A 215,734-nucleotide genomic window follows, 5' to 3' on the forward strand; every position below is an offset into this window, starting at 1 on the left:
GTTCTTCAAGAAGAAATATCCCTTTGCATTTCTCTATACGTTTTATGTTTGTCCGTTTTCACACATACAAGAAAAGCTTCCTGAGATTTTGGTTGAAATTGCACCAAATCTATAGGTCCATAGGGAGAAATAACATCTTTACAATGCTGAGTTTTCCAATCCATAAACACAGAGAGTCTCTTTACTTATTAAGGTCTTTTTTTTCCCTCAAACATGTTTCATAATTTTCTGTGTAGAGATCTTTATAATTCTTATTAGACTTACACCTATGGGTTTGAATTTTTGTAACTGATTTTTCAAATTGCTTTTTTTAAAAATTTAATTTATTTATTTGACAGAGAGACAGCCAGCGAGAGAGGGAACACAAGCAGGGGGCGTAGGAAAGGAAGAAGCAGGCTCCCAGCGGAGGACCCTGGGATCACGCCCTGAGCGGAAGGCAGACGCTTAACGACTGAGCCACCCAGGCGCCCCTCAAATTGCTTTTTTTCTAATTGGTTTCAAGAATTGATCTGTAATACCCTAACTCATGTAGCTGGCAAAAATATTATTTTCATATTAGAGCAGCTCACATATAGAACTTCATATATTAGATTAAACCTGTTCATGTTAGATCAGAATATTTGGACTATTAGCCTCAGCCTGGAAGAATACAAAGGGCACCCAATATATAAAAAACACGTGTATTTTCTCAGAAGCTCAGGAAATACATATTCTGTAGGCACAGCTCCCCTCCCCCACCTTCACACGTGAGCGCGCGTGTGGAAACACACACACACACACACACACACACACACAAGAATGCTGGCTTTGGCCAATCTATATTTCCCTATTTCCTTCTCTTTAAGCACGAAAGACAACAAAAGTCTGGTTGAAATATGTTTTATTTGTGTCTCTGAACATTCTATCCTTCTTGTATCACACCATTGATGATATCTCCTGTGACTTCTCGAAGACTTCCTCTCCCCACTTTCTTACCCTCTCTCCCCAGTTCCCTTCTTCCTAGGATTACCAGCAAGTTTCCAGTGTCCAGGCTCGTTGACTTTTTGCTAACGAAACTTCCCTTGCTGCCAGAGAGGGACATCTGATGTCGGAACCAGGTTTGGCTGCATCAGGAGACCACGGAGACTGAAGTGAGACCCCTCCCCCGCCAAAACTGACACAAAATAAAGGACCAGAGCGTTTGGTTGTGTCTTCAGCAATTATTTATTGGAAACGGCGATGCTTCCTGTGGTAAGAGGTTTATACATGAAGCAGTAAGATTTGCCTTCACTCCACATGACCCACTACCGCAGGCAGCTCATCCGAAGCAGCACGTCACCCTCTGAAGGAATCTGTACGGCTAGATAAATAGAACTCTGCACACCTAACAGGACTTCGTGACTGATACCAAAACCCCCAGAAACAAAAAGCCACTCATAAGCTTACACACAGCGCTGTACACACAAGAAAGTGGGATAGAAGGGACGGAAATAAAAGTAATGACCGAGGTGGGAAACACTTCCGCATGTGCAGCCATACATCTTAAACTGCTAAGCACAAAATCATCTTTATTTGGTCCTCATTGAGGGCAGAATCTGCACAAATGATGCTCAAAGAACACAAGGTGGAAGCGGAAAGGAAAGACAGGTACTGTTTCTTGGTCTAGGAACTAGTGGAAAAATGGTTTCTGATGTTTTTCTCTTTGTGTCTCTGTGCCAAATGGACTCATGAAGCCCGTAATTCATAAATAAAACTGAAGTGAAGATATTTGTTCCCTCGTCCCTGTACCTTCAGAAATGGCCTAAATACATACGTGGTTTCTCTGCGGCAAGAAACTGAAGCTTGGAAACCAGATGTTTTCCCATTTCCTTATAATGGAGGATCTCTTCTCTTCAGCCCCTCCTACCACGTGCTGACTGCTAACTGTCTTAGAAATACAGCGGGAGTTCCCCTCTGGCTTTATGAGCAGGGAGGGAAGAAAACTGGCTGTCCCTCAGAAATAGGCATAATTGGGAGGAACAAAAGTGACTATTGTCAGAAAAGGTTTTTAACTCACATTCAACACTTTCCTACCGATAGCATCAAGGGACTGACTCATTCAGACCCCACGACAAGTTGCTGGTGAGGGAGGCTTTCTTCCACAATTCTGTGACTGACATATCCGGGAGGGGACAATGGGAAAGCAAGACCTATCTCCTATTGAAATGGAGAACCTGAGACCTTGAGATGGCCCCCGGGTGATAGATAGTATCTTCAGTAGGATGGTTTTACTGTAATGTGGCTCATGGTCATATTCTAAGAAGCCACAGCCTCCTGAGAACCGTGTAAACAGCAGTTCAGTGACTACTGGCTGGCCTCAGATGGTGTTTAAAAAGCACATGCCATGCCCGCCAGCCTAAGAAGATACCACCCATCACCATGACTCTTGTGGGATCACACAAGTCAACCAAAGATACTTGGTGGGGCTTGATGACTTGGACCACTGCGGCCTGCATTTGGGATGTGTTGTAAGCAGCATTACCAAAGCAGTGGTTAAACTTAACTATCTGGGTCAAGAGGAGGTAAACCTGCCAGCCTAACATCCTAGTGGGGCAGGGCAACCAGAATCTCCACATAGTTGATGGGGAAGAAGCCTGACTGGCCATGAAGCATCCCCTCATACCAGTTCTCATCAATTTGGTTAGTGAGTGTGATGATATCACCCTCTTTAAAACCCAACTCCCCTTCATTTTCAGGTTCAAAGTCGTACAGAGCTCGGCAGCAAGGCTGATCCATTGGGGCACCTGGAAGTGAAAGCAGAAGAGAAGAACACAGAAAGACAGGGGGTATTTAACTCACATACCTACCACCACCTGCTTAACCTGCCCGGCCTGCTGTCCCCCTTGCTTCCTCCCTCACTCCTCTTTCCTGCTGAAGCTTCCTCTTGTGGCTAGTGCCCAGTCCGCTGCGTGGCATCTGCCCTTCACCAGTCTTCAGAAGTTTTCTCAGATTCCCGGAAGTTGTTGGATGCCTGCTTCCATTTCCAGTATGAAAAACGGCCTCATCTATGCTTGTGACACATGCAACACCGTCCACTGAGGATTGCCTTCCTGACAATGTCCAGAGATGGGAGACCCAGTGACTTAAGGAGTTTTAATGAGATTTAGGTTAATAGAATATGGTCAGAATCCTTTCCACGTTAGCATTTTAAAATCTCTGTACATATGAGTCAAGTTCATTACATGGACAATGCTTGGCGAACTCAGAATAACAGTACAGTTCTAACTTTTTAAAGATAAATACTCCAACCTCTGGAAAACTGCTGTAATGTGGTAAAAACAAAACAATATAAGACGCTGGGTTCAAGTTCATATTCGGAATGACCTTGCACAAGGCACTTCCCTTTCAGTTTCCTTGCTTAGCATTAGACCTAACAGAGCCTACTCCACACTACTATTGTGGCTATTAAGCGAGATTGTGTAAAAATTATATAACTTACCCTTGGTAAACTGTTGCATATGTAAGGATGAGTACTTGGGTGTTCTGGCATACAAAAAATAACATACTCTGTCTGCCTTGAGTAAAATAATGAACAGAATTGTATCGGAAAAGTGATCTATTTTAGATGACCATCTATATTTAATACAGGACGCATCCACATGGGCACGTAAACTCCGATGTGTGCATACAGCCTCTGTGTCACCTGCATGACTTTAAGGGGAAATAATGCCATCTGTTGTTTTACCTTAAGAAAGCACAAAATGAACAAGTCTCCCAAGAAGAGTGAAGTATGTGGTTGGTTTCTGAATAGGAAGAAGCGAACTCATCACAACTAGTGACTAGTCTTTGCAGCCAGCTAACTTCAAAGAGCCGCTGCTGTGTATATCCTACTCCGGGGGCTCCGAGCAGCGAGGTGAGCACAAAGGGCAGACAGCGCCAACTGTCACCACAGACCTTACTTTTTTCCTTCCCTGTCTCCCGAGAGCACCTCATAAAACCTTTCCTGCTACAGAACATCAAGCACTGGACTCCCGGGAAAAGAGACATTGCGTTTCTTGGAAGTCTGTACCCAGTGTAAGATCGTTTCCACTTCTTCACCCAAGCAAACGGTTAAGGTTGAAAATGTTTCAAGCACAGGCTTTTACCTAATCTGTGTATAGGGGGTGGAGAGCAATGGTGCCAACTAAAAGCACATATTATTGGGTATACATCAATATTCTTGATAGAAAAGAAATTTCAGCTTTTACTATACCAACCTCAGTTACCAGGGCATAATGAGTTGGTTGAAGGTGGAAGAGGGAAAGCTAGCTGCTGTTGAGACCTGAATTACATTCATCTACAAACACATTCACCCATATGCTCCGGTGACAAGAACGCCAGCCGGACATGCTGCTGGAGCTGCTGCTGTGGGTTATATGTGAGTGTCTGTGCGCGCCCTGCCGGGGCGTTCACCCTCATGCGTGCTGGACCACAGAAGGGAAAACAGAAAGAAAGATGGCGCTCCCGGCACCAAACTGACGCGTTATGGTGACTTAACACCACAAAGGAAGGACGAAGTCAAATGTGTTACTTAGCAGATGACTATGTGTGCTGATGATGGACAGTGGGAGAAAAAGGGACATACAAAGGAAGTTTTCTAGAGGAGAGAAGAGGGAAAAGGAGGGGAAGAAATGATCAATGAGAAAGGAAGGAAGGAGTGTTCTAAAAGAGTTTCTACCTGACAAAACCATCCTGCAAGAAATGTATCAAGGTAGAGTTCTTGTGCAGCCAGACTGGGTTGCGCCTCGAATTTCTGAGGAAGTGTCAACAGGGTGTGTCCAAGGCTTGTGTCATGGTGGTCTGCGGTCTCAGCTCCTTACCTGCAGGTTTGGGTGTGCCCGTGTGGGAGAGGCCCCCGTTGGGCTGAGTACTGTCTCCAGTTGTAAACTCCAGGCTCATTCGTGGTTTAGGCTGATATTCCCTTCTAGGCTGAGATGAAGCTTGTCTTATTCTGCATTAAAAAGAAAAAGGAGGCGGAATAAGAATATGGAGCCAATTAAGAAGCAAAAAGAAAAGTGGTAACATCCAGGAAGGCTACTAACATGGAGCAGGTGAAATCTCAAAAAAAAACCTCTGTAGGCTTCTTCTCTGTGTATGTCTCTGCTTTCCGCGATGTCCTTCTGTGGTCCCACCCTCACCATCTTCGGCCTGTCTCTCAATCCCTCACTTCCTCCCTCATTTATTCAGAGCTCACTTTGCAAATGTGCACTCTGGTAGGTGCTGGGAACACAAAGATGAGTATGACACAGTTCTTGTCCTCAAGCAGCTGATGGTCAGTAAGGGAGACAGAACGTAAACTCCTGAGGACCAGAAATGGCGGTGAGTGTTGTTATGGAGAGACACAGAATGCTATAGGAACACGGGCGTGGGAGCAGGCAGGAGTCCTCCTGTCCACGGGAAGGCTTATGCAAGGAGAGAAAACACAGCTAAGAGTCATTTCCAGATGAACAGTCCTTTCCAGAAGAAAGAATTTAAGAGTTTGAGAAGGTCTGGAAGCAGAAAATACCGTGTGCCCTGAGACCAGTGAGCGGTTTGAGACACAAGAAGCAGGAAAGAAATGAGGGAAGACAAGAGGAGAGTGGAAAGGTATGGCCAATTAATGTCTTCCCCACATGCCTAAGTATTTCCCACAGTCTCAAGTGTTCATGAAGCAGCGTGTACAGCAGACGCACAAGGGTGGGGAGAGTTTAAGGTATGGTGATTAGAGAACGGTCCTGACTTTGAACATATATCAGAGGGGAAAAAAAACGGCAAATGGCCCTTTGTGCTCAACAGATGTCACAAAGACACACAATATTTCTTAAATATGTTGAAGCACATGGTTTGAAATGTGTCCAGAGGCTCCAGAGTGTGACACATTCCCACAAGGGGGCACTGAGGAAAGACGGGCAGAGTGACACATATGGCAGTGCACGGCCTCTGCCTCCAGCTGTCGGGCTGTGCCCTGCAACTCCAGGGAGACCTGGGCACAAAGAAAATGACCTCTGCCCGGCAGTGGGGTGCACCTGAGGAGGAGGGACAGGTATAGGGAAGCTGTCTCTCTGACGGCGGAGGACTTGCTCATCATTCAGAGAAATTCTGTGACAAGATACAGGCTTTCAGGTAGGTTCTGCTTGCCCAGCAAACCCCCGCTGCACCGCTGTGTGAGCTGGGGCGAGTTACTTTATCTGCCTGGGCTTTCCGCCTGTAGGTGAGGCTGAGCAAACTTAGGCTACAGGGCTGTCAGCAGACTGATGATGATATGACTTCAGTACCCACACAGAACACCTGCTCAGCAAACCACAGCCGTTATCCTTGGTGGCATCCTGGTTTCCCATCTGTGGCAGCCAACATACAACCCAAGTACTGACCTCTCATCAACACAAGATTAGAGTCCATGGAACAAAGGAAGACAAAGCACAAGACACAAGAAAATCAAAACAAACGATCCACAAGGTGCCTAGGTAAGATCAGCAGGAATTTTGGCAGAAGTTTTTCTTTGAATGTATTCTTATTACTTCGATTTCTTTACCCATCCTTTCAGAGGAAGAAAATGGGAAGATAAAATTCAGGAACTGTGAGATACCTTTCTTCCAGTCTGACGGTGACTTGCTGCAGGATCTGGACGGCCTGCTTGTGGTACTCCAGCTGGGCCTGGACGAGCGCAGACAGCTGGCTCACCTGTTCGATCTGCAGGCCAATGGGGGGGATCACACCTCAGTTACCAGATCACCGTCCCTAAACGACTCCTACTACCCCGGCGCACATGACAGAGCTGCCCCTGACACACAGCCCAGTGTTTGGAGATTCTGTAGGTCCCACACCAGTTAAGGATAAAAGCATCTGTACGCTTGGAAATTCCAGTACCATGAGGAGAAGCCACTTTATCAGGAATCCTTCTAAAGATCACACACTTCTCACTGAACCATCTCATTCTTAGCTACCAAATTTCAGGTAGGATTTGGCTAATTTTATTGATTTCTTATAGGAAAAAGAGACATTGACCAAAGGAGTCTTCGCTCCCCATGTTTTCCATGCTGTTAATACATTTGTGTTAATAAAAATGTGAATATTGATTTTTCACATGAGGCAGCATGGAAGCAGGGTGGTAGGATGGAAAATCGTTTGTCATCTCTCAGCTTCATCTGTAACGTAAAGGGGTTGGGTCAAGTGACATCTTGGGTTCATTTCAGCCCTAGTATTCCAGACATCCTTAGGTACTCTTCATTTTGTGTCTCGGGTTGTGATCTCGCTGAATATCGTCCTCCAAGTCAGCAAAGGCGTCCCAGGAGTTTTGGGGATGGAATGGGGCCCTGGGTGCAGGGAAGGAGCACTGTCATTCAGGTCACCCCCGTGCCTATAGCATTCCTCTTCGGTAGGCAGGTGGGACACCAGTTCTGTTCTACAGAAACACCAACCTACACTGTCTCTGGGTGGTAGGAAAGTCCAGATATGTTCAACACGCCTCCCCTGTCACCAGTCAGGGCAAAGCAGTTAAGTCATAAGCATGTAAAGGCTCTGTAAACACCTTGGAAGAAGTTGGTCAGCAACTGATAGGGCCAGAGGCGGGAGTGAGCAAGAACTTGAAAACCGGTTAGCAGGCTTTTTATTACATGAGTGGTCGGAAGTCCTCATGACTACAAGACTGAAAGAACTCTACAGAATATAACTTCTAAAGTCATGACTAATAATTTAGCACACTGGGCATGGTGCCTGGGTGGCTCAGTCAGTTAAGCATCTGGCTCTTGATTTCTGGCTCATGTCATGCTCTCAGGATCATAAGATGCAGCCTCATGTTGGGCTCCACACTGGGCATAGAGCCTACTTAAGATCCTTTCTTTCTCCCTCTCCTCCCCTCCCTCTTCTCTCTCCCTCTCTCTAAAATTAATAATAATAATAATAATAATAATAATAATAATAATAATAATAATTTGGTGCACTGGAAATGTAAAAGCAGCTTTTAAACTACATTACCCCAAATACAGTATCTATGCTACAATCATCAATCTCAATTGAAATTAGTTTTTGAAAGAAAATATCACCTTTACTTCAAAATATAGAACATCTTAACCCATACTGAACCCTCAATTCTAAATGCATTTTAGGCGATATTCTTTTATAGTATTAAGTCAATCTGCCCTATATTTTGACAAAGTATTTCAAGCTACTGGACTTCTACATGGACCATCAGAAACATTCTTCATCTTCTCACTATTGGTAATTCTTTAAGATTATTAAGACAAATATCTCACTAAATTAAACCATGGAAATACAGAAAAAAAAACCCTTACCATTTCTTGATCTACTTTATTATTTCAAATTATTTTAAAGAAATAACTATCTACCAAAGTTCTTACCACATAGTAGAGTTAGACATGAAGATTTTAAATTAAACAACCCTTTAACATAATCTTAAACCTCAATGACAAGATTAAATTGGAAACCACAGAAGAGGCACTCACATCCATCTCCAAGAGATTGAACATGCTTGACTCAGCAATTTCTTTAGATTCATCGAATTTCTCCAGAGCCTGACGGAGCTCTTCATCTGGAATCTTGCCTTGTCGTTTCTTCTTATAATCAAAGTCCAGGCGTCGACCCTCCAACTTCTTAAGATGATGCTGGAAAAGTCCAGGGCAGGAATATGCTTTGAAAGCATTCATGGAAAAGGCCTACTTATAGCTCACTTCTCCGTCATGCCTATTTAGCTTCCAAGATAAGGCAGGCTAAGTTCTAAAATATCACATCACCAAAAGAATAAAAAACTCTGCAACAGTGGGGCAAATGCTTCCAAAGGCTAAATGTGGAGAAGCATCTTTAAAAATAATTAAGAGCAAGAGAGAAATTTTGGGAATTACCAGTGCCCTTTATTTTCTGCCTTTGCTGGGCCAAAGCCAAGCTGGAATATGTCTTTCTGTCCCGTTAAAGAACTGGGAATGTGTGCATATGGCCACCCACATGGAAAGCACTGGTACATAAAACCCACAAATCCCCATCTTCAAAAGAAATGGTGTCTCACGAGAAAGTAGGGGAAAAACACTTTCCTTGAAAAGAAGTGGGAAAGACTGGCATTTTCGCTTTTTGAGTCCTAGCACTCTAATGCTGGAAAGGGCTTATGTTTGAGGAAACCAGTCTGTGAGAATCACTTAAGTTGCAGAAATATGGATTACTGATCACCTGCATTAAAATATCCAGGGCCAAGGTCCAGGAATCGATATCTTTTTTTTTTCTTTCTTTTTTTTAAAGATTGATTTGTCAGAGAGAGACAGCACAAGCAGGTGGAGTGGCAGATAGAGGGAGAGGGTGAAGCAGGCTCCCCGCAGAGCAGGGAGCCCAATGTGGAGCTTGATCCCAGGGTCCTGAGATCATGACCTGAGCTGAAGGCAGACACTTAACCAACTGAGCCACCCAGGTGCCCGCAGGAATCTATATCGTAACACTTACCCTTGTTGATTGACACAGCTTTCCGGGTACCACTGATAAGTTTAAGTTTACCATTTGGTAGATGATGAAACTCAGTGGAAAAAGTCTAACTCAGAAGGGATGCTAGATGGGGTGTAATGCCCCATAGTGTTCTTCAATCCCTTCTCGCATCCTCCCCACTGCCTGGCCACCCAGCCTCTGCCCAATCCTCTAGTGACAAAGTGGGAAAGGCATTTCCCAAAGCTAAAAATTATTATTTTTTATTCTAAGGGCTATACTATTCCATTACTAATGGGTGGGAGAAAACACTAGATTTCCCTGATCCTGGGCATGTATGGAAAGAAAGGGAAGGAGATGAAAACAGATTTGGGAGTAGTAAAGAAATGAGAAGAAAAAGAGGAAGAAAATATCTTAGACCTTCCCTCCCATGGTACACCCTGCCTCCCAACCATGCCCCGATCCAGGCTAAATGTTTGTTCCTTTGGAAGGGATATTCTTATAACACATTTTAACTTATAGTCAACTGTAGGGTAGAGTATTAGAGTCAGGATTAATATTGTAGATGAAGAGTGAGTCTGCCACGTACTACTCTAATCTTGAGCAAGTGATAGGAAGAAGGAGACTCAGGCTAGAATAAAGAGATTTAGGGGACTACACATTGTGGATGACCATGTTACAATAAAGTGAAATTTCAGAGGGGTTCAACAAATATTTGTCAAAGGAATGAATGAGAAAACACTACACACCTAGTTGGAGGTAAAGCCAGTTGAACTTTATTTCTTTGGAACAGCTCTACGTGTTTTATAAAGAAGATGGTAATTCTCCCTCAGTCCTAACAACTGCTATGAAAATATGAAAACACCTGTTTATAGGGTGATAGTATAACAATTTACCTAAGCTAACAACTGATACAGCTAGGCTTTCAGAGGGTGAAATCAGCCCAGGAAGCCATAATTCTTCAAACTGGGTAGTACCAGGGAAGGATATTATTCTTCTGGAGAAAAAAAGGTTGATAACCTGAAAACTGAATGCGAAGAAGTCAAATGTAATATCGTAAGTGGCACAGTCATAATAGTGGGATACAGTGTTGCATTGCTGGTTTCTCTCAATTTATCTTGCTGGGTTATTTTGTAATTCAAACCTCACCACACATGATAAGCTTAAAAAAAAGTTTTCTGAGGGGAAAAAGGGCACCTACATCTGTATATCCAAACCACTCACTTCCCAAAGGACCAGTTGCAGATACCTGAATTTCTCTCAGATCTTTGTCATGAAGGTTCTGAAGGGGGTCAATGAAGTTCTGCTTCACTTCCATGTCCAGAGAGTCTTTCACCTCCGAGAGCTCCCGCATGGCCTCCCCCACCTCACCAAGTGCTGGGCCTGCAAGGGAAGAATGAGTCTCTTGTATGTTAAAGGACAAAGGTGAAATGTACATGCAGTAATCGGGCCACCACAGGTGAAAACCCAGGGACTACTGCCTGCCTTGTGAAGACAGCCAAGATGAAGGGAAATACATAATGCCTTCCAGAGAACACTGTATTTTCTACCTAAGACGGTTCATACAGTATAACAGAGACAATGCTACCAAGGGGATGGTATCCCTTATTATGAAGAACATAAAATATTGCTTGTCCTTTAAAAAGCAATTGGGGAAGCTCCCTGCCCTCCCTTGTCATTACTGGCTTTCTCCAGATGGGAACCCATTTAAGGCCAATGCATTTAGCAAAAGCAAATACTAGGAACAGAGAGCAGGGTTCAAACAGGAAGGACAGTCACTAGCTGAGACCTCCCATCACAAAGGAGTGAAACAGAAGTGTTTTTTGTATGGTGACTGAGTGTCGGAGGAGAGAGAGGTGAAGGAATTCACCCAGGGCCACAGAACTGGGTACCATATACACAAGAGCAGAGACTGAAGACAAAGCTCATGGGGCAGGGTGTTAAATCATGCTGACTGTTCTCTCTGCCTCACTATTCAGTTATGCCGGGTACACTGCACAGTAGTTTCCAGGCATCTGGATATGTCCATCGGCTACTGTAAAGACTGGGATCTCATTGGGGAAAAAGTAAGTAAACAAAACTACAACAAATCACACTAAAACTGATGAAACAACTCTGAAGACAAACTTTTGGCCTGTGTCTCTAAGACATAAAACTGAGAACCAAAATATAAAATGGTTGGAATCATGTCCTGCAGAGTCTCTTACTGGCACGAAATCCCCGTGGACAAATGAAAGAACGGACACGCGAGAGAGCACTCATTACCGAAGTTGCAGTCATCTCCAAGCTCTCTTCCGAACTTGAGCATGGCCTCCGCCAGCAGCGCCTCTGCCTGCGGATAGCCTGGCCCCTTCTCCTGGCCGCGGATTTTTGACATGGTGTTGATCATGCTGAGTTTAGCTCTGGAAGCTGGAGGCAGACAGAACAATCACTTTCACGTCAGGCTACGTGATACAGTGGCGACGGGGCTGGATGGAGAATCGGGCCCTAACTGGTCCAGAAACCAGCTCAGCGACGGACAATGACCTCTTCTCCATCCCAGCTTCAGTGTCTTCATCTGTAGTATGGGGGGGGGGGGTGGCCCATAGACAGATATACACAGACATTTTTTCTTTCATCACTGAACTTTCCCTTTCTCTCAATATCTTATGAGGAACTTAACAGAAAAGGCAAAGCTCTTCTGGGGGGAGATCCCACCCACTGTCACGTGCTCTTCCTCATTTTCCTGTGCACCCTTCCGATCCTCTCTTCATTGCAGTGGCCCTGGCAGTACGTCTGTGGAGCTGGGAGGCCCCACGGAAAGCATTTTCAAAACCCCTGAATTATGTATTCTCTAAGTTTTAGGATTCCAGTTTTATGTTTCAATTCTAGGAATCTACGGACAGAAGTGGGAAATTGTTAATTCTTGCAATGTGAGAGCCTTATGCCAAGTTTCACGTACACCCCTATTTTCAAAATCACTGCTCAGCTAAGATTCTGATGGTAAACAGACCCATGAAGAACAGAAATATCGTGTTCATTAAAAAGGCTTAATCACTTCCCTAGCACATAATGGCTTCTGAGAATTCATTTTATGCCACAAAGACAGCACTTCGATTTCTTTTTTGCTTTTGTTTCGACAAAAGGAGATGCTTAGAAAGCAATTCCAGTTTTAATGGGAGAAAAAGCTTTGCTAATAACACTCTGTGAAGGAGAATGTCCTGACGCTCGGGTACTAGGTTTCCTCAGGCTCATCATTAGAGTTGGGGCTGTACATCAGCCCAGGACTTGCCCAGGACCCAATGGCACGGAAACCCTGACAGAATCACAGCAAATGTACTTCTAGCACTCGGTGGCTAATAGTGAATCTTGAACATTTGTTTCAAATAGGCCTTTTTTTTTAAGTTTTTATTTAAATTCCTATTAGTTAACATCATGTTATATTAGTTTCAGGTGTACAATATAGTGATTCAACAGTTCTCTATAACACCTGGTGCACATCACAATGGCACTCTTCAATCCCCATAACCTAGCCCACCCATCCTCCTACCCAGCCCCCCAACCCCCCAACCCCCACCCTGGTCACCATCAGTTTGTTCTCTATAGTTAAGAGTCTGTTTCTTGGTTTGCCTCCCTCTTTTTTTCCCCTTTGCTCATTTGGGTTTTTTTTCTTAAATTCCACATATGAGTGAAATCATATGGTATTTGTCTTCCTCTGACTTATTTTGCTTTGCATAACATTCTCTAGCTCTATCCATGTCATTGCAAATGGCAAGATTTCATTCTTTTTATGGCTGAGTAATATTCCATTGCATACACACACACACACACACACACACACACACACACACACACACTGCATCTTCTTCTTCTTCTTTTTTCTTTTTCCTCAGATCTTGGGTTAGGGTTAGGGCCAGGGTGAGGCTATATGTCTGGAATCCTGCAGTTCAGGATTCTGCAGAGGGTTAGTGTTAGGGCTTAGGGGTTAGGATTAGGGTTAGGGTTAGGGTACATGCCTAGTATCCTGCTGTTCAGAGACCTCTCAAGAGAATAAAACCCCAGATTTATGCTAGGGTGAAAGTAGACATGGCAGCCATCCATCAAGCTGAGGCAAGGTGGGATTTGTGGGCTCCAAATATTCTGTATTTTTTTTAAGTCTTTATTTTAATTCCAATTATTTGACATACAGCGTATTGTTAGTTTCAGGAGTACAATGTAGTAATTTAACACTTCCATATGTCACAAATAGACTTTTATTTAAATTTGGGCTTCCAAGGCGGAAACCGGAGATGAGGAGAGTTATCGTGAGAGGGTCCCTCCTGGCCCTCCCATGCAGCTATGCTGCCTGCCTTTAGGAAGTTCACAGTGAACTAAGGGTGGCATCTATTTTTTAAAAAAGCAATTAGAATGAAGTGTATATACTTAGTGCCATGCTGGGGGATTATAGCAAGTTACAGAAGGATAGCATCATCCCAGTCTGTGGGGGTGGGGCACTGCAAAGAAGGATACAGGAGGGAAGTGTCTTCAAGTTTAGAATCACATAGTGAGTAGCAGTTAGCTGGGCTAACAGCATATGCAAAGCCTGGTGGCAACTGAAAAAAATATATGTATAATTCACATTTTCTTTACTCTGCTTTTCAGAGAAAAGTATATATAATACACGTTAAATTTCGAAAATTGAAAATGCCATATGGTTGCACATCTTCAAGGGAACAATATTATTAGAGCATATTTTCAAAGCCTTTTCTAAAATAAGTCATATCAGAGATCCAGAAAAGACACAGTCCTTGTCTTCAGTGTGCTCACAGTAGAGTGAGGCGTCAGATAAATAGACCATGGCAACCAACACAAATGCAACGATAGCTAATTTGCACAAGATACTGGGGGAACACGGAGAAGAACTAAGAAAAGCACAAATAAAAGTGAAATAAGCAAATGCCAGACAGTAAGAATTACAGAATGACTAGAAGGAAAGAAGATAAACGGAGACCAAATAAGAGTACTGAAAACACACATGGTGGTTAACCCCTTTCAATCCTGTTTTGACTATTTCACACTCCAAAGACTTAACTTCTTTTACAAAAGTTGGTATTGATTTGTGTTTATATCTTGGTTCTGTTAAAAGTCATCTTGTGGTAAGTAATTACCAGAAGTCATTGAAAGGGTTGAATATACTGTGGCTGACTCATTTTCAATGTTGGTTAATTATAAAAAGCTTTATTCTTCTACTGATCATTTAAGAACATCTTGGATATGTTCTACATTTTCAAGAGAAGGAGGAAGAAAACCGTATCTATTCGTTTGTCTATTTCCTCAAATCGTCTCAAAAGTCTATTAATCCACATATTATTTTTCATCTTATGAAAAGGCTGGCTTTTAGATTCATTCACACACTCATTAAATATTTATCAAGAATCTTAGATTAGTAAAACTTCTGTGTTCTTAAAAGCAATTATCAGACCTCTGAATTCATCATCTTCAAATGTAACCTAATTGTTTTTAAATGATTTTTTAAAGCTGTATTTTAAGAAACAGAAAACAAGCCTGGAAAATAAAAATTTTAGACATTAGAATTCCTATAAAATGGTCTTTTCCTTCAAACTATTTTTTCCTTTCCACCACTTTACTTTTCTCAGAAATTTTTACAATCTCTCAGGCGACACCCCCATCTTTACTGTCCCAGCTTCACTATCCTAGCTCAAGTCCCACCCATTGGGCTTACTGCTAAAACAGCTTCTCAATAGCAATCCCTCCCCTGGTCCATGAGAGCAGGATCGTGGTATGCTGATCTGTGCATCTCCCACACAGGGTTAGCGTAAAGTTGTACACACAGTGGGTATTCAACACATGTCCACTGAAGGGAGAATAAATGAATGAATAGATTATCTTGAAAACTAGTAGAATATCATGGCAATGGTTTCCCTACTTGACTCTGTGCACATCCTTTGGCTGATGTGCCTAAGAGCCTTTTGAAGCATAGCAGAGAATGGGAATTAGAAAACGTGCTTTCTTTTGTTGAAAAATAAAAGATTTTTTTAGGAGAGAAGAGAAGATAACTGACCCTGCTTAGGGTGGGATTCCATATTAAAAAGAGGGCATTAGGGCCAGCCCACATAGTGAATTGTGAGATTCCAATGACCACCTCCCCTACTTGTCCCCCAGTGAACTGGCGGCCAGGTTAGTACCTTCTGGGTGGGGACTAGAAGATTCTTCTCTGAGGAATACAACCAACCCAGAAGAGACCTAAAGACACTGACAGCTGTAAGCACCCAATACAACTCCAGGTTGATCACCCTAGAAAGAACCCATTACAGTTTTTAAGCCTCCACTGACCCCCACACAGCTTTACTACCCTACACCTAAGTGGAAAAAGACAGACACTGTCACTAGATTTTGAAAAAGGCTTCTAACTTAACAGAGTTAAAACAAATAAGGCAATTATAGAAAACAAACAATTCAGGGAGGAAAAAATAACTATCATTAATGTTCTCAGGTGTCTAAGATACTTTACCCATGAAATAAAAAAAGAAACAGAGACGAACTCTTAGAAATTAATAGAATTTAACTGTATATATGAATTAAATTAAAACACAAAATTAAAAAATCATTAGAAGCACAGAGTTGAAGCAGATCTCCCCAAAAAGAGGATAAAATTTTAAAAAAGAGATAGAAAATCAGAAGAAAGCATAAAATCAAGATTAGTCCAGAGGTCTGGTGGCTGAATAATGAAAGTTCCAAAAAGGGAAGAAATTCTTTTTAAAAGTTAATTTCTCAGAACTGATGAATGTATGCTTCCAAATTGAAAGGGTCCACTGAATGCCCAGCACAATGGCTAAATGGGTCCACAAGGAGGACCATTAATATGAAATTTCACTGGGAACAAAGTGCCAAAAACATTTCAGAAAGGAAAAAAAGAGGTTATATACAAATATCAAGAATTAGAAGGTCACTGAACATGAGAATGTCATGAACATGACAAATTTCCTCAGAAAACAATGGAGCAATAACTCCAAATTTCTTAGAGAAAATAATATGTAATTGTATATTCAAATTACCAATGAAGCATGAAGGTAGAATGATGACGTTTGCAAACACACAAGGAAGGTTTCTGATCATTTTTCTTCCCAAGCTAATGGAAGGGGCATTCTACCAAAATGAAGGTATAAATCAAGAAAAGGGATAGGTATAGGATCTAAAAAAAGAGGTCCAATGTAAGGAAAGATGTAAAAATGATGACAAAAGGAGATCTTAAGACGGTTATTGTGCAACACACAGAGGGGCAACAGTAGCTGATACTACACATCGTAACCAGGTATGTGTAGCATAGGAAGCCATGATTACAAAGGAGCTATGGTCTCACTATGATCCCCCATGAGATCAAGTTACAGTTATCAACCACTATACCTTGCTTTATAATGCACCCTTCCTTGGCTTCCGCTCTAACCCACCTCCCTTGATGTTTCCTGAAATCACCACCCAAATCAACCATTTGTATTCAAATCCTTGCCTCATGGATTCCTTCTGGGGGAACTCAAACTAAGACAACAAGCAATATGGAATGCAGCATCAGATATCTCAAAGATAATGAACACCTGACATGTTTCAGTGTAATGAGAGAAAATTCATGTGCATGGCAGAGGGTTTGGGAAAGAATTAATGAATGGTACACAAAAAGTGAAGAAAATAAAAAATAGGGGCACCTGGGTGGCTCAGTTGGTTAACTGTCTGCCTTTGGCTCAGGTCAAGATCTCGGGGTCCTGGGATAGAGCCCCATGTTGGCTCCCTGCTCAGCAGGAAGTCTGCTTCTCCCTCTGCTTCTCCCCCTACTCGAGCTCCCTTCCTGTTTCAGTCTCTCTCTCAAATAAATAAAATCTTTAAAAAAAAGAAAATGAAAAATAAAACATTAACTCCAGGAAAAACAAAAACGTTGTACAAGAAAGGAAATATAATCACACTTTATGTCTCAGCTCTATACAAGTTTACAAGGGCATAAAATGTAAATACTGAATACTAATCTAACAAAAATTATGCCATAAACATACTGGTGATAAGGAAGGGAAAGGATGTGGGAGAATGGGAAGATAAGAAAAGAGCAAACAATTCTCATCTTCCAAATTGGGAATCAAACTGAAAACACTTAAAACTGGAAAACCAAGCAGGGAGCAATATAAGCATGTTGTTTCAAAATTAGAAGAAAAACCAAAAGAAGAGCAAAAGCATCTTGAAACTGTTGTTTCTGGGAATTGGGGGAAAGAATGCAACTCCAAGTGCACTGCTGTTTTTTGTAAAAAGCTTTATAAAATTCTTTGATTTTGTATAATATGTACATGTATTACTTCCCTTATAAAAAAACTAAATTTTAAAATACTTCCCACTCCCTTTTCTCTTACGAGACTTAATTTAGCAGCTGACCTGGATAAGCAATACTCATGGTATCCTGACACTCTGGGCACTGTGCTAACCTCAAGGATCTTTCAACCAAAAAGTTTTATACCTTAACTGGTTTAAGGAGAACTGGCCAGGAAAAGAAAATATACTGATTAACAAGTAAAATGCTAAGAGAAAATCATTAAAGAAAAGGGTTTGATGAGTCCACAGCCAGTTGATTTCTGGAAGCAAATGTACCTAGTCAACTTTAAACAGCAAGAAGTGAAATTAGGATGACCATAAAAGGCTGATCTTTTCCCAAAAAAAGGGGGTCCCATTGTTTTGTGCTCCATAAAAAGGCAGTTTATATTTGGCCTAGGGTGGTAACCACTGTCAAATCTCAGAAAACTCACTACCTTCTACTTCTTGGTTTTTAAAATTTTTATTTCTTAATCCAAATGAACAAACAAGAAAGCCATTAGGTCTTGTCTTTCACAGAAATCAGCACAGTGCATTAAATAAACGTTGGCTTTGGTTCAAACATAGGTAAAAATCCAGGCTCAAAATCTTGTGGGCTAGTATATTCCTGAAAAATAATCATTCATAAGGTTGTTATCTGTATTCAGTGATAAACAGCAAAAAGAGTAACTAGCCTAGACACACAACAGGCACTGGAGACAGGGGAAAGCACGCCTTTATTCCCCCTTCCAGGTTCTCTTTTCTGAGTGTGGGTGCTGGAGTGCTCTACTGCCCGCTTGACTGTATGGGGAATTCATTTCCCAGAATCCCTTCCCCACATGCTTCACAGTTAGAATTGGTAGAATGAGAGGCTGTGCAAGACTTCGGATGTGAAGGGGAAGCAGTAGTCGTAACATTCTGGAGGCTGTCACAGTATACAGGAGGGAACAAAAGGGTGCAGAGCTACACATGGGTTCCACCTTGTTCTCCCTCTTCCCTATTCTGTGTCCACCTCTTCTCGAATGCTAATTCTGCCCCTCAACAGTGACCCCAGGGCCATCAAAGTTGTTTGTTGCAAATGCAGAGGCAGTAACCTCAAAGAGCCAAAACCTTCTACGGCCTTCCATAGCTTTTGCAGCTGCATTAGCAGCTGGACTGGCCCACCTTTCAGATTCCTTTCTAAGTTCATTCACCTGGGTCAGGGCTGGTCAGTGATCTTTCTCTGGCCCTTTAACTCTACTTTTTTGGCCTTTATTTACCCAGATCTTCCCATAACTATACAAGCTTTAACTCCTATAGTAAATCTCTTATTCCATGATATCCACAATGACTTTACTTTCCTGATTTGAACCCTGAATCATACAATGTGTGATTGTCTCATATCTCAACTCAAAAAAATCATGATCTGTCCTGGACAGAACCCTGAAAATAAGTCAACAAAACTGGCTATAAATATTTCAATTCTGTAAAACTGTGTTTTCAGAATCAGACATAAAAGAGAATAACTAGGTAGGGGTTAGCTGTTAATTGTGGAAAGAACACCAGAGAGGGTGCTACCCCGAGCAATCTACATTTTCAGTGCCATCCTGATCAAAATACCAACGACATTTTTCAAAGAGCTGGAACAAACAATCCTAAAATTTGTGTGGAACCAGAAAGGACCCCAAATCACCAAGGAAATGTTGAAAAAGAAAAACAAAGCTGGGGGCATCACGTTGCCGGATTTCAAGCTATACTACAAAGCTGTGATCACAAAGACAGCATGGTACTGGCACAAAAACAGATACATAGACCAATGGAACAGAACAGAGACTCCAGAAATGGACCCTCAGCTCTATGGGCAACTAATCTTTGACAAAGCAGGAAAAAACATTCAGTGGAAAAAAAGACAGTCTCTTCAATAAATGGTGCTGGGAAAATTGGACAGCTATATGCAAAAGAATGAAACTTGACCACTCTCTCACACCATACACAAAGATAAACTCCAAATGGATAAAAGACCTCGATGTGAGACAGGAATCCACCAAAATCATAGGGGAGAACATAGGCTGCAACCTCTTTGACATTGGCCACAGCAACTTCCTTCATGCCACATCTCCAAAGGCAAGAGAAACAAAAGAAAAAATGAACTTGTGGGACTTCATCAAGATAAAAAGCTTCTGCACAGCCAAGGAAACAGTCAAAAAAACTAAGAGGCAGCCCACGGAATGGGAGAAGATATTTGCAAATGACACTACAGATAAAAGACTGGTGTCCAAGATCTATAAAGAACTTCTCAAACTCAATACATGAGAAACAAATAATCAAATCAAAAAATGGGCAGAAGATATAAACAGACACTTTTCCAATGAAGACATACAAATGGCTAACAGACACGTGAAAAAATGTTTAACATCATTAGCCATCAGGGAAATTCAAATCAAAACCACACTGAGATACCACCTTATGCCAGTTAGAATGGCAAAAATTGACAAGGCAGGAAACAACAAATGTTGGAGAGGATGTGGAGAAAGGGGATCCCTCTTACACTGTTGGTGGGAATGCAAGTTGGTACAGCCACTTTGGACAACAGTGTGGAGGTCCCTCAAAAAGTTAAAAACAGAGCTACCCTATGACCCAGCCATTGCCCTACTGGGTATTTACCCCAAAGACACAGACGTAATGAAGAGAAGGGCCACATGCACCCCAATGTTCATAGCAGCATTGTCCACAATAGCTACATTGTGGAAGGAGCCGAGATGCCCTTCAACAGATGAATGGATTAAGAAGATGTGGTCCATATATACAATGGAATATTACTCAGCCATCAGAAAGAACGATTACCCAACATTTGCAGCAACATGGACGGGACTGGAGGAGATTATGCTAAGTGAAATTAGTCAAGCAGAGAAAGACAATTATCATAAGGTTTCACTCATTTATGGAACATAAGAAATAGCAGGGAGATTGGCAGGAGAAGGAGGGGAAGAATGAAGGGGGTAAAAAGAAGGGGGAATGAACCACGAGAGACTATGGACTCTGGGAAACAAACTGAGGGCTTCAGAGGGGAGGGGGGTGGGGGATTGGGATAGGCCGGTGATGGGTATTAAGGAGGGCACGTATTGCATGGAGCACTGGGTGTTATACGCAAACAATGAATCATGGAACACTACATCAAAAACTAAGGATGTACTGTATGGTGACTAACATAATAAAAAATTAAAAAAAAAAAAAAAAAAGAACACCAGAGAGGGGAGCCAGTTTAACAAAGTAGGATTAAGACAAGGACTTTGGAGTCAGACTGAGTACAAATTCTGGCTCTGTTTCATGTTGGGCAATTTTGGCTCTCAGCCTCCTTATCTGTAAAATGGTACCTCCCCCCTCACTGGGTTAAGCTGATGTAAGGATTAAATGATATAATGTATGTCACAATGCTGGCACAAGATAAACATTCAATAAATGTTGGCTATTTCTATGAGTGCCACATATGCCCAGAAGTTTGCTGTGTGACTGTGTTATGAATTACCTGAGTCTCAGGTTCATTCATAAAAAGTTGGGGGAAAAAAAAAAAAGAAGGAAACAGATATCTTACAAACTCTTCCAACTTCCTATACTTAAGGTGATTCTTATTAGATAGAAAACTGAGCTCAGGGAAAGCATACCCTGGCCTTCAGACATAGAAAACTTCTGGCAGTTTCTTCAAGTTACTAGATCTGTTCCTCTTCCTGGAATGGACTTCCCTCTCTTGGTCCACCTGCCCAACATAATACCAAGTACCCCTCCCCCAACTTTATTTTTTTAAAGTCTTTCTCAATCACCCTTTACCTGTACTGCCTCCAAGTATAAGTGACCCCTTCCCTTATTTTATATCTCTACTGTGCCCTGTTTATACATTGATCATATCTCATGATACTTTCTTTGCTGCATGTCTGTTTCTTGATTACATGTCCTACTGAATTCTAGCATATGGCTGAACATACAGCATGTGCTTACTTACTAACTGTAGGCCAAATGTCTTTATTTAAAAGTTTTGATTTTTTAAATTCAATTCTTTTGCATATGTTATTTTTTCTAATCCTAGGAAAGACTTCCCTATTCAAAGGCACCACAACCTCCCAGTGTGCTCTGAAATGGAGCTAGAGCCTGCTGATAAGATCTAATTACATGCTAACTTTGTGATCTAGCAGGATGATTTGGGAGAGCGAGCCATGCTGATGGCAATCTGGCTGGCATTCCCCTTATACAGACTAGATTTTAAGATTTCTGAGGCTGCCAAGGCTTTTCATTTCTTTTGCTTCCATTTCTTAAAGTGCAGAAGGGTGGAATCCTACTTCCCATTTACTCTCACTGCTGCTGGCTTTTGGGTAGCAGTTCATCTCTAAATTATGTCATGAAAAACTGGTTTATGTGAAAATGACAAGAAACTGATCACACAATCTCCCAGAATCAGAATATGGGCTCTCTTTACCCTGACAAAAGAGCATTTCTAAGCTAAACTATACACCCTAGTTAAGGGGATACAAAAGGTTAATTTAGTAAAAGTCAATAAATAGGTTACACCAGAAACAATTATATATTCCCTGATACAGAAAAGTTCTGGATTTGCACTGCCTAACTGAAATAGTATTTACCAAAAATCTTTTAAACATCTTCTATGATAAAATGAACATAACAAGTGTTTATTAAGCACCTATTATGTGAAAGGGACTACGCTAGGGAGACTCTAAGAGAAGCCAGGTGCAGCCTCTGCTCTCAATGAGCTTCCTGTCTATTTGAAAAGTCAGAGAGCACTCTACTCACCGCGACATGAAGCAGACTGGGGCCATACTGTGGGTACAGTCCTAATGTATTCACATCACAGAGAAGAGCAGTGAATTCCATCTAGAATAGTAAGGCTAGGAAGGCTCATGAAACTGGTGACGCCTGAGCTGGACTTTCTCAAAAAGTAAGCTGTACAGGCAGAGTGGTGGGAAAGGCCATTCTAGCCCCCTGGAGACTATGAGCAAAGGCATGTGAAAGTAGCTGGTGTATCTGAAAACTTCAAAAAACCTGTGGCTTAGGTGAAGAGGCCACAAAGTTGGAACCAGATGCTGAAGGCCCTGAGTTTTATGCTAAGGAACTTGGATTTTATTTTGTAGACAATGATTCTTGTGAGAGGTTTCTGACAGTTATCTCAGATATAGACCTTTAAAAGGGCTTCAATTCAGATTACATCAGATTTTGGTTTGGGGAAAAAAAGATTTTTAACATCAATTAGGGACAGTAGGGAAGTGGGAAGGAGGTCTTCCCAATGTCAAAGAAATTACTGCCTGTTTTATGGTTTCAGGCCTCACATTTAGGTCTTTAATCTATTTTGAGTTTATTTTTGTGTATGATGTAAGAAAGTGGTCCAGTTTCATTCTTTTGCAATTGGCTATCCCATTTTCCCAGCACCAGTTGTTGAAGAGACCATCTTTTTCCCATTGAATATTCTTGCCTCATTTGTCATAGATTAATTGAACATATAGGTGTGGGTTTATTCCTGTTCCATTGATCTATATGTTTTAGAAAACATTTTAAAACCAGATTTGAAGACTCCACCTCTATCTTACTGATTTAGAATATCTAGGAGGTCAGACTATAAAACATGTCCCTAAGGGTATTCTGGAGATGTGAACAAGCACACTTGGGCAATGGAGTTCCACCTCTTGTTGGACTGGACAATCAGTTAGCTGAGTCACTAGGCTTATGATTCTTGAATTTCTCTCCCCAGCCCAGACCTTTCCACTGTGTTACAGACTCATATATTCTAGTATCTACTTAACTTCATGAGGATGTTTACACATTTCAAATTTATGCTAAACTCTATGCTAAATTTCAAATGCTTGAGCTAAACTCTACAGTATTCCCTGTATTCATGAATCTAATTCTACCCATTCTTCTACTTGCTCAGGCCCAAAACCTTATGGTCATCTTTGATGTCTCTCTTTGTCTCATACCTCAGTTCTAATATGCCAGTAAATTCTGTCAGCGCTGCATTCGAAACATATCCAGAATCAGAGCACTTGTCACTCTGGTCAGAGCCCCTATCATATCTCACTTGGGTTATTAAAAGAGGCTCCTACTGGTCTCCCTGCTTTCACTCTTGCCCCCTATAATCTATTCTATGTATGAATCCCTTTCAGTGTAAATCAGATCAGGTCACTCTTCTCAAAACCCTTCAATGGGTTCCCCAGTGACGCGTAATTAAAAAATTATTTTCCTCTTCTATAGACTGGAGAAAATCAAAGCTACCTTGCTGGGTTATTGTAAGGATGAGAAATTATGTTCTTAAAGTATGTGGCACTGTGCTTGGCATTTGAGGAAATGCTGAGTAAAATCAAAGCTATCACCAACATGATAAATTCTTTGTTGTATGTAAAGTTGGTTAACCAAGACTTATATTGAACTAGACAAATATAGAATTCTCAGATTATCATGGACAAAAGTTTTTAGGGTTTGTGGATTTAGATATAAAATCTAATGCTGTCTCTAGTATGACACTAGGCACAGGGACAAGACGGCCCCATCTCGGTAAAAGGAACAGAGTTGGTATGAGAGGAAAAGGAGGAACAAGAGGATGTTCAGAAAATTATATATTCTCATCTCCTTCCTCTCTGTCCCACCACCTCTATTGCCTATAGATTTAATCTAAAGGAGCTATAATATTGACTTACTAGAAGTTTCTAGTCTAGGTTTACTTTGATGGTCAAAAGACTATGAATAAAATATTAAAATCCTTTCTCCTTCCCTGTGAATACAAATGACTTTGAGTTAACTCTCTTGCTCTGCTCCCCTGAAGACCTGATAAAGGTGTAATATCACCTATTACCAGGTAATACTGCTTTTGGTAAATTTCACTTCTGATTGATACACTGGGAGGATTATGAGTGAATGATCAGTGCCTGGTGGCAAGCCCTAATTCTAGGCTTCTTTAAGTATAGCGAATCTTGTAACTGGCCATATCCCTTAGTGGGACCTGAGAAGTGACAAGTGATACTAGTGATACTGATTCTTATTTAGGACATGGAACCTCTAAGCCCCTTCTCCCCCTGCAACCTGTTATGTTCTCATTCTCTAGTACCCAAGTTGTCCCTTGGAAAGCCAGAAAATAACCCATGGCTGCTGTATGGACTGCTGATAGAACCACCCTTGAAGAAAATGCATGGCATTGCCCTGCATGCTTCCTGTCTTAATGTCCTTCCAAGTGACTGTTATGCCAGGGGAGGCCTAATAGAGTCATGTGGGATAAACTGTCTATTTGAACCTAAAAAGATCCACAAAGTGAGTGTTGTAGAGACTTGGGAGCAATTTGAAATAAACAGTTTCTTACTTTTTGTATTAGTTTCCTAGGGCTGCTGTAACAACGTATCATAAACTGGGCCGCTTGAAACAAGAGAAATGTATTCTAGAGGCCCCTTTCCTATACTTTGCCCTGTGCCTTCCTTCCACTCAGCCACTTAGCTGCTCCTGAGTCAAATTCTTTGTAATAAACCTGTAAATATTAAATAAGTATATTTCTGAGCTCTGTGAGCCACTCTGGCAAATTATCAAACCCACAGGGTGGGGGTCAGAGGCACCAGAGGCTCAGCCTTGGGACTGGTATACAAAGTGGGAACAATCTTATTGGACTCAGCCCTTAACTTGTGGGAACAGACACTACCCCCAGGTAGATGGTGTCAGAACTGAATTGTATGACACCAGATGGAGTAGGAAAATTGGTCAAAAGAGTTCTGTGGGTCGAGTACAGAGAGAAACAGTTCTCCACGTATGTATCTAAAATAGGATGCAGCACACTCACATGAGTGGGTGTTGAGGTTTTGACAGACATTTGTTGGAAAAACCTTGAGGTTCTTTTTCTAGAAAGCTTCTGTGAAATGTGAAGACATGTGGATCCCAAGCCTCTGAAGACACGGCAAAAGTGGTATTTTCTAAGGGGTTTGGTCGCCAAGACAGCAACAGCAGAGGATGGAGTGTTCTCTTTCCTCAGGGGAAAAAAAGGGGGGGGGGAAGACCTGATGTTATCTTCTTTAATTTTTTTTATAATATTTTTAAATTATATTATGTTAGTCACCATACAGTACATCCCTAGTTTTTGATGTCAAGTTCCATGATTCATTACTTGCGTACAACAATGTTATCTTTTTTTAAAGTTTCATTCACTGTAATTCAAAATCAAGGTTTATAACAAATGGGATTTCTCTAGATCTAGAAACCAATAGTCTCTGTGGAACACAGGAAGCTGGAGTAAAGAGGCTAGCACAAAAGTGAGTACAGGGTAGGAGGGGATGCAGGGGTAAGGGTGATGGAAGTGGGTGTTCACTGAAGTGGGGAGGACAGGGATGAGCAGTGAGTCTGTCCTTTTGTACTTCATCTTTCTCCCCGCCCTCAACGATGACAGGAGTGTTTGGGGAGAGACCTTCCATAAATAAAAACAAAATTACAACCTGCTTTAGGGGCGCCTGGGTGGCACAGCGGTTAAGCGTCTGCCTTCGGCTCAGGGCATGATCCCGGCGTTCTGGGATCGAGCCCCACATCAGGCTCCTCTGCTATGGGCCTGCTTCTTCCTCTCCCACTCCCCCTGCTTGTGTTCCCTCTCTCGCTGGCTGTCTCTATATCTGTCAAATAAATCTAAAAAAAAAAAAAATACAATCTGCTTTAAACTGCTGTATTATGTTCACGAAGTGGCTACTTTCCCTCTTGAACTGTGAAATTTCAAACAAGAAAACACAGTTAACGGCATCTGTCTGTCACAACAGGGAAGAAGAAAAGCCAACCCCCGCTTCTGGCTTGTGTTGAACACATACGACACTCGGAAGGGGCAGTCACGGTACTCCAAGTCACATTTTCATGTTCTAACCTAATGAATGTAGCATTCAGTAGGGAGACCAAAGACATGGAATAAATTTTCCAGATTTAATGAGATGACTTAATTCCTTTCTACCTCTCTATCCACCTTACAGAAACCAAACCTAGTTGCCCAAAGGAGCAGAGATCTGTGGCGGACAAATGCTTAATGATTCCTACTAGTATGCATAAGTGCTACCACCAGGCTTGAAAATTTAGAAAGAACCCTGATAATATTCTTGAAAAACTAAAGATCAGGACCACCATTTCATCCCACAGCTATCATCTCTGAAGGATCTGCTATGTGTAATTCACACACATCATCTTTTCAATTCTCCCAATAATATGAGGAACAGGCTTGGTTTCTCCATCTTATATACAAGGAAAGCAAAGCACAGAGAAATGATGCAAGTTGCCCAAGGACACGTAGCAACAAGCTGAGCCCAAACTGAATCTTAGCTATGTCTCAAAAGCCCACTCTCGTCCCAGAATGCCACTCTGGCTCTAGTTGCTTTATTAACATCTTTGTTAAAATAGGTCAAATTAGGACTTGTCAAGCTTTAGCTATATTTACACTTGTTAGCTGATTAAAAATGCAGAGGTGAGGAAGTGTGATAGATGCTGAGACTTGGGAAGCAGGACGAGTGCCGCACCATGAGTCAGGGGATTGGAGGGCTTTCCATCTACGTGACCTTGGCCAGCTACCTAACCCCCTCTGGACCTCTGCTTCCTCATCTTGAACATTAGAGGACTGGCTCACCTGATTTCTGCAATGCCTTGCAAATTCGAAAATCTCTCATGTGCACACTAGAGTTCACTAGGCTAAGTGGACAAGGTCATTTACAACGAGGAGGTCCTAGTACACAACCTAATGTCAATTTTCAAAACCAATGAAACTCATCCTTTGCAAAACCATTGCTGAGTTCAAAACCAATAGGTCTTACTTTTAAAACTCCAATGTAAAGATTTTGACTTTATTCTTTTTTTAAGCCTTTTGTTTTTGTTTTTATTTCCACAAGAAGGAACACTACAGCCAGAGTATTTCCTAATGATCTGATTTCTATTTATGGTTCTTTACAAAAATAAGAATTTTTTTAAAGATAAAATAGTTCAAGGAAAAGAAAAAGGTAATTTATTTTCCCCTCTTAAAGAAAATTGTCAAATTTCATTAGGAGTAATCAATTACTTAATACAGCAAACACTGTGAACAAGTATGTTAAAATTTAGAGGCCAAAAGTGATATATAAATGTGTACATACAGCCTCTTTTTAAAAATAAAACAATTAGAACTGCATTCTCCTGTGTGACAGAATCTATTTTCATTTCTTACTTATTAATGTCAGGACACATGCTATCGAAGAAATAACACAGGACAGGGTTCAAATTGCAGCTCTGCTACCAGCTCTGTAGGGAAGAGAGGTGCTTACCCTCTCAGCCTCACCGAGCCTGGTTATAAGTGGAAGATGATAATACTTTGTGATAGAATTGCTGTGATTTTATTATGGATGGATGGATATAATCAAAGCAGGTGCTAAATAAATGTGAGTTATTTTCCCCCTTTTGGCTAGAGAAAACTGTGGTTGATAGCCATTTCATCGAAATGGCCTCCAAGAGCTCGAAGTCCGCTTACCTCTTCATTACCTATCAAGGCTCAATGATGCCTTTAGTTGGTGCAATAAATTAATTCTGAATTATTTTAACTAAATCTGTAAAGCCTAGTACAGAGATTACAACTGAAATGTGAGCATAAATCCTCAAATCACACTAAATTAGATCTGGAGCTTAATATTTGCAACAAAATGTATGTAGTAAATAACACTTCAGCATATATTTCACATTGGCAACCCGTGTGTAATGGCCTGATTCGCCCAGGTGAAATCTCAGAGTATCTACAGATCTGAAATGAGCTCTCTGACGCTCCTTACACTGTAGGCAATGTGTTGCCTGGACTTGCACACTAACAGTTACTAAAGGATGCAAAGGATATATACATGGTAGCAAGGATGCGCGTAAATTTCCACCTATGCAGTTTCTTTTGAAGTTAAATATTCTATAAATATTCTTCTAGAGACTGAGGAAAGAGAAGAGGAAGGTCTGACTTATACAAATATGTAACTCTAACACTGGATTATGCTACTCTCAACCCAAATAATGGTAATTATATAACACTTCTCTCCAAGGCACCAGAGCTCTCTTATGCCTTGCTGAGTGGGAAGCAGTGGGGAGGTATTTTAAGACACTGGGGGGGGGGGTTCCACAGCAGCCCTAAGAGCCCATGAGATGGGCCAGTGAACATCTCCCTCCTCCACAAGGGGTGTTGCTTGTGCCAAAGAGGACTCACAGGGAGCCCTGGGCAAGCAGGCGATTACAGCACAGGAGCATAACACGGCTCCTGCAGCTTGAAAAAATACACAACCCCCACGAGTTACTAATATCATGAGCCTTTGCTTCTTCCGGCCCAGGAAGCAGACAGGGGGTGGACACTTGCACCGTGTTACTGTGTGGGGAGGGTCCTGCAGTGGAACTTCTCCCTGGAGGCCGTATCTGTGGAGGCCTCACCTTACTGTGCATCTTTCTGTGGAGGAATTGCTAGGCAAGCCCCTGAGATACCCCCAGCTAGGCAGGCCCTGCAGACCATTGGCAAGAGAAGGGTGAGTGACATTTCTCGAGCCCCTACAAAATGTCAGGCACTGTGTCCAGTGCTTTTCACTGTCTCATGTTTCAAAGATATCTTCAGTCTTCACTCCCCAGGGAATTTGGGAGACTTCATCATAAGCTGAAAAGATGCAGACAGGTTCTCCTAATCTACTTCCTGCTCCCATGGAAGGTATCCAGGAAGCCAAAAGTGATCAGGCAAATGGCCAGATGACCCCAGAAGACAGTGATATACCTGAAATAGGAGCTTTAGTTGGGGAACAAACAGCCATACTGTATTAGTTTTCCATGCTGCGTAAGAAAGTTCCACAACTTTGGTAGCTTCAAGCCACACTTTTACTATCTCACAATTTCTGTAGGTTAGAAGTCCAGGTGCAATGTACTGAGTCCTCTGTTCATGGTCTCACAAGCTACAGAGGTATCAGCCAGGCCATCTTGGTATCAGGAAGCTTGTGTGGGAAAGAATCTGTGTCCCAGCTCACGCAGGTTGTTGACAAAATTTCAATTCCTAGTGGTGGTATCACTAAAGGCCCTGGCTTCTTACTGGCTCTCAGCTACAGCCACCTTTATATTCCGGAGGCTGTCCTCAACTCCCTGACACTTGGCCCTCTCCTCAGGCAGTCGTAACATAATAATTTGCTTCCTCCAGGACAAGTAGGAGAATCTCTCTACTACTAAGAAAGATTTATATAAATAATGTGATCATGGAGGAACATCCCATCAACTTTGCCATACACTGTAACCTAATCAAGGCAACATGGTGCTGATCCCATTAACTTTGCATTATTCTATTGGTGAGAAGCAAGGCACAGATCCCACCTACGCTCAAAAGGAAGGGATTGGGCAAGGGTGTGGGTCATCAGAGGTCATTCTAGAGTATCTTCACCACACATCCCTAGACTAAAGGTATCTCCACATTTTGTAGAACATGACAGTGAAAACAAAATGGACTGTGGAGAGAGTCATATGTGAACACTGGAGAAATTACTTAGTCTCTTCTGAAGCTTCAGTTTTCAGAAATGTGAAAATAGGAACAATGATCTGTGTGTGTAAATATGGATGTTCTCTCAATAGCTCCAGCCCAATGACCTTAAACATGAGATTATACACTTTCACGCTTTTTCCAAAGCAACTGTGAACTCTATGAATTGTACATGACACCAAGTAGACATTACATAGACAGTGACAGCTCTGATCCTGGCACGTTCGAGTCTGCAGATCACGAGTCTACCTGGGGGGTCAGCTACTGCTATAGATGGAGCTTCAATGTGCTTAACATGATCTGACTCATTCATTCAATTCAGCAAATTAAACAGTTACTACGCACCACTGTGCTAGGTACTGGGTATATAAATGAGCAAAACAAATACAGTCTTGTCTCTGATGAGTTTATGACACAGCGGGAGAGATAAATAGCACTGATTTAATACTGAGGGCACTATTTGTATATTAAGGATAGTAAACAGGACAGGGTCTCTAGCCTGGTGGAAATTACACTCGACATGGAAAATGTGGGTGATGAGATGATTCTTAAAAAAAGAAAATATGGAATAATTTCAAATGGTGATAGAAGAATAAAAAGGATATGAGAAGAGTGAGAAGAGGCTACTTCAGATAGTGTCCAGGGAAGGACCGCATAGGGCGGTGGAATGAAGAGAAGGTGCCGCCACATGGGAGCCAGAAGAAGAGTCCCAGACAGAGAAACTTCGTGTGCAAAGAGCCTGAGGCGGGAAGAAGCTGAGCATGGCTGAGGATCGGAGGAAGATAGTGAGAGTGGACGGAGAGCAGCAGAAGCTCAGGGGTAGGGCAAGAGCCAAGTCACGGAGGGCCTCATGGCCAGTAAGTGTGTTCTCAGTTCAGTGGGAAGCCACTGGAGAATAATAAGCAGAGAAATGACGACATAGGACTTACATCTTTATAATGGAATGCCCCAGCTGCTATGTGGAGAATGTAAAGCAGGGGGTAGGAACAGAGGAAGACAGGATTCTGAACAAATAAAAAAATACATAAAAGCAAATACCGTGAGAAATACAAGAAAAGATAAGAACTGGGCTCTCTGACTGCAGTGTGTGAACAACAATCCTGCACTCGGGCTACTTGCATTATGGGGGCAGACACAAGTCATACCTTAACCAGCAAACATGCAATAGAAGGTTAAGCAGTGAGAAATGCCATGAAGAAAAATAACACAGAGAGGGCTTAAAGAGTGATGAGTGATGTTCTAAACAAATGGTCAGGGAAGCCACACAAATAAGAAGACACTCGAGCAGAGACCTGAGTGAGGACGTTGAGATGTGGAAGCAGGTGAAGCCGGCAGGGCTGGCCCCGTCCAGATGGGGGGGGGGTGCTCTGTGTCTGAGGAATGGCAGGGAGGCTGGTGAGGCTGGTGCCCAGGGAGCCGATGGAGACGGGTAGGAAGATGGGAAATGAAGTCAGATCGTCGACCCTATAACCCATGATAATGGCTTTCAAATATTATTCTAAATGGGAACCACTGGAAAGATTTGTGGAGGGGACTCACATGCAGGCCTCACGAGAATGCAACAGCGGGGTGGGGCTAATTCAGAGGAGGCTCAGGGAATGGTTCTCAGGGAAGTGATATTTAAGACAAAGCAGGAAGGATGAGTAACAGGACAGATGTCAGGTAAGGGGCAGGTGGGCATTCCAAGAAGTGGGAATGGCCAAGTGTCAAGTCCTGCTGCAGGAAAGAGTGTGAGGCAGCAGAGAGACCCCAAGGCCAAGAAGCCTGCAGGAGGATGTACAAGAGGGAGAAGGGACGTGGAAAGACAGAGAGCAGGGACCACCACACGCACGTAGGGGATCAGTGACTCAAGGCTATTAGAGTGAGACTCCATTTGCTTAATTTTCTATATATATATGCATATTTTAAATGTCTAATATCTGTTATGATTAAGTACATTTTATATAAAGTCCGGCTTTAGCAGCCTTTAGAGACACAGAAAATGAGTATCAGTGATCTATCAGTGCCACCTGACTTAAAACCGGATCATTTAAGATGCCTCAAATATATTAGGAACCTATTCATTTTCAATATTTTTCCCAAAGATACAGTGAAAACAGGAAAACCCTCCGGCCTGCTCAGTACATACAGTGTATGAATGACACCAGTACCACCCGCCGTATTTTCCTCTTTGATATGTTCATCCCTGAAAGACCTTATTCCTTTCAAATGTAACAACATTTTCCTCACAATTACTTTTGTCATCTGTCCTTCATGCATTTTCATTACTTTTCAATGTCAGGATTTAGGAATGTAAAAGCTCCAGCTACCAGACTCTGTACATATCCCCTATTAAGAGAAAAATAGATACATTCATTTGTGCACCTAATCAGAAGACATACGGAGGGCAGACAAGGAACCAGGCACAATGCTAAGAGCCCTGAAAAGCAAGACGAATACAACTGAGGACCTGCCCTCCAGGAAACAGCAATTTGAGGATGCTGTGGAGCCAAGGATTTGAATACATGAATGCCAAATAATATATGTATTGATTTCAGTCCCACTGTCACCAAATATCCTACAATCACTGTATTTTCATCTACGGAAGGAGCCTGTGGGAAAGAAGTATAACAATTTTGATGTAATATCTTCCCAGGGACTAATGAGATATTTCAAAATTAATACAGCTAACTTTTATTTCCACAGGCAACATTCCACAAATGAGATTTAAAATTATTATTAAAAAATTATGAATAGACACAAAATGACCCCGATTTAATACCCCAATCTGAGGCATGCTGGAGCTAAATCATGCAGGCATTCAAGGAAAGAGCATTTCTGCAGAGAACCAAACCTTGACTGTGCACAGTGTTTTCATGTCCAAACTGCTTTTTATCTACGTATCTTGGAAATTTGCATAGGATTATGCAACTTCTCAGGGTCAGGACAACTCCAGTGCAAACTGAAAACGCCTCCGTCACAACCACGAAGCTAAGGCTAGGAAGGAAGCACAGCCCAATGTGGCCATGTCCATCATTCTATTTCAGGGGAAGATCTCCAGTGCAATGCCGTGTAACAGATTTGTAGAAGGTTAAAAAAAAAAAAGATATCCTAGTCTAAAATCAAGGGTTTATTTCTCTCCTGAAAAAAACCACCACCAATATACATAAGCCAAGGAGCTAAACATCAAACATATATCAAAATATAATAAATAGCTTGAATGGCAAATTAGCCAGAGCTGTCCATTATGGGAACCACTGGCCACACGAGGCTATTGATCATTTGAAATGTGGCTAGTCCAACCTGAGTTGTGCTCTAAGTATGAAATACATACTGAGAAGGAAGGGAAGAGTGAAGGGGGGGTAAACAGAAGAGGGAATGAACCATGAGAGACTATGGACTCTGGGAAACAAACTGAGGGCTTCAGAGGGGAAGGGGGTGGGGGATGGGATAGGCTGGTGATGGGTATTAAGAAGGGCACATACTGCTTGGAGCACCGGGTGTTATACAGAAATAATGAATCATGGAACACTACATCAAAAACTAAGGATGTACTGTATGGTGACTAACATAATAAAAAATTATTATTAAAAAAAGAATAGAAATGTGAAGATTTGAAAAATAAATAAAACGATGAGTTTAAAATACCTTACTTAACTAAGTTGAAAATCTTGTTGAAGTAAATAATCTTCTCAAAAAAAAAAAAAAACCACACACTGAATTTAAAAACCTAGCCCAAGAATAAAAAAGAATGTAAAATTTCTCAGTATTTTAATATTGGTTAAATTTTGGATATATTGGGTTAAAAACATATTATTCAAATCAATTTTCCCTTTCTTTTTACTCTTTAATGCGGTTACTAGAAAATTCAGAATTACACATGTGGCTTGCATCTTATTTCTATTGGACAATGCTGATTTAGTACTTCTTTCTCCATAAGGCATCAGACTACTCATATAAGAAAACTGACTTATATCTTCTTCAGTGATCTCTGTTCTTTGACACCATAAGAATATAAGGGCTCACGATCAGTACTAATGCTTCTCACGTTTGAACTATTTCTCAGTAGTTTGCAAATTTGTGCTGATTTATGCTGTTCCATTCAGAATATTTCACAATCTGTGGTAGAAGACTTTACAGCTCTCTGGTCTATGTTCTTGAAAGCCTTGGTTCACAGTGCATACCTATAAACCTGTGACCATTCACCCTTGCTCACTTTGTTAGTGGAATTTCCAGAAGGAATTAGCTGTGAAGTCCTCCAGGCTGCTCTCCTCAGGGTGTATGTATCTTAGGTTATTAGGCTGTGAAGTACCAGAAGTCAGGGGCCCAATCTTGGTCCTGTTTCTATCCCTAATACATCTAAAGTTGGTTTTTGCATAAAAATAAATGCATATGATAAATGTTATATGGGAAGAGCTGATGGTTTAAGGAAAAGCAAGAGTTTTTCCTTCTCTCTATATTACAGCAGTTTTATCACTTTAGCCAATGACTGTCAACGGTGTTTCCTAATTCATTTGTTCAAATACCCAAGTGCCACCAGTTGCCTCGAACCAAGCTGGGGACTGGGGACATGGGGATAAGACAGTCACAGTCCTGTCCTTACAGGGGAAGACAGACAAAAGCACACACATAACACACATTTACAGGAAATGTGGCAGGTGCCACCAGGGAAAGACAGCTGGAATTGTGACAGGGAAGTTGACAGGGGAACCTAACTGGTCAGGGTCGAGGAAGGCTTTGAAATGACCTTTATGCTGGACCCAAGGGTACTATTTGCTTGGCAAAGTGGAGGGGGGAAGGGCAAACTAACCATGCAAGGAAGGCCCTTTAAGCCACCTTAAAAATTTGAAACTTAATCCTAAAAGCAATGAAAAGCTATTGAAAGGTTTTATGCAAGATAATGATATGATCAGATTTGCCATTTAAAAACCCCACTCTGGAAGTGGGCAAGAGTGGAAAAGGGGCCTACACAGTGTAGAACATATCTACAGATTCATGAAAATTAATCAGACTCTCTTTGGTCATCATTTCAATAGGAACGGGGTTTTAAGAATATATTAGATGGATATGCTCCACAACCTGCAAGATCTAAAAGCCAGAACACATCCCAGGATACTAATCTAATACAAGATATTCTCAAACCCTTCAAAGTATAAATTTCCACTGAATCTACCAGTCTGTCCATGTACATCTGTTGGCTGGCATCAGTCTCTGTCCTGACCCAAGCTAGATCTCGCTTATTCAGGACCAGCATCTAGTGATACATACTGGTTGACCCAGTTCCTGGGGTCACTGAGAGGCCGAGTGGTCAAAGTATTTACCAAGAATGAGTTTGAGAATATTCTTTCTGCTCTTCTGCATCCAAAGACTGGGTGCCCCTGAGTGTTTGCTAGACTCCTCCATACCCTTGTCAAGGACACTTGGATAGTGAACAAATGTACTTGACCAGCCACTTTTCCAAAGTGCTATAGCCAAGTGTCTGCTCTCAGGGTAAGAACTGACGGAGAAACTAAATCATGTCTATCACAGACCAATTAAATACAGATTGTTTAAATTCTATAGAATAAGTATATGAAATTTTGTTTTGTTCTGGACTCTTCTGGGTGACAAAACACTTGTACGCATATGTGGCCTGTCCATATATAACTGCTTTTCTGAAACCAACCTGGGATTGCCTGGTGATGACCTTAATTGTTCTTCTTGGAGGCAGATGTCCGTTCAGTTTTCAAATAGCCATAAAACCAACATGTTGGCAGCTAATAAGCACATTCAGCATATTATTAAAAATGTCATTTCTAAAAATTCTTATCTCCCCTGTTACCTCCTCCTGTAATCTTTTTTATTAAAATAAAAATAAGTCTCAATCCTACTATTTGTTTCCTTTCTGAATTTCTGTTGTATCCACTCTGACTGGTTCCAATTCTGACTTCATCCCTTCCTAGGTGTGTGACTTTGGAAAAGGTTCTTAAATTCACGGGCCCTTGTTTCTTCCTGCAGAAAATAAGGCTAGCCCACTGTATTAGTTTTCTAGGGCTACCATAACAAATTGCCAAAAACCGTGTGAGCTAACGCAACAAAATTTACTGTCTCATAGTTCAAGAGGCCAAAAGCCTGAAATCAAGGAGTCTGCAGGGTTGGTTCTTTCTGGAGGCTGGCTGGGAGAATCCTTTCCTTGCCTCTCCCAGCCTCTGGCAGCTCTTGGAATTCCTTGGTTTGTGGCCACATTACTCCAGTCTCGGCCTCCGCTTCACAAGGCTTTCTTCCCTGTGTCTCTATGTTTTCCCTTCTTACAAAGACACCAGTCATTGCTTTAGGGCCCACTCTAACTCCAGAATGAGTTCATCTCAAGATCACTAATTACATCTGTAAAAGACTCTATTCCTAAATAGGGTCATATTCTGAGATTCTGGGTGGCCTGAATTTTGAGGGGCCATACCATTCAACACACTATACCTACCTACAACAGAGTTCCATTATACTCAAGAACACTGATGGTTTCCTCTAAGGATTTGTGTTACAATGGACTTTTAGTGTCTTTTCCATAATTAGGAATTGTTCAACTGTGTGCTATTTTTCCAATCAGAAAAAAAAAAAAAAGGTTACTTTTAGAGTTGAGACAGTGTATATAATTAGCAGGGCCCTAAAAATGCATTAGTGCTCAATAAATAGTCTATTTTCCCTCCCTTGCCCTATAATTATCTTAGCCTTACAACAATGAGTTACCAGCACAACTCATGTGTAAATCCCAGGAGATCAGAGAGCACTTCAAAGTTCTCTGCAAAGATGAAAACAAATTTCTTGCCCTTATTCAATGATTTCTTATGGTGAGGCAGGTTAAGCAGCTCTTTCCAGAACCTGACCTAACACGTTGTGCTAGGAATACTAAGGAATAAATGACCATCTAAGAGATCCCTGCATCTCTGTGGAACGACTATAAAGTTCATAAAGAAGGCTCTGGTAAAAATTAGGAACTTCATTTTTGCCACTGTGCCTAATTTGCTCACCATCTGGTTCACAATCAGTTATATTCCTAGTTCCTCTAGCTTACTATACTTACTTCTGTATTTTCCTTCCTTACATAATCCCATCTCTGATGTATTTAAGAAGAAAAAAAAAAATCAAGACTGTTACTCCTACAAGGTTTGTTCATCTTGGAACCAGCGGCTGTGCTACCACAGGTCAATAACGCTCGGCAGCAGCAGGAGGCAGTAGAGAGCTAGTCAGCACCTCCTACTGCCCTCCCTAGCTCACCGCTTATCCCACACCTCCTTTTCTCATCTCTTGCCCACTAGTGCTCTGTATCCAAACACACTGGGGATGACGCAGTGTCCAGACCACCCTCCCAGGACCACCAAAGACACTGGACTCCCAACCTGAAACTCCCAAAGAAACTAGTCCCCAAAGTGAGCAGTTTTCTAAATATTCATACTTGTCAGGTAAATACCTTCAGTCTTGCTTCAAGGCTTTCCTCCAGCCTTTCTACACTCTGCATCGGAACTGATGTCAGGAAGAGGAGTGAGGAGGGCGATGATATAGGCCATTCTGCCTTGTTATACCTTGTGTCCACAGACACTGCCCAGTTCTTTCTGGTTCTCCTTTCAAGGGGCAGATCCATTACCTCTATTATAACTTCCTTCTCTTAGAGAGTAGCGAGTTAGCGGGAACAAAGGCTAACCAGCCACGTACTCAGAGAAGAATCAGAATGAAGAACAACCCTCCAAAAACTTCAGTGATGCTGTATGAACACAAACCCTCCGTGTTTCACAAAAACTTTCTACTTTTTCACGCCTTCTGGGAATCACTATATTTTATCTTAATATTATCAATTCTTTCTTACCATCCCTTGAAAATCAAAGTTTGATTGCCAACAGCATGCAGCTACCCTGCCCTGATGTGCCACCCAGGCTGTCCCTGCCATGCTGTTTGTTCAATACCCTACAGTCAGCCAAAGTATCACAGAATCCTCCAGTTACTTCGACGTGAGCCTTAAAAAGTCCCCCCTCCTCCTCAGTGAAGGTGTTATACAGGAGGAAGTCACCGAAGCTCCAGAAAGGTGGGCTGAGGAAGAAGCGGCACACCAAACCTAACTATCAATCGAAGAGAAACTACAAGTTACGTGGAGGGATACGCTGAAGGTATAAAGCAATCCCTTACCTGGATTGGGTTGAAGGTATTCAATTGTTTTGGTCATTATTTCCATCACAGCCCTACTGGTGACATCCACTTTCTGAAATGAGAAAAGAGATGTTCTAAGTGACAAGAATTATTAGCTCGAGAACCTAAGTTCTGCTTCAGTAGCTATACAACCACGGGTGCTACAACAGAGCGCCAAGCTCTGCCGTGCGCTGTGAGGGGCTGGAGACGCCCAGAAGGAAGAGTCGCGTCTCACTCAGCGAGGCTCCATCAAGACGTGGAAACCCTATTCACTGAGAGAGGAACCTGGAATTTCCTAAAATCTGTTTCAAAACATACTTCACTGTCTTCTGGCAAGTAAGGTGGAGAGAGCTTCTTCTTCCCCTAAGTGGCCTGAGGTGGTCTCTGAAAATGATTCCCTGTTAAGTTCACCCAGAAAGCCCCACACAATCAGGCAAATCAAGAGGTTCGAATCTCCATGTTCACTTTAAGAATACTCCTGAAACTGCCCAAGCCATGGAGGGCATGCATATCCAAAAAGCCACCAAAATTCTGTTGCTTTGTAGAATTAATATGTTCCATGCCGTCGTTACAAGGCTGGAGTTGGCAGGTGTGTCCAGGCCAAACAGTGGGGTTGGACACAGGGCCTACACCCGATCAAATACTGAATTTTTATTGTACATGCGTAAAAATACAGGCAAAAACGCTGAACTTAAGGTTCTTGATGTCAATTCTCTGGTCCTTGAGCATGTCCGGGTGAGTGAAACCCCCAAGGAACCCCAGATTTATAGAGCTCATAGTCCGAATAACCCCTGCGTGAGCTCTCTCTGCTGCACTGAGATGATTCGTACTGAAAAGAACAGAATGTTCCTGAACCAAAGAGGAGGTTGCATGTACACAGGTGTGCACACGTATACACCTCAGGGGGAAAACCAAAGGAATAAAAACATATGGCCCATGAATAAATTCAGCATAAAATAAATGTAAATAAAAGTTAAAGAAAAGAAGAAGAACATGGAGATGATGAATCATATTTTTCCCCAGAGGCATTTATGGGATGTCTGCAGTGGGCCAGGCATGGTGGCAGGTATCGGGGACAGAAAAAAAAGAAAAATGTAACACCAACTGTTTATTCAAGTAAGAGATGGAAAGTTTGTGGTTTTTTTTTTTAAGATTTTATTTATTTATTTGACAGACAGAGAGACAGCCAGCGAGAGAGAGAACACAAACAGGGGGAGTGGGAGAGGAAGAAGCAGGCTCCCAGTGGAGGAGCCCAATGCGGGGCTCGATCCCAGGACTCCAGGATCATGCCCTGAGCTGAAGGTAGACGCTTAATGACTGAGCCACCCAGGCACCCCAAGATGGAAAGTTTTTATTTAAGTTCTCAGAACATCCTAAGTATCTAAAATTATTGAGCAAACACTCCTAATCAATCCTTAAACTTTTGGTTAATTCCAAATAAAAATCTCAATCTTAGAGTCTATCTCTGCAAAATTTTGAATGGTCAGCATTTGCGTTCAGCAGGTCAGCATGCCCTCTCTCTGTTGGGCCCTCCTCCTTCATGCAGAATCTGTAATAGTTCACTCTTCATTCCCTGATAAAATCCTTTCCTTATCCACATGCATGGTCCACTCACTCACTCCACGCCACGGGAGACCTAACTAAATAAAAACAAATGCATCCTCCTATCCAAGGTATGTGCATGGGATATATGACATAGATATGAGTGAAAGAAATTGTTGATGGTAGAATTTCAGATATTAATTAAGTCCAAGGGGACTTTATTGTTTTGTTTTAACTGGAGTTCAAGGGCTCCTCCCTTAATTCCAAGAATTTTTTCAGTAACATACTGTACCTACATATAAAATGAGGCTTTTATGGATGGGGTAAGTGTCTTTCATAATCAGAAACCAAACCAAGCCAAACCATAGCATATTTTATCATTCAGTTTGGTTTTTCAATATTTAATAATTTCCTATTCCATGGCAGTCATATTTTTATGTAAAGAGTTTCTTATTACTGCAATTAACAGAGAAAACCATTTTTTCTTATGAGGTCATCATGGTATAAAATTATCTTAAGAGGCATTCCTATTCAAGAGTTGCCAGCCTACATAAGAACCCTGTACCATGTCCCTTTGGTTGATCTGAGTTTGTAGGAGGCCTTAGATTTGAGTATGTACCAAGTCATGTTTAGTACAGAAGTGAACAGGGGTTCGCTGGAGTTGTGTGGTACAGGACTTGTGTGGCCCTAAGTGGAGGTACAGGCAGTATTAGCAGAATACCAACCACCCAGTATGCACTCAGTGTCATGGAAGTGAATTAAAGGTTGTGTGCACAGCAAACATGCTGAAAGTCCAGGTTACATGCATGGCAGGAGGGAAACACAGATCTCCTAAAGACTATATAATAGGGATGAAGGAACTGAATGTCAAATGTGTATCCAAGGGTCCTGTGTGACTATGATGAGAAGAAACAATCCCAAAGTTCAAGGTTTCTAAGAGAGTGAGCCCGAGGAGGAACTGAATTGTCCACTGACCATTTGATAGTCTGAAGTCATCTACTACTAGGCTGTTAACCAATTTCTAACTTTCCCCCACCTCTGCCCTCAATAATAATTATGCCCACCACCATCATAAAGTGTTTTCTGTTCATCAAAAATCATTCTAAGAGCTTTAAATACCTTAACTCATTTAATCCTCAGCAACCCTGTGAAATACAGAGAGGTTAAGAAACTCGCCTGATTCCGGCTCCAGAGTCTCTGTTCTTAATTATTACCCTATAACTTCTTGAAAGTGTAAGCTCCTCATAGAAAGACAGGCAACAGCGATACCTCCCAAATGAAGAGAGAGCCCAACTTAGAGCTGTAAGTCTCTTTGTGACATCTCCCAGATGGGGCTGGGGATCTGGCAGTGGCCAACACGGGACCAGGGGGAAAACACGTGCCATCTCATCTCCTAGGTTTTTTTTTTTTTTTAAACTCCTCAAAACCTGTGGAAACTTCATTCACAAGAACTATTCTACCCTAATACCATTTTGGTATTTTGGGCCTCTGCAAAAGGGAGGCTTTCCCACACTGAGTTGTTTGACCACATGCCCTCCGTTACACAGACTTCTCTACAGAGGCCGGGTTCAAGAAGTGTGTACTTGGAGTGGTCCATAGAGAGGTCAGCAGGGAAGGTGTGAAAAATGGTTCTCATTTAGGGCATAGAATCCCCTGTCCATTCTGAGCTCTTTAAATAGACAGCTCAACTACTCAGGCTCTGTTAATAGAAGCCTCTAACTTGGCTAAAGCCAGTGGTCTCAGGGAAGGGCACAGAGATGCCAATATTAGAGCACAAAGTTTAGTTCCCAGGTGGGATTCGATCTTCAAAGGGAAGTAGGAATAAAAACTACCCAGTGTCCCCTGTGGTTTCACCAAAATCTTCCAGGAAGGAGCCCATACCACCCTCAGATCTTCAGATTTTGTGCCCAACAAGGCAGACTTTGACACTTTTAGTTTCCTAAGCTAGACATCACCATAAAACAAGCTCTAGCCAAAACTTTTTGATCAGAGTGTAAAATAAAATTCGCTTGACATCCCCTTCTGAAAACAACTTCATCCAATATAATTATTTATGCATAGTGTTATCAAGACACACCTCAAATAGGGAACAGCTTATTAGCAAATTCATTCACAGGAATCTTTCTCTTGATTTTACTGTGACCGATATCGCTTGATAGACTTAAAGAACATAATAGAGACCAGTGGAACATCTAATCCAAAGCCTTAATGTTTTGAATGTGCAAGTTCGAACCTAGGGAAGGGAAATGAACTGTCTGGGGTCACACATCCACTATGGCTGTGTTGGGAAGAAAAGTAGTTCAAAGGTCACAGGTCAGAGGTTTTCTAAGAAAGACCGCGGGAGGAGCTAAATAGTCCAATGGCCATTTGCAGGTTGGAGGCTGACCAGGTTCTAACTTCTCTCCATCTCTGTCCTTGGTAATAATGTCTGGGAGTCTTTTTGCTAAACTATGTCAGTCATGGACAGGCTGAGGACCATTACCCTGTGAGAACCCTGAGTGTGCCTTATTAGGTATTTGCTAGGAAGCTATTTATATACTTAAGCTGGTAATGTCCAAGCACATATTCTCTTATTAATAGGCCTGATATAATTAACATGAACTAAGATTCCCATTTAAATAATTTATTCTAACTTGCAAGAGCTCATTCCCATTTGAGAACAGCCGTTTAGCTCTGAACTTATAACCTACATCGTATGATTTCCTCAATGCCCAAATTTTCCCATTACTTGAAAATAAGTTTTGATGCATCATAAATCACAACTCCCATTGCTGTGAACTGCTGAGACTCCACTTCTTTAACTAGCCTTGTCTGGATGGGGGTAGGGAGCCACTAGCGAAGGCTGTTTAGAGGTGAAACTGTAAAAATATAAAAATAGGTTATGTTTTCAGGACATAAAAACTCAATGTAAGTTGTTGGGTTGTTTTTTTTGTTTGTTTTTTGTTTTGGTTTTAGGGGGTTTTGTTCTGTTTTGTTTTTTTCTGAAGGTAGAAGCATAGGCATATATCCTTCTGGTCTTTTTTCTTCAGTTTTCTCAATACCAGGCTTTTAGTAACTCTCATACTTCAGTCAGGAGGTTCCTCCTCTGCCCTCCAGTCTTGTGACTTACAACTTTGAGTAGGGAGAAAATTGGCTCTCTTTACCCGCTCTACTCACTATACCATTTTTCTTCCTTAGGCGAAAGCAAGGGTTGGCAAACTGTGGCCATTGGGCCAAATCTGGGCCACTAGCTGTTTTTATATTTTTAAATGGTTGGAAAAAGTCAAAAGAAGACTCCTATTTCACTGCACATAGTAATTACATGAGATTCAAATCGCAGTCTTTTGACTGGAACACGGTGATGCTCTTTCACTTGGGGCATCATCAGTGGCTGCTGTTGCCCATCAGCAGAAGTGAGAGGTAACAGCAGAGGCCACAGGGGCTCTCTGACCCACAAAGCCTAATATGCTTACAGGAGTCTGCCAATCCCTCGCTAAGGTTCTATTTTTACCAACGTGTGCCACACTGAACCTATGGACGCTGGTCATTTCAGCAGCGGCCCCACCTCTAGAGACAAGACACAGGGAACCCAAAGGCACTGGCTTGACTAGAAGGGGGCTGTGGTTCTGAGACATCTGAATACTACCTTTTCCACTAGAGAAAAAGCAGTCATTGCATCCTGAAGCTTGGTGACAACACCCATGAACTACAAAGCACTCTTTGTGGGGCACCAAAAGGAGTAAAGATAGGACTTTATACCATCAGAGGCTGCATCGTCCCAGATGCTGTCTCAGGGACGCAGTAGCAGAGTTTAAGAGAAAATAGGTATCTTAAAATGGAAGACAGTTTTTGGGTTTGGTGATCAATAATGAAGAGATGAATTAAGCATCCACTTGGACATGGGGTAACTCACAGTGGTTACAAAAAAAGAAATGTTAATGTGTCACATGAAACACTAAAATCTTTTCAAATTCTTTATTTTCCCATCACTGAAGTTAAGAAAATGAACCCATGAAAAATGTACACGCACCCACTTAAAGCAATGAGAGCCCTGAATGAGACACCTCATTAAACAAGTCACAGAGACATAATGAAAACAGCTCCCTGGGAAAGTTCGTCTGGCAGTGAGATACAGGCTGGCCCAATAAGGATGTTTTAATAGTTCCCTACTGACTTGGAAGAATTAATGTACCTGTTCCCAAATTGCTCTGCGTATAGCAGTTACCTGGTATTCAGAAAGCCTGATTAATAGTGTGTTGAAAAATAAAAATAAACAAGGCATTAGGCTGAAATTTCCCCAGTGTATTTTTTTTTTTTTTTGCTAATCTTCTTAGGCATTACCTTTAATGAATATTAGCGTGGAAGTGTATTATAAACACATCACTGAGAAGAAACTTGACTTCCCTGAATCTCAGGATCAGCAGAAAGGTATCTTTAAAGCTCATCTTATCTGGGGCTCTCACCCATGTCACAAGTCTATGCCAGCGAGTGAGGGTCTTAGTACAGTGATCCCCACCTTTTGTTTTACCATCACATCCACGAAGACATTCATGAGCATGACAGACACCGACAGGTGCACTCAGGGGCAGGCGTTACTCTGAGCCTGCTGGCAGGAACTTTATACCTTTCTCCTTCATTTGAGATAAACCACCAGAATTCAACGAAGTGATATTATTAAAATGTGACATTATTAGTGACAAAATTACTTGCCACAAAACTCCAAAGAGATGATGACCAGTGTGCCTCACACCACTGTCAGTCACACTGTGGTTTTAGCCACTGTTTAAAACATGGGCAGTGATGGGGAATTCAGTTACAGCCATGGCTTTTTTAAGCAGCTCTGACAGTCAAAAATTCTTTCTTACATTGAGCCTGACTCTCTCCACAGTTTCTACTCATTAATTCTATTTTTACCACTTGGGAGTTGGATAGAAAGATGTAACCCCTTTCTACCCAATGACTAATTAAATGCATGAAGATAATGACCACAGACATTCTCCTATCAGCCTTTTCCCCACACCCCACTCTGCAAATAATCCACTCTTTCTCACTTTCATATGGAATGGCATTCTTCCAATTCTTTTCCAACATCCTGCTTGTCTTAAAACTTGAGGCTACACTTCAGAAGAATTCCATTCCCACTGAAGTGGTGCATAGCCACATTTCCAACCCTATGACCTCTTCTGGTTTCAACAGGAGGGATTTACCAGGACACTTTTCAGGCTGTAAAAAGAGGTACTATACTCCTTGGTTTGGACTTCTACATTACCCATATATGCAGAGATAGGAGAAAATAGCAGGATTCAGCTCAGGCACCCCTCTTCTCTAGAAAGCTTCCACCGATCTTTCTTCCATGAAACCACCCTGTCTTTCATGGAAATCCTCCACAGGGCACCATGTCCTGTAAGCCACGTGATTTATGTGCCTATTTCTTCCATCAAAACTGGAAGCCTCTTCCATCAAAACAGGGCGGGAACTGTAACTTAATTATCTTTGTATTCCTAGTGCCCAGCAAACACTTTGCACATGGAGGACACGTTTACAGATATTCCACACGAATTACTATAACCACACACACATCTACATGGGCACACACACATACAGAATGGCAGCAACAGACGGAAATTTGAGAAGGAATTAGAGATCCTCCAAATTCTAGAACTTCCTCTTGACAAAAAATCTATAGTTTCTCAATAAACAAATCTTACACAACGTCTACACCACAGTAATAAATTTAGTCTGTACTTAACAAATCTTGTAAGCAACAGATTCCATTTAAAACTAACACATAAACAATTCTATGCAAGGCACTTAAGTGGAGGAAAGAAATGGCAATGAGCAGGGCTCCTGCAGAGACAACAGAGCTGCAGGATTCCACCCAATCAGCTCTGGGAGCTGTGAAGGCTTAGAGACACATGTGTAATTTTAGTGCATCTCGGCAGGAGAAGGGCTGGGGTGGCTGATTAGAGAAACAGCCTCTAGGAATACCCAATTCTCTCTCCCAGTAGTGCTGCTTGATGCAAACCTCTAATTTATTTCATTTTGTTGTCTAATTGCACCTCTAAGAACACAGTTGAACAAAAAGGTCTCTCTACCCCAAATGCCTGATGATCAGAAAACTGACTATGGATAGGTGCTTCTTTTGTAGGCTTGGGAACATTGAGCTAAAATGTTTTTATGAGTAATCAAGAAATTAACAGGACAGAAAAGATTTTGGATTCCAAATCCAAGACACATGCTTTCCAATTACCACAAAAATCTTTACCTTTAATGCAAATTTTGCACTGCTAGAGAGTATAAAATTTGCCCAGAGCCACAGATAAGACAAAAAGAATGTGCACATAGTAAAATGAAATAAAACAATCTCCACATTGTTCTGAAATGTAAATCTCTCAATTTACTAGGTATAAACCCAAATACAAAACCATAGGTGTGCTCCTTAAACAATCAGCAGTTGTTGTTGTTTTTAATTCCAGGAATATATTTTTTGAAACAAAAACTTCAGAAGCTTATTATTTTCTAAGAAATAGGAGAAATAACCTTACCCTCAGACCCAGAGGAATATCTTGGGTCTTTACCTGAAGTAAGACACTTAACATGATCCTCTTTCATTTCAATTAGTTTGCAAGATTGTCATGGATTCAAAGGTTTAATGAGTTGCTCAGTGATAAATTCTACTCTCTTCTCTAAATTTCCTATTCTTTTTAGTTTCATTTAAGAAATGGAAAGCTTGCCTTAGCTTAGTCAGTGAGCTACCTACCTTGTTATCTTTAGTCCTGGCAGATGCTGAAAGCTGAACTCAAATTCTGACTCCTTAGGTCTAATTTCCTGAACGTCTGACTAATCTGTCATTAACAACATGGCACTGGGGAGGCATGCAGAGATAGGAGGGAGGGAGGATTCAAAGGATAAGGGGATCGAGAAATAATGGGTGGAGACAGAGGCTGGTGCAAATTAATAGACCTACAAGCTGCTCCTTATGAGACATGAGGAACTCTAATATTACAGGGAGTGGAGGAGTCAAGTCATTATAGGCAAGTGAGTCAGTGTCTGGTCTCAGATGCTGCAGAAGATGGATGGGTAAAATACCATTTCCAGAACAATGAACAGCAGAGTCTACTAGCTTTGGTTAAAGAACAGGTGGTACTTAGAATTGTCCAGAGATGAGAAATAAGGACCAATGAGGACTTCATTTACCCCACTGGGGGCAAACAGCTGTCAGGCATGAGGTGTAAGAGGCTGGCCTCCCAGACTTCTGGTTGGGACTAAGGACTCTTGTATTAAATGTCCTCTCTCAAGGGTACCTATGCTGATAGTGAGGTCCACTTTAAGAACTTTGCCAGGATGACCAGTTGGGTAAACACTACACAGTCTTATTTCACACGACCCCTGTCCCTTGGCAACTAATTTTTTCCCCCAGGAACTCAAACATGTCCTGTTCTTTCTTACTTGCTGTTTCTTCTACCAGATGCATATAACTCTAATAACTCTTACTCATCCTCCACATCATCATTGGAATATCAGGAAGGCTTTCTGTAATCACCCTGTGTGAGTGTGTTTCCTCTGTTTCAAGCTTCTCCAGTACCACGGTTTGTTACACTAACCGCACTGGTCAGCATGTGCCCAAAGTTGGCCTTCCCCTCTAGACTATGAATTTGAGGCACCAGGAACCTTGTTTATCTGTTCACTGCTGTACCCAACATACTTGGCTTAGAGAAGACACAAAACAAGAATTTGTTGAATTCACCAATGAACTCAAAAGAAAAAAACTGAAAAAGACAAGACACACAGCACCTAGGAATTTTCTTTGTTTGGCTCTTCACACAAACAGCACAGACAGCAAAACTGAGGCAGCCTGCCAGAACTGATGTGACCTAAGTAAAAATGTGGTTCTCTAGGTACTGTAGGCTTTCAACATCCTCTCTGTTCAAGGACAGGGTTTGTACTCCCAGATCCTTCACCCATCAGCAACTGAACATCTGAAACAATTCTTGGCACAACGCGACACACACTCTTCACCGTAAACCTATCACTCACTATGAATGGTCTCAAAAAGAAAATGTGGTGGATGTCACAAGAAAAATCAAATGGGCTATTTTGTTTGCCACTTCATCCTCACCTGCTGAGAACCTGCTATCTTTTAGGCAGAATGCTAAATGACTTACATTATTTTTAATCCTTAATAAAAATCCTCCAAGTAAGGATTAGTATTCTCACTTTACATTTATACAAAAATCAGAGACTCAGAGCAATAAACTGACTTGTGGGACGAGCAGGTCCCCTCATGCCTCCTGTCTGCCACACCTGCTGCCTCTGGCTGGCACGACCCCACCAGGAGGTCCGCCCAAGCCAGGCAATGATTCAGACTCTTGTGACACCATTCCCTGCCTTCCCTGATTTCCTTCCCACCTCACCTCCAATTCAAACACAACTTCGTGTTGTCCCTGTTCTCAAAAGCAATGATAAAATCCACCAGGAAATTATGTTATGACATTTCATTTCACCTTCACGGAGGCTTCATTCACAGGGTAGTGCAAAGGGAAAACAAGATATTTTGCATCTTCTGTTTTAAAATAGACAGTAAAAGAAGAGTACCTTTTAAAATAACAAAATGCATTTTCAGGTACCAGCGGGGAGCAGTCTCCCCTTCCCCTCTCAGTATGCTAGACAACTTCACGTCAAAAGGAGCTCTGTGAAGACTTACCCGCTCCATCTCTTTGAAGTCATCATCTAACTTGGTTCCTTCAGCTCCTCCAACCTTCTCACTCACTTTCTAAAGAAAACAAAAAGGAGAATAATAAAATGTTTGTTAAAACATTTGAAAATGTTTGTTGAATGTTTCAAGCACTTTCAGAAACTCATCTCATATAATCTCACAACCATTCTCTGACGTAGGCGGACAGTCCCATTTTCATAAGAGGAGACTGCGGCTCAGAAGGTTTCAACAACCTGCCAAAGATCGGGCACGCAGTAGGTACTGAAGCAAGAATTTGAACTTATCTCTTCTGCTTTCGACCCCAGTGTTCTTTACTATATACATCATTATATAACTATCTAATCACTAATATTTTTCTTTTGAAAGTTCCGAGGGACAACAGCATCATACAATTATCATTTCCCTCTGATAATGGATCTAAAATGCTACCTAGGTAGAAAATTGCTATTTCTTCAACTATTTCTCAATGGGCTATTGAACAGATAATCACAAGCATCTATCAAACTGGTAAGAAAAAAATCAGCCCAGCTGATCTTCAGAGAAAAGGACATGAATAGCAATCTTATAAGGCTTCCTGTAGCTGTCTATATCCTTATAAACATGAGATAAACCATATGGAAAGAATTTGAGGGTATTTCTTTGCTACCCAATCAATTCCCATTATGATCCATTTTACATTCATCAATTTACATATGCAAACAATCATTTTCCACATGTAGAATTCATGTTCATTAAAAAGTTAAATGTCCTATTCTGAAATAAAGATTTAAATTAAATCTAATAAAAAATGCATGAATGGATCACAAGAAAAATATCTTAGTTTAATCAAAGGCAGGAATATTAAATGATAATGACATGAAACTTTTAAAATACTCTAATTATGAAGGTAGGTAGATGCTTTTCACTAAGATGTCACTGTATTAGATAAAGTTATCACACACAGATATCGAAGTATGATTTTTCATTTCGTTCAATAACCACTGGATTGAAGGGCTCTTTAGGGAAGAACACCACCAAGGCCAGACTTGTAGCAATCTCAGTGACAACCTGGGTCATCTCAGTAAGTTTGGTCTATCTCCTTCTAAAGGAGTCCTTGGAGACATTGCTCTGTCTCCTGGCAATGGGAACTCTGATATCCCCTTGCTGGGGGCTTTGGTGTATTCCTTACCCCCTTTCTCTCTGTCCTTCACTCCTGCTTTCTGCCATTAGGAAAACCTTTAGAGGAGACCACTGGAAAAACGGAGAGTATGAATTCTATCATCACACTGGCCCTGTATACCAAATGCCACCCATTTCTCCCTGCAGTAGTAACAGAAGGAATGTGCTGTGATGAAAGGCCATGGCAGAGACAGAATCCTCTACTCTTTGCTAGGTGCACAGAGTGGTTATGAAAATTAAATACTATAGTATAAGAACCTATGTATGAACCCACAAGATAGGCAGTAAATCCTAGTTCCCTTCTCTCACCAATAAAGTATATAACCGCTTATATTATGCTGGTTTCCCTATCAGTTTTTTTTTAACTGTTGTGTCAAATCTCGAGAAGAATTAGCGATTTTCATTAATATAATACAACCTTAGGTAAATAAAGGTCAATTATTAGAAGTGTAACTAATAAAACAATATTAACGCCTTTCATTTGTATAACTGACACATACTTTCACTTGCAAATTATCATCTAATCTGTGTATCACAAGAACTGTGTAGAGCACATATTGTTCCCATGTTGCAGATGAGAAAACTGAGGGTTGCAGAAGTTAAACTGCCTGTCCAAGTTAGTGATATTTAGCTAGGAAGAGGTGGAACCAGGACCTGAATGCAGTTTTTCCAAGCTAAACCCTAGGCTTCTTTGTATCCCTCGCCTAGTTTGGGAACTGTCCATGGTGCTGGCCTTCTCTGCCTGAAGTTCCATTAGATTCTCTCCCCTAACCCTTGGTCCTTGACATCAGCCCTCTCACTTAACCCGTGTCCTGAATGATGCTAGTTATCAACTATTTCAGCACTCCGTACAGATCCAGCATTTGTCTGCATCAAAGCATCTAATCTAAAGCCTGACTGTAATATAGAACAGAAGTCTGCTTCTTTGCCCCTTTCTTAGATTTTTACCAAACCAGAAATGGGGGTAGGAAAGACCTAGAATTCAGTTTAGAATCTCCTAGTGGGATCCAAGTGCCAGTGATTTGACCTGCATGTTTGGGATTAAGTTATAGAAAATCATAAGAGAAGGAGCCTTATACGTAATTAATATCAACTTTTGCTATCATCAAACAAATTTTTACTGTGATTTTTACAGATTCGATCCCTTCAAACTTTGCTCAGCTGACAACAGTTTTAGCTCACATTTCAGTCTCTTTTGTGTCTTATTATTCTTAAAGTACATGATTTTCAGTTAATTTGGACAGGGAAACTCTAATCTAGTCGGTCTTACAAAATCAAGAAATATTTACTACTACAGCCTCCAATCAACTGTCTCTCAGTTCTACCTGGCTGTCTCCAAAGTCAGGGAACTCACTGTATCTCAACACCCCATTTTGGTCAAAAATAGACCCTCCTATGACCTATGAAGGAGACAATTTTTATTTACAAAATTATTACCAAAAAATAGATGAGAAATGTCTCCATTTATAGTAACTTTAGAGAATCCTGGTAACCTTGGGTTAATCACATTTTGATCATCTCTGGGGAATAAAATGTGGCCCTCATCAAAAGCACAAAGCCTATATTACACTTTCAATCTCAAATTGCTCAACTGGGAATGATTTCGATTTCCTGCCTTCTTGCACTTAAAAACAGGTTAGCATCACAATAACTGGCTCACTAAATCAAACAGAATACCAAATGGAATCACAGTGGCCACTAATAATTTAGAACTAGTCCTATAACTCACACTGATACCAACACATCAGTATACTGGCTTTACATATTTGGTTTAAAATACTTAGTGTTGGTGTGGATGTGAGTGAGAGAGCAAAGGGGAGGTAGAGAAAGAGAAAGTTTGATTGAGAGATACTAGGCTCTTTCTCTTTTCTACAAAACTTGACCTTTGAGCTGCTCTGAGAGAAACAGCTCACCAAACATACTAAATGAGGCTAGCAGTTAGATACTGGTACTGATCTGATTGGTTTGTTGATATAAAATTTTCTTATCTAATTAGATTCTTGGGAAAAAAGCAATATTCAAAATGGTATCTCCATTGTTCTTGGGGCTATTATTTTTTCAGGTCACAAAGGATCTAAATATACCAAGGCATTGAGTTAAACAGTGGGCTACATAACACTGACTCATTCCTTAGGAGTGTAGCAAATATTTTCCCTTCCTGATCTTTGAATGTCATTACTAAAACTTCTATCATTTTATGAATAAGTGTCAAGGTGAGGAATATAGGCTTCCTGATTCTATCTGGCCAACAATAAGTTTTGTTTTCCTTACTTAATACCAATTATTTAAGAATAGTTTTGCCCTATTTTCCAGTGAGATGGTTCCTAAAACCAAGATTTCATAGTATTGAATATTTTCAGATGATGTTTAATATACTTTGGCTAATATGCTTACCACTTGAGAAAATGACCACCTATTTTTTTAATTGATCATCTATTTACATGAACATCAGCAAAAGGTATCTGGATCAAACAAAACAGTACAAATAAGCCAATATACTCCCCTGTACGTCCCAAAATGAAACAAAAAATCCCAAACATCAAAAAACAACTCCTCTGTTCAAAACTCCCAATTGTATACACTTAACACAACATTGAGAGCTTTTGCTTCTAATCTTATCTACTATTACACTCTATGTATACCCTGTATTCCAATCAAACCAACAATTTCAACTTCCTCTGTTTATTCATTATATTCCTTACAACACATTGTTGGTTAAGATTTGTGGAACTGAACTACAATGTCCTTTTGTAAATATTAATGTTAGGTTGATGAAAGAAAACATAAAGCGAGGCAAATAAGACTGATCACCTCACTCTAGGATGGTCTTTCAAAAGGTACAATTTCCACAAAGGAAAAAAAATGAGACAGATCAAGTCACGTTTTAAATTAAAAGTATTAATTCTGAGTCTGCAGTAGCATTCTCATGCTATTTTTCTCCATACACCAAATAAGAAAAATGTCAAAGGAAACCAGTAGCAAGAGACAGCTTAAATAAATGAGCACCTTTCACAGCCCAGAGGATGCTGCACTGCTTTCCAACAATGACTCATCCTCCTCCACATTAACTGGCACTGCTGGGAAAAAGACTCCCTCCTCTAGTTCTAGCTCTGATTCTTCCCTGCATTGCATTTCATTTACTAAACACTGAAGGTCCAACTATCATGTTTCCGACTGCCATTATAGAGGTCTCCTTGAAAATCACATCAGTGAAATTCAGTAAAGTTGATATGAAATTCATTCATGCAAAGTGATTTACCTCCTACTTCTTCTCTGTCTTTGTTTAGTTCTATCTCTTATTATATACATCATACAAAGCTAGGTTTCCTTACCATCCACCAAATGTGCTGTGTTTATTCCCTCTGTCTTATACTTGGACCTATTTCCTTTTTCTATTTTTTAAATTCTACAGATTATCTAACATGCTCACCCAGATCTCACCTTCTAGATCATACCGACTGCCCCCCCACCCCCCGCTGGAAGTTATTAGACTTCATTTGCATTCTTAGTGCATCATGTGTTGGAATACCTGGAACTAGCCACTTCATGGATAAAACTGATGAGATCTTTGCTCATCTGAATTTTAAGATGCTAAAGGCAGGAATCACATCTTATGCTACTTTGTTTAAAAATGTCTAAGGCTGTAGTACCTAACATAGTGCTTACAAAGTAGACATTCAATTAGCAGTCGAAAAATGATCTCAATGAATTATTCTAAGGTCAAAAGTCATACATAAATTAAAGGAAGACCCTTAACGATGAGTTAGCACTGGTTTTGTATCTCCTTTCTCAGAGTTTAATCTTTCCTCTGAAGTGTCATATCTTTTGCTCTATCAGTAACAGGCAAAAAATTAGAAAATTCAACAATTTATGATGTATATTTTATTTATAGCCAAGGTTAAAGAGAATATCTCTCTTCATTATAACCGTTCAACATTTACCCACCAAATTACTTTTAGAACAATTATAATTATTATTAATAAAATATATTCTCCCATTAATCCTGATTCTAAATATATATATATGTATTTTAGTTTATATACATATGTGTGTATAAACACACACACAAACATGTTTATGTATATGTGTATATATACACATACACACACATATATATATAACCCCACATGAGAGAAAGTAAATAAAATGCTTTTCCCAAGTGTTTTTTTTAAATCAAAAATAATTCATGAAGTGCTGCACTATGTGTTTACTCATATTAAAATAGGATCACTTTAACATTCCATAAGTTAATCATAGCTAGTTTGTTCAGAGCAAAAAGAAGAACTGCATTCATACACTATCCTGCCCATCTGCACCATGGAACAATCCACAAAACTATTTATATGTAAAATGAGATCTCAATGACGAGTAAGTCAATGAGAGCCACACGAATTAAGATTTTAGAACAAATTGGATTTAGAGTCAGGAGACATGAATTTGGCCCTGACAATGACACCCAATAACTGTGTGAAAGAGAAGATGCATAACTTCTTAGTGCCTCAATTTCTTCACCTAAGAAATGAAAAGCAACATTATCCAACACTGGATTTTTTTAAAGAATTAAATTGGAATGCACATATAAAAAACATATCAAACTATCAAAACTATCAAAAATCATGATTAAAATAAGGGTTTATTATGTCTTAACAAGTGGTCTTACATGAAAGGCAGAGTTTTAAGTTGGTTTCTTATACTTGGTCAAAAAATACTAAGTAATTTAAATGCATTAAAGAATAACATTACTAATGCACAAGTTCTTTAAAAAGAAGTTATGATAACTACCTCTGTGGAACACAGTACTGTTTTCCCAGTACTTGTAGAAAGGTATCACCTATGATAATAAATTTAAAAAGCCCATATTCTAATTCTCCATGAAAGTTCTTTAATCATTACTCATTAATAAGGTACCAAAAACTAAAAATTCTAATACTTGGTGGCATATCAGATATTAAGAAGGAAACAGGTGAGTCAAAATTACAGCAGTGCTTTCTTGGTATTTGGCTAAACACAAGTAGATCTTGATTTTCCAGATGGTGGTATTCCCATGTTTGAAAGGCAGGGTGGATTCATTTCATGGAATATAAGTTTCACACCAGTTTTTCTCAGCTGTCATTAAATTGGAATGCTTAAATGTCATGATGTTTTGAAAGTGAGTTTCAAAAATATATATATTTATTTTTTTTCCAACCAGAAACTTCCGATATTCTTAGAGAATGATTGAAGGCGTTTTTATCTATCTAAATTGGGCTAATTCTACTTCTTACTCTCAAGTAGAATTTGTATATTGAAGAGTGAAAAGTGGAAAGATTCCCTTTACATGATATAAAAACTTGTGACTCCCCCTACCTCCCAAGAATTCAATAGGATGAAAACTGATTTTCTTGAAATATCTGGAGCTAAAAACTTTAAAATGAGCTTGGGTGGGCTAAGCACGTCACCCTTTTCCCAGCTTCCAATCTCCCCCTATCTTGCTTCTGGTCTAATACTATATAGAAAATGCAGTAACTGATTTGCATCATGTTATAATTACTTCTGGTGTGATTCACTGGGGTTAAAAGTAATAACTTTCTAAGCCCCATTTCCCCAAAGTGAGAATTTCCCAAAGACTATGTAGCTAATTACTTACATATACAACTCAAAGGGAGTTGGTAGGACTGATTATTGAAGTATCATACAGAACTTCAGTCCCTCCCCAGAAAGACAGTTTATACTATCACCTATAGTTTCATTTGCAAATGATCCCATTTTTATCTTCTAGAAAAATTTTTTTAAAGTATGAAAAGTGTACAGAATAAAAGACAACCAGCATTTCTCTATTTTTCAACTTTCCAAATCAGCTAGCTCCTTATCCGATAAAGAATCATTTAGGAGGGGGGCTCATCAGAGGGAGAGAATACTTCCATAAAGTTTCCCATCTCTGACAATAGGAAAAAAATTATACATTTTCATAGTCCACTGCAATAAGTCACTGAAATTGAACAAGATATGAAAGGACAGTGTGTGCTAAAAATAGACTCCATACTTGGGGCGAGAATTATGTCATGTAGTATTTTTAAAATTCTATTTAAAGCTCAGCCATAAATTCTCTTGAGAGAAAAACAGAACTCAAACAAAGAAAAATAAAAGGTATCAGTAATTCATTCGAGGTTTCAGTCCTGGTTAATGAATGACACAGAACCTAATATCTGATGACTCAGTTGATAAGGCAAGATGGAGTAGCCTTAGGCTTTCACTTGCTAAGAGAAACTGCAGGAAAGCCATTTTCGGTTTTGTGAAATGAAACCACAAACTCACTGAGCCTCTGTTTCCTCATTCAAAAAATGGGGCAGGCACAGGGTGTGCTCAGATAACCAGGAGAGTTCTAAGACCCCTTACAATTAAAAATTTGATGTCTTGGGGCGCCTGGGTGGCACAGCGGTTAAGCGTCTGCCTTCGGCTCAGGGCGTGATCCCGGCGTTCTGGGATCAAGTCCCACATCAGGCTCCTCCGCTATGAGCCTGCTTCTTCCTCTCCCACTCCCCCTGCTTGTGTTCCCTCTCTCGCTGGCTGTCTCTATCTCTGTCAAATAAATAAATAAAATCTTTAAAAAAAAAATTTGATGTCTTTTCTGTGATGGTTAATTTGATGTGTCAATTTCACTTAACTATAGTACCCAGTTTTTCAGTCAAACACTAATCTAGGTATTGCTGTGAAGATATTCTATAGATGTGGTTAACAACCACAATCAGTTGACTTTAAGTAAAGGAGACTATCCTTCATAACGTAGGTGAGCCTCATTCAATCAACTGAAAGGTCTTTAGAACAAAACTGAAGTTGCCTTGAAAAAGAAGAAATTCTGCCTACATATCTCATCGGTTCTTTTTCTCTGGAGAACACTAATAGACACAATTCCTACCTGCTAGAGTGCTACTTACAGTAGACCAAAAGTAGATAATAAATCAGGAAAAGGAAGAAAAGAGAAAATACCATGCAAAGTGTTTGAAAAGAAAATGCTACAGTATTCACCACCCCCCACCAAATCGCGTTATTTCAATGCAAATCTCATTCTGACAAAAACAAAAATAAAAACAAATCATCTTTACATTAATTCATCAAATGGCATGAATGGAACAGACCTCAATTTGAATGCCTACTATGTACCAGGGATTTTGCTAGCACTGGAGATTTCCTATGCAAATTGGACATGGCACATGCTCTCTGGAAACTTACAATTTGGTGGGATAGATGGAAATATAAACAAACTATTTCAATTTAATAGGGTCAGTACTTTTTTTTTTTTTTTTAAAGTAGAATACTGGGGCACCTGGATGGAATCGGTTGACTCTTGGTTTCAGGTCAGGTCGTGATCTCACGGGTGGTGGAATCGAGCCCTGTGTTGGGCTCTGTGATCAGCGGGGAGTCTGCTTGAGATTCTCTCTGCCCCTCCCCCTGCTTGCTGTCTTTCTCTCACAAGCAAAATCTTATTTTTAAAAAAGTAGACTACCACCAAAGTCTAGGATGGACAATTTGGCCTTAAGCTAGATAAGAAGACAAGACTGGGGAAAACTTCCGACAGCTGATCCTTGAGCTGATTCTCGAATAGATATAAGTGAGATGGAAGAGTAGACATGGAATACAGGAAGCAGCTTTCTCCTGTAGAAGTTACCAAGTGACAAAAAGCAAGCAAGCAAAAACACAGTATTTGCAGGAAAGTACAAATATTTCAGTACCGTGAAATATCAGAATATAAAGCAGGGAATGACAAAAATTGAAGCTGTAGGAAGAAGGAGAGATCAAGAGGTAGTGGGCCTTCTAGGCCACACCAAAGACCTTAGTTTTGTTCTGAGTGTTGGTGAGTTATGTAGCTGTGCAAGCATCACTACAATCGAGTTTTAAATAGTTCTATCATCCCTGGTGCCCATTTTCAGTCAATGCTCACTGCCACCCTTAGACAACCACTGATCTGTTTTTCATCTCCATAACTTTACCTTTTTTAGAAATGTCACGTAAATGGATTCATATAATAGGTAATTTTAAATATCTGGTTTCCTTCACTTAGCACAGGCATTTGAGTTGTTACCTGTATCAGTAGTTCAGTTCCTTTTATAGCTGAGTAGTATTCCACTGCATGGTTAGACCACAATGTGTTTATCCATTCTACTGATGAACGTTTGAATTGCTTCCAGTTTGGGGTTATTATGAGTAGCGCTGCTATTAATATTTGCATACATGTCTGTGGGGATATATTTTTTATTTCTTTTGGGTAGAAACCTAGGTGTGGAACCACTGGGTCTAGTGGTAAACGTATATTTAACTTTTTAAGAAACTGCCAAAATATTTTCCAAAGTGACTTACCATAAGACCTTAATTCAACATTGATGGAAAGTCATTAGCAGCTTTTAAGCTGAGGAATGACATAGCTAAATTAATTTTTAAATCATTGGATTACAAAGTGAAGACTGGCTTAGGAAAAAAAAAAAAGAAAGAAAGAAACCAGTAAGAATGCTACTATAATCCTACAATCATCCAGGTGGAAGATGAGGGCTTGAACCAAGAACTCTGGGAGTAAGGATGGACCCAGTAAATATTTAGGGCATAAAGTAAGCAAGACTTTGCAACTACTTTGATAGAGAAGCAGAGAACTCTGGGATGACTCCTAGGTCTCAGACTTTGGCAAATGGATGGATGAACACAAATAAACAGAACTCAGATATAGATTCACTCAGTTGGAAGTCCAAGTAAAGTATGTCCAGCAATCAGATATATGAGTCTGAGCCTGTAGGGAGAGGTCAGTGCAAGAGACAGATATGTGGAGCCAGCACTTTATATTTGATTTGTAAAACCTCAAGAGCAGCAGAAGAGATAGCTCGGGGAGAGCGTGAAGCAGCAAGCAGTTATAGATCAAGAAGGGAACCCTGAGCACCACCAATAATGAAGGGCTAGCAGGGGAAGAAACCAACAAAAAGGACCATGAAAAAAAAAGAAGTCCAAAACTAGAGGGAGAATCTGGAAAGAGAAGGATCAAAGAAACTAAGGAATTAGTTTCTCAAATGAGTATAAGTAAACCCGAAAGACAGAGCGGAGGACAGTGGGGTGGTGGTTAGAACAATCATGCCAAGAGCCATAGGATTCAAGAGTCTGATAGCTCTGTGACCATGCAAACTGCTCTTTATGTGATTTAGGTTAGTGCAGTGGGCTCCACGGTAAAATACATGTGATCTCAAGGATATCAGGAATCAGACAACAGGAACTACATCCTCTTAATTGTGTATCTAGTATTTCTTCCATCTCACTTTATGCCGCTAGAAATATCATTTGGAAGCATGGGAAATGTCCCTGCAAAGTAGAGTGACTGACAGCAGCCGAGTCCGAGCTGTGCTACAGAGCAAGCAGCTCCGAATGTGCTCCGTTTTCATCACTACGCTTGGACACATCCCAGGTACGTACTTCATATCCTCCACACATCCCAGGCAGGTGCTTCAGCTTGGCAGAAAGAAAACATCAGGGACAAACTGCAAGTCAAGGGGGAGCTCAAGACCTGTGAGAGATTTCCTACAAGTATTTCACACCTCAAGATAATCAGCTCTCCATATAGCATTTTATGTCACCAAATGTGGCAGCCAAGCTCTATTCTGAGGTAAATGCTCTTTCCTTCCTAAGCCAAAGGAAGTTAGCACCATACTCGTAACAGTAATAACAAATCATAAGCTTAACCTGAAATAAAACAGGGAAAAGTTATGAAGAGACTTCAGAGATGGTCATGGAAGTGATGGACAGCCACATGGCATTCAATGAAGAGACACGAGACCCACGATCTTATACAGAAAATCAGTGACCTACTGACAAAGGAATTAAACTGGGAACAAAGAATAATCACACAAGACAGAGAGATGGATCCCTGTCCGAGATATCAAGTTCGATAATTCACATATGCAGAAATTCCAGCATCCGAACCAAAGACTTCAAAAAGCACCTTAGTGACAGGACAGACATATAGATACAGATTTCATTTTTGACCCCAGGCAGAACTTCCTAACTGCTAATCAGCCCATCAGCGTCTAAGAGGGCTGTGCACTGACAGAGGCACCAACGTGCTTCTACCCCCAGCTTCAAGGTCTGCTGCCTGCATTGCAGCCAGCTCCCTGGAGGCTCACACCGGGCAGGCTCACGCTGAAGTCAGAAGAGAAGTGGTGGAGGCGCCCCCATCACACACATCCTGCTCTGCCTTTTTACCCACCTCTCCTCTTAGAACTTCCTGTGTCGTCCGCTCCTGCAGGGCACATGTAACAGGACAGGCAGCTACAACAGCTGGAGCGTCTATTCAGAGTAATGTCACTGCACCCCCACCGTCTAACAGCTAACTTGGACTCCTCTTTCCCAATATGCTTTCAAGGTGTGGAAAGAAGCTACTCTCTTGATTGTCCCATTTCCTACTGCCCCAATCAACTATGTACCAATAGCTGTATTTCGTACTCATTTATAAATACGTGTGTGTGTGTGTGTGTGTGTGTGTGTGTGTACACAACAGGAAAATCCTTGGCTTTTCTACAGCTACTCAAAGTTGTGCATTAAATTGGGGACAGGCCCTAAGTACAAGCATTCCAAACTAACACTTTTCTTTCAAGTCCCGGCCCAGTGCTTTTCAATCACGTGGGAAACTTGCTCTTAAATGAGATGACTGCTTGCAGAGCTCTAATAAAAATATGCCAAAGAGTAAAATGGAAAGGCCACAGGCTAGAATATTCTCTTTTTAATTCTTCCCAAGCTTACTAATGTGCTAATGTCAGCACCTCCTGGTGAGTAGTAGGTGGTGAATTCAGGGACTCTTAGAAGCTGTTCTTTTATTTGTTTGCGTTGGACACAAGACGAAGGGACAGAGGGATATTTATTTATTTATTTATTTATTTAATTTTTTAAAGATTTTATTTTTATTTATGTGACAGAGAGACAGCCAGCGAGAGAGGGAACACAACAGGGGAGAGGGAAAGGAAGAAGCAGGCTCCCAGCCGAGGAGCCCGATGTGGGACTCGATCCCGGAACGCCAGGATCACGCCCTGAGCCGAAGGCAGACGCTTAACGACTGCGCTACCCAGGCGCCCCAACAGAGGGATATTTAGAAGGCACAGACTTTCAAGAAGAGGCTGGATACCCGGGGGAAAGGTGAAGCCAAAGGGATACTAAGAAGGGGGCCCAGTGTCTGCTATTTTGAAGTCTCTTGTCCTTAAGGTCTGAGAGGCAGGAGAAAAAAAAAGAATGAATTAAAAGTTTTAACAACTTTATTGAGATGTCATTTATATGCTACAAAGCTTACTCATTTGCAGTGTACAATTCAGTGATTTTTAATGTATTTGTAGAGTTGTATAATCACCATAATCTAATTTTTTAAACAGTTTCATCATACCCAAAAGAAACCTTGTACCTATTAGCATCACTCCCTGGGCTCTTCCCCAATTTCACTTGAAGCCCCATCTCTGTTGACAAGAATTACTCAAATTTCTGTCTCTGCAGATTTATCTATTTTGGACATTATACCGAAATGAAGTCATCTAATTATGTGGTCTTTTGTGTCTGGCTTCTCTCACTTAGCACGATGTCCCCAAGGTTCTTCATGTCGCGGCATGTGGCAATAATTCACTCCTTTTCACAGCTGAATAACATTCCGCTGTATGGACGTGCAAAGCTACCTCACAGGGCAGTCATGAAGATCACAGAAGATAACTGACTCAGGGCTGCGTCCACTGTAGAGTACTTCACCACTGCAAAGGGTCCGTGTCATTGACCTACAAGCACCACTGGCAGTACTTCCCTAAGAGTCACAGAGTGACATCACATGGAATTTCATGGACATGGTGACAGCAAGACAGAGGTTTCCAGAAGGCCTCTACCTAGGATGAACTTGTGGTGGAAAGAAGAAACATGAACACATTCCAAAATGCAAGCCAGTTAAAGGTTTGAGGGCCATTACCATATACGGCATTATTCTGGAAGAGGATCTTTAAGAGCAAAATGGTATACCTTGGATGCTTGTTACTAAAGATGAATTTATAATTTACATTTCAGAATGTAATGCTACACTGAGAATGCATTTTGCAGAAGTGACCTCTTCTTGCCAAATCAACTCATTTTACCAACGTTCTCTGGTATATTGGTTCATGGAGTTAGCAGGAGCGTAAGTAGGAGAAAATGAAAGGAAAAGAACACACTCAGAAGCTTATACAGTATAGTTTGCTCTTTGTGGCAAAATGAGGAATTCCAATTATGAATTTGGGTGAGGGCTGGAGGAAAGGGGAAGAGAATAACTGCAGGAGTAAACCTGGAGTGTAGAAGGGAACACACCATCTCGTGAAGAGGAGGGAGAAGAACAGGAATGGGAACCCTGAGGAAGTGGGGGCAAGAGAGCAGACATGTTAGGGTCAGACAGCCAGGCAGTACCAGAGCCAGGACTGAAATCCAGGTCCTGATTCCCAGGCCCAGTGGAACCTGTGTCCCAGGAAAGAGTCCACCTGGGTTGGCTGTAATCAATAGATGGCAGAAGCATCAGGGGACGCTTTAATGTGCAAAAAATACTTTAAAATGTCGAACTTGTTTTCAATAACTTTATATGACCAAAAATTCTTACTAAAATTTTCTTGCTCACAAGGATCTTTTTTGAATCAATTCAGTTTTACTACCCTTCAGAAATAAATCCGTAACTTCCTTCCTTTGCCTATATGCCTCCAGAATCACCATGCCTAGGTCAACTTACTGTCCCGTGTCAAGATGTCCAAATCTACCGGGCCTCCCTCAGACCCTGGGCCTCACTCTATCCAGACTTGCTAGACTGCCTTCTGTATCACTGTCATCTAGCTGAATGCCTCTCCAACTGCTGAGAGTTCCGGGAAGGCAGTGATTTCGACCTCATTCATCTCCGTTTCGCGGTGCCTAACGCAGCCTGGCACACGCCTGGTCTGCAATGTAGGAGCAGAGAAGGCAGTGGGAAAGCAGGCCAACCTCTACACTAATTTGATCCACTTATTTTTTCCTTTAACTTCCTTTTTCTATTCAATTCTATTAGCTGACATTCCCCTAAACAATCACCGTAGTCGCTTGTCTTCCTTCCCCTCTGTCGGCGACAAAGCTTGAAGGCAAAACGTAGAGACAGAAAACAGGGTAATTAGCGGTGGCTCTGGACACATTCTCTAACAGTACTATCTTAAACAGGTTTTTTGTTTTGTTTCGATGCTGGCATGACTGTTGATAAAAAAATGTAATGATGGGGTGCCTGGGTGGCTCAGTCGTTAAGCGTCTGCCTTCGGCTCAGGGCGTGATCCCGGAAGTCCTGGGATCAAGCCCCACATCAGGCTCCTCTGCTGGGAGCCTGCTTCTTCCTCTCCCACTCCCCCTGCTTGTGTTCCCTCGCTCGCTGGCTGTCTCTCTGTCAAATAGATAAAATCTAAAAAAAAAAAAAAAAAAGTAATGAAAACAAGTTAGAGAAAGCAGGGTAAAAGCAAGAGCTGGGCTACTCAACACCCACTGAAAACAGTAGGAATCAGACAAAGGTAGCGTTTTATGTGCTTGCTTTCTGCCATGGCTGCCACAAGAGAATCTGGCAACCTCCTAATATCTGTCATTAATTCCTCTGAAAAATATTTACTGGGTATCTTTTATGTGTCAGGCACTGAAGATGCAGTGAGGGGGATGTGCAAAGGCCCTGAGGAATATGGGAGATAAGCCTGGCTCTTCCAAGAGGCCAGCATGAACAAAGATTAGAGAGGGAAGGAGAAAACATCCAAGAGGAAGCTAGAGACGCCAGCCGGGGCCACAACCTACAGACCCTTTTGGGCTAAATGAAAGCCTTCATCCTTAGAGCAATGACGGTGAAACACGAGAGGATTTATGATTTTATAACATCACACTAGATATACTTCCCACAAAGTCATTCAGTCACAGGAGAGCTTGGCATCACAAAGGATGCTGCTTTAGGTCTGATTCCTGCTGTAAGGGCTCTCCAACATTTTGCTTTCATTTGCAGGACCACAGAATCGTGACTGTCACAAGTCTGGCATGCACAAGAGAACATATGGCTTCTCCCTGGAAGAAGTCCTGCATGCATCAAGTCCCAAATTTGCTAATGAAAACATCCTGTTCTCTAAGTAGGCTTAGAGAACAAAACATATATATATATATATATATATGTTTTGTTGCCGTTGTTCTTTTGTTTGGGTTTTGGTTCCCCTCCCTATACAGCACATGAAAACCCACAGCAGGACTTAATTTTCTGAAATCTAAAAGAAATTTTCCAATGAATTATTTTATAGTTTCCTACAAACTGTGTTTTTCCTGAGTGAATTACCATCTACTCTTACATAATATTTCCTAACTTAGAGTATGTATCAGCCTGTCATTTAAAGCTTAGGAGAATATCTTTAGCAAAGCAGAAGGTCTTAGATACCACACGACTGCTAGAGGAGAAAGTTATGCTGCAAAGCACAAAAAAAAAAAAAAAAGAAGAAAGAAAGAAAAAAAAGAAAAAAAAGAATAAAAGAAAAGCAAAGAAATACAGAAAGTATCTTGCAATTTAATTACTATGGTGCATCTTCTCTACTCGATAAATCCAGGCACCTCTCTTTTATTCTCATAATGAATTAATTCAACTCAAATAGGTATGGTAAACATGCCTAGATAAAGAAATTGGATTTTAAGCACCACAAGAAACAGGATCCCAAAGAAAAATTAAAAGTCAAAGAGGAAGACTAGTTTCACAGAGAAATCCAGCACTTCATTTCAAACTCCAAAATGTAAACATCCATATAAAAGCCACTTGCCCTTTAAAAAGCTACCATTTTTTGCCCTATTTGTTACGGATACTTTAAATAAAATGTAACAAATATAATTTAAGCTCCTTTTATGCTCCGTGCTCCCGAGATATTGCTGTCCTTCCCAAATGACAGTTTTGTTCTTCTATGGCCCAAGTGTCTGTCTTCGTTTGGAGATCCTCAAAGCGGTAACAGGGACATGGATAAAGGGGCAGCGGTTTCACCAAGCTGAGAGGGGGAGTGGGAAGGGGCAGAGAAAGGAAAGCCAAAGGTGTGTTCTGAGCTGGAGCTTGGCAATGCGGCCTGATCCTGAAGGATCCCTGTGAGGAACCATGTAGAATGCCTCTCAGTATTGCTCCCTGGAGGAACAGGAAGCTCAGGCTATCATCTGACTCATGTTCCCGTTGGCTGAAGGCTGCCTACAGGTGTTTTAACTGATATGTCAGGCAACACACAGGAAAAGCTGAAAATTCCAAGACTGCGAAGAAACTCCTAGGGCACAAAGGCTGGAGGTGGGTTACTGGACCTGTCCACCCAGGCTAGGCGGAGGGGATGTGAATCTCTGCACACAGAGTAGATGTATAGCAGGAGCCAGTAAGGTTTTAGGAAAGTGCAAGATAAACATAGTTAGCACTTGAAAGTCAGTGCTACAGACAGAATATCTGTGCCTGCCCCCCAAAATTCATGTTGAAATCCTAACCCCCTACATGGTATTAGAAAGTGGGACCGAGGGCAGTGATTAGATCATGAGGACGGAGCCCTCATGAATTGGATTAGTACCCTTATAAAAGAAACACCCAAGAGTTCCTTTGTCCCTTCCACCATGCAGGGACACAGTAAGAATGTGAGTTCTATAAACTAGAAAGAAAATCCGCACCAGACACCAAATCTTGGGTTTCCAGCCCCCAGAACTGTGAGAAATAAATTTTCGCTGTGTATAAGCCATCCAGTCTGTAGCATTTTGTTAGAGCAGCCCAACGGGCTAAGGAAATCAGATATATTCCATGACATACATTCTTTTAATTAAAGCATTCTTCTTTTATATAGCAAATTTTCTTCCAGAATTCAGAAATCAAGGGCTTCCCTTGAAGGTCTGACTTGCTATGGAGAAAAATCATAATCAGAGTCCCCTTCCTTCCTCCCTTTCTTGTATTTACAGTACTTTGAAAATATAAAAATCATTCTCAGCTTGTGAGTTGTTCAAACACAGGCCATGGGTCCGATCTGGCCCACAAACCACAGCTTGCTGACACTTGTACTATACATTAATAATATAGAAACATATTTTCTTTTTTTTACATATACAAGTGGTATCTTACTTTACATATCCTTCTATAATTTCTTACACATGAAACTTACACAATATGCTGTATGTAGGGTAAACCATTCACTTTAACTGCTGTATTATGTTCTACAGTAAGAATATATCAAATTTGTTTACATATTTCCTTAGTGATGTGTATTTGGGTTGTTTTACATTTTTCACTATTACAAACAACACAGCAATAAGCATCCCTCTGTGAGTGCCTCCTGCTACACCAGTGAGGGTTTTCTTTAAGATATATGCCTCGATGTGAAATTACTGTGTCATAAAGTATGTGAGTACATGAACCTTCAACTTGGTTACTCTCCAAAGTAGTTATATCAATTTACAGCCCCACCTGAAGTATAGCAAAATTCCCATTTCTCCACATCTTCCTCAATATTATTTCACAGGTTTCTTCATTTTTGCAAATCTGATGGTCATTAATTTATATCACATTGTTTTAATTTCCATATTCCTGATTACCAGAGAAATTGCATATACTTTCACACTAACTGACTTTCTGTGATTCTTATTCTATAAAATGTACATCACGCCCCCCCCCCCTTTTTTTTGCTAATAAGGTTGACTCTGTTATGGGGTTCTCTTTCCTTACTCATGTTATGAAGTGGTTCTTCATACCCCTTTTATTTGTAAAAGTTTAGGCTGGCTGTTACTAGGCTGGGTCAGGAGAGTCCAGAGCTATTTCCATGCCCAGCAGGTCCCAAAGTACTGAAATCCCCGTTACAGGTATCACTCCCTTTGGGTAAATATAAACGTATCACTTGAAAAGTATAGTATCCATCCATTCATCCATCCACTCACCCATTCACAGACGTTTATTGAGTACTTGTTATGAAGTGGCAGTCACAGTACTAACAGGGAGCATAAAGACATAAGACGGCACAAACTAATGAGCATATTCAACTACAGTGAAGGATTAGTCATCGGATGAGCTAAATGTCATTTAACTTGGAGCACAGCCTTGAAGAATAAAAAAAAGAGCATGTGATGAGAGCTCTACTCTGGGTGGCTATGGCCAAGAACATGGGGGTTCCCTCTCTTCCCAGCAGCTAATCTAGGGATATGGTTTCATGTGACAGGGGCCAGCTGCCAGTGCCTCTCCTTCCTCCACCCCCGACCCCTCCACTGCAGAAACACAGAGCTGGGCAGAGGCTGCTAAGACAGTTATATCTCCCCTCCGCAACTAAGTTCCCATTTGTAGGGCAGGGCTCTGCGTCAAGAGCAAGAAGTTGAGGATAATGGGGCTCCAACTACCCCAATTCTAGTTCACTCCTAAAATATAGAGATCGTACACTGAGAGAAGCAAGCTAGAAGACCAGGGGCCACCCAGTGCCTCCTTGGAGAGAAGGACTGACCCTCTGGGAGAAGCAGGGAGGGCTCAAAGGTCTGCCTCAGTGGCAGAGATATTCCGCTCAGGAAGAGAGGCAGGCCCTAATGACTGAGAGCTCCACCACCCTGTCTGAAGAGTTTGACTTCATTCATGCCTAAGGACACTGTCATAAACAATGGAGATTCTGATGGCAAGCAATCAATTAAATGGGGGCTAGTAACTTCATAATATTAGTAGAACAAAGTGAACCAGCCATAATTCAATAGAGGCACCTGAGAGACATCCAAGAGGAGTCCTCCTGAGATCACACACATCCCTGAGGGTCCAGAAGGTCAAGAAATCATCCTAGGCTGCACCCCGTCAGGAGTAACCATAGTGGGATATAGAGTAGACATAAAAAAATTCCCCAAGTTATACCACAGATCCATCAGCGAAATGTGGAAGTCTTACTGACTAAAGGGGCTAAAGCACAACCTTTCGCCAACACTGGCTGAGCAATAAGCCACTCTCACCTAGGAGGAAGTCAGGAAGTCAGACGAAATAGAAGTACGTTCATCCCTCATGGGCTTTTCCAGTGCTGCACCCATTCAGGAGAGACTGGAGGGAGGGCCTCTGAACCACCAGACTTAAAGCAGGAGGAAACTGAATTCCCTGAACTGTGAGAGCAGGAGACAAGCCATACACACACTCAAATGACGAAGGCAGCTTAAACACAAACTTTGACAATAAATGATGTGTGCAGAGGGGCCTGGTTGGCTCAGCATGCGACTCTTGACCTCAAGATACTTAAAATAACTAACTTAACTTACTAACTTAAAATAACTTAAAATACTTAAAATATTTTAAGTTACTTAAATATAACTTAAAATACTTAACTTAAAATACTTAAAATACTTAAATATTTTTTATTTAACTTAAAATAACTAACTAAATAAATAAATAAATAAATGGATAGAATGATGTATGTAAACCCAAGGAAAACCTGCAGAAAGCCAGGCTAAAAGATGAAAACAGGGGGAACAAATCTGAGCAGGTAAGTCACAGAGTACATAACGTGGAGAAAATAGACTTCACAGAATTAGTCCAACCAGCTTACTAAATATATAAAACAAGTAACCAAACAAAGAATAGCTTAATAAACTTTCTCCAAAGTTGCGGGGGGCGGGCGGGGAGTCAGTATTGAGAGATAGTGTAATATATTACCTAAAATGCACAATTTTCAACAAAAAGCTATGAGTCATGCAAAAACAAAAACAAAGGTACATAAAAGTATGATTCATTCACAAAGGGAAAAAAAACAAACAAACAGGCAATAGAAACTTACAGGGGCCCAGAAGTTGGAATTAACAGAGACTTGAGAGTAGCCTTTATAAATACGTTCAAAGAATTAAAGGAAACCATACTTACAGAAGTGAAGGAAGCTATGATTCCAGTGTCTCACCAAATACAAAGTATCAATAAAAGGACAGAAATTATGAAAAAGAACCAAATGGACATTCTGGAGCCAAAAAAAAAAAGAAATGAAGAATTCACAAGAGTAGCTAAGTAGTAGATTTCAACTGGCAGAAGGAGCAATCTGCAAACATGTAACAGAGGAATAGAGGTTATGCAATCCAAAGGACAGAAGGAATAAAAGAATGAACAAAAAAAAAATAATAAACACAGTCTCAGAAAGGTGGAACACTATTAAATGTACAACATATTCACAATGAAAATACCAGGAGAGAGAGACAGGAACTGAAACTTCCCAAGTCAGATGATAAACATTAATCTACCTTCTACGAAGCTCAATGACCTGCAAGTAGGGAATCCAACGAGAACCGTATTCAGACTCAACAAAATGTTGAAAGCCAAAGGTAAATCGCTCACATCAGTAAGAGAAAAACAACTTGTTCAATGGAACCACAATAAGATTAACAGCTTACTTCTCATCAAAAACAATGGGAGCCAGAGTGCTGAAAGAAAAATCAGAAAAAGATATGTACATTTCGATTGTGGAGATGAAAGACCCCCCCCAAAAAACATACTTGAAAATGGTCTTCTCAGGTATTAGGAATTCTCAGGCAAATCGAGGAAGAATGTGGAAGAATTACCACAGCAAAGTCATTCTGAGAAAATATGAAGGAAAATACAGATCTCAGTTGTTAAATGATTTTACCTGAAAGCTGCCTTATTTTTGAAGTTAAATAGAGAAAATTTCTCATGTACATGGGCTGAATGTTTATGACAAGTTAACAGCTGCTTCATTACAACAGATACATTTCTCAACTAGATTGTCAGTGAGCCATCTGTATTTAAGTCGAGGTATGAAAGATACATAGTCATTTGTTAGTCTTCAGAAAGAATTCACTAAATTATTATTAACAGCTTATAAACATGAGCCATGTGGGTGATACTGAAGGTAAAAGTAATGTGAGACCAATTACATTAGACAACCAAAAAATTTATTCATTCATATTTTAATAAAGATTTTATTTATGTATTTATTTAGAGGAAGAGAGAGAGAGAGAGAGAGAGAGAGTGTGTGTGTGTGTGTGTGTGTGTGTGTGTGTGTGTATGAGCAGGGAGAGGGGCAGAGAGAAGGGCAGAGAGAATCTCAAGCAGGCTCCATGCCCAGCATGTGGAGCCTGACACAGAGCTCAATCCCAGGACCCTGAGGTCATGACCTGAGCCGAAACCAAAGTTTGGATGCCTCACTGAGCCAGCCAGGTGCCCCTAATTCATATTTTTTATTGGAAATATAAGATTTGAAGGTTTGTAAAAATAGTGGGTGCAGTCAGAAGAAATGCTGTAAGGCTCCCTAAACACTGATTATTGGTGCTACAAAAGAAGATAAGAAATATATAAGGTGAGAATTTGAAGATACGTTATAAAAACAGAAATAACACAAATGAAATCCACAAAGACCATTTATTTCTACCACTGCAATAAGCTTGCTTTGGCTCTCAGTAAACATTATATTTTTTTATTGTCTTCTGAGTGTCCTAAATGAGCTTTTATTGTTGAGTGTTATTTATCTTTTACAATGAAAGCAAATTTTCCAATCAGGCACTGGTGATTTACGTAAAAGACGTCTGTGAGAGAAAGAGAGCATGGGCATTAGTCAAGATGAGATAATGAGCTAACTTGAAGAACCAGCTAATTGTGTTTATCGTGCCCTGGGTATGCACCTCTCAGCTACATCCACTAGTTCCTCCTGGAAGCCTAGTTGTTATAATCAGTTATGGACATAAATTATACAAAAGAAAATGGCTAATTTACAAAGACAACAAGAGGTGATAGTAGCAGTTGCAATGGGCAGGGAAGGGAAGTGATGAGCCATTTGATAACAGAAGGAGTTTTTGTAAACCAACATTCTATTGCACATTCAAAAGCCACAGAGTTAAATTACAAATAGAAAACAAAATGAATACTTTCAAGAAGAAATTAATGTTCGTGATGGCATGGAGAAAATGTTTTCTCCCGAATATGGATACTAACTGTATTCAACAAGATCTTGTCCAGCAGGGAAAAGATGATAGCCACATACCTATGAGAAACTGTAAGGTGATGGGTATTAAGGAGGGCACGTGTTGCATGGTGCACTGGGTGTTATACACAAGTGATGAATCATGGAACTTTACATCAAAAACTAGGGATGTACTGTATGGTGACTAACATAATATGATAAAAAATATTATAAATAAAAATAAGATAAAAATAAAATCAACTAAAAAAAAAGAGAGAACCTCTAAGTTGAAAATGCCAGCTGTTCAAAAGTGGAGACTAAGAAAGCTCACTAAATAGACAAGTTTCATAATCACTATGATCAGGACTGGTGCAGATCAGGTCTAAGGTTAACTTTGATAAACAGAGGAAGCCTGAAAAGCCACACTTCTGGGTTCTAATCCTCCCACTTCCTAGTTATGTCATCTTGGACAAGTGTTTCACTTTCTCATACACTCTGATTCCTCATCTGAAAAATAGTCTAGACGTTGTACTTCCAAGGGGATATGGAATTACGTAGAGGGGGAGTGAATCCTTAGCTATTATTATAGAGTTCTATGTGCATCTTGGGCTATATTACATTTGACTAGGATTAAGAGTGTCACTAAAAACCATATGGAGACTATCACTTCCTAAGAACTGTTTTTTCCTCTTAAAAGGGTCAGAAAATCTGACCCATCTTAAGCAGAACATTTAAAAATAATTACCAATGGAGGGCACCTGGGTGGCTCAGTCAGTTAAGTGTCTGCCTTTGGCTCAGGTCATGATCCCAGGGTCCTGGGATCAAGCCCCACAACAGGCTCCCTGCTCAGTGGGGAGCCTGCTTTTCCCTCTCCCTCTACAGCTCCCCGTGCTTGTACTCTCTCGCTCACACTCACTCACTCTCTCTCTCTGTCAAGTAAATAAATAAAATCCTTAAAAATAAATAAATAAAAATAACTACCAATGAAGCATTTATATTTTTCAAATAAACGGAAATTTTTCTGGTTGCTGCCTCTACTACTTTCCTCCGTTGATATATTCATTGCAACAATGATTGATGCATCAGAGATACATCGATGTAGAAAGGTCTGCTAACTTTTGGACCGCTGTTCACCATCCTTATTCAAGAGACCTTCAATCTTCTTATTGTAGACTTTAACACAGGTAGAAACTTGCTTTGTCTTTTTCCCACTTAAGTCTGAATTATGGCTTAGTGATTTGAAATATCCTTTATATTGTTGTGTTTAAGGGACCATGCCCTCCAGAGTGGTTATAAAGATTAAATTAGCTGAAATGTGTGAAGGCATTTTGAACAGTGCCTAACAGTGAGTGCTTTAAGTGTTGGTTATGATTTTATCATTATTTGATTATTATGTAGTATTGTGATCATTTTACTGTCAATGCAGACAGGCAAGGTAGAGCATGTCTGGCTCTAACTCGGCCTCCTTATCTCCATGCTAAGAGATCATCTGGGACCACAGAGTTAAGATGCCTGAGCATTACTTTTGACATCACTGTCCTTTTTCATGGTCTTTATTTTCCTATTGGTAGTCAAAACCACAAATGCATACTGAGGAACAAGTATATAAGTGAGCACATGTGAAAATACACTTTTTTCCCTTACATCAGCTAAAAAAGGAGTAGGAAATTTAAGAGAAACTTTCCCAAGAAACTAAGAAACAGACAACAGACTGGTTAAGCAAAATTTGGTATATTCATTTAAGGAACGCAGAGCTACTTAAAATAAAGGAAAAGATATTCATTACATGTTGTAAAGTGAAAATATGTCAGGCTTAAAATGTAGGATCCTGTTTAAAAATATACATATAGAAAATCTAAAAGAGAAGACTAAGTCCTCAAAATATCAAAACTATCTCTGGTGAAAGAATTATAAATTATTTAATTTTTTTCCTTCTATTTGTTTATACTTTTCATAATGAATGAATATGACTTGTGTAATCCTAAAAGAAACCTTGAAATAATCAAGTTCCAGGGAAGCCACTGGATGTGGCCATTTCAATGCAAATTTTCCAAGTCAGATAAGGGGTCAGGTGGGTCTGCATTTAGGGACCAAAATCCAGGCAGTCAATCCAAGCTGCTGATCTCAGGGCTGAACAGAGATGCAGAACCCAAGCAAATTAGCAAGAAAGGAACTGCTAGAAGCCTCATAGAAAAGTGGCCACTGCAGCCTGACACACAGACCTCATGTGGTTACCAGCCTGATCTCCCAATAAAACTTCCCACCTCTGATTTGCCATGGTTATTGGCTGACCAACACATTGCCATTCAATCTCATCAAAATGTTTCTTCTTGAAGACAACACAGCAACTCCTTTAGCAAACATTAACTGTGTACATTGAACACATTCTGGTGGCTTACTTATGAAGAGGTTATGGTACAAGCGGACCATGGATCATACATTTAGAACTACCAGTTTGGATCGCTGTACATCTTTAATTTCTCAGGCTATGGGGCTTTTTAAAAAATAACACTTAGAAAACTGAGTATTAAGTCCTTTATTTCTCACATTTCCTCATATTTTAGGTGAAAAACACCTACAGACATCAAAACAGTGCTAGGCAGTAAATTTCTTGTTTGATTTGTCTTCTCTCCACTCCAAAGAGTCAGAAGATCATGCAATTAATTCATTTTCAGGTTAATCTCTTTGTTGTGTCATGTCTTGGTACTAAGTTAATTTTTTTTGTGAGAAGAGATGATACTAAAATTATAATTTTAAAGCCAAGCAGAATAAATTAAAACATCTTTCATTCTACTGATAAATTACAAATTCATATCTACCTTGTCAATGATGATTTTGTTTGTTTGGGTCAACTTTAATTTTATAAATAGGATATTCAACATATCAAAAATATATGGGAGTTTCTGTAATTAATAGAAACAAAAAGAAATTCTACTTATGAAAAAGACATGCAATTTATAGCTATTAATAGCACAGGTGGAGCAAAAAAAGAAGTGCAGAAAAATTCTTCACATAGTACTATACTTTAAATATCAGTAAGTACAAGAGCATTCAAACTTTCCAGTGCAGGGGGGAAGACATGTGTTTGATTCCAGAAGCTTAACTTTATATTCCAAGTAAGATCTTATTCTCTCTTCATATTTATAATTTGCCCTAAATTTGGCAGATCATGAAAATGTTGATTGGAAATAGGCTTGGAGACAGTTCATACTGTCTAGAAATAGTTAACTCACATTTACAATGCTATAAGTTCTAGAGTTTAGAATTTTAGTTAGCTTAGACACTCTGGAAAGTAAGTAACATTAGCATGTTTAACACTAAAACAGGACGAAGTAACATTTGCTCTGACTATGGGAAGGTACTTGATTTCCTGTTAGTTTTCCCAACAGCCCTGAAGAATAGGTCGATTGTATCATCCAGATTATACTCAGGAAGTTTAAAAGTAACCTAGTCAAAGTCCGATAGCTACTGTGACTAAACCAGGGTACACAGGTATCTTCAGGCTCTACTGAAGATTCTTTGAGAACAAAAACTGTCTAACTCATCTTTTTGACTCCTCAGGATATAAATTCCTGATAACGAGTAGACCCTCAAAGTTGGTGCAGGCAAGGATGGAAGAACAAACACAGTGTCAGAAGCAAGACAAGACTGGGGCGCCTGGAGGGCTCAGTTGATTAAGCCTCTTCCTCGGCTCAGGTCATGATCTCAGGATCCTGGGATCGAGCCCGGCATCACATCAGGCGCCCTGATCAGTGGGAGGCCTGTTTTTCTCCCTCCCTTCCCTGCCCCCCCCCCCCCCGACATGCTTGCTGTCTCTCTCAAAGAATGTATTAAAAAAAAAGAAGGAGGAGGAGGAAGAGGGGGAGGAGAAGGAGGAAGACTAGATGTACTGTCCTCAAATCACAGGCTCACTCTCCCACCAATGTTTCTCAAAGCAGGTCCCACCTGTACTAGAATTTCCAGAAACAAACTTCAAGTACAACTGCAGCTCACCACCCCCCAACACCCACCAAATGGCTAACTCAGAATATTTGAAGGTGCAGTCTTAGGAATCTGCATCTTTAACATGCTCCCCAAGTGTAAGAAATGCTGCCACATTGTGTGTCCTCCTACACCATTAATATATAGTTCTTCCTCTTACTCACATTGTGGGCCATGGGATAAGATGCTTGAAAAAATCCTGAGGAGAAGCTCTAACACCGTGTGAGGGAGGCACAGAGTGACCTAGTGCTGCAGAATCACGATATCTGGATTTTGCCAACACTTTCTTCTGCAAGTGGTTTTCAGTTTCTCCATATGTTAAGTGCTGAAGTATTAGCATTGCCATCTAAAGTTTTCAAGTATGACACAATAAAGCAGCTGTAGGGATTTACAGGACCCCTAGCTCACAAGATCTAAATTCACATAAAAATTCACTGGGTACAACTTGTCTTTTATGAGAGCTAAGCCCAAATAACCTGCAGTAGCAGGAGAAGGAACAAACTTATTGGCAGGGTTTACCTCCTGCAGGCACCATCACGTATCAAAACTCATGAATCATGTGGAACCCAGGGATTTCAGACAGAACTTCAAAACTGAAAAGGTCAGGGGCATAACATACTTTGGGAAAAAATAATGGGAACAGATCAACTGTTGATACATCTTTGCCTACTGCTAATAATGTTAATACCAAACACAGTTATAGTCCTTTGTAGTGTATAGACTATACTTCGAATATCTTAATTAACTTGATCTTCCCTAAAATCCTGGGCCAGGCACAGCATATCCTGCATACTTCCATTTATAGGCACTTTTATCTCTGTGCTGTCTCATTTGAGTTCCCTTCCCCCACTGAATTTCTGGAAGGCAGAGACAGCATATTCTCTTCTGTATCCTTAGCATCTGGCATGGTATCTGACTCATTAAAGAAGGCACTCACAGACACAAGAATCCTTTTTTATTTTTTTAAACAAATACCACATTCTAGAAATGAGACAACTGAGGTTAACAGAGATCAAGAGATATTTATCCTGGAGAGATGACTGAGGAAGGAAGCAAGCAAGAAGTCCTCAAACATGAGTGGGACTATTGCGTGGAAAAGGGATTAGATTAATTTCACATGACATCACCAGACAAGTTTAGATGGAGGTTAGCAGGAGACAGATTCCAGCTCATATTAGAAAGAAGTTTCTAACCATGAAAAACATCTAAAATAGAAAATGTATTCCTCAAAAGGGAGAGTTGCCCAAAATGTGAAAGTATAGGAGAAACTGTATAAAAAGGATTTTAAGCATCAGTTAGAGGATCAGTCATAAAAACCTGCAAAGTTCCATCCAACTAGCAGACTCCATGAGTCTGTCTTGAGACAACTTACACAGGCTGGTTATGGATAGAAAGATGAGACCCTCAGCCTTCTATCACTACTCCCATTGGATGCCTTTAAAGATCATTTAGCTCACAGGTTCTGACAAATCAAAAAGCATCCCATCAGACTAATTCCAGAGCAAGACAGATAAAGAAAGGGCTGATTTATCCTCCTCTCTGAAACCAACCAAACAACCCACCATATAATATGTATGTGTGTGTGTGTGTATGTGTGTGTGTGTGTGTGCATGCTCATGCATGTGTGTGTGTGAGGAACAACAGTTTTCAAGACTGGGTATCAGGAAATGAAAGACATTCATCCCTCACTGGTAGGAAACAAGTGAGATGGGCCCTATAGCTATCCTCACTTGCTGCCTTGAGAGATTTTCTAGACCACAATGCAAAGAGGGAGCACACACATGAAGCTTCAGAGATCAGTGTCTGAGGATAGACCAAGATGGCTAGAATTTGTAAGACAGAGTTCCAGAGTGGAAAGAAGAGCACAGTTGCACAGGGAAAACACCTCATAGGTCTATAGAGAGTCCTCTTGACTAGTCAGCAGAATACTGATAAAAACATACATGTGAGAAAATAACCAAGAGTAGGAAAAGAACTATCCAAGAAGATTAGAGGGAATAGCACCCAACATTCACACAAAGCCACAAAGCCAGGACTGCTGCCTATTCTCACCAGACATACTGGAAAACCATATCTGACCCATAGTGTAGTATCAGAAAGGTGAGGGATTCATCTCATTAGTGTGAAGTAAGGTGATTTCGTTATAAACTAAACACTGCACTGCTCCTCCCCAGCAAGTCTTGAAGGCAATACATGAAAGGATAAAATCATTTCTATGTAATTAAGCTACATCCCAGAACCAAGTTAAAGAATTATTATAGAATAAAAATATTCAGCACTCAATATGGTAAAATTTACAATGTCACACAACCAAAGATTATCAGGTATGCAAAGAAGCAAAAAAAAAAAAATCCATAATGAGGAAAATCAACCAATTAAATCCAACCCAAAACTGACAGAGATGATAAAATTAGTTGACAAGGACATTAGAACAATTATAACTATATTTCATATGTTCGAAAGTTAAATAAAGACATATATATACAAATCAAATTCCTAGCGATGAAAATTATAATGTCTGAGATGAAAAATTAGCAATAGGAGATATTGCAGGGGGAAAAATTAGTGGAATTAAAAACACAGCAGTTGAAAGTATGCAAAAATGAAACACAGAAAAAAATGAATGTAAAAAACCAAAGAGAAAAGAATATTAATGAGCTGTGTGACAACTTCAAGTGAGTGTAAGTTCACAACAATGCACGTGATTTTAGTTCATGAAGGAGAGGAGAGTTTGGGGGTGGCAGAGAAAAGATTTGAAGAATGGCTGAAATTTTTCTAAATTTTAGGAAAACTATAAACCCATAAAACCAAGAAGTTCAGCGAGCCCTAAATGTAAGAAAATAAAGAAACCTGGGCCAAAGTAAATCATAATCAAATTGCTCAAAATGAGTAATCAAGAAATCTTAAAAGAGGAAAAAAGTCCTGTGACATACGGAAGATTAAAGGAATAAAATTTCTGAATGACAACATGAACAATAAACTAACATAATATAATAAAAAATATTATTATAAAAAAATAAAGAGAACCCCAAGTATAAAATTATAAACCTAAAAAAAATAAATAAAGGAATAAAATTTCTGAATAACAACATGAACAGCAGAAAGCAAAAAGAATGTAGAACAGCATCTTTAAAGTACTAAAAGAAAAAAACTGTCCAACCAAAAATTCTATATCCAGTGAAAACAACTTTCAAAAGCAAAGACAACTAAATGATATTTTCAGACATATGAAAGCTGAAATAATTTATTACCACAAGAACCACACTAGATGAAATGATAAAGAAGATTCAAAGAAAAACAAAATGGTACCAGATGGAAATTTGAATCTACATGAAAAATGAAGAGTATATAAAATGCTACATGGTTAAATATATGATTTTTGCCCTTATTAAAATGTATTTAAAAGATAACTGATTGTTCAAACAAAAATAATAACTATGTGTTATGGGGATTATAATACAACTAAAAGTAAAATACATGACAATAATAACATAAAGTCCAAGATGGGAACAAAGGAAGTATACTGCTATAAGGCTCTTATACTATACATAAAGTAGTAAATATCACTTGAAGGTAGACCGTGATAAGTTAAAGATGGATATGGTACACCACCTGAAGCAACCACTAAAATAACAAAACAAACACATATGGCCAATAAAACAAGGGAAATAAATTTGAATCATAAAAATAATGCAAAATAGGGGGGAAAAAGAGGAAAAGAGAAGAACAGATGGAATGAACAGAAAGTAGCAAGATGATATATTTAAACCTAAAGATATCAATAAACACATTAAGTGTAAATGGTCTAAAAATCTCCAATTAAAAGGTAGAGATTGTCAGATGGGATAAAAGAGTAAAGCACAACAATATTTGCTTATGAGAAACACACCTTAAACATAAGGACACTAATAAATTAAAAGGACAGAAAAAGATACACATGGTAACAAGGGTCAAGAAGATACACCATGGTACCACAAAGTAATATCTCTGGTATTAAAGAACATAGATTTCAGAGCAAAGAATATTACCAGGGACAAAGAAGGTTATTTCATAATAATACAGGAATCAATTAATCAAGAGGCTACAATAATCCTAAATATGCATGCCCCAATATTAGATCTTCAGATGAATGAAGCAAAATACACATAAAAACAATTAGAAACTGATAAATCCAAAATTAAAGTTGGAGATTTCAGTATGTCTTTCTCAGTAATTAGAATAGGTAGTAGAGAGAACATCAATAGGTGTATAGATTTTAACTACCCTATAACCAACGTGGCCTGGTTAACATTTAGAGACTCCACCCAACAACAAAATACACATTCTTCTAAAGTATACATGTAATACTTGGCAAGACAAACCATACTGTTGGCCATAAAACAAGTCTCAGTACATTTAAAATGACTGAAGTCATACAAAGTATATATTCTAACTATAATGGAATTAAATTAAAAATCAGTAACAGAAAGATCTCTGAAAATCACCAAATATGTATTGTTATTTCACTTCTAAATAATCATTGGTTAAGGAAGAAATCCCAGAGAAATTAGAAAGTATTTTGAACTGGATGACAATATGACATATCAAAATTTGTAGAACGGCACTAAAGTGGTATTTAGGGAAAAATTTCTAGCACTAAACAACTATATTAAAAAATAAAAAAGGTCTCTATCAATGCCTTTGGATTCCATCCTAAGAAACTACAAGAAAAGCAAATTAAGCCCAAAGTAAGCAGAAGAAAGAAAATAGTAAATTCCAAAAGTAAAAATCAACAACAAAAAAGGACAGCAAAACAATAGAGAAAAGTCAAAAGTTTAAAAGCTGACTCTTTGAGAAGATCAATAAAACTGATAAATTTTTAGGCAGGCTAATCAGGAAAAAAAGAAAAAATAACACAGATCACTAATATTAGGAATGAGAGGCGACATGACTACGGATTCTACAAATTTTAAAAGAATAGGGGTGCCTGGGTGGTGCAGTCGTTAAGCGTCTGCCTTTGGCTCAGGGCGTGATCCCAGCGTTCTGGGATCGAGCCCCGCATCGGGCTTCTCCACTGGGAGACTGCTTCTTCCTCTCCCACTCCCCCTGCTTGTGTTCCCTCTCTCGCTGGCTCTCTCTCTCTGTCAAATAAATAAATAAAAATCTTAAAAAAAAAAAAGAAAAGACTTGTAAGTGAAGTTTATTAGGCACATAGGCTTTAGATCAACATTCCAAAAATCAATCACCACATGAAGAAACTAAAAAAAGGAAATCATATGGGCATCTCAATCGATGCCAAAAAATCATTTGATAAAATCCAGTATCTACTTCTCATAAAAACTCTCAAGATACTATGAATATAAAGAATGCCTTCAAAATGAAAACAGGGATCTACAGGTAATATTGTACTCGGTGGTGAAAAACTGAATGCTTCCCCCCTCACCAATATCAGGAACAAAGACAGAATGTTCACAAGGATGTTGATGCTTACCGTTTCTACTCAACACTGTAATAGAGGTTACTAGCCAATGAGATACTTATTATCATGCAATAAAGCCAGAAAAAGAAATAAAAAGAACCCAGATTATGAAAGAAGAAAATAGATGACATAAATGTGTAGAAAATCCAAATAATCTACAAAAACAAAATAAAACAAACAAAAAAAAAACACTAGCACTAATAAGTGAATTTAGCAAGTTATTGCAGGTTATAAGGTCAATATACAAAAATCAATTGTTTTTTATATACTAGCAATGAACAATCAGAAGCTGAAATAAAAATACCTTTTAAAATGGCATCAAAGGTGTGGCGCATACACACACACACACACACACACACATACGCACGTACACAATGGAATATTACTCAGCCATCAGAAAGGATGAATACTTACCATTTACATCAGTGTGGATGGAACTGGAGGGTATTATGCTGAGCAAAATAAGTCAATCAGAGAAAGACAGTTATCATATGGTTTCACTCACATGTGGAATGTAAGAAACAGAGCAGAGGATCAGAGGGGAACAGAGGGAAAACTGAATGAGAAGTCATCAGAGAGGGAGAAAAACCATGAGAGACTTAACTATAGGAAACAAACTGAGGGTTGCTGGAGGGGAGGTGGGTGGAGGGATGGGGTAACTGGGTGATGGGACATTAAGGAGGGCACGTGACGTGATGAGCACTGGGTGTTACACACAACTGATAAATTACTGAACACTACTTCTGAAACTAATGATATACTATATGTTGGCTAATTGACTTTAAATTTAAAAAATAAAATAAAAAAATAAAATAAAATCAAAGGGGCACTGGGGTGGCTCAGCTGGTTAAGCATCTGCTCTCCACTCAGGTCATGACCCCAGAGTCCTGGGATCTAGCCCCTTCTCAGCAGGGAGTCTGCTTCTCCCTCTGCCCCTTCCTGCCACTCCTGCTCTCTTTCTCTCCCTGCCTCAAATAAATAAATAAAATCTTTAAAAGTAAAATAAAATAACATCAAAAATGTAAAATATTTGGAGACAAATCCGACAAAAAGATGTACAAGACCTGTACAATGAAAACTATAACATTGCTAAGAAAAAATTTAGAAGATCTAAATAGATATACTTTGTTCATGGGTCAGAGAACTCAATGTTGTTAAGATCTCTATTTCCCCAAGTTGATCTATAGATTCAATGCAATTCCAATCAAAATCTTAGTAGTCTCTTCACGTATGTGTAGAAATTGACAAACAGATTCTAAAATCCACCCAGAAACATGATGCAAGTAAATAATCAAAACGACTTAGAAAAAGAACAAAGTTGGAGAGCTAACGTTATCTGATTTCAAGACTGACTACAAATCTACAGTAATCATGATGGTTTGGTATTTGCACAAGATAGACAAAGAGATCAATATAACAGAATAAGAGTCCAGAAATCAATCCAGATATATAGGAAAACTATTTTTTTTTTTTACAGAGGTGAAGAGACAATTCAGTGATGAACAAGCAGTTAACAACCAATAACTCAGAACTGGATATCCATATACAAAAACACACCAAAAAAACTTCAGTCCAGGCATTCTACCCTATACAAAAATTAACTCACCCCAATCTTAGATCTAAGTCCAATACCTAAAACTATGAAGCCTCTGAAAGCTAACAGGACAAAATCTTTGTAACTTTGGTGAAGATTAGAGGGCAAAGAATTTTTAGATATGACACCAAAAGCACAAATCAGAAAAGAAAAAAATTGATGAATTAGATTTTCATCAAAATTAAAGGTTCCGCTCCTCCAAAAACATAGTTACATGAAAAGTCAAGCCCTGGACTGGGAGAAAATATTTACAAAGCATATATCTACTAAAGAACTTCATAAATAATTTTCAAAACTCAATAACAATCCAATTTAAAAATGAGCAAAAGATTTGCACATACACATCATCAAAGGAAATACAGGAAGAGCGAATAAGCCCATGAAAAGATGATTAGCATCATTTGTCACTAGAGAAATACAAAGTAAAACCACAACTAAACGGCACTGCAAACCTGTTAGAGTGGCTGCAATGTAAGAGCCTGCCATACCGCGCCCTGGTGATGATGTGGGCAACGGGAACTTTCACACGCTGCTACTGGAACATAAAATGGAACAAGCATTTGTAAAACTCTTTGGTAGTTTCCTCAAAACTTACAACATGTACCTACTATCCAGCCATCTCTCTCCTAGATTTACCCAAGAAAAAAGAAAAAAAAAAGTGGACAGAAATGTATATTTAAAACTACTGCTTTTCCCTTTTAAAAAAAAAGATTTTGAGTATGGAACCCAGTTTGGTATGCCTAAAATGAAGAATTTTTTTTAATTATTATTTGATTAGAGACACAATTTCTCTTCCATACTCCACTATTTACTTCTCTAAATTCTGAGTTGTCACAGTTTGGTCTGTATGTGTCTCAGTGTTCTTTGAGTAAAACTGAAAAATGTCAGTTGTGATACAGATACGTCATAGTATGAGGAATAGAAAACCTAAGAATGAAGAATAAAATAAGGAACAAGAACGTGCTTTTTTTTTGGTGGCTAAATACAAGCACTTCTACCTAAAACCATTGTCATTACAGCAGTTAAAGGCAATGCATTTTTAAGTAAAACATATCACTGATTCAGCTCTAAAAAAGCAGTACTATAAATCTTTTGTTCTGTTCTAGCTATATCTTGTCTAAGTGCTAACACTGTGTTTTAGTGGTACTAGCTAACTAGCTGTGTTTTAGTGGTACTAGCTAACTAGCTGTGTTTTAGTGGTACTAGCTAACTAGCTGTGTTTTAGTAGTACTAGCTAACTAGCTGTGTTTTAGTGGTACTAGCTAACTAGCTATGTTTCAGTAGTACTAGCTAACTAGCTGTGTTTCAGTAGTACTAGCTAACTAGATGTGTTTTAGTAGTACTAGCTAACAATTTTTGAAAAATTATTTGCACTGCTTACACTTGTAGATATGTGATGAGACTACTGCTTTATCTTGGCAATGTTGCTTCATACAATGAACTCTGATTCTTTCAAATAAACATGATTTATATTATTCTTACAGGACTATTTCAGTGAGGTAAATAATACATACATTTTTTCTTTCATTTTAAATAATTTATTTTTTTTCTACAAATAAAATACATAATTATTTTGCTAGACAGGACCATAGAGGAAGGGAGGGAAAACTGAATGGGAAGAAATCAGAGAGGGAGACAAACCATGAGAGCCTCTGGACTCTGGGAAACAAACTGAAGGTTACAGAAGAGAGGGGGTGGAGGGATGCGGTAACTGGGTGATGAGTATTAAGGGGGCACATGTTGTGATGAGCAATGGGTGTTATATGCAACTGACGAATCACTGAACACTGCATCAAAAACTAATGATGTACTAGACAGTGGTTAACTGAACATAATAAAAAAATACATTTTTATTATTTTTTTATTTTTTATTTTATTTTAAAGATTTTATTTATTTATGTGACAGAGAGACAGCCAGTGAGAGAGGGAACACAGCAGGGGAGTGGGAGAGGAAGAAGCAGGCTCCCAGCGGAGGAGCCCGATGTGGGACTCGATCCCGGTACGCCAGGATCACGCCCCGAGCCGAAGGCAGACGCTTAATGACTGCGCTACCCAGGCGCCCCCAAAAAATACATTTTTAAAACAAAAAACCCAAGTTCTTTCCATAGAACTACTTATAGATGAATATTCATAGCAGCTTTATATGCAATATCCCCAAACAGAAAGCAACCCAATTATCCATCAGCAGGTGCATATGAATAAACAAACTGTGGTATATCCATACAATAGAATATACTTGGCAATATAAAGGAATAAACTATTCATACATGTAAAACTTGGATGTATCTCCAAGTAATTACACTAAATGAAAAAAGCAGACAAAAAAAGAATACATACTGTATGATTCCATTTATATAAAACTCTAGAAAATGCAAACTAATTTATGGTAAGAGAAAGAATATTAGTGGTTGCCTGGGGAGACAGAGTCAGGAGTGGGAGGGAGAGATTACCAAGGGGCTTAAGAAAGCTTTTGGGGGTGTAATGGATTTGTTCACTTTCTGGATTTTAATGGTGGTTGATGGATATATGTAAGTAGAAACTTATCAAACAGTACACTTCAAATAGGTACAGCTACTTTATATCAATGATACCTCAATAGAACTGTTAAAAATAAGACATTCCTTTGAAGACAAGGAAGCAAGGTGAACAGGCCAAATTCACAAGTTGTTGCTTCAAATAAAGAAAAACTGGTAGCAGTAGTGGCAGCAGCAGCTAGTGTTTACTGAGGAGTTAGTCTGCATCAGGGATCCTTTAAGCACTTTACATAAATTAACGCATTCCCTACTTAGGACTACCCTGTTGTTCTACGAAGTAGGTATGGTTAATACACTTCACAGATGATGCCTGGCTTATTTCACTTAGCATAATGTCCTCAAGGCTCATCCATGCTGGAGCATGTGTTAGAATGTCCTTCCTTTTAAAGACTGAAAAATATTCTATTACATGTATATCACCATTTTGTTTATCCATTCATCTGTAGATGGACATTTGGGTTGTTTCCACCTTTTGGCTATTGTGATTATACTGTTGTGAACTTGGGGGTACAAATATCTGCTCAAGTTCTTGCTTTCAGTTCTTTTGGGTATATACCCCGAAATGGAAATGCTGGGTCACATGGTAATTTATGCTTAATATTTTGGGAAATCGCCTTACCCTCTCATTCCTGTATTGTAGTCCACAGACTGAACTGCCTGGAAGGTAAATCTGACCCATGTCACTCCCAGGCTTAAAATTCCCTAACAGCTCCTTCACTGACTTTAGGTTAAATTCCAATTCCTCAATACAGCACACCCTTCCCAGACAATTCCACTCCTCCCCAGAATCTCCTGCTCCCAAGAACCTTACTCTTTCCAAAGCACCTGACGTATATAGAACCTCTATTCACACTCCCCTCACTCCATTCTTAATGGTTTATATTTCTATCTCCCTCATAAGGCTGAAAACCACTTAATAACAAGATTGGCAATTTTATTCCTCTTTGCGTCCCCAATACTCCACCATAATGTACAGAACATAGTAGGCACCTGATACATATTTATTCAATGAATAAATGCCAGCTTAGCTGTCCAAAGAATAAAAATATTGCTATATTGTTAAGTAAGCAAAGTAACAGAGGAGACAGAATATAGGTTAAACGTGTGTGATTATGCACACAAGTTAAATGCATATACATATATATGTAATGACAAAACCTTTTTTCACATGTAGTATGTGGTCATTCGTATGTTGATTTCCTTTTTCAGTCTTAAGCTCCTTATGATGCACTGGGGGGGGGGGGCACTAAGCAGAGTGAAGGAAAAGAGGCAAATGATACAAAGCCCACTTGCATGTCAGATATGGGACCAGAAATAGGATAATATCTGGGGCACCTCTCTCTGCTGAGTATCTGTGCACGGACTGGGGCTCCGGTTTTATGAACAAGCCACACAAGAAATATGCTCTTGCATCTGGGACTGGGAATCTAGTATGACTTCTTGGTTAAATGTTTAATAAGCTTCTGTTTTACCCTCATGCACAGACCAAAAATGGCTTCATTGTCTAATAAGATATTAGTTATTAGATATCAGCATGCAGCTAAGCCTGAAGAAGGATTATGAATAATGGTTTTCCTGAACAACAATTCACACTAAAATTAATAACAGTTTCTAACTGTGCATGCTAGATGATTGCTGATTTTTTTTTAACTCTCAATCTTTCTGGTAAAGAAAAATGTCAGATTTTCCAAAAAGTTTCTAGCTTTCCAGACTGCACTGCTGCAGGAAAAAAAAAAAAAAGTTACAGACTACATGACTGGGTTTTCTATTCATGAGCTGGTACTAAAAAAGGTAATGGCCTTGGTCCACACCAGATAATGTAAAGGAATGACCTCTTTTGCAAGTAAGATGCAAAACAAACAAACAAACAAAAAAAAAAAAAAAAAAAAAAACAAGCTTCTTCCAAGCCAAATGCATTCTTCGTGGGCCCTATGTGAATAAGCTCTGGGAAACATCTCAACCTGTACAATCTGGATCACACTACCAATCCGCAGAACCTCTGGGCTAAACACTTTGCCCACATTAGAAACAAGATGTTTTGATAGGTGTAAGAACCATGGCAGCAGGAAACAAACTGATAAAACAGAAATGTACCAAGGCTACAGAATCAATTTCTGAACATGGAGAAAATTTACAGCCTTAGGACTCAGAATTAAAGATAATGCAGTGGTGCTGGAATCTTCTCACATAAAAATTAAGAAGCCTAAAATTAAGGGTTTTTTTTGTTCCAGTAAAATCTAAGATCTATGGTAACAAAGAATCTCAAATGCACTTCAAATTTCCTTAAACCTGAATCTTATAATCAGGTTGGATTTGCATAGCCTAATTTCTTAAACGGGGCCATGCAGACAGCTTTTTAGAGAGTACTTTTAAACTGATCTCAGAAGCGGACCTCCTTGACATTGCAGGTTTGTAGCACAACAAAGGGCATTTATTATCTGAGCTACATGAGGGTAAGTAAAGCAGTCTGTGAAAGCCACTGGGGACACCTGACTGTGTGCTCATTTAATTTAGGAGTACCATGTAATATAATCATATATATTGTTACCTATATACTTGAATACATTTCTAAGAAAGCCAAGATCTGAGGGTTCCATCCACAAATTTTACATGCTTAAAAGCCCAGGTAAGAATAATCTCAAACTGGAATTGTTATCTTCTAGGGTTCTTAAATTACTCAAGGTAGAGTTTCACTAGGAAGAAACATCTGACATGAAAGAGGGCCAAGAAGAGTCAAACTCAAAACGTATGAAACATGAAAATCTGTTAAACTGAAACAAAATTCAGCACCACTGACTATAAAGGCCAAACTCAAGTACAAGTGAAATGTAGAAAAATGAGAAAAACCAGTAAAAAGAAGAAAGGAGTAGCCATGTGATAAGAATGTCAAGAAGCAGCACCACAAATGAGGAGAGCAAAGATGACCACAGGGGAAGAAAAGACCAGTCCAAAATCTAGGGACAACGCATTCTCTCCCCATCTTAGATGTCCTGAAGGCAGCACCGAATCACAGGGAATTCCTAATGGAGATGCCCAGAGATGAAGGTTTGCTGAATTCTCCGTGTAATATAATATAATGGGGACATCATATATGAAATCTACATGCTTCCAAGAGGACAGGTGTGAAAATACAGCCCCCTCCAGGTCTCACCTTGCATCTGGGGGGAAATGTTAGGAGTAAATGCATGTGATGAGGGTGTATAAGATAGTATATCCCTCTGAGGTTGCTTAATTATTTGTTTATGTTGAATGGACAGCATTGTGCTTTCAGCAGCAAATAGAACAGGCTTGTGTATGGGCTGTCCTTTGTATCTTAGAGGTAGGGACTTACAGGGAAACGCTAAGACCTGTAAAATAAATGTCTGTTGCCAATACAAGTCTCTCTCTTTTGCTGAAACATATGTATATGTGCATCCAGAAAGTGAAGAACTTTCCACAGCAGCTGGTGACTGAAATGAAACATTAAATTTAATTTGAGCTTCTGTTCCTAAATACACCAAGGTCAGGAATGAGAAGGCTCGGCATAAACTCAGTAAAATGCAGAAGATGCAGGCGGTCGCAGGGAATGCTATAAGGTGCGACCAGCCCGGATGCTTCGTCTGCAGCTGTCCTCCGATCACACAGCTTTCAAATACACGAAGAACAAGAAACAGCTCTAAAGAAAGAGTTGAGATCTGGGACTCAATGCCCCTAGAGGATACCTACTGAGATTACCAGCACATTCTTCGTGGCCCCAAAAGGCAGACTCAGAGATGAGATGAGATCCAGAAGATCTATTTCAACTCAGCTTCGGGTAGTGGATGATGTGACAGACTAGCTGAGAACAGCAGTCCTATTTAATTTAATTCTCACAACAATCTAATAAAATTACAATAAGGAAATTGAGGAGCAGAGAGTTAAGGGTCTTGCCCAAGGTCATAGGACACATGTGCTGCAGTCAGGATCCAGAGATCTACCAGATTCAAAAGCCCAAGTTCCTTCTATCCCTCTAGGCTGCTCTGAAAAATTTCTGGTCTTCAGGGTGGGTCAAATAGGAGTTGGCTGACCACTGGTTGGCAGTGCAGGGACTTTGTATGTAAGTGGTGATACACAGACGTTGCCTAAAAATCCCCTTTTACCCTGAAATACCGCAATTCTCTTAACAAAGCACACTGCTTGCATCTCCTTTCAACACTTAATGTTTTGTTGAGCCAAAACCCTTCAGCAGCTTTGTTTAGCCTTCTCTAGCTCTTAATCAAAGCCCTCTAATATGGGCAGCAGCACTCTTTTTTTGGGGGGGGGTCATTATTCATCTTAATGGTGTGAGATTAGTATTAGATATCAGGAAGAGAGAGACTAATGAGGAAGATCCAAGGAACGTGAGCTGCCCGTCTATGAGATGTCTGAAGCCGGGAGGAAAATGAAAAGATGCAAATCTTCCTTCATAAACAAAACTTTCCATTACACACCAAAGAAACCAGAATGAAGACATAAACAGCATGTACTATGTAATTTAACACAGGAAAGATTAAATGCACTGCAATCATTTTATGACAGAGATGAATGACCATAAAATTTTACCAGGCTAAGACCTGGTACAGGGAAATAAAGTGAACTAAGCATTTCTTTAGGAATAGCAGTTGTTCCTGCTGCATTTGGCAGAACCGAGAGGCTGGTGAAACTTGGAGGACAGGAAAGTTCCTGAAAAGGTGCTAGAATCACACGCAATGTGGAGGAAGGTTTTAAATTAAAAGAGCATAAAAATAAAAAGAGCATAAAAATACATCCAGGCCTAGCATGCCCTACTAAAAACCTCCACACACATTCTCAGGGAATGAAGATAACTGATCTAAAGGTATAAAAAGAAGTATGATCCTGTAGAAAGAGCACAGGTCTGGGAGTCCAGACACCTGGGGTCCAGGCCCTCCCGGGTGGCCCTGAGCAAGTCGTTAAGCTACTCTAGAATAAAAGGGGGTAAACTCTCAAATAATACAATTCTAAGTATTACTTAAAATCTGTCATCTATTATTTTGATCAGTCTTCAGCTCTAGGTCTCAAAAAAACTCTTTAATTTTTCTTAGTAAAACAAATTGGATGGCACTGTCATGTTATTCTAACCCTCATTTAAAAAGCCAATTTATGACATTAAAATTTGACCTTTATCAATTTCACAATTAGTTGGTCTTGAAAGCATTTTAAATAACTTCATGAAGAGGTCCACATAGTCTACTGTTAAAAAACATTTTTGTTGCTCTTTTCTCCTGAGCCACAAAATCCTTAAAATATTGCACTACCATATTTTCATCGGGTGACATGGTGGAAATTTTGGAGACACTCAGGCTATCTCTGTATTTCATCTGTGTTGAGTCTTCTTTCAAGAGCGTGAGGTTCCTGCTAATGTCTGAGGTATACACGCCTTGCAGAATTTATCAAAGACTGTTGGGTTGTCATCTGTCATAGTCCCAAGCAATTTCTAAGGGCAAGATAAAGCAAATGGCTTCATTCAGGTCAGAGCAAGATCCAGGATTAACAAAAGGATAATCAAGTGATATAACCAGCCGACTGCAAGGCATTAGGAGATTCAGAGCATTTGGGACACTGCAAAGGAGAAGTGTCTAAATTTAGTTTAATAGGCATTTTCTGTAGCATATTCCTTCTTTTTTTAACTTATTTTTTCCTAACATTTCTAAATTCATAGACTGTGCCATATACAAATATATATACGTATAAATGCATTAGTGTTTATATTTATGTGGTATTATTTACCAGATGGTTCATTTTCCTATGCCTTAAACATGATTATGGATATTAAAGAATTTTTTAGTTGTGATAATGGTATTTTAATATGTTTTTCTTAATGGTCTTCACACACACACAAATGTTTTGGAGTAAGATGATATGATAGCAAAAATTATCTTCAAAATAAGTAAGATTCGCCATGAGTTAATAATGCTTGAAATCAGAGGATGGGCACATGAGGGTTCACTGTTTTTCTTTTTACTTTCCTATCTCTTTTAAATTTTTCCATGACTTTGCTTACAGTGTTTTTTTGCCATGTACCATGATTTCTTTTTATGTAGGTATATATGTTAATTCTTCTATAGATTCTGGGTTTGCATAATTAGAAGGGCTTTCACCAAACCAAGATTATTTTTTAAATCCTTTCATGGATTCCTCTAGTGCTTTTATGGTTTCATTTATTAGTATTTAAGTCCTTACTCCAACTGGAATTTATCATGGCGTAAGATACGAGCTATGGGTCCAAACTTTTTCTAAGAGGGCTACCCACTTGTTCCAACATCAATTATTGAATTATATATCCTGTCTTCACTGTTTTGAAATGCCACCTGTATCTCATATTAAATTCCCACATGTATTGTGTCTATGGATTTATTATTCTTGTCTACTAATCTGTATCTTCATGAATCAGTAACACTGTTTTAATAAATACTTAAGATTTTTTAAATGCATTTAATATCTGTCAGGCCTAGTTCTTCCTTATGATTCTTCCTTATATATTCCCTGGCTCTACATGGTTATGCCTCCATATAATCTATGAAAAGCCTTATTTCGTTTAAAACAGTATTTTTTATAATTATCATACTACATTTACAGCTTAATTTAGGTAAAAACGGATACCTTTATGATGCTGAGTCTTCTCATCTAAGCAAGTATATGAGAAGCTTTTCTATTACACCTTCTAGGAAGAATTTCTCTGTTTTTGTTTGTTTTTTTTTTTAATTTTTAAAATAAGAAATGTTATTCCTAAGCATCTTTTTCTTTTCTTTTTCTTTTCTTTTTTTTTTTTTTTTTTGATGCTACTGCAAATAAGGTCTTTTCTACTATATCTTCTAACTGGTAGTTGTTTGTATTGATGTAAGCTATATCTGTGTAAGCTATTTCTGTATGTTAAAATGAATGTGCTAATTGTTTGTCATATTTTTCAAATTGATTGCAGAAAGTTTTCCAGGTATACATCATATCTGATAATAGTCATGATTTTTCTGTCTCTTCCAAAATGCTGGACTACCCTTTTTCCTTGTTGAACTGTACTGGTGACAAAGTACCTTCAGAATAAAGTTAAGCGATAGTCTTGTTCTGGACTCTGATGGGAGTATTTTAATGCTTTGGCGTGATGTTAATTTGTGGGGCTGAAACAGATTAAGAACATGTTAATCTATTCCTATGAAGAATTATTGTAATCAGTGAATACAGAATTGTGTCAAATGCTTTTAGCACTTATGGAGAGAACTGTATGTCTCCTTAGACAAAATATGGTTAAATGTATTGGCAACTTTCCAGATACTAAGCCATCACTGCTGATCTGGAGTAAGCCTAACTTGATTTCCTACCACACCTCCCAATATTTTGTTATTTTAAAAACTTGAAATATACAGATTATCCATATACTTATCTTGATTTTTAAAATAACATTTTCCCTATGCAATATATATATATATATATATATATATATGTGCATGTATGTGTTTTTTAAAATAATTTTCCCTATGCGATATATATGTGTATATACATACACACACACACACACACACACACACACATATATCTATATCTATATCTATATCTATATCTATATCTCACACACATATTTTAGTTAACCTTGGGAAAGCAAATGGCAACTTCATGACATTTCATTCCTAAATATTTCATTAAGCATCTCCTAAGAATATTGTCTCAAATACTCCATACTGATACCATACTTTAAAAAAAAAATAACAATTTCTTAATATCATCTAATATTTTATCCATATGTGATTTGCTTAATTGTCCTTAAAACACCTTTTAAATCATTGTTCCAGGATCCAGTCAGGGTGTATGCATGACATTTGGTTGTTAATCTTTCTAGTCTTCTATTTCTGAAATGTTTCTCCAACCCCCTTTTTTTTAAATCTCCATGACACTGATTTTTTTTTAACAGACCAGACCAATTGTTTTGAGAATGTTCCACACTTCAGATTCATCTAATTATTTTTTGATAATGCTATTTGACTTGTGCCTCTATATTGCTGAAATCTCAAAGTTAGACACAAAGGCTTAATTAGATCTAGGTTAACTATTTTTCTGAAGACTGCTTCTAAGCAGTTATGTGGGCCTCATATCACATCACATCAGGGGGCATACAAGGTCAGGTTGTCGCACTATTACTGATGCTTAGTTTGGTTAAGGTGGTGGCCTCCACCGTAAAGATAGATTTCTACCTTTTCAATGAACAAGAATTGTGTGGGCTAACACCCTGGCACCATGAAAATATACTCATGGCTTTAGCATCCTTTAGCAACCATTCTCAGAACCAATTTTTTCTCATTGGAGGCTAAAGAATTGTGATTTTTTTTTTATCACTCCTTATACATTTACTGGGTATCATTCTTCTGTAAAATAAAACAAACAAAAAACAAAAACAAAAACAAAAAAAACCCAGCCATTATTTGTTTCATTTATTGCTTTTTACCCTCAATTTAATTTTGTCTGATAGTACGTTCAAATCTGTTTTGTTTGTCTTCTGGGTTTGGGGATTTTGTTTGTTTGTTTGTTTGTTTGTTTCGGTCTGCCTCTGCTTGGTTTACCACTGCAGATGTAATCAGATTAAGATGAAGTCATTCTAGATGAGGGTGGACCTTTAATCTAATATGACTGGTGTTCTTACAAGAAGAGACAGAGACAGACCACAGGGAAGATTCCACATGATGACAGAGGTAGAGACTGGAGTGATGTGTCAATAAAACTAGACACACCACAGACTGGCAGCAACACAGGAAGTCAGGAGAAACATAAAGGCCCCCCTAGAGCCTTCAAAAGACCATGGCCCTTCCAACACCTTAATTTTGGACTTCCAACCTCTAGAACCGTAAGAAAATGAATTTGTTTTAAGCCACCTAGTTTGTGGTAATTTGTTACAGCAGCCCTAGGATACACATGGGTTTGGTCTTAATTCTCTCATACTGTAGGTAATATTTTGTTTTTAAGCTTTTACTTTTTTTTTTTTTTAACCATTTGGCTATTTTACTTTGCATTGTCAGGACATGCATGTGTGCGATTTTAAAGGTTATTATTTGAGTTCTGTATTTAGGAAAGGGTGACTCACTTCCAACTTCTCCTCTCAAAGAGCAGATAAAAGTCAAGCCCTATTTTCACTCCCCACCTCCTACCACCCCCCCCACCCCCACTTCTCCCTGGACCACTGAGGTCTTCTGTTCCCTCTTCATTTTGGGTCCCTGATATTTCCTTTACTGTCTGGTTAGCTCTGCTATTCATTGAAACATATACCTGTTATATTTTACCCAGCATTTCTAGATATTTTATAGCAAGATTTTTTTTCAATTTTTCTAGTCTGTCTTATTCCTCTGAGAAGATTCTGTGTACAGGCTTTCGTGTAGAGACTGTGTTCATTCAGACCCCTGAGGGAGTACTCCTTGCTGGATTGGTAACTCCATTTTCATTGCCTCTTGCTCTGCTCCCATGTGCCCCCTTCAAAGTGAGAGGTTATGGAATGATGGAAGGTTACACCTCATTTTACCCACAAGGCAAGAAGGTCCAATCTGAAATGACTTGTCCAAGGGCAAGCACACTCCATATTAGCCTGATGAGACACAGCCAAAAGCTCCATCCGCCTCTTTAAGGCAGGCCTTTGAGATAAGTCCATCTGCCACTCTGCTTGATAAGGTTCTAATACTAAAAACCATGTGTGTAACATCTTTACACCATATGTTTAAGTCCTTAGAGTTTGATTCAAAATATCAGAACAAGTGTTTTCTTTAGTCTACAGAACATCTAGGAAACCATATGGCCTTATTGCTGACAAGATTTTAACATGGGCCTTCATAATGTTTAGGAGGCCCTTCAAATTAATCACAAGCATAGAATATAGGAAATATTCCAAAAAAGAAGGGTAAAAATAAATAGAAAACACAAAAATTTTGGAATGGTAAGTAAATCCAGCTGAAGAACAAAGGGTAGACAATAATTGGTTACCTTCACAAAAACAAGAAAGACAGACTCAGATATTAGCACTGGCTAGCCTAACCCAACCATCAGGAAACCACAGAAAAAGGGGGGCAAGAGAGATAGCTTCAACTCCTTTAGGGTGTTTTGAGTTTACAACTAGGTTTTAGGACATTGCTCTAGGAAATTTTAACTTGGAGTTTCTGAATTTAAATGTATTCAACTGGTAAATCCTATGTATATAGAAAAACTATAAAAGGGTCAAAAATGCTCTTTGAGGCTGAAAGAAATCCAGCCTCTTCTTCAAATACAGTGAGAGAATGTGAGATAAACAGTCCATCCTTTGAATCCAAATGGGTTAACATGATCAATTCAAAACAATTTTATTTTTTTTAAAGAAAAATAATAAATGCCTAGCAGATGGGTCCTGAACACACAGAGTTACTAGAGTTCTTTAGAGATAATTTTGTCTCTGTGTGTGGCCTATATGTTCCTCTTCAGAGACCATAGTAGCCAGAACTATCTTCTTCTTTCACAGAGATCGCCAGCAAGTGTGACAATGCAGGACACTCTCGTGTACTCTCACTGGGAGAATAAATTGGTACATCTATTCTGGAATGCTAATATCCAATATGCATGAAAATTGAACAGGTACACCTTTTGACCAAGCAACGTGACTCCTGGGTATTAGGTCTAAAAAACCAATAGAAGAGAGCATTCATCATGAAATAATTACAACAAATACCAAAAATGACCTAAACGTTTACCATTAAATGAATGGCTAAATAAATGATGGCACATGTCATCAATGAAATTCTATGTAACTCATAAAATGGATGAAGCACTGAACCGGCAGGGGTGCCCTTATTCAAAGGGCCACATGGTCTTTGCTGGGAGCTTAAGGTCATGAGGCTTCACAGTAACATAGGCAAGCACTGCTGGGCAGCCATGTGGGGCTAGTGTTCAATAGGGCAGGATGCTAAGGGGCAGGGACAGCAGCAGGAGACAGATGGATACCAAGCTCTTCCTGCTTGAGAGCTGATCTCAGTGAATTTCCTTTTCGGACTGTGGAAATGTGGAGTGAGGGAGACAGGAGGATATCCCTGGAGAGTGATACTGAAATTTTTGTCAGTCTGGCAAGTATGTATTTCAGTCGGTTTTAATTTAGTGTGGAGAAATATAGATGTGACCACTTGTTTTCTTCACGTTGAATGTTATGAAACAGTTCGTGCTGGTTGCAGAGAAGTTTAATAATACCTTCACCAAATGACTGACAGTGAATCAATCGTGGTTATTTATATGGAAATATTTCAGTGAATTTTGGGTTTTTCCTCCATGCCCTTCTGTATTTTCTTTATTTCTTTCATTTTATTTTTTAATTTGCATACACTATACCTTTAGGAAAAGAACAAAAACTAAAAACCTAAAAGGAAAAAATGATGAAACATCTAGCTTCCCTTCAAGGTCAGAAACATCTTTTACTAGTGACCTACACAAAACAGGAACTCAAAGTACTATTCAGTCTAACTCCTCTACGTTCGTGGAAACAAAGCCAAGGAGTTTGTTAAATAACCTGCCAACTATAATTTTATCCATCTAGTTTAATCTTTTATTTCCTTTTCTTCTCTCTCAGTTATTTATTACAGATCGATTTTGATGAAATTTTACTTCTTGATACTATGTTCTATTTCTTTAGTTTATCTAAGTCTGGGATTCAGAACTATTCCAATACAAACATATTCACAGAGATTTTTTTTTTAAATAATAACAAAATTTCCCAAGGACTTTTTGCTGGTTCTCACCCATTCACAAAGACTTTCCAGATCTATCTTCTTTCTCTCTCCCTCTCTCTCTCTCACACACAAACTGTGAGCATAAGAGCCTTCCTTTTTTTTAAAAAAAAAATTCTCCTAGAACTATAAACCATAAAAGTTCTTCAATAAATACGCTGCTTTCCCCACATTACCCCACAAATACTGCCCAGTGTTCTAACTTAAGGGTTAATGACCGCAAGACCTTTGTATCTCTGTCCAACATAAAAGGTAAAGGGATACAGAGCACAAGGATGAGGTTGCTTTTCAATCTAATTCTGTTTCTCTATGGACCAAATCAGGTTGGTTTAAACAAAGTTCAAAAATGTCACCAGCTGCATTTCACCTTCTAGGAGCTACTGGATACAGAGAAGTTCATGTATTTACATAACCCAGAACTCAGAGCAGGTCTGGAATGCTCTCTACCTCAAAAGCTTATGTTAAGAGTAATGACTATTGACAGTATGGCTTGGATTGTTCTATGATCCAGAAATTCAGAGTCAGAAGGCACTCTGTTTCATTTTTTTAAATATTGATTAATTTATTTGGGGGGGGAGGGGCCGAGGGACAGGGAGAGAGAGAATCCCAAGCAGACTCCCCGCTGAGCACAGAGCCTGACACAGGGCTCAATCCCAAGACCCAGAGATCATGACCTGAGACGAAACCAAGAGTCAGATGCTTAACTGACTGAGCTACCCAGGTGCCCCCAGAGTCAGAAAGCACCCTGTTTTAGACAAGACAACAGACATCCAGAGAGTTTAAGGTGTGAAGCAAAACTGACAGTGAACAGCTGTATCTGGAGCTGAGTTCGAGTTTCCAAGTCTTCCTATCCAAGATTCTATTAAGAGTACACAATATTCATTTTTGAATTTTTCCAGGATCGTTTACAGGGTACCTGGTCAAATATATTTAAGGCTGACAACAAAACCCCCCAAGAGCAGCTATCACACAAGATTAGGGGTAACAGTAAGCACATGGACAAAGAGAAAGACTGGATAAGCCTTTCTTTTTTTTTTTTTTTTTAAGATTTTGCTTATTTGAGAGAGAGAGAGAAAGAGAGCACAAGCAGGAGAGGGGCAGTGGGAGAAGCAAACTCCCTGCTGAGTGGGGAGCCCAATTGGGGGCTTGATCCCAGGACTCCGGGATCATGACCTAAGCCAAAGGCAGACACTTAACTGACTGAGCCACCCAGGCGCCCCTGGATATGCCTTTCAAATAATACTGACCCATTTCCAGATCTGGAGATTCAATGCCAAGCTGGTATTACTTCTTCCTTTTAGGCAGTAACATGACAACAGAGCAAATGAGTAAACAAGAAGAATGTAGGAGAAGGAACCCAGGACACGCAATCAGGAGACCTGGGTTATACCTCTGACAGTTTCTCTATCTACAAAACTGTGGGATACTGAAGAGCCTCCTTGGTCCATTCCAAGCTCAGTAGTCTAAAAAGCTGTTTGGGAGGCAATGATAGGGATTCTTTGACAAAGTCACTAACAGAAATTATGCACCAGGAGATGTCCAATGAAGTTGCTAATAGGGGAATTATTTATGCCAGAAGATGAGAAAGGTTGCTCTGAATTCCTCAGGTTATATTGTGAAACAAGAGCTGGAACTAGCTGTTACTCTGATGGGAGCGTACGTGAAATACGTTTGAGGGGGAGCCCAAGCTGAAAGTGTAAAGCCAGCTACAAACAGGTAAGAGAGCAGACTGTCTGTACAGCTGTCTGCAATGCACCTGCCCAGCCCCGAGTACCCACATCCCACCTGCCTCTCTAGAACCTGGGGGGCAACTGACCTGAGGAGGAACTATCCGCCTGTGTCAGCATCAAAGATCTAATACTGGACTCAGTTCACCCCCTAAGAACGCAGCCCTTCTGTCTGTGTTTTTAAATCAACTCTTCTATCTGTAAGAGACACTGAGTCTTCTGTGTTCAGTCTGCTAAAATCACCCTAAAATGAGCACAAGTCCAAGAAAGTGAACGAAGAGGGTCATGGTGACACTGTGCAAGGATGCATGGAGGTCAGTTTGAGTTTTAGTCTCCACACAAAAGATGTGAGGAGTAAGAAGCAGCAAAAAAACCAGACAAGGACCCACATCCCTGAGAGGCAAGTGCCCACCCTTCCGCAGTAATACGTGCAAGCACACTTTCTCTTTGGTTTTGTTTACAGAACTGCGTTCTTCGTAGCCAGTTACACATACATCTGGAATTATCATTAGAAAACACAAAATGTAACAGCAATTTGTAGTTAAAATATACTTTGAGTTATGAACCACGAGAGACTATGGACTCTGGGAAACAAACTGAGGGCTTCAGAGGGGAGGGGCTGGGGGAATGGGATAGGCCGGTGATGGGTCTTAAGGAGGGCACGTGTTGCATGGTGCACTGGGTGTTATACGCAAGTAATGAATCATTGAACTTTACATCAAAAAGTAGGGATGAACTGTATGGTGACTAACACAATATAATAAAAAAAAAGAAGCAAATAAAAAAAATATACTTTGAGTTACAAAGCCAGTTTTTAAATGAGGTCATCTATTTAAAAAAAAAAAAAGTTATCTTCTTAATTTCCATAATTGGGCCTCCCAAGTCCTCAAGCTACCCCTGCTTACAACAACAGGCCGAGAATGAAAGGGATTTGGGGGTCACAGAGGACCTTCACTGAAGGGGAAGGGGTCATGTGATTCATATCAGATCTCAGATCAATGGAGACAGTAACACAGCCTGGATTCCAATTAGCAGGCTTGCCCACTCCTGGTCTAGTGATTTCCCCCCCAATCTTTCAAGATGCCTTTTAAAAATGTAACATCAATACAAAAGGCCTCTATTACTTACTAAGGTCGGATCTAAGAAATGATCCCAATACTCCCTACCACTTACTCAGAAAATATACCTATTCTCCAATTTCAGAGTCCTTGAGATTTTTTTCATGTTTCCCTTTAAAAAAAAAAATCTGTAGAGAGTTTTCTTTGCTTGTTCCTGCCAAGAAGAAATCCACTCCTAGCTCTCTGCATAGAGGCAACCTGACTGAAAAAGAAGCTGTGATTATATAACTGCCATTCGCCCCCCGCCACCACCTGGAGCACACAGAAAGGGCTTTTTACAGAGAAGGTCAGAAGGCTCCGGGGGAGCACGCAGGGAGTTCAGATACCTCCTGGTTACAGAAAGTTTCCATCTGCAGGAGTACACGGAGACCCAAGCCATCGCATTTGTTTCACTGAGGCTACGTGATACCAAAAACCTCACTGACTCAGTGATAATCATCCAATTACTCCTTGGGTGTGCAGAGGAGAGGAGCTAGGTAAAGTTTCCAGCCTTCTGGAACAAAAAGCTCCAATATTTGCTGACACCTCAGGCATCTAATCCACTGTGCATCAAGCAAAAACAAGCTCCTAGGGTCCCTGAATTCCTCTCCCCTTCTTCGTCATGTGCCTGTCATCCTAGGAAGGCAGAGGAAGTACATTTCGAGTAAGTGGAAAGATCTTGGTAAGATGTTGAGCTAAGAGATGCTACTGAACATTACAGAATTTTCACCCACTGAATAAAGCCAGGGGGGAGAATACGAAGACATTTCTTATTAACTCTATGTTTTCTAATTGTTTTCTTCCTCTGTATTCCCTCTGGTAATCTTTGCAGTGCCTCTTTCCCCTATAGCGACCTCTAATTTTTCTTTCTTTTCCTAAATATTTATTCAATGTACAGTGTTTTAGAATTTTTATTGGATTTTCTTGAAATTTGACATCATAATTGTTGTGACAGATGTCACCAAAGCGCTGCCTATCCTACTCCAACCCCTACCAAAACAAACAAACAAAACAAAACAAAAAACAAAAAAAAACACCACTTCAGTCTTTAACCCCCTATTGGCAAAAATTTTAGTAGGCTCTATGAATATGCAATTTGGCATTTAACCTAGTTATTTTAATGCCTCAGAACAACACTTCAGGGAAATCATCATCTCATTTTTCTGGCACACAAAAATCTGGAAAGAACACTCTCACTTTATCTAGAGGTGGATATTTTCATTTTTCCCTGTCACACACTTATAACAGTCACACCCTCAAATATTTGTTTTTTCCTCTCTTGGCTTCAGCTCTACTCTCTCAGTTGACAGAAAGAAAAATAAAGGTGATATTTTATAAATTGAATTCTGAAGGCTAAATGATAGTCAATACCATGGAGCTAGTACAGACACACCATGCTTAATATACAGCAAATCCAGGACTGTGGTATAAAAAAGAAACAGTTGCTTTTAGAATAAAGCAGTTAAATTCTCCAGAGAAAAGGAACTGATGTTTTCTTACTAGCATAAAAAATGGGCAGTCAATACCAGACTCTTAGTACATTCCAAGATCTACTTCTGTCTCCAATTTCTTTACCATGATTGTTCCTTTCTGAATAATATGAAGGTTTCCAATTAGCAAAAAGAGAGAACTACCAATGAAAATCTTGAAAAGTGGTAGGTATAGAAGAAAGTAGCAAAATAAAATCCAGCATATACTTCATATAAACCCAGATCATTAATAAGCTTCTTAAATTTCTATGATACATTCAATAATAAACCCTCTATCAACAGAAATTAAATTATTACCATAATTCCAACAAAGACACAGGTGGTTAATATTATTCCAAATATATTAATAATGTTCAGTGTCTATCCTGAGAGCAAAATGAGACCCTCTTCCACCAATGACTTTTCCATGCAATCCATTCACTGCGTGCTTGATTCCTCCAGACGGGAACGCATCAAGTCTTCAGCAACTTCAATTTAGCTCTTGTAAAACAATATTTAGGGAGAAAATTATAAATTTTCAGGTGGCAATTCTGTTGTCCTTTTATATGTATGAAAAGACTGACCCTTATATGAAATGGCAGAATAAAAAATGCTTTTTATTTCTATTTTTTTCTATTTCTATTTGTTTCTATTTCTATTTTATTTCTTTTTATTTGTATACCACTCACATTGTGTCAAACAAAATAAAAACAAAAACATTACCTGTATCTCCATTTTAAACAGAAATAATGTCAACTCCTATAGAGATTGTATATTTAGTTCATCTCTTTGTCTTCTTGTGTATCTAATGCAACCAAAAGAACATCCATTACGTTTCCTTTAGGTTGCTGGGGTTTCTGTTCCGGGAGAAATGATCAGGTACTTTTCAGAGGAGATAAGATTGCCAACAATCAAAAATCTCAAAAAGAGAGTCCCAAGTCCGTGTGTCCAAACATCACTTCTTCTTTGCTCACAAAGACCCTGAGTAAATAGCCAAAGCCAATTTTCAGTAGTGGTATACATGTAATTTCCCAAATGGCCAAGGCCTTTACAGAAGAAAAAACTTCATTTTTAATGGGCAATATACTGACATGGTTCAAAAAACCCCCAAAAGAGTATTTAAAAATATACAGTCCTGGTAAACATCAATGGAAAAATCTCAATGTATCAACAAATTAAATCCACCAACATATAAAGGAAATTATATACCATGACCAAGTGTGATTTATCTTAGGTATGCAAGGATGATTCAACATTCAAAAATCAATTCATGTAATCCATCACTTCAACAGGCTAAAGAAGAAAATCTATTTCATCATATCAATAGATGCAGAAAAAGGCATATGACAAAATGCTACATTCACGCACAATAAAAACTCTCAGCAGACTAGCAACAGAGGAAAACTTCAAGTGGATAAAGCACATATACAAAAAACCCACAGTTAATATCATACTTAATGATTAGAGACTAGAATCTTTTCCATTAAGATTAGATACAAAGCAAAGATGTCCTCACTCACTACTCCTTTTCAACACTGTAAAGGAAGTCCTAGCTAATAAAATAAGGAAATAAAAAGTATAGAGACTGGGAAGGAAGAAATAAAACTGTCTTTGTTTGCAGATGACATGATTTCCATATAGAAAATCTCTAAAGAATCGACAAAGAAACTCCTGGAACTAATAAGTAATTATAGGAAGATTGCAGGTGCAAGGTTAATACACAAAAATCAATCATTTCCTATATACCATAAGTTGATAACTTACGTCCACACAAAAACTTGCACAAGTATGTTTACGGCACCTTTATTTATAATTGCCCAGACCTCGGAGCCACTATGTCCTGCGCTAGGTGAATGGATGAACAAACCATGGTACACATGGAATACTATTCAGTGATAAATGGAATGGAGTTACCAAGCCAAGGACAGAGGAACCTTAAATGCACATCACCAACTGAAAAAAGCCAATTGGAACAGGTTAAATACTGCTTGATTCCAACTACAAGATTCTGGAAAAGGCCTTAAAGCTACAGAGATAGTAAAAAGATCAGTGGTTGTGGAGCACCTGGGGTAGCTGAGTCGTTGAGCATCTGACTCTTGATTTTGGCTCAGGTCATGAGATTGTACCCATGTCAGGCTCCACGCTGGGCATGCAACCTGCTTAAGATTTTCTCTCTCCCTCTGCCCCTCCCCCCCCCATACCCCACTCTCACGCTCACTCACTCTCTCTCTCAAAAAATATCAGTAGTGTTAGAGGTTGGGATGGGGAAGGCGTTATGAAGAGGTGGAGCAGAGAATTTTTAGTACAATGGAAATACTTGGGATGATACCATAATGATGAATACATGTTATTATACACTTGTCCAAACCCACAGAATATAAAACACCAGGAGTAAACCACAATGTAAGCTATGGATTAGAGGTGATTATGATGTGTCAATGAAGGTTCATCAGTTGTAACAGATGTACCACTCTGGTGGGGGATGACAGTGGGAAAGGCTGTGAGTGTATGAGGACGGGGGTGTATGTGAACTCTGTGTACTTTCTGCTGAATTCTTTTACGAACCTAAAACTACTCTAAAAAATAAGTCTATTTAAAAGGAAAAATATGCCCCAAAGCATACAGTGAAGAATCTCCTATCCATCTCTATCTCCACCTGTCCTTGTTTCCCCCACCTAACAGTTATAAGCTGTCACATTTATTTGTTTTTTGGATATCTGTCCAGGGTTTCTTTCTTTTTTTCCTTTTCTTTTTTAAGTAGGCTCCATACCCAGCGTGGAGCCCAACATGGGGCTTGAAATCACCACCCTGAGATCAAGATCTGAATGAGCTCAAGAGTTCGATGCTTAACTGACGGGAGCCACCCAGGAGCTCCCTGTCCAGAGTTTCCTTAAGCAAAAGAAGCAAGTAAGAATCAGCATATGAAGGGGCACCTGGGTGGCTCAGTCAGTTAAGCACCTGCTTTCGGCTCAGGTCATGATCCGGGAATCCCAGGATCGAGCCCTACATCGGGCTCCCTGCTCAGCGGGGAGTCTGCTTCTCTGTCCAAACCTCACCCTGCTCATGCTCTCTCTCTCCCTCTTTCTCAATAAAATCTTAAAAAAAAAAAAAGAATCAGCATATGCTACCCCCACCACTTACATAAAAACTATCATAATATGAGTGCTCTGCACCTTGCTTTCCTTCACGTCAATACATACCAAACCCCCTTTACTTTTTTAACACCTGCACATTATTCCACTATAGATGTACCGTGCATTAATGTGTCCACTATTAACATATACATTTATATTATTTCTTTCCAATATTTTGCCATTTCAAAAATGTAACTTTGCGCATGTTATTTCACATATAAGTAAGTATGCCTTAGAAATACAATCTCAGAAATTGGTTACATTTATAATTTTGACAGATATTTTAAATCAGGGAATTTCTTCTGATGGCTGAAATAAGCAACTCTTCAGTACAGACCCTCAAAGAATATTGGGTAATTTACATGGGGTATGTAGTACTCTGCAATAATTGTCAAAAGCATTCAAAGTCATTAATTTTAAAATCAAAATCAAATACTGACAAGATGAAGAACAATACTCCAGGAAAAAAAGAATCTAAATAGCAGTCAAGAATGAGGAAATCTACAATCCATATCATTACTAGAAAAGTACAAGTTTATGTATTTAATCAACTACCAATTAAGTTGGTGTAAAATCTCCTGTTAACTGCAAATCCTATCAATTTTACCTGAAAGCAAGAGCAGCAAATTAAAGAGAAAGCTATTCCACTCTATTTGTAGATTTTTAAAAATCCAGGCATGTTTCATATGTTCAATCAACTCAGTGCTTTTGGTTTTACATGCAGGAATGAGGCTCCTCCAGAAAGGAGGAGCTTGCTCTTCAGGTAGGTGCCCTAACACCTGTCTTGTGCTTTACCTGACCCCAGGATCCTCATAACCACAATTACGGGGCAAGATGAGATAGCATACTATAGGGTTTTTACGCCAGGGCCTTGGTGAAATATTATGAGCGATGTCTCCAATTCTAAAGAGTATATATGATGCAGGGGAAACTAAGACCAAAGTCAAACACGTCAAAATCAAGGGAGCTGAAGCATGGAGAAGTTTAGGAGGGTCGTAGGAAGGTAGAAGAGTCCTAAAGCAGAGCAGATTGCGTCCAACTTTTTATGCAGTGCTGGAGGCAGCCCACTGGACTATGTTAAAAGCAGTTACAGGACAGATGCAAAGCAGACACAAATAGTCATCCCATAAATGACTACTGCGCAGTAATTTCCTGCCAGGCACAGAGCTAGATTCGGCCAGGGTAAGGAGATAAATCAGAGATAACAATTGCCATAGTGCACCAACCCAAAAGAGAAACAATGTTTCATTCATACAAAACCATAACGCACAGTACAGAACAATTTTTATGAGCAGCACAGAGAATATGGCGTAAGCATTAGAAGGAAGGAGAATTTGAGAATTCTTTCATTCACCCTATATTCATTTGGTGCCCGTGTACCAATGGCTGGTCTAGTTGTCATAGATGTAGGAGTAAACATGACCAACCAAGTCCCTGACCTGAAGGTAAGTTCTAGTGGGCTGGATAGAAAGTTTAAAAATAAATAAATAATTTCAGGAAATACTAGGTGCCATGAGGTAAAAGCAGCAGATTTTGTGGTTATAGACCACAGGTGAGACAATTTTAAATAGGATGGTCAGGAAAGGCCTATCTAACAAGGCAGTACTGCCAAAAGACTAGAATGAAATGAACAGTACACATAAAGACCCAGAAGGAACCAGCCAATGAAATGGCCAAGGACTTTGTCTACGGCAGGAAGTCTTAACCTTTCCAAGGAAGACCAACAGGCAGTATAGCAAGGATGGGAGTGCTGAGACGGGGAACTGGAGAAGGGGCCAGTTCACGTGGGGCCCTGCAGACTGTGGTGAGGATGTTCCATCAGAGGGGCCATGTGTGCAGGGCTTCAAAATTTTCTTGTCTCCTGTTATCAACACCTTATCCTAGGATAGAATATTTGTTAAAATTTATGAGCCAATATTGGCATATTACCTTAAGTGCAAAGTTTATTCAGATTTCCTTTCTTTTTTAGCCTAGTGAGTCTTTTCTGTTCCAGGAGCCAACCCAGGTATCACATAAATTTTCATGTCCCCTTAGCCTCCTCTTGGTTATGACAGTTTCTCAGACTTTTCTTTGGTTTTGATGCTATAGACAGAGTTTTAAGGATTATGAGTCAGGACTATTGTAGGATGTTCCTCTACTGAAATTTTTCTGATGTTTTCCCTTGATTGGACTGGGTTTGTGGGCATAACACAGAGGTGAAGGGCCAATTTCATCATATATCAAGGGTACATGCTATCGGTATGACTTATGACTGCTGGTGTTGACCTTGACCACCTGGTTCAAGTAGTGTTTGCCAGGTTTCTCCAGTTTAAAGTTACTCTTTGCCCCAGAACCCCTTTTCCATACTATAGTCTTTGGAGGGACAGATGCAAGCATCACACTTGAATGAGGAAGTACATGTCCTCTCCTTTAGGGCAGAGTACTTAAATTATTTGGAATTCTTCTGGATGGAGTATTTATCTCTTCTTCACCATTTATAAATTTATTCAATCATTTACTTATATCAGTATGGAATCATGAACACTTACATAACTTGGGTTATGCCATTCAGAAGCTCTTTGAGTAGGTTCCTGCATCCTTCTGACATATACTCATAAATTGTTGATTTATTTGCTTTGTGGTTGGGGGAGGGGGCACAATTTCTTAGTCTCTGCCACTACGAAATGCTCCAGGCTCATTTCGTATGTTTCCTGACCCAGTCCTAGAATCAGCCATTTCTCCAAGGTGTCTTTGTTCCTCTTATTGGAGAATGGTATTAGAAATCAGATCTGGGCACTACATGTGCTCATGATTTCTGCTATATTTTAACACTGGATCTTCTTTTTTCCTCTGCTTATAAATAATTTAACGTTTCACCTATTGAAGAATATGGGGCTTTGCCTCTAATAGCCAATATTTTCCTTTCACCTGATTTCCATTCCAAACTGCATTTTTTTCAACTTTTGACCAAAGCAAGATATATCAAATAATATATATAACAAGAAAAAAATCACTATCCAAAAGACAATTCTACTGATTATAATAAACTGGGCCAAAAATGCTACCATGTTGTGCTGAGTCTCCCTATAAAACTGGACTCAGTGGACAGAACTGGATAATCTTGGTACCACTTTATATCTCACTAATGTAACAAGTTTGAAACAAGTTCAGAGGTATTTGAATCTTTCAAGCAGACTGAGACTGGAACAGATGAATTTCAGTGAGCACAGAAAGCAGAAAGCTAATACACTAGGAAAGCTGCTACTACCATGTTGAATTGTGCAACGCAATCTCTGTCCCTATCTTTTAAATACTACAGAATTATAAAAACACACAATTAGCCATCTCTTAGTGAAGTTCATTACATAACAAAAATAGCTTTAGGCAGGAATCTTCCTTTAATCCTACGTAATTGCCATGGTCTCATCTATGAATATTACTTTCTAAATTATTGGTCCTAGATAATAAGTAATCTTTATGATCGTTTCCTTATAAACCCGTAGATTTATGTCATTATTTCTCTCTAGTTTAATAAGTGCAATTATAAGATATATCAGCATACAATGGTTTCTGGGGAACAGATAAATCATTATTTTAGATTTTTCATTTCACAAGAACAGAGAAATACCATTATTTTCTATAGGAACATAATCTGCAATATAACCATATGTATGTTATAGTTCACTTGTTACACTGTGATTTTTATCACCAGGACTTCAAGTCTATGTTATGAGAATATACTTCTAACAAAACTATCCTCCACTGGGCAGCACAGCAAGAAAAAAAAATTTTTTAATAAATAAATAAAAATTAAATTGTACATCCATAGAGGGTGGCTTTCAATAAAAAGGACACATTCAAGGTATGAAATTGGACTGAAAAAACTCAAAATAAATTTGAGAGGTTCTAGACATTAAAATGATTCTAAGATAATCAATGCAGTGTTAACGAAACTTACTGAAATCATTTTGCATACATACATACATCAAATCATTATGTTGTACACCTTAAACTTATACAATGTTTTATGCTGATTATCTTAATAAAGCTGGAAAATAAGAAAAAGAAAATCAAAGCATAGACTTACTACATATGAGCAAACTTAAAGGCTTTGGAAGCTTTTTTTGTTTTTTGTTTTGTTTTAAATATTTTATTTATTTATTTGACAGAGAGAGAGCACACACAAGCAGGGAGAGCAGCAGAGGGAGAGGGAGAAGCAGGCTCCCCGCTGAGCAGAGAGCCTGACGGCAGCTTAGGGGCTCGATCCCCAGACCCTGGGATCATGATCTGAGTTGAAGGCAGACACTTAATTGCCTGAGCCACCCAGGTGCCCCATAAAGGCTTTGGAAGTTTTAATACTAGTTTCTATCTTTAATACTAGTTTGTATCTTTCTTACTATTACTAACTTACTTAACGTGTATCTTCAGGCTACGATCACTTTTTTTTTTAACTTATTTGAGAGAAAGAGAGAGAGAGCACGCACACAGAGGGAGAGGGAGAAGCAGACTCCCTGCTGAGCAGGGAGCCCGATGCGGGACTTGATCCCAGGACCTTGGGATCATGACCTGTGCCAAAGGCAGGCGCTTAACTGACTGAGCCACCCAGGTGCCTCAGTCTATGATCATTCTTATTACCACTCCAAAAACACAATTCTACCCTATGCAAAGATTCCATTATCAATCTTCCTACAATTCTCATAATGGATCCTGTGATGATTAGTTCTGTGTCAACTTGGCTACGCTTAAATACTCTGTTATTTAATTTAACACTAATCTAGGTATTGCTGTGAAGGTATTTTATAGATGTGGCTAATATCCACACGCAGCTGACTTTAAATGAAGATTATTCTCAATAACGTAGGTGGGTCTCATCCAATGAACAGAAAAATCTTAAAAGCCAATACTGTTTGCCTGAAATAGAAATTCTGCCTCGAGACAGAAGCATCAACTCCTGCCCGAGGGTATCCATTCTGGTCCCATCCTGGCCTGGACTAAGGATTTTGGACTTGTCAGTCTACACAATCATATAAGTCAATTCCTTGAAATAACTCTCTTGAGATATGCATACAAATACACACTCCATATGGATACACACACACACACACACACACACACACACTCTCTCTCTCTCTCTCTCTCCTTTTGGTTCTGTTTCTGTGGAGAACCCCGACTGATACCGATATCAAGCACATTGCCCTTATAAGCCACCAAAGCTGCAACCATATACTAGGATCATGCAAAACTCAAAAGTCATAGGCAAACGTAGTGATGAGAACACACGTGTGATTTATCACAACTGTCAGTTCATTTCGAAGTGGCTGAGACCAGATGCTTATCTTCCTCTCCACAGACATTTAAAAGCCCGCAGTGAAATGAGGAATAAGGTCATTGGTAGATTTGCTTTCTTCCTCTTTCATTTGAAAGATATTTTTGCTGTATATGAGATGCTGGATTGACAATTCATTCTTTTAGCATTTCTTTCTTGCCTCATTTTAATCAAATCTGCTTTGATTCTTATCTTTGGTTCTTCTGTATATAATGTATCTTTTTTTCTCTAGCAATTTTTGAGATTTTGTTTCTGTTTTGTTTTGTTTTTGCAGTTTGACTATGTTGTGTGTGTGTGTGTGTGTGTGTGTTTGTGTTATACATTTTTCTTTCTCCTTACTGAGCTTTTGGATCGGTTATTTGGTATCTACCGTAAATTTTTAAAAATCATTTGCCATTATCTTTTCAAATATTTTTTCCGTCTTGTTTACTGTCTTCTCATCCTGGAATTCACATATATGTTGTAAACTTTAATACTGTCCTAAAGCTCTTTGGAGGCCTAATTCTGTTGTTTTTGTTTTTCCCTCTTTCTCTCTGTTGCAGTCTAGGAAATTTATTTTGAGTTATATTCAAGTACAGTGATGATTTCTTCAACTATATCAACTCTACCAATGAGCTCTCCAAGGCATTTTTCACCTCATTTACTATGTTTGCCACTCTAGTGTTTTCCTTTTATTTTTTATCATTTCTACCTCTATACTAAAATTCCTCATCTGTTCATGCATATTGTCCACTTTTTTCATGAGAACCTGTAACATATTGAACACTGCTATTTTACTTTATTTTATTTTTGTTTGTTTCCAACTCACATCAAGCCTAAATTTTTTTATTGCTTTCCTTACTTTTAGAAATACAGGCTCACAAATTTTTTTTAATTGAGGTATAGCTGATATATAAATAATACTGCAATAAACATAGAGATGTATATAATTTTTTGAAACAGTGTTTTCATTTTCTTTGGATAAATATTCAGCAGTGGAATTACTGGATCATATGATAATTATATTCTCAATTTTTTGAGCACTCTCCATACTGTTTTCCACAGTGGCTGCAACAATTTGCATTCCCACCAACAGTGTCCAAGAGTTCCTTTGTCTCCATATCCTCACCAATACTTGGTATTTCTCGTGTTTTTTTATTTTGGCCATTCTGACAGGTGTAAGGTGGCATCTCACTGTACTTCTGCTTTGCATTTCCCTGATGATTAATGATGTCAAAGCATTTTTTCATGTGTCTGTTAGTCATCTGTACGTCTGGGATTTTCTATTCCCTCGTGATTCAGTCTTTGAAGGCTACATGTTATATGTTGTATATTTTCAGGAAATTACTCATTTCTTCTAAGTTGCTGAATTCATTGTCATACAACTGTTCACAGAAGACTCTTAGGATCTTTTATATTTCTGTGACATCAGTTGTATCATCTCTTTCACTTCTGATTCTATTTCCTTGCATCCTTTTTTCTTAGTGTGTCTAGCTAAAGGTTTGTCAGTTTTCTTCATCCTTTCAAAGAACTAGTTCTTAGTTGCATTGATTTTTTTCTATTGTTTTCTTAGTCTCTCTTTCATTTATTTCAGCTCTGATCTTTGTTATTTCCTTCCTTCTACTAACTGGGCTTCATTTCTTTCTTCTTTCTCTAGTTCCTTAAGATATAAAGTTAGGTTGTTTGTTTGAGATTTTTTTTCTCTTTTTGCTTCTTGAGGTAGGCATTTATCACTATGCACTTTCCTCTTAGAACAGCTTTTGTTGCAACTTATAAGTTCTGGTAGGTTGTATTTCCATTTTCATTTGTCTCAAGGTATTTTTTTTATTTCTTCTTTGATTTTTTTCATTGACTGAATGATTATTCAGTAGTATGTTTAATGTCTACATATTTGCAACTTTTCCAGTTTTTTAAAAATTGATAACTAGTTTCATTCCACTGTAGTTGGAAAAGATGCTTGATATAATTTTAACCTTCTTAAATTTACTAAAACTTGTTTTGTGGCCTAACATATGATCTATACTGGAGAATATTCCATGTGCACTTCAGAAGAACGTGCATCCTACCACTTTTGGACAAAATGTTCTGTATATATCTGATAAGTCCATCTGGTCTAATGTGTCATTTAAAACTGATGTTTCTGTAGTAATAAAAAAAAAACCCTCCTAACAAAAGTCCAGAACCAGATGGCTTCACAGGCAAATTCCACCAAACATTTAAAGAAGAGTTGATAGCTATTCTTCTCAAAGTATTCCACAAAATAGAAAAGGAAGGAAAACTACAAATTTATTCTATGATGCCAGCATTACCTTGATACCAAAATGAGATAAAGATGCCATTAAAAAAGATAACTATAGGCCAATATCCCTGATGAACACAGATATAAAACTTCTCAATAAAATACTAGCAAATCGAATCTGACAATACATTGAAAAGATGATTCACCATGATCAAGTGGGATTTATTCCTGGGTTCTAAGGATGGCTCAATATTCACAAATAAAACAACGTGATACATCACATTAATAAAAGAAAGGATACATACCATATGATCATTTCAATAGATGTAGGAAAAGTACAACATCCATCCATGATAAAAAACCCTCAACAAAGTAGGTTTAGAGGGAACATACGTGAACATAATAAAGACCATATAGGAAAAATCCACAGCTAATGTTATCTTCAATGGAGAAAAACTGAGACCTTTTCCTCTTTGGTCAGGAGCAAGACAGGGATGTCCACCCTCACCACTTTTATTCAACATAGTACTGGAAGTCCTAGCCACAGCAACCAGACAACAAAAAGAAATAAAAAAGCATCCAAATCAGCTAAGAAGAAGTCAAATTTTCACTATTTGCAGATGACATGATAGTATATACAGAAAACCTGAAAGATGCCACCAAAACACGGCTAGCACTGATACACCAATTTGGTAAAGTCACAGGATACAAAATTAATGTACAGAAATCTTGCATTTCTATTTACTTATTTAGTTAGTTATGTTATGTTATGTTATGTTATGTTATGTTATGTTATGTTATGTTAGTTACCATACAGTACTTCATTAGGTTTTGATGTAGTGTTCCATGCTTCATTGTTTGTGTATACATCCCCTGCTCATTGCAGGACATGCCCTTCTTAATACTATACACCAATAATGAAGCAGCAGAAAAAGAAATTAAGAAAAGAATCCCAATTATAATTGCACCCAAAATAATAAGATACATAGGAATAAGCTTAACCCAAAGAGGTAGAAGACCAGTACTCTGAAACCTATGAAACACTGATGAAAGATGACACAAAGAAATGGAAAAACATTCCATGCTCATGGATTAGAATAATACTTATAGTTAAAATGTCTATACTACCCAAAGTAATCTACACATTTAATGCAATCTCTAACTAAATACCAACAGCACTTTTCACAGAGCTAGAACAAACAATCCTAAAATTTGTATGGAACCACAGAAGACCCTGAAGAGCCACATAAATCTTGAAAAAGTAAAACAAAATTGGAGGTATCACAATTCCAGACTTCAAGTTACATTACAAAGCTGTAGTAATCAAAACAATATGGTATTAACATAAGAATAAACACATAGATCAGTAGAACAGCAAAGAAAGCCCAGAAATAAACCCACAGTTACACAGTTAATTAATCTTTGATAAAGGAGGCAAGACTATGCAACGGGAAAAAAGACAGTCTCTTCAACAAATGGTATTGGGAAAAACTGGACAGCTACATACAAAAGAATGAAACTGGACCACTTTCTTACACCACACAAAAATAAACTCAAAATGGAATAAGGACCTAAATGTGAGACTTGAAACCACAGAAATCCTAGAAAAGACAATACAGGCAGTAATTTCTCTGACATCAACCATAGAAACATTTTTCTAGATATGTCTCCTGAAGCAAGGGAAATAAAAACAAAAGTAAACTATTAGAACTACATCAAAATAAAGTTTCTCCACAGCAAAAGAAACAATCAGCAAAACTGAAAGGCAACCTACAGAATGGGAGAAGATATTTGCAACTGACATCTTTGATAAAGGGTTAGTATCAAAAACATATAAAGAACTTAAAAAAATCAACACCCCCAAAACCAAATAATCCAACTAAAAATGGGCAGAAGACATGAGCAGACATTTTTCCAAATAAGACATACAGATGGCCAACAGACACATGAAAAGATGCTCAGCTTCACTTATCATCAGGGAAATGTTAATCAAAACTACAATGAGATATTACCTCACACCTGTCAGAATGGCTAAAATAAAAAACACAAGAAACAATAGGTTTTGACAAGAAGGTGGAGAAAAAGGAACACTTGTCACTATTGGTGGGAATCCAAACTGGTACAGCCACTCTGAAAAACAGTAGGTAGAAATAAAATTAAAATTAAAATTAAAAACAGAACTACCCTATGGGTCCAGCAACGGCACCCCTAGGTATTTACCCAAAGAATACAAATATACTAATTTGAAAGGATACATGCACCCCAATGTTTACAGCAGCATTATTTACAATAGCCAAATTATGGAAGCAACACAAGTATTCATCAATAGATGAATGGATAACAAAGATGTGATGTGAATAGATGTATGGATGTGTACACACACACCATGGAATATTACTCAGCCATAAAAAAGAACAAAATCTTGCCATTTGTAACAACATGGATGGAGCTAGAGTGTATTACAATAAGCAAAATAAGTCAGAGAAAGACAAATACCATATGATTTCACTTATGTGGAATTTAAGAAACAAAACACATGAGCAAATGGAAAAAAAAAAAAGAAAGAGAAAGAGAAAGGCAAACCAAAAAACAGACTTTTAACTAGAGAACAAACTGATAGTTACCAGAGGGAAGGTGAGTGGGGGTATGGGTTAAATAAGTGATGGGGATTAAGGAGTATACCAGTTGGTTTTTTTTGGTTTTGTTTTTTTTTGTTTTTTTGTTTTAATGATTTTTTATTATATTATGTTAGTCACCATACAGTACATCCCCGGTTTCCAATAAGGAGTATACCAGTTGTGACAGCACTGGTTGATGTATGAAAGTGTTGAATCACTATATTGTACACCTGAAACTAATATAACACTGTAGGTTAACTAACTGTAATTTAAATGAAAACTTAAATTTTTTTAAAAACCTGATGTTTCCTTATTTATTTTTGGTCTGGATAATCTATCCATTGACGTAAGTGGGTATTAAATTCCCCTGTTAGTGCACTGCTATTTCCCATTAGGTCTGTTAATATATGCTTCATATATTTAGGTGCTCCTATGTGAGGTGCATAAGTAATTACAAATGTTTTATATCTTCTTTTGAATTGACCCTTTTATCATTATGACCTTCTTTGTCTCTTACTATACTCCTTGTTTTAAAGTCTACTTTATCTAATGTAAGTATAGTTACCCCAGATTTCTTTTGGCTTCCATTTGTATAGAACATCTTTTCCCATCCTTTCACTTTCAGACTGTGTGTATCCTTTATTTGAACTGAGTCTCTTGGAGGCAACATACGGTTGGGTCTTGTTTTTTCATTCATTCAGCTACCCTATGCCTTTTGATTGGAGAATTTAGTCCGTTTACATTTAAAGTAATTACTAATAGGTATGTATTTATTGCCATTTTGTTAATTGTTTCCTGGAAGTTTGCATCTCTGTTCCCTCTTGTTTTGCCTTCTTCCTTTGTGGTTTGATAACTTTCTTTAGTGCTATGCTTAGATTCCTTTCTCATTTCCTTTTGTATTTCTACTATAGGTTTTTCCTTTGTGGTTACCATGAGGCTTACATTTAATGATGACAGTTATTTTAAATTCTCTGATGTTCTAACATCTGGGTCAAATCTGTGTCTGGTTCTATTGATTACTTTGTTTCTTTGCTTTTCCTGGCTTCTTTGTGTGTCTCAGTAATTGCTGGATGAAAGCCAGGCATCCTGTGTAGAACAGGAGAGACTGAGGTAAATATAACATTTATGCCTGGAAATGATCATGTCTCTGCTAACCGTAAATAGGGGGAGATGATTCAGTCAACACATGAGATGAGACTGGTTATGAGTTTTATTGTTGCTATAGTTACCATCTGCTCATTATAGGTTTTATATGGCTTTACTGTTATCTTGTACTTAAGGTGGGACTGGTTGGCCAGATAATTTTTTTCAGTATCTGCTGTACCCTCAGCTTTAGATCTTCCCTTTGTGCTTACACCTCAGAGAGGGTCTTACCCCACATTCTTCTCCCTTTCCCAGCAGTAGACTACTGTCAGTTGCTACTCAGTTCATGTGAAACTGGTGTGTGCATGTGTGTGTTTAAGAGGACATTCTTTTGTTCTAGTTCAGTCTCCGTCTTAGGCAGGATTTGTATGTATGGTGCTGTGGTCTTCCCAGTAATCTTGTTCTCCCCCCCCCCCAATGTTAGGGGTTCTAATAGTGCAAGTGGAGAATATTTTCCTGTCCCTCCTCCAGAGGTAGAGGGGTTTTCCTGTTCCTGTGACCCAGCTGCAATAGATCTTCACCTGTGCCCTGAGGCTACAAGCTTTGCTCCCCTTCCCCCAGGAGCTTAAGGCTTTTGTTCCATGTAAGGATAGAGGTAACAGAGAAGAGTTTCATACCTTTCTTGTATTTGGTTGCTATTCACCTCCTCCAAGGCCTGATCCACAAAGGAGGCTTTTTTCAGTCACTTGACCTGCCCCCAATTTTTCCCATGAGCACCTGGTGATGTCTGTGGAGAAAAGTCTATAGGGGAATGCAAATTCTCTTTGCAGCTGCCACTCCCATGTTAGCATACATTCAGCTTTTAGCACTTTTAAAGAAAATTTTAGCTGAATTCTTACCAAGTATATGGTATCCAGCATTTCCCTAGATAAGGAACCATCTCCTGTCTCTATTTAGAGAAGCATGACTTTCCTTAGATTTCAGGCTAGCTGTGACTTGAATTCTCTGATGGATTAAAAAAAAGTTATGATTCTGTGGACTACCTGGTTTTCCACTGTTGTAAGCACAGGGGCAATACTCCTTCTAGCTTCCTACCTCCTAGAAGAACCCCATTCTCATGAGTTTTTGATTTTATTAACATGAAAGGTTCTGGAACTTTGAACACACAAATGCACATATATCATGTCAATCTGCTAAATAGAATTATGTTGGCAAGTGCTTGGGACTCTAGTTAAAATGCTACCTCTTAGAACTCATCTTAACCAAATGGGTTTTGCAAAGGACAAACACATCTCCCATTTGATACCAAGTTTCCTCACTTCGGTCAACAGACCTCGTAGAGACACACAGGGGCATCACAGGAAAGCCTAAAGAAGGTATAGAAATGTGCTTGTGTTTTTTCAGATAAGTTGTGAGACGACAACACAATGGGAACAAAGAAAAACAGAACAAAAAAAGACAAGAATTGGTAATATTACAAGAGTACCTCTCACCATTGTTATAGTACAGGCTTTCAATCCTGTACAAATTATACTAGGACACTGTTTTTGCCACTTATCTTCCTCTTTGGTTCTATGCTTAAGAGGAATGCAACATATCCTAAAAATGATTTGTGGTACTTTCCATCAAAAATCTCTACCTATTTTTCCCTGGTACTGTCACTTTTGATTCCTTTGAAGTTTGTGGAAGAAACAGAGGCTAAGAGATTTGGTGTGACTTGTGTGAAGTAATAACTCGTTCATTTGACACATTAAGGAAAGCACTGTAGACCCCAAATAAATACTTGGTGAAAGTTATGAACTGCTAAAAGCTTCCAAATGATCATATTTCAAAGCATTCACTAGAACAATCAATATTGAAATATCACCTTCACAACGTCGGAGCACTGCATCACCAGAAAATTATCTAATCCGTGTTGTATGCATAAAGGTCAAACATAAGCCAAAAACAAGGTAATTCAGTAAATATGAACATGGAAATGATCAAAACAAGATAACAACGAACAGATTCAGGTGTTTGACAAATGGGCATGGATGTATCTTTTCAGAAAAAACGTTTTTTAAAATATTCGCAGAGAATAAGTCAGAGTGTAAATGTGGGATCTTTTTAGACAGAAGCTCATGCTCACGCCAGCAGAGACCTCTAAGTCCACAGGAAGGACGGAGAGCAAATGAGGAAGAGGGAGGCCCTCTCTGAATGCTTCCATTGGGGTACTGGCCTGTGATCCCTCTCGGCAGCCCTGCTGCTACAATGGCCTCCATCAGTCTCTTTGGGAAGGAACCAAGACAGAGGAGCTAAGATATTTGGCACATGGGGTAGAAATCCCAATAAGAAAAAAAACAGGGAGGCGGAAGTATGGAAAAAAAGAAAAGGAACAGGAAAAATTAAAAAGGACAGAAAGGAAAACAGGGAAGATGGAAAAATCAATTAGGGAAGCATCTTTTAGGTCTCAGGCCTTCTTAACTACACCCTATTTATTCAATGAAAGTGATACCATCACTCTCATTTTCAGAGGACAAACCTGACCTCTAAAAACCTATATTGAGATGATGTGGGAAAGTGTCACTTTGAGAGATGCACAATTATGTATTAAGGAAGAAAATGTAATGAGATCTGTGATATAGTTTTCAAATTTTTGGCAAAAAAAAATTCTCTCCATTCTAGAAGCATAAGTATTTCTATAGTAAAATCAGGCAAAAGGAGGCAAAGAAGGGGTGTGGGGAACCAGAGACTAAGATCAGAAGTTAAGATTAACAGCAAGGTTTGTGTTTTTCAGATAGAATGCAGGACAAAGTAAACTGAAGAGTATGCACAGTCCCTAAACTAGAATGTATTTCTCCCTGTTCTTCTAACTAAACCTTTTGCCTTTTCTCACTCTACAGCTCCCTTTAGTACACATACAGCTTCTAAGTACTCTGGGAAAAGCCATCCATGAAACACATACAACATACAAATAAAAGCTTTTAGAATTTTTACTGGGTTTTACTGGTCATCCATGAAGCAAATCCAAAATGCAAGTAAAAGCTTTAGGGTTTTTAGCAGGGTATTACTGACGACAAGTAACAGTACCAGAAACACCATGTCTACATCTGTAAAGCACCTCGTAAGAGACAAAGAATTTTGAAGCTCCAGGGGAAAAAACAAAACAAAACAAAACAAAAAACCTCTATACAACTTAAAGAACTCCGTAATTAGCTCATTCTTTCCAAATAGATACTGACATTACCCAGATGCTTGTAATATTCACATGCAGGGGTATTTCCTTGGCTTTAAAAGCAATCCCCAAATTATAACTCAACTAAATTTGCAAGGCAGAGTGCCTGAAATATAGAATTCATCCTCCTTTTGAGACAAGGTCATAAATAGTTGTTAAAAGCTCAAGTCAGCTAACACAGCTTACAACTCACAATGTAACTAAGAAGGCAATGTTATTTTAATTATCAGTTCATGGCACTATGTCTATCGCAGGAAAGCTGTTCAGGTGGTGACTAGGTAAATCTTTATTTTATTTTCTTACTTTTTGTATATAGTTGACCCTTGAACAGTGGGTTTGAACTGGATACAGGTCCACTTACAGATTTTTTAAACACAGTGCAGTACTATAAATGTATTTTCTCTTTCTTACGATTTTCTTAATCATGTTTCTTTTCTCTAGCTTAATTTATTCTAAGAATACAGTATATAATACATATCACATACAAAACATTTGTTAATTGACTTTTTAGGTTATCAGTCAACAGTAAGCTATTAGTAGTTAGGTTTTGGGAGAGTCAAAAGTCATACATGGATTTTGACTGCATGAGGGATCAGTACCTCTAATTCCCACATTGTTCAAGGGCCAACAGTACTTGAAATATTCCTTAACCGAAAAAAGATAATTCACTCCATAAGTATTTATTGAAACCCTGCCAAACTAAAAAAATCTGGTACGCACTATGGGGGGATACAAATGTTTATCACGTTCTTCCTACGTGGAAAAAAAAAAAAAAGGACAGCCTTCTAAAGGAGGAAGACATATGAAATGTAAAGCATGTAAGACCATAGCAGTAACACAATGTGCAAAAAGAACTCAAACAGTAAAGAAGTCAATCCAATTCTAACAAGGAATACTGTGCTGATGGTTTAAAGTCACAAATTCCTCCGTCTCTGTATGCACATTCCTTTGCAGTGTGACATGCCTGCTGTTCCCAGCAAGAGCTGAATCTATTTTCCCACACCTGAATCTGGGCTGGCCTACTGACTTGCTTTGACCTACTATGTGAAAGAACTGTCACCATGTGATTTCTGGGCCTGCAGCTTCTGCCCTCACTTTTTTGCAGCTCTGAGACTGCCATGTAAAGAAGCCTGGACCAGTTCCCTTGATGAGAGAGGGGCAGAGGTGAGGGCCAACAGCAAACTATCAGACATGTGAGTGAGGGCATGGTAGGCCATCCGTCTCCAGTTAAGTCACCAGATGAATGAACATATACGACTGACCCCAGACAAGAATAAAAGAAGAAACATCTAGCTGAGCCCAGCCCAATTAGGATTCCATGATTTTTCTAACAAAACAGTGACCAGATGAAATGTTTGTTGATTTAAGCACAAAAGTTGGGGGTGTTTTGTTATGTAACAATAGATACCCAAGTTAAATACAAAAATATGTCACCACTTCTCATTGGCATTGAAAAGAAAAGGCAAAGACGCTCCTTGCTATTATTACCTGGTTAATTCTGCATATCTTCATAAGGCAAATGCACAGATCAATTCATAATGATTTCAAGAGCCATACTAAGCAAGCGGAATATAAGGAGAAATGAAACAGAGACCCTCCACTCAAGGAACTTAAAGATGATTTCAATAAAGTGGACAAGATTCTACCACAGAGACATACACGGGATATCCTATGGAGACCACAGAGAAAGGTCAACGGTCATAAATCTGAGATGGTAGTAGGTAGGTGAGCAAGAGAAATCGAGAAAGGCATTTTAGAGGAACTAGAGCAAAGTCCTGAAAGCAAAAGAATCAAAAGGGAGCACAAAGGTCAGTATGAAAGACCAGCACAATCCTAAGTGAGGATGCATGAAACATCACAGTGTCTTTACAGAACTGAAAGCAGTTTCAAATAGCTGCATTTTCTTTTTTTTTTTAAGATTATTTATTTATTTATTTGACAGAGATAGAGACAGCCAGCGAGAGAGGGAACACAGCAGGGGGAGTGGGAGAGGAAGAAGCAGGCTCCCAGCAGAGGAGCCCGATGTGGGGCTCGATCCCATAACGCTGGGATCACGCCCTGAGCCGAAGGCAGACGCTTAACCGCTGTGCCACCCAGGCGCCCCATAAATAGCTGCATTTTCGAATACGTGTAGAGAAGGTCAAGACATGCAGCTGGAGAAGCAGACAACAGTAAGATCATACCATGCTATCACGTCAAACTAAGGAGTCTAGACTTTATCCTGTTGGTGATCAAGCCTCATCCAAATGTTGAAAAGGCAGTAACATAAGCAGAACTGTGTTTCTAAAAGATTATGGTTACAGTACAGAAGATACTTGGGATGGCCACATCCAGGGACAGGTAGACCAGTCAGGGTCAAGGCGAGAGACCATGAGGAGAACGTAAGAGAGAAATTCTCTTACGTAATATAAATTCTCTTATTATCTCTTACTATCTCGTAATATAAATTCTCTCATAATTCTCTTATGTCCTACAAGGACATTTCAAGTTTCATTCATGAATGGATAGTTAAGATTCCCAGAATGTACTGGAATACACAAGTCTGAATTCTCAAGCATGAGAATAAAGCTAAGGGCTTACATTTGGAAGCTATCAGTATAAGTACAAGAATTAAAACTACAAGCAGAGATGATTCAATCGAGGAAAGTTTCTAGAGTGAAAAGAGGAATATCACAGGTAGAATTTGAAGTGAATGTTACTATAGAGTTTAATGAATGTAAGGCATATTATTGTTTGCATTCTTTTATAAGAATAATTATTCCTTGCAAGCTGGGGCAGCCATTCTAGAAAACAGTATGGAGGTTCCTCAAAAAGTTGAAAATAGAGCTAGCTTACGATGCAGCAATTGCACTACCAGGTACTTACCCCAAAGACACAAATGTGGTGATCCGAAGGGGCACCTGCACCCCAATGTTTATAGCAGCAACGTCCACAATAGCCAAACTATGAAAAGAGCCCAGATGTCCACTGACAGATGAATGGATAAAGAAGATGTGGTGTGTACACACACACACACACACACACACACACACAAATGGAATACTATTTAACCATCAAAAAATGAAATCTTGCCATTTGCAATGATGTGGATAGAACTAGAGGGTATTATGCTAAGCAAAATAAGTCAATCAGAGAAAGACAATTATCATATGATCTCACTCATGTGGAATTTAAGAAACAAAACAGAGGATCATAGGGGAAAAGAGGAAAAAATAAAACAAGATGAAATCAGGGAGACAAACCATAAGGGACTCTTAAATACGGGAAACAAACTGAGGGTTGCTGGAGGGGAGGGGGTTAGGAGGCTGGGTAACAGGTGATGGACATTAAGGAGGGCACGTGATGTAATGAGCCCTGGGTATTATATAAGACTGATGAATCACTGACCTCTACCTCTGAAACTAATGATACATTATATGTCAATTAATTGAATTTAAATTTAAAAAAAAGAATAATTATTCCTTAAGGTCCTCTATATTGGGGGAGGTAAAGGGAGAGAATGCAAGGCTCTGTTATAGCTCATTCACCTCCTAATGGGTCATCACTCAAGATTCCCACATTCCCTAAATCAGAGTTTGAAAACTGAATGCTTATTTAATTCCAACTAATTTTCGAGATCACGGACATGCCAGAGATTGTATCTGGGCTCTTTTTCTTGAAGAATTGGCCATCGTATTCACTAACCTGGCCATAATGAGCTCAAGTCAAATAACTTAGAATTCAGTTGACTATAATGGCTGTTTTAGTCTCCATTCAATCAATTATTTACACTTCAGTCATCTCAACATTAGGCAAGTGGTACAAGGGTCTGATATTATGCATCCAGTTGCTTGGAAACCAAGATATTTCAAATTTTCCTTTTCTGCTCCCAATTTTAACTATTGCCAAGCCAGAAATTTCTATATATCATCTTAACAACAAAATAAATTCAGTATCTGCATTTTAAGGATCTTTAAATAACTATTTCACATGCCGGAGCAAATTTAGGGAAAAATAACGTACCAGGTTACAGAGGTCAGTTTTCATATTAGGTCTCTTGTGACATACCACACTCTCACATTAGTCAGTGGGTAGCCCAGTCAATTCCACACTGACCTAAATGGGATTAATGAACTGATGTAGTTTCATTGCAGTAAAGGTATGGTATTATCACCAATGAAGTAACACAGTTGTTAAGAGGCAAGATAAATACCTCAAGAATAGTGTTTTAGCTAAAGGTTTGTTATCTCAAGGCAACCAAGATATCATTATCAATTGTAAAGGTCATTATTAAGTTTATGAAATTAAATTTCAGCTTTAACTTTCAGTTTCACTACATTAAAAGTCAATTATGTGTAGAAATAGGCACAGAACTGCCAAGGTTATTCAAAGCATCCTGAAGTCAAGGGCTTTTGTTTTTAAAATGCAGGATCTCAGAAAATATATTTAACTTGTCTTATGAAATTCCTCAGTATGTAAAACAGAAGCCCTTGCACTGCCTGACAAATATAGCCCGGAAGCCAAGAAATCTGATGAATAAATGAATGATTTAATAAATGAATGACTTAAAGTTAGACTATTCAATCTCCTTCTACCTCTAAGATTTAAAGGTCTGTAAGATAACTTGTCTCTTCAGCAGTACAGACATGATGATATCTGTCCTATACAATTTCTTAAAAACAGTGTCAGTCATAAGATTGAACAACTTACCTGAGATATTCCGTAAGCCATTCCATTAATATAGACTAGAGGTCCCTAAAGTGTGGGACCCCAGACCAGCAGCATTAGCATCATCTGGGATTGTAGAAATGCAGATAATCTGGTAAGCCCCATTAATCTTTGTGGGGTTTCTTTTTTTAAGATTTTTTTATTTGAGAGAAAGGGAGAGAAAGGGAGAGAAAGAGTGAGAGCACAAGCTGAGGGAGGGGCAGAGAGAGAAGCAGACTCCCTGCTGAGCAGGGAGCCCAACACATGGCTGCATTCCAGGACCCTGGGATCATGACCTGAGTCAAAGGCAGACACTTAACCAACTGAGCCACCCAGGTCTCCAATCCTTATTTAACAAATCCTCCAATTGATGCTGATGCCCACTAAAGTTTGATAAGCACCGATATATACAAAAGTCCCATTGTTTTGAGTAAGAGAGGAATAACATCTGATTCCATAACTTTATTTTTCAAATTAAATTGGAAAAAAATAGTTGAAGTTGGGGAAACAGAGGATGTGCCATTTGATGGCCCATTTGCAATTCAATAAACTAGACAAAACATGCCAATGACATAATAGAGTTGTTTCTCCCTATCCATCCTAGAAAAATACTGAAAAGGAGTAGTTACCATGGGGTATTAGCTAAGGCTGTGAAGAAAGGCCTTCTCACAGCTTGCTGGTAGGAATGAAAACTGCTACAGTCCTTATGGAGGGGAATTTGACAATATCTAACAAAATCATGTATATATATATATATACACATATATATATATATGGATATGTATTGTGTGTAAATATATATGTATTATGTATACATATTATATATACATATTCTATATACACATATTATATGAATATATACATATTACGTGTGTGTGTGTATATATATATATACATACATACATACATACACCTTGTGTCCTTGCAATGTAGATTCCTTCTAGGAATCTACCCTAAATATCCATCTCCAACATTATGAAAATATATTTGCATTAGGATATATACTGCAGCATTGTTTCTGAAATGAAATATCAGAAACAACTTAAATATCAACATTAGAAAACTGGCTGAATAAACTAGGTAGTATCCAGACAAAGGATAATATATTACTATAAAGAAGAATGAGGATAATCTCTATGGAACTAATACGTAATGACATCCAGACTATACTGTTAAGTAAAAAAAGAAAAGTTGAAAAATATATAATGCATGTTACCTTTTGTGCATGAAAGAATGGAAAAAGAAAATATACATGTACCTGCATAGTTTTGCAAAAGAAATAAAAGAAGGATAAACCAGAAACTAATGAGACTAGTTATCTATATGTACTAGGAACTAGGATGGGAATGACATGAAAAGAATTGGAGTTACATTTCTGAGTACACCTTTCACTTTTGAATCCATATTAATGTTTTATATATTCATAAATATATTCATAAATAAAACCAACAAGCATGAATAGAGGGATCCTAAAATGGAATACTACAGAAACATGAACCAACTGTATGTCAAATAAAGAATACAGTCACATTGAAGAAAGACGGAACTAGCCCAGGTATCTTCTGAACACAATACGTTGACTATATAGCCTCAGTCAAAAGACAAAATGAACCATAAACAAATATTGAACTCTAGTGATTAGGTTTCTTTTTCATGGTAATATAGGTTAGAAATTCTAAAACTACTTTGTTCTTTTGGATTGAGCAAATAGGTATACCGAGAATAATGGAAGCCATGGTGAAATGAGTTACAAATACAGAAAGGACGAATTCTAGAATGAACTCTGTGGTACTAGACTGAAACTGAAAGTATCAGTGTGAATTCGTGGTTTCTACTGGATGGATGGATGGGTAGATGGATGTATACATGTATACACACTTATCATATGCAGTGTGTGTATATATATATATATTTTTTTTTTCTTTCTTCCTTTCTTTCTAGCTTTGACCTCCAAGGCCTAAAAGTTATGACACTCTAGTAGCAATGGGCACATACTTAGCACCAAGATCTAAATACCAGTCTCCACAAAAAGGACCTAGGGTTCCTTGGTGAACTGGCTGAATCCAGTACTGAAGGAGAGAAAGTACAAAAAGGCTGAACCATCATGTTGTGCCTGAAAATAAGGAATACTCAAATTATGAAGACATGTCAAAAGGCTAAGGAGCCAGTCTGAAGGAGTATCCATTGACCCAATCTGGGACAACTTTGAACATCAAAATAAATACTGGTAGTAATAGTTTATAAACCATTGAATAAGTCCATGATGAATGTAAACGAATGAGTAAATAAATGAGCAAATACTAGAATACAATACAAAGAAACAGACAAATCTTAGTTAAGATATGTTCTACGAAATAATTTGCCTGCACTCTTCAAAAATACCAAGGTCAAGAAACAACAAGTAAGAATGAGGAATGGTTCCAAATTAAAAGAAACCAAAGAGACATGAGAACTAAATACTATCCATACAAACAGATCTTGGACCCAGGATGGGGAAAACTGCTATAAAAGTCATTATTGGGACAACTGACAAAATTTAAAATCAGACTAGATGTAAAATGTATTGATTTTTATCACTGTACTAAGATTATGTAAGAAAATGTCCTTGTTCTTAGGAGATAGGTATTTAGCTATTTAAGGATTAGTCTATGACTAACTTTAAAATAGTTCTAGAAAATAAGAGTATACAAGAGGGAAAGAGCTAATGATAAAACCAATGGAGCAAACAGTTAAACTCTGACAAACCTGGGTCAAGTATGTATGTGGCAGTTTTTATGGTAACCACGGTACTTCTCGCTAAGTTTGACATAATTTCAAAGTAAAAAAGTACTTAAAATTATCAATTTATTTAAAATATAATCAAAGCAAAAAATATAAATATTTTTATATTGTAAATTTTATATTATATTTCTTAAATCTCTTGTATTTTGAATGACTCTCCCCCTGGAATGTCACATTTTCTGGGACAGTTGAAATAATTAAAGGGAAAAGAAGAAGGGTTAGAAATGAAGATTATATATGGAAGGAGTTGGAAAACATTTCCTAACTCTTTCCAAAAAAGACTTCTGAATTTTCTATACAATCATAGAATCAATGTCATTTTCCCTTTGTGAAATAAGTTTGTAACTCATAAAGTTGATATTAATATATTGTCATATGCGATTCATTCAAATGCAGAACTTTGCCTTTTTCAAAGCTCTCGACTGTCTCACAACCACAAGTTCAAGCGCATCATAATTTTCATCTTTAAAGAGCAACAAACTAAAGCAAAGACATAGAGTTGTGCAGGCATCTCAGAGTAAATAACACAAAGCAAGCCAAGAACTGAAAATTCCAGAAGCCTGATCCAATTTCCACATCACAATTGCCTTGATTTGATTTTGTTTTTCATCAACACATTTCTGGATACCACATATGTTAAGAGAAATAGTAACAGGAAGCCCACTTTGCTAACATATTCATGGGAATTCATTTTTACCCAAAGGAGATTAGAAACACAATTCCAATGTTTTAATCAGAGATTTAAGCCTAATAGCACTCCAACAGCTGTTCCTTTAGCTGCAAGCAGCTTCATTTGGTCATACTCAATGAAAGCTTTTGAACATAAATACAGTTAAGCTAAAACCAAAGACTATTTCCAAAGGACAAATATAGTTTTGAAAAATGACATTTCTCTGTTTCAGTATTTTTCCTCCTCAGCATTTTTCATCTAAAACTATCACTGGTGGTGACAACCAAGACATGGTGATTGGAGGAGTCTATCTCTCCACACCTGGAAAAAAGAAAAAAGTTCAGTTCACTAATGAAATGGCAAGTCTTTCATTCATGCTATTCCAGTAGCTGGTCTGGTTCCATAGTCTATTTTTGCTTTTGATGGTTTGCTGTTGTTTTTCATTTTCCAACCCAAGTTCAGTCACTGGCAGCAACTTCACTTCTAATTACAGCTCCATTAACAGTAAGTCTGCAGTGCTGAGGTATGCATTAAATCACACCCTAGATTTACGGCAGCCTTCACATCTCTAGGATGGATCATTCCCCAGAACTATTAGTAAGAATTAACAAGTAACTATGAAATTACAGGTGACAGTCACAAAACAACAACAATGAACCTGTATTTCAAACCCCTGAGCGGTCATGTTTTTTGAGACCAGAATAAATTCCTACTTCTTTGATTCACAAGCTTTGCTAGAAGCTAGATTCATCTTTTGTAAAATGAATCAGAGTACATACGATAAAATTTAAGTCTAACAGAAACAAAATGCATACAATCCAAACCAGTTGGAAGGAAAAGCATGAAAAAATAAATTTAATTCATATAATAGAGGGAAAGAAAAAAAAAGCATTAGTACCTAGTGGGGAGAAAAAAAGTAAATTGAGAACAGGGAAGAAAAACGTACAGGGGAAATAAATCTCAATATAAAAGTCATCACAGTCAATATAACTGTTCTTTATAAAAATCACCAGCTAAATATCAATATTCAGTCAGGTTTTTTTAAAATTCCAACAACGTTATTTTAAAGAAAAACATCTAAACACAATGATGTGGCCCTGCTGCGGTTATTACTAAATATTGATGTTTCAAAGAAGATCATATTTATGCATCTTTCTTGACACCAATAGATACTTAGCTGCTTTCATTTCTCTTAACCCCGGGGGAAAAAAGAAAGAGCCCAAACAAGTTGACAGCATTCTCCAGAAAATGAGGCATAAAGAAATAAAATGTGATTTTTAAAAATGACTCTTTTGTTAAGGCACAAAGCCTGAGGCTATTTTTTGTCACTTAACATATAACTTCTTTCTTTTGATTAGAATATATTCTCCCCAAGAGGTTTATTAAGAAAGGATTTGGCCAAAGAACAGAAAGCATATAATTTCACATGTGCTGCTATGAAATGTGAAGACATGTTCATTCTATGTGCTCACACGCCAAAAGAGAGGGCCAAATACTGAGTCTGTATCTGACTGAAAGTCACTAAAAACTAGAAGCCTAACCGATCCAATTCATTTTATAAAGAAGGAATTGGAGGGTTCTGGTATTCAAGCTTGCTTAATAACCATGAGAGGGACAAAAGCATAATAGTATTTCTATAAACCCCAGGATGCTAATAGTAACAGACTCAGATATTAAATTCATGGGGAGTTATAAGATAAGAATACTTCCCTTTTACAGAGCCAAATATTCTTCCCATACAGCTTCTTTGCATTTGTTCAATCTTTTGATACGATAAAGAGGTACAACTATTTTCCATTAAGCAGCTTGCAAATATCTGGAGACCTAATATCACGAACGTGCATTAACTCTTCTCTGCTCTAAGCTATACCACGCTCACTACTCTGGGCACACCAGGCCAGACACACTATAAAAAGTCATCTCGTCCTGGGAATTACACTATCTCATACTCAGCAATTGACAGAACCAATGGACAGAAAATTAGCAGAGATACAGAAGAACTGAACAACACATAAACCAACAGGACTTAACTGACCTAGAACATACCACCCAACAAGAGCAGAATACACACTGTCATCAAGAGCCCATAGATATTCACCAAGACTCATCATAATCAAATTCTCATAAACAAATGCTCACAAAACCACAAATTTAAGAGAACTGAAATTATACAGAGTATATTCACTATTATCATATCAAACTAGAAATCAATAATTGAAAAACAATAGGAAAATCATCTTGTTGTAACTATTCCAACTGTACTTCTGAGAGAAATATTCTAACATATCTTACACTTAACAAAAAAGTGAAAGTCAAAGAAGTTGCTACCTATGCAAAGTCATAAGCATTCAGGAATATCTGACTCCAAGGTCTATAGTTTCCACTAATCTAAGTTACCTCGCAACAAACAGGGATTCTATCCAGCAGGTTCCAAACTCTTGATCATACTCACCCCTATTAATTTTTAAAAAAAGCCTGTACCCCAATATATTTTTTATTCATATATTATCATCTACAATGTACGTCAATATACAAAAAAATAGATTTTTTGAAAAGATGCTTGTCTAAATAAACAGGAATAGAAGTCCCAACATTTTCTTTATGTAACGGTGCTGGCCACGGATAGCCCTTGAGGTTGAGCGTTCCATCCAAAACCCCAGCTCTCTTTTATACTCTTAAAATATTTCTTTCCCCATCTTTACTTGTGCAGTTAGTTTTTCAATCTCAAATTACAGCGCTGCACATTTATCTTTGTTCAATTACAGTCTACTGCTCCACTCTGTAAAGCTATCTTTCCATTCTGGGCCTGTCATCTATCATATGACGATTGCCCTAGCTTCGTGTAAGCTGCTACATTGAGGGACCTGCCCTCAATAGCTTTATCTAAACAATGAAAATTTCCACAGCACAGAGCTAAAAGACTGACTCCTCCAGCTGACCAGATTGGTATATTCCCAATGACTTGGAACAGTATTTTTCAGTCACTATCTAATTCACTTAATTGTCCTTACAATTCATACTTCACCATTTTATTTAGAAGACATCATACAAGATTTTTTTCAAATACCCTGGAGAAGTTTAAGTGTGATATATACCACTTTTCAGGCAGTTCACCACTGGAAGAAACTCAGAATCAGATGGTCCAAATACTCCAGTGTTCCTCGGAAAATGTTGAGTGAGACGCAGTGGTTTTCTTAGGTCACCCAGTCAGTCAGCTAAGTTGGACCCTAGCTCAGGGCTGAAGTCACCTGGATTAAACTTGAGTCTCTTCACTACATCAGCAGTGGTCCAGCAGAGAAAAGGTGAAGCATTTACTGAGCATGTGTTGTGTGGGATATTTCCCACTCAGTGCTATGGACTTTCTAACCAAAACCTCCACCTCTTGGGGAAAAAAAAATGCCTACGAGATCAGCTACACAACGGTTAAGTAAACGAGCAGGGAAGGTATAAGTCAGCAGGGAGCAGTGCTCTACCCAGAGGCTCCCAGGCCCACAGCTTGAGGAGTGCAGCCAGCCAGAGACGCGGGGGTAACGCTGCCAGAGCCTCTGATTGCTGATACCCAGATTTCTTCTGACGTTTAAATGTTCGCAATTATTTCCAATTTAAAACAGTCCTGGCCAAAAAACCCACATCTGAATGGCAGGCCCACTTAATGCAAGCCGTGCATTTTGCATATACCCTTTCATTAAGTTCTTACCACAACCAGGGTTTTAATGAGGCACCTGTAAGTCCGAGATTAAATGAAGTTCCCCGCACAGCTAGCAAGTGGTAGAGTCTGAATTCAAACCCGTTTACTTAACACCTCCAACATATTGTGTCATTTAACCCTTACGACCACCCTCAGGGTTACCATTATCCACATTTACAGATTGGGCAGAGTCAGTCACAGAGACTAGTAGACTCTGGCCTGAAGTCATATCAAGAATGCAGTTTTACGAAAATCATACTTTGTCTTCCATTCTTATTGGAGATGAAGCACTCTCAAGCAGTGAGTCTTAAACTGGAAGTGAGATATTTCTTGACTTCCAAACTGCTTTTTGTTTAGCTTGGAGGATGTCGTCAAGATATCTTGTGCCTCTAAAGTGAGCTGATTTCAAATTTTATCAAACAAATAACACAAATTTTAAACTCTGTCTGATGAAATAATCAGTAAACTCCAAGAGTAAACTCATTTCTATTTCACTACCAGATTCTAACTTGGATTCTAGAGGACATGTAAATACCATATTCTCAGTTACAAGGACTAAGAGTTCTCTCCTTGAATCTAAAAAAATAGAGCCCAGAGATTAACTATTATCTGTCTTTTTTTTTAAATGATTTTTTATTATGTTAGTCACCATACAGTACGTATTGCACGTATTGCATGGTGCACTGGGTGTTATACGCAACTAATGAATCATAGAACTTTACATCAGAAACCGGGGATGTACTGTATCTGTCTTTTCTTGACCTCCACTCATTCATCAATGTCTCTCCAGCCCAGATGTGAGATGTGGGATGTGAGAATATGTTGGTGTGAAAATACACACACCTACTTCAAGGGCTGACACTGCAGGGATGACTTCTAGGTCCCAGTTTCCCATCCTACAGGGTGACTCAGGAATGGCTTTGCTGGCTGCTGTCCTAGAGCTGCCTCATCTCCTGCTGAGCCTGGACCGGGCTGAGGAGTTCTCCCAGGAACACACAGGGGAGGGTCAAAGAGAAACAAAGCATTGAGGGAGTGATCACAGCCAAGCAGGCATTTTTCTTCATAATTTGGGATCCCAGTGTAAATACAAGGAGGGACCTCAGTAGTCACTGTCCTCATCCTAGTTCCCCCCTTTCCCATTCTCCCTCCTTACTCTACATTCCCTCTCTGGGTTCCCAGTTCTAACTCTAGTTAATTCTCTAGGAAGAAACCTTTCATCCCTTTTTTTTTTCCTTCTCCCATTAGAAGTCACTTGAACTTTCATTTAGTTTCATTCTTGATGAGAAGAGGAAAATTTCATAACTGAGTTCCTATTTAATCAGTTACTCCTCCATGGACACTTGCATTTTAAGCAGGAGCTCCCAAAGATACAAAGATTTCATCTAAAGGACCTTTTCTTACAGTAGATTTTTCCAGTACCTTGGCAGGGAAAGGGGTGTTGATCTAGAGGAAGAGCTTGGAGGACTTTAGCCACACCCCTTCCCATAATTTCTAACTGCTCCCTTCCCAATAAACACAGAACAGAATTCTTACTATGCGAGCACAGCTTAATACCACCTTTGAAAAAACACGCAGGTTTTTTTGTTGTTTGTATTTGTTTGTTTGTTTAAGTAAGCTCTCTGCCCAATGTGGGGCTTGAACTCAAGACCCCAAGACCAAGAATCACATACTTTATCAACTGAGCCAGCCGGGCACCCCAAAACATCCAGTTTAAGTAAAAAAATTGTATGGGGATATCTAACAATGTTCTTAAGTGACTTTAATGAGATAATGTATTAAAAATGTCTAGAACTGGGACGCCTGGGTGGCTCAGTTGGTTAAGTGTCTGCCTTCAGCTCAGGTCATGATCCCAGGATCCTGGGATCAAGTCCCATATTGGGCTCCCTGCTCAGCGGGGAGCCTGCTTCTCCCTCTGCCTGCCACTCTCCCTGCTTGTGTGCGCTCGCAAGCTCTCTCTCTCTGGCAAATAAATAAATTAAAAAAAAAAATGTCTAGAACTGTGGCTGGTAAACATATATAGTTTATATGTATATATACCACCAGTTTATATACTTATATAGTAAACGTAAGCAATATTGTTACTGTTTTTTATTGTTATGATAAAACTATTTTCCTTCACACATCCAATGTGATGATCCAGTGAAATTCAGATGAAATAAAGCTTTTTGTCAGACATCCCAAAGGAGAGGGGAATTAAAATATGCCACTAGGAGAAATGAAAGAGGAAAGATTATAATTCACTAAAAAAAGACAGGGTATCACAAATGGCTACACAGCTTGTTATAGCTGTCCAAACAAAATACATCCAGGTTTTTCTTTTTCCTTTGGAAACAGTACCCGGAGGAAACTGACACTGACACTATATAGATCTCATAAGAAATGTGAAGTGTTTTCTCTTATAAGTGGCCACTCTTCTGAGGAACAGCAGCAGACACTCCAGACTGGGGTTTTTAATTAATGATTTATTAATAACTGTCAAAAGGGCAACATCTTAATTACTATTCATTAAACCAACTTTCTGCAGCCAATACAGAGTATGCTCTGAATACCAGAATGTGGTATTTCCAAACAATTCATGTGAATTAATACGGAGCTCTGGCTCACCTCTTACACCCCTATCATTAGTTACTTCAATTCTGGAAGCTTATTTACAACAGCCATCCAAAGTCATACCCTTTTTCTTAAGCCATTAAAACTGCATGGAATCTTAATGTCAAGAGCACTGTAAACTGAATATGTTGAAAAATCTTCCACCAGAATCACAGAAAGGGTTACCTTCTTCTGCTGCAAGAATAATTAAAATAGTAACCAATTTTTCTGTGTGCTAGACACTGTTACAGGGGCTTTACAAATTTTAATCCACGTAATCCCTACAATTATTCTATGTCAGAGAAACTATTTTTATACCTCTTTACACATGATAAATCCAGTGCACAGAGGGGGTAAGTAGCCAAAAGTCAGAAAGTGAGTGCCAAGAATATTAGCAATTAGCACGTATGTGCTGTTTCCCTGTTTGCAGAGCTCTTTCAGGCACAGTCGTCCTTTCTGGTCCGAGTAACTGCCTTGTGAGGCACGTATTTTTACTTCTATCCCGAATTCACAGAGGAAGAAATGGAGAGGTCAGTATCTTACGTAAAGGCACAAGTAATTACAAGGGCCGACATCAGAATCCAGCAGCCCGCCCATGTGGGTTGTACAACCGTCTCCTGCCAAGACCAGATACCTCATCTCTACGTGGTGTGACAAGAGGGGGATGAGAGGACCACCTGCTCCCAGAACCTTGCTCTTTTCTTGCCCCAGATTTTACACCTGGTCAGTGTACAGCTTTACCACAGTGTTTACTACAGTATTTGAAAATGGCCTATCCATGCATCTCTTTCTCTGACTAGACAAGAAGCTCCCGGGAGGCAGGATTATGTGTTAGACATCACCTAACACACGAACTCGCAACACGAAGTGCCCAGCAACTAGTAGGTGCTAAAAGAGAAAAGAGTTGAACTGAAATACTAATTCAATGTAAGTTTATTCAGTTACATTCTTCTTTGAGGTTGAAACAGTATTTCATGATCATTCCCCAGGAAAGGTCACTTTTTGTTTATAATTTAAGAATTTTCATACATTTATAATACCAGGGAGTACTTTTGTTACTCTACGCTTGAACCAGTTAGGTACCATCCAATGATTATTTTTCAATGAAATCATTAAATGAAATCAGTTTTTCAATCCTCACTATAAATTTTTTTAAAAAGCTGTTTTACCTCTTTTAATCCTCCTTTCCTAACCTAATTGTGTCTATTTAACTTGTCAGCTAATCACATACATGTTTTAAGCAAACAAGAGGATATCCAGTGAAAAGCCTTTTTTGATAAGCATAAAAGATGTTCAAACATGTTCCTCAAGAGATCTGAACATAATTTAAATAGCTATCCCTAGCAGTTATTTCTTCTTTGCATGACTAGAAGTATGAACAGGATTAACTTAAAAGATAATGATCATAGGCACATACTTCAACAATTTATTATTTATTATTGAGAACCTATGGTATTGCAAATACAACAAACAATTTTCACCAAGCTATCACAGGCAAGTCTATACATACAATCTACAAAGCAATTTTTTATTATTTCTAAGTTATGGTCCAATATCTAAATTATTATCCAATATTGGATCTAGGCAAAATTATTTCTAAGTTATGGTCCAATATCTAAATTATTATCCAATATTGGATCTAGGCAAAAAATTCAACTTTCAACAAAATGGCTCTTTTATAAGACCAGTCACTCTACTGACTTTATGATATTGATCAGTTAGCTAATCTGAAAAATAGTACGTATTAAAGAATATTAACACTTCTCCTATCTATTTATGGGTAACTTCCTTAGTGCAAATCTGTCCATCGAGATAACTAAAATTTAAAACACCCCAATAGAAATGATCAGTGAGATAATATTGTACACAGATCTACACACACAATTTAGGTGGAAAACAATGAAATTTAATATTGCCTAAGCGACAAATAATTTTTAGAAAATCAATCTGAATTAAGGAGGGCACGTATTGCATGGAGCACTGGGTGTTATAAGCAAACAATGAAGCATGGAACACTACATCAAAAACTAATGATGTACTGTATGGTGACTAACATAACATAATAAAAAATTAAGAAGAAAAAAAAGAAAACCAATCCGAAGGGGCGCCTGGGTGGCTCAGTCAGTTAAGCGTCTGCCTTTGGCTCACGTCATGATCCCAGGGTCCTGGGATCCAGCCCCCCATCAGGCTCTCTGCTCAGTGGGGAGCCTGCTTCTCCCATTGCCCCTCCCCCCGTTCATTCTCTCTCTGATAAAAATCTTTAATAAAAAAAGGAAAGAAAGAAACCCATCTGAAGACTGAATTCTAAACTAGTCTAGCTCTTCCACAAAATAAAACACTGCTTCTCAGTAAGGTAGCCACCAAGTCACTTTGCTTAAAGAGCCGGGGGGATGCAGGAAGCATGGGTTTGCACCCTTGTCTACATTTCTTCTCCAACCCCTCATCCCACTTTTTCATTTGATCTCCTCAAATTTTCTTTCAAATATCATCCGGTTGAGCTTTTTTCATGTGTCCTATATTTGAATAAATACAAATCCCAGCAACTCTGATATCTGTTCGCCCTGCACTATCAGCAGGGACCATCTCTAAAAAGCAAACGAGATTAATGACCATGAAAGCCATGTGACTGAGGCTTCTGGGTGGAACACAAGAACTGTTTATTCAAAGAACAGGAGTTTTAAACTTATCTTTGAGGGATTTTCAGCTTTTTTACCAGAAGCTAGAATGTGATCACAAATTTTCTCTAGTCCATCTTCTCCCTCCAGAGTATGACATAATTATGATATACTTCACACAGGGAACAAATCACCATAAAATTAACATCATTAGAACTCCTTTCCTTTGTACTGAGCAGTTCATTGACCCATGAAATTAAGACTAATGTTACCTCAAAGCCACGCTGAAGTTTAAAGTATTGCTATGGTAGTATTTTTACCGCTTTTGAAATTAAGCTTAGCTTATAACTAACAGAATACCTGCAGTCATGCCAAACCATTTAAAATTTGTTGAATATGGACACTCTTAGCCCTGGTCAGAGCATGCATTTATTTTTATGTGGCACTTAAGCCAAAAACTTTATCAGAATACAAGCCTACTACTAGAAGACAGAACATAGAAATGGTAAAAGGAAGAGCTTATACATAGCTTATACACAGCCATACTTTACTCCCAAAAGGATTTCAGGGCACTAAACTAGAGAACTGAAGAGATGAGCCACTTCAAAATATGCCAGATTGGTCTTTTCTAACAGTACTTTTCTGCAGGTCAAAAAAATGCAGATCTCTGTGTCGAGCAACTCAGAACCCCTTCATCCTCTTCTTGGGGCGCAGGCAGGACCACTGCCTGAAGGCAATCACTGAGGGACAGTGGCCCTCAGATCATGAGGTTTAGATCTCATGGATCGGTTACGTTCCACGTGTGCAAAAGCTGTGCGTGGGGCTAGAAGGCCAGAGGGGGTAGGTCCAGACTATGAACCAGCATCTAGGTCAGCTGATGTGAAAAATAAAGAAAAAATGCTTCAACCACCATTTGAAAAAATTTCCTTTGTCCTCACTTCGGCAGTATATATACAAAACATTTCATTTGTAAGTGGTATGTTTAAATAAGCACTATTTGGGGTTTCTTATGGTTTTCAGTAATTAGGGTACAATGTAAAACAAGTTTTCCTCAAATCGCTATTGAAAGTGACTTTTTCAGACTCACAGGGTATGTAAGTCAATCCATCACACAGTACATACTTTGAAATGCCAAATCATGCCATTTTGTGTTGTATCAGACTCAGTTCTTATCACTGCTTCTCAGAAACTGCACGATCAGGGAGGCAGAGCCAGAGATGTAGTAAAACACCCAATGTCCCTAAGCAGAGGGGCCAGGAGGGGGAGCGAAGAAACCCTGAACGTGTGTCCTTGCTGTCCTCCTTCTATGGTGACTGGATAAAGGAAGTACCACGTGAATCCTGAAAGACAATGAAACGTCATCTAGGAACTTATTTTACCATAAATGAGAGTTTTCTGACCTGTTGGGTTGTGATTTTTCTTTTACCCTTTATAGCTTTCCACTCACGGACCCTGGCTAAAGCCTCTTAGGTGTCCAAAGCATTTCCAGAGAAAACGGATAGTGCGGGCTGATCCAATTCCTCTTTATCACCGCCCTCTCCTAAGGGGTTTTTATAGAAAGGCAGAAATCTGTTTGGTATATGAACACAAGCAGAGCACTGAACCACAGCTTTTTCGGGGACCTACTCCCTCTCACTGCAGGGCTCCTATCACATCCTGGAGGAGCGGCAGGTCTCTGTCAGTAAAAGTAACAATTTTGATGGAAAATGTCCACGTTACCACACCCTGTTATTTTTCTTTTTTTATTAGAACTTCATTTTCTCTATTTATTAGATACTTAAAGCATCCTTATGAGAGGGAATTATACTTTTGTCACAAAACAGTGTGTCCTCACACCCGTTGGCATACCATTCCTCGTTCACACGCAGCACTGGTTAGTGTGGTCAGTGGTGATTAAACTGCTGTTTACCTACAACTTCATTTTCATAAATTTTTTTCTAAAAGTTTTCTTATTTTTTCTTATGAGATTCCTAGACATTATATGTATTACTTTCATCATTAAATTCTATTCATTCTGAACCCTAATCTACACTTTTGGACTAGCCTGACAGACAGACTACTGGCTCAGGGACAGAACTCATAACAAACTAAAAGCCTCCAAAACCTCCACTGTCTAGACAAAAAATATCTACTGCTACATTTTCAGTTACTGTTTATCTACTCATTTGCATAACTAAGCTTCACTGAACACAAAGGAAAAAAACAAAAAACAATCCTCATGCTCTCTTGAAGTTTTTTAGGGGAAGCAGTGCAGAAACCCACAAGAGAAATACACTACAATCACCGTAGTAAAGAGAGATTATGAAAGATATACGAACAAAGACATAGAGAAGGTACAATTAATTCTTTAGCAGGGCAGCATGGGTTGGGGGTGAGCAGAAAAGAGCAGCCAGAGAAGTATTAGTTTTTCCAGCCTGGTTTTCTTCTGATTGGGGAAAGGATTCTCATTTGACTCTGGATTGCTTGCCATCCCGCAGTCTGCTGGCTTTCTCCTTGGCTTAACACCTTCTAGCAACAAGTTGCTAATTAGAGTCAAGGAAAAGTCAAAGCTTAAAATGCAGAATGAATAATGCCAGAAGCCTGGCTATGTAAATATATTGCATAGCTACTTTTCTCAGGGTTAAAAAATATCTTCTTAGTCACTTCTTTTGTTATTAAGTTGATGTCCTCCACCTACTTGAAGCTGGGTTATCGTGGACACCCCATGATAGTCTCTTGGGGAAGGTCCCCATGAATGTACACCAAAGCATCTGTTCTGTTCTTTTATAGGACTAGCCCAATTCACTGCCCTCCTACTGAACCACTTTGATCCTTCAGGCTTGCTTCTATAAGTTAAGTCCCTTTGAGCCACAAATCATTTCAACACAGTGGTCTTTCTTTACCCCACCGCACACATCATACCCAGTGTATGCATCGTCTCCAGCACGACAACTTTCACGTGGTTCTCTTGTCAAGAGTATCTAAAGCTGGTGACTCTGCGTCATATTCAGTTTCCAAGTCTGCTATTTAGCACCTTCAGCCCGTCACTCTCTCTAGGCTTATTTGTAAAAAGGGAGTGGTAGCTACTTATCCCTCAGAGGACTTCTGTTGGAATTAAATGAGAAAACTGTGGGCTGGTGCCTTTACCACACAGAAAGAACTCAATTCGTGAGAATTTTTTTTTTTTTCCTTTTTCCTCCTACTGGACAAAACTAATTCCATACAAGTTTTCCCATAAAGTCACACAACTTCTGCTTCAGAAAGGGTCCTAATTTTTCACTTAGAGAAAAGTTAAGTGGTTCTTGATGTCAGTTGTCAGTAAAAAACATTAATAAGAAAACGCTGTGTAGCAGCACCCCCTGAGGCTCTGCCTGGTCAGAATGTATTATTGGTTTTAGTATTTTAAACACAATTAGATTCTGTTAGCTAACATCATGTATAGATTTTCTATATCTCTGTTCACTGGCCTGTAATTATCTTTTCTTGTATTTTCTTCCCTTTTTTTCTTCCATCACCATTTTCTAGTTTCAGGTAGACATCATTACTAAGGCAGGTAACAATTCCAGAGTAACTAAAACCGAGTTCTGAGAAAATTATAAGGTGTCTCAGGAACATAAGCACTGTGACTGAAAGAAAAAAGCCCAAGCGATCAATATAGTATCTGAGAAAAGCAGGTCAAAGAACTCTCCAGATAGCATCTAGAAGGGAGGAAGAAGAGGAAGAATCAAATCTAAGAAATTTGGAGGCTAGAGGTAGAAATTTAAGCATCACAGAAGAATACAGAAAAGTGAACAGATGCAAGAAAATAACAAAAATAACAGTCCAAAATTTCCAAGAACTAGGGTTAAAAATAATCCATGGGATCAAAAGAGTTGCCAATGGAAGACAAAAAAGAAGAAAGCAGAGCAAGAAAGCAAGTAAGCAAGAAAGAAAACAGGCATGAAAAAGAGAAAACACAAAATAAGATGGCCTGATAGAAATGTAACCATAATAAAAGCAGACTCTCAGATTGGGCTTTTTAAAAATCATGACTCAAACGGTCAACATTAAGGTATGCAAAATACATGTTAGAGAAGAATAAAATGGAAGAAAACCAGGATAGCAATTTTACTATCAGATAGAATAGAATTTAAAGCCAATACTATTATAAAGGACAAAGAGTAGAATTTACGTACTTATCAAAGGACTGATGCAGAACAAAATATAATTAGAGATATATGTACATAAAAATATGACCACAAAATATATAAGGATACAAGTGACCAATCTACTGGGATAAATAGATAAACCAACTATTTTCACTGGCTAATTTAATATGCTCCCCAACAGAAGCAAATAGAAGATTTAAATAAATGATTAAATGATACATATAATATTAACACACCCCTCTCAGAAATGATAGAAAAGAATGTAAACATACCAAATAATAACACATAAAACTTAAAAAGCATAGACTATTTGCTCTTCTTAAGCACTCACGTGATATTCATAGAACCTGATCATTCATGGACCACAATGGAATCCTCAAATTACCCAAAAAACATCAAATTATATTCTTACTTCAATACAATAAAGGTAGAAACAAATAATAAAGGATAGCTAGATATCTCACATATCCAAAACATAACAGATGTAAAAAATAATAATGAATAACAACTTGTAGTTTCAGGAAGATAAATTAAAAGGAATTAAAAATCCTTAGGGCACAACAAGGGAAGAACTCATGTCAAAACTTATGCACCTAAAACAAGAGACTATGGACTCTGAGAAACAAACTGAGAGCTTCAGAGGTGAGGGGGGAGGGGGAATGGGATAGGCTGGTGATGGGTTTTAGGGAGGGCACGTATTGCATGGTGCACTGGGTGTTATACGCAACTAATGAATCGTCGAACTTTACATCAAAAACCAGGGAAGTACTGTATGGTGACTAACATAAAAAATATTAAAAAAAAATAATAATAGCAGGAAATTCTGAGCTTTAAATGCCTTTAATAAAAAATAATAAAGATTTTAAAAGAAACCAATAATTTAATTCATTATGGAGGACAAAATCAAGAGAATAAATCCAGAAAGAAGACAGGGAATGAATATATGAGCAGAAATCAACTAACCGGAAACAACAAACAAACAGAGCTGATTAGTAAACTACCAAGTAGTGTTAAAAGCATAATAATTTAGGGGCACCTGGGTAGCGCAGTCGTTAAAGCGTCTGCCTTCGGCTCAGGGCGTGATCCCGGCGTACCGGGATCGAGTCCCACATCGGGCTCCTCTTCTATGAGCCTGCTTCTTCCACTCCCACTCCCCCTGCTGTGTTCCCTCTCTCGCTGGCTGTCTGTCACATAAATAAATAAAATCTTTAAAAAAAAAAAGCGTAATAATTTAGAATTCTCTCAGGCAAGACTGATAAGAGAGGGAGGGAAGGAAGGAAGGAAGGAAGGAAGGAAGGAAGGAAGGAAGGAAGGAAGGAAGGAAGGAAAAGAAAGAAAGAAAGAAAGAAAGAAAGAAAGAAAGAAAGAAAGAAAGAAAGAAAGACAAAGATCCCTGCCTCACACCATAAGAAAAGGCAAAACCCAGGTGAAGACAGAATAAGAGAGGAAAAACTGAGTGAGGGAACAGAGAGAATAAGAGTTTAAAACAACTAATATCAATATTAAAGATGAGAAAATACAGGAAATATGAAAACAACATCATTCAAGTGTTAAAAGGAAAAAATCATCAAGTTAAAATTTTTTTACCCAGCAAAAAATACCTTGTGAAATAAAGACTTCTTTAGAGACAAAAGCCAAAAGAATACATCACCCACAGATCACTAAAAGTAAAACAAAGGGGAATAACAAGGTGACGGAGAACTAATGGCAGAGCTCTAAAAATTGTCAGGTATAAAGCCAATATATATTAATCAAAGTACTCCTCTGTACTGCAATCATCAATCTGAAAATAGGAAAACAATGTACTAATTGTAACAGCAACAAAGACAATATATCTAGCAATTAATACCTAACACAGGCTGTGTAAGACTCAAATAGAAAACATCAAAACCCTACAGGGCACATAAAAGTCTGAGTAACTGGGAGAGAAAAGATGCTCATGGGAAGAGATGAGTTGACACTTTGAAGATGTCAAGTTTCTCTACAATGAATTTATAACATCAGTGCCCTTCTTATAAAATCCTATCAGGAATTTGAAGGAGCTTGACAACTAATTCCAAAAATAAATACGAAAGAAAAATAATTAATAGCTAAGAAATTTGGGGGGAAGAAAATAAAGCAAAACCCATTAAAATTATTTATGTATATAGAAAGTAAGAACAATAAAAAACTATGAAAAAAAATAAAGAACCAAAATCAAGAAACAGAATACATGTTCCCTCTCTCTCTCTCTCTCTCTCTCTCACACACACACACACACACACACACACACACAAATAGGGGAAAGAGGAGAATCAGAGAAAAAGTCTGGGGTCAGTGATAGGGTGTCAGAATTCAGATCTGGGGGATTTCTTATGTTCCTATAATTAGGACATCAAGGTGACCTGACCAGTAAAGGGGGGGAATAGAGGAAAGGCCCTAAAGGCTTTAAAATAAAGAATTTAAGAGCAATTTCATGTGTTAATATATTCCAGATAGGACCAGGCCTGCTTTATCTTTATATTAACATTTACCTAGGATTTCACAAAAATATATTTCAGTTAGTTGACTATAAAAGATCAAGCAGATATCACCTCAAATACCAGGCCAGATCTCATGTTCTTTTGTGTACTTCAAATTGTTATAAGGATATCATTAATTTCTAGTTTAAGTAAAAATCCTGGCAGTAATCACGCTTTACGTATTTTATATCAATATACATGTGCAATATTTTATTCCATAACTGATACTGAAAATCTGAATGAAAATAACATCATCCCAACTTGTTTTTAATGTTCTAGTCAGAGCTGATAAAGTCAATTTTACTCTCTCCAAGGAAGAGGCTGCTGTCAATGTATTAGAAATATGTGGGACACTAAATAAAAACTACCATATAGGAAGGCTTTTCTTTTAGATAGACTGAAAGTATGAGTCATTCTACATTTTTTTCCGGGTGGAACACTGGATATATTAAATACAGTTTTGGTACAAACTTATAAAACTGTTAACTGTGATTCCTCTTCCCCATTTCTCTCTCTCACAAGAGATGTGTAACAAATTTGTTTGAAATGTTTATCTGCTCAGAATTCCAGCATAGCAGAAAAAGTACCTCGACTTTTCTAGGAAAAACAGTATTATACATTTTTTATTCAAAATAACTGAAACATTATTTTCCTTATGCCTGAAATGATGCCTTATATATAGTTTTATTAAAAGAGACGTTGTGTTGCCTCATTTGAGCTAAGTCTAATGAGCCAAACTCACTTACGTAAGTTCAATAGGCATACGGAAAACTAATTTACTTTTCATTTGAAGTAGAAAAGGTAAGTTTTATGGCATTCCCCAGTGCCTTTCTAAATATCACACATTTGGAAGAATAAAAAATAAATATCACACATTTGGTAACTTACAGATTTAGCTTTATCATACAACTATTAATTATTGTTTCATTTAAATCATACTGAAAACAGAGACCTTTTCACAAAATCAGAATGCAGTGAGGTAAAGTGAGTTGTTAAATTCAAAATATGGTCATAACTTTGCCTTTAAAAATGTATCCTACAGAACACTATAATGAATGTTTGAGTTAAGAGAAAAAAGCATAAAAGCCCACACTGACAGATCTATTTTTAAACACACACTTTCATATCATATAACAGAGGAAACACAACTAGAGTAAAATAAAATCTTTGATGAAGTCACGCTTTTTGTATCTAGATTTCATTGTCATAACCGAAAAAGGGTTGACTGATGATGTGATGAACAGTTCACAATACTTTGCTTCTGGGTCCTCATTTGTAACCTACATCGTCGCCCCTTTCCAGGAGTTATCATCACTTCAACCTGAATGAAACCAAACTATCACAGGAAACTCTTTTGAACATAATGGATACACCAAAAGACAGACTCGAGACAATATCTGAAATCCATCAACACAATAATTTAGAACCCGAAGCAGCTACTTGAAAGAAGCCAACAGTTCATTTTCAGAACAGCTTTGATTCTATCAAGACACTATCTTAGCACATTTTGGAAAATGAATGCATTAAACAACACCAACAAGAAAAGAGTCCAAGGGAATTCTCCTTCTCAAATGTCTAAATAATTAATTTAGCAATGCTAAGAAATAAACATTGTGTATTTTTGAGCAAGTTAAATAGGCATACTGCCCTTCCTAAGAAAGGATAAGGGCAAACTTCTTTGCCTGGCATTCATCTTTAATGATTTGGCCCCAAATTACCATTGCTATCCAGCTTCTTATCCTTCCTCAGTACATTAATATAACTAAACTGAATACCTGATGGTCCTCAATCCCACTTCAATACCTTTGTATATGCATTCCCCTAATCTTGATCACGTTCCCTCTCCCAAGCACGGATCTCCATATATAGAAACCTTGTTAATTTTCAAGTTCCAATTTAAAGGATGCCTTTTAGAGTGCCTACATGACACAAGGAGTCCTAAGTGCTTTATATACATTTCCTATTTAATCTTTACAATCCCATCCAATGGTAGCTGTTGACAGCTGCTAGCAGTAAGTACTTATACATGATACCAAGTGCGTTTAGTACTTACTGAACTCCCACAACATGCTAGTTTGTTATCCCCATCCTACAGATGAGGAAGGGGAGAATTAAGAACACCAGCCCTGTGGGCTGAATTTGAATCCCAGTTCCACCATTTGCAGCACTTTCCTCAAATTATAAAGTGTGTGTGTGTGTGTGTGTGTGTGTGTGTTGTGTGTGCGTGCGTGCATGTGTGTGTAACTAACAAGAGCTCTTTCAGAGAGCTGTTGTAAACACTAAATGAAATCACCCACATAAAGCATTTAGCATAGCATCTGGCACACAATGAGAACTTGCTGAGTGTTAGCTATTTTTCATTTTAGTCTTTCCCCACAGTATCTTACATAGGGTTTTCGCACACTGGAGAAACAAACAAAATACGTTCGTGATTAGTGATTAAAAAACATTCCATCTTTTCTCAAAACAAATTTATTTCACAGGTCAATTTAGAAAAGCAGCTTGTGCCCTGTTAACTTCAGATCCTAAGAAAACAGGAATCTGAATTTGAAGCATTTATGGATTGATCTCACAGAAACATCTCTCCTCCCACCTGCTACCATAAGCGGCATGCACTCCAGGAGCAGTGGGGAGATGGTGACTGAGCTTAACCTCAGAGGGACTGGAAAAGCTCTTTGCTTGCAAACACCACTGGCTGTTAGAAGGTGAAATTTTAATAGCACAGCACAGAGACTATAACATTAGAAGACTAATAAAAGCATCAGCATCTACTCCTAAAAAGGCTCCTTTATAAAAGCTTAAAAATTTTTTAAAAATGAACTCATACAGGTAAAAACCAAACAGATTTTCGTTTTATCATAAAAAGGATCATATAATTCTATATCTAAATTCAATTCCACTATTTTACTTAAAATGTATGCCTAAATTTGGACAATCTCTAAAGGCAAGCTTTTGTATATTTACATTCTTCCCTAGAATTTAAGTGAAAAAGTTAAAATCCTATGCTATTAACTATTATGCTACATTAGGGAACATGTTGAAAGAAAAAAAAATATTCTACGAGGTCTCTATGTTACTGATCCTGTTAAAACTGATACTGAATCTTTGTATAACTTGGTCTTCATTTCAAGGACACAGTAAATGACTAAAATAGTCACAGTAAATAAACATTTCAAGTAAACCTTTCAAAATATTCTCAGGCCTCGGCTCCGAGAAAACTGTAAGAAAGATTGTGGGGAAACACAGGAGAGCCACCGGCCCCGTGGAGAGCCATGTCCCTGCTCGGGACCACTATCTCTGATGGATGGTCTCCGTCCACGTTCCTAGCAGCCCTGCAAGGCGGGCACTGCTTGGCCGGGGTCGCAAATGAGAAAATCGGCTGAGAGAGGCATTTTAAAATAACAACAAATGTTGTTAGTGTTCTTTAATATTGTGAAGTACAAGCTATAGTTCCAAACAGAAAATGTGTACCATAAACCTGTCCTCTCGTTGTTGCTCCCCCTTCCCCTTAAACCTGCCCTTTTTAATAGTGAGTGGAAATAATGCTGTTGAAAAAAAAAATAAAGGGCCAGAAAATTGGATTAATACACTTTTTTAGACAATAAATAAGAAAAAAGTCACCGCTTTGCAAGTTCTCTACTCACATAATGGCTAGTAAAAGAATAAGAATATAAAATGCCAGAATAATAATCCTTTATTACCATGTTTAATTAAGAAACATGGCAGAATGCTTTTACGGGTAGAAGCAAATAAGAAAAGTTAGAGGAGGCTATATGTATTTTAAATGTTTTCACTTTCTTGAGGTACAATTTGTAATTTCCTGAGTTAATTACAATTAAAATAATTAATTACAATAAAATTCTAATTGAACAGGGTGACAGATCCTGTAACTGTACACAACTCTGTAAGCTCCAGAACATCCAAGTTATAACCATACCGCCACCCTGAAAGGTTTCTCTGTACTCATTTGCAGTCGATTCGACCTCCCCAAAATCTGCACATGCAACCTGCTTCCTAGTGCTAGTTTTGCCAATTTGAGATTTTCATTAGAAGGAATCAGACCATATTTATTCTTCCTACTTTGGCCTCTTTCACTTGGTATAATTTTTTTTTAAGATTTTATTTATTTATTGAACAGAGAGAGACACAGTGAGAGAGGCAACACAAGCAGGGGGAGTGGGAGAGGAAGAAGCAGGCTCCCAGCGGAGCAGGGAACCTGACGCGGGGCTCGATCCCAGGACCCTGGGATCACGCCCTGAGCCGAAGGCCGACACTGAACAACTAAGCCACCCAGGCGCCCCTCACTTGGTATAATTTTTAAGAGTCCTTAAAGTCTGGCATGTATCTGCATATATTTTGTTCCTTTTTATTTTTGAGTAGCATTCCGTAATACAGACATGCAACATTTAGCTTGTGTCTAGTTTGGTATTCCTCTGAAGAATGGTACGTGAACAGCACAGAAAAGTCTGTATGGACACATTTTCATTTCTCTTTGACAAACACCAAGGCATTAGACTGCTGAGTTACATGGCAAATGTATGTCTAACTTTATAATATCAACAGTGCCTTACTGTGTTCCGGTCTGTCTTCCCACCAGCAGTATGTAAGTGCTGTCTTTGCTCCACATCCTCACCAACACTCGGCATTATTAGTCTTTTTGCCTTAGGCCATTCCAGTGGGTATGCAGGGCTATCTCCCAGAGGGTTTAATATGCATTTCTCTGACAGCCAGTGATGATGTGTACCCTTTCATATGTTTACTGGTTATCTGTGTATCTTCTTTTATGACATGCCTCTCCAAATCCTCTGCCCAAATTTTAATTGGGTAGCCTATCTTCTTATTATTGTGTTGTTGTTCTTATTATCATACAAAAAGTTTTTTATATATTCTGAACACAAGCCCTTTATCAGATTTATGTTTTACAGATATTTTCTCCAAGCCCATGGCTTGCTTCCCTAGATGTTCTTTGAAAGATACAAAAGTTATGAATTTTGACAAAGTCCATTTCACCACTTTTTTCTTTGTAGTTCATGGTTTTTGTGTTCTGTGCAGGAAATCTCAGATTCGAAATCTAATCCAGTATCACTAGAGAAAATAGCAATGGGTTCATTTTAATTCCCACCACTCGAAATTCACACCTTTATTCAACTCACCTTTCCAGCCACTGTTCTATAACTACCCTGGGCTAGCAGTCACTCCTACTAAAAAGTCACTTTCTAGTCAGTGTTTTAACACACTGCATGGCCCAATAACTGGTCAATTAGCCTTCGTTTTTACATATGGAATAAGGATAAGGGAAGGAGACTTTCAACACACACACCCAAGTCAGCCCACCCTACAGCTTATGTCATAACATCACAGAAAATCCAAGGGGTTAGACAGTACCCACATCTCTGTTTTCACCTAGCGGTTAAGAGCATGGACTGTGGAGCCAGACTCAAACACCAGCTCCAGTATTTCCTGGCTAAGTGACCTGGAAGCCACCTAACCTCTCTGTGCCTTCATTTCCTCATCTGTAGTGTAGGGAAAAAGGATAATACCTTCTCCAAAGGATCATCATAAATATTAATAACCTAACATGTGCTGAGCACTTAGCACAGTGCCCAGCATTTGGTAGGCACTGTGTAAGCTCTGCCTGTACGTATTTATTATATAAATAGATCAAATGGACACAATACATGAACTTGCTCGTCTGAGGGCAAAAAGCTATTAGTGGCTCTCAAAGTGTGATCCTTAGACCAGTGGCATCAACCTCACCTGGAAACTCGGTGTTGCAGGTCACTGAGAGTTCATGACCACTGCTAGACCCATAAGCTGGACCCCAGAAATCCGAGGCTCTCACCTCCTCCCCCGTCCTTGGAATTTGCATTCAACTTGCCTTCCCTGTACTCCTGGGAGCTGCTCCAAGGATGAAGCCATGAGACAGTGAGGTGGTATGGAGATCACCCCGATGATATACATGACTGAACCCAGTGAAGACCTCTACATAAACTTTTAGCATTTGGGGGGCAGGCGCAGAGAGCTACTCATCCTGTGGCTGCCCAAGACAAGTCTCCTATGCAAGTTCCCCTGCTTGTTAAACTTGCCACCTACCACTCTGGAGCGGCCTACTCTTTCCTCAGTCTCTCTCTTCTCTCTACATATAGGGCCGGTTTCAGATTATACCCAGGAATCTCCTGAGGAGCTTGCAAGCCAACACTTGCCAGAAATGAAAATTCTCAGGCCTACCTGAATCAGAAACTCGCGAGATGGAGCCCAACAATGCAGTTCTGAGAAACCCCAGTGATTCTGACATCCATGAAATCTGAGAGCCAAGGAAAATAAGGAAACCCTACTGCAGTCTGGAGATGTGAACCTACTGGCTGATGGGGTGGGGTGGTTGGTAGGAGCACTCTAGCGGAGAGAGGGTGGAAGCGTGGCTGGAGGGAGGCCCATCTACCTGCTGAGGTTGGTTCAAAGAGCCAGGTGACCACAAGGCAAAGTCTCCCACAACCACAAAAAAGAGGAACGTGGTGACACTGTCTCAGTCTCTCAGCTCATGTCACCTTCTCAAAGTGCCTTCTTACCACCTTGTTCAAAATAGTTTTCCATCACCCCAACTATTCTCCACTTCGTCATTTTGTTTTCTACATGGCATTTTTTTTACAACCAACTGCTTTCATTTACTTGCTGACTCTTTGTCTGGCTTTATTACTACTAAGAGGCTCCATTAGAACAAGGAACTGATCTGTTTTGTTCATTTTCATATCTGTAGCTCTAAAGTACAGCAAAGACTCAATAAAATATTTGTATAGTGGATGAATAAATAAGTGAACTTCCAAAAGCATAATGTCTTTTTTGATACTGACTTAAAAAACGTGCAGAGAATTGAGACAGTAACAAGAGTTTCTCTGGGACATCTTGAAAACCATCACTCCTATGAAATCAGTGTTTTAAGATTAAAAGGAGAGCTTTAGGGAGGAATGGAAGTTGAGTAATGACATGAGTAACAGGACCACCATTTGGGCACCTGCGCGAGGCACTTCATGACATCCTCCCGCTCCCTTAAAACAACCACTGAGGCGGTTCTGAAGACATTAACGATAACTTCTGAGATTATTTGTCCAGCTTAGTTAATCAGGAAGCTGAGGCCCAAAAAAGAGAAGACACTTGTCTAAAAGTGCACAGTTTGTAAACGATTAAGACAGGACCCAATGCATACTTCTGTATCCAAAGAGTCCACTGTTTCCACCATTTCTCTATCCTTAAGGAAGGCCAGTACGGAATGCTATCTTCTACATGAATTAATTCTTTTGTTAAGACATAGTTCCTGACTTAAGAAGTTCACAACTGAGTGAAGAACACAGCCATATCCACAGATAATAAGCAGTGCAACCAGCGCTACATGGGAGCTATGAGCAGAGGTTATCGGAGCTGGGAGGGGGCTCCCAGGGCTGCAAAGCAAGTCTTATGCAAGACTGGGAATTTGAGAATGATCTGTTTGGGTCTGAATCTGATGGCCATATCTCAACCATTCTCCATTTACTAGCAATTCTTACTCAAGAAGTAATCTTCATTAATAAAATATGTGTCAAAGCTGTGATATGGTCTTAACTGTCCATCTTTTGAATTCTTTTTCCTTCCAGGCAATCAGCAAGTTAGAGCAGGTTTTCTACTATAAGCAAAACAGGAGAAGAGACTGAGCAATAACAACACATTCATATGTATGAAGTGACTAAAGACATCCTTTTTGCTGTCCAACACTCTAGAGTAGATCTCATGACTTTAAATCCACAAAGAAAATCACACAGGAAACGCAGTGCAGGCAACAGTCAACAACAAACATGATTGGCTTCAATTTTAGTTCTGGCTTTGGAGACTACGCCAAACGTAAGGTAACCAGGGCCAATTCAGTGGACACAAGAGAGACAATATTTGAATTATATGTCTACCTTGAACTGTTTCCCAGTAAATATTTAACTTGATGTAAGGGTTACACACTCTATGTGTAGTAATCTTGCACAATGGGAAAATAATCTTTCTGGACCAAAAGAAAATGGTGCATTTCCTTTAAGACTATAAGAACAGCTAAACTGCTGGAAGTTGTACCGTGGCATGATTCCAGTTGTGAAGAAGGTCATTCTTCAGAGTTACGGTCAGCATGCAAAATGGAATGATGCATCTGGGCTACACCACACTGTCGTGCATCACAACATTTTCTTACACAAATAATCTAGCTGAAAGGAAGATGGAACACTGTTTGCAAAGATAGAAGGAGTTTTGGTGTGGGATAAAATGTTGGGAATTCCAGGCAGATTAAGCAGGTTGTTCATGACATAGAACATCTGTCCATTTTTTAATGCTTCCATGCTGCTCATGAAGTTTTGATCAATTTGAAAGCTCTTTCCTAAAGCAAAGAGAATTTTTTCTAGAAAAAATTCTAGAGGAAATGATATTCACCAGTTAGTGTTTTATTAACCCTTTTATTGATCCTTTTTCCTATAAACATATAGAGGAAACAATGTTGTAGGGAGAGGAGAAAGTCCTTAAGCGCTACAAAAATCTTTTCTAAAACAACCTAAAAAGAAAATGCCTTTGCCAAAAAAAAAACAAAAAAAAAAAAAAACAGTATTTTAATATGCCCAGAAAGGAATTATCAGATACATTCAAAACTAAAACAACATATTGACATTTTTTAGGTCAATTTCAAGTCGTAAACATGAACATGTCAATAAGAGTAGCTCTAAAACCATCAACAAGCCAACCTGTCTTTCAGAGTAAGTCTCCTCCAGGTATGTACTGGGAAATTAAAAAGCTCATTTTCAGGAAAAAGTATAGAAAACTGTAAAGTGTTTGCAGAGGTCAGTGGAAAGTGGGTTAGAATAAAGGATGTTTTAAGGTCCCACAGAACCCAACCCAAGTTCTATGCTTAAGGTGGTATTCAAAACACTTAACGTGGTACCTCCAAAGCACTGACTTAGCAACAGTGTAACCCAGCCCAGTTTATGTGAACATCCAGTATGGCGGGGCTTTATTTTCCTTAGGATATCAAATTAAGCCCTTACATTTTCATCTACAGAGTGGCCAGACGTCTCATTTGGTGGGTTATACAACCAACCCCAGAAAAGGCTAGAAAGAGAGACAGAAACAGGAACAATTGGAATAGCCAAGATTCACCAAACACATCACAATGTGAACGCGAAGACCTGAACAAGAGAGGGTGTTAGAACACAAAAGCTGTTATTTACATTTTAACTCTATGCTATGGAGTCAAAGATGCCATCCTTAAAACCTACTCCCCTCCCAGCACATCCCAAGATACATGTTAATCAATAAAGGTTTTTGTTGAATAGGACACACTCAAACACTTATCCTGTATCAAAATCTTTCACAAGGAAAGGCAGAAGATCCTGTTCCTTAATAATCAGACACTGGAATGTCCTAATGAAATACGGTCTTTTGGACAAAAAAGTAATACAATCAATTCCACTGGTTTTCTGACTCTGAATATAAACCCTAATCAGTATTAAATTTCAGCATGCAGCCTCTGATATTTTTATTAGTAAACTGTATGCATCCTACTACATGAATTCAAAATATAAAGTTTATAAGTTTCTTAAGTTTGAGAAATATATAGAAATACTAATTTCTAGTAGTTTTTCCTACATCTCCACATACCATCTCACACCCAGTGTGGAACCACCTACTCTATTCCATATTTAGATTACCAATATTTAGTGAATTAGAATATTGGTTTGTGTTATATTCAAACTGTAGCTAGTATAATTTCTTTGACAACTTAGAAGACACATTAGTCCCCTTTAGAAGCACCGAAAGTCAGTAGCAGGTCATCTATTTTAATGCTTATCTACTATAACCCTCTCATTTTACTGATAAGCAAAGTACAAGACACACAGTCAATGGACTCCCTAGTGTCACACAAGCCACACATAGCAAAACCAGGAATACACTATGGCCAAGGTTTTCAGGGGCCTTGTATGCACAGACTCTTGGTTCTCTTCACTCTTCCATGTAAGTAGGGCTTCTTACGAGTCATCATCACTGCCCTGAAACCTAAGAGGGAACCAGTCAACAGAATACAAGGGATGGCACAGCATAGAAATCCACCATCGGCAGTTTTCATGGAATTGATGAAACTGCAACCCAACCTTGGAATACAAACAGTTTACATAAGATGTTTTTTTTTAATTCAATTAGCCAGTGTATAGTGTACATCATTAGTTTCATATGTAGAGTTCAATAATTCATCAGTTGCATATAACACCCACTGTTCATCAGATCACATGCCCTCCTTAATGGCCATCACCCAATTACCCCATCCTCCCACCCACCTCCCTTCCAGCAACCCTCAGTTTTTTTCCTATAGTTAAGAGTCTCTCGTGGTTTGTCTCCCTCTCTAATTACTTCCCACTCCATTTTTCCTCCCTTCCCCTATGATCCTCTGTGCTGTTTCTTATATTCCACATATGAGTGAAACCATATGATAACTGTATTTCTTGGATTAACTTATTTTGCTCAGCATAATACCCTCCAGTTCTACCCATGTTGATGTAAATGGTAAGTATTCATCCTTTCTGATGGCTGAGTATTATTCCATTGTATATATATACCACATCCTCTTTATTCATGCATCTGTCAATGGACATCTCAGCTCTTTCCATAGCTTGGCTATCGTGGACATTGCTGCTGTAAACATTGGGTTGCATGTGCCCCTTCAGATCATTATATTTGTATCTTTGGGGTAAATACCTAGTAGTGTAATTGCTGGGTCACAGGTAGCTCTATTTTTAACTTCTTGAGGAACCTCCATATTGTTTTCCAGAGTGGCTGCACCAGGTTGCATTCCCACCAACACTGCAAAGGGGTTCCCATTTCTCTGCATTCTTGCCAACATTTCTTGTTTCCTGACTTGTTAATTTTAGCCATTCTGACTGGTGTGAGATGGTATATCTCACTATGGTTTTGATTTATTTCCCTGATGTCATGTGTCTGTTGGCCATTTGTATGTCCTCTTTGGAGAAATGTCTGTTCATGTCTTCTCCCCATTTCTTGACTAGATTCTTCGTTTTTTGAGTGTTGAGTTTGATAAGTTCCTTATAGAACTCGGATACTGGCTCATTATCTGATGTGTCATTTGCAAATATCTTCTCCCATTCCATAGGTTGCCTTTTAGTTTTGGTGACTATCTCCTTTGCTGTGCAGCAGTATTTTTATCTTAATGAGGTCCCAATAGTTCACTTTTGCTTTTGTTTCCTTTGCCTTTGGAGACGTGTCTAGCAAGAAGTTGCTGCAGCCGAGGTCACAGAGGTTGCTTCTCCTCTTGGACTTTGATGGATTCCTGTCTCACATTTAGGTCTTCCATCCATTTTGAGTTTATCTTTGTGTACAGTGTATGAAAATAGTCCTGTTTCATTCTTCTACATGTGGCTGTCCAATTTTCCCAACACCATTTGTTGAACAGACTAGCCTTTCTCCACTGGATATTCTTACTTGCTTTGTCAAAGATTAGTTGACCATAGAGTTGAGGGTCCATTTCTGGGTTCTCTATTCTGTTCCATTGATCTACGTGTCCGTTTTTGTGCCAGTACCATACTGTCTTGATGATTACAACTTTGTAATAGAGCTTAAAGTCAGGCACTGTGATGCCACCAGCTTTGTGTTTTTTTTTTTTTTCCTCAACATTCCTCTGGCTATTTGGGGGTCTTTTCACATTCCATACAAATTTTAGGGTTATTTGTTCGAGCTCTGTGAAAAATGTTGACAGTATTTTGATAGGGATTGCACCGAATGTGTAAAATGCTCCAGGTAGCATAGACATTTTAGCAATATTTATTCTTCCAAACCATGAGCATGGCATGTTTTTCCATTTCTTTGTGTCTTCCTCAATTGCTTTCATAAGAATACAGATCCTTTACCTCTTTGGTTAGGTTTATTCCTAGTTATCTTATGGGTTTTGGTGCAATCATAAATGGAATCAATTCCTTAATTGCTCTTTCTTTTCTTTTTTTTAATAATTTTTTATTATGTTATGTTAGTCACCATACAGTACATCCCAAGTTTTTGATGTAAAGTTCCATGATTCATTACTTGCATATAACACCCAGTGCACCATGCTCTTTCTTCTGTCTCATTGTTAATGTATAGAAATGCAACTGATTTCTGTGCACTGATTACATATCTTGCCACATTGCTGAATTCCTGTATGAGTTCAAGCAATTTGGGGATCAAGTCTTTTGGGTTTTCCACATAAAGTACCATGTCATCTGCGAAGAGTGAGAGTTTGACTTCTTCACTGCCAATCTGAATCCCTTTTGTTGTCTACTGAAGCTGGGACTTCTGTATGAACAACAGTGGTGAGAGTGGGCATCCCTGTCATGTTCCTGACCTTAGGGGAAAAGCTCTCAGTTTTTCCCCACTGAGAATGATATTCGCTGTGGGCTTTTTGTAGATGGCTTTTATAATATTGAGGTATGTTCCCTCTATCCCTACACTGTGAAGAGTTTTAATCGAGAAAGGTTGTTGTACTTTGTCAAATGCTTTTTCTTCATCAATTGAGAGGATCATATGGTTCTTGTCCTTTCTTTTATTAATGTGATGTATCACATTGGTCTCTGAATGTTGAACCACGCTTGCAGCCCAGGAATAAATCCTACTTGTTGTGGTGAATAATCCTTTTAATGTACTACTGAATTCCACTGGCTAGTATCTTGGTGAGAATTTTGGCATCCATGTTCATTAGGGATATTGATCTGTAATTCCCCTTTTTGATGGGGTCTTTGTCTGGTTTTGGGACCAAGGTAAATCTGGCCTCATAGAATGAGTTTGGAAGTTTTCCTTCCATTTCTATTTTTTGAAACAGCTTCAGAAGAATAGGTATTGGTTCTTCTTTAAATGATTGGTAGAATTCCCGTGGGAAGCCATCCAGCCCTGGACTCTTGTTTGTTGGGAGATTTTTTTATTACTGCTTCAATTTCCTTGCTGGTTATGGGTCTGTTCAGGTTTTCTATTTCTTCCTGCTTCAGTTTTGGTAATTTGTAAGTTTCTAGGAATGCATCCATTCCTTCCAAATTGCCTAACTTGTTGGCATACAGTTGCTCATAATATGTTCTTAAAATTGTTTGTATTTCCTTGGTGTTGGTCATGATCTCTCCTCTTTCATTCATGATTTTGTTAATTTGGGTCCTTTCTCTTTTCTTTTTGATAGTCTGGCCAGAGGTTTATCAATCTTATTAATTCTTTCAAAGAACAAGCTTCTAGTTTCATTGATCTGTTCTACTGTTCTTTTGGTCTCTATTTCATTGATTTCTCCTTTAATCTTTATTATTTCTCTTCTCCTGCTTGGTTTAGGCTTTATTTGCTATTCTTTGTCCTACTCCTTTAGGTGTAAGGTTAGCTTGTGTATTTGAGACTTTTCTAGTTTCTTGAGAAAGGCTTGTCGTATTGCTATGTACTTCCCTCTTAGGACTGCCTTTTCCAGTTTACCTAAAATCTAAGTTCAACCTGACATTCAGAGCCTTCCTACTGCAATTCAGTCAAACTACAGAATATGTTTTGAACGAATCTAGGAAACAGGGTGGGGGGATGGAGGCAGTAAAATAAAATTTCAAGAAAAGATATTGAGGGGGCACCTGGGTGCCTCAGTCAGAAACTATCTGCCTTTGGCTCAGGTCATGATCTCAGGGTCCTGGGATCAAGCCCCATCTTGTACTCCCTGTTCACTGGGGAGTCTGCTTCTCCCTCTTCCTCTGTCCCTTCCTGTCCCCCAAGCACGTGCTCTCTCTCTCGAATAATTAAATAAAATCTTTTTTTTAAAAAAGATACTGAGAATAGATTACAGAGGTAAAAAGTTCTAAAATATTGAAAGTAAAGCATTATCTTAATTAAACTGATTATCCATTTTGAAAATGGTCTCTTATTCAGAATCTAACTGTGAGAGTTGAAAAAGGTCTCATATTTACAGGTCTAAAATATTAATTTGTGGTACAAAATTCTCATTTTAAACATGATAAAACTGAGACCCAGAAGACTAGAAAAATAATTCATGTTAGGAACATCACAAACATGGATTGTATGAGGGAGTTATTGTGAATTCTGAAGGGATAAAGGTGGACGGTATCCATCTTGCTCTCTGAAAAATTAATTACTAAATTTTTTGTTTTATTTTGTAAAAACAAAATGTACTGCTAAAACAATTAGAAGAAACGTGTAGAGAGTCTGCTATGTGTACATCATTAGCTGTTAAGTGTGTACATTTCACGTTTTTTTTTAAGATTTTATTTATTTATTTGACAGAGAGAGAGACAGCCAGCGAGAGAGGGAACACAAGCAGGGGGAGTGGGAGAGGAAGAAGCAGGCTCATAGCAGAGGAGCCTGATGTGGGGCTCGATCCCATAACGCCAGGATCATGCCCTGAGCCGAAGGCAGACGCTTAACCGCTGTGTCACCCAGGCACCCCTATTTCATGTTTTTAGGATTATTTTATTAACAGAACAGTTTCCAAGAATAAGGCTAAAGAGCAGTTCAATTCTTCCTCTCATCCCCTCCTCCACAGAATCATTATCTCTGTGCCATCATTCAAATTAAAGCTAGACTGTCAAGCTATCATAGCACGTGTAGCCTCTTTAATAGCTTTTTAATGCGATCGATGGTCACAAATTAAATCAATTGCTACATACCTCTCTTTTCCATCGTTCTGATTAGATTTACATGCTGAATACACAAGTTCTTAAGCAAGTAGTGGGTCTTAATCCTCTACAGTCATTATGGGAAAAGGGGGCCATGACTGAGGAACTCAGCAGTGGTCCAGCCCTGTCCTGACCATCAACGGCAGGCAGACACTGGGCCTCAGAACCAAGCTCCATCTCTCATCTTCCAAACAGGATTAGGATGCTCCTCAGGCTACATCATCTTACACAGCTAACAAAGGAAATTTCTGATTTCCAGATTAACTGCTACTTAGCAGTAATTTCTTTTGTCGGTGCATCTTTGGCCTGCTTACTCTCTAGTTCTAGTGATGTTCTGTAAACACCACCAAGCTCTTTAAAAAAACAACAAAAAGCAAGGCGCCAGAGCACATTTCTTTTGCTTTTTACCCAACCACCACATTCTGTCTCTCCCAGTCAGTCCACTTGATGGCTCTCCTAACACCGCAACCCTGCACATGCGCTCTCCAGCAAGCTTCTCACCGAAAGAGTGGTCAAAGACTCCTGTGCACAACCAGAGCAGCATCTAGTAATATCCAATATGCACTCAATAATATTCTAACACAGATATATTGTTTCTGGAAGATTCTTATGGCATGAAAGGTAGTATGTTAGAAATTTATTAATGAAAAAAATTATTTCCATCAACTTGTGGTCACACCATTCATTCATCTAATAAATATTTCAGAGCCTTCCATTATAAAGGGGTTGGTAAAGCTATTTTATAGCTTTTGAATTAACTACTACATACTCCCCCATTCATGTCCTGATTCATTTGCTCAAAAATATGCATTGAACTCTAGCTATATGTTAGACGCTGAGAACATGACTAGAGATATAGCCCAATTCCCAAAGACAATGATTCTGAGGCAGATGTAGATTTGAGAGTCACTTGAGAAGCTTGTTAAAAATGAACATTTTTAGGTCTTACCCCAAGAGACTTGACTCCAGTTAAGAATGGGATGTGAACCAAATATCCACACTTTGATCATGTGCCTCCAGGCGATCCAACTGCAGTAGTCTAGGAACCAGACTTCAGCCACTGGTTGAAGAGAAGTCAGAATATACAGAAAGAAATACTCGAGGAAGCATCTGAAAGTTCCAATCAGTGTCAATGAACAGTAGGATTTTGCTGCACTGAGAAACCTGGTCACAAATACATGCAGGAGGTGGGCTTCACAGTGGACAGTCACAAAAAGTGAAACCCGAATAAATGGGATAAATGGGAAAGAAACAAGTTTAAGGCAAAAAACAAAAACAAAAGACAAACAAAAAATAAAAAACAGGTTTAAGGCAACCTAACAATGCTCTTTGAATATTTAACAAGGGAATCCACGTAATACGATCAGGAGGTTGGGCCAGAGTGCTAAAAATCAATATCTGGGTTCTTTAAATCTCATGTTCCCCAACTGTTCTTCTGAACTACCCAGGCTGCATGATTCTAAAGGATAGAATATCACAATTTAGAGAGATTTACAAACATTGTACTTCATTTCTGTCATGAAGCTAAAATAATAATTAATGGAAATTAAAACATGGTAGGATTTTAGAGACCATACAGTCCCCTTATTTAATAACTGCACAGAACAGCCTTGTGACTAGGTCCACATGACACATTTCATGAAAGGCAGGACTGGGGCTGGAACCCAGGTCTCCTGGCTGCCAACCATCCCAATACCATATGATCCTCATATTCTCAAGTCAACATCCCAATTCATCACCAAGTCTTCTGCAAAGGCCTCATCCTGAACTTTGGTTCAGTTTCATACAGTTTACACAAAAGGCATCATAGGGGAAAGAAGGAATTTAATTTTCTAGAAATTAATTAAAACACGGATTTTTATAAACAGCTGGTATAACATATCACCGTATGCTATGCTAGAGTGAGCGTTACTTCTAAAAATAATAAAGCTTCTCTGATGGAATTGGATCTGAGATCAATTCTTAGCTGGCAACCTATACGAAGCCTTGTTTCACACAGAAGATCTATAAAAGGGTACCTGGCAGGATTTCATCCATTAATAGTTAGTGTCCAATATGCAATTCTTTCTTTAGCTAGATAAACCTATCCAGAACTTTTTGCTGAAAATTAAAGCTACCCATTCAAAAAACAAAACAAAACAAAACCCTGCAAACAAGCTGCTGAGACTTCTAGCTTCAAATATTATGCTGTTATTCTACTTTTTTCACCCCGAGTCAAATGTCTGAAGTCATAAAGGTACCTTTCATATCATTAGGCAGGACCCCAACTTATGCATACTTAACAAAGATTAACACACATGCATACACCCCAAAATAAAGTTATCTGGCCATCTCCGGAACTAGAGATGTATTTTTAAGCTTGGCACTGTGTTTGAGAAATAGATTAATGTTCCTCCTGTACTTCCAGCCAATCAGAAGGTTCTATTTGGGTGGGAGCACGTGGGGAGGTGAGAGCAGGGGGAAGAGTCACATCCCTCTTGAATGTCCATGTGCCACTAACAATGCTCAGTGCTTGCTCTATTCTGGTTCCCTTACACCTGAACAACCCATGATCCTGAATGATGTCATCATGTTCAAAAGAGGAAACGGAGACTCAAGGGAGCTGAAGTCACTTTCCCAGGGTCTCACAGTCACGTCTCTGATACTCAGAGACTTGTGTTGTGTGCTATAAAAATATTTCCTCAGAGGGGCGTCAGTCCTGCCACCCAAGAGGGTGCAGAGCCCTCGCGTGTCTTGGGCACTAATCGTCACAGCCAGCCAGTGGGATGGCTGGAAAAAAGAAATGTGATCATGAAGAGGTTAAAATACAGCAGAGGAGAGGCCAAAGCCAACTCTTTTCAGACCATCATTGTACTATTGAGCCTCTAGAGCAGTGAAAAGAAGCCATCCCCGTGTTTCACATACAAAGAACCCCATGGCCACTCTAAATGCTAAGTGTCTTTTCAGCCAAGATCATTGGGAACCTCTATGTCAGATTCACCAGGTTTTATCCTCTGTTTACACAGTTGTCACAGAGGGATGAAGGGGCACGGCAGGGTAATAAATACCTGTACCTTCTCAGAGTGCCGTCGACACACAGCCACAGCAAGTTATTATTTTAATTGATGATATTCATAGCATTATGTACAAATTACACTCCCAGAATTAAAATTCCTGAGCTTCAAGGCTTATATTTTTCATGCCAATGTGACGACATTAAAATCACCTTGTAATTATGATTACTTTAGTTATTATTTCTAATTTTAAAAGCCAGATAACAGATGGAGTCTGCTTGCTAACACTTCATTTCTGTTACTCTTCTTTCTCCAGTTGTGCTGCAGCAGCCAGGAAGGCCGTGGTTTCCAGCCTTCGCTTTTAGAAGAGCCCTCAGCCGGGCTAGGAGTGAAGCATCCAGCAAAGTGGCTGGGGATCAAGCACCTTTCTTTCTTTTCTTTCTTTCTTTTTTTTTTTTTAAGATTTTTATTTATTTGACCGAGAGAGAGACAGCCAGCGAGAGAGGGAACACAGGCAGGGGGAGTGACAGAGGAAGAAGCAGGCTTCCAGCGGAGGAACCTGATGTGGGGCTCGATCCCAGAACGCTGGGATCTCGCCCTGAGCCGGAGGCAGATGCTTAACGACTGAGCCACCCAGGCGCCCCGATCAAGCACCTTCTGAAAGTTCCGTCATTACTCTCCAAAGAGCAAGCTGAGATCACTGCTTCTCACAGGCGGATGAGCTGAGAGCGGCCCCTGGGCATATCCATGCTTTGGGGTGTCCTACAGGATGAACAAGAAGGAACAGAACTGGAGGACGTCCTGGTGGGTGCTAAGAAAGATGACAGCTGGTGTTTTGTTCCTTGAGTGTACTGAAAGAACAGTGGCCTTGGAATCTGGCAGAATTTACCAGTAGTCCCACTTCCTCTATTTAATAGCTTCAACATGGTATTTCATGCTTAGCACTTACTTACAGAGTAGTCATGAGAATTAAATGAGGGGAGGTCACACAGCACGTGCCTGACACAAAATCAAGGAGAATGAAGATCATCCTAGCTCAGAGCCCTGCTCAGGGAACCAGGTGGGGAGGAGGGGAGGAGGGAGGGCAGGACCCAAAATGTTGCAGTAAAGAGAAGCCTTTTTAAAGGCCTCCTCTTGCCTGGACTCTCTCTCAATATTAAGGATTTATAAAACTATCAGGGACACAGCCAGCAAAGCCAGTCCTCTGAGGGAGAAGTGAGAAAGACATATTAGAGGATGTACTTTGGAGAAGGGCTGTCAAATACCTATGAGAATCTGCAGAAAGCTACGGAAGCTTCTCCTCAGAAAACATACTCATGCACACAAACAACATTGTGCATTTCATTTCAGGGGGGGATCTACAGACTCCCTAAAAACTGCTGACGTAATGGCCTTCAATTTATAGGTGAAGGCTTGCTCGTATGTGTCTTGAAGTAACTGCACTAGATTGCCACTGTTTTATTGTAAAAACAACAACGACAACAAGAAAAATATCACCCCATTTGAAAAATCCAAGCACGTGAAGCCTTCAATAAAATAACAAAAACAAAACTGGAGCAGGAAATATAAAATATGGAGCCCAACTACAGCTTTTCTGAAGGTGCCTCGGGCCCAGTGAAGCTTCTAGAAGAGGCAGCTATATATTGTTCTCCAACCTCAAACCATTTTCTCAACTGCCCCTCACAAAGGTCCCCCTCAACATCACTGCTGATACTCCCAAACCTGGCCTCACACCAGAGGAAATGTGGAAATACTCATGTGAGGTGAGATTCTCCTGACATATGGAGGCAATAAAAGGAACAGGTGCCAGGTAGAGGTCAGAACCCATCCCAGACCTGCACCTGCTGAGCCATACAAATATGGACTCCCACAGGCTCCATCTGCTGTGTGCTCTGGCCAGAGCCTCCTTCTGTGAACCATAACTACAGAAATAAGAGGATCCCTCTCCCACCCCAGCAAGAGAGCCCATCGGATCAGATAAGGGAGGTCAGGTGATTAAAGTCCAAAATAAAGACAAGGAGAAAAGAACAGCTTTTCTGCTCTGCTTCATCAACCACAAAGCAGTGAGACTGATTTGTACAGTTTTCCCTAATTGCCTTTGGGTAACCCTGGGGTTTGGATATACTCCTGGGTCTGGTTTTCCATGAGGTTACACAGTGACCTCAGCTTCTCTTTTCTTTTTTTTTTTTCTTTTTTTTATTATAATAATATTTTTTATTATATTATGTTAGTCACCATACAGTACATCCCTGGTTTTTGATGTAAAGTTCGATGATTCATTAGTTGCGTATAACACCCAGTGCACCATGCAATACGTGCCCTCCTTATACCCATCAGCTTCTCTTTTCAAACAGAAAAATTCTACCTTTGATATGTGAGCCCCCATACAGGAAACTGATTAAGAAGCAAGAAATCTACTCCACCTCCTATCGCCACCAAGTTCCACAGCTAGGCCACTCCTAGAGGACTGACTTACCTTCTTCAGTCTTTGAATTTCCAAGGCCAAGGTGAAGGAGAATGCAATTGAGAGACAGAAACACTGGGCTGAAGTCCTAGTTCTGACATTAGACTAGCTTTCTCCCCTTCGGAAACCTGTCGTCTTTGCCTAGCTTCCTTACCTGTGAAATAGAATTAATCTCTCCCCAGCCGCCACACAGGCTGCTGCACAGACAATCTTGTGACAGGGCACATAGGAAAACTTCTTAAATGGTTCCGTACAGTACAAAAATGTCAGAAACCAATAGGTGAATGGGGGGGGGGCAATGAAAAAAGGTGGCTTGTGAAAAAAAGGAACCCACAGCCCCGCAGTTGGGATTCCCCTCATCCCACACAGCAATATTCAAGGTGGGGCTCCCAGACCAGGATGCAGCCAGCACACCCGGACTGAACGGCATCTGCAGGCTGCTTCCGTGAGGAAGCTTGAACACACTCCCCTCCGCACTCCTCCCTCTGCCCATTCACACACAATACTCTAGTACTCAGGGAGACCCTACCAAGCTTGGTGAGACCACAAAACAACTCAAAATGCAGGTGAGAGAGGACCCAAATATGCATGTTCATTAAATGCAGGCCAGACCCCTCCCAACAAAAGTATGGCTGGAGCAAAAAGGACACCACCATCTGTCAGGCTAGCTGTAGCCAAGGATTACAAATGAATACAAGAGCAGTCTTCGTCTCCGACATACTCTGAATACATATTCTTCATTTAACAACTGCAGACCAAAACCGCCCTTCCTCATTACCCAACATTTCTACTCGATCTAAAATTCATCAACCAAGAAATTGGCAGTTTTCAAAGTCTGGGCCCAATACTTCCTACAGCAGAAAGCATCACTGAAAATATGCACCTGGAAGTACTCTAACCTTTCTCCACCAAAAGGAACTGAGCTCCTCAAAGAAATGGCTGCATCCAGGGCTGAGGCAGAGTAGGTATGAGTGAGCTGGAATATCTCATTATGATGCAAAGTAATAAAATCATGTGGAAAGACAATATGGAGACGAGCCAGCTTGAAGGGGCTCCCACTGGCCAACTCTGCGACAATTCAAGTAACAAAATAATTGAGGTCAGGAGTGACCTATAATCCATTGGAAAACAGGATTTCATAGTAATTCCATAACAATAACAGACAGGAATGAAGGGAAGTTTCTTGCTTTCAGAAGAATGCTGAAGGCTGACTGGTAAACACGGAAGGAGTGCTGAGTTCAAAACTCGTGACTGGGCACCTACCAGAAAGCACTGGATCTGACAGGTATCACCAATGCATACTAAATATTACATCAGTTGATGTAATTTTGATGAGAAGCAGGATATCTGCAAGATCTAATTCAGTGCGTCCTCACAGATTACTTACTAGTTGCAAGATTAAGAAGAAAACAGTAATTACACAGTCCAGAAACAGGACAACACCTTGACGTGATCAAAGTTATCACCACCAATGGGTGTTATTTGCCTCTAAATGTGACATCAGGAGAAGGATGTTGTGTCCAACACAGAATCGGATCATGAGGAAACATCAAACAACCATAACGTAGGGCAATTGTTTTTTTTTTTTTTTTTTTTTTTTTAAGGGGAAAGGATGTATTCTTAAAAACTGTCAATGCCATGCGAGGTTAAACAAGACTGTGGAAGTGTTTCAGATTAAAGAAAGCCAATGGGTGAAATAAAAGAAAATATCTGAGCCTAGGCTACAACCTACACTGGAGGGAAAAATATTATAAAAGACATCATTGAGTTAACAGGCCAAGTTAGAATGTAAATATTAGAGGTGATTTTTAAAAATCACATCAATGTTAAATTTACTTAAGTTGATAACTGCACTGTGGTTACCTAAGAGACTATCTCAATTCTTAGGAAATGAATATTTAGGTATTTAGAGGTGAAAGGCCATGATGTATGTAATATATCCTTCAAAATGGTTCAGAAACACAGTGTATGTGTGTATATAGGAAATAATAAAGCAAATAGGGCTAAATTTTAATAGCAGGTAGATCTGGGTAAAGGGTACACAGGTATTCTTTGTACTTTTTTTCCTGTAAGTTTGAAGTTATTTCCAAAAAATAGTAAAAACAAACAAAAACATGTGTGCTCTCATTACCTGATGACGTTCTTCTTGAAACATTGCCATGTCTTAGTTTCCAGAACATCGTTACCTTCTTGATTTCCTACTTCCTCTCTCCTTTCTCCTTCCTAGGCAACTTTTTAATTAATCCCCTAAAACTGGTAAGTCTCAAGGTCTCAGTCTATACCTTAGCCTATATAAAGTCTCTTTCACATCTAAGGTTTGAACTCCACACGGACACACCACCACCTAAGTCCATATTTCCAGCCATTCTACTTACTAGACCACTACACCTAGATTCCCACTAGCTCTTCAAACACTTCTCAACACTGACATGACATAGCTTCTAGATCTGGGGAACATTCCAACCTGGCTTGGGGCCTCAAAGAACCAACACCATAGATACCAACCTCTTATTCCTCATTCTTACGTACCAGTAAGAGGCCCACTCAAATAGGCGGGGAAAAAAGGAAGAACCAATGCTTTATTTCATGCTTCCAAACAACAGCAAGCTAAAGAAAAATGGTTATCCAAAACCTCAAGAGAAATGGAAGAACTGAGAAAAGAGCAGGTATAATTTTACTCTGCAACATGACAGCAAGTACAGTCCCCACTCAAAAACGACAGCAAAAGATCCAAATAATATCTCATGTATTGGTAAAAAAACAAAAACAAACAAAAACCACTTTTGATTGTGGTCTATAAGGAATGTTTCTGAAAAATACATACTTCATTAAAATAAATATCTACAAAGGAAAATTAAAAAAAAAAAAACAACCCTACAGCAACAGACATCATAACTTTCAGTCTGTTCTCAATGTCCTAAGCACATACCCCGACAAATGAGGGACCTACAGGTCGGGCTTAGGATCCATCATTCTTGGCCTACCACTGCTGTCTCTTACCTTTCTCATTTTGAAAATCGGGACACTGTGGGTACCCACTTTCTCAGAGAACAAGACAGGCCCACAAGTATTCAATCCAAATTAATACTCTTTCATATTTTTTTTAGTTGGTATCACTTTTTTTCTTCTTTGTAGGGGATTTTTTTTTTTTAAGTTGAGGACACCTATGATGGAACACAGACATCCCACAGTTAGAGGCTGAATCTGGAAACAGGAAATTTTTAACTCATTAAGTGGCCTGGGCACCCAATTCCAAATTATTATTATTATGGGAACATTTTTAATCAACGTACTTTTTAAGAGATCCTCTCCATCTTAAGAAAGCTATTGAAATTACTAACCAGCCCCTGGCAGATCTCTGACAAAGAAATTAAAGCTATTCTCCCATTTGGACATTGCAGATGGCTTATTTGCATATTATAATTCTCCTGGTTGATGATGGTTTGGGAGGATATGGGAAGAACCAGATTGGCGGGGGGGGGGGACAAACCTTTTTTTTTTTTTTTTAATGTGTCACTCTGGCGAGTAACCAGATTAATAAGTAATCCCTAAGTAATAACCTTTCATAACAACTCATAATGCAAATTCATTAAAAGGTCAAAAGAAAAAGGCCAGTTTATGAATGCAGAAAATTCCAAAATGACAAATAGCTTGATCCTAGTTTTCCCAAAATTTCATTTGGGAATAATCAAAAAACACCAGAGACCATGACGCTGGAGGCAGAAATTAGTAACTTAGAGAAAATTACACCAAAAAAAGGGACACTGGCTGTAAAAAACTAAGGAGGAAAAATTATAGAAATTAAAGGTTGGAGAGTAAAATTTTTACTGGGAAAAAGTGGAACACAAAGTCAAAAAACTGACACAATTACTGGCATAATTCTAGTCTAAAAGTCATTCTAATTTTGCGCCAAATAACCAGATAACCGTTTGTCCTGAGTTACGCACATGTGGCTTTAATTCTCTACCGCTTATCACACAGAGACAGGCAAAATGCACATTGAACAAGAGGCATCTTTTACAGAATTCCATGTATTTCCACTATCATCCAGACTCTGGCCGACTAAATCTTGAGTGACTTTAAATCTCCTGGCATCAATACTCCAGACAGAGTTAAAGAACAGTGATCACGATCTCCACATTCTCATCTGATGAGCTGTGTAAAAATTCTTGGCAATATTCTGTGCCAATCAGGCACTGATCAAAGTGAAATGAAGATACAGCATACAAAGCTATCATATGATTGTAATTATAGAATATGTTATAAAAAGTAGGGAGTGAATAATGGTGTCACAAAGATGATCAAAGATAACATTCAACCCACTCCTGAGTAAGAGGTAAGTCTTGCACATATTTGCTGAACATAAATTAGCACAAGAAAGTAATTCTGCAATGGGTACTAAAATCAAATAATTCTAGTTCTGATCTACCCCCAAAGAAATAATCCCGGATGCTGGAAGTGTCTTATGCACAAAGACATCCACTGTAAAATTACCTACAATGAAGGAAAATGGCAATAATCTACTCATTCACACATTGTTGATTATGGAAATAATAGTACAACCACATTATAAAGTCACCTACAGGCATTAATATGTTTTTAAAAGGGCAGTAAAATGACACAAATTTTTACATGTTTGATACATGAAAACCACAGCCATCAAATGAAACTTTGTCAGTATCTTTAAAGCCTTCTAATAAGTTACACATTGCAAATATTTAAAGAAAATAATTTTCTGATAAACTACCAGGGCAAATCTGGTAAGCTTCCAAGCCAGTAACCCCCAACTATTTCAGATATAATGGCCTTCTCGGTATCTCCATCATTCAGACCCCTCCAATCTAACCAATCCAAAACTAAAATTATCTCTACTTCTCTAAAAACATGCTCCTCTCTCTTCCCTGATTTTCCCCACCCAACTGATGGTACCACCATCGAGCAAGTCACTCAGGCCAGAAAACCTACACTTGTCCCTCTTCTTTCACCTCAAATCTGATGAATTCCATCTTTAAAAAACTTTCTCTTCTTTCCATTTCTCTGCAATTCCATTCCTGGATTGCCAGCTAAAGCCACAATTTTCTCATACCCAGATTCCTGCACCAACCCTCTAATGCCCGCCCTTCAACCAGAAGAGTTAGGCTTTGCCTGGGTTCAGATCCTGACTCTGCCACTTAGTAGCCATATGTCTATGACCACGTGATTTACGTTCTCTGTGGTTTGGTATCATCAATCAACTGGACATAATAATAGTACTGATCTCATAGGGTTCCTGTGAGTGAGTTATACTAAGCGGTTAGAACAGTGCCTGACACCTGAGAAGCCACCAGCTTTTGCTATTATTATTATAAACTTATTCTTCAGTGCATCCCCAACACAATGTGCAGTGTGTGGCACATGGTAAGTGCTCTGTAAGTATTTATTCAATGGCCATTTTAGTCATACAATGATCACATGCCAACAAGATTCTGACCTGAACATCCCCAATGCTGGCTATTCTTATTTCTGCAAACTCTTCATGATAACTTAAAATGGAGCCTCAATTTAACTTCATGAATCAATCTGAAAAGAAACTGGCTACAAAATTTAATTTTTTGAAATCTGAAGTTTAAAAAATCAGTTGTTTCTACTTAATTTGGGTGCTTTTTTCCTGGGATTTTTTTTTAACCCTACTATCCTGACAAATATAAAAACTGTCCAGCCATCTGTCTTATCTTCTCAGAAAATACCAAGATACCACATCTCAGAATCAGAAGTCAGGGGAAGAAATGTTAGCATTCAGTGCTGATGAGGGTGAAGTGCTGGTGGGAGTATAAAACTGGCATGTTTAGCAACATATATGAAGAATTTAGAAGAAATTACGCACTCTAAGCAATTCCCTTTAAAAATATTCCCTAAAGAAACAATCAGAGACGTGGACAAATATTTATACGTAAATGTGTTCATGCCAATGTCCTATTGTGAAAAACTGAAAACAGGCCAAATGCCCAACAAGAGAAAACTATTTAAGTAAATTACAGTTCACTCAACTACTCTCAACTGCCTAAGCAATTAACCTGTCTAGCTGTTGAGATGACAGATGATTTTCCTCTTTGTACCAGAATTTAAAGCTCAGCTCTGCTATTTACTAGATATGGGATCTTGGACAAGTCACTATGCCACAGTTTCTTCACTTGTCAGCAACAACAGAATTCTGCAGATGGACTCAGTTAATACACGGAAAGCTTGGAGAACAGCTACGGACACACAGTAGGCACTACACGGATGGTTGTTAATATTACTATACTTTTGCACTCGTCAAATTCTTCACAATTTTCTTATATCATTTTTGGAATTAAAAAATCAGTAAATATCACTAAAATTACCTAATTTCTTTTTTGTTTTTACTTTTTTTCCTCTTAATTTCTTTATTTTTTAAATTATGTTCAGTTAGCCAACATATAGCACATCATTAATTTCTGATGTAGTGTTCAACGCTTCATTAGTTGCCTATAACACCCAGTACCTAATTTCTTAGAAGAAACCAAATTAGGCAAAAACTCAGTTCAATATATAAATTCACAATTCCTTGTCCAGAAGCTTGGGGCTCAAAGTGTTTTCAAACACAGAATTTCACACATTTTAGAAAGATACTACACTGCACCTCAATTCTATATAAAACCTCAAGCCAAGTCTGGGCCAACACCCTATAATCAAATACATTCACACAAAATGAAGTAAATCAAGATTTCCTGGAACCTTCGTCAGGGAAGTCAATGCAGGTAAGGGTTTACTGATAAATAAATTATGAATTAACTTTACATTTTCAGAACTTTTTAAGTTGCAGAACTTTGACTAAGGAGTCCCGAATCTACAGTACCAAATACTAGCACCCGAGCAGCAGCAGCAGTCCAAAATAACACATGGTCAATTTATGCCACTACAGGTGCCTGGACAAAGAAATACTGACAATTTACTAAGTCCCCAACCCTGGCAGGATCCCACCGGAGCAGGTTTATCAATGGGGTGCACCTGATGTTTTGGACTGCATTAATTCTCTGTTGAGGTGTTTTGTCCTGTATAACTGTAGAACGTTTAGCAGTATCCCTTATCTCTACTAGATGCAAATAGCTCCTTCCCAGTCGTGAGAACCAAAAAACATCTCCAGACGCTGCCAAATGTCCCTGGGTGGGAGGGGGATCGTGGAGAATCTGGTTGAGAACCAGTGCACTAGACCAAAAGAATATCTGGGGCTTTCCACTCCATCTTCCACACCAGGACTCCCAATTGCAACTTCTGCTGGAACACCACTTACTTTATAAAGTCTCACCACTCTCCTCTATCTCCTAATAAACCCCCCAGCCAAAATGAACTTCTTGCTTTTGTCCCCAAGCACGTGATTTCACTATTCCCAGCTTCAGTTCACACTGGGTCCATCCAGAACATCTGAGGCCACCTGCCTTCATGCCCATCAACACAAGATGGTCCTGACATACAACTTTCCAAACAAGGCATTTCTCACATTAAGCATTAGGATCAGAGAGGTAAGAAAGCTACAGGTGTCAAGAAACAGGACTCCAAAAGCAAGCAATTTATTGGCTGAAAAAAAAATGTTTAGCTAGTTTTCGCTAGACAGGGAGGAATCACACAGGTCAACATTCCCCAAACTGGTTTTTCCCTGAAACCATCTTGACAGATGTTAATAAGCATCTTGCAATATGCGATGCTCAAATCAGTCTGAAAAATTATCTTTGATAGTTTTCTGCTGCCATTGTTAAAACCACGTAAGTACTTTTTATAATTTTCCTTTCTTTTTTATTATTATGTTAAATTACCCAAAACATAGCACATTGTTAGTTTTTGATAAGTACCTTAAGTCCTTAATATGCTAATTCTTCTATGAAACGCCAAGAGAAAATAGGAAATACCACATTTCCCAAACTTATTTGGCTATTAAATCCTGTTTTCTTTCTGTTCCTGTAACATCTGCCTTCCTGATGAGGGTTCCAAGGAGCACCAGTCTGTGAAACAATGACAGAGCTCTAACATCCAGGGACTACCACCTTTCAGCTATTGGTTTCTACTTCTTTCTGAACAGATCTACCTATGTGCACAATTTTATAAGCTGCAGCCCTGTTCAAGAGAGCACACTGAAAACATCTTAAACATCTTAAACAAAGCACAGTGGTTAAGTAAACTATGGCATAATAACACATAATAATCAAATAATACTAATAATACAATAGATTGCCACCCAACCATGAAACAATGAAGGAACTCATATGTACTGATAGAGAATAATCTACAAGGTACATGAAGTGAAAATAAACAGACACAGAGTATCATATTTTGCATGCCAGCATTTGTGTAAGAAAGGAAGGAAGGGAGGGGAAGAAAACATATGCACATTTGCCAACATATGCATGGACTATCTTTGGATGGAAACACAGGATAACATAACACTGGTTGGCTCTGCTGAAAGAGACCAGCCAGACAGAGTAGAACAGATACAACAGTAGCTAACATTTTACATTATGCTGACTGTATTATATACTCAGAAAGAAAATTAGGAGGAAAAAATAAGTACATGGAACTATTTTTACCAGTCTCTTTAGAACAAAAATTAAAGGTGCGATAATCTACTAAACAGCAGGCTCTATTAATATCAAATCAAAAAATGGGCAGAAGATATGAACAGACACTTTTCCAAAGAAGACATACAAATGGCTAGCAGACACATGAAAAATGTTCAAAATCATTAGCGATCAGGGAAATTCACATCAAAACCACATTGAGATACCACCTTACGCCAGTTAGAATGGCAAAAATGGACAAGGCAAGAAACAACAAATGTTGGAGAGGATGTGGAGAAAGGGGATCCCTCTTACACTGTTGGTGGGAATGCAAGTTGGCACAGCCACTTTGGAAAACAGTGTGGAGGTCCCCCAAAAAGTTAAAAATTGAGCTACCCTATGATCCAGCAATTGCACTACTGGGTATTTACCCCAAAGATACAGACGTAATGAAGAGAAGGGTCAGATGCACCCCAATGTTCATAGCAGCATTGTCCACAATAGCTAAATTGTGGAAGGAGCCGAGTTGCCCTTCAACAGACGAATGGATAAAGAAGATGTGGTCCATATATACAATGGAATATTACTCAGCCATCAGAAAGAACGATTACCCAACATTTGCTGCAACATGGACGGGACTGGAGAAGATTACGCTAAGTGAAATAAGTCAAGCAGAGAAAGACAATTATCATATGGTTTCACTCATTTATGGAACATAAGAAATAGCAGGGAGATCGGTAGGAGAAGGAAGGGAAGAATGAAAGGGTGGTAAACAGAAGGGGGGATGAACCACGAGTGACTATGGACTCTGGGAAACAAACTGAAGGTTTCCGGGGGCGGGGGGGATTGGGATAGGCCGGTGATGGGTATTAAGGAGGGCACATATTGCACGGAGCACTGGGTGTTATACGCAAATGATGAATCATGGAACACTACATCAAAAACTAAGGATGTACTGTATGGTGACTAACATAACATACTAAAAAATTTAAAAACAAGAGGCAATACAAGGAACTTACTGTTATCAATGATATGATGCCGATAGTGATAGCTTCTTGTTTTTTCAATAATGAGAAAAGATTTTTTGATGAACAGTGACAATATGTTATTCCCCCCTCATGATTTCATATACGTCCATAACCTACCTATCCTCTTTGTTTTCCATTTGTAGCTCCTCCAACTCTCAGACCCTCAGCCTCTTCCCTTCCCCCTCCGCCGCTTCGCAAAAATAAAAATAAGAATACCACCTCCACAAAAAAAAAAAAAAAATACAACAGCTTCTTTTATTAGTTTAGTGTATACAGAAACCATTTGGGACTCAACAAGGAGAAATCTGCCAATTTTTAAAAAGTATTACTACAACTAATTAGCTACAGTTGAAGTTGTACCCATGTATGTCCCCGCCTACCCAATGGAACAAAATGCAGCTGCCACCTTCCTAAAAAATGGGTCACTGATTCATTGGGGGTATCACAGAAAGCCATCAAGCCTCTTTGCCAGTGTTGTATTTCTATTGTAAAAAACCTTAAAGCTTCCCCGTTAATGTTTTTTCTAGGAACCTAAGAGCTTCATCCACTGTATGATACAGGTATATACACAACAGCTTAGTAAATGAATTTTCCTCAAAACATTAAGACTGATGTGGGATAAACAGAATGATGGGAGGGTAGCTCTCCACTGCCACATTAATTAGAGAGACCTGGAGAAGGCAGAATGCGGACCGCCTCATACTCCTGATTCATACTGGGGTCCTGCACCTAAGCATAAGTTTTACCTTTCTTATTCACAGGACTACAACCTACCAAGCAGTACGGAAAAGCAAAATTGTGGAAAACTATTTTTTAAACTATTAAACTGTCAACTGATTAAAATTACTACACTGCTATTTGACTGAGGTCTACAAATTAGCATTAATATTTTTCTATAGAAAATAGAAATACAGAATTATTTTAATAAGGATCTCTTCATAATGGGGTAGTGGCTTTTTTTTTTTCATTTAACTTTTGTTCTAAGTTTTTCCACAATGAGCATGTATTCATGGAGGGAATAAAGAATAAGGTATTATAAGGGGAAAGGCTACTGATGGAAAGATTACACAGGTTTTTCTTAAAGGCCGAATTTATTCACAGAAAATATAGCTGGTAAATTATATGGTTTGAGAACAGCTAAAACGTATCAGAAAACACTTTCTGCAAAACAGACTTTGGGCAGGTCCATAGCCTCCGCCTGCTGGGGGGTGCTCATCAGGATGTCAATCTTTGATTCTCCAAACTAAGCAAGAAACACTCAGCTGTGTGTTACTATCAGTCACTTAGCACCTGTGAGCAGGCACCACACAGCCAGAGTGCTTAAAAGGGCCACGGTAACAGAGGACCCTCGCAGCAGGGAGAGGGGGCATTCTCAGGTGAATCTGACAGGGCTCTCTCCCTAATCAATGGGTGTCACGGGCAGCCTGGCACCTCTGTAGGTCCCTGGAGGTCAGGGAAGAGGCCCCTGTACACTGAAATGCTACTGTATAGTGATCTGGGTGCAGAAAAATTTGAATCTGTTAAGGGATCTTGTATTTTTGTCCTGCATCTGATTGTTTTTCCATCAGCCTGTCGCCATCATAACAACGGCACCCTTTAAAGAGCATGAGCAGAGAAGAGCAAAGACAAACCACACCTGGGAGAAAAAAGACAGCAGCTTTGGGGACAGCAGCCTCTATCGCCTACTGCCCAGGCACAGAACTTAAGCAAATTTAGTTAATTTCTCTGGGCCTCAGTTTCCCCATTCATAAAGCAGTGGTGGTGAAAATAATAATAGAATAATAGCAATACATAGCTCACAGGGTTGTTCTATTACACAAGAATGTACATAGGGTTATACAACGCTCCCTGACACATAGAATCTCACTGAATGCTGGTTTCCTGCCCTTTTCCCCCAGAGTTTGATTTGACCTACTACAAAAAATAGTTATCCTGTCCCAATTCCAGGGCCACTAAAGATACTGACACAGATCTTTAGTGGACCAGCCCATCCTGCTACCTGAAATCCAGCCAAGTCAATTTCCTTGACATAGGATTCAAGCCAATCTGTCCTATTTCCTCCAGCAGAGGTATCTGGCTAATGCAGCTATATTAATTTCCAAGTCAAAAGGGGGCAAGGGTTTTTTATCTTTTTTCTCTTTTGGAAACCATGCACTCTCAGCATTATACACACAAATATACATACACACCACAGCAACTTTGTCAAGACGCTGAAGAAAAACAGAATGTTTTGTGATTTGCTGAGAATGATCAGCATTTTATAGCACCTAGAAAAAGAGTAGTCAGGTTAAAGAAAGAACCTTACATCCCAAAGAACTCCGTTAGGAAAGCATGTCCCCAAAAGTTGAAAAGATAGATGAGTGGCATTTTGCCCAGAGCCTTCTCAAACAGAGCCAAATAATTGAGACTACCCACCAAAGAAGGAGAGGGAGACAAGAGTATAAGAGAAGCACAGAACCCTTTAGAAAGTGGCCACACAAGATCTCCAGTATTGTTGTCAGTCGTTTGGTTTACCAGGCAGCCAGCCAAATGAGGCACTGGTTATATAGTGGCATTAACGTGAGCCTAGTCGGGGAGGAGAAAAGAAGGAAAGGGAAAGCTTTTCATGTTGCTAAAACCAAAATAAGCATTTCCAAATGCTTGACCAACAACCAACAGAGCACTGAAATGCTAAATGACTTATATGGGTACAAAAACATTTTCCCGCCATTCTTTTCCTGGTCACCACACACTGCATGCATTATGAAGTGATCACTGGAAGGCCCAAGAGCCAAGCAAAGATTGTCCCCAAATTGGTAAGGTATTCTGTATGACAGATTCCTTTAAAGGTCTTTAGATATTTAAAGGAAAACAAATTTGTCCTTTATTTGACAAATGCAATTTTCAGAGCTTAGCACAGACAACAAAGGAAAAAATGCTGTCTTCCTCGGGACGCTGAAAATTAGCAAACATTCAGAACGGAAGGGAACAGACTGCTTGGGGGAGGGACAATCGTGTGGTTTCTTGCCAAAAATATAGCCATTGTTGCTATTTATCTGAACACAATATTTTGTCATTTTAATTTTCACCAACATCAGCTGGATATTTTGTAAAGACAAGCACAGTTTTCAGCAGAGCATGGACAGCATACCTAACTGCTTTTATGGAAATAGTGGTTGAAAATTAAGGAATTAAAACTTCACTTAGAAGGAAAATGGAAAACACTAATATTTATTTCTTCAGTTGAAAGCATGTAACGATGTTCCTACTATTTCACTGTCAGATCCTCGATCTTGTGGCGTTAGAACAGCAATGGTTACACTAAGAAATCTCTCCTGTCATCTCTTATTCTACAATGACAAGACTGTCTCAAGCTCATCAAGGATAAGAGAAAAGGCAGCATCTCCTTATTCCTGCTCACAGTAAATTTAACGCAGGTAAAATGACAGCAACAGAAAGAAGTACTGATACCCACTACAACACGGATGGAGCTTGAAAACATTATGCTGAGAGAATTCAGACACAAAGGACCACATATTGCATGATTTCTTTCATATACGAAATGTAGAGAATAGGCAAATCCAATCCATAAAGGCTGAAGTGCATGAGTGATTGTCAGGGGCTTTCAGGAAGAGGGGTAGGCTTTGGGAGACATGGTCAGTGTGTGCTAGTGGGTATGGGGTTTCTTTCTGGGGTGATGAAAATATTCTGAAATTGGCTGTGTTCATGGTTGCACGAGTCTGTGAATATACTAAAAACCATTTGACTGTACACTTTGAGTGAATTATAGGGTCTGTGAACTGTATCTCATTAAATCTGTCATTTTTACAAAAGTAAAATGAGATGAACACATGCTCACATTGACAAACACACAAAATGAAATGCGTCCTCACAGACATACACATGTACACATACCTCTGACCTTATTTTCAGCTGTAGGATCTCTCAGCCTCTGTATTCTAGAACTAGTGCTTCCCAAACGTGGTGTACATAAAAATCACCTCAAGAACTTATTAGAGCGCAGATTAGGATTCCTTATGTCTGGGGTGGAGCCTGAGATTCTGTGTTTACGGCAGGCTCCCAGGTTTGGCAAGGCTAAGGGGGTTTTGTGTCCTTCCCACACTATAGATGTTGTACCACATATATGGACTCCTAACATATCTGAAAGAGTATCCCAGGAAGGGCTTTCCTCCCTGTCCTACCATGCACAGTACTTCAGAGAGAGGACAAGAGACAATGCCACCATTGAACATGTGTGTGGTCTTCCCTACACACAGATGGGTCATAGGCTTGCCTTGTATGCCAGCTCTGCTCCTGCAAAAGCTCCCACCAGGCACCTCCTCCTCTGAGACAATTTCCTCACAGGTACAGCTGGAGCCAACACCAGTGGCTGTAGACTTCACAGAGTTGTGTCCAGGGTGAAATAAGATAATGCATGCAAAAGGAGTTTAAAGAACCATGAAGTATTGTATTACTTTGTGGTGTGGGAAATGTGTTGAGATAGGCAAGTTATCACTCCGATTCCCCTGATGGACACAATAGACAAGAGAAGTTGGGTAGAGTCTGGGGGCTGGCAATTCCTGCTGTCTCCTCTGTGGGTACTGAAGATAGAGGTCAAGGCAAGGCCCCTTCTCATCCTCTTCTACCAGGGTTTAGTGAAGGCATGGCCAGTTCCCAGGGAACTTTGGAAGACTTCAGCGACCAAAGGTAACTGGACATGTTCTGAGAGGCAGTAAAAGCTTGAGTCCATGTCTCAGGGATATACCAGCTTCCTACGAGAATGTCAGAATGAGATTGTAGGCTTAATAACAGGGAGCTCTGGTTAGTAGTCATGGAGTCCCAGGTATGATGTCCCAAACTCACTTCACACACATCTCACGTATACTACTGTGAACATTCAAGGTCTGATTATGCTGCAGCCAGAAGGAACTGGAGCCAGTCAAGTTCTAAATGAGCTTTCCTTTCTATTAAATTGTAGTGACCCCAGGATATGAGAAAGCTTATTTTGCTGTAGAATGTATTTTAGTTTTTATGAACAATTCCAACCAAAAGAAAAATGAAAAAAAGAAACCAAAATATATTATATGTCTATCATGAACCCATACTTATGCCATAAAAATTAACTTCAGGGGTTACTTTCATAATAATGAAAATATTCAACAAATATAGAACTTACGATCTATTTCCCTAAAAACAGCTTCAGAAACAAGTTTAGAAGATTTGTAAAAAGCTACTTGCCTATTTATTTATTACAAGACAGTCAAAATCAGATGGAGTTACTCATGTATTTCCTACAGCAAAATGGTTGTTAAACTTTATGAAATCAGATTGATAAAGCATATCTTCTAGTTGCAAGGTTATATTTATTATATAAGGTCTATACTGTGAACATCAAAAACTAATTTAAAACGTTATTTTCATTTTTCATGAAATGAAATTTGCCATAATGAGGAAGCACAGTCTTAGAGAAACAGGGGAAAAACAGTTAATTGCCAATTTAAGAAAATAACCTTTACCAAAAAGAAATGAGAGCCTTATTTAATGCTCTGGTATTATTAACATCTTCTCTCTATCCACACGGTAATTTTTTAACTGTATTAACTTTAGTGTAAAGAGCCCACAACTTAAAGAAAGAGGTAACTAATTATAATATATTCATTTGAAAAAGTGTTCCTATAACATAAGAGGACTCCTTTTGAGAAAGCGCTACCCTATTTTTATCACAGTTCTACCTGTGAGTCAGCAAGCTATTTTATAGAATACAACTTAAAACAAAACTTTAGAAAATTTACTTTAGATTGGCTTTCTTAAAAACCTTGTGTGAAATTTATACTCATCTCCCTGACCTACCACTCCCCCCTCCCCAGCCTGCCACTAAAATCCAGACATTATTCCACCATCACAATGTTTACACCCTGGCTTCCTAAAGTATGTGCTTGACCAGTCTGAAGGTTTCCCCAAAGTTCTCAGTTCCCATTTCAGGATGCTTTCAGCCTTGGTAAAGTCATCATAGTCATTCCAAACACATTAATCACTTAAACTAATCCCACAGTCAAACAAACGCTTTTATGTGTCTCTCAGCGTAAATCAAACGCCTTGAGAAGAGTAAGAGGCCTTTAACTCCCATCTTTTATTCCTCTAAAGCCCTAGCAGGTGCCTGTCAGCCAGAACACAGCGTAAACAGAATCGAAGCCCTGTGCTCACATGCAGCACTGGTCTTCAGAAAGCTCATCTGTTACCACTTCTATAAATCAAGAAATCAATTAAAAGGGTGAAAAGAAAGGAAACTATCATTTGCTGTATGCCAAACCCTTATGTGCATTTAGATACTGAACCCTTTCAAACCCTGAGGAAGCTGAATTTTGAAAAGGCAGAGCTTCCTCATAGTTGTACAGTGAGAATAAGCTGGGGCCTCATATCAAATCCACGCCTATAGAGTTAAAACTGCAGACAGGTGGGGCACCTGGGTGGCTCAGTTGGTTAAGGGTTCGACTCCTGATTTTGGCTCAGGTCATGATCTCAGGGTGTGAGATGGAGCCTGTGTCAGGTTCCATGCTGGGCGTGGAACCTGCTTAGGATTCTCTCTCCCTCTCCCTTTGCCCCTCCCCCATTAAAAAACTGCATATAGGTGATACCATAACAGAATCCGATATAGTGGTACCAGGGGTTCCACCCTAACTTACAAATAAATACTTGTGCAGTACACCTCCATCAGAAAGCACCTTTGTTAGGAGCCTGGAATGTTCAGAAACAGCGAAATGACTCAGGGAAAAGTGCTGGTGCAGCACATTGCAATAGTTCTTGCTGTGGTTTCCAAGAGTCAAGGACAGCCCAAGCAGGGATGTGCTAGGAAGCACGTGCCCTTCTCAAGGGGCAGCCTCACAGAGCTCAGCCGGAGCTCTGTAATATGACCGGTACCTTTCTTTTAGAGAACAAACCATTCTTCCCACATGCTCAATAATTCTCTCCAAAGTGCTTTCAAGTACACGTCCACAGTTGCTCATTAGAGACCCATGAACTTGATATGGCCCAAAGACCTATTTTCATGACCCACAGATGTTTTTTTAAACCTCTAATTAATTGCGCTCCTCAAGATCAGCCATACTGGCCTCAGCTTCCCAGGGCTAGTGCTGCAGAGGCTGCCCCATCGGGAGGCTTTCCAGCTCGCCACCGTCCCCGTGCAGGCTCCGCTCCTCTGCCCGCCTGCCTTCCGCAGGCATTTGATTTCCCACCTTCCTACCTGTCAGACTTTTATAGGTAAAGTCCATGACCCAAAAAGAGCGCTCAATGGATTTGCTGAAACACAAGCCTGAACATCTTTGCTCCTCCTCTTCGGTCTCAACCCTCCCTCAAAAAATCCCAGAAAAATTTCATCTAAACTACTTGATGCTCAGGCTGGACAGCGTGGGTTCAAATCCTAATCCTTCCTCTTAGAAACTGTGATCTTGAGGAAGCTATGACATCTCTGCACTTCCACTGGCGTGTCGATAAATGGGGATGCCACTCCTAACACCACTGGACTACGGAGATGACTGCTCGTGAAGTGCTCAGAAATGCTGCCCACTCAGGGCAGGGACGGTGCCTTCACCAGCTCCGTACCCACCTCAGCCCCAACAGGGTGATGCAGAAGCAGCCGAAGCTGGGATCTGTTTACTGTGTGGGTACGGATAGTGGAGAAACAGAACATCTTCCTGTGTCAGTGGGTCTCTTAGATCTCCATCCACCAAAAAGAGCTGCTTTACTAAAAATTTGTTATTTTTTACATTATTGTGAATTAAAAGCAAGGCGGCTGCCTCCACAGGAATTTTACGTGTCTTACATTTACTAGCACTAAAAAGGTTTGGTTAAATTGTATTTCCGCTTATGTGTTACTGAAAACAATTCATGTTTTTACCAACCTCCTTTCGATCTCAATTCCAGATGACAACTCCTTTGCTTGGAACCTGGAATAATTTTATCTGCTTTCTTGAAATGTCTATGTCAGGAGAGATAGTGAAGAATCACGAAAGCATGTAAACCTCTCAAACTTCAGGGCTCTGTTCCTGACAATGCTTTCCTAGGGAATGTCAAAGCAGCTTAAAATATCACTGTGTTTCATCCGTCAACAGACTGTCTCTTCACTTGAGAAAGTATGACTCAAAATGAAAATACTTGTTGCTTCCAACCTATCTGGGTGGGGGAGAGTCAAACCTGTTTATCAAAGTTCCTTTAACAGGTTTCTATAATAAAGTTTGACCATGAAGAGGGCTGCTTTCAAATTCCAAGTTCAAAAAATATATATTTCTAAATATCTAACTTCCTCAGGTGTTTACATACAAGTGCAAGTCAGCCTGGCAAACACGAGGTTCCATTTTAAATTCAACAGATGAGCTAAAGGGAAAGAAAAATCCTTAATTTCTTCAGGGTAAAAAAGCATTTCGTATCCTCAATATATCCAGCTCTGAGCACAACTATTTGGGGCAGAAAATTTTTCAATATAACATTAAATGAACTGTGTTTAGCCCATGACTCCGCATGATCAGTTGGCCATGAGACCAAGTTGCACAAACTTATTTTTTATGTAATCTCAACAGAGGCCATTCTGCTGTGGATTGCTGCAAACCCAATCACAACAGGCAAACTGTCAGAGCCTCCTGGAAGTTTTAGCCATTCCAATTCTGAAGAAACAAGTCCAAGAGCCAATTGCCCATTCCTTAATATGATGTAAATATACGGACTATGAGTAGGGAGCCTATACAAAAAGTACTTTTGGAAAAGGCCTTAATAGGACGTATCTGACTTAACGGTTCAGCTAAACGTGTCCTTGTTTTAAAGCAGCACAGTAAAATAGAAAACAGCCCTTCGCCTGGACGCACACGTCCTCTCCCTCCATAGCAGCCCCTAGCAGAGGGCGAGGACGAGAGGGCACCGGCCGGTGAGCATGCGCCTCGGGGAGCTCCGGGTTGGTGGGGCTGCTCCCACCTCTCACGGGAACTCACGGGAACTCACGGGAACTCACGGGAACTCACGGGAAAGCCTCGGCGGCTCACGATCCGTCTCTAAACCGCCATTTCACTGCCTGAAAGCAGCGGCCTAGAGAAGTGACGCTGTTCAAGACACACCCTGAATGTCACAATTTTAGTTATGTGCGGTGGTAGTTATCAGCATCCCAGGACACGGAACACCGAACACTAAGCCCCTCCCTTCACCCCCCTCGTGGAGGAAAAGGGAAACACCAGAGAGAAAATGTGAGTGGCACAGGCTCTGGGAGAGTACTGAGCTTTCGCTTCACCAAAGACACGGATTAAATCTGAGAATAAACGTTCTCAACTGATTTTAGCTTTTTGTCTCCTGGCTCAGGCCTCTCCGGACGGCTAACAAGAAGAAACCCAACTGGTACAGGGACGGGCCATTAAAACAAGAAGACTAGCATAGCTCACACCCATTGAAGGGGGAGTGGATGCCATTTAAGCAAAGGGTGGGCTACTGGTACTCAGCTCAGGCTGCATGCTGGTGTCACTTGGGAAGCTTCTCCTTCAACTGGTCTGGAGAGGCGTGGGCTCTGGATTTTTTTAAAGCTCACCCAAGAGATGCTAACTCAGCAGAGAGGGTTGAGAACCACTGGATCAGACTAGTTGAAAAAAGAATAAGCCATTAGTGAAAGTGATCATGGAGTCAGGTGCAGAAGTTTAGGGCAGACAAAATTATTTGTTGACTCTGACGAAACTCCGAGTCCACTTAGTGCCTGGGCCTGATATGGGTGGGTGTGCACAGACCCAGACAGAAGCCGTGTCCTCTGCCCCTTCTGGCACCAGTTTCCAAGTTGTACTGGATTCACCCAGTTTGAATGTCTGCAAGACTGAGAGGTCCTTTAGGGAAGTCACGGACTATGACAGATATCATGCCGTGCATTTTTTGATATGCAGTCTGTCATATATACTTCACTTACATGTGAACACGTGTCTACTGAACACAAACACACACACGTTTAATAATACCTGCTGTGACTGCAACACTGGCTCTCGTCCTCCTCGCCCAGGAACTGCCTGGCCTGAGAAAATCATCTCTCCCCAGTTCTCTTCCAGTTCCCGGGAGCTGGGACTGTACACTGACCGCAGAGTGCCAAATGCCCCAGGGCAAGGCCGCTTAATTCCCTTTATTCTCCAGTCCCTTACCCCCTGCTAGGCACACAGGTGCTCAATACTCATTTGTTAAAGGAATTCTCCTTGAGCACAAATGACCTCCCTCCTAATCTCAAATTTGGATGAAGTCTTCCCCCACAAGCTGGTAAAGCTGAGCAAGTAAAAAAAGAGCTAACAAGACATGAGTCAGTATTGAGGGAACGTTCTTCATCCAGGGTCAGAAACACAAGTAACTTGCACAATAACACGAATACCTCCGTCCATGCTTTAAACTCAGCCAAACTCCAGCTGCAGGACAACTTCTGGGGACAACTGACCCGAAGGAGTCAGATGATCTTTCCTCAAGAGGCCCTGGAAAGCAGACCCAAGAGAATACACCTGCACCCTCAGCCAGAGATCAGAGCTTAGCACGGCCGCTCTCAGCACGCCCTCGAAGACCGTGACTTGGTAGAGGCCAGGCCTCCCGCCTGCAGCGACCTGCCCTAAGCGTGAAGACTGACGAGCTTACTAGCACTGACCAAGCATGCGGTCAGGCATTTCAGTCCCTCCCTTCACAATCACCGTGGCAAGATGAGCATTTCACCCACCCGATTTCACACTGGTTGACACAGGCAAACTAAGCAGTTTGGTTAAGGGGAGAGAGCCAACAGGTGGTTACCACTGAGCCTCACTCCCAAGGCCTCTGTCCCCACCTCCTTGCAGCAGAAGCCAGCAATAGCAACAACAAAACAACACAGTAATAACAAAACATTAGTGATAATAAATGGCTAATACTCCTCTGTTACTTATTCTTCCACAAGAACACTAAGGTAAGTGCCTAATATGGGTCAACTCAATTAATTCGCATAAAAACCTCATGGAGTACTGGTATGATTTCCATTTTATAGATTCAGAAACAGGACTGGAGAATTTAACCACCTGTGAATTTGGGTACAAGAGCAGAACCCAGGCAGTATGCCCTACATCTCACCTCTTACTATTCTCTATCCTGCCTCCCCAAAAAACACCATAATGAGAAAGATCTGAACACACTTTGCAGGAGATTTAAGGTGGAGTGTTCTTGACAGCACATTAGCTTTTAGAATAACTGTAGGATTTCTTTTAATCACCCTGAGGTTAGTTCAAACAAACAAAAAGACAAATGGTTCAGTAATAGAAGTCATTTGTTATTCTTACAAGAAATTGTTTCATTCTGGTTCACATGGTTCTTACCTGTCCCCATTCCATTTTCAAAAAAAAAAAGAAGGAAGAATAAAGAGGCAAATATGACAATTGTGTTGTCACCATCACTTCTAATCCTTTCACAAATCAATAATATTTGCTTTTTACACTAGGTCTATATGGGACCAGGTCACTCCCTACACAAGGGGTCAAGTCTCACGTGGAAGGCAAGATTCACCTTTCTGACAGTCACCAGACCTGCCAATCTCCTGCAGGAAAGGGTAAAAGAGCACCGTGCCTCAAGAGCAGAATATACTGCAAAACACTTGGAAAGAGAAAAGCTAAAGTCACAAAAAATGTTTTGGCTAAAATGTACCAAATCAGAGATAGTTTTCTATGCTTCATCATAATCTAGCCAATAAAATTAACTGACTTCAACGGTGACCTACCACGGACTCCTCAGGTAAAACAGAAGAGTTCAGACAATAACAATCAGACTGACACACCACTGCTTGGGTTTTGATGGAAATAAGCTACAGAAAAGAAATGTCCCTGCATGTGATGCAGCGTCTTGGAGGAGACAGGACCACAGATACAGGAACGTTTCTAAAGGACCTTGTGGGCTGAAGTAGGATATAAGAAGCCAAGCCTCAAGCCTTCAGAAGAGCAGCAGGACAGACCCAGTTTGTTCAGACAGTGCACTAAGAACAAATTCAAAGGTTATTGCAAGCAACTTTGCGAAAATATCGGGAACCCAAAGCACCATTCCAAGTCATGATCCCATGAGTTCAGATCATTTCTGTCTCTCACAAGCCTGATCCTGAGGAAGGGTGCTGGGGTGCCAAGACCATCCTGCCTTGAGTCCTGAGGAGAATGTCAAGGATGTCTGATTGTCATTCTCCAGTCTCCTCTTTTATGTCATACCGTCTGATAACAGAGCTCTTCATTTTCAACACTTTATATAAAGAACGCCAATTTGGTTTTCAAAAGGTTGGGAGAGAGTCTTGGAAGGAAAAACTGGGTTTCATCAAGTTAAACCAGAAGGCTTTCTGCAGGGCACTTAAAATGGTGAGGTCTCAGCTTCCCTCGCATGAAATGACCTGCAAGATCTCCAGCCCAAAAATGACAATTCATGATTCCCAAGCTTGACCGGTTTCTTTTGTAACCACTAGAACGGAATTAATTGTAACTGTTTGACAGAATCAAATCCACCCTGCAGTGAGACTCTCTCCCCCAGTGGCCATATCCCAAGTGCTCAGGGGAGGACTCAACAAGTCATCAAATAAACTGTACCACTCAAACTGATCTAAAAAAAATTACTTCTGGCTCTGCTTAAGCATTCAAGAGGGCCTGAAAATTGATAATGTCAATTAGCCACTCACTGGCTTCCTCCTTTATCTATAGCAATTAAAAAATTTTTAATTACTGTCATGGTTTATTTTTATATATAACTTCACCTTTTCTGAAGCTTATGTGGAATGAAGATTTGATTTCCAGAGAATAACAACTAAAAAAAAGATGTTTTAGAAGGAATAAAAGGAAATACTATCTATACAGTCATTAGACAAAATAACTACACTTCCATGAACCTAGAGAACCAAATACACACACACAGTTAAAACCAGCATTTCATCCTTTAAAGAAAAACATGAACAAAGAGGGAAATATGAACCATTAATTATACTTGACCATTTCATAAAAAAGCAGCAAGCTGCTTCTAAGTCTAAAAATATCCTCCGAACATTAAGCCCTGCGTTTAATTTTTCCACCTTTCACTCATTTTGCTAAATGTCCCTTGCTAACAGATTGGTTCAGATTAGAGAATATGGTGTCACATGAGCTTCAACAACCAACAGGAGACAAACCTGTGCACACCCATCCCCAACCCCACCTGGGCCTGTGCTCTCCGCTGAAGACGCCAGGGGGTGCAATAAAGATTGAGAAACTACATGCATGCAAACAAACGAAATAAACACAATTTATAGGAACATGCTATCTACTGCCACTCTAACAACTGTTAAAATCACCATATCCTAAACCCTGACCCTTAAAATTCACGTGGCCTTTTTTACCTACATAGACAATTTATCCCTTTCTTCCCTCTGCCTTCCAACAATCCCTCATCTAGGACAATGGATAGAGATTTTTTTTTTTAATCCCAAATGTGTCCACACACTGGGAAATATCATGAAACCTATCTTTAAATTCCATTCTCCACAAAATCCAAAATAGTGGTACATACTCACTGAACCAGATAGAGTGTTGACTATCAAATGCTGCTTGTAGTTGCAAAATCAGCATACTCCTAGTAACTAAAAATAGATCCCTTACAATTGGACAGAAATAGCATTCTACAGATATATCATTAGCAAAATTATGCAGCTAGATTATCCCTGTCTACAGTGTGTAGGGCTGCTACATTATTAATACTTTATTAAACTGTTCTCTGAAAATGTGACTGAGAAAAGATCAGAATCTGAAGCAGCTGTATTGTTTAGTATTATCTCCCAGGGAAGAGGGAGAGAGAGAGGGAGAGAAAACGGAGACAGAATAAGGAGAGAGCCTAAGTCGGGAGGTTATTTGAAATTCTCCCTTCGACATTATACTATCTCTGACGTGGATGTTTTGTTTTGTTTTTCGCTCCTTTGTCTCACTCTACCTTGTAAGGTTAAAGAACATAGGCCATTTAATTAAAAACAGAAGACTTCAAGAACAGTGATGCTTAAAAGGCTGTGTTTCTATTAAACATTGATCCAGTTCATCCAGGAAGGCTTTGTGCTGTAGAATAAACTCCAGTATTCATGCAATTTTAATGAAAATGCTTCTGAACCCCATTTCCTTCTTTGTGTTTGACCTTCTGTTCAGTACCCTGAATATCTCAAACATCTCTAACACCATCACTAGGAAGGCCAAATATGGGAATAGCATTTCCAGAAGCCAAAAATAAGTGTTACAAGAATTTACAAACTTATAAAGGAATACGAAAATGTCTTACTTTTTTATTTCATAAGCTAGAAAATGGTTCAGATCAGAAAAAAATTAAAAGATACACAATCTTAGATACTTATTCTCATTTCCTGAATAGTGTTATTATTTGTATTTTTTTAAAGAAACAAAATCCACAAAATTTAAGAAAAAGAAAACTTTCAAAAGCCCACATCTAGAGATAATTACTAACATTGCGAACCTTGTACTAAACGTCCATCCAGCCACATGTTCAGACACAGGTCGTGCCCACAATTTTACAGATAGGTTCATGCTACACACGCCCCTGTGAGTGTATCAAGGCAAGGTGTCCGTGTGAACAGATGCAGATTACGTCATTTTTAATGGCCACATAGAGCTCCACTATGTGACTGTACCAATATTTCACCACCATTAACACAGTGATGAATTCTGAATCTCTGTCTTTGCACAGGTCTCCAATTTTCCTACTTGTGATAAATTCCAAGAAGGGTCTTAATCAAAGGGAATCGATATCTTGACAGACATTGCTTAAACGGCTTCCAGAACAAAGACCCTGCAGGGCAGGACAGTAATTCCTCCCACACCCTTGTCAAAGTTGGGTTTGGTCTATATTATTTTATACTTCACACTGCATATCTTAATCCCATTGGGCATTTCAATCATGTTTAGAACGCTTTTGCTACTCAGAGGGTCTTCATTTTTGTGTAGCAAGAATCACCCCACTTTATTCTACAGTCTGTGTACCTATCATGCTCCAAAAGTGTTTCTCTGCTTCAAGAGAACTCATATTTTCCTTTTACTACTTTCCATTCTTTTACCTTCGTACATTTCCAACCACCTAAAATTTCAGTGCAAAGTATGATAAAAGGATCCTATTTATTTTCCAAATGGATAGATAACTATCCAAACATTACCTATGAATAATCCCTTCTTTTCACCACTGATTTGAAATGCTGTCTTTACTATACACCAAATTACCACAACATACCTGTACCAGTTATTACTAGATCTTCTATCCTGTTCTATTGACTGAATAAATGAATTATTAAGGGATGGATTTAAAATCTACTCCAGCATTCTTTTTTTTTTTTTTTTTTTTTTTTTTATGTGACAGAGAGACAGCCAGCGAGAGAGGGAACACAGCAGGGGGAGTGGGAGAGGAAGAAGCAGGCTCCCAGCGGAGGAGCCTGATGTGGGACTCGATCCCGGATCGCCAGGATCACGCCCTGAGCCGAAGGCAGACGCTTTAACGACTGCGCTACCCAGGCGCCCCTACTCCAGCATTCTAAGGACAGACTGCCACTGTCAAATTCTGCCTCCACCATTAACTAATGGCTGTTGTTACCTTGGATAAGCGCTTAACCTCTCAATGCCTTAGTTTCCTCATCGGTAAAAGGGGTGTAACAGTACCTACACCATACGATTTTTTATTGGGTTAGGCTAAATGATAAGCACCATATACATGTTACTTATCCTTATCATCATCCCCAAAAGTAAGCAAAGAGAAACTTGATCTCTGCCTTCAGGAATTTAGAGATCAGCGAAGGACAGAGACATCTAATCAAATGGCCACATAAGAAATGTACAACAACAAACCACGGAAAATGGATTAAGGGGAACCTCATCCAATCTAGCAGACCAGAGAAGGGCTTCCAAGAAGTAACATCCGAATCAAAGGCTACAGGAGGAGGGGGAGTGAACCGGCCCCAAGGCACTAGGGGAGTGGGCATACAATCCTGCCACAGGGCCCTGACCACAGAAGCCCACGTCTGCCTCTTTTGAGCGTGTTCCTGCATGCCGCACCCTTTGCTGACAACTTCACAAAGCATCGGTTTCTTCCTACCCTCAACGTCTCAGTTTAAATTCACATCCTCAGAGAGACACTCCATGACCACCCACTTCTAAAACGCCAGACAGAAAAAGAGGTAAGGATAGAAATCATGTCACACCATCTTATTTGTTCGACAGAAACTATTCAAGCTGAAGATGTCCCAAGATCCTAGCTTCAGTGAAACCCGGGAAGGACCTCTTTATCCTCAAGACTCTCCTCTATGAATTAAAATATGCAAGTTTCTGTAAAGCCATCAAATGCTCCTTTTTGTGTGCAAATAACAGTGCCTTTCTCACATGTGGAATGATCTCTGCTGCTGAGAGCTTCCAAGGTTGTACCTAATAAACAACCCTTGACCTTTCTACATGCTGAAGATGTGGTCTCTCTCCACAGCACAATGTCAGAGAAGACCCTATTATTTCTATGTTGCTCTTGTGACAATGTCTCACTACCTATTTTCATGATTACTGGTCCATCTTCTGAACTACACTGCCAGTTCCATGAGGGCAGGGAATGAGCCTTTTATTCCCCTCTCTACATTCAGAACTTAGCACAGAGCCTGGCAGGTAATCGATGTAATGCCTACTGTTTATAAGACAGATGGATGCCCAGAGCACAGTGTGAGGGGAAAACTGGCACTGAATCAGGGTGGGGAGGCCAGGGTCAGATCAGGCCGGCCCTTGCAGCTCACTGTGCAGGACGCTGGTCTTTGCACCCAGAAGCCACTGAAAATTTTCAATACACCGAAGCAGCAAGGACATATTCGGGTTTTGAAAAGATCATTCTATCTAAAATATGATCAGAGAGGAGGCAGGAGGGAATGCTGGGAGACACAGACGGTCAGAGGTTAGACTAGGGTGGGTGGTGGTGATGGTGAGACAGAGACCGAGGAATTCCCACAGCATTCCAAAAACTGATGTAACAAGTGCCAGTATTTCACAGGGATCGATTTGGCCTCAGAAAATTCTACATGACTAATAACCTCAATATAAAATATGAGACTGTACCGAGTAGACATAAGTCGTTGTAATCAGGGAACCTAGGAAGTCAAACTGAGAATGTAAACTGGAATAAAGTCTATTCCCCACAGAGGAGCCCCAGTTCTGAGCAATTTCAGTCATCCACGGGACAGTAATTAACAACAGTGTCATTAACAACAGTGAAAACAAAGATCCCATGTATTAGATACAACAACTATATAATAAACATTACAAGGCACAGTGGCTAAAGGCCTTTGCACTGACCTATCTGTAACTCAGTAACATCTCTTAATTACTCTTCAATAAATAAGTAGTAATATATCGTAAAGCTTTTTTCCCCACAACATTACCCAAAAGCAACCTCTGAATACTTACTCCTCAGTCCTCATAACATTCCTGAACAATCTACTATTGTATATTTCAAAGTTCTTTCTAGTGTGAGAAGGGAATGAGTTTCTCTATTTGTAAATGGCGTTTTAGGCAGGAGTAGGCCGTCTATAGCCATTGCTTCTTGCAGTATTTGGGAAATGACATCCAACCTCCCTACGATGTCCTCGCGCTGCCTCTCTCGCTTCTTACCCTCACAGCTGCCACCAGCACATTTGGCACTTCTAACGGTGGCTTAGGCACAGAAAGCCTTGTGATAATTACCATCATTGCTGCAGAACCATCATGCAAGCTCCTAAGCCCCCATTTTCCCATATGCTAAGGGGTCCAGTATCGCTATGCCTTCTCCCTAGACAGATGTTAGAGTAGTATAATAAGCATGCGCACACTATAAAGTGCGGTGGTGTCACTCCACATTCAGCAACAAAGAGGGAAAAGTTAGTGTGAGTTTCCAGTCTGAGATGAAAGGTAGTGAAGCAATTATCTAAGTAGTTACTACTTAGAGTCAAATCATTACTTTCCCAAAGTGAATACACAGATGGCCAACAGAGATACGTGAAAAGATGGTTCAACATCATTAATTATGAGGGAAATGCAAATCAAAACCTGATGAGAGATCACCTCACAACTGTTAAAGTGGCTATTATCAAATAAGGCAAGAAATAAATGCTGGCCAGGATGTGGAGAAAGGGGAACCCTCATGCACTGTTGGTGGGAAGGCAAACCGCTGCGGCCGCTGTGGAAAACGGTATGGAGGTTCCTCAAAAAGTTAAAAATAGAACTTACCCTATGGTCCAGCAATTGCACTTTTGGGTATTTATATGAAGAAAATGAAAACACTAACTTAAAAAGGTGTATGTACCCCCACGTTCATCACAGCATTATTTATAATAGTCAAGATACAGGGGCGCCTGGGTGGCACAGCGGTTAAGCGTCTGCCTTCGGCTCAGGGCATGATCCCGGCGTTCTGGGATCGAGCCCCACATCAGGCTCCTCCGCTAGGAGCCTGCTTCTTCCTCTCCCACTGCCCCTGCTTGTGTTCCCTCTCTTGCTGGCTGTCTCTATCTGTGTCGAATAAATAAATAAATCTTTATTTAAAAAAAAAGATACAGAAACAAGCTAAGTTTCCATCAACAGATAAAGAAAATGTGGCATACGTACACACGTGCACGTGCACACACACACACACACACACACCAGAATATTACTCAGCCATAAAAAAGACCGAAATTTTGCCATTTGCAACAACATGGACAGACTCTGAGGGCATTGTGCTAAATGAAGTAAGTCAGACACAGGAAGACAAATACCATATGATTCACTTACATACGGAATCTGGAACAAAACCAAAAAACCAAGCTCACTGATAACAGAATAGACAGGTAGTTGTCAGAAGTGGGAGGTGAGCAAAACAGGTGAAGGGAGTCAAAAGGTACAACCTTCCAGTTATAAAATAAATAGGTCATGGAAATGTAATATACAGCATTAATACAGTATTTCTATATTAATACAATATTAATATACTATAGCTAATTTTTTAAAGAGTTAAATCATAACGATCTAATTATCTGACATAATGAATAAAGAACTTTTATTTGGCAAGAGAAATTATCCAAAAGACCTTAACACTTCTTTCAAAATAGAAGTAGTGCTGTAGAGAAACCTACATCAAAATCAAACTTCAAGAACTTTTAAAGGGGAACTATTATTTATTTGACGTACAAGTCATTCAGAACGAACCTTTTATTAATTTTTTGTTGAAGATGCACTAAGGGGGAAGAGAAAGGAAGAAAGTAGTGGGGGGACAGGCAGGAGAATGTACTAATCGATTACGTTTGGGAAACTACATAACCATACGCTGCTTCAAGAATTTTGAACATTTGATGATGATCAGACTCTGGAAAGTTCTGAAGCACAGAAACATGCTTACGTTTGTCTGATCCAGTATTTCTCAAACTTACATGGGCTTGGTATGAGTCTCTCCCCTGCTTTCTACCTAACAATAGAATATTTAACAGAAGACTCTGGATAGCTGTCTCTAAAGCTAAGGAGTTGTCAGGGCTTATTTTTAAGTAATGTGTGTGGCCCTCCTCAAATCTAATTCAGAGCTTCCAGTGGTGGGAACCCCGTGAGATGCACAGTCAGATTTGAGAACCACTTCCGTGGTTTTCAACCATGTGCAGAGATGCTAGGCTGGGGTCAGAATCACAACCAAAGGGAGCAGGAGGCCAAGGCGGAGCATCTTCAAAATGATGATATGAGCAAAAGTGAAGCCATGTAATCCCCAGAAGCAGAGGTGCACACCCTTTTCCAGCCCATGGTTTCTCTATAAATCAGGACTTCATAGTTTCAACAGTCCACTCAGGAACCAGAGGACACTAACTCACTGATACAAATAAGAATCTGTCTTGGGGGTACCTGGGTGGCTCAGTCGGTTAAGTGCCTGATTCTTGATCCCAGCTCTGCCTTGATCTCAAGGTCATGAGTTCAAGCCCTGTGTTGGGCTCCACTCTAGGCATGGAGCCCACCTTAAAAAAAGAATCTATCTTGCATTAAGAGAGTTTTTAAATCAAAATAATTTCTTGACTAGCTTATTAAACCTATCTTAATAAGCTGCACTTAAAAACATAAATCAGACACACACCTCACCTTCCACTAGTAATGCCCAACTATGAGACAAGTTTCCTGCAAAACTCTTCCACTCTTAAGAGAGGCACCTAAGGGGGACACAGTACAGAATGTATAGGTAACATAGTTCCATTATGTTACATCGACCTTAACTCAAAAATCACTCTTGTATGGTGGTACTTTTAAAAGCTGAAATCGATAAAAACTTAAGAGGACCAAAACCTGAAGTTTTGCAGAAGATAAAAGCATCAGCTTAACATAGGCTTCCGTCAGATTACTAGGCAAGAAAACTAAGTTCTTGAGACAGTCTTCGCCTCCGTTTCTCAACTTACAAGCTAGTGTTGGCTCCAGAAGTTTGCAGAGATTCTGCAGAGACTGGAAAAACAAGCTTTACTCCAGAAATGACTTCACAGCCTATTTGTCTCAGCGCTTGAAGCACTTTTCGTTGAAGCCATTAAAGAGTGCCAGGCCCCAGAGAAAGCCAAACCATCCATAAAGGCACACTTGTGTCCAACCAGCAGCCACCCTCGGTGCTCCCGCTGATCTTGCCAGATGTGTCCTCTCTGGGAGGAAGCTGAAAGTGACTTGCCCATCTCATTACTGAGACTGTGTTTCATGGTCATGGTCATTCTATTCTGTTCTATTTTGTTCAGGGTGGAAAGAAGGAGGTATCATTTTTCCATTCATGGCTTCCTAAACTTCATATTTTCTGTCCTCAAAAAAGAAGCCCACCAAAGGCTATTAACAGAATTCTGCGCTCAAGTTCAAAGAGTATCACACGGGACGCCTCCTGTCCTCTTAGGGTGTCTCCACCTCACCTCATGCTTCTTTGCTGGCATGGCATTGTCTACAGGCCTTTTTCCAAGAACCTAAGAATTGACCGGAGCCTCCTGGTATATAAGGACTGGAGAACGAGAATGAACATCTTGCACCAAATTACTGAGAATATCCTGCAGAAATACTCTCCTATACTATACATGTCCTAGCTGCCCTTCTTCCTTTATGCAAAATACAAAACCATGACACACTCCTTCCTAAGGATAAGACTAGGGATCTGGGTGGGGAGGGGGGTATCTTTATTTAAAAGAAATACCAGCAAAAGTCACTAGCAACATTCTTATTTATGAGGTTCCTACACTTCTTAGAGAAATAAGAAAAGCAGCCATGCATTCAGAAGAACCCCAAGCAGCACAATTTAATTCAGGGCTCTTTGGAGAGAGAGGCAGGCATTTTACTACTCTTAAACCAAATGCCTCATGGAGTAAACACATGTTGGCTTATAGCTTCAGAACTTGGCTGGAAACGGGGCTTATTCCCAATTTCACTGATTTCTTAAAGATTCTTCTATTCCATGTTTTCCTTTTAACCTGAAGAAGTGGGGATGAGAATAAGCAGTAAAGATGATGGGGTAGAAAGAAAATTTAGTGATAAACACAATAACTTAAAAAGATGAGGAAGGAAATGTAGAAACACAAATATTATAGCAATATAGCAGCACAGCGCCTGGTATATAAGTTCTCAGCATATTTTAGCTACTATTTTAACTCTTCTTTTCCAATAGTAGGCTTATTACAAATGCATTTTAATGCATTTAATGCATTTAATGTTTCTTTCACTTAGCAATTATCATGACTACACCAATAAATACTGTCCCATGGATAAAATGGCTATAGATACTCCATAATACACACATACCATGATTTACTTCCCCATCTCGTATCATCTGACATTTACATTGTTTCCAATTTTTCACTACAATAACTACCAAAGTGAAGAACTGTATACCAAGTTTTGCATGTTTATGCATTTATTTTTCTCTAGATAGATTCCTGAGATTATTTTTCTCTAGATAGATAGAGTTACAAAGAAGAGACCTGTTGATCCCCTGAAGTGTTACAAGAGTTTACACTCCTCCAGCAAATGAGAATGCATGTTCTTACACCCTGGCCAACTCAGAATGTTACCATCCTTCTCATCGATGCTGATCTAAACAATGAAAAACGTCACATGTTGCTATTTAATTTCCATGATTCTTATGTTTGTATCCTGGCCACTTGTAGTTCTTTCATGGATTGCCTTTCCATATTCTTTTCTGATTTTTCTACTAAGGTGTTTATCTTTATCCTACTGTTTACCCAGTGCTTTTAGATATTTCTTAGTTCAACTTTAACACTGGAATAAAACTCAGAGTTGAGAATTATTGGCAGTTACTGGCTCTGAAATCAGCTGGTCTGGATTAAATCCTGGCTCTGCCTCTGAAGCTTTATAACCTTGGGCAACTTCACCTCTCTGAGCTTCAGTTTCCTTGTCTATAAAATGGGGATAATAATGTAGCAACCTCATAGAGTTGTTATATATAAGTAGTTAATGACTTAAAAAAGTACCCAGCCATGCTAGCCATATTTACAGTTAGGAAAGTTTATTTAAAACCTACAATTTTATGAGAGCATGTTTTAATTTCACATTTAAATAAACTCTAAAAAATATATGATGTATTTTTAAGCAGAATAAGCAGATTAAAAAGAGATGCATAGGATAACCCCTTTTAAATACATATAAGTATGGATAAACAGAAAACAAACATCAGTTGAATGCCCACTATGATACCCCAGGCACTGGGGTCACAATGAAGAACAGCAAAGACAGAGTCTCTTCTTTATATCCACCCTGCGGGATACCAACAAAAAAATAATAGGTGCTTGCAGTGTAGTGGGCCAGTGCTATGCTTAAAAGAAGTGTAACGGGCAATTTTCATTGCACCTGGAAGGGCATGTGACCCACACCAAATGAGGCAAAGACAAATCTCTCTGAAAGAACAGCAAGCTGAGACTGAGAAAAGAGGGAAGGGGGATTTCTACGAAGAGTCAGCATGGTGCAAAGGCTCAAAGGCAAGTTAAGTTTGTGTGGAACAAAGCTGTAAAAGCTAAGCACACACAGAAAGAGCTGTGAGCCAAGAGACTAGACTGGTAAACAGGGGTCAGATCACACTCCACACTCCTTAATGATTCTTATGCTTTGTGCCAAAAGCCATAAGGAGCCACTGAAGAATTTTAAGCAGAGGAGCAACATTAGATTTGCTCTTTAGAAAGATCACTATAGAGACACTTAGATAATGAATGAGAGGAGAACAAGACCAAAGCATAAAATGTCAGAAACTAAACTCATGCCCAAGACCATATTACTGCAACTGTGGGACTCAGCAATGACAACGAGTTGCAATCAAGTGACTTGTCTGAGGTCTCACGGGTCCTTAGAATGGGGAAATTATAAGATCTGAAGTCTCTGGGCTTCTAAGCCTGGGCTTTTGCTGACCATGTTCTATACAGCTTCACAATGTGTGGCCTTTCACCATTTTCTAAATGATTTCAAGATCTTCTCTTGAAGTACACCTGTGCCTCCCTTCCAAACATGAGGACAGGTGACTCAGTGCTGCTCTAAGCAAGTGACCTTTTAGGATCCATAATTGCATCCCCTGTCATGGGCAGAAAATGCCTTGATAGGCTAAAAATAGCCAACCATTTAAATAGATTGTGGGAGGGGGCAAGTTTTGAACAATACTGTTGGTGCAGACTTGTGTCCTTAATAACACTGATTCCCTCAGTGAAGGTAATTCACTTTATTCTTCTTTCAGTTATTCTGATTTAGTGAGGGATGAGGTCTCAGTGTATCATCAGGATATGTGCTACTTATCTTATATGTTAATCTCCTTTTTAAACAAAAGCAGAGTAAACTTCAAGCTCACAGATTTACTCCAGCAAGAGTATCTAGGATTTAACATTTTTTGTACGATGATTCCTAAACTTCTATTTATGAAAAGTGACGGTGGTTTTTCCATTTATGAAAATGATATAATGATTCGTTTTTAAAGTAAAGTCAATAATGTAAAGATGACTACAGATGCCCAAAACTCATGAAGATAAAACTGAGTAACAAAAGGGGGGGACAAATTATATCACCATAGCCATATGGAAAGAGTCTACAAAAGTTGACTGCCTCAATTCACTTGAGTCATTCATGGTAGCAACCAGAAGATACAGTGACATCAGACACCAAGAATTTAGATTATAAAAGGCAAACCAACACATATCACAAGATATCAGCATAATTCATTGCCTCATAAAAGTACAGTAACAATCATCAAAATTTAGACAAATACACTGAGAGATTTTATGATAAACTGTATAAGACATCCTTCATTTAAGGTAGTTTATGGTAAAAATGGATCAAAATTCTTTAAATGTGTACATCTGAGACATAAAAAGGTGAAAGAGCTTGTAAAAAATGAAATGCATCTAAAATGTTCAAGTATTTTGTGATCATCTAAATTCTGTAAATAATGACAAGTTTTCCCAGCTTCTCTTGGAGCTAGGAAAAAGGTGGTTTCCATGTCTACATAAAGAAACTTAGAGACGAGATGAATGATGAGCACTGTAAGTATCTCTCTGAAAAATCTGGACTGGGTTTAAGGTGAAGGTAATGACCAAAAACAGTGGAAAATCAAAAGGTTTTGGATTTGTGAGTTTCAAAGGGACCAAAGACGCACAGAGAGTAGTGGATGAGACAAACAGGAAAGAGCTTAATGACAAACAATTGTGTTTGTTAAACTTAATTTTTTTTAAAGATTTTATTTATTTATTCGACAGAGATAGAGACAGCCAGTGAGAGAGGGAACACAAGCAGGGGGAGTGGGAGAGGAAGAAGCAGGCTCATAGCGGAAGAGCCTGATGTGGGGCTCGATCCCATAATGCCGGGATCACGCCCTGAGCCGAAGGCAGACGCTTAACCGCTGTGCCACCCAGGCGCCCCTGTTAAACTTAGTTTAAAGTGGAACAAGAGATACAACTCAGGTGCAAGGTTGAAATTAAGAAGCAAAACAGAATCTCTAGATAATAGGATATCAACTTTCATGAGTAAAATCGTGATGGTGGTATTCATGAGGAACACCTCCATAAAGTACTTACGTTAGTCAGTCTACAAACATGATGGAGGAAGGCCACAGCCAGCAAAGGGTTTGGGTTTGTAGGTCTTGTCTAGAAATAGCCACTTAAGCAGTTTAATAAACAATATAAATATGTCCAGCAAGCCACCATATGCAGCATTCACTCAACATGAAGCAGCACACCAGGGTCGCTTCAGTAGGCAGCAATCACAGAGAATAAGGGTGAAAGCTGTATCTACTCTGGAATCAATTCCAACAAGACGCTTCACCTTCAGGTTACTTCATCGGGGACCATGCCTGACTATTCTCTCCCAGCCAAGCTACCCAACTGATACCACATCCTTACAGGACATCTGAGGGTGCCAGACTTCATCCTTTCCAAAATATGCCTGGCACTGTCCACCAGCTGCATTTAGAAAATCATTCAGGGCTATGGATCTGCAAATCACGTCCAAGAGCATGGAACTAACATACACAGACAAACAACGCAAAGTGTGCCACGTGCACCTGCAATCCCCAATCACTTAATGAACAGCTTCTCATTACCATGTAGCTGTTTCATATGCCCATACTCAATAAGCGCATTTCATTTGTGTCTGTGTTGCCACAGGCCTTCCACAAGCACAGAAACAGATGTAGCGTGAACAGCCGACCACTCTACTCTCACTAGTAAAAATCCCAGATGCTTTGATGGAGACTAATAATTCCAAAAACTCCTCCATGTTCTACAGTTTCTCCACTCCAAGGTCAATGAAGCTGTCACTGTACTACCAGGCTAAGAGGATGCTCAGAAATTAACAGCCTCACTATTTACAGTTGATCAGGAAACACAAAAAGAAGCATGTGTTTCATCAGAGGAAAACATCTAAACATCAAAAAACCTAAACCTATAAAATATCAAATGTATTTAAAAAGACATATGGAACACAGAACCTTACATTACAAGAAAAGTTGATTCAGCAAATTACACTTAAATTGTGTGTATTTTGTATATATGTATGTGTGTGTATACTCAAGAGCACACAAGCAAACGAGTGTATTACAGGCACAAGAGAGCAAAGACTTCTAGCTTCTTACCAACACTCCTTCTACATTCTGGGTACACTGTTTGACTACAGTTCCCAGCCTTCCTTGCACTTAGGAGTTCCATAGTTTGGCTATGTTATAAGTTCCAGGCAACTGAACATAAACAGAAGTGACTGTTTTTTTTCTATTAACTTTCTGTTGTTGCATAACAAATTATCACACACTTAGCAGCTTAAAAACTGTAGTCATTTATTAGCTCACGGTTCTACAGGTCAAAAGTTTGGGCCAGCATCACTGGGTTCTCTGCTCAGGGTCTCACATGGCCAAGATCAAGGTGGCAGATCTAGAGCGGGCTCCTCACTGCAGATGCTGGGAAAGAATTCTCTTCCATTCAGTTTGTTGGCAGAATCCAGGTCCTTAAGACTGTGGGTCTAAGTTCCCTGTTTCCTTGCTGGCTGCCATCTAAATGCTGCTCTCGGGGCGCCTGGGTGGCTCAGTCAGTTAAGCGTCTGCCTTTGGCTCAGGTCATGATCCCAGCATCCTGGCACCGAGTTCCACATCTGGCTCCCTGCTCAGTGGAGAGTCTGCTGCTCCCTCTGCCTGCCACGCCCCTTCCTTGTGCTCTCTTTCACTCTCTCTCTGGAAAATAAAATCTTTAAAAAATAAAATAAAATAAAATAAAATAAAATAAAATAAAATAAAATAAAATAAAATAAAATAAAATAAAATAGAATCTGCTCTCTACTCCTGGAGGCTGAGTACATTCCTTCTCACATGGGGCTCCATCTTTAACAGCAATAGCACGTCTGACGTCCTTCTCATGCTTCCAATCTTTTAGACTTCCCCTTCCACTACCAGAAAGAGAAAATGCTCTGCTTTTAACGGGTTCGTATGACTGGATTAATCCCAAATGTATATTCTCCCTTTTCCCTTATAAAGTAACAATTTCAGGAGGGACATCTTTTCATAGTGACAGGATGGCTCGCACTCAAAGAGGAGGCGACAATACAAGAGGGAGGGTCACTGAGGGTCTTAGCATCCTGCCTACCACACTCTCCTTCCAGGCCTGGGCCACAGAAATCTCCCATGCTCCTTCCAACATAGTCTTTCCCTTTGGCAATCTTGAAAACCACGTGTTAAAGATGGAAGAACCCAACTCCACCCCCCAGTCATCCTGGATCCCTGAAGCAAATAATGAGGAAAGAAAGAATGAAAAGAGCTATGAGCAATCAACATCCCTTAAGACTTCTTGGTTAAACCAAAGCACGAAGCACTCTTGCAAAGTTCAGATTAACACAACCAAACTTACCGGCTGAAATAACATAGAAAAAAGATCCACTGGATCAATGGAAACCAAACACATTCTACTGTAGTAACTAGCAGATGGAATTGACAAGAAGAAAACAGATCAGAAGTCTCTTAAGTTTTTGAAGGAATTTTACGGGTCAAATCAGCCATGAGCCATGAGTAGTGAAAGCCTGTAACTGTAAAACAACCCACAAATATTAAATAAACAGGAAGCCAACTAAAGAAGGTCTGCAGCTCCCACAGAGGTCACACTCCCTGTCACCCTCTTTAGATTCTGGCCAGAGAGAAGACAGAACAAAAGAGTTCTTCCTGATTACAGAACCAGGGTAAAACCAAGGAACTTCCTCTACTCTAGGAGCTGGGACTTCACAGTGCGTACCCATGTGACATCACCGTATGGACGATAACTGCGATGACTCCCATTCTTTCCTTCCCCAATGGGAGTGTTCGCTGTGGACGATATTTCCTGAACATTAAAAAGCATAGGCAGGGGGCGCCTGGGTGGCACAGCGGTTAAGCATCAGCCTTTGGCTCAGGGCGTGATCCCGGCGTTCTGGGATCGAGCCCCACATCAGGCTCCTCCGCTATGAGCCTACTTCTTCCTCTCCCACTCCCCCTGCCTGTGTTCCCTCTCTCGCTGGCTGTCTCTATCTCTGTCGAATAAATAAATAAATAAAATCTTTAAAAAAAAAAAAAGCATAGGCAGGCTAGCCGCATGTGCCTAACAAGTCTTGTACTTTGATACTGAGATATTAGCATTATGGAACTGCTCCAATTAAGATCTACGGGGAAAGTTCAGTTTGAATTATAAGAAAGACATTTCTATTTCTTTCCAATATCATTATTCAGAAGAGGCCACAAAATACTGCCTCGTGGTCCTTCAGAGACCTAAGCATCTCAACAATCCTCTCAGGAGCTGGCTGGTCGTCACAAATTATAGAAAGCTCCTCCACAGTCACCCATGCCATATACGATCTGACCTGGGGCTGGGGAGAAGGAGGTGAGAGCAACCCAACTAGAATATCATACTCCAAATTTAGAAGTTGTACTAAATGTAAAGTCTTCATAACAGTAAATTTATTTCCTGAAGCATCAGACTCAGCTGATGATTTATTGTCATTTGAAAATATTTTATCGATAGTCTGCAAGAGCACTTGACAGGGTCTTAACAATCATGACAATTTAATAGGTAATAGCTACACCTCTCTTCTTAGTCTTCATTGTCCATTATAGACCATATAAATCACTTTTAAACCTTTAGACTCCAAAGGGATTAGGGCAATAAAGAAAATCCAAACCAAAAAACAAAAACAAACAAACTGAGGCTGGCCTGTAAAATTATAATTCTTCATATTTTGTTTCTTGCTGCCTTAACATCCCCACATATGCAAGCTGTGAGCAACCCACCCAGGTGACCAAGTGTACCACTGGGATAAGGCGGGCCTCACCACAAGTTCCTTTCTCTGCCTGCCCCTGTGACCTAGTAACATTCAAATGCACCAAGGAAATCCCCTCTGCCTTCTCTTGTGTACTTCACCCTGACTCCAATGAAAGCACTTACCCACTGGTCTTCTCACTCTCTCGGCTCCCCACCTGCTTGGCTGAGCCCACTCTCTTGGCCCTCCTCTATGCAGCCCCCTCAAGGATGCAGCGACTCTGTCTCCCTAAAACCTGTGAGTTTAACCAACTTCATTTTCCTGAGCCTCTCCTGTGTCCCCTCTTGGTGCCACATGCAGAAGAGAACAAAGGTATAAAGGATCAAAAGAATAGAAAGGAAAAAAAAGAGAAGTCAAGGAAATCTTCTGATTTCTTATCCTCCAGAATCTTGCCTATCTGGCCTTAACTTCTGAAGGAAATCCCCACTCCTTTAAACACTGGAGCTGTTCTTAAACTCCACCTCCCCCAATTCTCCTTATTCACTTAGCAATAAGTCTTGCCCTCCTCTCTCACTTCCTCAAGCTACAAACTCCAATGAAAGCCCTGGGATTGCGTGAAGCCCTGGAAATATGAATGCCTCACAAGGGACTTGGCAGAATAGCCTCTGCTTTGCAAGCTTAAGTCCCCATCCTCATGCCCCAACATTAAGTCCCTCCCTCCCACATGATATCTTTTCCTCAAAACATTAACCATTTCCCCCAAGTCTTGATGTCATTTTCAGGGGTATTTCTAATTAATTTGAGAGGTACATCAAAATTTTTCAAGTAGACTAAAACCAAAACTCATATAAATTCAATTTAAAACATTAAAGAATGGAGCACCTGGGTGGCTCAGTCGGTTAAGTGGCCAGCTCTTGATTTCAGCTCAGGACATGATCTTGGGGTTCTGGGATTGAGCCCAAGGTCAGGCTCTGCGCTCAGTGAGGAGTCTGCTTGGGGATTCTCTCTCTCCCTCTGTCCCTCCCCCTAGCACGTGCACACACTCGCACGGTTTTTCTCTCTCTCAAATAAATAAGTTAATCCTTAAAACACACATACACACACACACACACACACACACAAGAATCACTGTGGGGGGAAAAGGCTTGCAAAAAAATGTAACTGTGTCAACAACAAAAACTCAATCAAGAAGAATCTCAGTCTCAAGGGATATTATTGTCAGCAGCCACTTTCATTTCAAACCCCACCACACGTCCATTTGCCAAGTGTATCAGTAAGTTAGAGCTCACTGACCACCTTTTTTTTTTTAAACATGGTTCAAGTTATCCTTATTATGCAAGCATGGCACTCTCACAGACATTATCTCATTCAATCCTGACACCCTGGAAAGGTTTTTTATATTTGATTGCCCCTAAAATTAGTTCAGAGAAGACTGCACTTTTGAACAGACATTCTAAAGCCCAGTAATAGAGTGGATGCTGTGATTGTTACTGTCAGAACCACCGCATTCTCTCCTGAGGACATGATCAATTTGTTACACAGCATTTTTACTTTGATCGGGGAAAGGGCGGGATAGGAATTAGGAATTCCTTCAAGAAGCTGATGACAGGCTAAAAACCCTCTCCCTCAGAAAAATGCACATATAAAATGTGGCATATAATTTTAGAAAATACATAGGCCCTCCACGGTTTATTATGGACGCCAGGTTAAGAACCTGACAAAGACTGCAGGTATAGAAACCTGTGTCAGCCAGTAGGTCATACTTGAGATTTTGAAGGCGGCAGAAGTTTTACTGCTTACAGCAGGCAGTTAAGGAACTGAGAACCTCACTTCAAAGTTATAACTAATTATATATTTAATTAGATATATATCAAAGCTAATATATAATATTAAATACATCAAATATATATTAAATATTTAATAAATACCTTAACAAGTTTGAAGTCTCACCAAAACAATAAATGCCTAAACAGATTTATGCAACATTCTCCAGGGCAAAGCACCTATATAAAATATAGCATTTTAAATGTGATAAAAGCATGCAGAGATTAAACAGAAAGGCGTATAATACCAATGTAATTAAAATTTTCCAGTTAATGAATCTGAGCAGGACCATAATCATGCAGCAGACTATATTCTACATAACACACAATCTAACCGAATATGAGTTCTATCAGGTAAAAAAACAGAAGGGGGCACCTGGATAGTTCAGTTGGTTAAGCACCCCACTCTTGGTTTCGGCTCAGGTCATGATCTCATGGGTGGTGGGATCAAGCCCTGTGTCAGGCTCCATGGTCAGCGGGGAGTCTGCTTGAAGATTCTCTCCCTCTGCCCCTCCCCATTATTCTCGCACTCTCTAAAATAAATAAATCTCTTAAAAAACAAAAAATAGAAGATATATAGTCTATAATGTTATAAATCCTAACCAAACTCATTGAAAGGAAGAAAGCATATCTCATTCAACGTAATAAAGTTATTATTTACAGACTGAATTGTCCTTTTAATGTTAAATACAGTATTTAGAAAAACACTGTGGTGAATCTTTTCACACAAATAACGGCTATTATGGATTGAACTATGTTCCCCTCCCCTTCTAAAAACTTCATATGCTGAAATCCTTTTTTTTTTTTTAAGATTTTATTTATTTATTTGACAGAGAGAGAAACAGCCAGCGAGAGAGGGAACACAAGCAGGGGGAGTGGGAGAGGAAGAAGCAGGCTCATAGCGGAGGAGCCTGATGTGGGGCTCGATCCCAGAACGCCGGGATCACGCCCTGAGCCGAAGGCAGACGCTTAACCGCTGTGCCACCCAGGCGCCCCCATATGCTGAAATCCTAATCCCCAATACCTCAGAATGTGACCTTATTTGGAAATAGGGTCACTGCACAGGTAATTACTTAAGCTAAAATGCGATCATACTGGTGTAGGGTGGGCCTCCAATAAAAAACGACTGGTGTCCTTAGAGAGAGGGGAAATTTGGACACAGACAAGGAGAAAACCATGCTAAGAAGAAGACAGAGATCAGGGTGATGTGTAAACAAACCAAGAAAAGCCAAAGATTGCCAACAAACTACTAGAAGCTAGGAAAGAAACCTGACACAGACTCCTGCCTAGGGCCTTTGGAGGGAGCATGGCCTTATGGTCACCGTCACCAAGGCTCCAAAAGAGTGAGACAATAAATTTCTGTTGTTAAAGACACTCAATTTGATACTTTTTTATGGCAGCTCTGGAGAATTACACAATGACCTAATAAATTCTACGCTGTAATGAACCTTCCCCTCTTACTATAAAGGTATGTCCACAATAAATGCTTGACAAAGTAATTTTAAAAATTAGTAAATAAGTATAGATTTTATAAAAACATCATGTTAATTGGAAACAGCTATTTTTAACTGATATGTTGCCAGTTTAAACCCACAAGTGAAAAGACTTGACATTACTCATGCTAAAATGAAATCTCAATATAACTCAGTAAAAGTAGAATAATACAAATTCATTTGCCCTATTTAACAGTAAAAAAAAGAGTACCTTATTTATTCTAATTGCATAATAAATCATATCAGTAAGCAATAAAGTAGTAAGGCATATTAAAGTAAAATGAAGATCAATTTTTCCTCTGTTAATATATTCTCAAGCTGAAGGCTTTTCCACTCTAATAAATTGTCCTTAGCAAAAGCATTTTTTTCACCTCCAAATATCAGAGATGTTAAAAATGATTGTCTGCAACAAGGTAGAAATAATCAGTTTTAAGCCAAGAGAACAGCCTTGACACATCTAATCAGAGATTTCAAATTAGTGGTCAAACACCAAAGGTATACTGTTTTAATACAAATATCATCCTGCATTAACATAGGCAAAAAACTCAGTTTCATAGAAACAAATGTTTGCCTGAAGAGGGGCCTTCCACTTAAGAACATTGGCCACATACTCCAGCGTATCTGTTCTCAAAAAGAAATAATTCTAGGTGTAAAGCTTACTTTGTGGATAAGATCAGGTTCATGGAGCTGGGAATGGAAAAATGGCTTAAAAAATAGGACATGGTTATTTCCCCGAATATCTCTGTCACATGCAAACATTAGCACTGGCTTTACACACCCTTCAGATACACATACACGCACGGGAAGGATAACCTTTGCCTGTGGCTTTCTAAGATTATGCTCCATTAAGTTATGGATAAGATATTTTGTGTTGTTTCACCTCTAAAATGAAAGGCTTTTCAGTAAAAAAGAAAATGACTCAGTGATTCTGCATCTGAATCAGGTGTGATAAATACTAATCTTGCCACAAGCAGACCTCCTCCAACAATCTAAGAAGTCCTTTCATACCACAATTCCAGTTTCTAGATCCAATTCTGAACTTCAGTGTTACATACAACTTCAGGATTTGGCTGAAACAAAGCCATCCTTTTTTGTTGCGGTAGCAAAACCAAAGAGTCTAGCTTCCATAATTTCTTATGTGTCATTGTCACTAATATAAAGGACCGTATTTTATACTAGTGAAATTATCCTTCACATTAATAGCATTTATTGAACAGTTTTTAATGTGTATTCTACAAACTCATTTATACTCACATCAATCACCCATTTAGCAAGGACACATTCAAAAGTTAAATGGCTTGCTTGAGACCACTGACAGCAGAGGTAGGGTCAAGCCTTAGCCTTTGCCAACGTTCCTAACTGCCTTTTAAAGGGCACCAAGATTTGCAAAGGAAGTCTTCAGAATCAAAGTGAAGAAGGGATGTGCTGTTGGTAAATTCAGTGCTCATGTCTGCTTTAGAGAAGTGACAAGTATCTGGAATTAAAAAAGGTCAATGACCTCAAAGAAGTCCTGCCTGAGAATTTATGGCAGCACATGTGCTGGTACTGTAAACCTAAAGGATTTCGAATTATCCAGTTATTAGAGGCCTTCCACATTACGCCAACAATATTTTTACAAATATATTTACAAACATCTGTCAGAGAGGACTCAGATCCAATTGGAAAAGCAAAAATAATTACATTAATGCTTATTTTTACTGAAATTATCTTAGTTTTCTGTATTTCCCAAACTAACAGATAAAACTGCACAAAGGCAAGCCTATGGTGACAGAGACAGCATGTGGATGCACACGAGATTAATTTCATGCTGCATCTGTTCCCCTAACTTATACAAGATTCTGTAAAACACAACCCTCACCTTTTCTGGATGTGGTTTTAAGCAGGGTTGGTATTGTGGTAGCCTGGGAAAAACCTCACTACTTCTGAGAAATTATAAGAAAACTGACTATTAATCAAGACTAATCTATGAAAAAAATATTTAAGGCTAAGTTATGAGAAATATTTAAAGAAATCAACAAAGTCCTTAGCTAAAGTTCCCTTAAACTAAACTGTTTCAGAAGGGTAAAAAAAAAAAATAGTAACCATCCTCATTACATAAGAAATAGGTCACATTATAAGTATGCACTTATCTTTCCCTATGTAAAATTCAACAGAGCCCAAGGAGATTTCAAGTTATTAGAATGTGAATTAAATAAATTGTAATCACAGCTTATTAACCCCACAGAGAAATATGGAGAAATATGGATACATTCGAGATGTAAAAGGCTCACTAAAAATAATACTTAGAAATAAATGATGATTTGATTATGTTAAAGCTATATAACCCATGGGAAATGCTTAAAGACACACAAACTGGTCAAGCCTTGGCCTCAAAGGAGTTTCACCACCGAGTTCTCCAAGGAAAAGTTAATGCACGAGCTTCCCAGAAGGAAGCCCCATCCTCCCACTGCTCTGGAGCCTGGGGACAACATGGAAGGAGAGATTCAGAAACCACAGTGGAAGAGCGCAGACCGCGGACATCACCGCAGTCAGCCCCCGTGCGGGCCACCGCTCGTGCCAGCACATCCCGGGACAGCTGGGGGCACCAACACCGCAAGGTCACCGGGGAAGAGACGACTTTACATAATCTCCCGCCGCGCCTCTGGGGCACCTGCACGCCGGGGCGACCGTGCAGCCGCCGACCCTCCCGGCCGCTCCCGCGCGGGTCGGTGCGGGGGCGGCTCGCGGGGCGACCAGGCGGGACGCCAGGGACTCGCGGGCGTCCGCAGCGCCTCGCCCAGCCGGGGGTGGGGGACCTAGGGCTGGCTCCCAGCCCCCGGATGCCCCGAGCCGCTACCGCGGCGGGCGGGGCGGGCGATGCGGGGCGCGGCGAGGGCGGGCTGGGCACAGGCCGGGGTCCCCGCGCTCCCCGCTGGCTGCAGGCGCCTAGCGCGCCCCTCGCGGCTCCGTCCGGGACCGCCCCGCGGCGCACCTGTCACGCGCCTTACCTGAGTGGCTTTGTGGAATTGCTTCTTGAGCCCGGCCACCGACATGGTGCGGTAGGACGCGCGGACGGCTGCGAGTGTGGGGGCCGGAAAGAGGCGGCGGCGGAGCGGGACAGGAGGGCCGAACCGGGCGGCGCGCTCGCCGGGCGGCAGCTCGTCGTGCCGCCGCCGGGGCTGTGGGCGCGGGGGCGCGGAGAGACGCGGGACGCGGACTCGTGCGGAGAGACACCCTGACGTCAGGGGCGGGTGATGCGGCCTCTTAAAGGGGACGCGGGAAGCCCCGCCCCGAGCGCGGGGCTGGCGGGGCAGGTGCTGCGGCGAGCGCTACCTGTGCGCCTACCGCCGAGATCTGGCTCCACGGCACCCGCGGGCGGGCAGCCTAGTTAGAGCGCCAAGGGCGTTCCCACACCCAGCTGGTGTGGTTTGTGCCCCCGCGGACTGCGGGCCGGTCGCCGCAGCTTGGCAGCCCAGGCACCGGCACGACTCAGGTGACTTGCTGGGCTTCCAGGTAGCCGCAAGGCACAGCCTGAAGCTGGCCCGTCTGACCTTTGAGCCTGGTCTCTCTGCCGCCTGGAAAGGAGGCATTCTCTCTGGGGTAATGAATAAGTCCTTGCTCCTTCTCTGCCTTGCACCCACTTGGTTGGTCACAGAGAACATGTTCTGCCCTGGTTCCTGGTTTCAATATCTCTCGTAAGCCTCCAAAACATCAGGGAAAGCCAACAACGTGAGCTTTTTTTTCTTATTTAAATTTATTTTTTATTTTTAATTCATTGTATTAGGTCCGATGACAATTTAAGAAGAAAAACAAATTTTAAACCTTAAAGCTGGCCAGGTGAACAGAATTGAATGTGGGATTTTACAACCGTAATAGCATTTTAATCCTGATTACACGTACGGAAAAGCCCGAATATGAACTCGGCATTCACGTATGATAGCGGTTTTAGGATTTTCAATCTAAGCATTATGCATGAAAAAGCATAATACTAAATCGTGCGCGTACTACGTATGTAACAACGTATATACTGCTGGACTAAAGCTACATACCGATGCAATTAGATTGATTTGTAGGAGAGCAGCACCACGTGGCTTCCGTGTTCTTGGTGACTAGTCACTTCCCCTGGGTTTTCTTGGACTGAGAAGCCCATAAAAAAGAACTCGAACGCCGTCCCCACATAGGGACCTAAGTTGTAAGGAGAAGGCAGAGTGACAAGCCAGGGTAAGTGGGTGAATAAGTATGAATAAGAGAACCCATGGCCGAAGAGGAGTGCTGGGAACACCTTCCATTTACCTCCCCACCCCCTGCTCCCTGCTCCCCTAGACTCCATGGCCCATGTGTATTTTATTTTTTGTCATTAAATGTCCATGAAGTAAGTTGCCTGTTTCATTCCTCCAAAAAGTCTAACCAGACTTTGGGTAAATGTATTTTCTTCTTGGCAGTCTCACGGAAGCAGTGAGCAGACTCACCCCCAGGCCTGACCGTCCGAGGGAATGGTGGCTCCACACAGGACCATACACACCCTGGCCTACTCACCTGCACATTTCTTATCAGCTAGACAGGGTGAAGGTAAGCTCTGGTGATGCCTACGAGATTCTAACAGATTGCCAGACAGACATCAAACAAGGAAAGACAAAATCCTGCCAAGAAACAGCGGGACTACTGATCCACCGGAGTTCAGGACAACCTTCAAGGTGACTTTACTGAGGCCCCGTGAGGTAGCCCGTTTACTCACACCCGTAAGGCCACCGTGGGGATTGCCAGATTCTTGACTTTAGGAAGTTCTACAATTGTTTGTACTTCCTGCCTATGGAGGTGGGGTTCTAGATAAGAGAAATTTGGGGGGTAATAATGTTACAGTGACTGCTTTTGTACTCTGTTTAGTGAAGCCTGCATGCACACACACACACACGCATGCACTCAGGAAACGAATGCATAAAATGCTAATCATGGTTGTGCTGGTGGAGCAGTTCTCAAACTTTAGCTCGGATCAGAATCCCCTGGAGGACTTGTTAAAGCACGAACTCCCACATTCCTAGTTTCCCATTCACTAGTTCTGGGTGGGGCCCAAGAACGTGCATTTCTAACAAGTTCCCCTCCGCTCTGGTGACCACACTGAAAACCAAGGGGCTAGTGTAGAGACACTAGGAATCAACTTTTGTCTCTCTTCTCCCAAGTTTTAAAATGATTTCTCATTACTCATTTCTCATTACATAATAGAAAAAGTATTTTACGGCTCATTCTTCCTACTTGCTCCCTGATCTGAACAATGGAACATTTTGGTAGAAGAATGGGCTTCGGTGAAGCTGCTGGGAGAGAGAACAACTGCTCTCCAAAGCAAAAGGGCCTGGGGTTCGTGAGCTCTGGTGTCTAACTGTGACAGGTGTGAAATGAGGACCTGGAGAAGCTCCGGACTCGGGACACTTACCTGAAACACAAATTAAATGAAAACAAGTCTCTCTCTTTCCCTGGTTCTTCATCCACAGACTTAGAATGCTTATCCTGCTATATATCAAAGGAACTGCCTCGGCAGAAAGGACTTTCAGTCCTTTTGAAACCGTGGTGAATTCTGCCAGGTAGCCCCTGGATCTTGTGTGAATCCACTATTTCTATTGACCACAGTGTGTACCTAGGAAGACCTTTGAGACGTTGCCTTTGGAAGAGATTTGCTGCGCTCCTCCTACTAGCAGCCATCATGGTAGGAGGCATTGGGGGATGGTAAGGGAGATGCCAAGATGCGTATGGACTGATCTTGAACCCCAAGGAGCTTCCAGGCCAGTAACTCAGAAAACCCTGCCAGACATTTGCTGTCACTTGAATGCAGAGGGACGAATGCACCAGACATTGGAAAATGTCAAACAGGAGTGCCCTCTTTGGTTGCAAAGAAGCTGTAACACAGGCTTTACAGAGAAATGCAGAAGCACAATGTAGGGAAAGGGGAATCAAAGGTCAACAAGGAAGAACTTTGTTTCATAAAAGGTTGTTGTAATTCAACATGCTGCCCTCTCTTCCCCTGAGATCAAATCAATGTAAAATGGTAAATAAACCTAGATGGCTCGGGAAAGGTCCAATTAAATGAAACCCCCACAGCACCTCACTAATTGGACAGGAAATTCATGGTCAGCAATAATTCCATCACATCATTTATGCACTACTTCTCCTTGCATGATGCCAAAGCTTCTGGCAAATACCAGACCTCTAGTTTGCACAGAGCTGCTGCGTCCCTGGCACCTTTCAGCGGGGCCCTCGTTCCAAGGCAGCAAGGAATAAGCCGAAGCTCTCATCTTTTTCCCTTCAGCCCCTGATGCCTCTCCTCCAGCCCACACAACGGCCAACTGCTCCTGATTTTATGTATGAGCTCACGGAGTGCAAGAGACAAAGCAAAACAAAGGCAGTAAATCCTGCCCGTTTTCTTTTACAGATGAGAAAACAGAAGCAAGGAGAAGAAGTGACTTCCTCATCCATCGTTCACTTTTCCAACTCCAGCCTCCAGCCTCAATTCAGGGCAGAGCTTCCAGTCAGTGTTAATAAATACCGATGGGAATGAAAAATGGAACAATGTATCACTGTCACTGATGCTGTATCCTTGCCACTTTGGGTCTGATGTTCAAGAGCTTTCACCAGAAAGCCCTGCATTAAGGCATGGATTGCGCAGGACCCAGACAGCTCCCTGGTGTGGACGGCACTTAACACAAGGTTTTGGGCCTTTGGATGCTGCCAGGACCATTGGGCCCCCACTCGGCCTGGATGGGACTAACAAGCCCTTTCCTAGAGCCGGGAAATGAAGGGAGGACACCTTCATGGCCTGGCTCCCCGGTTGGTCACCCACACCCACCCTACAACAAATGGACAGAGAGAATCACACTTTTTTTTTGTCTCTTGGAGGTGGAATGCATAGGTCTTTCTCCCCCCCTCGCTTCTCCCCTCCCCTTACCTTAGTCCTCTTCAAAGCACAGGGGCTTCTCCCTGAAAAAACTTCATTTGGCTAAACCCTGTTAATCCAATCTCAGGAAAAGCAGGAGAGGACTTAAACAGATGGGGGGCTCACCTTAGGCTCTCACATCTGGACCCCTTTCATTATTTACAGCCCAGCTGGAAATGCTTCCAACTTCCCTAGAAAAATCTTGCCAGCTCCAATGCCCAGCTCCAGTGCCACTCCTTTGAAGTGTCTTCCCAACCTTCAGACCCCATGGCCTCTCTTCCTTTTGGAATCCTGAATGATCGTGTGCCTCTGCATGACTTGGTCTAACACGAATCGTAGGTATTGATATATAAGATTCTTACGCCTTTGAATGCAGGGTCCTATCTTCGTTTTTACAACTCCTAGCGGATAGTATAACCATCCACTAGAGATGGGCCAATTGAAATTTTAAAAACTCAATCCAGTGGAGGGTCAGAAAGCCTGGAACAGGCCGAACTTCTCTCCATCTGGGCACACCGTCCAGTGGTTCTCGCTGCTAAGCTCTGCATCGGGCTTCCTTCTCAGATGACGGTGGGCAGAATGAGTGGCAAGGAATTCAGGCCTTTAGCAAGTGTCAATTCTCCCTGTAAGACACTGACATTCTGAGTTACAAATCAGGCCTTTGGTTTACTTGACAGCATGTGTCAGGCAGCCAGGGACAGAACCTCCCGAGCCCTTGGGAATTGGCAGCTAAATGCTGGTAAATAAATGTCAGGCCACTCAGACAGCGGTGCCCACTCCTGAATGAGAACAACCTTAATTAAGAGTAAATTGTGAGGGCATCCTTACCATTGGCTTACTTTTTTCTCTTCCTGGACGGATGTTGTCATCAGAGATTCTGGAGGCATGCCGTTAACCCTGCACATTCGATCAGGGCAGTCAGCCCGTTAAAGCCTTGTGTCCAAGAGGCTCGGTTCTATTTTAGTAGCTGGTTAGCCATGCAGAGAAGAGCTGCTTCTGAGTCACAGTATGCATCCCACTCTGTCATCGCACGGAGGCATTCTCTTGGTGACAGAGAAGTCCAGGTGAGAAAGGAAAGATAATTCTGTTCAGCAAACACCTGTTGACATTAGGAAGAACTCTGAGTACAGGCTTCCAAAATTGTCAGCACCAGCTTTACGTATGAAAAAAAGTATTCTATTTTATATTTTAAATATTTTATATTAATTATTTATTATATTGTAATATATATTTTTAATAAGACAAAAATACATTTTAAAAAAGATAGATAATTTATATATTTAAGTAAATCATTTACCTTTGGAGCCTTTCTTTTTTTGCCTTTTAAAAACTTATTGGTGGTTTTATTAAATGTGCACAACTTATATTATCTCTGGTAAACTTGACTTCAGTGACAAGTCCGATATAAAGCACTAGTTTAAAATAGCATTTCCAACATTTAAGTTAACAGTAAAATACCACCATCTCAAGAATACCGATTTTCTCTCAAGATCCAGTCGCAGGGAGTTTGCCAAATAGGGAATTCCTTAGAACAAAGATCTTGAAAATGTTTTTAGTTTCCTATAAATAGAGTTGAGTTGAATGGGGGGGGGGGGTTGATGGCAATTTTAAGCTGCCCTTAACTCTGAAGGTGAACTATGGGGGGAGGAAATCCCATCACAACCCGTAAGCATAATACCGCAGAACACATGTAACAGTAAGGAAACTCTGCTCTGTCAAGGCAGAACTGACTGCAGAGAGGAAGTGGGAGGAACAAAGACAGATGTCTCCATTGCACTCCCCCTGTCCTCCCCCCACACCCACCATATGAGAAGTCCTGATGAGGAGAGACTCTGGCGTTAGGTCAGGGGATAGCAAGGGATCTGATTAGCTTTTTTTTTTTAAGGCAGGGAGATCCAGACATGTCCCAGAAAAAAAAGGGAAAGCCACTTAAATGACAGGTGAGTCATACTGGAGATTTAAAGACTCACTGAGCCCTGTTACTGAAAAAGGCAGGAGGGAAGGGAAGAAAGGCCAAATGGAGAGGTTGACTGGTAAAAGAGGAGGAATATCTCCTCCCCTGGACAGAGTAGTGTGGGAAGATGTGGAGGGATGAAGCCATGATCAATGAGGAGGGGAAGTTCTGGCCACAGGAGGAAGCAAGGGAGATGCCTGATGGCCCCTATCCTCAGACTGTCGGCACACAGCACTGAGGGCCTTACCCCGTCTGGCTACTTCCCCACTTGTCCAGCCTGGGGCCCCCATCACCCCTTGTGGTACCCTAATACCCTCATTCTCTGTCTTGAAGTCAGTCCCCTGTATGTTCCTACCTCTGACCAGCTCTTTGCATGCACTGTTCTCTATCCCAGGAATACTCGTCTTTTGCTTTATACCTGCCTAACTCCCTGCACATCATTCAGATATCAATTCAGAAGGCTTCCCTGGCCTCCCAGCAGGCCCAAATCTCACCATGATAGTCCTTTAGAACTAAGCACCCCTCTTCTCAGATGCACTTAACATGGCTGTGATTTTGCACATATTTATGTGATCTTTGTGTCTGTCTCCTCCCTTCCCATACCACTCTGCAAACCCCGCAAGTGCATGCCCTGTTGGGATTTGTGCACCAGCGTGTGTCCAGGATATTATTGGAGGTGTTCCAATGGGCATTTCACAAGTGAATGAATGAACAAGTGAATGAATGAGTGATAAGTGGGAAGAGAAGTTTTGAGAAATCTAGTAAGACTTAGAAGAAATTTAAGGTGTTTCTGAGAAACTGATGGCCCAGTTTCGTATGCCCAACTAAACGTGATGTGGGGCCCCACAAATCAACAAGAAGTCTGCTTAGTGGCCGGCACATGAGGACTAGAGAACGTATGAGTGAGTACACAATAGTAAGGAAAATGTGTGTGAAAGAATTTTAGTCTGAAATGGAAAATCTCACACATGTGCCCTTAGGGAAAGAAAATGTAAGGACTGAGAGACCGATTTCCCTTAAATGTCTGATTTACGGAAAACCGATCATGTTGGAATGTTCTGAAATGGTAGGGAGTTGGTTGGGGGGTTGCCTCATATCAACTTTGGAAAGTTTTGTTTATGGTTTCCAGAGGCATGAACAAGAAATCACCCAGGGCGGGCTGGTCTCACAAAATTGGCTGAATTGAACTTTCTTTGCATGACTGGACTGGTTTTGTCTGGTTGGAGGATTTTTCAAAGCTGGTCTCCATTTGTTTTTTATTTTAACAGACTAACTGAACTCACCTCTCTTTACATTCTCTGCCCATAAATACAGCCTATCCCAAACCCTCAACAGACTTGGCTGTAGTTGGCTACAGTCTATGTGTTGGGAATTGTAATTCCTCTGCCATTCCTGAGTAATTCATCTTTTTGACAATTTTGAGCTTGCCTCAGTTTACCTCTTCTTTTAGGTTGACATGTGTTAGGAACCCAAGGAAGGGAGGAGTCCTGGTGAAAAGGCTCCATGGGGGTGAGGCTGGGGTGAGACAAGGATCCTGAAATTAACTTTCAATCAGTCTCAAATCTCATCACTCAGAGAGTCTCAGGATAGAACGACAGGTAGACATTCAAGCCCGAGCCCAGACATACAAGAAAAAAGCTTTCAAATTCAGAAGGAAGATGAGAAAAGAACCCGAAACCAGTGAGACATTACAAGAGTCTCAGGTGTTCTGGCATGAGGGAAGGGCATTTATGATGGTGCAACGTACGGTTTATCTGTGCATGACACAAAGCCCCCACCCTTTCAAGACTTCTGAGGCTGCCCTTATTACTTCCCCCTGCCCCCCCGCCCCGCACATCTTCCCCAAGTGTCCAATCCCGCCATGCTCAAAATGTAGCCTCTAGTCTAGCAGCAGCAGCACCTGAGAATTTGCTGGAATAGCACATTATCGACGCCCTATCTCTGACCTGCTGGTTGAACGGCTCTGGGATGCGGCCCTGCGATGGGATTGAACCAGCCCTCCAGCATCACTTGGTCGCTCCAGGTTGAGTGCCGGGCTCCCACCAGCTGCAGTGGGAGAGCTGAGAGGGCTGGGAGTCTCGGCAGTTCCCCTCAGGCCAGGAGGCGCAGACAGCCACCCGGAAGTTTCCCCCTTGAGAAGCCCATTGCATCTGCACAATGGCAGGTTAGCTGTACTTCTATTCTACAAGAAAAACAATTAAGGCACACATATTAAGCAGTTTGGGTAAAGATTTGGGGCCTTTATCAGTTTGCTGGGCTGATGTAACAAGTTACCCCAGAGTGGGTGGCTTGAAACAACAGAAATCCACTCTCTCCCAGCTCTAGAAGCCAGACAGCACAGCTCAAGGAGTCAGCAGGGTTCATTCCTTCTGAGGGCTGTGAGGGAGAAACCGTTCTGTGCCCTCCATCGGCTTCCGGTGACAGCCAACAATCCTTGGCATTCCTCAGCTTCTAGAGGCTTCACTCCAGTCTCTACTTCTGTCTTCCCACAGGGTTTTCCAGACTGTGTGAGTCTGTGTCTAAATTTTGCTCTGATAAGGACACCAGTCATATTGAGTTAAGCTCCCCTTCTGTTCCAGTATGGTCTCATCTTAACTGAGCTCATTGCACCTACAACGAACCTATTTCTAAGTAAAGTCACATCTGAGTTACTGGGGGTCCGGATTTCCACAGTTTGGGGGGACCCCCGGCTCAGGAATCATGTTGAGAACACTCCTGATTCCTCAGCATTCTTCACTTCCCCTCCACCAGGAACACAGGGGTACTTGGCAAATTTCCTCATCTAATGCCCCTGGCAGAGGAACTCACAAAGAGGGCTCCCTTAGTCCTCTCACCGAGTGTGTCCCCAAAGCCGCGATGTTTACATATATCAACAAGGTATTTTCTGGGACACTTCTTTCCCATTCCATATCTGGTACACTTAAACCCAATAGTTTCCTCCTTTCTCTTGGATCAATATCTATCTATTTTAAAACATAGTTTGAAGAGAAGAACATAATATCTATCATCCACCCCACATTACTCTGTTCTCCCTCTGGCTGTCACGTGTCAAACAACCAAGCCAGGTAGCAGGGCAGACTCATCAGACCTAGAGGAAGGGAATCTAAATTCAGAGGACTATAAATTCAGAACCATGCTGAAGTTTTGAATAAGCCTTTTTGGACTCACAGATCTTCCCAAAGAAAAACTGGAGATGTTTGTAATCTACTTATGGGCAACTCAGACCTTTAGGCATTAAACAAACAGGAAGGGAGATGGAGTTCGCGATTCAGTACCCACCAGCTCACCTCTCACACCCGCCTTCTGGAAGCACTGTTCGCCAGAAGTGCATCTTGTACTTCAGCGATGTCTGTTTAAGAAGGTGGGGGAAATGGGGTAACCTGGTGATGGGTATTAGGAGGGCACGTGTTGTGATGAGCACTGGCTGTTATACGTTAATAATGAATCATTGAAGGCTACATCAAAAACTAATGATGTACTATATGTCGGCTAATTGAACATAATTTAAAAAAAAAAGAGTTGTGCTAGCCAAGGGGAGCCTTGGTGGCTCAGTCTTTTAAGCATCCGACTCTTGGTTTAGGCTCAGGTCTTGATCTCAGGGTCCTGGGATCAAACCCCGTGTTGGGCTTTCTGCTCATCTAGGAGTCTGCTTGTCTCCCTCTCCCTCTGCCTCTCCCCTCTTGAATTCTCTTCTCTCTCTCTCAAATAAATAAATTAAAAAAAAAAAAAGAATTGT

General features: G+C 39.8%; 1 protein-coding gene and 1 long non-coding RNA gene across 3 annotated transcripts; one reads left to right on the top strand and one right to left on the bottom strand.

The window, feature by feature from the left end:
* Window positions 1-1,179: 1,179 nt before the first annotated feature.
* Window positions 1,180-206,308, bottom strand: SH3GL2 (SH3 domain containing GRB2 like 2, endophilin A1). 2 transcript variants are annotated; one of them, XM_045780701.2, is made up of 9 exons: window positions 206,131-206,299; window positions 48,540-48,608; window positions 38,315-38,387; window positions 11,662-11,805; window positions 10,646-10,779; window positions 8,439-8,597; window positions 6,563-6,666; window positions 4,818-4,948; window positions 1,180-2,762 (listed from the first exon to the last, which is right to left on the bottom strand). In XM_045780701.2, exons 1-9 carry the CDS (start codon window positions 206,173-206,175, stop codon window positions 2,563-2,565), a joined length of 1,059 nt encoding a protein of 352 aa, XP_045636657.1. In that variant the 5' UTR covers window positions 206,176-206,299; the 3' UTR covers window positions 1,180-2,562. The 2 variants fall into 2 exon arrangements, with proteins under 2 accessions (XP_045636657.1, XP_045636656.1); XM_045780700.2 differs by having other exon boundaries at window positions 2,677-3,068; window positions 206,131-206,308.
* Window positions 206,309-206,355: 47 nt separating this feature from the next.
* Window positions 206,356-211,263, top strand: LOC123781286 (uncharacterized). The gene is made up of 3 exons (XR_006776644.2): window positions 206,356-206,722; window positions 207,565-207,691; window positions 209,544-211,263. It is a non-coding gene; the product is annotated as an uncharacterized LOC123781286 (long non-coding RNA).
* Window positions 211,264-215,734: the final 4,471 nt, after the last annotated feature.

This window comes from Ursus americanus, chromosome 18 (genome assembly GCF_024610735.1).
Source record: "Ursus americanus isolate L20-20 chromosome 18, mUrsAme1.1.p, whole genome shotgun sequence".
NCBI lineage: Eukaryota > Metazoa > Chordata > Mammalia > Carnivora > Ursidae > Ursus > Ursus americanus.

Coding starts and splice junctions, on each gene's coding strand:
- SH3GL2 (XM_045780700.2), bottom strand. CDS start 206,175: ATGTCGGTGGCCGGGCTCAAGAAGCAATTCCACAAAGCCACTCAG. Junction 11,806..38,314: donor ATACCTTCAACCCAATCCAG/GTAAGGGATTGC, acceptor GTCTGCCTCCAG/CTTCCAGAGCTAAACTCAGC. Junction 3,069..4,817: donor GGGCACACCCAAACCTGCAG/GTAAGGAGCTGA, acceptor GGACATTGTCAG/GAAGGCAATCCTCAGTGGAC.